At 51.0% G+C, this 242,859-nt stretch overlaps 2 protein-coding genes across 3 annotated transcripts; both read right to left on the bottom strand.

Moving 5' to 3' along the window:
* Window positions 1-4,400: 4,400 nt before the first annotated feature.
* SNRPA1 (small nuclear ribonucleoprotein polypeptide A') lies at window positions 4,401-14,028 on the bottom strand. The gene is made up of 9 exons (XM_004593149.4): window positions 13,872-14,028; window positions 13,275-13,422; window positions 10,952-11,030; window positions 8,582-8,628; window positions 6,939-7,041; window positions 6,276-6,355; window positions 5,804-5,879; window positions 5,239-5,332; window positions 4,401-4,675 (listed from the first exon to the last, which is right to left on the bottom strand). The coding sequence occupies exons 1-9, from the start codon at window positions 13,951-13,953 to the stop codon at window positions 4,617-4,619; spliced, it is 768 nt and encodes a 255-aa protein (XP_004593206.1). The 5' UTR covers window positions 13,954-14,028; the 3' UTR covers window positions 4,401-4,616.
* Window positions 14,029-20,483: 6,455 nt separating this feature from the next.
* PCSK6 (proprotein convertase subtilisin/kexin type 6) lies at window positions 20,484-161,601 on the bottom strand. 2 transcript variants are annotated; one of them, XM_058666558.1, is made up of 22 exons: window positions 161,200-161,601; window positions 121,409-121,513; window positions 109,237-109,347; window positions 108,659-108,802; window positions 107,592-107,668; window positions 105,850-105,938; window positions 85,646-85,818; window positions 80,050-80,262; window positions 76,923-77,023; window positions 76,048-76,151; window positions 74,587-74,704; window positions 64,568-64,756; window positions 61,980-62,116; window positions 40,003-40,182; window positions 39,813-39,851; window positions 35,654-35,756; window positions 34,092-34,288; window positions 33,092-33,179; window positions 30,753-30,856; window positions 26,478-26,607; window positions 22,570-22,682; window positions 20,484-21,776 (listed from the first exon to the last, which is right to left on the bottom strand). In XM_058666558.1, the coding sequence occupies exons 1-22, from the start codon at window positions 161,470-161,472 to the stop codon at window positions 21,679-21,681; spliced, it is 2,886 nt and encodes a 961-aa protein (XP_058522541.1). In that variant the 5' UTR covers window positions 161,473-161,601; the 3' UTR covers window positions 20,484-21,678. The 2 variants fall into 2 exon arrangements, with proteins under 2 accessions (XP_058522541.1, XP_058522542.1); XM_058666559.1 differs by lacking the exon at window positions 39,813-39,851.
* Window positions 161,602-242,859: the final 81,258 nt, after the last annotated feature.

The following is a 242,859-nucleotide window of genomic DNA, read 5'->3' as shown; positions in this document are numbered from 1 at the left end:
TCCACAGTGTGTCTAACTCCAGAGCAGTGGCTATAGAGGACAGTCCCAATTGCAAAGACTGACTGTTGCACGCTGTCCCCAAGGCCCGTGAATTAATCTCTTATCACAGATGCTGAGGGGGGCTGCCTCTGGTCACATGGAAGGAAGTCCTGGCTGCTGGCTTGCTTTATCCACATCTGTGTCTGTGACATCTATAGGCATGCAAGTGGGATTGCCATGGGATCATCACTTATGGGGGGACACTCCGCAGGGTTTTGCAACATAAAATGAAAATCAGCACAAATTCATGAGAATGACATATATTTCAAAAATATACATACTGTAGCACCTGGATAGGGTTTTGTTTCAGTTTCTAGCATGTTATTCTTTTCATTTTTTTAAAAAAGATTTATTTATTTTCATTGGAAAGGCAGAGAAAGATCTCGCATTGTCTGGTCCACTTGCCGTACTCCTGCAACACGGAGCTCGAGGCAGGAGCCAGGAACTCAATCCTGATCTCCTTCCTCCTTTGTGGGGACCTGCTGCCTCCTGGGGTGCTCATTAGCTGGAAGCTCAGCCTCAGCTCTGACCCAAGCTCCCAGTTGATATGCGGTGCCCACCCCACCACACTTTGTTTTTATGATGCCTTGGACAAAAGTTAGGCTATGTAGTACATTTGTCCCTTTAACTGGGTGCTACCTCACTGAACTCATCTACAGCCGCCTTGAGCAAACTTGGCTCAGTACAGCTGCTCAGGCGTTTGCCTCCATAGACCAGGGCAGATGACCAGAGTCTACACAGCTGGCCTCACTGCTGACTGGCAGCCATTTCTGTAGGAAGGTCTTGGGCAAGCATTTCTCCAGCCTCTGACTGCCCTGGTCTGTTTACTTCTCAGGTAAAGCTGAGCCAGGTGTGCTGTGAGCACAGCCCGAGATGTGGGGGGTCAACAGTGCTGTAGCCTCAAAGCCTTTAGTACCAAGGCAGTTAGGCAGTGTTGTTGTGGTCCCAGCAGAACAGTAAATCGCCAAACTTGACCTTTCCACCCAAGTACAAACAACAATGGGAATAAAGGTGTGGGTAGCTGAGAACAATTGCCAAGTGTTTCTCAAACAGGACCAATACAAGGGCCCAGCCCACCCAGTGACCCTCTTGGAGGCTCCCAACGTGACCTTTAAATTGTGTTCATTATGTATGCCTGCCATACCTGGTATCCATTTCCTAATTTGATCTGTTTGCAGGCCCACAGGACAACAGCATTTACAGATGACACCACCAGCACAGAACATTCCAGTCAACAAGGCAGCTGCACAGAAACCCAGTTCTTCTGGACGTGGCAATGCCTGTCGTCTGAAAGCTCCTCCTAGGTTAGACATTCTCCTAAATGCACCTCGTGCACAGGTGGGGCAAACCCAACTTGAATTACAGATGGAGGTTGAACTCGGGGCAAAGGAGTCCTCACTTTGCCTTGGTCAGCTTTGCAAAGTTCTCAGTTGAGACAATGACACATACAACGGGAGCAGGGTCCTCTGGCTTTTCCTCAGCCGGCCAGAGTAACCCTGTTCTGTACAGATCAAGTCAGGGAATGGTGTCCAAGTCCCCAGTCACTGCTAAGTGCTACAGGGCAGTCAAGGCCAGGGACCCAGGGGGGTGCAACCTCTTAGAGGTTAAGCAGTGTGATCAGAGGAGTTTCCTTAGGTGTCCGCACCTAACTGCAAGCCGCCCACATTACTGAGCCCAAAGGCCAGCCAGAGTCTCACCAGGTTGGTTCATGGATGACCCAACAGAAAGACTCCAGGATATGGTACCGGTCTTCCCAAGATCCTCAACCATGGAAAAGAATGGAATCATTCCAGTTGTGCTGTCCAATGTGACTGGTCCCCATCACTGTATTAAGTTACGTGGGCTTGAGTCATGAAGTTGGGGGCTCTGACCCAGCACAGGAGGGGGCACCCAAGTCCTTCTGTGCTCTGATGCGACAACATGCTCAGCAAAGGTTCCCTGGCAACGGGCAAGGGAGACCAGGAAAGGAACCCGGTTCAGTTGGCATCAAGTAGTAAGACTCCACCTATAAAGCCCTTCCACTGTGTGTGTTTTAATGATCCTAGAATTTATAAAAAAAAATGCAAAAACTACAAACCTGCCAACATTAGGAATAAAACTTGAGAATTTAACAAGCTAGTTTGATTTGGGTTATAAAGGAACTGCTTTTGGAAGAGCTGGAAAAGCACTGGCTAGGGTCAGACTGAGGAACTCCGAGGCCAGGTTCCAGGGAGGCCCACTTCCCATCTCCTTTCCAAAGCCTTCTGGAATGCTGGGCAGCACTTTTCCCTGTGTGTCCCCCGGCAGGTCAGATGGCAGGCTCTCAAAGGCCCAGCAGCTCCTTGTTAGCTGGGCATCTTGACTGTACATGGTAAGAACAGAGCATCAGCTGACTGGGAGCCCAACCTACTCTGGGCACTACTTACGGGAGGGGAAGGATCACCCAGAAAACCCGAAACCAGAATCCCGATCAGAAGCTGTATTGCAAACCCTTCCCAGAAGCCTCATGCTCAGGGAGGGAGGAGGGACCACTCATTGATCAAAGTGACGGCGGACGGAATTGACCCACGGACAGACACCAGCTGCTGCGGGAAGTGTCAGCCTGCCGACCAGGCAAGTGACACCAACCCATGGCTGGAAACCACTGTTCTGCTCACACTTTATCAGCTGACAAGCAGAGGTCACACTTGTCAGTAGTGTCCAAACCAATCACCAGTAACGTGCTAACTTGTATGATTTTGAACAACAGCTCTCCCAGACCCGAACAGATGCATGTCAAAACTCCCAGGGGATGCCTGATACTAGATAATGACCACTTCCACCCAAGGACTTCAACAAGCTTGCAGAGGAGATGGACACCGCAGGAGCTAAGGTGCCACGTGGGAGGTAACATGCTATAATGGAGTGCCGGAGTTCCGGTTCAACTTTCTACTCGGCTTCCTGCAATGTGTGCCCTGGAAGGGGTGATGGCTTGTTTGCATCTTTGCCATCCACTTGGGAGGCCTGGATTGGATTTCAGGTTCCACACTTCAGACTGTGCCTGCCTTGGCTGTTGCAGCCATGTTGGGGGTGAACTGGCAGACAGAAGATCTTTTAGTCTCTCTTCCTTTAAAAATTCATAAAGCTCACACAAAATGCATAGTCATGGATTTCAAAAAACTTTTCTGCACCAAAATAAAACTTTTTTTAATAAAAAGGATTTATCTGTTTTTACTTGAAAAGGAGATTTACAGAGAGGAGAAGCAGAGAAAAATCTTCCATCTGCTGATTCACTTTCCAAATAGCCCCAATGGACACAACTGAGCTGATCGAAAGCCAGAAGCCAGGAGCCTCCTCTGGGACTCGTATGTGGATGGCAGGTGCCCAAGAACTGAGCATCCTCTGCTGCTTTCCCAGGCCACAGACAGGAACCTGGGTCAGAAGTGGAGCAACTAGGACACAAACCAGTGCCCATAAGGGATGCTGGCACTTGCAGATGGAGGATTAGCCTGTGAGCAACCGCACTGATCCCCCAAATAAACTTCTAATTTTCCCACAACATTTTTTAAATGCTGGCATACATACTTTTTCCTACAAAGCTCCGCAACTTTCCACTTGCAGACGGCACTCTATGGCTTCTCTGGCATGGCCCTGGTGGCAGCAGCACTCTTGTGCTTGGGAACCCTGAGAGAAATGAGGGTGACTGGAGGACAAGCAACTGAACTGACCCTGAGATGGCCACCGAGCACCCAGCAGGCAGGCAGGGGTGCACACTGCGTGGGTAGCACGGCCAGAGGCCCAGGTGTATGACACGAGATTCTCAAACTAAAGACTTCCAGATTTTTCCATCTGCTATTTTTGGACTGCAATTGACCAGTTGAACTGTCTGCAGTGCAACAGTAACTGAAATGGCAAAGCAAGACCACAGGTGATGAAAGTTCCCGAGTTACAGGTATCATCTTACACATTTCATCTGAAAGGCAGAGTTGCAGAGTAAGGAGAGCGAGACTATCCACCCCTTGGGCCGCTACTCAAGTGGCCACAATGATCACGGCCGGGCCAGCTGGAAGCCAGCAGCCAGGATCTCCACCCACGCCTCCTGTGTGGGCAGCAGGGTACCAAGCTCCTCAGCCATCTGCTGCTTCTTTCCCAGGCACTCAGCAGGGAGCTGGATTGGAAGTGGAGTAGCCAGAACTTGGAGCTGGCACCCATGTGGGATGCCAGCAGCACCACAACGCTGGCCCTAGGGTTATTAATCCTAAGTCTCACAGTTTATGAGTATTTTATGAGAGAAAAATCCGAAAAAGTATTTCACAGTTGACAAGCCTACCCAGAAATCCTACCGTCCTACACCTCCCCACTACACTGTCCCTTATACTGCAAACATACCACGTTGACACATGTTGGCAACACAGTGAGTGGCCTTTATTTTTATGATCTGTAGAAAACTGACATTCAGATTTCAAATTTTACATTACAAAATTATCAGCAGCGGTTTTAAACACTTCCACAATGCTGCCAGGTTCCACTCTGCTGACACTAATGAGGTTATTACTATTCCACATTCACAGAGCAAGACCTGCCCGAGAGCAGCTACTGCCACCCACACGCCGCACCACTCAGGATCCATTGGTGACTGTGTCTTCTTCCATCTCTTCCTCACCATCATCAGCAGGCCCTGCAGAAAACCACAAAACCAGAGGTCACGTAACGTCAAGGACACTGTTCACTTGGTCAGTGAGCGCACGTGCGACACACACGTGTTCCTGCAGAGCAGCAAGCACAGCAGGTGGTGAGCAGCCCGCCCCGGGACACCCACGTGCACAATGCTGCTAGCTGCCTCCTCGGGACACCCACGGGCACAAGGCTGCTAGCGGCCCCCTGCCGGGACACCCACGAGCACAAGGCTGCTAGCGGCCCCCCCGGCACACCCACGGGCACAAGGCTGCTAGCTGCCCCCACCCCTCCCGGACACCTATAGGCACAAGGCTGCTAGCTGCCCCCCCTGGGGACACCCACGGGCACAAGGCTGCTAGCTGCCCCACCCCCGGCACACCCACGGGCACAAGGCTGCTAGCTGCCCCCACCCGCCCCGGGACACCCACAGGTACAAGGCTGCTAGCTGCCCCCACCCCCCCTGGACACAAGGCTGCTAGCTGCCCCCCCCCCCAGACACCCACGGGCACAAGGCTGCTAGCTGTCCCCCCCCGGACACCCACGGGCACAAGGCTGCTAGCTGACCTGATCTGCGCTCTCTGCCAGGTATCTGACCGGCCTGCAGCAGCCCCTTCAGCCTCTCCACTTCAGCCAGGGTCGACGCATTGGCTATTGCATTCTGGAGGATGGGAGGACAAGAGACACGGAGGGTTACCCTAACTGGGCATCTCCAGAAAACATCTATAGAAATTTCTGGCGACCTTCCAGACTGTACGCGGTTCTGTGAACACTGCAATCGACCTAGAAGCCAAGTCACAGACTTCCAAAACCGGTGACTTCTTAGCCAAGTGGAATTCTGCTTTTGGGTAACTTAGGAGGTAATACAAAATTAGGGTTTGTTGGACAGCACCTCATGGAAAGTTACAACAAAGGAGGACCCTGACAGCATCTCACAGCAAAAGGTGCACCCTGAGAAAATGGCACACCGAGCTGCCTCCGCCTTTACTGCTGCCCAAACAAAACCAGGCTGAAGTCTGGCCAAGTACGTTTAGGTTAGTTCTTAACTGCAAAGACAATGGGAAAATAATGATCTGCCACGTTGGGACGGAACTCCGTCCTCATGGCACTGCAAAACCCCACATGTCGTTACCTTTATTGCCTCGACATCCCCGGGAGACGGCCCACCCTTCTTCTTGTCCGTCGGCAGACCAGCACCTGGATTAAAACTGGGGAGAGAAAAGGACGCAGCTGTGAAATGCAGCTCTGAGAAGTTGCTTCTCTTACTTTCAAAAGCTTTTGAAAGTAATTCAACCAGTGTAGTATCTTATCTTTGTTAACAAACTGATACAAGGACCCTCTCCTTCAGAAACATCACCCAGTGCATAGTCCTGGAGAGAAACCAGGATGCCAGCAACGCAACATCAGACTCAATACAGAAATGTCTGCCCCACTAACCTGGCGCAAATTTCAAGTGAGGGACCATGATGGTCACGCATGATCAGCAAGCCAATGCAAGACTACATACTACCAGCCACAAGGCTCGGTGACTCGGTGGGAGGCAAGCTGCCAGACAAAGTGTTTCTGAAGGGGAGGGAGAGTGAGGTTGAACATCCGTATCTTACGTTTTGCTTCTCCTGGCAATATCCTTTGCAAGCTGTGCACCCCGTTTGCCCTTGAACATTTTCTCTGCTTCCTGACGCTCCTACAGCGACACCACACACAGAGGTAATGGAATTAGGAATACCACACGCATGTTGATGCATTCCTCAGAAAACACAGAAGGGAACTTTCCTCAAACAGTCTGCGCTGGTCAAAATATCAAAAAGCCAATTTCAAATGAAAAGCAGCCACACTGGTCATATCTCCTCTGGCGACGTGCCCTCTCCTGCTTTCTGACAGGGGCTGCCAAGGAGCAAAGCAGCTTCAAAACACGAAATGAAACAAAACCTCCCAATAAAGGAGGGAAAAAAATCAGCCGGGTAAAGCTGCTTGAACACGCATCCCACTACGCTCCCCGCTGGGACCGGGCAGCCCGGGCACGGCACCGCTCCAGCGTCCTGCCAGCGTTGGCCCGGCTCCCATTCCGTAATAACAGAGCATTAATTTAAACCCCTACCATAAACACTATTACGAGAGGAGAAAAAAAGACTCAGCATTTTCCTTCCCACACTTTTTTCTGTGCTTTAATTTACAAAACAATAAAACACACTTCCTTAGGCAACTTACAAAAATTAAGAACAAAGTATTAAGAAGAACAGAAAACTCGCAAGCAAGAGCCTACTTACTTTTAGCTTCACCTTTTGGAAATCCAGTACTCTTACTTGGGGAACCTTGTAAATGACATAGAGTCTGTAATGCTTCTTGTTGGTTACGGGGTTTCTTAGAATACTGCAAAGGAACAAGGCACACGGGTTCACAGGCTGGCATGTCCAGCACTCCCAAAGCTGCAGCAACGGAAGTCACAGCAGCTGCAGAAACACCTTCCAGAGACAGTTGTTCCTAACGTGTATTTATCTGAAGGGCAGACTTACACACAGGAGAGACCCAGATGTACAGGACTGTCGCTCCGGTGGCACTGGCAGGTAGAGGATTAGCACCACACTGGCCAACGAGCACTTTGTTATACTTACACAAGACAAACAAGTCTTGGTATTCTATTACTGCACGTAGGGTGACTAGGTAACTTTAATGTATCATCTTTATTTGTTCTGAATATTAGTCAATTGTATATATATATATACACACACACACACACAAAAACATCACATAGCGTGCTAGCAATATGCACAACTTTTATATATCAGTTAAAAGCACCCAGCACGATAAGACGGCCCCAGGATCCCATGAGCATTGGTCTGTGTCCTGGCTGCCCCACTTCCCATCCAGCTCCCTGCTTAGGGACTGGGAAAGCAGTACAATGATGGCCCAAAGCCTTGGGACCCTGCACCACGTGGGACATCCAGAAGAGGCTTCTGGCTCCTGGCTACAGATTGGCTCAGCTCTGGCCATTGCAGCCACTTGGAGAGGGAACCAGCAGACAGATCTGTTCGTCTCTCCTCTCTATAAATCTGCCTTTCCAGATACATAAATAAATTAAAAAAAAAATTGTTTAAAAAGTATTTTGGGCTGGCACTGTAGTATGATGGGCTAAGCTGATGCCTGCAGTGCTAACATCCCCCCCACACCCCCCCATGGGCACTGGTTTGAGTCCTGGATGTTGCAGTAGCTCCTGGTAATGTGCCTGGAGAGAAGAGACTGCCTGGTGCAGAGAAGCTGTGCTTCGGTCTGACTCAGGCATGACTGTTTGGGACATCTGAGAAGTCACCACCAGGTGGAGGGCCTTTTTCTTTCTGCCTTTCCACCCCACAACCATGCATTTCAAATACATAAAATAAAGCTTTAAAATAAATATGTCAAATGTTAATTTTATCTCAATCACCGTCATCCCATTTTTATATCACTTCTTTGAATTAATCAAATGCTATCAAATAACATTCTATTGGGCCCTGCACAGTGGCCTAGCAACTAAAATCCTCGCCTTGCACACAACGGGATCCCATACGGGCGCTGGTTCTAATCCCGGCAGCTCCACTTCCCATCCAGCTCCCTGCTTGTGGCCTGGGAAAGCAGCTGAGGACGGCCCAAGGCCTTGGGACCCTGCACCCGTGTGGGAGACCCAGAAGAAGCTCCTGGCTCCTGGCTTTGGATCGGCTCAGCTCCAGTTGTTGTAGTCACTTGGGAAATGAATCATCAGATAGAAGATCTTCCTCTCTGTTTATCTTCCTCTCTGTATATCTGACTTTCCAATAAAAATAAATCTTTAAAAAGAAAATCCATTTTATTTAAAAAAAAATATATCCATAATGCTGTCAATTTAGCAGGGTATCTTAATAAATAACAAAAGGAATTTAAAAAAAAATCTGCATACCTTAGGTAAGTCAGCGATCTGAGTGAGGCCAAGGGGTCCAGGTCAGCCTGCAGAATGGAGAACAGGTAAACACGAACGTTACCTGCCCCTGGTACCCGGAGGCGGAAGGGGCAATCACAGCACGTATCCACACTGGCTTATATTTTTTTATTGCACTAGTATCCAACCCAAAACTTGTACACCACAATTGCTTAATTTCTACAGAATACACCAAATACCCCTGGGCTTACACTGAAAATGTCAGCACCAGCAGCTTGTGTCTGAACAGCAGACAAGACCAAAAGGTGGCTTCCTACAGCAAATTCAAAAGGTCTTAGAAAGCAGCGAAGGGGTGTGACTCGGGATCAGGCAGCGAGCCCCGGCCAGCTGCCCTTCCGGGAGCAACACAGCCGCATTCTGGAGAAAGCTCCTCATCCTTAGCTGTGTCCCCTTCTCCCCCACCAGTTTCTTCCAATTATTTTTCAAGGACAAGGAGCAGCATAAAAACAGGATTAACTATGGGGAGACAGCAGGGTAGCTTTTTTTATCTTCCCAAATTGCCCCATAAAACAGTACAATAAACACAGCCAAACAAACTAACAAGAAACCCCTACAGTCCCTAGGTACAACCCAACCAGGGAGCAGACTATTATTACCCAAGAATCCTAACGAAGCTCCCGGAGGGACACACTGCTCTGAGGCTACAAGACGTCTGAGGAGACTGCAAGCATGCCAGCAGAGGCCCCGAGAGGTAAGAAGGAACACCATGAAGCCGAGCACTCCGGGATGACAAGTGACAGGCACACAGCTAAAGGACAGTGGCCACAGGACTGCTCACCCAGGGACACAGCCTCAGCATTCCGCTGCTTCTACCTGATGCCCACCAGCAACTGTGACCCCCTCCAGGACACTCTCTCCAGCAGACAGACCGAGGAAACCGGGTGGGAGAGAATGAGAGGAAAAAAGGAGAGATGCAAGTGGGGAAGGGGCACAGGGTGGGAGCTGTCGGGAAGCACACTGGCTTTTTCCAGGTACCACCTGCACTGGCAGGCAGCTCCTGGGTCCAGCGTGGGCCCAGACACACACCGACAGCAGACCAATAACTTCTCTCTCTCACATACGCACAGTCTAAAACATGTCAAAGGACTGCTGGTCCACTGCTTAAGAAGTACATGAGGGGATACAGAGGTTCAGAAACACCTAAACCACTGTACTGTACCACACAGGAGGATAAAGGTATCGCTGAATCTAAACTCTGATAACGATGCTAAGGATAAAAACAGCAAACAGGGCCCAGCACTGTGGCATAGCCTATTAAACCACGACTGAGCAATACCAGCAACCTGTTAGCGCCGGCTGCTGTCCTGGTCAATGTCCTAATTCTCGTCCCTGCTGATGTGCTGGAAAAAGCAGCAGAGCATGGCCCCTGTGCCCGGGCTCCTGCCACCCACCCAAGGGACCTGGACGGAGCTCCGGGCACCTCGCCTGACAGCACAGCATGGCCACTGAAGCCACTTGGGGAGTGAACAGCAGACAGAGGCTCTTCCTGCCTTTCCTTCCAACTCTGCCTTTCAAAGAATTAATAGGAGATTTAAACCCAAGCCATGCAGTAACACCTTCTTCTTGGCACAGATGATAGTACGCTGTCACTTCCCCCAGGACACACTCCTGTGAATGCACAGTTGGAGTTGAACAGCCTGTGCATCCCAGAAAAGACACAGGCCCAGTCAGGGCTGTCACACTGTGGGGTCAAGGCTGCTGAGGGCATGTCCAGGACACAACGGGCCCTGCTGGGCACCAAGGAGGGACACACAGATCATTCCAGTTATGGGAACAGGGATGGGCTACAAAGCCACAATAACCCTAAATGCATCAGGCATAAAAATCAGACATCGGTGTTAAAACAAAACATTGCCCTTACAAAGAAATTATATGTAGCATGAGATCCATGTTATGAATGAAGCACACAGAAGAAATTCTGAAAGTGCAAGATGGGTCCCGGATGTCCTCACTCCCTCTCTGTTCCGGGCACTGAGTCTCTGCAACTCGGTGTGCAGGTCACCTGGCAGCACACACCTCAGGTCCTGGCAGCCACCTGGGGCTAGCTCCAGCACATGGACACTGCAGTTCTAGAAAAGACAGAAGTTTTCTCATAGCCAGGGGAGGGCTGCAAGGGGAAGAAGCATACTGGAACATCAAAAAGACTCCAACACAGGAAAAAGAAAAGACTCAGAACAGGGCCAGCTGGGGCAGGAGGAGACACCGCAACACCTATGGCCAGAAAGGTGTAGATGCTGAGTTAGTTACTGACTTACAAAAGGAAAGGACGAAAATGTGAAATGTTTGCCAAGAAGCAGGTAGCAGTTGTAAGCTTCCCCCAAATAAACTCACCAGCTCCATGAGACTGTTGTTGGTGAGGATGAGCTCCGTGAGGCAGGGCAGAGCCTGGTCAAGCCCCTCGCCTATCCGGCTGAAAGACAAACACAACAGAAACACTCTCAGGGGAGCAAAGCTGAGCGAGGCAACAAGCAGGAAACACATGCTGGCTCACAGCAGCGAGATCCTTCCTGCACGGCTACCAAGCACCAGGAGGAAGCCTTGTCTGAGCCGCAGGACCAGGGGCCGATGTGGGCAGCTTCCCGGGCCCGTGTTGGCTGGTGGACTCCAAGGAAACGTGACAGCCCAGTAGAGAGCCCCTCAGCACACGTCACCACTTCAGTCCGCAGGTGGCAGAGACACAGTTCAGGCACCAGCCGGGAAATGGTCAGCCTACAGGAAATGATTCTGCCCAAGAGAAACCCAACTCACTATCGTGTTCCATTTGGAAGGAGGGTGGCAGGAAGAGGAGAGACACAAAAATAAATCTTTAATCCAGAGATTGATTTCCCAAATGCCCCGATGGTGCAGGAAGCAGCCAGGAGCTGGGACCGTCAGCAGGGTCTCCCACACCGAGGGGAGGACTAACCCATCACCTCCTGCTACCCAGGGCACATGCCAGCAGGAAGCTGGACTGTGACAGGACGTGGGTCCCAAGCAGTGCCTTAACTACTGGGCCAAACACCCAGCCCTCTAGTTCTTAAAGACATTACGTATAAATTACCTATAAGCATTCAACAAAAATTTTTTTCCAATAAAATTTACACAGAGCTCATGAAGGTCTAAAACAACTCTCACTTGGGACCCGGCGGCGTGGCCTAGCAGCTAAAGTCCTTGCCTTGAACACGCCGGGATCCCATATGGGCGCTGGTTCTAATCCTGGCAGCTCCACTTCCCATCCAGCTCCCTGCTTGTGGCCTGGGAAAGCAGTTGAGGAAGGCCCAAGGCCTTGGGATCCTGCACCTACTTGGGAGACCCAGAAGAAGCTTCTGGCTCCTGACTTTGGATTGGTTCAGCTCTGGCCATTGCAGCCGCTTTGGGAGTGAATCAACAGAAGGAAGATCTTCCCCTCTGTCTCTCCTCCTCTCTGTATATCTGACTTTGTAATAAAAAATAAGTAAATCTTTAAAAAAAAATTAAAAAAATAAAACAACTCTAACTTTGTCAAATCAAACTCTAGAAATCAGTTAAAACAAAACAACACAAAAACAAAAACTATGAGCCAACAAGATGGCTCAATCCTCTACTAATCCTTGGCTAATCCTCTACTTCAAGCGCTGGCATCCAATATGGGCGCCAACTCATTCCTGGCTGCTCCACTTCCCATCAGCTCCCTGCTTGTGGCCTGGGGAAGCAATGGACGATGGCCCAAAGCCTTGGACCCCTGCACCCATGTGGGAGACTCAGAGGAGGCTCCTGTCTCCTGGATTCAGATTGGCTCAGCTCTGACCACTGCAGCCAGTTATCTCTCCTCTCTAATCTGCCTTTCCAATAAAATAACACCACTTTTAAGTGATTTTTTAAAAATAGCAAAGTCACATTTACAAAGAGGAGGCGAGATGGAGAGAAAGATCCTCCATCCACTTATTCACTCCCCAAGTGGCTGGAGCTGAGCCGAACGGAAGCCAGGAGCCAGGAGCTTCTTCTGGGTCTCCCATACGAGTGCAGGGTCCCAAGGCCTTGGGCTGTCCGCCACAAGCAGGGAGCTGGATGGGAAGTGGAGCTATCGGGACACAAACTGGTGCCCAGATGGGAACCTGACAGATGCAAGGCAAGGATTTAGCCACTAGGCTATCATGCCAGGCTCAAAAATAAATAGCTCTTTAAAAATAAAACAAAACTCCAGAAGGCATGAAGTAGAGACAAAGAAAAAAAAACCCGTAATTACTGAAGCTTTACAGATCCTTTTAATACAATGCCTTTGGTAACTATTTTAGAAGCCAAAACATGTACAAAACAACATATTCTTAAACAGAAATCAGAAACATATACAGATTTCTGGAACATATGCAAATAAAAGTAGACCAATATCAGAATAATTCCTGGAGCTCCACAGGAAAAGTGCACCTCAATCCTTCCACAGGGCGGGTGCGAGGCTGGCAGCTGGGGGTACCTGCATCCCACAGGGCAGTCAGTGCCTGGGCTCAGACCCAGGGCTGCAGGCCTGTGAGCCCACAGGGGCCATCTGCCTCAGGCTCCCAGCCGCGGCCCTTGCTGCACGCACGTGCTGAGCGAACCAGTGCACAGATCCTTTCTCAGCAAGTAACAATGTACAAGTTTAACGGGCAGCACCTACGACAACTTCGGGAGGATTTAGAGAAAAAGTCCGCACACTCACCATATCCGATTGTTGTTCACCAACAAGGTTTTCAGTCTTCTCAGGAGAGGAAAACCATCCAGTTTCCTGATCTCATTGTCCGAAAAGTCAATGGCATCGAACTGGTCTAAGGTAGCACCTAGGTTTTCAATGACGGGGATCTTATACCCTGTAAAACAGAGGGGGCAGGGGAGGGATTAGTGCAAACCCCTCCGAGCAGCAGCGGCGCTGCCCCGGCAAACACTGCAGGGCAGCGGAGACGAAGCATCAGGAGACTCTCCGCAGCCCAGGAAGCTCGAGTGGACACGGGGACGCCGAGCACCGCGAGCACGCGCAACTGGCCCCGACGCTCACTGACGGCTCCCAACCGCCGGGCATCCGTACCGACGAGAGAAGGAAGGAAACGACGGCGCCACTTCCGAGCTGCGTGCCCACCTGAGCCGGGGGACAGCGAGGCCAGCGGACGCCCACCACGACGAGCCCCGCACGGCCGCGTCTGTGCGTGGGCGCTCCCCGGAAGCAAGGTCGGCCGGGCGGGAAGGCCGCGGCGCGGGCCCCGCCTCGAGGCCCAGCGTCCCCGCGCCGGCCGCGCGCTGCCCGCGGCCTCCTCGGACTCACCGCGGAGGTCCAGCTCGCGGTCCCGCACGGCGTTGGTGTACTGCGCCGCCTGCTCGATCAGCTCCGCCGTCAGCTTCACCATGTTGCCGCCGCCGCCGCCCGCAGCTCCGCGCCGCCCCGACGTCCCAGCGTGCCCCGCGCCCGCCGCCCGACTCAGCCAATGGCAGCCGTGCGGCGCGGCGCGCGCGTGCGCAGAGCGGCCACCCGGCTGAAGCCCTGGCGGACTCGGTGTTTGGTGGGTCAGTGCTGCTTGCCCACTTTGCTGTAGGAGTTGCTGAGGGGCTGCGAATTTTCCCGTGCAGGGACGGGTGCGGGTGTGCTTGGGTTGGTCCCAGGGTGGAATTGCTGGGCCGCAGCGTGTAGTCTCAGCATCAGGTTAATGCCCAAGTGGCGTCCTGGATCTGATTGAATCTGATATTAGAGTGACTTCTGGAGCCCCTTGTCCCTTTCCCAGACCTCCCTGGTGCACAACAATAACACCGCCCGGTTGCAGCAGCCCCTCGTTGCCTTCTAAAGGACTACCCTGCCCCAAGGACAAACACTATCCTGACCTCTCATATCCTTTGCTTGGCCTGCTCTGGATGCTTGCAAATAAAATTGGACCTGTACTTCATGTATCTTTTACTCAACATTGTCATGTAGTGTTTCGCCATGCCACTAGTCCACAGTTTGTTATGCCAAAAGTCTGTGAAAATGGAGTTAAAAGGTAAGATTGATTTTGGTGCAAAACATTTAAAATCCACATATACATGTGTAAACCCAGGGATGGAACTGCTGGGACATGGGGGGTGGGTATGTGTGTGTACACTCTAAGTGGGTGCTGCAGGTAACATCTGGCGTTTTCTCTCATTTGAATGACTCTGATATGTTAGTAGTGGCATCGCTTACTGGTTTGCATTGTATTTCCCTGAGGAGTAACATGGCTGAGAACTTTCTAAGAAAAGATTTATTCATTATGATTGGAAAGGCACATTATAAATCGAAGGAGAGACAGAGAAAAGATCTTCCGTCCGCTGGTTCATTCCCCAAATGGCTGCGAAGGGCAGAGCTGAACCTGATTTAAAGCCGAGAGCCTCTTCGGGGTCTCCCACGTGGATGTGGTCCTAAGCAGTTGGGCCATCCTCTACTGCTTTCCCAGGCGGCCATAAGCAGTGACCTGAACGGGAAGTGGAGCAGCCAGGACACAAACTGGTGCTTATATGGGATGTTAGCATTGCAGGCAGAGGATTAGCCAGTTGAGCCATTACACTAGCCCCTGAGCTTTTAATTTTTACAATTAAAAAAAAAAATGGTGGCCCGACGCGGTGGCCTAGCGGCTAAAGTACTCGCCTTGAACGCTCCGGAATCCCATATGGGCTGCAGTTCTAATCCCAGCGGCTCTGCTTTTGGATGGCCCAAAGCCCTGGGACCCTGTACCCACATGGGAGACCTGGAAGAAGCTCCTGCCTCCTGGCTTCAGATCGGCGTGGTACCGGCTGTTGCAGTCACTTGGGGTGTGAATCATCAGATGGAAGATCTTCCTCTCTGTCTCTTCTCCTCTCTGTATATCTGACTTTGTAATAAAAATAAAATAAATCTTTTAAAAAAAGTTTTATTGTTTGAAAGACAGAGTGACAAAGAAGAACTGAGAAGGCTTCTCTGCTGGTTCACTCCCCATGTGGCCACAACAGCCAGGGCTGGGCCGGGATGAAGCCCCCGTCCCCCTCTCCCTCCAGCTAGCAGCTTCATCTGGGTCTTGCTCGTGCAGCGTCCCAAGCACTTGGACCGCCATCTACTGTTTTTCCCAGGCCATCAACAGGCAGCTGGATCAGAACTGAGCATGCAGGACATGAACTAGTACCCATATGGGATTTTAGAGGCTTAACTTGCTGTGCCACAATGCTAGTCTGCCTTTAGCATGTTAATAGAAATTTTAGGGGTCGGCGCGGTGGCCTATCGGCTAAAATCCTGACCTTGACTGTGCCAGGATTCCATGTAGGTGCCGGTTCTAATCTCAGCAGCTCCACTTCCCATCCAGCTCCCTGCTTGTGGCCTGGAAAAACAGTCAAGGACGGCCCACAGCCTTGGGACCCTGCACCCATATGGGAGACCCGAAGAGCTCCTGGTTCCCGGCATCGGATCGGCGCGGCGCCGGCCATTGCAGCTCACTTGGGGAGTGAATCATCGGACGGAAGATCTTCCTCTCTGTTTATTTTCCTCTCTGTATATCTTTGTGATAAAAATAAATCTTTTTTTAAAAGAAATTTTATATGTCTTATATTAAAAAAACACTTCAGTTTGTATTTTACAGAGTTTATGGCCCATCTAGAGGGAACTAGTATCTTCACAATGTTGAGGGTTCCTGCTTGTGGACATGGTTCAGCCTTCCGCTTCTGTAGCTTTTGTGAACAGATCTTACATGTATCTTTTGCTAGACTTAATCTAGGCATGTGATAGTTTTTGATGGTAAGGTGATTTCCTGTCTTAAACTTTTCATTTTGTTTTAACAAATATCTTTTGATGCCATCTTCTGCAGCTTTCTCAGGCCGTTAGCTGGGAGCTGAGTAGCAGGCGGGGTAGCTTGGATTCAAACTGGAGCCTGGTTGGGATGCCAACATTGCAGACAGTAGCCTTACCCACCATGCCACGATGCCAGCCTCTCAAAAATTCCATTTTCTAATAATTAGTTTCTGCTATATTGAAACACAAGTGCATTTTGCAAATTGGCATCTTTTTTTTTTTTAAAGATTTATTCATTTTATTACAGCCAGATATACACAGAGGAGGAGAGACAGAGAGGAAGATCTTCCATCCGATGTTTCACTCCCCAAGTGAGCCGCAACGGGCTGATGCGCGCCCATCCGAAGCCGGGAACTTGGAACCTCTTCCGGGTCTCCCACGAGGGTGCAGTGTCCCAATGCAGTGGGCCGTCCTCAACTGCTTTCCCAGGCCACAAGCAGGGAGCTGGATGGGAAGTGGAGCTGCCGGGATTAGAACTGGCGCCCATATGGGATCCCGGGGCTTTCAAGGCGAGGACTTTAGCCGCTAGGCCACGCCGCCGGGCCCGCAAATTGGCATTTTATCTAGCAATCTTGTAAAAAGTTATTTTTTATAAGATTTATTTATTTTTATTACCAAGTCAGATATACACAGAGGAGGAGAGAGAGGAAGATCTTCCATCCGATGCTTCACTCCCCAAGTGAGCGCAACAGCCGGTGCTGCGCTGATCCGAAGCCGGGAACCAGGAACTACTTTCCGGGTCTCCCACGCGGGTGCAGGGTCCCAAGGCGTTGGGCTGTCCTCAACTGCTTTCCCAGGCCACAAGCAGGGAGCTGGATGGGAAGAGGATCTGCTGGGATTAGAACCGGCGCCCATATGGGATCCCGGGGCATTCAAGGCGAGGACTTTAGCCACTAGACCATGCCACCGGGCCCCAAGATTGATTTATTTTTATTTAAAAGGCAGACTTACAGCGAAAGAGAAGGAGGGACAGATGCTCCATCTGCTGACTCCCCAAATAGCCTCAATGACCAGAGTTGGACCAGTCTGCAGCCAGGAGCCAGCGGCTTGTTCTGGGTCTCCTGAGTGGGTACAGCAGCCCAAGCACGTGGGCTCTTCTCCACTGCCTTCCAGGCTCATCAGCAAGGAGCTTGATCAGAAGAGTGCCAGCCAGGACTCGAACTGGCGCTCCCACAGGATGCCAGCTTTGCAAACTGCAGAATAACCCACTAAGCCACAATGCCAGTCCCCCTTTGCTGGTTTTTTTCTTCAACTTTAGTCCTCCCCCCAGTTCATACTTGACTGGGACCTTCAGTGTTTTGTCGAGCAATGGTGATGGTGGATGTCCTTAAGCAGGCGGCGTTTCGTAGTCAAGGGGGCAGGGCAGGGAAAGCCCTTCATCAGCTGGGCAAAGTTCAGGTACCACCTGCTAGAGTGCCATGAGAAGGCCAGAGAACCATTTGTGTGGGCTTCCTGTCAGAGATGCCTGGCATGGGTCGTAACATGAGGAAGTCTCAGACACATCCAACATAGGGCCAACATAGGGCATACAGCTCTACACGGCTCTAGGTTCTGGGAGTCGAAGAATCTGTCACATTGTTCCAGATGGAGGAACATTAAAGGAATGCAGCAACTGAATGCAAAGTGATTCCAGCCTGCAGCCTTCGGTTAGAGTTACTAGAGCAAGGCTGCATGGCCATAATACACCAAGTTTATTTCCTGATGCTGATGGTTGTTTAGGAGAACATCCTTATAAATAGGGGTTATCCACTGAAGAGTTGGGGGTCCGTAGGCTATCAAGTCAACTGTTCAAAACTCTGTGCTGTACTTACAACTATTTTATAATTTTGCTTTGTGATGACTTCCGGGGAGCGGGGATTAAAAAAATTAAAGAATTCAAAGTGCGCTTAGTTCTAGGAAGAACCACCAGGAGGCGTTCGCAGGCCAGGGAAATGTTCGCATCTATCCTTCCTCTTGCTGGGTTATTTAATTAAAACAGGAAAGTTGAGCAGGTTTCTCTTGCTTCACCAAACTGACCAGGACAGAAATGGACCCACGGGTGGTAAATTCACTTTGTGGCGTCTCTATGAGGTTGCAAACAGAATTTTCTTTTGTTTTTCAAACACTGCACGACTGGCTTTCTGGGCTGTTCCAAGCATCCCAGGAAGTCTGGCAGCCACCCCTGCCCTTTCCACTTGGATGCAGTCACGCCTCTCCCACCGTGACAGCCAAAATGGCTCCAGACTTGGCCAAGGGTCCCCTGAAAACATCAATCTCCCCCCAGTCGAGAACTACTGCTCTGGGCAGTGAGACATTCTTGAAGCTGGCTGCTGTGGCTAAGAGGCTCTGCTGCACCTTTGTGTGGTCAGTGCCAGCCACTTTCCTACCTTCTTCGGAAGTAGTGGTGTGGTGCAGTGGTCAAACCGCCACCTGGAACACCAGCATCCTATATGAGTACTGGTTTGAGTCCCGGCTGCTCCACTTCCCATCCACCTCTCTGCTAATGCAGTTGGGTAGGCAATGGAAAATGACCCGAATGCTTGGAACCCTGCAACACGCGGGAGACCGGTGGAGTCCAGGCTGCTGGCTTCAGCCTGGCCCGATTCTTAGCTATTGTGGCCATTTAGGGAATGAATCAGTGACGCAAGATCTTTTCTCTCCCTCTAATTTTTAAAATAATTTTTTAAAAACATCCTTTTTTCATCTCACTTTCCCACCCCCTTCCCCAGGCACCCTGGCAAACCCAAGATCCCCTCCAGCTGTGACATCAAGGGTGCAAACCCAACAAAGAGCTCTCTCCTCAAGGTCAAGGGCCCCCCACTCCCAGACACATTTAAGGCATGTTGCTTTCTCATTTCTCTCAAGCTTCTGCCTCCCCTTATGGTGACAGGCTTGCACTTGTTCCCAGGCCTCAGTCAGCAGTGGCTTGAGGAAGTCCCCAAAGCATCTGGGGACCAGCTCACAAAATGGCCAGCACCAGTTTGCAACGAGCACCATAGCCAAACACCAGTTTACAACAAACACACTGGATTCCCTACACAAGGGGCTGTTGCTCAGGCTTTGTGGAGAGCCCCTCCCAGCCCCGGAGCCAACTGGGCCAGCAGCAGCCACAGGGTGCTCCTGAGGGGGGTGCAGCTTGGTTTCTTGCACTCACTGATCTTTGTAACAGGACAGGTGGTCCTGCCTGACTCTGCTCCGAATATGTTGGACTGAAGATGCCATGGAGTACAGGGCCTGTATGTGGCCTTGTCTGGGCTCTAGGGGGTGAGACACAATCAAGCTGCAGGGTCTCCTGGTGGGGGAGGCTGTCCCCTTCTGCCTGTTGCCCTCCCTGTCTGGGCTATGGCACCCCAAACACACTCGGTTACCTACACGTCCCTCTGCTGAATCCTGTGCCCCACAGTGCTGGTGGGTTACAGGGCTGCCTCTCGCCCCCTGGCACTGGGCTCCCAGCAGCTGTTTCGTACCGCAGGAACCTGCCCCTGGGCTAAGGCTGGCAGCACCAGACGAGCCCCAATGTGGGGAAAGCAGGACTGAGACAGACCCCCGAGGTCCATGCCAGGGGTGAGACTGGCGCCAGTTTTACATGGGAGACCATGGTCTGTCTGGTCATTGTTTCATCACCTGCAGACAGACACAGGTGACGGAAGTGAGAAGGGTCCTGCTGCAGCTCAGTGGGCCCAGCTGAGGCCCAGTATTGGCCCCAGGGCCACCCCCCTGCAACTACCTCAACCCCACACTCCCCGGACGATGTCATCCCTCACTCATCCTCAGTCACTTCCAACGGGTGCATTTCCTTTAGATGCAGCCAAAGGATTCGGAGGAGCGTGGACTAACAGCAGCACCTAGCCCACAGGTCTTAGTGGCCGTGCAGAGAACAGCCTTGGACCAGAGCCCGCTTAGTAACTACAGATGGAAGAGGCTCACAGGTTGGCCCATTGGCAGGTGGCAGGGGGCCCTAGCCAGGCCTCCTTGATCTGACGGAGCTGCCTTTCCTGTGACTTTACAACACCAACACTCACACCACTCAGAGAAGACCTTCGGTGTATCGATATTAACAGACCATGTCTGTCTTGCACATCTGTCAGCAGCGGGGATGACCTCGCTGTTTACATGGAAGAAAACAGCTTCCTTTGCCACAGATGTTAACTCTTTTATTAATTCAAGGTTAACATTGTATTTGCTTTGTTGATTTCTCTTTCCGGAGGTGTGGATTCAATAACAATGGCTAGGATTCCCCATCCCCAACCCGGCTCACAGGTGACAAGGCGGATGCACTTGTGATCAAAGGTCGAGGTGGGAGTGGGCGTAGTGGGGCGAGCAGGGCGACACGGGGACAAAATTTAAGGCAAATGTTACTCCCTTATTTGAGGGACTCGATCAAGCAAGATCTGTGCATTTCAATGAAAATATATGAAATATTTGTCAAAATTATTACCGTCGGTAAAAATCAGGACATGTAGCTTATAAAAACACCTACACAGGTTTGGCAGAAACAAAGCCAACTGTGTCATGTAGGCAGGGAAGAGAGACAGACACAGGCGCCCCACCTTGACAAAGGTGCTTCAGAAACAGTCCTGTAAGACAGGAAGTGATGGGTGACTGACAACCAAGAGGCGGCATGGTCGCCGGGGCACCTGCTGGCTGGCCACAGCCGCCTCCTCAGCTGGTCCTATGCCAGTGAAAGGTGGTTGTCCAGCTAGGGCAGGAGACTCCCAGAGACACAGGGAGAACGTCGTAGAACAAGAAGCCCTCGGTCCCCTGTGAAAAGCACGCTGTGAGAGGGAACCTTCTAAGTCAATGGCCGCTGTTTCCGCAGGAGCCGACTGTGTAGACAAACTCCATCCCTAGTGGTCACAGAGTTTTGTGCCCCCAAACTGACTTTTATTTACAGTCTGGCCAGACTGCCCTCCAGGCTTGGCAGCAGGTGCACAGCTGATGGGCTGTGGTTCAAGGTGCCCGAGGGCGGCCAGCAGGAGGAGGAGGGGAAGAGGACGGTGTGTGAGGCCAGGCGTCTTTGCTTTCTGCTTTGGTCTTGGAAGGTTCAGTAAACTTGTGGTCCCGAAGTGGCTGCGAAGTAGCTGGAGCTGTAGACTTTCCCAGGGTACCAGAGGCGGAGCTGGGAGGACGTGACCCTCCTGAAGCATCTCTACCCGCCTGAGCTGGCTGCCCAGCGGTGCTTGAGAAGACCTGGCCCTGGGGAGATACAGCTGTGGGGGCAGGGCGCCGCCTGGCAGCAGGCTCTGGCCGACCAGTCTGGAGGAAGGCGGGTGGACAGACGGCCGGCCCGGACAGGAGAGCCCTACCTTCTGTGGGCAGCAGGCACCCCCTAGCCGGCCATGAGGCAGGTGCGGCAGCAAAACTGAATGAAGAGCTTCCGCTCGCACAGCCGGTTGGACTTCACCATCTCGCAGAATGTCTCGTCGGCTGGGACCCGGGAAAGGAAAGAGGGAGAGGTCAGATGCTGGGGCACTGTTGGGATCGCTGATGCTGGGGACCTGTTGGGATCTTGGCACACAGGATCACGGGGCAGGGGGAGGGGATGCAGGGGCAGGCGGGCAGCGGCCTCGGGGTTCTGCTGGCTTTTAAGGATGATACCCTTTACTCATGAACTATACTCAGAGCCTCTCCTGGGGCCCTGCCCCTCAGCTCCCCGCACCCACTGTCCTGGGCTGAAGGCAGAAGGTCAGCAGAGGATTCACTCAACAGGAAGCCTCCTGGCCTGGCATAGGCCTGGGCACCACCTTTGGGTCCTCTAGTGAGTCCCCCAGACGTGTGGAGCACAGAGGCAGGGCCTCCCTGTGGACAGCTGGGCTTCCTGCTGTTGAGCACTGGCCTGGACCCTGGCCTCTGTCCTCCTGGCCCTGGTCTCAGACACACCAGGCCTACTGTCTGGATTTCCTAAGGTCTGACCCCCTCAGTGGGGAAGCTGTCACACCTGGCCACTCCTAACACCTGTGGCTTAGCAGAGAGACTATGGGACAACAGAGTGATTTTTAACAGTCACTCAATAAAACAACTAGCTAGTGGTCAGCATGTCTGCTGGGTGAGGCCTCCAGGGGAGGCAGAAGAGGGCAGCTGTCATTCACATTAGCCACAGGAGCCCCTGACAGGTGGCGGGTGGAATCGGAGACAGGCATATCTGGTCACGGGACGGCTGTGCCCACGGGCCCGAGCTCAGCGAGAGCAGCCCCCGGGGGTGACAGCACCCGCGGCTCACCGTTGCTGCACGTGTGGTTGGTGACGCACGTGGTCCCCAGCTGTGTGAAGCCGCTCTTGCACTTGCTGCAATTCCTGCTGGAGCCCTCACAGCTCAGACAGTTCTCATCGCACCTGCGGGAAGAGGCAGCTCCTGCTGGGTGTCGGGGAGAGGCTCCACCATCCCAGGGCCCCTGGGCCCTCCCTGGACCCCCTCTGTCCCTTTAGCAGCTGCCAATGTGCCCCCCACGATGTGCCATGTATTTACAGGTCCTTCTTCCTGTGGGACCTCACCACTCTCCTGCAAGGACCAGTTGGCAGGAACATGTCTAAGAGCTGAGGCCAGGCCTGGACTCGGGCACTGGCACTTATCTGGGGAGCTCAGGTGCTACCGGGCAGGGTGCGGGTGCCGTGACAGCCCATGGCCCACACTCTGACATCGAGCCCCTTACAACATGGGATTTGCAGGTGTCTTCCCCACACCCGCACAGGATACGGTGCTCCCACGTGCTTCCCACCATCCCTGCTACTGCCGGCAAGCTCATGGCTGGAGCTTGGAGAGGGTGAGCAGTGGCAGGATGCCCCAGCTGGTCCTGGGAATGAGCCACTGTGTGCCAGCAGTGAGCCCTGGGGCCCCTGTTTCAGAGACTGGCTCTGGTCATATGGCCTCTGCCAGCCCCTAAGTGACTTCTCCAGCCAGGATAGGGGTGCGCTTTTAGAGTTCTGCAAATGTGGGACACCCCCCAGGCAAACCCGTATCCAGGGGCCTCAGCAGTTTTCTCCTTTTACAGCAAGAACCTGCCACGCAGCTCCACCCAGGTTGCCATGGAGGGTAGGGTTGGTTATATGGGACCCCATTTCTCATGCTCTTTTTTGGAGCACTGGGGCCTGGCCCCAGCATGCTGCCTCCTCACTCCTACCCCAGCAGCTCCTGGTGGCCCAGCTCCAGGGGATGCCACTCCCCCTGGGACTCCCCCAGGGTCCCTCACAGACAGTGCCCATCAGCCCCACAGCGGGCCCTCAGTCACCTGCCTGGGGGCCCAGAACACTCCCACACTGACTGAGTTACGTCAATCAGACAATACGGTGTGGAGGGGACTGGAGTGGTCTCAGCAGGATGTGGTCTCCTTCCAAATTATTTATGGAAAATGTCATCCAAAGATAATGTTCTAGCAATCTATGCTTTATAAGGAGTCTTCAAAAAGAAGATAGTAACTACATATTACGAAGAAACTATGCATGTGCTGTAAATAATTTTTTTGTAGTTTTTAAAATTTTGTCATTGACATATATATTTGCAAATAAATTTTTATAGCTATATTTTACTTATTTGAAAGACAGAGAGAGAGATCATCTGCTGGCTCACTGCCTAGAATGCTGCAGTGGCCAGTGCTGGGCCCAGCAGAAGCCAAGAGCCTGGAACTTCATCTGGGTCTCCTGTGTGGGTAGAGGGGCCCCAAGCATTGAGACTTTCATCTGCTGTGCTCCCAGGTACTTTAGTAGGAAGTTGGACAAGAAGGGCAGCAGCTGAGACTTGAACCAGCACCCCCTTGGGCTGCTGACACAGCAGGCAGAGGCTTAACTTGCTGTGCCACAATGCAGGCACCATGGGTTTCAGAAGTTTTTTGCACCAAAGTACAGTTATCTCTGAATTTCATTTTCCGTTAACTTTTTCAAGTGTCTTGGTGGTGCAGCCTCCCAGAGCCCAGGGAAGGAGACGGCAGGTGTCCCGACTTCCTATTGCTGTGGAAAATGCCCACAGACACGACGGGTTCAAGCAACACCCTGTCCATGGGCTCCCACTTATGCAGTCAGAGGCCAGGTGGGCTCAGTGGTCAGTTCAGGGTCTCATGATTGAGAGGCAGCCTGGCGGCCAGCCTAAGGGCCAAGAAGTACTGGTTCCAGGGACAGGGTGGGGGGCTGTCTCCCAGGGGGCTCCTTAGTTGCCAGAGGCTCCTGCTGCCTTCTGCCAGGTCACATGCCGGCAGGTGGGGGTATAGGCTCCTGAGCTGCCTCTGGCTCTGCCAGTCTGCTGTACATGCCTCACCCCAAGGCATCCTGGCAATGGTGCCCTGCTCAACTCAGGGAGGGAGGGTGCACCCACTGTTGCCCTTTCTCCCCACATCACTGTGGGGTCATCCTACCGGCCTTCTGTCTTTGGGCTGGTCTGGGGGAAAGCCAGTGAGCAGACTCTCCAGAACAAACATGGGCTGTGTGCTTCCTTCAGGAGCTCTTGCCTCACTCCTGTCTCATGAGGCCGCAGGTGTGTCCCCCGGGGAGCAGGGGGTGGAAGGGGAGGGCTGGGACCTGAGCAGTGAGGCCAGCACCCCACAGAGTCGCTCACTTCCCCCAAGTCCCCTGGCTCACTCTCCCAAGTCCTGGGTGTCCGATACCTATTTTGGGATCTTGTCTCTGCTTTGGCCCTCAGTTCCACCTGTCTCCTGCACATCCAGGCCCATGTCCTGGCCACCTGCTTCCTTGGAGCAGATCCTGCCTGTCCTGGGGGAAGGTCACAGCATCAGACAGTGTCCTGGGGCCTGGGGAAGCCCGTGTCTCCCTCTTCTCGAGTTGGGAACAGAACCAAGCCACCGGAGGTCCTTGTCACTGGGAGTGTGATGGGGACTATGGGGCTAGGGGAGTTTGACTGATGGAAGCTTCCTGAAGTACAGTTGTGTCAGCATCCAAGCAGCGGAGCTGGGCGATTCCTGGTGACATTTGCTAAGCCCTGCTGTGCTGGCCCCAGCATTGGCGCCCCCACCAGGCTGACAGTGTCCTCTACATGGAAGCCTGCACCCAGGGAATGCCTTGGCCTCTGCTGCCCACAAAGAGGCTCAGGAAGTCCAGTGCCTCCTGCTTTCCTCCTGGGGATGCCACAGCCTCTGGTGTCTGCCGGGCGCCCACAGCTGAGGCACCCTCAGCATTCCGCAGAGTACTGGCATCCGCCAAGTGAAAGGGATGCTCACTACGCCATCCCACGTTCTCCCTGGTTACCATCCTGCGGTCATCACCCACGGAGCAGCTGCCTGTGCACACAGCCCGAGCAGGAACCCGTGGGGCTGGCACAGGCAGCAAGCTTCCACTACCCAAGTAGAGGGGCCGGCCTGGCATGGACCTGGCCCCCACGCCTGTGGGTCATCTGAGAACCAGGACTTGGTGGGTTCTGGTTGGTTCAGTGCTGGGTCATTGTTTTGCTTGGTTTTGACTGTTTTTAATGGGACAGATGACAAATCACACCAGTTCTCAAAGCCAGCCTGGAAAGAGTGAGTCTACCAACCCTGGAAGCTGGCAGCTGGGCATGGTTGCCAATCTTTGGGCTGGCAGGAACCTCCAGGGTGCCCTAGTTGAGTCTGTATCACACAGAAGACCCTAGTCTGGCACCCCACCCCACTACTGTATGCTCCATGTCACCCTGGTATTCTTGCCTTAACAAGATGGGCGCCCTGCCTGGGTCTGGGTCATCATGTCCTACACAGGACAAACTCCAAAGCAAGTGGCTTCTGTCTCGCTCAAGACGGAAGACAATGTGGCTGGTCCAATCACTGCACAAGAATGCTAGATGGTATGGGCGCCCAGAGGGGCATTGCAGGGGGCAGGTGAAGACAAAGATGCCCCTAGGGTGTCAACACATCTGACTTAAACTCTTTACCAACAACCCAAATGCACTTTCCTCAATGACTACCTTCGTAAAGGAATTCTGAGCTGCGGCATGGCTGGGGCCACCCCGTGGAGGCTGGTACTGGTATGCTAGCCCAAGGGCAGGGCATCACTCAGCTTTCTGCCCCATCCCAGCTGCCACCCAGTGCCAGTCACGCCCCTCCACCAACACCCCAGGGCAGGAGCGGCTGCATCTGTTCCCCGCTGTACTGTTTGGCTGGACGCAGCTGATCAGCATGCCCTGGTAGTCTAAGTCATCACTCCAGGGACTTGTACCTGCGACACACTTTGTGGGGCAAGCCCGGCATCTCCTCGGGGTAGAAGCCCTCGCCGCAGGCTGGCACACATTTCCAGTCATGGAAGTGGAAGTTTTTCGCACAGTGAATGCATTCTTCTGTGCTGGGGCCTGAGAAGGTAGGAAAAGGCACAGCTGTCAAGGACCCCAGCCCAGGCCAGGTTCCGGGGGCAGCATGCAGGCTTGGACCCACACCTGCTGACCCCATCACCCGTACTGCCCTTCCTCCAACACCAGCACCCATGATGCCCGAGGAGCCTGGGGATGGGCAGGAGTGTGTGGTCACGTCTGTGCTTAGTTCGATGTTGTGTTGGTTACACTTGAGAGGGTAACACAGTGACTTGAAGAAGGCAGGAGGGGCCTGGAGGAGACTGGTGGTGGAGGTTGCATAGTGGCCAAAGTGTCCTGACGGCCCCTGAGCTGCTCCCAAAGGAACCGGGAGGGCGAATGGCACAATAAAAATAAAACCCGAGTGAACTTACAATTCCCAAGCAAGGTATTTTCTCAGCTACAGGAAGGCATGTGTTTTCTAACACAAAATCTCTTAAGGAGTCGATGACATCATGCATCTTTTAGGCTACACCTTAAAAACCCACAGTCAGAAGAATGACAGCAAAGTGAGCTGGGCGGGGGCGGGGCAGACACATCCTTTGTGGGTGAAAATGAGGCGCCTTGGTTAGGGGCAGAAGAACGGCAGCGCCCATGTCCCACGTCGGAGGGGGCGGTCTAGGTTCAACACGCAGGTCTGCTCTTGATCCCAGCCTCTTGCCGGTGTGTCCCCTGGGAAGCTCCCCAGCCCCACGGGAGACAAGGGCTGAGTTCCCAGCCCCAGCTGCTGCTGGCACTTGAAGACTGAGCTAGCAGAATGGAACTCTATCTTGTCTCTCCCAACTTTTCAAAATCAATTGAAAAAAAAAAAAAGGCAAGAAAGGGGCTGGTGCTGTGGTGTAGCGGGCCAAGCCTAGACCTGCTGCACCAGTGTCCCATACGGGTCTCTTTGACTCCCAGGGGCTGCACTTCCGATCCAGCTCTAAGGTGCCTGGGGAAGCACAGAGGATGGCTCAAGGATGAGACCAGGAAGAAGACCTGCCTCTGGCCCAGAAAGAAACAAAAGTCCCAAGACCAATAATTTCTTCTGCCATCTGTTTCTGCTGTCCTGGTGGTTTTCATTTGCCAGTTCACGTGGTGCTGTCTCAGGTGCTGGAAGCTTCCAGGCAAGGGCTGACCCTCACAGGTGCCTGAGATGTGGCCTCCTGACAGGCCCTATGTGGGCTCACCGTGTGGTGGCCAGCTGACCCAGGCAGGTAGCTGAGACTGATGCAGGCCAGGGAGCGAGAAACTTCTGGATGACCCAGAGCAGGAAGTGGAGGCGCCACTCAAAGGCTGCCCATGCCCAGATGTTCCTCCCCCAGGAGGAAGCTTCAGACAAATTAAATTCCTGACTGGACTGAGATGAGAAAAGCTACAAGCAACTTTATAAAGCTGTCTGCCATCAGGCTGTCTGGGGACCTCAGAATGAGAGGTAAACTGAGCTTGAGAGTTACACAGCTGCAGGCCTGACCGGAGTGACTTGGAGTTCCCGTCCAGGTGCTGTGGGGCAGTGGGTTAAGGTGGCGCTTGGGACACCGCATCCTACATCCAAGTGCGTCCTCCACTTCTCTGCTAATGTGTGCCCTGGGAGGCAGCAGATGATGGTTCAAGCACCAAATGGAGAATCAAATGGAGTTCCGGCTCCTGGCTCCTGCCTGGCCCAGCCCTGGCCGTGGGGCACTTGGGCAGTTCCGGCTCCTGGCTCCTGCCTGGCCCAGCCCTGGCCGTGGGGCACTTGGGCAGTTCTGGCTCCTGGCTCCTGCCTGGCCCAGCCCTGGCCGTGGGGCACTTGGGCAGTTCCGGCTCCTGGCTCCTGCCTGGCCCAACCCTGGCCGTGGGGGCACTTGGGCAGTTCCGGCTCCTGGCTCCTGCCTGGCCCAACCCTGGCCGTGGGGGCACTTGGGCAGTTCCGGCTCCTGGCTCCTGCCTGGCCCAGCCCTGGCCGTGGGGCACTTGGGCAGTTCCGGCTCCTGGCTCCTGCCTGACCCAGCCCTGGCCGTGGGGCACTTGGGCAGTTCCGGCTCCTGGCTCCTGCCTGGCCCAACCCTGGCCGTGGGGGCACTTGGGCAGTTCCGGCTCCTGGCTCCTGCCTGGCCCAGCCCTGGCCGTGGGGCACTTGGGCAGTTCCGGCTCCTGGCTCCTGCCTGGCCCAGCCCTGGCCGTGGGGCACTTGGGCAGTTCCGGCTCCTGGCTCCTGCCTGGCCCAGCCCTGGCCGTGGGGCACTTGGGCAGTTCCGGCTCCTGGCTCCTGCCTGGCCCAGCCCTGGCTGTGGGGCACTTGGGCAGTGAACAGTAAACGGAAGACTGATCTTTTTCTCACTTGCTTTCTGCTTTTTAAAAGACTGTATGAGTAAATAAATCACCATAGGTAAGTTTTTTAAACCAACCTGGCCCACCCAGTGAGTCAAGAAATAAAGAGTAAAAGTAATACGAAAAGAGAAGTAAAACTGCTAGGAAACTCCTGAATTAGCTGTGGCAGATCCCCAGGACACAGCTCCTTCTGAGCTTGTCTGAAGAGGCTGCATCTCCCACAGGTAGCTGAAGGCCAGCGTGCCCATCACTTGCCCATGTTGCTTGGCCCTGGCAGTGGCCTCTGGACTGCAGAGTGGCTTACAGAGCCACCTGGGGAAGGCTGGCCCATCGTGTAGGCAGGATCAAGGCAAGTGCAACTTAGCAAGGACCTAACCCTTAACTCTTCCCTGAGGGTACAGGACATCTGATGCAGGTTTGTCAGAACGGAAGAAAGTGCTGGGGGCAGCAAAGAGGGTCGAAAGGAAGGACCCCAGCTCAAACCCTAGGCAGCCTACAAGTTCATGATGGGCTTCAGCTTCTGGTGAATGTAGCTGCAAGATGAAACCTGAAAAAAAAAAAAACATGACTTCTCCATTGCTTTGCATAAACCTGTCCTGGGATGCTGAGGTGTGGGATAGCATGTTAAACCACTACCTGCCAGAATCCCATTAGAGTGTGCCAGCTGGGGATCTGGCTGCTCCAGGTCTGATCCAGCTTCCTGTATTGCACCTGCCAGGGTAGCAGAAGACGGTCTAAGCATCTGGGCCTCTGTAATGATGTTCCTGGCTAACTCTTGTCTAGTCCTAGCTCTTGTAGCCATTTAGGGAGTGAACCAGTAGATGGAAGATCCGTCTCTCATTCTCTCTTTCCTATTCTGCCTTTTAAACAGCTAACTAAATAGAAGATCACTAAGATTTATTTTTAAAATAAATAATTTGGGTTGGGCCAGGCTGAGCCAGGAGCTTGGGACTCTATCCGGTGTCGCTCAAGTGCGTGCAGGGGCCCAAGTGTTTGCACTACCTTCCACTGCTTTCTCGGGTGCATTAGTAAGTTACGGATCAGAATTGGAATAGCTGGGACTTGAACCCCTGTCCACATGGGATGCCTGCCCTGCAGGATACAGCTTCACCTGCTGTGCCACCATGCTGACCCTAAATTAATGATCTTCAATAAAGGTAATGCGTGGGAAGTATCTGTGCTATAATTTTTGTGGAGATTTAAAATACATGTAGCGCTGTATATGGAAATCTTTTTCTCTGAACAAAATGTTCATAATAAGTGAAGATTCAGACACAGACTATAAAGGCTTGTTTTAAAGCCTCTGCCACCTGACCCTTCACCACGCCTCCTAGAGCTCCCCGCATCATCAGGCTGTGTCTCCGGCAGAGCCACAGCACACAGCACTGGGCTCCAACCAAGATGACTTCCAGGCAGCAGACATGGCTATTGCCTCTGCAGCCAGACAGCGCCCACTACCTGGCTGGCTGCCCACTGTGAGGCATCCCTTAGAATGGCCTTCAGTTGTTGGGGTTTTGTTTTCTTTTGTGTACAAATTCAATCTATCCACAGTGTTGTGCAAGCACTGCCGGCACTCACCCATAATTCTCTTCATCTCACACAACTGAAACTCTGCATCCATTAAACAGTAACTCCTCCTCCTCCTCTTCCATTGGCTCCTGGTAGGGCCTTGGTGCTTTTTTGTGTTTTCCTGAGTTGCCTTTGTGTTTTAATGCTGCACTGGATGCCAAAGCCCGTGAAAGCCCAGCATTTTGTTCCAGGATAGCTAGTCGACCTGCCTCAGCCACTGTGGTTCTGACAGTCTGCTCTGACTACCCAGCCAAACACACCTAGGTCCCTGTAGAGCATGTACTTACCCACGCAGGTCCGACAGGTGTGGTGACATTCCCCACACTGGATCAGCTCAGAATCAAAGTAGGTGCCTGGTTCACAGTCGGGGATGCAGCTGCCCCGAGCAAGGCTGCGATGGAGGAAAAGCGGCAGGTTTCCACACCGATTCCAAAATTCTCCGAGGCCCCTTTCCAGAGCAAACGCGAGCTACTGAAGCACAGCTCTCTATGTCACTAAAGCCTCCCAGCTAAGGGAAGCTGGAAAAGCTCTCCTGGGGCCAGTCACAGGCCTGGGCCTGGGCAGCAGGGCTAGCTGCAGCTCCCTCTCTACCCTCTACTGGCTCCTCTCTGCTACAGCTCCTCGAACTTGAAGCTGAGTGCTAGGAGGAAGAGCAGGCAGTGCAGGGCATCCCTGCTGCTGGCTCAGCTTCACCTGCCTAGGTCCTCCTTGCAGGACAGCAGAGACAGGGTGCCTCTCCCTGGCTTGAAAGCATCCATCACTTCACAATGAACTGGAAATCGGACCCCCACCAGGGGCCTACCTCTCGTGGCTTTCATCTTCCCCTTCTCCAGCCACACTGCCTGTCTGACCAAGCTCAAGCACCTGGGTCAGGTCTGGCCTCTGCCACTGCCCAGTTGTACAACCCCAGGCGAGCCAGCCACATGCTCTGCACCCCTGTTTCCTCTGAAAACTGATTCATGCATCATGAACTGGCTTGGAGAACTCCGTGGGCAACTAGAGACAAACCACTGGGTGCCTGGCACCTGGTTCTACAAACCCACTGCGACTCCTTTAATTCCTGAGTTTGCCCTGTGCTAGATACCCGTGCTCCAAATGGGCTTACGGCTAAATGCGCTCAACGAGCGCCCTGCTGCACATCTGTTGGATCCAGAGGGTCCTGCTGGGATACTGTGATTTGTACTTGGACACACGGATTTGCTTTGTCCTGGCACACAGTTCCTAATACTCCTGGAATCCCCCAAATGAGACACATCTTTCTGTATGTTAATGAGGTGACTGGCAGTATGCTAATGGCTGCTGGGGGCTCCCCAGTGGCCTCACAATAGGAGCTGGTTGCCAGGGGATCCCCCTCCCAGGATCCAAGAGTTAGTTGTTCAGCCTGCCACCCTGACCTGCAGGGAGCAGAGAAGAGCTGAAAGCTAACCTGACCACCCAGGGCTGATGATGTTACCCACTGTGCTTACATCACAAAGCTATCTGTGCCTGGAGAGCACAGGGTGGCAGGGGTTTCCTCACTGCTGCACAGGGGCACACCCATGTGCTAGGGGTGGCTCCTGCAGATTCGGTATGGTGGCATTACCCATACAGGATCAGCTCAGAATCAGAGCAGGTGTTTGACCCAACTGAACTGTGCAACTGTGTCACCGCTAACATCCTTTGTAACAAATGGGCAAAACGAAGTGTTTGCTGACTGCCATGAGCTGCTGTGGCAAATACATCAAACCTTAGGAGTGGGTGGCAGGAATGCTTACAGCAGTGGGACGGAAGTATGGGTGACTGCTCCTGCTGGACAACGTCAGGACAGAATGGCATCACAGACTCCCCAGCTGGCGTCTACTGGAGAATGGCTCCCACACAGTTTGGTGTGTGGAGGTGAAGTGTGTGATGCCAGGTGTGGGGAGCGCTAATTTCCTGTCTCCTGTGCGCAGGGACTGCTGTGTGTGTGGTGGTTCAGCCGTGCCTTTTGTGCTTGATATTGCCATATGAACCTGGTTGTCTCTATTTATCCACTAGAACATGGGGATGACTGGGAGACAGCGGCCAGCCCCTCCCCCTGCTGTAACGTGATGGTGATAACCTGGAGTTGGAGCCTAAGAGGATATGAGGCCCACAGCTGACTGCATCCTCAGGGGCAGGGCCCTCCTGTGCTGGACTCCCTGCTCCGGCTGTGTGGCCCTTGCTCCCTTCCTACCACACTGTTCCTGAACCAAGCATCCAATGCTGCCCCTGCCCTACCCCCAACGAGACACAGCAGAGGGTTCTGTGGGACCCCTGGGTCCCCTCTCCCAAAACAGGTGTTCAGTAGCAGCCACCACAACGCCTCCTGTGCCCAGGGTAGCGCTGAGGACCCCAGCAGGTGCTGTCTGCTCCCATTAGGGCCCAGGACACCAGCGCCACTGGCCTCTCCCAGTTCCCCCCAACCCTAGTCAAGCAAGTCCAGCTCTAAGTGGACCCCAGGCTTTAACAAAATCTTTCCCCTGGAAAGCAAAAACAAACAAACAAACAAGCAAACAACACCTGGGACCCCCCCCCCCCCCCAATGCTTCAGCTTTTAGGAAAAGGTGCAACAAACCCTGGCCCAGGACCTCAGCCCTGGCACCCGTTGGGCCTCCAGGAGCCTTACCTGAATCCTTCTTTGCACACTGTACACCTTTCGGGCTCGTCCACACACTTCTTACAGCTTGGGTGGCATTTCAGGCAATTCTTCTGACCTGGAGAAAAACGGCAAGAGGACAGGAGAATTGAGGGCTCCAGGCCAAGCTGGTGAGTCGCCAGCACTGGGGCTGGCAGGTGGCAGCTCCTACTGCCACGCCAACAGTCACGGCACAGCCAGAGCCACATGGACTGCGGGCCTCTCCCTTCCCTGAGGCTTGCGGGGCAGTCCTTCTCCAGGGCAGAGGTGCCCTGGACACGCTCAGGGACTGGAGTCAGTTTCCAAATGGCTTAGGCAAGTACAAAGCCTTGCAAACCTGACAGTGGAGCCTGAGGACCCCATCCTAGTGACAGCGGAGCCTGAGGACCCCATCCTAGTGGACCCCCACTAGTGCCTTCCCAGGGGTCTGCATCAAAGACCTGCAGCTTCACAGAGTGAGATGGGGGCCAATGCCGAGCCACTACACCACACCTTGAGAATCAGGGTCCCTGATGCCCACCTTGGTTTCTCCATTTCAGCTCAACTCTTCCCGGCAGGTGCTTTCGTCCCTGTTCCAACTGCTGACCACTGCTCTGAGAACACAGTTGAATTCCTGACTCGTGGCCCCAAACACCCACCTGCCTGTGAGAAGCAGCAGGCAGTCTTTCTTGAGGGAAAAGCTACAGGGTATCCTCCTCTGGGGCTTAATCAGAGGCACTGCAAAACCTCTATCTGCCTGCCCTCCTCAGTGGACATGGACTTGCAAATGCCAGAAATTCCCTGCATTCTGGATCACTGTGAATTGCTCCTGGCCAGTGGGGTGGGCATGTTGGCTATTAGCCGACAGGGCCTGAGGGCTCTGACTTTGCCACCCCTCTTTCCTCACCTTGTGAAAAGTCCTCATCTAAAACCACACTGCATACAAGAAGCACAGGGCCCAGAAAATTCTCCCAGGAAAGGGGAGCCCAGCCTCCAACCCTTGGCCACTTACTGTCATCGGCATAAAAACCAGTAGGACAGAGGGTCACGCAGGTGTTCATCTCCTGGTGGTGATAGAAGCCACGCCGGCAGGACAGGCACTGTGTGGGGCTCCTGCCAGAGCACGTCTCGCAACCTTTGTGGCATCGGCGACAGCGTCGCGCTGCTGTATCCCCGAAGTAGCCCAAAGGGCATGTGCTGACACACTTCCTGTGGGGGCAGAGCCAGGTGAAGGTCTTCCCCAGATTTCAGCTGTCCCTCCCAAGTAAGCAAAACCCCTAGGACCCAAACGGGGGTGAAGACAAAGTTACAGTGTGCTTGGCCTGGAGGCTCTGGCTCAGGCTGCTCAAGCACACAGCAGGGCAGAAGGGATGCAGGGTGCAGTTCAGATGGGTCAGGCACCTGCTTTGACCACACCTATTGAACCTGCAGGAGGACCTCAGCAGGTCATTCCCAAGCCAGGGCACCATAATGCTGCTACTTGACTTTTGGTTTTGGGTTCTGGCAAAGTCCTGTGGTGGCCATGAGTCCTCCAGGGCAGTGGGAAGAGCCAGCAAGGTCAGCACTCTGCCCAGGCTGAGTGCAGCCATTTGAGTATCCCAGGACACCATGCCAACCACCACTGCCTCCCCACCTGCACAGCACACTGCTGTATGCCTGCTTGGGCCTTTGTTGTGGGTATGGGTGCACTTGTCAGAAAAGTAGGGAGGGAAACTAAAAAGGCAGTTCCCCGAGGGCCCAGCACAATGGCTCCATTGGCTAATCCTCCCCTTTCAGCGCCAGCATCCCATATGGGCACTGGTTCCCAGCTGTTCTACTTCCCATCCAGATCCCTGCTTATGGTTTGGGAAATCAGTGGAGGATGGCCCAAAGCCTTGGGATCCTGAATCTGTGTGGGTGACCCAGAAGAGGCTCTTGGCTTCAGAACAGCTCAGCTCTGATCATTATAACCATTTGGGGAATGAACCAGCGGATGGAAGACCTTTGTCTCTCCTTCTCTCTGTAAATCTGCTTTCCCAATAAAAATAAATCAGTCTTTACCCAGAGGAGCTCAGGGGACAGAGTTCAGGGCTGGGCGGCAGGGACATGCTGAAGTGTACTCTCCCCACACCCCAGGGTCAGCAAGCCTGAGCAACGGCCACATGTCTGCAGCCCTCAGCTTTCCCTAGGGGTGCAGCAAGGACAGCATCTGTGCAAGCCACACATGCAGCCAGTTGCCAGCTTGTGTGACAGCCAGGTTCCGGCAGCCTGCCTGGCTAGGCCAACAGTATTGAGCCCTGGAGTCACATTTGTCTCAAGTGTCCATGTGAGCAGCCCTGGCGTGCTCATAGAACCTGCCTGTACTCAGAAAAACAGACAGAGGGAGGCTTGTGAGCACAGAACTGATTTCTCTGGAACAGATAACACAACTTACATGAAAAAATAAAGTGACTGACCTCAGTGTTGTCTCTCTCCTGGTATGTTACACGAATGCACACCTTAACAGGAGTTGTAAGTGTAGGGTATTCAGGGCACAGCATGGGAGGGAGGGGTCCCTGGGAGTCCAGGAAGATTAAGGGTTACCCCAGCACTTACCTGCTGGTCTTGAGGTTCCCCAGGCTGAAGTGCACGCAATTCAAGCACTGGTCCGCACCGGGGCCGTCGCAGCCCTTGTCACCACACTCAGGATGGCACACACCTTAAAGAGACAAGCATTTCCTTTCGTCCAGAGAGATGCTTTCCCACCCGGGCCTGGTGCCCTGAATCCCTTGGTCAGAACCCTGACGGCTGGCAGGTGTAGGAGATGATGCCCTTAAGAGTTGAGTGGTGGGCGCTAGGGCCTGGGAGGCCAGGCCACAAGCTGCAACAGCCACTCTCCTGAGACCCAGTCCTGGCCCAGGCTGAGCCTAGCCTGGCTTTGGGGTGAGAGTCCGAACATTCCAGACAAGAACTTCCTGGGAATGGGTGAGACAGCCAATGAGATGGGGGACCAAGACCAGACTGTGGCATCCAGGAAGACAGGCATGCAGGGAAGGAAATCTTCCAAGCCCACTCACATCACAGTCGGTGTTTTGATGTCCCACTGCGAAGATCAACGCAAGGCAGTGTGGGCATTTAGGGCACTGGGGATGCCACCATCAAACTGAGGACCATTACTGGGGATGCCACCATCAAACGTGATTAGTCAGGGATGGTGGATTTCCTGAGTCAGGACCATACAGACTGGCTGTCCCTGAGCAGGTGTGGGGCAGGACCGAGACACCCTGGCAGCAGGATGCTGGGGCGGGAGGCAGCGCATGTGGCCAAGCACAAGGCTCCCTGCAGGAACTTCCCTTGTGGTCTTCCTGGCTCCAGTCCTCAGTGGTGGGAACTGACATCTGCCTTTGTGTCCACAAATTCTAATGGAGGGCCTGGGCGTGGCCAAAGAGGAGACAGGTGTGTTTCCTGGGCTTTGGCAAGCCTCTACCTTCCAAGTGCCTCCCTGGCTGTGCCACAGGGATGGGCCCAGCCCCGTGCAGTGCCAGGAAAACCTGTCGGATTGATCTCAGGATACACCTGGGGCCTTGAGAGAATAAGGCCCTTCTGTAAGGTTTGAGTCACCAGGGGTGTGGGGTGCGGGCAGAAGCCCAAGAAAGTCAGTGGGTAAACCGCCCCCCCACCCCGACACACTTCTGGGGAACCCGGGCTGGGGACAGACACGTCCTCACTCCTCACAGAGTGGCCCGGCTGAACACGAGCTCATCCCTCTCCAGTCCTCCAAGCTCACACTCCCAGTGCGAGGCCTGGTTACTCTGCTTCCCCCATAGAAGCTTGCTAGATGCTACTACCCGCTGCCTGCCCTGTGGATGCCTCCTGAACCGGGGCAGCCCCCTGCCTGCCCTGTAGATGTCCCCTGAACTGAGGTAGCCCTGCCTGCTTCTGCCATGGGTGCCAATGTTCTGTGTTCTAGACACGCCTACCACTTCCCGAGCTCTCCCCATCTCCATGCTGCTTCTCTGGGTTGGAGCCACTGCTCAGCTTCTGTCCTGATGGATGTCTTCCAGGGTCCTTACAGGAGGAGCCCCAGAAACCCATGCTGTTGCCCTGAGGCAGGTCCTAAGACCCACAGATTCTGGTTGTGGGTCTCTGGCCTCCCCGTAAGCTTGGCCTTGGTGACATGGAGACTCGAGGACACTGCACCCTTTTCTCCTGCAGCTCCCTCATGCCAAAGCCGAGAGAGGCAGCAGGTTTACCTGCTGGAGGAGATCAGAGGTAGGGAACAGGAGGCCACAGTTATCCCACCTGCAGACAGGATGCGGCATGGTGCAGTCATCATGATGTCCCAGCACTCAGAACTCCCACAGCAAAGAACAGGCATTCAATAAACACTTGCTGAGCTGTTAACCAGGGGCAGGGTGCAGGGCAGATGGATGGATAGGGAATGTGTAGAAAGTGGGTAAGTAGTGGGGTCTTCATTATCCAGCAGCAGAATATTCTGGAAGGTCCCACAAGGGGACAGCCTTGTGGACAGCCTAGAGTGCTCTGTGGGATGCAGACTTCATCCCACTGTTTTTCTGCAGTGGGAAGTGTCGTCAGTAATCCTGAGGGAACCCCCTGCAGAGCTGCGTGCCCCCTCCACGCAGCAGCCAGGCCATGGCTGCACGGAGCCCTGGGCTTGGAGGTCTTATGCGAGAGTGCCTGGGAAATCATGGGCCAAAGAGCCTCACAGCTTGCAGCTCTCAAATACCACAGATCATCTCTCGCTTGATGCCCTGGATGAATCCACCTGGCTGGCCTCCGGTCCTAGTCACTTCTCTCCGAAGAACACTCTGGCCCAGTGGTCACTCACGCTAGGGGTAGGGCAGGTGCATGGTGATGTGGCCCATACTTGCCACTGCTTTTGCCCTTTCCTCCTTTTACTCACACACCTCCTGCATCAACTCCCTGACTCCTAACACAAGGCTCCCGGGGCCTGGGCAGCTAACAGTGGGGCCTCCTCCACAGAGGGTTTATTGGAAAACTCCACCTGAAGTCCACTGTGCAGCTGGCTGGGGGTTCTTACAGCAGACACCAACAGGCAAACGGACGGGTGAAAGCAGCGTGTGGGCATTCTGGCCAGGCAGTGACACTGTGTGGGCCAGCTTTGCCTACAGCTACCCCATCCAGAGAGCACACGGGACTGCAACCCAATGCTATCAGATCCGGTGCACATGCAAGAGTCAGGTTGTCTGCCTGTGGATGAGGAGAGGCCGCTGTCCTTCCCACTCTGTCCGCCTCCTCTGCTCCCACCCCTGAGGAGCATGGCTCAGAGCACCTGGCACTGTTGGCTCCACCTTAGGGTGGCTCCCTCCCCAGGGCAGCAGCTCAGTCTGGCCCTAAGGGCCCTGCAGCTGGGCACCCCCACGGGAGCCCCCTCCATCGCAGGGCGTGACCCAACCACCAGCATTCCTCTTTCTATCACTTCCTCTATTTTCCATCCCAGGGAGAGCCACCCTCATCCTTGTGCTAGGTGTTGCACCCCTTATGCCCTCTGCTCCAGCAAATTCCCCACTGTTCCCCGATATGGCAATAGGTCCCTTGTCCTCAAAGCCAAGCCAGACGGAGCCTCCACTGACCTGGGCTCATCATCTTCCATGTGTCTTCTGCTCTTGACCCTGCACTGTCCCACAATGTGGGTACACACGACCCCACCCCCATCTCTCCCTTGCTACTCTGCCACACTCCTTTCCCTTGAGACCACCAGGAGCCTTCTAAGAGTGGGGAATTCCCCTGGGGATCCCATCTGTCCATCCCCAGGCCTCCCTGGATGGGACCAGGTAAACAAAGCCACAGGAGAACAACCCAGTGAATTTCCAGGGTGTGAAACTGACTCAGTAGCAGATTCTAAGGGGATGGGAGGAATACCCAGCCTTTTATAAATAATTACTAAATCTTGCCATGGCTTACAAATTACAGGGGAAATGGAACAGATTAATCCATACATAATTCAATGTTCTGCTTTAAAAGAGAGGTAGAAGAAATTTAAAAGGGAATTGGCCATAATTTATGCTTGCTATGTATTAGTGGAATTCTCTCTTTTGTTGTTTTTTTTTTCCTCGCAGAAGACATTAGACAACTCAAAGCATTAACATTCTTAGCTAGCACTCATTGTTTATTAAGAGAACATAATATTCAGCCAAGGAGAATATGTCCAACTACAAACACCACAGTTTGGCACAAATTACTATGGAATAGCTCAGAGAGAAGGGAACAGCATTTTATATATATATATATATATATATATAAACTGCCCTGCTCTGTGGCTAGAGCTGTCTGAAGTCATTTTCTGGGCTTTGTGGCTATTGGGTGCTGGGGTGGCCTAGGACCAGGGGCCACTTCGGCAAGGGGACCGTGCGAGAAGGATGCCTCTGATGCATCACGCTGTGTAGTGAGAATTGTTAGGACATTTCTGTGTGGTATCAGTGCCTGCTGATGTCTCATGAGACCACACCCTGGCCTTTTCATGCCAGCCATTGGGACTTCTTCCCCGGCTGTGTGTGCTCACAGACCCAAATTCTTCAGGGTCACTTTAGGAAGCTTGTCCTTCCCAAGTTGTGGCCATGGACAGGAAATTATGGTTCTTGGTGCAGTGAGGAGGCTACACCATGCGATGGGGCTCTCTGAGGCAGAGGATGCCCTGGAGGTAGCTAATTAACCAGGGGGCAGGTTAGGTCCCGGCAGGGCCAGTGCCAGCTGGGAGTACAGGAAGATACTTACTGGTCTGCAGCATACTTACTGGCCTGTAAAATATTAGGAGAGCCTTGGGCGGAAGGAGCTGTGTGAGTGCAAATTACCACCATTATTTCCACTTCCAAGCATGAGGAGTCACAACCACACCCCGCCTCTGCTGGAACAGCCCTGCCACGTGGGAGCCAGGGTGGGAACATGGACCACCAGCAGGCTAGCCACATCCCCTAGGCCCTTACCTGTATAATCCTCCTCCTCCTCGGCACCTTCGGTGTGTGAGGGGGATGCAGCAGCCTTGGGAGGCTCGGGCTCTGGGACAGCAAGCTCCAGCATCCGTGAGCGTGACTGATGGGCACTGAAGGTATGGTATGGGTGCTCGGCGGTGCCGTACAAAATGAGGCTCCATTCTTTGAGCTTGCCTGGAAAACACCACACATCGGTTTGCATAAAGGTCCCTGTCACCCACAGAGAGATGTGCCTGGCTCCTCTCAGGTCTCGTCCCATCATTTCCTGGTTACCTGATCACCAGGTGTGCACCTACTGCCTGGGCCATGGTGCTCCTTCCCTGCAAGCTGCTGTCCGTCTATTCCTATTTCACTGACTGCCCTACACTTACTGCACATGCCCGCTCCCACTGCCCTCCTGTGTGACAATGGGCTTTATCAAGGAGTCCTGGCCGCCTGGCTCCTCCACCTCAGGCTTCACCCTTAAAGCCCACCCAGGGCTGCTCCAACCCAACTAGTGCCACAGAGACTGTGAGTAGGAGGGTGGATGGCACACACCAGACTCTGACGGTGAGGAGTTGGACAGGAATGGCCCTGTAGCTCACCAGGCCAGGCTCTGCTGCTGGTGTAAATGGTGCTGGGCTTGACTCAGTTATACAACACAACACAACACAACACAACACAACACAACACAACACAACACACGGCGGCACTGCTTCACGTTAACCATCACCCCAGCTGACAAAGGTACCAGGTCTCCCAAGACTGAGATCATTTGGATGTCTGCCAAAAGTCCCATGTTGGAAACTGAATCATCCAGTTCACACGCTGGTGGTATTTGGTGGTGGACACCTTTGGGAGGTCATGAGGTGTGGCCCCTGCGATAGCACAAGTGCCTTTAGATGGACAGAATGAGACTCCAGAGGTCACATGTTGGTCCCGACTCACCTGGCGACACCCTCACCATGCTGGGGCCGTCTTCTTACTTTCCCAGCGTTCAGTGCCATGAGCCAAATAAACTTCTCTTCTTAATAAATCACCCAAAAAATGGACTAAGATACTGCTCCAAACCCAGAACTGCTTTGCCACAGCCTCTCTTGACCTGATTGGCATGAGATGATACAGGCAAAGTCCAACTTGAGAAAACTTCCTGGGCACATACGGCCTCCCAGACACCTGCCTCCATGACACATACAGTACCCGTTCCCCCAAACACCTTTACAAATGCGGTTCCTCTGAATATTCGACAATGGCAAGATGATAAACACTTTGCACAGACCCAGGTGCTGAAGACGTGGACACCCAACTGGCAGTGAACCCTCCTTCCATCCCAGCTCCTCAGGATCGAATCTCAGCTTCATTCCCAAGCCATCCTGGAGTCTGAGCACTTGAACTACCAAGTGATGGGCTGTGATAAAGGCGGGAAGGGGCAATGACTGCAGGACAGGGATGGGAGGTTCCATAACCTGTTATTTGAACGGAAATTTATTTTAATCCATAAAATGTCTACACAAATAGCTACAGAGGCCAGGCCACTGAAATTAGATCCTTATTTTTGGATACAGTTTTGGTACGACCCTCAATGGATGTTGTGCCCTGCGTGGGAGTGGGGGTGGGATGGAGAGGAGAGCAGAAAGAATTCCCCTGGGTTCATAGCAGCACAGCCTTGGAAAGAAACAAGGATTCACTTTTTTTTTACACAGTTTTTGAGGGTTGACAGATTAGTTCTTTGGTACATTTTCAAGGGAAGGGGCAGTATCTTCATTATGCTAGCTCATTCACCAAATGCCTGCAACAGCCAGGGCTGGGCCCGGATGAATTTGGTACCCTAGAACTGCAACCAGGCTCTCAGGGGCTCAAGTTTTCAGGCCATCCTCTGCTGTACCCAAGGTGCATTAGCAGGGAGTTGGATTGGAAGCCGAACAGCGAGGACTCAAACCAGCACTCTATAATGGGATTCATGCAGCCCAAGCGGACGACTTAACCCTTAGCGCCACAACACCCATCCTGTTGTTTTTATACCACACGCATATGCTTCCCACTCATATATGAGGAGGAAAACACTGAAGAGCAGCGGGAAGCAAGACTTCAGTGTTTGCTTCAGAATGCGTGACAGCCGGGGGTGGTTCCAATCCCAAAGCTGCAAGGCACTCAGGGAAGGCTCCTTCCCTCGGAGGGACCCCAGGGAACCATGTCTCACGTACTCTACCACTGGAGCTTTGCACTCATCCAAGCAAACAAGCAGGTGCATTCTGGGGGGCACCTTTGCCCCTTGTATCCCGGAGAACTTCCCCTGGCTGTCCTTTGCTTAAACACCCGCACTCCGGCAGCTGGGGTATCTCCCAATCATTTTCTGCAATTACAAAAAAACACCTCCTTGGAACCTGTGTGGTAAACTCAATCACCCAGGAGGGACTCAGTGAGGGTTGCACGGTACAGCAGGAGCCCTGGGACAACCTGGGCTGAACCTTGGCTCCACCTCCTTCCTGCGAGGCTGTGTGACCCCTGGGGGCGTGGCTCACGGGGTGGACTAGCAGAGGAAAGCACTTGGCATGGTGACAGGCCTGTGGGCATTCCGTGAACAGACCTTTCCCCTGTGCAAGCCTGCATTCCCACAGGCAGCCTGGGCTTGGAACATGCCCCCCGCCACAGCCGGGGACATGCCTTGGACTGACAATCCAGGCTAACTCTCTGATTGTATGAACATCTTTCCATGTGGCTTAAAGCCAGGCAACTTTCTCATGAAATGAAACTAAAGGTTATTTAAAAACTTGACAATGTAACACAAATATCTTCTGGGAGCAAGTCAGGAGTTGTTGCAGAAGCACAGAAGCATTTCTTAGCTGTGTTCCTGGCCAGGATGTGTATGGCGGCAGGATAAAGTGTTTTGCCCAAACCTTGCTTATATTTTTGCTTCTTCTCTCCAAGACAGGAGAACCTACAGGGGTCAGGGCACATGTTGATGGGGACAGGCAAAGGCTGATGGGAAGCAAAAAGGTGCTGATAAGAGGAACAGGTGTTGACGAGGGGTGCAAACAGGTGTTGATGGAGGACAGAAAGATGCTGACAGTGGGGCAGGCTATAATGTCTGATTTCATGAAACCCCACAAAGCCACCCACTCAAAATGAGGCTCTTTCCTAAAGTTACTTCTTCTCTAATTACAAAAGAAGAAACATTCTTAAATGCTAGAACATGGAGACAGCATGAGTCTCCAGGATTGGTTCCTGTGCACCTGCACCACGGTCAAGATCATAGAGTTTCCACCTCTCCCAACCAAGTGAACACACAATCCTGTGGGTCACACAGCATTCACCTCCCCGCTTCACCTGCTCTTGTGGTCCCGTTCTGTACGACTGGTAGTATCCGGCACCTCGGTCTTTCTTACCAGATGCATCAGCTTTGGTGGAAACATGTTTCTGGCATTCAGTGAATACTCAATAAATATCTTTTCAGTCAATGAATTAGTAACTTAACATACCACTTTTGGAGACAGGAAGATATTTCACCATGTGCGTGAAACTTTAGCTAACTAATCTCCCTTGACAGATTATAACAGAGTTATAAAAAAAAGTTCCCTTCTTTTTTAAGAATAAATTTGCCAGGCACATCACTAGCTGCCATCTGCACTAATGATTCTGACTACATTCCCCCAAGGAGGAACCACTGAGTTAGAGAGTAAGGCATTGATAAGAATCTTAGTACAACTGGCCAAGGAACGTACCTGAGAGCCCAAGGCTTGGTTCCAAAAGTGCAAGCCACTTCAACAAATGAGCATTCTCCTGCAGGGGCACAGATTCCCAAGCCCCACCAACCCTCATGCCCAGCATACAAGTGACCTCACTGGGCAGGCGGAAGCAGACACACAGAATAAGCAGCAGAGGGAACTGCCAAGCCAACGTGAACTGCCACTCCCAGTATCCGACACACACATGCCAGGGCAAGCTTCCCCAAAGCCAGCTGCCTTCCCACTGGTCACTTCTAGAGAGAGGAGTCAAGACACATGGGTGCTGAAGGACCAAGGGAGGGACGCAGGTCACATGCAGGCTGTCCCAGGCCAGGGACCACACTCAAAGAGAGTCCTGCAAGACACGGTTAAGGAGAATGAACTGCTTATTCTTCCACACACCCAGCAGGCGATCAATACCCAACTAGTGCCAGCAAATCATGTAGTCTCCAAGTGAAGTGGAGAGTCTTAAAAGATGCTCAAATCCAGACCTGGCTTGACAGCTCAGTGGCTAAGTCATTGCCTTGCAAGCAATGGGATCCCAAATGGCTGCCAGTTTGTGCCCCAGCTGTTCCACTTCCCACCCAGCTCTCTACTTGTGGCCTGAGAGGGTAGTGGTGGATGCCCTGAACCCTTGGGACCCTGCACCCATGTGAGAGACCCAGAAGAAGCTTCTGGCTACTGGCTTTAGATCAGCTCAGCTTCAGCCATTGCGACCACTTGGGGAGTGGACCAGTGGATCTTTGTATTTCCTTGTCTCTTTAAATCTGCCTTTCCAGTAAAAATAAATCTTAAAAAAAAAAGGTGCTCAAATTCAAATTTGCTGGGTTTTTTTACACCATCTGATCCCTGAGACTGTTGAAGAAACAACCACAAATCCACCTGCTTCAACTTCTGTGGCCGGTGCTGTCAGCACACTGCCTGCAGAGCTCAACAGCCAAGCTCTGGCCACCGTCGTAATCTGCGGTAATGCTGTGGGAGGTGGCCACAAATGGTTCTGTCATCACTCACAAACTTCAAGGCCACACAGCCCCTCAGTGAATTAGGCGTCTAATGAACAAACAGGATTATTCCTGGTCTTCAAAGAAACGCCCATCCCCCATTCCCAAATGAGGGAAGACAAAGGACAAATATGCCAGTAGGAATGCCCCAACCACAAGGAGATTCCTCTCTGCCCAGTATTTTAAACTAAGGCCTAATAAGAGGGGAATTTGCAGTTGAATGCAAATCTGGGGGGGGGGGGGGCAAAGGTTTTGTAAGATTCAGGACTCTGAGCTAATACTCTGGAATTCTTTTTTTTTTTTTTTTTTAATTTTCTCTTTACCTTAGGAGAATTTATTAATTCACCTCCCTTCAGCCCTTAAAATACGCAGGGAGAAATACTTCAGTTGAAACACAACTGAAGGAAAGGCCTGGAGAGTGAATGCAAGTCTCTTTTCAGGCCGACATGTCAATGGGAAGTTTTCCCTTCCGAGGCCCGAGGAGCCAGCCATTTGAGGGTGGCAGTACTGAAGTCACACAGTTCATCGCTGAAGTTTGGGAGGAAGGAATGGAAGATGAGTGACTCCACCTATTTATTAAATATACACTAACATTCCAAAGGATGACTTTCACGCTATGTGAATTATATCTCAATAAATATCTGTCAAAAACGCTAGCTTCCTTTCTGAAGCCAACACTCGGGAAGCCTGCATCCCACCCTGGAATGTGTGGTTTGAGTCCCAGCTACCCCCAGTTTCTGATCCAGCTCCCTGCCTAATACATCCAGGAGGCCATGGATGATGGTTCAAGTATCTGGGTCCCGGCCCCCCATCCTCCCATGAGGGAGACCCAGATGGAGCCTCTTGGCTCCTGACTTCAGCCCAGTCCAGCCCAGCCCTGGCTATGGTGGGCATTTGGGGAGTGAACCAGGGGGTGTAAGCTCTCTTCCTCTCAAACACACTGATTCTCAAATAATTGTTTTCGTTTGTTTGTTGTTTTTTCTAAGATTTGTTCTGGCGCCATGGTGGAGGAAAACAGGGGTTATCTGAGCCCAAGCCCACATACAGTGAAGGTTAGTAATCAAGAAGGCAGTGGCCTGACAAAGGGCAGCATTCAGCTCCCATCTGCCCCTGGGAAGGGCGGTGTGAGACTGCACTGTGTCACTCAAAATTGTTTTCTAGACCTTTGCATGTGACATTTTTTGGCACTGAGGTGGGCTGGATAGCTGAAACCAAGGAAAGCAAAACCATGGCTACTGTATATACGCCAACTACACGCACAGAACAAACGGCAGTCACTGACCTGTGTACAAGGACACATGAAGAAATCCTTTTTCAAACCCAACAGCCCCTGGACACATCACCTTTCAAGATTGTTCAAAGTTAACAATGAGCAAGTTTGAAAAGCCAAACACCATTGCGTGGTGGATAACAAAACAGTGATCCTCTGCCTCCTTGTCTCGGACCCACTCCAGGCCTTTTAGAATACCTGGAGCTAATGTGCTCAGCATTTACCAGCATCTCGTTGGACAAACTCACGGCGCCGTCCAGTCCCTTGGTTTGACATCACCCAATGCCTTCTCTTACCTCATGGGTGGGGATCAGTCAGCCAGCGGGCTCTGTCAGGCCTACAGCATCATTCTGTCTGTCCCTGCCGAGGCAACCAGAGGCAGGACTCACAAACCTGTAAGTCTACGGCAGGTGGATCATTTGGTACATCACAGATGATGTTACAAACATCCAAATGCCTCTGGTAGAAGAAGATTTCCTAGCCCTGTCCTACACGCTCCTGCACACACAGCTTGCCACAGTTTCCTGTGGTCAATACAGGCATTTCCCTCCACTCTGATTTCATGTTCTGGGAGGTTTCTGTAAATTTATCTTCTAAATTCACTCTAGAGTTTACAATTATTCTTTATTTGACAGGCAGAGCAATAGAGGCAAGGGAAGGGAGAGAGATCTTCTGGTTTACTCCTCAGGAAGCTACAAAAAACAGGGTTATTGCCAGGCCAAATCCAGGAGTCTGGAACTCCATCCGGGTCGCCCATGTGGGTGTGGCAGGGGTCCAAGCACTTGGGCCAACTTCTGCTGCCTTCCCAGGTACATTAGCAGAGAGCTGGATTAGAAATGGGGCAGCTGGGACTTGAACCAGCAATCCAGTGTGGGATCTCAGCACAGCACAGGGCGGCTTAGCGTGCTGTGCCACAATGCAGAGGCTCCCTCAGTGTTGCTTTGTAAGATGCAGGACCTGGTTTCTGTCTCATACATGAAATACTTCCTGTTCTTGTAGGACACCCATTACACTTTATAAAAGTTCCTTTTTCCCCTGACACCCTGACACCTGCTTCTGCTTTGACACAGGGTCATTTTCTAGAATGCCTGGTGGCTCTTGGGCACCCTCACGACGCAGGAGGCCCTGGGATACTAGTTGCAGCTCTGTGTATTCCTGGAGTAGGAAATGCATCTGTGTGTGCATGTTCCTCTCATATCAGCAAATGTGCTAGCTTATATACTGTCAGAAAGGCAATGTTAATGGCATACCAGCTGGCTGATAGACAAATGTAAGACAGCTCTCATCTGAAACAAGAGAGGTCAGAAGAAAACACAGTATCTTTGAAATTTAAAAAGCACTGTTAGCCCAGAATTCTACACCCAGTGAAAATACCATGTGAATATGGCTGAAGTGGAGACATTTTCAAAAACATCGAAGCTGAGCAAATTTTTCACCGGTGAGCCAGCATGACAAGAACTGGTCACAGGAAGTTGCTCAAGTAGAGGAAGATGGATATGAGACGCAGATTCCGATCTACGGAAGAGGAAGAAGAGCACTGGACATGATAAAGGCATAGGTAAACACAGAAGAATGGTGTTTGCTGAGAAGACAAGAGGCTGCTTAGAGCAAAAGATACTGTTCCTGTAGGGTAGAGTTAATAAGCAGACAGAAGTAAAACACACCCCATCACACACACAGGGCACAGAGGGAGTGGAGGATGGAACCCTGTCCCTAGCCTCTCACCTTTGTCAAGTGTGAATTCACACCAGTGAATTCCCCGGAAAGAGTAATCAATTAAGGATGCCTACTGAAATTCCCCAAGCAAACAAACTTCAGCTAGAGCAAATAAAATGCAATGTTAAAGATGTACGATTAACCCAGAGGAGGCCGAAAAGGAGGGACACAGAGCATCTTCTTTTACATAACACTGTTGGATTTGGTTGGTGGACGGGAGACTTAGTCTTCCTGTTTGTGTTCTTGAGTGAGATTAGCTGCAAATTCTCCATTCTAGGAACACGCTGTTGGGATTTGGACCAAGGACGCACTGGCGTCGTTGGGCTACTTGGCCCTGCTCTCCCCTGTCCAAAAGAGTTAAAACATTAACCCTAATTCTTCCATTTGAGAGCTTAGAATTGACCAGTGAATCGATCTGGCATCGTTTAAATTATAGAATCTATTTCTTTAGCAGCACCGTTGTGGATTTTATTTCAACTGTTGTCAATTTTGCATGGTTGTGTAGTTTATTAGACTTGGTTCATTCCACTTTTTTTTTCCCATGAAGTAGTTTATGGCATCCCCATAAGAATTTTAATGTTTACAGGATCTATACTAATGTTTCCCATTTCATTTCTGGAATTATATAGCATTGTTGAGGTTTTTTTTTCTTAATTGGCCTTCCTAGAGAGATTTACCAGTTTTATTAGTTTCTTCAAAGAGCCAACTGTGCAGCCTTTCTTCTACATACTTATATAAGCTTTCTTCCTTTGTAAGCTTTGAGTTTATGTTGTTAGTATTGGAGCAAGGACAAAAGCCTTGGATACACTTTGGTCTTTGACCTGCCCAGCAGCAAGCAGGCCTCCATCCCCTGCGGTCCCCAGAGCTTGCTCCGCCCTGCCCTGCCTGGCCCGGGCACCCACCACCATCTGAAGAGGCCAGCCATCAGGCAGAGCTCTCTGTTCCAGCAAGAACCCAGTCTAAGTGCTCCCCTCTCAAGCCACTCTTGTCCCAGGCTCTTTCCATGCCTCCTAAGCCATCTCCCTACTATCTCAGCAGCTCAAACGCAGTCCAAACCCTAGGGTTGGCTGTGGCCCAAACCCTCCCAAGTCGCAGCCAGCTGCTGTCCCAGTTCTTACTATCTTGGCAGCTCAGTTTTAGCCCAGACTTCCCCCAAAACCACCAACCCTAAGAGCTCCCACCTGCGTTATATTGCATGAGCCATGGGGCTGTGTGGGAGGCTGAGTGAGCCTCTCCCAGGCTTATTCTCTGAACAAACCTGGTCTGTGAATTGGTGTTCTTTCTCCTCTTCCCTTACACTTGGTCTTTTTATAACATTATAAGTCAGATACTTAGGGCAGACACTTAGGGCAGAAACTTAGGGCAGAAATTCCCAGCCGGGCCTGAGCTCTTTCTTATTTGGAGAATATTTGAAAATTAAAAAGCACTCCTTTGCACCTCCAAATAAGAGGCAGGGCAAGAGACAGATAGCAACATTGATGTGAATTGGGTTAAAAAAAAGAAGTTTGGAACAACCATGGGTAGATAGCAGGGCTGTTTGGAAACTGTACCAGGTTCTTCTACATGTTTCCATGGAAGTGGCGGTGGCCCTCCATCTACAATTGCACCTTCTAGAAATGAGCGCTCGGGCCCGGCGGCGTGGCCTAGCGGCTAAAGTCCTCACTTTGAACGCCCCAGGATCCCATATGGGCACTGGTTCTAATCCCGGCTGCTCCACTTCCCATCCAGCTCCCTGCTTGTGGCCTGGGAAAGCAGTCGAGGATGGCCCAATGCTTTGGGACCCTGCACCCGTGTGGGAGACCTGGAAGAAATTCCAGGTTCCTGGCTTTGGATCGGCATAGCACCGGCCGTTGCGGCTCACTTGGGGAGTGAATCATAGGATGGAAGATCTTCCCCTCTGTCTCTCCTCCTCTCTGTATATCTGACTTTGTAATAAAATAAATAAATCTTACAAAAAAAAAAAAAGAAATGAGAGCTCAAGTCTGCCCAGAGAGCTGCCTGCCTCCCTGACATCAGGCACAAGGTAGACGGAACCATCGGGCACAGACTGCAGAATTTCTACTCTGATGTTGGAAATGAAGACAAGCTCCAGACAGATGTCAATAAAACGGAGGTCAACATAGCACACTGTCAAAAGAGAACAGTTACGCTCCTATGAAAAAGACATGAAGGAGTCGCTGAAATCATGGAACACTTCAGGAGGGGACAGGCACCGGGAGAGGCCAAGTGCTTCCCCTGTCGACTGATTATCAAACAGTTTGCTGAGTACACACAGCTGGAGCTGATGAAAGTCACAGGAGCTCTTGATTGAAACAAGCCTCATGCCTGCTCATTCAACAACTATCTATTAGCCACGCTCTAAGGGGCGAGAGGGACGAGCCAGCTGGCTGGGACTCGCACAGGTGACAAAGCCACACAGGACCAGTTCTCCAGCCATCCCTCTGCAGTGCCTCCTGGGGCTCAATGAGCACAGGTGAAGGTCTGCTCCCCCCAAAAGAGGGTGTGCTGCCCAGCTCAGGGGCCAAGGCTTTACTGGGACGTGCAATGCCAGGACTGTGTGGTGGAGGTGGGCTGGGGGAGGAAGAGGGAGAAGCCAGCAGAAGGTGCTGTGTTTCTCAGCAGCTCCAGGGCAAGATGAAGCCCTGGGAGTTTAGCTCTGCTTCTCACAGGCCACCTAGGTTATGTGACCTGTCACCTACAAGTAGCTATGTGCCAGGCTCAGCTGGTAGGGCATAGGAATGCCGTGGCCTGCCCAGGTCCTGTTAGACCCATGTAGCCACTGCAGGTCCTACCTGAGTGGGAAGGGGCGACCACAATAAAGTCCACCTTGACCTGCAGGAAGGCCAGGGAACTGAGGAATGGGGAGCCAGAGTTACAACAGGAGGCATGGCCTCGGGAGGCCTGTGACAGGTACAGTGTGACCCTATGTATCGGCGAGTCCTAGGTACTGCAAGGGATAAAGCAGGGCTCACTGAGAGCCAAGAAGTATTCTGCCACCATGGGCTCAGCACCCTTGAGATGTATAATGGAACTGTAGAAAGCGGTACCTAACCAACACACGGACTTGTCAAGAAACAGTGGTGTTTCGGATGTGACAGGAAAGATGGAAAAGAAGGCAGGGATCTGTTCAGGGTGGATCCTCACGCCCTTGAACCTCACCCAGGCCCAGGGCAGTGGACTGCATCATCTCCACCACAGACACTAGAGACAGAGTCTGCATGGACCCCCACAGGGTCTCAAGGCTCACATTTTACATGGCAACTCCCAGGTATGCCAGAGCCAGGCTTTGTGTCCACCACCCATCTGATGCCTCATTTGAACCATCTCAGTTCAGGCTTGATCTTTATGGCTTCTCTGTGCCACCCCACAGCGTTCTTGGCCATGTCTAGCGGAAGCCTGACACTTCTGACCGGGCCTCTTTGATCTTATCCGGGCTTCAACTTTCAGGTCGTGGGAAGGAGCAAACCAAAGATGCAGTGCCGCAGAAGTGAGCAGGTGGAGTCGTGTGTACTGGGCTGGGCTCCAAGGAAAGCCAAGCTGTGTGGGAATCCCTGACAGTTCTGGGCCTGGACCGTGTGCCCGGCACATAAGGCACGGAGCAGCCAGTGCCCTCTGTGGCTGGCTGTCTTCACACGGCAGTGTTCAGACAATGCCAGGGGTTAGCAAGGCTTTGTTTGGCGTGCTTGGAAAAGCTCCACTTTGGGAAGAACAGACACACACCTGCAGAACTCAAGACTTGGTAGAGCTCTGTCCTGGGTCAGCGGGCAGGAGAGCAGGCCAGCACCCTGGGGTCCCGCTGGGCTCTCCAGTGGCCACTGCCAGTCTCACCTTTCTCAAAGGGCATCTCTGGGCTAGAACTTTCCCACAGGGGGGTGACCAGCTCCTAGGATCCGTGGGAAAGCCTGTACTTGCAGTGGGCAGGCAGGAAGGTAGGAAGCTGAGCTTCCGTAACCCCCAGAATAGGCAGTGTCAGAAATGGCTCCTTTAGGAAGGTGCCCACGGCATGCTGACAGGAGGAACCCTCCTCATGAGGTTTCCCAGACAGTAAGCAGTACAGGTGCGGGAACACCCCCACTGCCACTGAAGCCCCAAGTGTGAAGGCCACGCCATGCAGCTGCTACTGTTCATTTTGGGGGTTCCAGAACTTCTGCTCTTGTCATCAAGAGTCTCACCTTAGATCTTCATTTATATTTTCTCTAATGAGTACAAAGGTTGGAGAACCTCTGTTTGATGGTTATTTTGATTTATTTACTAACTGTCTTTTTGGGTACTTTTTTTGCTTATTCTTTTTTTTAAGGTTTATTTATTTCTTTATATTAGAAAGTCAGATACACAGAGAGGAGGAGAGACAGAGAAGATGATCTTCTGTCTGCTGATTCACTCCCCAACTGGTCGCAACAGCCGGAGCTGAGCTGATAGAAAGCCAGGAGCCAGGAGCTTCCTCTGGGTCTTCCACACGGGTGTAGGATCCCAAGGCTTTGGGCCATCTCCAACTGCTTTTCCAGGCTACAAGCAGGGAGCTGGATGGGAAGTGAGGCCATTGGGACAGAACCAGCTCCCATATGGGATCCCCACGTTTGCAAGGCAAGGACTTCAGCTACTAGGCCACCAAGCTGGGTCCATTTTGCTTATTCTTTTGGTGAGGTGCTTCACATATGTTTTAGTGATTTGCAAATATTCATTATATATTAAGTTATAAAATGTGTGTGTACCATTTGTCCTCATCTGACATGGGGGGATAAAATGTTACAGGGCAAGAAAGCATGTGTCCATTGACTTCTTTAAATATATATTACCAACAGTTGTTTTAATTTACTCCATGGACTCTTGGGCGTATTGGTAACTTCAATGGAGACTGCTTACTAATGAGCAAGATTTAGTTGGAAAAACAGCTTGATTGATTAAGCATACAGTTAACCAATAGCAATCAGGTCTGCACTCCTCTTAGCAGGTCTTGGAAAGAAATCAGCCAATGAGAGAAGAGCTGATGGTGAGATAGGATTCTGGGGGCGGGTCAAGGCGCTTCCATAGCATCTGGCTCTATTTGGATAAGGAGGCATTAGGGGGTAGGGGGTGGAACCCCTGGTAAGGCCTGGGCTCCGTCACATGCTGAGAGCTTCCCTCCTCCCAACAGGATACTTGCCCCAGAAGACCGTTCCTCCCCTTACAATTCTCCATTTGTAGTGTTGTGCCGGCATTAGCTGAAACACACTTAAAAGAATGGAGTACATTTTCAGGAACGTTGTGAACTAGTTGTTCAATATAACATTTACTTAAAATTGAATTATGTAAACTTAGAATTAAATATGTTACACTGAAAATAAAGGTACCAAATACTAAAAAGAAACAAATGAAACCAAAAACCCAAAAAGCCCTGCCCTCATTGCTTCAGCAGTCACTGTGACTACCTGCTCCTTCGGTGTGACTGGTAATCATTCCGCCTCTGCAGGGGAAATGCTGTCTATGGTAGCTCTTCCCAACCCTTCTTTCAACATCATGTTGGACACTCATATTAAAATAACAAAATGGGGGCCTGGCTCGATAGCATAGTGGTTAAAGTCCTCACCTTGCAGGTGGCAGGATCCCATATGGTCATCGGTTCTAATCCCAGCGGCCCCGCTTCCCATCCAGCTCCCTGCTTGTGGCCTGGGAAAGCAGTGGAGGATGGCCCAAAGCCTTGGGACCCTGCACCCACGTGGAAGACCCGGAAGAGTTCCTGGCTCCTGGCTTTGGATTGGCGCGTACCAGCCACTGCGCTCACTTGGGGAGTGAACCATTGGACGGAAGATCTTCCTCTCTGTCTCTCCTCCTCTCTGTATATCTGCCTTTCCAATAAAAATAAATAAATCTTTTAAAAAAATAACAAAATGGAAAGTCATCTCACAGGTATTTCTAACGCTCCATGATCCCACAGAAAAACCAAAAACCAATCAAGACTCATTTCCTGCAAGTTAAAGGAAAACAAAATGTGAATTGCACTGATCATAGGCGGTCCATTGGGCATTAATTCTACTATCTCAACCCCCTTCCAGGATGGCTACAACAAGGCAACTAAACTTCAACCAAATAATTGCTTTATTTGCCTATAAAAGCTTTCTCTTCCAACAGCAGCGCTGAACTGCTGTGGTGTGGCACTGCCCGACTGTGAACAGATGTTCACTCAAATCAACTTTAAATCTTAATGTGCCTCTATTTGTCTTCTGACACTTGAAATCAGCCAGGGTAAGCCACTGACACGTGGAAATCGACCCATGTTACAAATAAGGACTTGATTTACTACTGATCTTCTGCACTTCAGAAGGCGACGAAAACATGCTAATGAGGCAGGTCCAACATCACAGCTGTGGCATCTGTACCAACTGCCTGGGAGAAGCATGCAGAACCCAGGAAATGGTGTCCCAACATTTGAAAACTCATGTTTAATTAAGCAAACAGGCTGTTCAAATCACAGGGGAATAAAGGCAGTCCCTTTATGCATCTTGGTTGTTTCTCTGACAAAAACATCAACCTTAATGTTGGAGGGACAGCGGGTCATGAATTGCAACCAGAGGTTGGCTATGGGTCTAAGAGTTTGGCAAAAATCAATGAAAGTCTGAGAATCAACTAGTCACACAGAGTCTGCAGAATGAGTAGGTATGTTTGCAAATTACAGACTACCCATTTTTATATAATTAACATTTACAATGAGATCATGTGACATATAACTACCTGTGTGTGCATGGATCTAGATGCAGACAGGTATCTCTTCCCCCAGGATACTGTTTCTTTAATAGGTACCTGCACACAGGACAGTATGCGTCAAGGGGCATGAACATGGCATGGAACACCTCAAATCACACCCCAAAAAAGCACGCATCTGAATTACCAAGAAGCAGGGCTAACTTCAACTCCAGCTTGTAAGGGCAGGAGTGGCAAACTATGGTCACAAAGCCCAGCTGTGCTGCAACTCAGCACAGCACTCCGGCACATGTCCTCTGCCTGCTCTGGCACCGCAGCGATGGAGCTGGGGAGCTGTCGGAGAACAGAAAGCCTCATCCAGTTACTACCTGGCCCTTGACGGAGAAAGGCAGCTGAGCCCTAGGCTAGAGAGAAGTGAAAAAGACCAAACATTGAGATAGAGCTTTCTGCTGGCTACCCTTCAGTTGCCCACAACAAGGCAAGACAAGGCCAAAGCCAGGAGCCCTGACTCAGTCCAGGTCTCTGATGGGGCTGGCAGGGACATAAGGACTTGAGCCATGACCTTCTGCCTCCCAGGGGGTGCATTAGCAGGAAGCTGGAATGCGGAGCAGAGCTGGGGCTCAAACCATGGGCCTCTGATAGGGGTTGCTGGTGTTCCAAGCAGTTTCATGCCAAATACCTCACTTAAGATATTTTATAAATATGTTTAATTTTAAGCTTACAGTTTTTGTTGTTTTATCAAACAAAAGTTTCCAATTTTCTGTGGGAACATTTATCCAGATAACTGCTTCCCAAATGGCTGGCAAGGGTCAGTGGCTTCTCCACATATCCTTCCAACCTGAAATGCCATGGCCCCTGACGCCCCATCTACAGCGCCAAAGGAGTCATTCGGCTAAGGGCTACTGGGAGGAGGCATCCTGCTGGGCTGGAGGAAGGTACAGCTACCCCCTTGCACAATTCACCCCCACATGTACATGTGTGCACATGCAAGTTACATACACAGCCACACATACATGTGTGTTTCCTTCCACACAAACGTAACCTACTGCTGTGATTCGGAGGAGGGTTTTAGGGTTCAATTTCCCCCAAAGGCTCATGTGCCCATAATGACTAGGTTGGATTAGGCAGATGAGGCGGGGTCCTGTGATCAGATCGGGTGGGTTTATGGGGACAGTCACAGACTCATTCACTCCCCCCCGGGCTGCCTCAGGTCTAGGTGTCATGGCAGGTGTCAAGCCACTCTAGTTGAAGTTGGCCTGTGAATTTCCAAAACCAGGAGGAAAAGCAAACTCTCTTGCAATCCTAAGTCATTTGTCTTAAGTATTTCATGGTAGTCATAAAAAATTCACATGTACATACCCACACAACATATACATGGATATGCGTAAACATACATATCACACATAACACATATACCCACATATAACACATATAGAGAGACCCATGAAAAGCCAATGAATATATATACACATCCACACAACACACACAGACACACAAAGTTTGGGAACTTGCTTTATTCCTGGACAGACTGCAGGCTGACTGCCTATAGCAAGAAAGTCCAAACAGAAAGAAAGGAAACTGATTTTCCACACACACACACACACACACAAGCATGTTTTTTTCACACATGCACAAGGTAAGAAGTCAGACTTTTTTTTTCCCTAGCAACTAACACAATGCAGCTAATCTGCATGCTGTTTAACTGGACTGTGCGGTCTGTCTCCCTGACTGTTCTTCATTCTGACCACTGTGGATCAAACACTTCCCACACCTGGGGTTTTGGAAACCTGCATTAGGGAAATTCTCAAATACAAAGCAGAGAAACCAGCGTGCTGACTCCCAAGAGCTCCCATCCCCCCCATGCCTAAACTGGCGCCTTTTCCAAGCTTGCTTCCTCTGTCCCTTCCCCATTCTCCATCCCCACAGCCTTGCAGAATTTTAAAGGAAATCCTAGACACTGTAATAGTATTACATGTAAAAACACTACAGCATGCAACAGCCGGAAGAACTAATTTTTGTTAACCTTAATACCTTATTATGTCTTTGCTTATTTAAGACCCTCTGATGCTGGACTGATTTACAATAATGAGATAAAATTCCATTCAGGCCTAATGGAAACATGTAAGCACCAAAAACACTGAAACCAAGAAAAACATTAGCACTGTGGCAGCAGATTCTTTTGGAAACAGGAAAGATGGGAGAAAAATGGGGAGATTGTTACTGAGGAGACAAAATGAATTCCTAGAGTTCAAATGAACAACACAGGAGTTTATTATTATTTTTTAATGCCATCAGTTGTGTCAGGGTCTCCAGTTACTACCAAGTGAATATGCTTAAGCCCTTTGGAACCAGCAACTGGGATACACAGCACTGCTCACAGGACTTGCACTATGAGACCTGCTGGATTCTGCTCATCATTGACACGCGGAGGCCCCCCATTCCCTCCCCAGGGGTCGATGGTGCCTGGCACCCCAGCTCCTTCCACAGGCTGGGGACAATGCAAGAGAGCCAGGAGGCCACAGGAATGAAGCCCCATGGCTCTGGGCAAGAGGAACCCGTGTCCAGGTGGAGCTCTACCTGCAGAGCACTCAGCTGGACCCTCAGCATGGAGTCAAAGAATAAGGAGGCACTTCTTTGCCCCAAGCCTTCCCGACAGCTCTGGCATGTGGCAGTGTGGCAGTCAAGATGAGCAGCTGAGAGAAGCAATGAGCAAAGCTGTCTTGGTACTCCACAAAGCCAAAGCCAGTTCTTGCTGAGCCCATGCAACTGGAGGTCACGAGCAGGTGCGGGGTCCCCTGTACTCTAGGCTGCTGAGTGGGATGCACACCTAGACAGGCAGAACGGCCTGATACCTGATTGGTGCAGGTGCACAGGTTTGGCCTTGTGTCTCAGGTGTAACCCCCCACTGGGCTGCAAGTGGAGGAGGCTGGGACGGGGCCACCATAACCCTGCTACTTAACCTGGATCCTCACCTTCCGCACTGCCCATCTTTCAGGGTGGGACTGCATGTGCCTGGCCCTGGGTGTGCCTGTAATGTTCCCAGACCTGGTTCTGAGCTGACATTGCCAGAGGTATGCTGAAGGCAGGAACGGATGAATGGCAAGCCGCCTGCACACCGCAGCAGGGCTGTGGAGCAGGATCTGCACCTGCTTCCATCCTGGAACCGCCTCCCGGGAGACACACACACCCTTCCCTTGGCCTAGGAACTGAGAAGAGAGCAGAATGACTAAGCTGCTACTCAGCTTTGCAAAAAATGGTTTTAGAACTAATTACATAAACCAGGCTCAACCCGACAGGAGGTATTATTCAAGTTAGCCTATCACCTGGATCATTTAATTACTTAATAATCTCCAGGCCTTCTCTGAGATTTTAAAGCACTTTTACATCACATACGTGCCATGAAGCCAAGGGTTTTTTTTTCTGCTCCCATGCAACCTTCTGTAAAGACCCGGATTTCAGCTGAGCCGGAGGACAGACTGGTATCCTGGGACTTTATTTGCAAGTTTTCCTGTATCCACGGGCCTGTGGCCATGAGCTGATTATAGACAGCTCCTGCCACCCTCTACCCGCGTGACCCAGCAGCGGGAGGCCCTGGGACACAGCTGGGCAAAGTCAAGGCTCCGGGGCAACGTGGGCAGTGTCAAAGACCAGAGCTTCCAGTGCTGTGCAGTCAAGGGGGAGGGAGCTGATGCAGCAGCACCTGGCTGGGCAGCAAGGGGTGCACGCAGGTGTACCGGTGTGTGGGGAAGGAGATTCCGGGCTGTGCACGCTGTAACCCCAAGCTGGCTCAGTACCCTCTGGGATAGGCTCCAAAGGCTGTGATCACGGCCTCTCTCACGGCCGGTCCACCCAGCCCTCCGTTCTAACAGATCTGCTGTGTCAGCTACTCTCAACCCTGCTTCCAGAACCTGGCTGCTTGCTTCCCCACACCTCCACCGCAACTGCCCCCAGTCACCTGGTTTGATTAAAGCTATGACCCCCAGACCATGTTCCCTGCCCTGACCCTCTGCCACCTCACTCCTCACGACTCCAGCCAAGCTGGCAGTGAGCTGATTAACACAGAAGTTCAGAGCCTCTCTCCTCTGCTGAAAAACATTTCCACCAAGTGTGTGATGGCCCACAAAGCCCTGAGTGCGTGGGGGGCCTATGTCCCACCACAAAGGACACTTCCTGCCTGGGCAGCACTGGGGCCTTTCTGTCATGCCAGGAACACACCAGGCAGGCTGCTGGCTGTGCCTAGCCCCGTGTCCTTTCTGCAGTGCTGCCTGGAGACCCACATTCAGACGTCTTCCAGAAGGCCTTTCCTGGGCACCTTGACATGTTCTCGTCACTTCTCTCTGCTTCATCTTTCCTTCTAGAGCTTTTTATCATCTCACATGCTACAACCTCCTGCATGGGCAGCCTGTTCCACTCTGTGGAATACAAGCCTGATGTCTTTTTAACCACCAGTGGATCCACTTACGAAGGCTACATTCTCAGAACATTTGTCTTCACACAAACTGACAAATTCCACCTCCTAAGATCTTGTGTCCTTACTCAAATGAGTCTGTATTTCCTTTTTCTTTCCCTTCCTGGGAGAGGGGGCATGCTGATAATTTTTTCTTTACTCTTATCTTCCCCTAATGATTCAGAAGGCTGGCATCTTACCCTGAAGTGTGGTTACTGCGATATTATAGAAGGATAATGGAGTTCCCGTGTCTCTGTCATGCGGAGAACACAACACTATCGATTTATTCCTCTCTGATATAAAATCAGAATTCCCCTACACTCCTGGCAAGTTCTGTGATTTTGCAGAAATCACATGGATGGGAGACCAAGTAGTCACCCGCCCATGGACAAGGCCTCTAGAAGGCCATGCCCAAGCTGTGACAGAGGACGCCCTGGGGGTCAGGAGAGGGAGGGACAGGTGCGAGTGCCCTGTGGTGGCCGAGACCCAGTGACAGCCAGCCCTGGGGAGGCTCCTACACGGGACACTGAGACATAAGCATGGTCTGTGTCCTTTCCTGTGAAGCCACAGCCAGAGTGAGGGAAGAGCTGGTAGGCCCGGGGAAGGAACAGGAAATGGTGTGACGTCACCTTGGTTTCCTTCCCTGGCTGCACTCTTGTCACCTAGAACAGTGCCTGGCCCCGGCAGGCTGAAGGAAAGATGGCCAAGTAAATGACTAGTGATTTAACGAAGCTATGAAAGGGTGGAAAAAATCATCTGATAAGTAATCCGAAAACAAAATGAAGAAAATCATTCCATTTATAGTAACATAAAGAACACACTTAGGAACAACTGAACTAAGGGACCAAACGACTTGCATACTAAAATCCATGAAAAAAATACTACTGAACCAAAGTTAAAAAATAAATGGAAAGGAATTCCATGTCCAGGCACTGGGTGACTTCATTTTCTAAGATGGCCATGTTCCAAATATACCAAAAGCTGAACTGTTTTTTCCTTAATAAGAAATGCACAAGTTTATCCTAAAATATATGATTTGCAAGGGCCTCAGAATATTCAAATTAACACTGACCAAAAACCAAATTTGGCTCGAGTCCGGCACTGTAGCCTAGTCAGTTAAGTTGCTGCCTGCAGCAATGGCATCCCATGTGGACACCAGCTCTAGTCCTGGCTTCTCCACTTCTGATCCAGCTTCCTGCTAAGGAACCTTGGAAAGCAGCAGAGGATGACCCAATTGTATGGGCCACTGCACTAACATGTGGGAGACATGGAGGAAGCTCTGGGCTCCTGGCTTCAGCCTGGCCTGGCCCCAGCCACTGCAGCCATTTCAGGAGTGAACCAGAGCAGGAAAGACCTCTTTCTATCTCACCCTCTTTCTCTTTGTTACTCTGCCTTGCAAATAAATTAAAAAAAAAATTGTAAGCAAAAGATCAAGTTGGTGGACTCAACTGTCTGATTTCAAAATTTACTATAAAGAAAGCTACAACATTCAATGGACTGTGGTACCAGCAAAAGGAAGAGACAGAAGATGCAACAGAATTGGGAGTGCAGCAAAACTTCTTCATTTATGTGTATTAATTCTGTAGAGGGTACCAAGATCATCCAATAGCAAAAGAGCAGCATTTTTCAAGATGGTGTTGGGACAACTGACAGTCGCATGCAAATGAGCGAATTAATTTGAATCCTTACTTCATACCATATATAAAAAATGGGTCAAAAGACCTAAATGGAAGAGCTGAAACTACTACATTCTTAGAAGGAAGCCTTGGAGTAAATCTTTGTGATCTTGGACCACCAGTGGTTTCCTCTATTTGATCTCCAAAGTGCAAGGCACAACAGAAAAACTCAATAAACCCAAAGTATCCATTTCTGTGCATCAAAAGACAACATCAGGAAAGTGAAAAGAAAAATTCACAGAAATCACATACCTGTTAAGCATTTCTCCAAACCAATGACGAAAAGCAACGCAATTTTAGAAATGAGCAATGGATTTGCATAGATACCCCCAAAGACACTGCAGAAATAAGCAACAAGCATGTGGAAAGATGCTGAGCCTCGCTAGTCACCAGGGAAATGTCAATCAAACCACAAAAACCACTTCAAACCCTCTCATGGGATTATAATAGAAATAGTAATAGCGGGCCTGGCGCGGTGGCCTAGCAGCTAAACTCCTCACCTTGAACGCCCCAGGATCCCATATGGGCGCCGGTTCTAATCCTGGCGCTCCACTTCCCATCCAGCTCCCTGCTTGTGGCCTGGGAAAGCAGTCGAGGATGGCCCAGGGACCCTGCACTCGTGTGGAGGACCTGGAAAGCTCCTGGCTCCTGGCTTTGGATTGGCACAGCACTGGCCGTTGTGCTCACTTGGGGAGTGAAGCATCGGATGGAAGATCTTCCTCTCTGTCTCTCCTCCTCTATGTATATCTGACTTTGCAATAAAAATAAAAATAAATCTTTTTAAAAAAAGAAACAGTAATAGCACATATTAGTGCGTTCGTCGGGGACAGAACCACTCATCTGCTGCTGCGGGACAGCCACCATGGAAAACCACCTGGCTGTTCCTCTGGAAGTAAAGGTACTAGAGGACTCCACCGCACCATTGCCTTGGTACTAAGGGAGATGCAAACAGGTGTCCACCTGAAATGCGTATGTGCATTGAGGAGCAGTCACAACATAGAGGGCAGAACTGAGCCTGATCTCCATCAACAGAAGAATGTGTGCTGTCCACCCAGGCAATGAGAGACCAGCACAGTCACATGGAAATGATGCCCACTCCACACTGACCCTCGAAAACTCCGTGCACAGAGGGCCTTGTGTGGTTTGATCCCGTTTATGTGCAATTCCCAAATAGACACACTCATAGAGACAGGAAGCAGATTACGGGTTTGCAGGGGCTGGGAGGCGAGATGGGAATGGGGTGTGATTGCTTTAATGTCTCATTTGGTGCTGTGGCTGCTCAACACCCCACTGACTGTGAATCCACCAAAAGCCACAAAACCGCATGGTTTCAAACCATGCAAATGGTGGATTTTTTATGGAATCCATTTTGCCTCCATAAAACAAAGCACAGATTTACCAGAGCTGCTGCCAATACAGGGACGAGGGGTGAAAGGGGCTGGAATCTCCAAGTCTGTAAGAAACCCTCACGTCACTGACCTTGCTTCTCCGGGTTGCGGACCTGGGAGGGCATGTCTTGGATCTCCAAGGTCCACTCCCCATCAGCCCTTTCTCCCCAGCAGTGCACAGTCATGAACTCCCAGTTGGTGAAGCCTTCATTGGAATGGTCCAGCAGCCTGCAGAGGAGATGCAGTGTTAGGAGAAGAATGTTGTGACACTAGGAAGCAGCCTAAGGAGGGCGCTCTTCTGCTTTGCTAACATGCCTGTGTGGCTGGGCCCAGGTACACCCCAGGGCAGGGGGGCAGCAGGGCAACAGTGGGAAGTGGGGGGTGCAGGTAACCTAGGAATGGCTCAATTCTCATGGCACTTCTTCCTCCAGTATCTCACCAGACTCACACAGTCCAGTGAAAGGCGGGGACACGGGCTGCTGGGGTCTCCTCCCTCCCACCCTGACTGAGAGTGTTTACAAGCACTGGGCGGCTGCAGGTCCAAGACTCTATGACCAGCCAAGCAGGGACTGGATCGGGGACATTCTTACTCCCCAAAGCTCCTGCATTCCATGATGCCTCTGAGCAAGTGTCTGGGCTGAATCTTCCTTCTGGGAATTCACAGTGGGAGCCTTTTCTACAGCAGGTGGGGAGGAGGACTGTGGAACAAATGCTTTAGGGCCAGCTCTAGGTACTGCTCTCCAAAAGTGACGGATAAGAACAGAAGAAGCAACTGTGCAGACTTGTGGGAGACAGGGTGATTCTTTAGTCTCCAGAGGTTTCAACAATGGCTTTGGACAGTGAAGATGAAGGTAGGTCTGGTTGTGCTCCAGTGTGGGTGGGAGGCACCCTTGGGGGAGGCATGACAGAGGAGAAGGGAGGCCCTGCTTGCAGGTGCTGGTGAGCTTCCCGGACTGAATACAGCTACTGCCACCCAAACTTATGCTGCTGTCACCTGGAACTGATGCCATAGCACTGGGTGATGAGGCCTGGTGTGGGGCCCTGGGTGGTAGGGAAGGACATGAATGGCCACTGGTGCCTCTCACGGCAGTCCTTGCTCTCCCAGGAGAGGGCAAATCCCTGTTTCTGCAGCTCACCCGTGCCTGTCATCTCTCTTGCACCTGCTCTCTTGCCTGTCTCCAGCTGATGCAGAAGCAGAAGGACCAGAGGCAGCAGCATGATCTGGGCCAGGAAGAATGAGTCAAAGCAAGCCTCTGTGTCAGCATCCCAGTGTGTGTTCTCAGAGCCACGGAAATGGCCTGTAGGTGCATATTCCTTCGGTCTTCCAGGCGGGGAGGGCCGCCCTGACTGTCCCCACAAACCCCTGGGCCTCCGACCTCTATCCAGGCTGCACATCTGGCTCCAGCAGAAGCCGGAAAGCAGCTGTCTGGCACCTTCTCTGTTTTCTCGCCTTAGAGGTGACAGCTCCAGGTTCTCACTTCCTCTTTCTTCACAGCCTTATTTCCTGCCTCTTAATTGGCAATAAGCTGTTGTTAGAATCGGGCTCTTAACTGTTTACCAGGAACCCAACAGCTGAGTCGGTGTGATGGGTTTCTGGACACACAGTGTGTAAAAGCATTTACAGAGGAGCATTCCCTGCAGGGTCAGCAGCGGGAGTGCTTGCTCTCAGGAAACTGCCAAGGCTAGGGCCGAGGCTCACACAATCCCACGAGACCCCAATGCAGCAGGGAGCTGCCACTGTCTTGGAAAAGCTGAGGTTCTCCACTTTACCCATAGAGAAGCCTGGCACCCTGAAAGAGTGGCTGAATCCAGCAAGATGTGAACTAGAAAAAACAGGTGCCCGCCAAAATTCTGCATAAAATTGCAGAAATTTAACTTAAAAGAAAACACATTCCCAAGGCTCACATGAGTGGCAGGTAGCCGCAGTGCGCCCTTGAAAGTGCTGAATGGTGCAGCTGCAGCACATGGCCTGGCCCTCAGGCAGTAGGCCACACTCCCTGCCACTCCCAGGGCCTCAAGTAACGGGCAACTGCAAAGGGTCCAAAGGCAGAGGGAGGAAGGGTGAGGAGGAGGGATGCCAGGGACTTGGATTGGGTGGCTACATGTGAATAGGACCTGGGGGTGGCCAGGCTCTGTCTGGGAGACCTTTCTTCTCCCTCTGCGTCTTTGTAAGAGACAAAAGGGCACGCAGTTCTTCTCCAACCGACCTTCCACAAATGCCCTCCAGGCATGTAGTTGCATCAAAGCACCTGCTAGAGTTTCCACCAACTTGTAGATGGTGCCTTAGGGCGAAGGCTTCATAGAGCAGCCTGGAGGGCCCTGCTAGCAGCTCCACACCCCTGTCCAAGCCTGAGTTTTCCAAGAGACACGGGTCCGGCTGCTGCAGAGCCATGACTACGTGGGAACAGCTTCAGGAGACAGACGGTACTCCAGCTGTGATGCACATGGTCACCTACGTGCCTGCTGCAGAAGACAGATGCTGATTCCCCACCACCCATCCGAGAGCCCCTCCATGACACAAGAAAACAAGGGGCATAACACTTCCCCTGCAGCACATGAGGGAGGCTGCTGGAAGACATGCAGAGTGCCTTCCCAGGATGCTGGAGGTGTGGGCTTGGACTGGATAGCCCTAGTGCACATGCTGAGTCCTACCAAGGGCCCAGCCCTCTCAGGTCTTACCTCTTAGCCAGGAGCTGAGACTTGGTTCCCGAGGGAGAGGTGAGGTGGATCTGGAGGTCTCCACGGCGCGGGTGTGAGATGGAGATGCGGGCTACCACGTGCTCTAGGTAGACCACACGCTGATCCGAGTGGTCAGCACAGGCGCTGGTCAGGGCAGTGCTGCGTAGCACCTGCACCACCGGGATGCTCCTGGGAAGGGAGGAGCAGCTGAGGACAGTGGCTAAGCCTCAGGTGCCCCACCCGGAACTACTTCATCTAGCTGGAAGTCGCTTCCTGCTCTCCAGAATGCACTACTGAGAAAGCTCCTGTATGGGCTTCAGGGTCCACAGGCAGCACCACTGGCTCTCTTCCTGCCAGGCTGGAACCTGCAAGAATTTATTAACACACCACTTCCTTCCAAAGACTGATCTTCAAAATTGACACCTTGGTGTAGCATGATAATCCTCTGCCTACAACAGCATCCCATATGGGCACTGGTTCCTTTCCTGGATGCTCCACTTCTGATGCAGCTCCCTGATTATGGCCTGGGAAAGCGGCAGAGGATGGCCCAAGTCCTTGGACTCCTGCATTCCCATGGGAGACTGGGAGGAAGCTCTTGGGTTCTGGCTTAGGAAAGTCCCAGCTCTGGTTGTCATGATCATTTGGGGAGTGAACTAGCAGATAGAAGATCCCTTTCTGTCTCTCCTTCTCTCTGTAATTCTCCCTTTCAAATAAAAATAAACCTTAAAAAATAATCTATTAAGAAAAAGGGTAGCACAATGCGGAGTGAGAGCAGACAGCCTGTATCCAAAGTGATGAGAGACATGCTAGGGTTGGCAGCTGGTTCTGGCACCTTCACACTGTGCCTTGCAAGGATGCCCTCGGGGACCCCCACACAAGGAATGTGGGGCTGCAGTCTACTCTTGTGCCAAACACCCTGGTCCAGACTGTCACAGAGCAACCCTACCTGTTTCCCCACCGAATGGTCCCTCTTCTACCCTGGGCTGGAGACCCATCCCATGAGGATGGTTCTCGGTCCAAATCCAGGCAGCTTTATCCCTGCAGAAGGGATAGAGCCCCCATTACACAACGAGGTCTCCTCCTTTCTTTCTTTTTCAAGATTAATTTATTTTTATTGGAAAGGAAGATTTATAGACAGAAGGAGATACAGAGAAAAAGATCTTCCCTCTGCTGGTTCACTCTTCAAGGGCCACAATGGCCAGAGCTGAATAAACCCAAAGCCAAGAGCCAGGAGCCTCCTCTAGGTTTCCCATGCTGGTGCACGGTCCCAAGGCTTTGGGCCATCCTCTGCTGCTTTCCCAGGACATAAGCAGGGAGCTGAATGGGACATGCAGCCAGGACATGAACAGTGCCTATACTGGATCCTGGTGCATGCAAAGTGAGGATTTAGCCACTGAGCCGTTGCACCAGGTCCTCAACAAGGTATTTCTACCCAAACTCTCTGATCCACTCCTCATCTCAACAGAAGCAGGGTCTGCCTCCAAAATGCTACTTATGCAGCCAAGTTCAGCCCTCCCCTGCCTCTTTTGGGCCACCTTGGCTCACAACCCTACCCCAACTGGCTGAAGAAAGATGGCATTCTTCAAGGTAGACCTTACTGCCATCCAGCACACCAGTAACTCCCCACTTCCCTCCAACACCAACCGGCCAGTGCTCAGTTTATTATGGGAGCATGTTTCCCATAAGCCCTGACTTGCCTCTTGGGAGACTATGAGCCAGCAAGTGCCCCGAGCCTCTTACGATGACACGGCCAGGCTCTCAGGGGCCTGAGTCATAAAAAGCTATCCAAACAAGGAGAAGCAGTGATGTCATTCCCTCAGAGACTCTGTAAACATTTGCAAACATGCTTTGCACACACTGTAAACTGACTTAGAGACGCTGCCTTCTTTCACTGCCTCCTCCTAAGTTCTCCAGTCTCTGTTTACCAGGCCACAACAGGCAGTTCCCCGCCGTGGCCGTAAGACGTGGGACACAATGGAGAGCTCTGGAGCGTGTCAGGCCCTGCAGGGGCCCACATTCGACTTGAGTTAAAGCACTCAGTGACATTGGCTTGAAAAATGTCAAGTGGCTATGGGGTAGAGGGTGGGATGGGGGTCTCAAGGCATGAGGGTGGAGTGAACTCAGCAAATGCTCCTTTGGGGCTGCCCATCAAGACCCCAGACTCGGGAATGAGTCTCCACGTTTATACTTCTGGGACTCAACAAGCAAGGCTGAGGCCAAGAGAGAGCAAGAACGGAACAAAGTTCAAAGAGCATCTCCACCCACTAGGATGTGCTAACTGGCATGGGGGGCAGGGAGCAACAGCCCTGAAGTTGCAAGGAAGAAACCTGGAAAAGACAACACCCAGCCACACCATTCCCCATTCTCCCCGCACCCACCCCAGAGTGCCATGCATGGAGGAAAAACCTCAAAGTCCCCTGCTGACTCTGCCATGGCTCGAGGCGGGGCTGGCTCAGCTTACAGAGAGACACTTCCTTGCTGCCTGCAGGATGGCTGGCTGGGGTGGGCAGTGCTCAGCGCCTCTGGGAGTCCGGGAGTCCTTGGCTTGGGTTTTCAAAGCCAAGACCTTTCCCCTAGTGGGGGTCGAGGAGCCAAAGCGGCTGCATGAAGCAGGGCTAACAGCAAGGACTACTTTTTGTGTGAACGGCTTGACTCAGGGCACCAGGGCGCCCCATTTCTGCCTGTTCTGGTGGAGCTGTTGGAGTGGGCAGATAGTTGGAGGGCTACTGCAAGATGCTGAAGTGTCCCCTCCTTAGGCACCCATGGCTCTCCCCACACATGATTTTTGTGCCAACTGTTGAAGCGAACAGCCACTCCCACTCCAGGTCAGGGGGCTTTTTCATTTCCTTAAGAAAAAGAGCAGTGGCGGCAGAGGTTTTGAAATACTCCCTGAGAGCTGGGCTGCGAACCGGCTTTCAACAACAACTCCAGGCAGGAGGCAGGAGTTGGTGCGGGGTGTCGATGCTGCTCAGGGCACCTGTATTCTGTCTCAGAGAGCAGGGGCTTGAGCCCGGCTAGGCCTCGCGTTCCAGCTTCCTGCTAACGTGCACCCTGGCAGACAGCAGTGATGGCGCAAGCAGCTGGGTTCCTGCCAGCCAGGTTTGGAGACATGGTCCAGCCTTGGCTGTCGTGGACATTTGGGGAGTGAGCCAGGGATGGCAAATGGTTCTTTCTCTATCTTTCAATAATTTTTAAAGTGCCTTTTTAAATTGCTATATTAATTATACATATTTGTAGGGCACAGGGTGCTATTTCAACACAAGTAAACAATGCATGAAGGCCACACTGAGCTAATTAGCATATCTGTGATCTAAAACTTCTTGTTCCTTTGGGCTTGTGGTCACATTTGCTTCAACCAGTCAGCATAGAGCCCTGTTTTACATGTCCTCTAGCCTGATCATCTGGAAATGTGCAAGACATTAATGGTAACCATGGTCACCCTGCCGAACTCTAACACGGACACTGAGTCGACGGACACAATGGTATTTTGCACAGACCTTTCTCCAGGTCCCTCACCCTGCCTTTCAGCTTCCAGGAACCACCTGTCCACCCTCCACGTCCGTGAGGACACAGCGATGAGGCTAGCAGGAAGCTGCTTGGCGTGCTAGGGCCATAGCTGGATCGACAGCGCTTCCCACAGCGACGCTGTCATGCTCTCAGCACGGTGGTCTTTAGGGTCTCAAGCAGCCGGATCTGCTCATGACCTGGCAGACATTCCCGTTGACCACTAGTTCACCTTGTGAACTTGCCTTAGATAAAGGAAATGATTTGTGGTGATCAAGTTCACAGCCCATCATTGAAGTTGCAAACTAAAACTTTTTAAGAAACCTAACATGGGGGGCCAGAGGGATAGGTCAACTGTCTAATCCTCTACTTTCAAGTGCCAGAATCCCATATGGGTGCCAATTCATGTCCTTTTGCTCCACTTCCCATCCAATTCCTGCTTGTGGCCTGGGAAAGCAATAGAGAATGCCTCAAAGCCTTGGGACCCTGCACCTGCGTGGGAGACCCGGAAGAGGCTCCTGGTTTCAGATTGGCTCAGCTCTAGCTGATGTGTCCATTTGGGAAGTGATCCAGCAAATGAAAGATGTTTCTGTCTGCCTCTCCTCTCTGTAAATGTGCCTTTGCCATAAAAATAAATAAATAAATAAATAAATGTAAAAGCTAGCATGGTTCATGAATACAGACAATGCTGTCCGAGATGAACAGTGCTGGGGCTGTGCACACGTCCAATGTTTTGGTCTACAGCACACATTTGTTGGCCTCTTCCACCTACAAAGGGCTGGGATTCAATCATAGCAGGACCCACAGCCAACCCTCGTAAGTGTTCTAGGAATCTGTATTTGCATATTCATGAGCTTGCTGAAATCCATTTGTCACCACCCCTACTCACCTACATCAATATTTGAGGTGCTCTGTGGTTCTTTGCCATAAGGGTCACTTACAAAAATGTGCAGAACAGCAAAATGTGGGAGTCACACATAGGCACACTCCAGCTGACGTCAGCCAAAGCTGGGCCCTGCCTTTCTCCTCTCAACTTTCAGTCCCTCATCCCTTGAGCCATTGACAAAGTGCTTTGCCCTGCACACCTGTGTGCTTTCACGGGAGCTGGCGTGCTGTCCAGATGCTCCTGAGTGCCAGAAGCTGGGGTGTGTCTTATGTGCATTACGGCATGAGTCACAGGGCCGTGGGCCGTGAGATCAATCGATGCTAACAAGGCAATAGGTACGAAAGTAGCCGTCTTTAAACACAAGTTGATGGGGTTGGTGTGGTGCTGGTATCCCATATAGGCAATTGTTCAAGTCCTGGTTGCTCTACTTCCTATCTAGCTTTCTGTTTATGGTCTGAGAAAGTAGCAGAGGATAGCTCAAGGCCTTTGGACCCTGCATTCATACAGGAGATCTGGAAAACACTCCTGGCTCCGGGCTTTAGACTAGCCCAGATCTGCCTGTTGCAGCCATTTGGGGAGTGCACCAGCAGATGGAAGAGCTCTCTGTGCTTCCTTCTCTGTCTGTAACTCTGCCTTCACAATAAAAATAAATAAATCTTAAACACTCTTCCCGCTCCACTCTTGTCTATCTCCCTCCCTCCCTCTCTCTCTCTCTCTCTCACACACACACACACACACACACACACACACACACACACAAGCTGATAAAACACAAATCTGAATCCTTCAGTTAAAGAGAATGCAGTGAGCAGAAGTTTACAGGAGGCTTCCTTGCTGGTTCCCGTTGCTGGGGCTCAGGAACTGACACCCCCAAAGTAAAGACCACCTCAGAAGCAGAGTCCCTCTCTGTACTTTCCCTGTCCCCAAGCTTCCTGCACCCCCCTCTCTCCAAGACCAGTCACAGAACTGGAATCTCTCTTCCCAAAGCAGGCTGTAAGATCTTCTACAAACATTAATCACCTCTGCCATTCTGTCTTGGAGCTGACCAGTTAGACATTCTCTACCCTGCCTTGTCTGATTGGTCCTAAGACCCCCATTTCACAAGTGGTCCTGTGACACGCCAGGGAAGGACAGCCGAAAAGAATCCAGAAGAATCCAAGCAGACAGGACTTGGTTTGCACCCAATCATCTTCCTGCATGGGTTCCCTGTTTCACCCGTTTCATCTGATGCAGGCTTGACAATGGACAGCTCAGCCTGCAGCCTTGAGCCCTACGGTAAGGCTCCTGCATCTTGCACAATTTGGCTCCAACCAGCATCCTGGGCCTCCCTCTCGCTAACTGCCCTCTGGTCCAGGTGTGTCACCACAGCGACACCCCTAACGCAGGGAGCACATTCACTGCTCCAGTGTTTGACATGACCTTATAGCTACTATAAGTAGCACTATGAGTCGACTCAAATTCAAGCATTAATTTTAGCAGTAAACAGCCTTTGCAAGTTTCAGAGGGGGAAGAAAAACTGGTTTACTTCAAGACTCAGCTTGAAAGGGTCACCAGTGCTAATGAGGGGGACACCAAGAGGCAGAGGGAACACGGGGGCACAGGGCGGGGCCACACAGCACAGTGCAGGTGCTCCGGGTTTGCCCAGCCATGCTCCACCTAGAAGCAGCTGGATGGGGGAGAGCAGGCAGTGGTCTCCGGGGTATCCAGAGATGTACAGACGTTCTGGAGGAAGGCCCTGGGAAGGGTGGGAAAGGGCTGTGAGAATTGGGGGGAAGATTCTGTGCCAGACAGAGCCCAAAGAGAAGAGTGGCTTTAGCTCGGTAACCAGATGACAAACCAGGCTGTGCACCTGTGCTCAGCAGGCGGTCAGCTGACTTGGACCCAACCCAATTCATCACCGATCAAATATCTTTAAATGCATGCCTAAGGCAAGGCCAGGATTCATGGATCATTTTTAAGAAAATGTTGTCACGAGAGGTTTAAAGGAGCAGCTGTGGCTGCTGGCCTGGCTCATCTGCTGCAAACAGACCACCAGAAGCCACCCCCTGGGAATAGATGCCTGGCCGAGTCTGGCAGACCCTCCAGGTTTCCAGGGTCCAGGTGTACTCCCATTCTAGAAGCAGCTTGCCCAGGTGGAGGGGACACAGAGGGAAAGAATGCAAGCGGCAGTTGAGGTCCAATTCCTCTCCTTGGCTCAGCACCACCTCGGCCCCCACCTCCAGGGGCAGGGTGGACACTAGAGGCAGCAGTTTGGATAGGAAGCTCAGCCCCATGCAAGACCAGCTCTAGGGCTGATTTCTGAACATCTGTTTGCCTCAGTTTGTTCATCTGTATACTGGGGACAAGGATAGAACCTCACGCCCTTGTGTGCTCCTTCACACACGATGGTCAGGGTCTCGCTGCTGCTTGGTGAATGCCTTTGTCCATTCAGCCACAGGACACAAGGAGCTATTTACCAACACCCATCACACACAGTCTGCTCCATTCAAGTTCCAGGAAGATCAGTGGTGTGTGGTTCATTGGGAGTTAATTTTTCAGGTACCTGTAAATGATCTGGAACATTCACAGCAGCATGGGGTGGCATGGTGTGTGTATGTTTGGGACTGGGGAGGGGAGGGGTTAATAAAACACAGGCCAGAGTAAGCCATCAATCATCAGACCCAGAACCTTCCACACTTGGTAAGACATCCTATGTGTGGTGGCACCTGCTCTACACTGGTGTAGAAGACTGTTTCTTGTCTTCTGTGCACCTGACCAGGTGTTACGGGCAAGTTCAACTGTCTCACAGCAGCCTGGGTTTCAAAGAAGCAAGGGAGGTGCCAGCGGGAGCAGCCCAAAGGTGCTAGCAAGATGCTTAGCAAGCAGGGCTTGTGTCCCATCACAGATACTGGGCCACACTTTCTCCTTGCCAGGGTCTGTCCCATCCTTCTTTATGTAGCACACACAGATGTCCACAAGGCCCAGCACGGGCAGCTGTCCTGTTCACCATCCCGTCGGCCTTCCTTCGATCATGAAAGTTCTGAATCCACCAAGGCCCAGAGCCCTCATGCCTGATAGTGGGGGCTGGCGGCTCTTTGAGCTTCCCTGTGGGCCTAGACGTCGCAGTGGAGACCTGGACACCTGAGGCTTCAGGGCCCCTAAGGTGTCTTTTTTCTCTCATTAACACAGCTTCATCCATCCCTATTCCGGCAGTGTCCCCACCACAACCTTCTTCATTCTCATCTTTCAGGAAGATCCGGGCAGGGGCAGGTGCATTGCCAACCCCTGCCCCCTCTCTACATGGGCAGCAAACAGGCTGGACATGCCCAAGCATCGCCTGAGGTCCCTCTCCTCTGGCTGGCCTTCATAGTGTAGTCCTGCAGGGCCCCAGTGGCTGCCACCACCAGCTGCTGTGAGCAGGCTGGGGCCCAGGAGGGGTGTACAGCAAGGACGGCCCCACGACTCCTGCTGTCATTGCCTGCCAAGATCTGTCTTCTGGAACCATGACCACATCCTAGAAACCAGATACATCACACAGCTCAGGGCTGGGGCTGGAGGAGAGGCATTCCTGCCGCTGACTATGCATGACCAGAGGGGTGGACAGAGCCCGGGCCCTGTTATTGGGGCAGGTACACAGCAGTGCGGGCTGCCCACAGTGGGGCTGGCCTCTGAGCCCTCCAGGACACTTGGACTAAACATCCACCAGGCTCAGCTCTCTGACTTGGGCCCTCTTCATCGAAAAGGGAGAGGTAGGTAACATAACCCATGCAGCATGCACATAGCTGCCTGAGCAATGAGAACAGAAAACACCCCCTCTAGCCCTGGGCTTCCTCTCGCTGCATCTCTGCTCCCCTCAAGGGCAAGCAACAGTGGCCACAGCTGGGACACTCCAGAGAGAGGTCACAAGAGTGGACAGTTGGATGGAGCGATGTACATGGCGGACAGCCAGACAAGCTGACCTTTCATTTTCAAGTCATGTGACTCCAGCAGCTGGGACAAAGCCCAGGTGACAACTGTGATAAGGGTGACTGGCTACAACCTCAGGGACCCTCAGATGACCTACGTAGGTAGGTGGGGGCTGCAGCTCCTGGGAGTTTGGGAGAGGGCTGGTGGCACCCTCCCCACTGCCACACTCTCTCCAGAGGCCCTCTATCCTCGAGAACAATCACCTTGTGGAGTTAGGCAAGCGGCTTGAGATAGAACATTCCAGAAAGAAGCCTGGCAAGGGGAAAGACAATTTTTCTTTAGAAACAGGAGCCCGATTCTTGCCATCCCTGGTAGTCTGTGGAGTTTTGATTTCCTCAAAGGACAGGAACAATGTCACAGTGTATGCTACCCTCAACCTGCACTGTCGAGAGCCTGTGCTGCTGCCACTTAAAAAGCAAAATAAAATCAAAATAAAAACAAGCCACTCGCCACCTAGGCACCACCCAGCCATCTTAAAACGCCTTCTGGCAGGAGAAGAATGCTTCATTCAGGAGCCGCCCAGCCCGGCAGTCTGGTGGGAGGGGCCGAGGCGGCCCCACCAAGGCAGAAAGCAGACCCTGGAGCCGGCATTGCCTTACCTGGCAGCTGGTTATCTGTGTTCCCAGAGCTTTCTCCAACAAGGAGAGCCAAGGAAGGCAAAAGGCCTCCTTTATCTCTGAGCTTCCCCTGTCCCACCCCAGATCTGATAGTCTCTAGTTCCCCAAGGAAAACGATGCTAGCAGAAGTCAGGGTTGACCCTGGCCCCAAAGGTCAGTGTACACAAAGAGCAAGAACCAAACAAAACCACAGTGATTGTTGGAAAGGCCCTGCTAGGGGCTGGTTCTGCAGCTCTTCAGCCAAGCAAGACTTCCCAAACTCCTGTCATGTGTGAGAAACACCTGCTGGACGCCATGTGGCACAAGTGCCCATCAGCTAAGAGGTCATCTTGTATAACACCGTCTACATGTGTGGGTAAAGCAACACAGGGCTTCACACCATTTCCTGTTCTGTTTTTCTTGACCCGAGGGTCACAACCAACTGCACCCTGAAATGGAGTCTCTCCGATTGGATGCCAAGGCCCAGAGGACCCCACTCTTTATCTGGGGGACAGCTGTGGCAGCAGAGTAGCGGGGAGTACCCTGACCATAGGAGAGGGGCAGGCAGGGTCCTGTGCCCCCTGCTTGTCTCAGTTGAACAGAACAACCCCAGCACATACACCTTGGAGATTACAAGAAGGCAGATACAAGCGCAGAGCTAGGAAATGAACCCCTGCCCCACCACAGAGTAGGAGTAGGCGCTGCTGCTCTTGGCTAAGCACACTGTGGGCCCTCAGGGCAGCCTGGGTGGGCACAGAAAAGACCCCAGGGAATGCCCCTTGGTACATCCTGCTGGGCAGGGCAGAACCATGGTCTGGTTAGTTACGGTCAATATTACAGACAGGATATTCCAACACAGCCCAAGGGATTTGGGTTGGGATGGGTTCCCTACTACGAAGCCACCTGCACGTCAAAATGATTGCAATGCGCAAAGCAGCAGGTCCCAGCTGCACAGCTCACAAGAAATGGCTTACACACACACACACACACACACACACACACAACCCTGTACTGCCATGACCACCCCCTCGCAGCAGGCTCGGGTCCCACGTGCGTGGGCAGTCACTGGGGTGGGAGGGAAGCCTCACCTGGGCCTCTTGTCCACGGTGGCCACACACATATGCTGGGAGGGCACTGCCGTCCACTTCTTGGCCTCCAGGACCAAAGCTTCGGCATCCACCAAGCCAAATCCATACAGATGGCTAACTGAAAAGATAGGGCCGTTAGCGCCAGGCTCCCAGACACCTCCGCCCCCTCCTTCCATCCTGCCACCGCCTCAACCTTGCGTCTTTGCTAGGCCCCACGGGGGTGGGCACCTGATCAACTAGGTCCTGAACTTTTCCGGACATTCCCTGTTGTGATGCAGTGTGGGGAAGCCTAGGACTCTCTTTCGCACAGACCGGAACAGCTCTCTCTTCTTTTGAAGGACCAGCCAGCCCCTGTACCTGCTGAACCTGTGACCAGGCAGGAGAGTACCCTGTGTTCTACTGCGCTGCACCGATTGCTACAGAGCAAGGCTGGGTTTTTTGGCTATTTCCTCTCCCTACTGAGTTTTCAGGGCACTGGGACCAGTGGCAATGCCACGCAGCACAGTGAGGCAGAAGGGTATTTAATTTGGCTGGGGGTACAGAAGGGTTTCAAAGTTGAATGAATGAGGCAAGGTCGGGAACTAGATACAATCTGTTTTCCTATTTAATTAGGCCAACATCACAATGTAGGGCAGTTCTGGTTACAGCTCAGCACCCACACCAACATTCCTGTGAATCGGAGACAAACCAGGTGCCTGTAATGGCCTCCTTGTTGAAAGGAATGTCCCTTGGCCACTGAGGGTCAAAGCAAAGCTTGACCTGCACCAGATACACTGCCATATCAGGCTTGGGTTCATGGCCTTCGGACCAAATGTCAGAAAAGAAATCTTGCTGTTTGATCTCAGCAAAGCCAGCAGCCCAGTCCTGCCCAGGGACTCATGTCTGTGTGTGCCAGGCTGGATGGGTCAGGGAGGCCCTCTTGCCCTGTGAATTATCTGCCTAACTCAGGGGCTGGCCACCAAAAGTTTTACACAAAAAAGTAACTTACACAACTATCTCAAGGCTGAAAGATGAGGAAACTGAGGCCAGTTTAAAAATCAGAGTCACTCAGGGCTAAGAATGCAAGTGGCCCTCAGGTACCATGCAGACAACATCATGTATCTTGGTAATCACAGACAAAACTTGTCTTAATGGGCATGATCACTGCAAATCACACCCAGGATTAACCAGGTGGCAGGCTTCCTTTATGTTACAAGAAAGTCACATCTCCAAGAGTCGACTGAAGCGACCCTGCGTGTGGCAGCAGTGGTGAATCTTAGGGACCCTGAGCCTCAATGGATTTAGGGTTCTCCCTGAGACCAGTGTGAACCTTCCGGTGCTTTCCGTAAATCGCTGAGTCTGTGCTGCTCATTCTCATGACTCACGCTGAGATTCCGTTAAGGGATTCAAGGGAATTCACTTTGCCCCGTGGGTCCCCGGATCCAGTGCCACACAAGCCCAGCCCACACACGGCAGCCGCACCTTTATGTCCGGCGCCATTGACCTTCCAGTCACTTGCTTTCAGGTGAGCCGGCCGAGAGGTCTTGACAAGCAGGTGCTGGACGTCCCTCCAGGTTAACTGGCTGCTGCAAGGACACATGAACAGCCACTGAGGTCCGCCCAGGCCAGAGACAATGGGCACACATGGCAGCTGAGGGAGTGTGCCCGGAGCTGGCCCCGGGGTTAGCGATCACATTCCCTGGCACAGATCTACAGCCCCAACTCTTGGTGAAGAAGCTTCCAGCAATGACATCCCGAGCTAGAAGAGATTTCAGGTTCTTGGATCAGGGATGCTTGACTTGTACATTTTGAGTCCAATTACAAGAGCAAGCAGATTCACAGATGGGTGGCCTGGGGTGGCCACGGGAGGAGCGTGGGGACCTGAAATGTATCCTCTCCCAAGATTTGCTTGTTAATGTCCTAAGCTCAGAGGCTCTGAACATGACTATATTGGGCAATGGAGCTTTCCACAGGTGATTAAGGCAAAATGACGTCTGGAGTGGGACTCATCCAGGATGGCCACAGAACACCTGCCCAGGGAATCCAGACAAAGCCACCTCTGGGATGACCCAGGGGGAGGGCAGCCACCTGCTGAGACCCCGCCCAAGGGCGTCCAGCCTCTAACAGGCCTCGGGCACAGATACCCATGTGCAGTGCTAGGCCATGACAGCCTGAGCAGGGTGTGACCTGGACTTTCTGGGATAAGACTTGCATGTGGGAAGTGGAAGCAGGTCTGGAGGTGGATGGCAGTAACACCCACAGTCAGTACCCAATGCCACAGATCTGCACATGGCCATGATGCCACTGTTCAGCCATGTGCGCTTGACCCTGGGCAGAAAAAGACAGAAGGGACGTACTTGGCCTCCAGAGCCAGGGCGATGATGCCAGCCACCATGGGGGCTGAGACTGAGGTTCCCGTGTGGCCGTCCGTGCAGCGCTGGCGCAGGTCCGTGGTGACCTGGACGAGAGGGATGCAGAGGTAAAGTCACTCCCAGCCGAAGTCAAGTTTCTACAGCTGCTACTAGGGGATGGGACTCTGGGCCCCAGGGCAGAAGAGGCACCTGACAGACAGGTTTCTGTACATGCAAGAGGGGGATTCACCGCAGGCTGACAAGGCAGGTGGAGGGCTGGCAGCTGGGAGCCAGGCTCCTGGGAGCTTTGTGGAGCACCTAGTTCCCTGTCACTGCTGCAGCGGGCTGGGCAGAGAGGCAGGCAGAGCAGGGCAACATGACACCTCAGAGGGAGCCTCCACTTGCCCTTCTTCTTGGGGCGCCTGGCATTCTGTCACTGACACGGTAGAGTCCCCGTGGCAAGCCCACCAGTCAGAACCCACTCCCAAGTCACCCTAGCTGGAGGCTGCTCTTAAACAGGTGGCCAGGTGGCTCAGAGAGAGTTTCTGCCATTTGGTCACGGATGGAGTCCCCACCTGGCTGTCCTCCTCAGGTAGTATGTGAGAGGTGCCACAAGCAAGGCACCTGGGTCTACTGCATGGGCAGGCAGACCCGCAGCAGCTCTGACCTCTTAGGGCCTTCTGAGCTGGACGATGGAGTCAGCTGTTCTGTTTGGGAAGAGGGGGCTGGCCCTGCTGGCCACCCATTCCTCCCCCTCCTCTACCATCGCCACCCCCCCACCGACCAAAGTGGGTGTCAATGCAGGTCCCATTATGGCACAGCACAGGGCATACCTCCCTTCCGAGCCAAGGTGGGAAGCAGCTGTCTGAGAGCAACACCCGTGGGATTCAACAAGGTGACACTGTGGCCCCAGGCTCTCTGCCCTGCTGTGATTCCCACGTGCCTGGAGAAGGCATTAAGGTTGCTCATCAGTTGACCTTAAACCTGGGAGATTATCCCGGATCACAGGTGGGCCCAGGGTAACCACAGGACTCTTAGAGGTACAAGGGAAGGCGGCAAAGCCTGTTGGGATGATCCGTGGTCTGAAGAGGGAGCCAGGGGACACAGCCAAGGCACATGGTGTCCCCAGAGCCAAGAATGGTCCTCAGCTGATCATCCATGAGGAAATAGGAACCTCCCTCCTATGACCACGGGAGACTGAATGCTGCCAACACCCAAGGAAGAAGCCAACGCATCTGCTGAGGGCCTCCAGAGAGGAACCTGAGGCTGCTGGCACCTTGGCTTCAGCCCTGGGAGACCCAGCAAGGCTGTTGGAGTCTGGAGCTGCAGGCCTGCACCTCCTGCTACACCTGCAATTTTTAGTTCTGACAGCAACAGAAAGGCGACACCCGCACCCACCCAAATGGCACCACCCCAAGGCATCAAAATCTTTCAGGATAACCATCCACACCCACTGCCAAACAGCTACTTTCTCAGGACTTCAGTGGCTGAGTTACCCAGGAGAGATGCTGAGCCTTCGCCATCTGGGCATAGAAGACTGGACGCCAGTGTCCCACTCCTGCCTTGCTTGTACCTGCTTGGCTGGGCTTGGGAGCCTCTGAGGGAAAGGGAGCAGGTGCAAGGCCTTGATCTCTCTGTTCCCAGAATCCTTCACTGCCAACAGCACGAGTACACGCCCTCTATGGGGCTTCACTGCAGACCACAGCAGAGCAGAGCAGGTGCTGTACAGACTTGGGCTTGACAATGGCAGCCAGCGAGGGAAACTAGGGTGACTGAGCCATGGTGGCTCCCTGGGAGCCCATGGCTGGCACCCCAGCTGCAGCAACAGGGTCCTGGGGAGTGAGCAGAGAGGTCTGAACCAAACTTGACTGTTCCCTTGTGCGTGCTCCTAGCACTGAGCCTGGACCATGGTGCCTGACCAGTGGCCAGGCGAACACTGTCCTGGGAACTGATGACAGGTACCCTCAGGGGCTGAGCGTACACGCAGTCTCTGTGGTGCAGGGGGAGCCCCATCCTCACTATCAGGGAACCCATACTGCGACTGTGCAGGGTGCTCTCTAAGCCCTCCTCCCAACAAAGTCACTTAAAACACAAAACAAAAAAGAGTGAGGGCATTCTGAAGCTACAGCATATGCACCCACAGGCATGCACACCCTGGCAGCACCACCTGAGCACACATAGCCATAAGCCCAGCCTCCAGGACCGGGAGACGCCCGAGTGAACCAGGCACCTGTTGGCATCCCGGCTGCCCATCCCAGCACACATGCTTGGATGGAGGAGGAAAAGAATAGCTTAAGTGAGTTCTTGGTGCAGTAGCCTGGGCCGTTGGCAGGCCAGCGGGGGGAACGGTGCAGGCTGACCTCTCACATGCGCAAAGCAAAGCAGAGAACAGGAAGCCTGCCTGCTCCTGCTGGAAGAATGTAAATCCACAAATGATTTCTGAAGGTGTGGCTGAGCAGCAGGAGGAATGAAAAAATGATAGTGAGCTATAAAATAAAATCTTGTCTGGCCAGTTCCAAAGTTTCATGTTTTTTTTAAAAAATAATCTAACACTCAGGTTAGTGACTGTGCATTTAAATTCTGCATTAATTTGGGCTGGAAATCTTTTTTTTTAAGTAGGAAAGTGTGGAGGGCAAAAAGCAGCAGAGATGCCTCCCATTTGCTAAATAGTTATGGCTTAAAAGATGAAGCATTCTTACAGTCACCTAAGTGAGTGGCACAGACGGAAGCTGCTGCTTGAGGTGGAAGTGCCTAGTGCAGGTGCCGTGGGAGCGAGAAGAACATTTCCTGAATGTTCCACAAGGAAGTTAAGACTTTGACTTTATTTTAACACATTGGAACCACACTGGTCAACTGGACTCCAAGAGATGTGACCATAGAATGCCAGAGAACTAAAATGAGAGACAACGAGCATGAACCCCATCCTTAAAGCGTATTTTTAGATCACTTAAGCCGGAGTCAGTTGCCAAGGGTGTTCCTGGGAAGAAAGCTGAACAGCAAGGTCTGGGGATGAGTGCCAGGTCCCTGAGGTTTAGCTTGAGGCCCCGGGATCTGGAACAATCCGGCCTTGACCTCACTCATCTTTGCTGGGAAGCCCATGTCCCATGCTCTCCTGCCAGGCAAGAGAACTCACGATTTTCCGCTCGTAAAAGGCCCCGCTGCTGTAGGTGGTGGCCAGCGTGGAGGCGCACTCCTCCAGGTACCAGGGCTTGTAGCCGTTCTCGGTGGTGCTGCTCACGGAGATAGTGTAGATGCTGTTGGTGTAGCCATCACAGGAGCAGTAGTCGCCCTCTCGCCCACCGTTCCCAGACGCCCACACGAAAATGGAGCCCAGGCCCTGCCGGCCCTGGAGTGGAAGAAGGAGCGGGTGTTAGTTCTAGCAGCTAAAGCCTGGCAGGTGGGGCAGCTGAGGCAGGGCTGGGGGTGGGGTGGTTCTTTGTACCTGACCAGCATCATGCTATCACAGAGCACGACAAGGTGCCAGCCACCAGCAGCTTGGCTTCTTACTTTTTTTTTTTTTAAAGATTGTTGATTTGTTTGAAAGACAGAGTTACAGAGAGAGACAGAGCCAGAGAGATCTTCTATCTGCTGGTTCACTCCCTGAATGTCTGCAATGGCCTGAGCTGGGCAAGGCATCTGGAACTCCATCTGGGTCTCCCAAGTAGGTGGCAGGTGCCCAAGCACTTGGGCAATCTTGTGCTGTTCTCCCACGCCATCAGCAAGAAGCTGCACTGCAGGTCAAGCAGTGGGGACTTGAACCAGCAACACACATAGGTCGTAGTGGCTTCACCAGAACACCATAATGCTGGCCTCAGGAGCTTGGTGTCAAGGGCTCTGTTCTGGTTTTAATGGTACCTTTCTGTCTACAACATAGCTGAAAAACTGGAGAAGCACAGGTTCATGTGGGAAGAGGGGTAGGAAAGAGTATGGGTTCTCCCAGGCAAACTCGGATGCCCAACAGAAGCTGCTCTCTTGCCGACAATTGCCTCCATGGTGGCTGAGGATCAGAGACCTACCAATGTCACAGGGACACTGAGAAGATGGGTGACGGCGCGGTCGATAAGCTAACCTTTTTTGGATTGCAAGAGCTGGTCTTGCAGGGAGAATAAATATATACAATGTCCCTGCCAAGGAGAGCCCTTCTTGGAGAGTGAGACCATCCTGAACATGGGGGCTAGAGGCTGAGCAGGGCAAAGGGTCTTGGTCCCCAGTGCCAGGGGGCTGTGCGTGGGCATCCCATTCAGAATCCTTTGTGCTCTCTGCCATGGGTGAGGGTTGGCACTGTCAGACCATCAATGCCTGTCCTGGTTGCAGGCCTCATTCAGATGCAGGTTTTTAAGACACATGCATGAAAACAAGGCCCGGAGGGACAATAAGTGGTCAGGGAAGGTTCCTCAGTGACCTCTGACCTGACCAGGCATCATCCTGCCCACAGACACGTGCCAAGAGCTGGCTTGCAGGATTCTGGAACAATGGATGCAGTCCTAGCAGCTGAGTCTATAGCAGGTGCAGAGCCAGCTCCAGAACAGTGCCCCCATCTGAAGCTAAATCCACTGGGCTGTAACCGTGCCTCTGCTGTCCAAACACACAGACAGAAATGATGTTTGTCCCCAGCCATCAATCATGGCTAGGGTAACACTGACCTTCACCTTGTAATGCTAAATGCGTCAACTTGGAACCCTACAACCCATGGCCATGGCACACTTAGCCCCAGACCCTGGGTTCTCTCCCTATCACCGCCACGTGGCAGAGCAGACACTTGCTCTGTGAGCCCCCACACCACTGAGGCAGAGGGCCAGTCTGAGGCTCCTAGCAGAGCCTGCAGGAAGGTTCCTGACACTGAGCTCAGCTGCTTCCTTCACTCTGCCTCCAAGGAGGGGCACCAGAGAAAAGTTATTCACGATCAGTACGACAGTTCATCTTCTGGGGCCAGCACTGCAATGCACTGGGTTAAGCTGAAGGTTGTGATACCAGCGTCTCATGAGAACGCCAACTTGAGTCCCAGCGGCTCTGCTTCCTACCCAGCTTTCTGCTAATGAGCTTGGGAAAGTGTGAAAGATGGCCCGAGTGCTTGGGCCCCTCTCCCCGTCCCGCCCAAATACAAGACTCAGGTAGAGTTCCAGGCCTCTAGCTTCAGCCTAGTCCAGCCCCAGTTGTTGCAGCCATCTGGAGAGCAAACCAGCAGATGGAAGAGCTCTTTTTCTCTGTCACTCTTCTTAATCACAATCATAATATTAATAATAACCCCTAAGGACCAGCACAGTACACACTAATCCTTTACCTGTATTACCAGCATCCCATATGGACACTGTTTTGAGTTGCAGACACTTCACTTTTGATCCAGCTCCCTGCTAACAGCCTAAGAAAGCATCAGAGCATGGCTCAAGTCCCTGGGTTCCTGCATCTATGTGGGAGACCTGGAAGAGGCTCCTGGCTCCTGGCTTGGGACCAGCCCAGCCTCAGCCACTGCAGCCATCTGGGGAGTGAACCAGCAGATGGAAACATTCTCTCCCTCTTTCTTTCTGTAACTATTTCAAGTAAAAATAAATAAATCTTTAAAAAAAAAAAAAACCTCGATATTCTGAAAGAACGGCACAAAGTACTATGGGAAAGGTGTATCTGCATTTAACAACCTGGAGGAAACACAAACTGGAAGCCACTTTAGAGCAATGAACACCCACTGAAAGGCATTTGCCTGCCACAGCCTATCCTTATTCCATAGGACAATCAGTCCAGACACCGATTCAAAATTATCCATAAAATACCATCACATGGCAGAGGGGAGCATGCAGCCTTACTGCTCCAAGGCCATGGCCCACAAGGGTGTTCCCCAAACTTGAGCCCCATTCAATGCAGATTCTGATCTTGCCAGTGATGCCAATGTGGCTGGTTCTATACCCTGCCTGGAATGCCCAGGGCCTAAGACACCATCTTGCACCAACCATTACCTGGACAGTGCCTCCTCAAAGTATCAACTGTCTATTTGCACACTTAAACTGATTCCTAGAAAGGAAACATGGGAGCGACCTGAACGGAGACAGAGCAAACTCGGAGGTGTGAACGAGACACCTCTGCTAGATCTGCGGATGGCTTCACCCAGAAGCCACTAGCCAGCAGCAACCTCGAGCCATTGCCACCTCAGGGCTGTGGACTTGCATTTCTGTTCTGTAACACCACAACTTCAGCCTGATCAAGTCGCAGCCCAGGGTCCTCCCTGGGGAGACTTTGTCCCTGAGTTCAGAAGCCCCACATGGGCTGCCAAGTGCCCACTGGCCACCTGGACAAGGCCAACGTTCCTAGTGGCCATGAGGTCTGAGCTCAGCCTGCACACAAGCCCTGAGATGAGTGAGCCTTCGAAGTCTCGCCATGTGGCCGGGTCTCTGCCCAGCTGCAGCTGCCACAGGCTCCCAGCAGCAGCCCGTGTCATCCAGTACAGATGAAGGCAGATTTGACTGCAAACAATCACAGGTGACAAACAGGGAGGCCAGGGGAAACCACAGATGCTGAGATTGTCCAGTTTCAAGGAGGATTTTCTGTGACAGCTTCAGACAGCTGCGATTTAAGGTTCCCACTATGACATATTTTACTTGAGGACTAAAGAAAAAAAATTAAATGACCTCAATATTTCAAGAAACCATGACAAGAAGGTGAGGGACCACACGGCCCTTCTGCAATCTCCAAGCACCCTTGTCTGAATGCAGAGGTCAGTGCAGGTGTGAGCAATGCTTCGTGCAGCTCCACCAGCCAGAGTCTCCTCCAGGCGCCACCTCCACACGCCCAGCACCAACATCCGCTAAGGCAATGGGTTGCACCCCAAAACCATGGCCTCTCGCTCAAGCCACCCTCTCAGAAGCCTGAGATCATTAACTGTAGGACGTTGTATGCCTCCTGTCAGTAGGCTGGGTTTGCAGGGAGATCATGGATGGGAGGAAGAAGTGGAGTAACACAAAGACGTGAGTTGTTTACATGGTGGGTCCTTGCAGCCAGCGGCTGGGATGGCCTTATCAGGCCAATGTGCTCCCTGTCCTGGCCCCAGCCCAGCCCAGCCCAGCCGCTCAGCAACCTGCCTGAAGCCACCTTAGTGTTTCCCACAGGCCCTACAATTAAAAGGAAGCTGCTGAGTGTCCACACTGGAGCCTGGGCCACATGGTGTGGATGTGCCATGTGTGTCTACACCACCCCTCTTCCTTCACTGAATTTCTTCTCATGTGGAATATCTGAGTGAGGACCCAGCCCTGAGAGACACAAGAATGGATGCCCCTACCTTCTCCCTCTCTCTTTTTTTAAGATCTGGGAAGTCAGAGTTTTGAGAAAGGAAAGACAGAGAAATTTTCCATCTGCTGGTTCACTTCCCAAGTGCCCACAACAGTCAAGACAAGGCAGGTCAAAGCCAGGAACCACAAGCTTCTTCTGGGTCTCTACCCCAGTGTCAGGGATCCAAGCCCTTAGACTGTCCTCCACTGCCTTTCCCAGGCTGTTAGCAAGGAGCTGATGGGAAGTGGAGCAGCTGGGACACGAACCAGGGAGCATATGGGATGCTGGCATTGCAGGTGCTGGCATCCACCTCACCATAATGCTGGTCCCGGAGGTCCCTACTCCTAGTCACTCAAGCCCTGAGTGGTCAGGGTGAGGGAAACATCACTGCCACAGGTACAGGAGCGGGTGTGAGCAGGTGCAGCTCAGGTGCGCTGGCAAGAGGCAGAGGCTAGAGTAAGCTCCGATCCCAGGAAACGTGTAGAAAAAGGGGAGCTCGGGGCTAAGGGAGAAAAGAACTCCCACAAGAGACCAAACAACGCACCCAGCAAAGCAGTTACAGTCCAGTAGAACGAGGAAATCATGTGTAAGAGTTTAAGAAAAAAATGTCTCTTCGTGGCCAGGTCACAAGCCAGCAAAGAAAGGTCATTTGCAATACAGACCTCTGGTACTACCTGGTGATTATTTTTCTAACAATGTTTCAGTGGGCTCCAAACGACAAAGAAAAAATCAATTTTCGAATCACATAAGCAGGGGCTAGCATTGTGGCATAGCACCTTAAGCTGCTGCCTGTGGTGCCAGTAACCCCTATGGGTGTTGGTATTAGGAGTCCTCGTTGTTCCACTCCCTGTTAATGACCTGGGAAAGCAGTGGAAGATGTGGGCCCCTGAACCCAGGTGGGAGACTGAGATGAAGCTCCTGGCTTTGGACTGGCCCAGCCCTGGCTGTTACAGCCATTTGGGAGTAAACCTGAAGATGGAAAATCTGTCTCTCCTTTCTCTCCCTATAACTCAAAGAAAATCACAGAGTAAAATGTACATGGTGCCCTCCGTGCCCCAGGCAGAAGTCAGAGATGACCACCCTTCTTTTAGAGACCTCGGCCCCGTGAGGGTCTCCGGGACACTGACCACAGCAGTGTCTGCCTGTTCCAAGGAGCAGCCTGTGCAGCAGAAAGCTCTACGCTGGATATTTCCCTGGACTGCTGAGCCACATCCTGGGGCACTTTTTCCACCTGCACAGCCCAAACACCAGTCCAGGGGATCCAAGAGGGACTCCTGCCCCCTTCCTAGGCAGATCCAAGCCTGACACCCAGCTACTTCCCACAGCACAGCTGGGATCTCAAGCCCATTCCTGGAGCCCCATGTGATGGCTCCCACCCTCTGGCCCCAGCCCTGTCCACTGTTTCAGGGCTAAGGCTGGTGTGGCCTCCATCCCTCCCCCAGGAAGTGGCCCCCATGGCCCTGGGTCATTCATACCTTTTTAATGCCGTACTCAAAAGCCTGCTTGGCCAGGCGACCAGGCCCGTCCACAGTCTTCCCGTCATCATCCGGCCCCCAGCTGGCACTGTAGATGTCAATGTAGTTGGGTCGGATGCCCAGTGATTTGGCCTCCACCACGTCGGTGACGTCACCGTCCAGCATGCGGATGCCTGAAAGCAGAGGGCTCCATGTCAGTCAAGGGCTGGGGACTGAACCCCAGGAGGTAAGGGCTCAGGTAGGGCCTACTGGAAGGAACTGTCCATCCATGGGAAAGTTCTGGAAGGTTTGCTGTCCCACCCCTAGGCTGGCTGACTTAAAGGAATGAAATTGTGCCCTCAAGTGTGCCCTAAAGTACTGCCACTGTATGTTGGTGAGGAAGGACATGATCCAGCAGCTTCTGGAACGGAAGGAAACAGGGTCACCTCTGGCAGGTGGTGGGTTCTTTTTTTTTTTTTTAAAGATTTATTTATTTTTTACTACAAAGTCAGATACACAGAGAGGAGGAGAGACAGAAAGGAAGATCTTCCGTTCAATGATTCACTCCCCAAGTGAGCCGCAACGGCCGGTGCTATGCCAATCTGAAGCCAGGAACCTGGAACCTCTTCCAGGTCTCCCACGCAGGTGCAGGATCCCAAAGCATTGGGCTGTCCTTGACTGCTTTCCCAGGCCACAAGCAGGGAGCTGGATGGGAAGTGGAGCTGCCGGAATCAGAACTGGCACCCATATGGGATCCTGGGGCGTTCAAGGCGAGGACTTTAGCTGCTAGGCCATCGTGGTGGGTTCTTAAAGACAGCAACCCTGGTACAACTGCCTTCGAAACCCAAACAGTGAACTTCCGCTGAGGTTAAGCAATGAGACAGGACTAGAAGGAAGAAGCACAGAAAGGAGAGCTTGGCGTGTGGGACCCTCTCGAGGGACAAAGGGACAAACATTCCATGTGAATGAAGTCCTCTCACCACATTGAGATTTATGTATTCATTTGAAAGGCAGCATTACAGAGATAGAGAATCTTCCATCCATTGGTTCACTTCCCAAATGGCCACAATAGCTAGGGGTAGGCTGTTCCAAAGCCAGGTGTCTGGAGCTTCTTCCAAGTCTCGCACTTGGGTGCAGGGGCCCAAGGACTTGGGCCATCTTTAGCTGCTTTCCCAGGTGCGCTGGCAGAGAGCTAGATTGTAAGTGGAGCAGGCAGGACTCACGCGGGTAACACTGGCAGCAGCTTTACCCACTATACCACCCCATGCATTTAATCACAGGGTTGATGTTGGGGTGTAGAAAGTTAAGCCACCAACTTGAGCTGTCCGCATCTCCAGTTTGAGTTCCGGCTGCTTTGCCTGTGGTCCAGCTCCCTGCTAATGCATCTGGGAGGATGTTCAGAATGCTTGGGGCTCTACCTCCCATGTGGTAGGCCCGGAAGCTCCAGCTCCTTGCTTCAGATCAGCCCTGCTCGGGCCCCTGTGGCCATGTAGGGAGTAAACCAGTGGATGGAAGATCCCTCTCTCTCCTCTCTCTTTAATTCTACCATTCAAATAAAAATAAATCTTTATATTAAAAAAGAGAAGAAGATGGCAGACAGCATGAGCCCTCTGCTCAACACAGGAGTGAGGATGTCACCCCTGGGGTCTCTTTCCCCTTCCCCGCCTGTCTTGCCTGCCACCCTGTCAGAAGGCACGCTCAGAATGCTGGATGACTCATGCCATGCTCTTCACAACCTGCTGTTTTGAGGATAAGCACTCTTCTATGACACTTCCTCTGTCTTGCCTGCACAGGGAACTTACAGGCCACCAGAGACCCCTCCCAGTCCTGGCCCTGGCTCCCCGCGATGCTTCAGGTATCTCCCTGAGGACACATGCCCCTTTTCAGGTCAGGGGTCACAATGGGGCCAAGTGGCTCTCCGGTTTGCTAGCATCCAAGCGTCCAGCACGAGGCTTCTTTCTTTTCCATTTCCATTTCTTTAAGCCAAACACAGAGCCTACCTAGGTTCAGCTTAGCACATCTTTCTTTTTCTTTAAAGATTTGTTAACAGAGTGATGTGAAAGAGTCACATAAGGGACAAGCAATCTTCCGTCCACTGGTTCACCTCCCTAGACGACCGTAACAGCCAGGGTTGAGCCAAGCGGAAGCCAGGAGCCAGGAGCTTCTTCTGGGTGTGCAGCAGGAGGCCAAGCACTGGGGACGTTGGGCCCATGTGCCTCCTGGACAGAGAGCGCAGCCAGTGTAGGAAGTTGGTTGCCAACTGCAAGCTCCAGTCCGGAGCGGACTCCTACACACATGACATGTCCACACATCGCAGAGAGCAATGGTGGGTATGAGCACATAAGAGTCACCGCACCAGCCAGGGTAAAGAGTGAAGCTGGGCCCAACTCAAGGTTCTGGGTAAAAACTCTTCAACATGGAATGCCCTTGGTGATCCAATGCTTCCATAAAAAGACCCAAACACCCCTCACTGTACTACTAGCATGGACTTCAAGTTCATCTGAGTCCAGGAGTCAAACCCTACCCAAACCACAGCACCCCACCAGCCAGACAGGCCACCAAAACCAACTCTGATGCCCTAGAGGTGAAATTGCACCTGCTGCTCCTTGGCCATTTCCATACAAATCACTAGCATTGAACTTCTCATTCTGGAACAAGGAGAACAGGCAGCTAGACACCCAAAAATATGGAAGGACATAAAATCAAACGATTTCCTGACACCTCTCACAATACTTCTCAACTTGGAAGAGGACTGACGGATGTGTGGGGAAGCGAGTGTCATGTATTTAGACATTAATGGAACATCTATTTTCCCCAACACTGACAAGTCGCCAAGCGAGAAAAGGTAAATATTTTCAGTGGACGCCTGCTGCTCCAACATTAGCTTGAAATGTGAATGGCTCTCTGCAAATGCCAAGGAGAGGAAAAACAGTAATCACTTTTCTAATGAAAAAAGAAAGGCCCATTTGCTGTAAATTGCTGGGTACAAAAATAATTTGGACAGACTGTTCTGACGGTGAATTAACTCCCCGTTGTCAGCAAGTTAATGGAGTGCCACCCCGCACACTGGCTTCACAGCTCGGTGGGATCAACACGCTTGACCTGTCAGCAACTTGGACGCAGCTGTGGGCATGGGGCGGGAGGTGGCTGCTGTGCCCAGGTGAAGGATGTAGGCTCTGAAGCCCCTCTTGGTGACATCTCGTGCAGGACTGCCTTGCTCGCTACCATATACACATCTTTCAAAAACTGCTTAAACTGGGCCCGGCAGCTAAAGTCCTCTCCTTGAACGTGCCAGGATCCCATGTGGGCGCCGGTTCTAGTCCCGGCAGCTCCACTTCCCATCCAGCTCCCTGCTTGTGGCCTGGGAAAGCAGTCAAGGATGGCCCAATGCTTTGGGACCCTGCACCTGTGTGGGAGACCCAGAAGTGGTTCCTGGTTCCTGGCTTCAGATTGGCATAGCACCGGCCGTTGCGGCTCACTTGGGGAATGAATCATCGGACGGAAGATCTTCCTCTCTGTCTCTCCTCCTCTATATATATCTGACTTTGTAATAAAAATAAATAAATCTTTAAAAAATAAACTGCTTAAACTCCAACATTTTTTTTAATGCCATGGGAGGACTTGTTGAAGTGGATGATTTTACCAGTTTCTTGATCAAGTTAAACAACAACAACATGTCTCTTCTTCCCCTCCCCGGCTTCTTATTTCAGTTTTTCAGAGAACAGGTTTGCAGAAGGCAAGGCGGACCCATCAACACACAGGGGCTCTAGTGAGCAGCACGAGACACAGCGTGTGCCCTGCACACCCTCAGAGGCAGCTCAACCCTAGGACGCAGTGAGTGGGGCACCTGAATCCATCCATGCACACACACATGTTCATAGTACATGTAAAAGCACACACACACACAGGTAGGAGGAATACAAGCACACGGCACACATACAAATCAAGAAGTCCATCCTGCCCTGACTGCAAACGTCTGCAGAAAGCCATGGCGCCGGGCAGCTGGGCCGTTTTGTGTCCGTGGAGAAGTAATGACTCTTGCCTCCAGCTAAAGAATGGCAATGTAAGAGCCGTGGGAGCGGTAGGCAAAATTAGACCATGTGTGACCAATGGGCCTCCAGGACACATTTTGCTCATTAATCCTAAGCCTATTTTAGTAAATCCACAGAGGGTTTTTCTTTCTCTTTTCTTTCTTCTTTTTTTTTTTTTCCTTTTCCCAACAGAACAACATCGCATCTTGTGCTAGGAGTGGCTGTTCTGGGCCAACAAAGGTCTTAGCAGCTGTTTAGACACAACACAGACCTACGGGCTGTCCCCATTAGCACTCAAGATGGGGCTCCTGGCTCCCCAGAATGCACCTGCACGCAACATTGGTGAAAGCAGCTTGAGGGAGCCAGGGGCTGCCAGGCTGTCAGAGTGCATCTCCATCCACACTGTGGCAGGCAGCAGGTGCAATGGGCAGCAGGTGCGACGGGCAGTGAGCTGCTGCCTCCTCTCTTGGCCTCCTGCTTCAGTCCTGATCCTGACTGAGCCACGATAGCTGTCCGCAGAGTGGAAAGGCAGCTGCAGCCAGAGAGGTGAGCTCACGGATGTGTGTCTGTATTCTGTGACCTTAGTGATGCTGTGGTGAGCCCACGAACTTGTTCTCACATCTGACTGGAGGCCTGAAACAAGGCTGGTTCCAGATGGAGGTAGTTCTAAGCACGTCTTCTCATTGTCTCTATTCTGATGCATGAAACTACCGAGGTCTCTAAACTAATCTCTTCCAGTGCTGGCCAATTCCCAGGGGAAGTAAAGAATTTGCCCATCTTCCATGAGCCAATCTGCCATCCACAGCCTGTGTCCCACCACCTCCCTTCCTGGGCTCACATGCTCTCTCTGCCCTCCTCATCCTAGGGCCTGTTCCAAAGGACAGCCCCTTGGAACCTGCCAGTCCTGCACCTGCTTGCCCTGCCTTCCTGGCTGTTCTTCATGGAAACACTGTCACAGCTCCTGTCCACATTTCCCCGACCTGCCTCTGTCTCCTGCCCTATCCAGGCATGCCCCTACTGGGGCCCTGTGTGCCATGCTGTGTTCTTGCCTCCTGGGAATTGTGAGCAACACTCTACTCTTTCAATCAATGTCAGTCACCTCCTCAGCTGCTGACCTTGCCAAAGCCACGGAACAAAGCAAGGTCTCTGTCCAAACAGGCTTTTGCAGCATCAGGCCCTGCGAGAACTTCAAAGGGAGGGGAGGAACTTGGGTTATGCAGATCTGACACCTGCCTGGACTCTTCCTTGCTGCCCCCCTCAACCCCAGGAAAAGGGGGCTGTAAAACTAAAGGGCACTGCCTAGGATGGCCAGTGGCAGCTTGGGACACAGGAGCCAACAGCAGGCTTCTGAGCCTGTAGGCTCAGCTGGCAAAGAACCCCAGGTGGATTTGCACTGACAATACAGAAAGCAAATCCACAGCTTGCCGTGGTTGCTGCAGGAGACCATGCCCAGCAGAGCACACGGGCCACGGACAGCTTGAACAGGTTTACTTTGCTCCAGTGCTATATTTGTCACATGAAGTCCTCCTGTGAGCATCTGCAAGGACACTGCAAGGACTGCTCAGAGCCAGTCTCACCTGTTCCACAGGTGCAGGCCACAGCAGAGTGGCCTCAGGGAGGGCGTGGCCATCAGAGACCCAGGGCATGGGGCGGGGCTGACCTGTGCATCTCCTCCTTCTAGTTTTGCTGTGAGCTGGTGGCAGGGTTGAGTGGCGGGGCTTTGGGGAGAAGTAGGATGAAGGAGGCAGAGCCCCAGATGATATAGGGTCTGAACGTTCACCAACTCCCCCCAAACTTCCCAGCACGTCTGAGGCTTTTCGGCTTTGCAAAGCTCTAGGGGACTTTGCGATGTTAGCCGGCCCTTCTTCAAATGTTCACAGACCGAACAGCTTCGCGGGAGTGCTAAGGAGGCCGGATGCTGTGACTCAGAATGAACACCATTAACCACTTTTTATGGGCACAGATTAATTTCTCTGGGAGGCACTTAAATGTTTTCATGTTTATGAAAGGAAAAACATGAATCGTTTCCCCGAGCAAACTACGGAGCAAACACACCAGCAGAGACCTGGCTGTGGTCCTTTACTTCTTCCCAGAAGCAGTGAAAACAGCCTGAGAAGACACGTGAGCCTTGGTGGGGGAGTGCGGGGGGGGCCTGGCAGGGCACTCCTCACACTCCAGGGGGCCTGGCCCAGAAGACACCTGTCCCCTGCCCAGCTTCCTCCTCACCCAGAGCCCCATGCTGCTGGCACCAAGAACAGCAGGTGTCTAGGACACCCCTCTTGTCCCAGGAAAACTCTCCCATCTTGTTAAGCAATGTGTGAGAAACCTGCCACCAGTAGGGCTTTGTTTAATGCTATAGGAGTGGGACGGGCAACACAGTCCAGACAGCATTTCACAGCCAAGTATCAGTTCAAATCCCAGCTGCTCTGCTCTGATCCAGTTCCCTGCTACTACACTGAGGGTGTCCCTGACACCCATGGGGAAAACTCCTTTGGGCATCAGCCTGGCCCAGCCCCAACCAATGCAGCCACACAGGCTGAACCAACAAGTGGCAGAATTTTTTATCTCTCTGCCTTTCAAATAAAGAAAATAATTTTTTACAAAACAATAATAATAAAAAGTTACAGGGACAAGGCTGTCCCTGATAGCTTTGGCTGAGGAAGAGGCAGTGGGACAAGTGGCTCCCCGGGCAGCCCAGGTTACAATGGGGCCTGGAGCCAGGAGGAGTCTGCACAGTGGACAGGCGCCCACCCACAGACATCAACAGGAAGAGCTCTCTGGGGAGCTCAGCATGGAGCTGAGCTTGTGAGGGCATTGAGCTGAAGCCAGAGAATGCAGCCTAGCCTGCACGTCCCCTTTAGCACCATCAGGCAGAAGCAGATGGGCTAAGAGCAGCAGTGTTACACGGAGTGAGAGAGAAGTGGGAGTGGGCTCTAGAATGCAGCATAGCACGGAAAGCCGCCGCCTGCAGTGCCAACATCCCATACACACCCAACTCGAGAGCCAGCTGCTCCGCTTCTGATCCAGCTCCCGATATTGCACCTGGGAGAGCAAACGATGGGCCCTGCCACCCACATGGGAGATCCAGACAGAATTCCAGACTCTCAGCTTTGGCCTGGACCAGTACTGCTCCAGCCACTGTGGTCATTTGGGGAGTGAACCAGTGAATGGAAAATCTCCCAATCTTTCTTGTCTCCTCTCTGTAACTCTACCTTTCATATAAATACAATAAATCTTTTTTTTTAAAACAGAGGGAGAACGAGGCCAGTGCAGTTACTCAGCAAGCTAATCCTCTACCTATGATGCTGGCAATTCCATATGGGTGGCAGTTTGGGTCTTGGTTGCTCCACTTCTGATCCAGCTCCCTGCTAATGCCCTGGAAAAGCAGTGGAGGACAGCCCAAGGCCTTGGGCCCCTGCACCCACATGGGAGACCCAGAAGAATCTCTGTAGACCCAGAAGACTCTCTATGGGCTCCTGGCTTCAGACTGAACCAGAAACAGCTCTGGCCATTATGGCCATTTGGGGAGTGAACCACTGGATGAAAGCTCTCTCTCTTCTATGTAACTCCACCTTTCAAATACATAGAATAAATCTTAAAAGAGAGAGAGGAGCAAACTAAAAAGTGAAACAAAAACCAGATAAACCCAAAGAGATCAGGTTACAAGAACAAACAGAAAAGGCATTCAAAGTGTCACAAACATCCTCACAACAACATAAGCAGACGCGCTGTCAGCAGAAAGCAATGGGAAGCTTGTGTTACCGGGCAGACGCAGTGCAACCTTCTCCCCATTCTCCCTGCTATGAAAAGCCCAACCCGGAAAACAAGCCAGCAAACTCTGAAGGGGAGAGGAGAAGGCAGGTGGGCCGGCGACCTGGGGCACAGCGACACACAGCTGGGCTCCTGCCAGGCCTCCGCATGGTTCCCATGGCCGAAGGTGCCCACATCGGCCACCCAGAAACAAAGGGCAGCAGACAGCAAAGCCACAACAAATGCCTACATGCTCCAGTGTGAGCCCAGCAGAGGGCTGGTCCCAGGACACAGTAACAGCCACATAATGACTGCTCCACTAGAGCCAAGCACCACAAGAAAAAACGGCAGGACCCATCCCTCTGTGGGGCAGCCAAGCCTCCATGGGAGGTCCAGACCTCCACCCAGGGAGGAAGCCGCAAGGCACCCTCAGGCTCTACTGGCTGCTGTGAAAGCAGCGAGAGACGTGGGTCTGTATCCTCTGGAACAGACACACAGACACAGTCCATGGTGTCTGCCAACAGGACAGCACCCAGAAGGCCTGCTCTGCTACCACTGTCCCTGGTGATCAGATGTCCTTTCCTCCTCCCTGGACCTGCATCCGGAGGCCCCAGGGAGACTCTGTCTAGATTTCCACCGTGGCCCAGGGAAATGACGTGACTTCCCTGGGGTGTCACTGGAGGCATGCGGGCACCTGGAGCTCCCACCATTCTGAACATCAGAAGATGAACAAGGATCCTGGAAGTCTGCCTGCACCTGGCAGTCATGACCCAGTGCCCCATTTCCCACCCTCAGCCGTGCCAACAGCAGACAAAGCCAGCCGAACCAGAAGATTCCAAGTACGTTGCAGGCTCACAGCACTTCACACAACAACAAACAACGTGCAGGTTTCAGGAAACAATCCCACACAACCAGGAAGATCTCAACCAGCCAAGGCAGTGACAAGGACATTAGCACAATCTGACAGATTGTAGAGCAGGCATGATGAATTGCGTCAGCGAGAACTTAAAAATAACGAACAAAACTGGGCAGCTCCTCACAGAAACAGATGATACAAAGGAGAATCAGATGGAGCTATCCTGACAGAAAGTACAGTAATCGAAATAAAAAGCTCAGTGGATAGTCTCAGTAACAGACCACAGGTAACAGAAAAAAGAAATGTATTGGAAAATAGAACAATAGAAACTACCCAATCTGAACAACAGAAATAAAAGAAGTTTTTGTTTTTTTTTTTTAAATGAACAAAGGGGCTGGCATTGAGTTAAGTCACCACTCTGACACCAGCATCCCAATGGGCTCTGGTTCTAGTCCTGGCTGCTCCACTTTTGATCCAGCTCTCTGTCATGACCTGGGAAAGCAATGAATGATGAACTCACATTTTTGGGTCCCTGCACCCATGTGGGAGACTCAGATGAAGCTCCTGGGTGTTGGTTTTTGGCTTAAGCACCTGCTATTACAGTCATTTGGGGTCTGAATGAGCAGATGAAAAAATCTCTCTCTCTTCCTCTAACTCTTTCAAATAAATAAGTAAAATAAGTCTTATAAGTTTCAGCAGAGACTCAGGAACATACGGGACTAAAACAAAGATCTAAACTCATGTTTCTGGATGTCCATAAGAAGAACAGGACTCAAAAAAAGCCACCCAAGGAAACAATGGCTAAAGGACATCCAAATGTGGAAAGAGACACATACCCACAGAGTCACTAAGATTTGCTTCTCCTTTTGAGTCTGACTAAATGATGTCTGATGGGGGAAGCAAAAAAGACAGTATTATCTAATATGAGCCTAAAAGATATATTTTAGGTAATTATATCACAACAAGTGTACCTGAGAGAGGAGAATGGGATATAAAGGAAGGCACAGTTTCTAGACTCCAAGCTGGCAGGATGACAACACCTGTACACAGTGGTGAGGTATGTCTATGGAACGTATTACAAAGAGAGGCCACCGAGAAAGTTACACAGTCAAAAAGTACTGGATAACCAAAGTGTAGTTCCCAAGTGTTCAGCTAACCCAAAGCAAAATAAAGAAACAAAAGGCAGAGAAAACAACCATAAAATAACAGGCTTATGCCCAACAAATCAGTAATTCTATTAAATATAAATTATTTAAATTCAGCAATTTAAAGAAAGTGATTGCTAAGTATTTAGTCCAAACACATGCTGTTGAACAGAAACTCGGTTCAAATATAAAAACGTAGGTAAGTTAAAAGTAAAGGATGGAAGTGGTAATATCATGTAACCATTAATCAAAGAGAAGCAGAAATGACTGCATTAATATCAGATAAAATAAACTTTAGAGTCAACAAAATCATCAGAGGCAGAGAAGAATGTAGTTATGGGTCTGTATTTTTAAAATCCTTTTGAACTTAATATCTAAACCTAGCCAAATTGCGGGAGGAAAATTAAAACCTTTTTTTTTTTTTTTAGATTTCCAAAGCTCAAAATTTCACTATCTATAAACCTACTCATATGCACAGTAAGCATTCAAAAACATGTCTGAAAGAAAATGATTTTGTGCATGAGAAAATCCAGTAAAACTACAAGTTACCATAAAAGGAAGATGTGAGAAATCACAGAGATCAAAGGAACTGGTCTACCTTTACAGGATGCTCCACCCTGTGCACAGATGACACGAAACCGTCAGGAATAACACCAAGTGACCTCAGCTCAGCGAGAAGCTGGGAAGATGCAGAGTTGGGGCAAGCTGACGGCTTTGCCCAGGGAAAGGGCACGAGTACTCATAATGCCAACAATGTAGGTAAATATAAACTGATAGCCATGTGTTCTAGGGTAACAAACGGGTTCAGAATGCAAAACTTTCAAGTCATTAGAATGAAAAGAAACTGAGAGAAGACACTGTACCTATAAAGGTATGTGTCTACATCTGTATGTATGCTTTCTTCTCTCATACACACACACACACACACACACTCCAAAGTATGACACACAGGAATAAATCCAAATAAAATACATCTGCAGTCTGCGCCTGGATGAATACTTGCACCATATCCCCTTTTTAAGAGCCGTTTCAATTGTGTTACATAAATGCAGACACACACTGCTTACAAAATAAGGTTAGAACTGGGGGAAAGGCAAGCACATTAAAAAAACCTGATGGTGAGATAACTGCAAGTGTGGCAGTATACATACGTACCAACGTGCAAGTAAACAAACAAACAAAAAGACACGACAAAGAGGAAGGCTACCATGTGGACTGAAGGTACACAACACTGAGAAGAGGTGCCTCGCGTCTACCCTGTAACACAGCTGCACTAGCCACACCGCATAACAGGAAGTCACTGACCCACCAGTACCATTACAGAAATGAACATCCTGGCCCCAAAACAGGGAGATCCCAGAATGTCTGGATCAGTTGGGTCACACACAAGGGTGAACAGTGCAGAGGTCTTTGGGTCAGTAGAGGCCAGGCTGAGGACGCAAGGCTGTCTGTTGGCAAGGTTGTGGTGGGGCCAACTAGCCCCGGGAGGCAGAAGCAGTGGCCTCAGCTCGCATTGCTGTGAGGGCCTAGCATGCACCAGAGTGCAGAGTCTATAAGAGAAACCCCAAATTCATATTTATACCAAAAAAAACCTCTGTGTGCTTAGTTTTAAAAAACCAACCCCCTAGGCCAAACCAAGCAGCTGTAGATGGCAGGCAGCTGTGGGCTACCAGCTGCAGCCTCGAGGCTAACATGCACGTGCACTGTGTTTCTGGTGCACTGTGGCAGATACAATGGTCTGCAGGATCGATACATGTGTGCTCAGTAAGGACAACATGAAAATACTTGTCAAATATCCACCAGAATATTTACGAAGGTTGAACATATGTTTGGACACAAAACAATTCCTAATCAATTCCAAACAGCAGATATCATTGAATAATTTCTGATCCTCATGCAATAAAGGTAAAAATTAGCAACAAAAGGAGCAGCAGAAGAAGTAACCATTTGGGAAGTTTTCTAATCTCTTCTAGGGGACTGATGCTGAAGCAAAGTGAGTTAAGGTCCTGCCTGCAATGCTGGCACCCCGTAAGGGTGCAGGTTCAAATCCTGGCTATTCCACTTCCAATCCAGCTCCTGCTAATGTGCCTGCGAAAGTAGCAGAAAATGGTACAAGTGGTATGCTTGGGACCCTGCCACCTACGTGGGAGACATGGACGGAGTGCCAGGCACCTGGCTTTGGCCTGGCCCAAGCCTTAGTGGCCATTTGGGAAGTGAAGCAGAGGACAGATAACCACTCAAGCAAGCAAGCACTCTGCAACCTGCTCTCCCCACTCCTTAATGCCGCTTCTCAAATAAATATAAAGTCTCTTCTAAGTGATTCTTGTATCAAAGAGAAAAATTCAGAAATGGAGATCAATAAGAGCCCCATGCAATTAAGCCAGTGATAAATGTTGAAAGGAAAATCTAGAGAACATTTATTTATTAGAACACATAAAATCGAAAAACAAAGAACTACAGAAGCATTCCATTGTAGGAGCTAGGGACAAACAAACATCACACACATTAAAAAGCTGAAGGAACTAACAAAGACAAGTAATAATTCATAAAGTAGAAGGAAGAGGAACTTTCAAAACCTACTTCATCAGAAATGGCAGCTTTTCATGAATCGGGGGAAACTAAGAGTTGTCAGAGACAGGATTAGGGACAACTGCAGCTATCAATATGGAGGACGGTTCTTAAAATCATGAACATATTCAGTTGAGGTCATATATTTTAAAGTCTGGCGAAATGGATGAGTTTCTGGGAAAATTTAATTAACTAAAATTTCCTTAAGGAAAAATTAAAAAAAAACCTGAATAGACCCAGTCCTTTGAAAACCTGAATATCCACACAGACTGATGGGTTCTAACATTTCAAAACCCAGGCATCATCCGTAACACATAGAGTGTTCTAGAGTGCAGTCAGCAATTTCCTAACGTCCTGCGAGGTCGGCCTCCTTCTGATACCTGACTGTGGAGGGGCAGTGCCGCCCACTCAGGGGGCCCACACTGAACATCTTCTTCCCAGGTCAGGGCTCCCCAGCCCTGCCTGCTGCAGGCATCTGGGGCGTGAATCCACACACAGGAGACAGCTCTCGCTCGCTCTCTCCCTCTTTCTCTCCCACTCCTCCTCCCTCTCCCTCTTTTTCTGCCTTTCAAATAATTTTTTTAAAAATGTGTTTTGGAAATTAAGAAAGAAAAATCGCTAATATAATTTACTAATATTCAACAGATCAAATGGTAAAATTGAATTTAAAAAATCACAATGATCTCAATAGACTTTAAAAATGTAATAAAATTCAGTGTTCATTCCTGATCAGATTTTGGAAAATCAGAAATATAATAAAACGTTTTTGAAAAATGATAATTATAGAAAACCTACAGACCATTGTTGCTAGTGGTCTAAAACTAGAAACATGCCAGTCAGATATAAAACAGAACTAGGAATCCATGAACCACCATTCGATATTCACCAGGCGTCCCCATATGTTGAAATAAGATAAGAAAAAAAATTGTTTTTGTTAACTTGATAGAATCACCTGTATGTTTACAGCTAGTTAAGCTCACACTGATTTGGAAAAGCTAAAAGGATCAAGGGGCAAAACCATGGGTCCCTAGAGCTCAACAGGACAGACAGAAACAACACCAACCTGTAAAACCAACACATGCCCTTGTCCACTCCAGGAAGGATCAGTGACAGAGAAAACCAAGCCAGGAATAAAGCTAGTGAGCGCTGGGAAGGATCGAAATCAAGAAAGGAATACAACTCTCATATATAAGTGACGTAAAACAAGACCTGCATTAACACAAACATACCATGCGCTTGGGTGGGAAGACTCAATATGCAAAGGCTGTCATTTCTGCCCCGGTTAATCTACAACGTCCATGCCATCCCAGACACAATCCCACCAGGACTTTTTTTTTTTTTTTTTTTGAATGTGAGATTCCTAAGCTCTTCTGAAAGGAAAAATGTGCAATAACAGCCATGAAGTTTTTGAGGAACTGAAGTGACAGGATAAATTAGCAGAAAATGTTAGAAGACCAAAATTCTTTCCAGGTATATTCAACAGGTAGTATTATTCAGGATTAAAAAAATAAAAACCCACAGGCTAATGAAACCAAAGGCGGGACACAGCACACATCGGAACCTAGAATGTTGATAATGTGGATGTAGGGATCATTGAGTGTGATTTTTATAGAAAACAAAATCAGAGAGCAGTGCTGCGGCACAGTAGGCTAAGCTTTCACCTACGGTGCATCCCATATAGGCACAGGTTCGGATCTGGCTGCTTCACTTCCTCCCATCCAGCTTTCTGTTTGTGGCCTGGGTAAGCAGCAGAGGATGGCCCAAGTCCTTGGGTGACTAGGAAAAGGCTCTGACTCCTGGCTTTGGATTGGTCCAACTTCGGCTATTACAGCTATTTGGAAAGTGAACCAATAGATGGAAGCTCCTTCTTTCTTTTTTTCTCTGTAAATCTGCCTTTCAAATAAAAATTAAAATGTTAAAAAGGAAAAAGAAGATATCAGACTTCTCTCTCCCATCAGTCACAGAAAAATATTCCATATGGATTAAAAAGCTAAGCAGGAAAGACAAAAATATCCAACTTTTAAGATGAACTATTGTTCCCAAACTACTTTTTTTTTCAAATAAATAAATAAATAAATAAATAAAATAAAACCAGGAAAACAGACTTGGGGTTTTCTAAGCTGCGTCTTAAACCTCAGAGACATAAAGAAGAGAACAAACTTGATATTACAACAACTCTAACCAGATTTTTAAAATAAAATGCTACATGTAGGAAAAAGACCAAAATTCAATGTGCAGCTTGGAGATATCATAAAAAATTAAACTTCTGTAAAATGCAATTTACCAGGGACTACCCCCACTCTCTCAGAATGCAAAGATGACAGCATGCAGGCCTGTAGATTCCTGGGGTTGGAGAACGCCTCCTCCCCAAAGGTAGGAGTCACCCCTGGGGACACTGTGCTGAACAGTTGCACTATATCTTTCACTGAAGTATTTTTATATGATAAAACACGTAAGAAACTTCTGCAGTGTTACAAAGAGAGCAAGCTAAATTCTGTCTACGCAAGCATGTGGTCCACATGTTAGGTGATTTTATAATGTGTCCACAAATTCTTGTACACTTTCCTAGTCAAAGCACATAGCCAGATTTCCTGCTCCTTAGATACACAGTAAACTGTGTCTGTGTAACAGACGGGGTGGTGGAGGAGATGGGGGTGAGACTCTGGGACTAGTCCTCCCTGCTCCCTCAACTGGGACTGTCTGCAGTGAGGGAGGGGACTCGTGGACGACACCAGGCACTGAAGCACAAGTGGTGAGAACTCAAAGCAGCCAGCAAGGAGCCAAGGGCACCAGCTGGCAGCCACATCTGTGACCCCACGTGGAAGTGGATGCTCCGGCCCCCGTTAAGCTTTCTCAATGCCCTCACAGCCACTGGGCCAGAGCCACTTGGCCGGGCCTCTGTCTGTGCTAAAACTGAATGTCTGTTACTACAAGTGGCAACATTCGGAATGACAGTCACGGAGAATTGATACACAACCAAATTGGTACAGAAACATAAACCGCAAGCTTTAGCTCCAACAATGGCAGAGTGTCTGTAGTTGACTAACTCTTCCAAAGATTACCATGATAAACTCTGAAAAAGAAAACAATATTTATTTGAAACAATCCTAGCTTTCAAGGGTACTGGAGGGTAACCCAAAGAAAGGAGAAGCATAAGATGAGGTGTGTCCTCAAAAGAAGGCGGGTGTTGTGGGAATGATCCAAGTCATGGCACTTGTTCCCTGAGGGAGTGTCCCACTCTCTGGGCAGAGAGTAGAAGTCAATTAGGAACGTGCCCTCTTCATTCTCCCCAGCCAGGCAGGAGCAGCTGGGGATCTGGCAAAACCTGAGAAGAGAGAGGAGGACATGTAAACTCCCTAAAATCCCTTGGCTGACCTCTGACCTTCACATGTTTGGGCACAAAGCTAACAAATCTGAAAGAAAACAAGCGCTGAAGAGCTGAAGAAGTTGAGCAGATATTTCAGCTGCTGCCCATTGCAGGGCACTGAGCCTGGGGTCTGCCACGCTCAGTTACAGGTCTTGGCAAACATGCCCTTGAAAAAGCACAGGTGTCATGTTTGCTTTAATTTAAGATGAAATGATGTCAATATGAAAAATAGTACCTGTAAAATGTAATATTACCTCAACCTCAAACAGCCTATCTCACATGCAAGCAGATATTGTGAAGCAACCAACGAACCAACAATAAATGTGAGTCAGACTGCTTATGATCTACATCAAAGAATTGTAAAACCTAATATACTTTTAATTCCCTATGTTATTCTGTAAGGGGGTGGGAGAGCGGAGAAATCTTCCATCACCCTAGAAGGTGTGAGGAAGACGTGAAATATTAGTTACTCCTCACTAGGGTATTGAAGATTTCTCTGCACACCCCTCCTAAAACTGTTCTGCTCCTAAACTGTTGACATATGTCTTGTTGGAGTTATAAGCCAGTCTAGATTACCCGAAAAAAAAAAAAAAAAGCCAGGTTCAGCAAAATCATGCAACGCTATAAAAGGCTAAATATTATAATGAAAATAGACACAAGACAGCTGAACAACAATAATCCATAATTATTTTAAGATGTATAGAACCCGTTGTATATACACTAAAATTGAAATGTCAATGAAGTCACAGGATGTGGTTAAGAACTCGCATTTATTTCTAACATATTGGTTACTCAATACTATGTAAATAATTCCATAACGTTATAAATTGTTGCTGATGGTACGTTGGAGCTTTTAATTGATTGGAATGATGCTCTGCTGGCTCTACCTTCAGACCAGAGAAGGTCTCCCTAAGAAGCCGTTGAACTTGACTGGACAATAAGATGCTGGACTCTATGCTTGGTATATGCTTGCGATGAAGGAATCTCAACTGAACTTGAACTGTGGTTATGCAACAAAGTGGAGGAATCCACCATGGGGGGAGGGTTTGGGGAGGGGTGGGGGGAATCCCAGTACCTATAAAACTGTGTCACATAATACAATGTAATTAATAAATAAATTTTTTAAAAATTCAAAAAAAATAAATAAAATAAATATTAAAAAAAAAAAAAACACAGGTGTCGTAGTGTAGGAACAGAGCTATGTGTCCCGGCTAAGGTCTATTTCTTGAGACTAAGAGAAAATCAGAAACCAAACATTAAAACCACAAATAATACAAGTTCATATAAACTCAGCCATCTTCAGATAAAGAGACAGAATCCAGAGATTCTACCATGCAGCCAAACAAGGGCAAAGGTATAATAATTGCTGGACCTGTGCGAAGGGACAGTGATAGGCACCTAATTGTAAAGAGCAGAATTTATCACTGGAAATATACCCATAAATGACCCAGTCATTGTAATCAGTACAAAAAGACTTCATCTCTTATAGGCATGTTAAGGAACTTAACTATAGATGTAATGGGTGAGGAGACAAGGAAACCCAGGAGAGCTTTGGAAACAATAAAAAGGAAAATGGAAATCGTAAGACAGAAATGTGCAATCCACAAGGATTTAGAGAAATCACTGGCTAGGGCGCTGGGCGAGGTGGCCATTTGGGGAGTGAACCAGCAGATGGAAGATTCTCTCTGGCTCTCCTCCTCTCTCTGTAACTCTTCCTTTCAAAAAATAAAGGAAGTTTTTATGAACTTGAAGAAGGTTTGATAAAAATCATCAAACTTGAAGCATGGAGAGAAACAAAAGATTTAAAAAATAAACAGAGACACCCTGAGGTGTCTCAAGTAATCTATCCACCAACTGGTGTCAAGGTATAATGAAAAAAAGCTGAGAAAGATTGACACTTTTTTCCAAATTCAAGGGGGAAAAAGAGTCCACTAAGAAACACAGCAAGCCCCAAGCTAGAATCATATAAGGAAAAATGCAAAAAAGGATACTGTAGTTAAGGCACATTTAAAAAAAAAAACCAAAAAACTATATTTAAAAAACATCCTCAAATCCCAATACATAAAAGATATAAAGGCAATGGCTGACTCAGCACAAGGCACAATGGGTCCCAAAGGACAATGGAACATCCGCTTGAAACTGTTCAGAGAAAAACTCCTCACTCTAGAACATTAGACTTTGCAAAAGTGTTTCCAAAAATGAAGACAGAGACTCTTACAAATAAACCTGAGAGACTTCCTTTCACTAGGATACCGAAACTACCAAAAAAAAAAAAAATACTGAAAGAAATTCTCCAGGCTCAAGAAAATGGAAACAAGATGCAAATCTAATGCTGGAAAAGGTCAGAGTCGTGGGAGTGGAACAGAGGTGGGTAAATAGGTTACAGTCCACTGAGCATTTAAAGCAAGAAAAACAGAACCATGCAACGGTTTTAGAACATATGAAGTAAAATACATAAACAGCAACACCAAGGACAGAGTGAGTGTGAACTGAACTCCTCTGCCTAAGATTCATATATTACCTATACAACAGCACACGAGTTAGGCCTGCACTCTGAAATGCTGCAAAATCCAAGACTTCTTTGAGGACTGACATGACACTACAACTGGAAAACTCCACATCTGATCTCCTATGATGGCCACCCTCAAAAGGCAGGTGCACTAGGAACATAGCAAACAACCTTCATTCCATGTGAATAACTTATCTATGCAACAGAAGCAGAGTCTATGTTTAGATTTGGGTCTCATGCCCAACGTATTTTATTTATATATATGAAAATATTCCAAAATCTAAAAAAAAAATCCCAAATCTAAAACAACACTTTTGGTCCCAAGAATTTGGGGTAAGGGATAATGAACCTGTACTATTCATCCCAGAGAGATTGGGATAAGTTAGGATCAAGATCATAGCCTTACTTGAGCAATAATTAAAGAAGGAAGGAAAGGAGGGAAGGATGGAGGGAGGGAAGGATGGAGGGAGGGAAGGAAAGGGGAAGAGAGGCAGAAAGGGAGAGTAAGAGCAAGAGAGTGAGAGAAACCGAGGAAGGCAGGAAGGAAGGGAGGGGAAAAACAACAAGAGCAGCTAGTTCCATGGTCAGCCCTAGGAGTGTCTGGGAGAAACTCCCTGCCTGTGCCAGCCTACTCAAATGCAGAGGCTGTGCCACACTGGGGCTGCCCACACACTCAGGTGGGCTTGGCAGACAGGGCTGGAGGGAGGTGTGGCTGCCTGCGTGGGGGCTGACAGGCGGACAGTATATCCCAACATGGAAGCCCCAGGCTATCACTCTGCCTCAGTCAACGCCAGCCTCAAGGTCACAGCCATTTCCAGTGGCCCAGCCTCAGCCCCAGGCTCCCTCAAGCCTGTCTTCTCATGGTATTAAAGTGACCGGAAAGCTAACTCCTGCAAGCCCACAGCTGCTGTCCAGCCCCTCACTCAGAGCAAACATGTTTGTTCTCCTTTCTGGACGCATCCACAGGAGAGACAAGCCGAGCTCCCACTCAGCACTCTCATACTGGTGTCTGGCTGCATTGCCATGCCAAACCTGGGTAGTCAGCAGGCTCAGCCCAGAGCGGTTCTGTGCATTGTTCAAGGGTACACAACTGGTGAGTGGTGGTGATGGGTCTGGTGCTCAGGCCAGCTCGATTCTGCAGCCCTTTGGGAGGGTGTCCTACTCATTGTCCAGGCTCCTGGGAGAACCTACATGTCTCCAGAAGAATGAGGCCCTTAGCTAAGACTCCTGATTCTAACCAAGACTCCAGAACATGCCTGTGGCAGGTGAGAGGAACACCTGTTATGGAGCCACAACACCTGCCCATTCTCAAGGTCACCCAGAGCAAGATGTGCAAAAGCCTGGGATCTGCTTTCTAAACAAACTCAAAAAATTTCCCGAAGATGTGGGTTCCAGGAAATCCCTGGGCCAACCTCTGCTCTTCAGGCCACTGGTGATTCCTGCTGAGGGGCTACGAGGGGCTGTGAAGGGATAGGAGGGGCTGCAGCCATCCCCGGAAGGCACGGCAGCAGCCACCTATCTGAGTGTCGCCAGGCTGCCCAGGTGCCATTGGCAGTCGCTGGAGCTTCCTGGCAGCTCTCCTCCGCTCCCACCAGCATCATTCCTGGCTAAAGCAGGGGGCAGGGGCAGCAGAAGCAGGTGAATAGGCTGGTGTGGGAGTTGGCACTTGGAAAGGAAAAGACCGAAACTTTTAATGAGAGGACACAGAGCTGGCCAAGGGCTTGTGGCAGCAGAGAGCCAACGTGGCTGTTTAGAGGGGTATCTGCCAGGCCAGAGGCCAGGTTAGCAGGTCCACAGGGGGCTTTGTGAGGGGAGGGGCAGAGGCTGCTCAGGTGAAATGGAGAGAAATTACCGTCTAAGCCATGGCCCACATGGCATTGTAGCTGCTGGCCCCAGGTTCTGGCATGGCCACAAGGCCAATGAGCCCACTGAGCCCACAGGAGAGGTGCTCCGGGCCCCCAGCTCCTCAGCTCTTCAGCTGCACGGACCCCAGGCTTACCTCCAATTTTCGCATTGTACGCTATGCCCACGATGCAGTATGAATTGTTCGCGGAAGCCGCAACTTCTCCCGCACAGCGAGTGCCATGTCTGAAGCAAAGGAGAAAACAAAGTGAGGGCCCAGTCCTGGTGATTCCTGCGGATCTGCAGGCACCCCAACCTACCACCTGCATCCTTTTCCATCACCATCATTGTGCACCTGGAGACAGCACCAAGCCAGGCTTGGCACGGCCTTCCTGCATCCTGCAAGGGGCATGCCCCTGGGAAGCAGGGGCTAGAGAGAGGCACCTGCTCCTGGCATCCTTGGCCACGTTCCTACAAGGGGACTACCGACACATCACTTGACACCAACAGGTGTGACATCAGTACCTGTCTATCTGAAAGAAAAAACCAACCGGCACCAAAGTCTCAGGTCATGTCCCTTGTGTTGCTATGGCACCACACTCCCCTCGGGGACAATCCCCTCAGCATTGCCACTGCTAGCTAAGCAGGAGCCAAGCATGCAGCTCTAAGCTTGATGCTCTGCACCGGCTGAGCGCGGGCGGGGGGTGGGGGGAGAGGGAGACCGTGAAGAAATTACGAGAATAACGAATGGCTGTCTTCAGTAATGAGTCCATGTTCAATGTGCCACCTCAAGTCAGTTCCTTCCATGGAGGCCAAAAATATGGGCAAATTTAAACAGTGCGTGGCTGTAAAGAGCCCATGGGGATTGGAGTCATCGATTCAAATTTAAAGCTGCCTTCACAGCGCTTTGGAAGGCTGAGGCTGTTGTCCTCCGTGACTGGGCTCGGCCCGGGGGCCGGCGCTGGTCACAGGGCACACAGCTCGATTCGATCCTGCCCTTCAAGGGTCACTGCCTGGAATCCGGATCATTCTTCCATGCCCTCCCCTGCTGTGGGGCGGCAAGGGCACCCTGAGACGTGAGGCCACAGCCTCTGCTGGCTCCCGGGACGGGACGCTGCAGCACAGCACGACCTCTCCCCAACCCGACACCATGCCACACAGGCATCAGCGTGCAAGGTTTAGAAGCAGGGCAGCCTGGCAGGGTGAGTCAGGCAAGCACCTGGTCCAGAATAAGGTGCTTCTCTTGCTGTTTCTGGAAGAACACTAAGGGCTCAGGGCATGGCACCTCCTGGCAGCAGGACCAGCCAGCAGCATGCATGAGCATCCAGAGCCTGGATTGTCCAACAACGATCCCTGTGGTGCCCTGTGCAGCCACTTGGTGGGTTTCTTACCTACCCCCCCTTCTTAGGCAGCCTCTGAGATGACTCCCACAATGTCCCCCAATGGGCATGGATCTCCAGCCAGGGAATGGCAGAGCTGGGCATCGGCTAGCAGCACTCAGGCCCCTTTGTACGGCTCCTGAGGTCAAGGATGGGACCAACAATGCTCAGGTCTGGGGCCCATGCACTCCAGCACACCATGGCTGTTCCCCCAGCCAGCCCCAGAGACCCCTCAACTTTCTCTAGTCCAACACAGCCAGACACCGGAACAGTTTCTGTTTCCAGCTGAGCTACACCACTGTAGGAAGAGGCTGTCTCCAGAGTTGCCTCCATTTGTGGCCTGCAGGGTTGTGTGGACACGGCTTCTGGCTCCTGGTAGAAGCCCAATGGACAGTGTTGGGGTGGACAGGGAAGCAGCCTCAGCCCGTGCTATGTCTGGGACTGTCACATGCAAGGTGTAGCTGGGGGCTGGGGGTGGGGTAAGCCAGGAGGACATGGAGGAGGGTCCAGAATGACATACTTATTCTCGTTGCTGGCGTCATATCGTGGAGATGGGTCATAGTCGTTTCCATTGACATCATAGCTTGCATAGGAATCCTACCAATGAAACCACAGTGAGAGTGGGGAAATGACCCAGGACTTACACAGATCTGTCTTCTGTGATTTTGTTTTTTAAAGGCTTCTCTTGGAAAATAAAGGAAACCACATTCAGGGTTTTCCCCTGACTTTATCCACCCACATTCACAACTTTTTTTTCACTGTGGTAAAGCCCTTATGAATAAAACTTGACATCTCAGTCACTTACAGATGTACAACTTGGTGGCATAAAGCACGTTCTCACTGCAATGGAAACACCACTACCCTGTTTCCTGAACTCTTAAACCTGCAAAACCGGAGCTCTGCTCTCACCCCTCCTTCCCAGCCCCTGGCAGCCAGCACTCCACTCCTTGCCCCATCACTGGAATCTCACAGCTTCTGTCCTGGGGAGTGATGGCACCTCTCCCTTAGCATGTCTAACCAACCCATCCACATGTCCACAGACGGCAGAATTCCTCTACTTTCTGTTCAGTAGCTACGCTTTTGCTCACATCTTTTACTAGCAGTGATCACAGGGCTGTGTGTCTGCCTTCTAAAACACATCAGCTCAGAAAAGCTTTCTGGGCATAGTCTTCAAAACTCGCCACAAAGGGCTCCTTCTGCAGATGTCAAATGGACCTGATGTGGTGTACTCAGCCCCTCTTGGCCGCAGGCTCGTCAGAATATCTAAAGATTTTCTCCTAGTTGCCCTGTGCCAGGTTCTCTTCTTCATCCTTATGAGCGCCATGAATCCTTACCATAATGCAGGGAAATAACCTCCTATATGACCCCATCCTGCAGCTGGGCACAACAAGGTCACTGGTTTGTTCAAGGTCCCGGAGTTGTGTGAGGAGCCCAGGCAGCCCATGTCTTAACCCTATGATGATGGCTCCTATCACTAAAGTCCCCACATTGCCCATCTTGACTATGGGTTTCTTAATTCACCTGAAAGGCATCCTGGGACCAGCCCGGTTGACAGTGTGCACCTGTCAGCTCAGGGACTTGACTTACGTAGTTGGGGGCCAGGTCAGGGTGATTCCGCTCTATGCCATCATCCAGGATGGTGACCACCACGTTCTTTCCCGTGTAGCCCCTCTTCCATGCCGCTTGCACATTCATCTCCGACCGGCACCGGCTGTTCTTGTCGCCACAGTGCTACATGAACAGACCACACAGAGCCCCACCACCCCACAATGCCTTGACATGCACCCTCTGCAGACAGATGCCCAGGGCATACCCACAGACAGGGGCTTATGTTTGCCAATCAATGCGAGGAGACCCCACCCCACCCCTTCCTCCCCTCCCAACACACAGACGGTGCAAAGTGAAGGGTTTCTCTTGCTTTTTCTGCACCTGATACTTCTGTCATTCTCCCCTCCCATCAGTGAGGGTGTCACCTTGCCTGCTTAGTTCTATGGACTACATCAAATGGCTTCTTTGTCTAAGGAGAGCCACTGGGCTACTTCAATTTCAGAGAAAACTCCCAAGGCAGCTCTCATGGTGTCCAGCCTTGCAGGCAGAGGTCATGAGAAGCTAGGGCTGTGCTGGGGAGCTACAGGACCCCCCGCAAGCCGGGGCCCCCCACTCACCATGTACCACATGTTGGACCAAATGGGGTCATTGAAATAAAGGGCCTGCGTGTCGCTCCGCACCTGTCTCTTCACCCTGCGCTTCACTGTCTGTTGCTGTAGCCACTTGACCTGTCAGGGAGAAATGACACTACTGCTTGCTAGGGTTTTCATGGAATGTGAGCGTGTCCCCAATAGTTCATGTGCCAGAAGCCTAGTCATTGTCAGTGGGGCAGGGGACAGGTGGCAAGACCTAGAAGTGGGGAATTGTGGAAGGTGAGAGTTTGGGTTGCAGGAACTCCACACTAGAGAAGATCAGCGGTGATTTCTTACAGTGAGTTTTTATGAAAGCAAAGCCACCCAGGCACCTGCTGCCCACCTCTGCGCACAGCTGTTTCTCCTTGTGCTTCTCAGCCATGCTGGGATGTAGCCAGGGACCCTTACCAGAGGCCACCTGGTCTCAGACTTTCAGCTTCCAAACCTGTGAACTAAATGGACTTGTTCTTTCTACACACCCATTCCCAGATGTTTTGTCTGAAAAATGGAGTGACGGGAACTGGTACTGCGCTGCCTCAGGCTGAGCCACTGCCTATGACACCAGCATCCCATGGGAACACCTGCCTGACCCCCAGTCATTCTTCTTCTGATCCAGCTCCCCACTCATGGCCCCAGTGCTTGGGCCCTTGTCATCCAAATGGGACACCCAGATGGGAGTTCCAGGCTTCTGGCTTGAGCCTGGCCCAACACTGGCCACTGGGGCCATATGGGGAGTGAATCAATGCATGGAAGCTTACTCTTTTTTTTCTTTGTCTCTCCCCCCTCTCTGCCTTTCAAATAAACTTTTTGTCTTGTTTTAAAGAAATAAAATGGACTGTTTCTAATAAAAAATGGACTATTTTCTAATAAAGTAGACTGATTTTCTATAGCCTCTCTAGGCACTCGTGGTCTCCTTGCCCAGCAATATCACTGCATAGTCAATACTCTGGACAGTGCATTCCAAGGGGACATTTTTATTCCATTTATTTTATTTTTAATTTAATGTAATTTAATTATATGCTTATTTATTTGTGAGTGAGTGTGTGTGTGTGTGTGTGTGTGTAACAGAGAGAGAGAGAGAAATTTTTCATTTGCCAGTTCACTTTCTAGATGGCTACAACAGCCTGGGCTGGGCCAGGATGGATCCTGGAGCCAGGAGCTTCATTTGGGTGTCCCACATGGGTAGTAGCACTTGGGCCATCCCCGACTGCTACCCCAGGAGCGTTAGCAGGGAGCTGGATGGGAAGGAAGCCAGCCAGTGCTCATAGGGGATGCTGGCATCTGAACAGTGGCTTTACTGACTACTCCACAATACTGCCACTTTTACTTTAAAATGAGCATATTTGAAAAATTGTGAATTTGTGTGCTTATGTGGAAGGAAGAAATAATATCACTTTGATTCTGAAGTCATTCCACCAAGAGGAGGTGGCAGAGGGGGGTGGAACTTGTGGAATCGCCAATAAACTATCTGGTGATCCTTATCCCCTCCCCCAAAGGAAATTCAAGTAAGCAGAGAGGAGGAGTAGCAAGAGCGAGGCCACTGTTTGATCAAACTGTCATGGGAGCTGTCATAGGATAAGGACTGAGGTAAGCAAACTGCTAATCCATACAATGGACTCTGACAGCCACTGGAAATGCAGTCCTGACACAAGCAGAGAAAACTCCAGAAAGGATGCAGCGAAACATTAAAAGCGGCAAGGCCCAGACGCTGACATTATCACGGACTCACACATTTCTATGTTTCACACATACTCTATGTCTCTTTCAGTTGGCATATTTAGCTTCATAATCAAGGAATATAATTGGAGAGGCAGCATAAAGGATTTAAGGCAGGGACCAGAAACCCGGCTGCCTGGGCCAAAACCCAGCAGTAGTCAGTTCATCTCCCTGGCCTGTCTGTTTATCCACAGAAAAGGGATCATTGTTGCCAAGTGGGATCATATAGGAGCCCAGACGAGGGTAGTGTGCATGGTCAGTATTGTCACTAAGTGTTGATTTACTGGAAGATCAGAGACAGCGCTCTCAGCTGCCAGTTCCTTGCCCAAACACCCTCAAAAGCTCAGGCTGGGCCAGGGCAAAGCTAGGAGCTGACAACTCCATAAAGCCTCTCCCGACAGGCCTGCCACCTCGGGGTGCGTTAGAAGAAAATGTGCAGGGACCTGAACCAGGGCTGATACGGGATGCAGGTGGCCTGACCCTTCTCCTTCTTTTTTTTTTTTTAAGTGTCCTGGGCGTGGGGCAGGCATTGTGCCGCAGTGGCACGCACCTCTTGGGAAGACCACACACCTAGGAACAGGTCCCGACTCCTTGGCTTCTCATCCAGCTTCCTGCTAATACACCTGAGACGCAGCTGACGATGGCCCAAACCCTTGGGTTCCTTCCACCCATGCGAGAGACCAGGATGGAATTCTTGGCTTCTGGTTGTTGGGGCTACCAGGTGAATGAGCCAGCAGGTGGAAAACCCCTCACTTTCCCTCTCTGTGACTCTGCTTTTTGAAGGGCAAAGGAGGAGGAGAAGAGGGAGGAGAAAGGCCCAAAATGACTTGGAGTCCAGACCAAGGTAGGGCCTGCAGCTGGTTCTGGAAGCAGGGTAGGGGTCACAGAAGGACAAGGTGGGGAGCGCTTATAGGAGGAGGACGGGATCTCCCCCTGCAACGTCACCACAGGGTCCTGAGTGAGAGGAGCAGCCTGTTTGCGGGGTGGAAAAGATGGTTCTCCAAGGCAACCACAGCCTAAGGGACACTCGGCTCCATTGGCAGCCCGGCAGCCTGGCAGCCCAGCCCATTGCTGGGCACCTGGTCCAGAGAATGCCCACACGGTGGCTGCTTAGGAGCCCTGTCAAGAGCTCAGTCGATTTGGGTTCTGTCACTTACAAAAGCTCCAAGTTCAAGATCATCTGTAATTGCTCCTGGAAGGTACGTCCAAAGTACTCGAAACACGCATGGATTTGAGGCACTGCCTGGGTCACAGCTGAGACCCCGGCCTGGTGTTTGAGGTCAGAGCCTGTCAGGGGTGCCCCTCCTGCTGCTGGTGCTACTAAGTCTAACGGAGAGGGTTCTGGGGAGCTGAGGCCACAGGGTGGGAACCCTAGGGAGGGGGAGAGGACTGAGGGCAGAAACTCTTGACTAATGTTTAAAGCGTGGAGCATCAGCCTGGGTGCACCCCAGGGACACTCTTTGGCCAGAACCACCACCTGCCCCAAAGGCCTCCTGGACCCCACATCTCGCACTGAGCACTCTCTTCCTGTACCTTGCTGGGCCCAGGATGCTACCCCAGCTGGCATCTCCCATAGAAGCCACCTCAAAGTGAGCGGCATTGTAATGCCCTTGTTTTCCAAGTCGGAATGACCCGGGGTTTTTCTCTAATGTTCCCTAGTCATCAACCTTACACTGTCAGACTCCCAGCCTGCAACAGGTCGCCCACCACGGCCACCATCCCCTGGATCCATCAGACAGTCACAATGGTCTCCAGTGGGGCACCCTGGCCTCCATCCTGCCTGTGACAGCACAGGATGGATCCCTGCACCCCATGCCACCCCCAGGCCAGCCATGGTGCCCAAAGCCTCAGCAGCCTGCCCTACCTCCTGGCGCAGCAGGCTGGGGCCACCCACACCATCCTTGGAGCAGCATCCACACCACTGCTGCCTCCCTGAGGCCCAGCTGCTTCTCCAGTCTGCCACTTCCCACCTCACTGGACTGACCTGGGTTCAGCCTTCAACCCTCACCACCACCTGGAAACTTCCAACACCCCAAGCTAGATAGAGCAGGGCTTCCCTTTCAGACTCCCCCAGGAATGTTTCTCTCCCAGCTGCACCCTAATATGTGGCATGGAAGCCCACCTTGCCCTTAGTGACAAGGATATGTTCCCGCAGCTCACAGCACGCTCTGCCTGTAATAGGCACCTGTGCAGTACTCAAACACTGACCTTCTCAATGGAAAAGCAAACTGAAAGCTGACCGGAATGAAAGCCAGGCTTCTCTCAAGGGTCAGAGGTCAGGGCCTGTCTGGCTGCAGCCCCAGCCTGCAGGTCTCCAGGGGTCTTTCTGTTTCCCCTCCCTCCCATCAGGATGCCGCACGCGGGCAGGGCCCATGTTCTACACACTGCTGTATTTCAGGCAAGGCCTCACCAAGTGTGTCTCAAACAAAGGAATGAAGTGACACACAGACTTCTAAGAAGAAATAGTGAGTGTGTCTTCAGTCTCTGGCGATGCTGGCTGGCTTTTCTGTGGAAGATCAGCCATGAAGGAACCCGGGGTGACAGGAGCTGTCCTTTCAGATGTTTCTGCCTGCCTCCAGCTCAGCATGCAGCCCACTTAGCAGGTAGAGCTCTCCGCAGCCGCAGGAAAGGCATCTCATGATGGTCTCAAGGTTACAGCCACAGCGAGACCATCTGCCTCTCCAAAGCCAGGCCTTCCTCCACTTTTCTCCTGGAGAAGTCCAAACTAAACACATTGCAAAAGATGAGCTAAAATCCAATGAGGCTCATCCAGAAGCCCCACTTCCTATCAGGACCCCACCAGACATCATGGTCATTAACATCTTTGAGTTGTCCCCGTATCACCACACGGTAGTCCTGGCCATGTTCTCTTGGCTGTGGCCAGAAACCTCGAGGACACATGAGGTCTGGGTGTGACAAAGGACACACATGGGAGGGTGTTTTAAAACTCCTGACTCCGTAAGCCAGAGTCACCAAGGAAGAGCATGAAAGCCTGCTGTGTGCACCCCGAGTCATGCCTGGGGATTTCTACGAGGTGTGGGGTTCTAGAGTCCGTTCTGAGATGGACAAAGCCAATAAAGAACATTCAGAAACCCCTTTCTGGAGCCCCCCAGGGTCCAATGTAGCGATCACACTCTTGAACCAAGATGCTCCCTCACCCACCTGCTAAGCCCCCAAAGGGGCTTCTGTGGCCCGCGGACAGCTGCCTCGAGGAGAAGGGAGACAGCCCTGGCAGCTCGCTCTCCCCTTCTTCCCTGGCTTCACCCAAGCACAGCACCTGTCATGACACACGTGGGAGAAGGACCAGGGGGACCAGGCCAAGGAGGAGGTCAGGGGCCAGGGAACTTCCAACCCCGATGCCACTGCGATGGGCAGGACCTGGCCTAAGCAGCCCCCAGGGCACGCACCTCAAGCTGAAACCTCCTCCCTGTTGTGGGGTTGTGGGGTATTCAAGAAAACAGATCTAACCTGCTGCGGCTGTTTACAGAGAGAGAGAGAGAGAGAGAGAGAGAGAGAGCGCGCGCGAGCAGCTGACAACTTTCACAGTTCTTCCAGGATTCCTGGATGCTCAACAATTGTCCAGCTTAACAGCTCTCCAGGAGGAGGGAAGTGGGTTCCTTCCTATGGACACAACAGCTGTCACTCCTGGAGGGCAGTGGGGGACTAGCACCATGAGGCAGGGATGGCGAAACGGCTCCACAAGGCCCCCTGCAGCTGGCTTTCAATCACCTTGGGGCAGGGCCAGGGGTGACAGCGTGACTCCTGTGGTCCAGGACAGCAGACAAAGCAGATTCTCAGGGCCTTGAGACCCTCCCATGGCACCTTGGATCCTGTCCACCCCTGCTCCTCCCCCTTCCACACCTGCAGAGAGCATCTGAGGTCATGGCCAGTGTCTCCATCAGAGGAGGAGGTCAGTGCAGAAACATGCCGAGGAAGGACCACGTGATGCCACAGTGTGGAGGCGGCCCTCTGCCTTCACCTGCTCTAACCTTGAACACTAGCAACCCGGAATCATGTTATGTAAACCACTCAGGTGCTGGGGCACTTGGTCAAGGCCGCCCCAGCAAATGAACACATGTGTGAAGCCAGCATGATGCCAATGTGCCCAGCTGACCAGCCCCTGCTGGTTGGGACTGCCTTAGCAAACACGGGATGCGGCCTGGCCCACTGACGCCCCCTTCAGGCTTTCCAGCAGCATTTAAGCAAGGTGGAACATGATGGTCTTTCCAAGAATTCCTACAGAAAGAAGCTGAGAAGTGAGAATCACAGAAGAGCCTGCAGCCTAAACTCTGTAAACGGGACCCAGTTGAATCAACACGCACTAAGGCGGCCGTCCCCCTCTATTGATTCAGTGGCCAACAGACATGTCGGTGAGTACAAACTGGCTGTGGAGAGCACTGCATTGCATCAGCAAGAGATGAACTCGCACGTGTCCAACCACGAGCTCCTCTCCCCAGCGCGTCATCCTCAGGCCAGTTGGTTCACTTCTCACAGTCTCTCCCCTGCCTGCTGACTGCAGCTCCCAGGACCAGCTGCAGACCCCCTTGCTGGCCCTGGCTAGCTCCCAGGCACACAGATGCTCTCACCCTCAAACACTGCCCCATGCCCCCTTTCCCGGGGTCACACCCAGAATATAAACCTGCAGCTGCTTGGCCAGGCTGGAGGACTGGAGCAGGCTCCCAGGAGCAGGGCTGCAGGTGCATGGGGAGTGGGGCGGGGGCTGGAAGCAGCCAGTGCAGAGGGGAGGAATGATGGCCACTGAGGATGCCCCTTAAGGGCCAGCAGGGCCGTGCCTCAGAGGCCACCAGGAGGCCAGACCAAGAGGACCTGGGACTTAACAGTTCATGTCCACTCCTTGGCAGCAGGAATAGCAAGTGGATGGGGGTGAGGATGCTCCTCAGGGGGCCAGCATGGAGGGCAGTGCAGGGGTCCCAGTGAGGGAAAGCCCGTGGTTACCCTAGGTGAGGGGTGCAGGCCAGGATGAGCAAGGTTGTAGAATGGCTCCAATGAAGGGAACAGGGCTGGGAAGGTTTTGGGTTTGCACCTCAGCATCAGATATGCTTTCTCTGAGACACAGCAGTGAGTCATCTGGGTTTGGGACATTGTGACTTGGAGACACTGATAAGACAGACAATCAAGTGAATGTGCTGGACATGCGGGTCACATGATGAAACAGCAGCTGCTTCCTAGGAGTATTTTAAAACTCCAACTTTTTGCCAATTCACGGTGGCCGGGCCACTTAGAACCAGCTGGGCTGTGCTGAGAACATGAAGGGATGGCCTGCTATTTCCGTCCTCCCAGGCGCCACGGATGGATGTCACAATTGCTGTCACCATTGGTTGGGGACAGCCTAAGGCTTCCTCTCCCCTCAGCCAGTGGCCACCCCTGCTCCCGCTGGTTACTGTCCAGTAAGCCCAATCGGTCACTTGCTGTCCTTATGCCTTTATTTACCAGGGACTTTGTGTTTGTTTGCACTGCGAATGGCTGCAGCACACACAACTGTCAGATAAAACTCCAGCTGCGACAGATGGAAGGATCAGCCCCACGCTGCATCACAGCTGGAAGAAAGCTGAGCCCTGGTTACACTCTGGGGGCGAAGTCCCCACTGACAACACAGAGCTCGGCTCTGGAACCCACATGGCAATTTGGGGAGCTTTCAAGTGCTACAGGGACGCCTCAAGCCTGGGGCTCCTGCTGCCACAGAAGGACCTCCCTAATCCTATCTTTACCCTCCCATTCCCACCACCAAACTGGCTGAGAAGGGAAAGGGAGGGCGGACAGGGCTGAACCCGACTCATCCGGCTAAAATGTACGGTTTGGAAGACACAGGCAGCAACAGCTAACTGAAAGCCAGCTTGGAGCAGGACCAGCACGAGTAATTGAAAAAAAATCCGTGAGCCCTTTCAGCTATTGGCTGACGCTGAGGGAGCACCCAACCTTCTCCAGACTCTTGGCAAAGGAGCAAGTTAAAAACAAATGCTTTCAGTTTGGTGAAATGACAGCCCTCGGAAAACCCAGGGACTGACAGAGAACTCGGCGAACACTCGGGCCGTTCTCCCCGGGATGGGCCGATCAACCGCACAGTTTGAGTAAAATGACGCTTTTCAAAGATGGTAAAAATAGCGTCACATCAAGGTAATTAGGAGTGTAAGGAAAAGAACAGCACAACCCTGAGATAGGATCGCTGTAAAAAGACGCTTATGAGGGTGTGTGTGTGTGTGTGCAGGCATGCATATGAGAGTGTCTGTGAGACTGTGTGTGAATGTGTTTGAGAGCTCGTGGGTGCATGTGAGCAAGTGCTTGCATGATCACAGAAAACTTCACCACCCCCCTCCCTCCATGTGTTGCTGTAACATGCACACTCCATCCGGTTTTAGGTAACTATGGGGAGGATCGTAAATTCTGTCACTTATCGGAGCTCTCTTATACAATAGAGACTGGAGCTAATTAAAATAAAATGCCATCTGTATTCAATCGAACTCTATCCTAAGCCCTATAACATTCATTTCCAGTTCAGTCATTCAAATGTAATGGCAATTTTGCATTCCAATGTCCCTGAATAATATTAACTCATCTTTTCCTTTGGTTAATAATATGAATGACAAGGCTCTCCAGATGTTAAGGTGTCACCCGAGTCCTCAGCTAACACAGAAAAAACCCTTCTGATGCACTGTGATAAACCATACCCTTAAATACTTATCTCAAACAGCTCATTCTGCCAAGCATTTAATCAGAGCCACTAGGCAAAGTAAATATTAGTCAGACCGATGCCTAATTGATTCGCTTTGCTTTAAAACTCAGCTAATTTGAATCGAGGTATTTTAGTTGCAATTCTGAATTCATAATTGGCTCAGCTGTCTACATGCATTTCCTGAGGCTACAACTTTAATGAGAACTGCGAGAGAAGCAATCAGCCAATCACGTGGAGGTTGGGCAGGGCTGGGCCAGCCAGCCTGTTTACCTTTCTCAGTCTTTCTTCTTTACTGGCAGAAGGCTTTGATAGCAGGCCTGCCAGGAGCTTGTTAGGAAGCTTTGCATAAAAGGGGACGTTATTCAGAAACACAAAAGTGCCGTAGACTCTGCTTAGCAAATCTACCTTTCCTTCTGTCGCCTGCGAGGAGACACCCAAACACTGGGAACACTTTGCCGGCAGATCCAAAATCACGGAGCGCTTTCAAACCTCAAACTAGTCCACGAAACAGCTCCGTGCTGCAGAAGGCGGCACGTCTGGGGCACAGGGACCCTTGTACTTTGCCTGGAATCGTCTCTGCTGCTGTGGCATACACAGGTCTCTGGTCCCAAGGGCACAGGCCTGCCTTTGGCGGCACAAAGCCTTGGCCCCAGCAGGTGCACAGCTGGAAGAGCACTGGAGTTGAGGACTTCTGGAAGTTTTAAAGCTGAGTCACCAAAAGCAGAGGCTCTAGAACAGCACAGATGAAGGCACCTTATCTTCACGTTGACAATCAATGTATGGCCTGATCCTCGGAAGGCCCCATGGAAAGGGGACCAAGAAGCCCACTTCCCCAGCCACTCCAGGGGGTGTGCACCACGGGGGGCTTGCAATAGTTCTCTACCGGACCAATCAAGCAAGGCTGAGCAGACTGCTCTACTGCTTGTGAGAAGTTACAGCGACTTTCTTGCCGGCCTGATACTTTATCCAGCATGACAAGTGACAGCCACTTGGAACTTCCCAGAACACAGGTGTCTACTAGGGTCACCCTGCACTCCTTGTTCAGGTCTCCCCTGCCACTCCTGTCTTGTGGGGGGTCTGCTTACACCTCTCTGCTAGCCCCACTCAGTGAGAACTAGCTACTACAGCCTGTCTTTGTTCCCCAGAGTAAGAAAATATCCCAGCCCTTTGGGAAAGTGTTCTTTCAAGTTCTCCTGGTGTGTGCACAAGTACATATAATCATAACCCCATATGATTCCATGAGGTGGTATGTGTTAAAAAAAAATTCCTAAACATATGGTAATCTTTGATATACTGTTTCTTTCATTGATATTAAGAAAAATTAAATTGTCATAATTTTATATCTATTTCTTTGCATCTGTACATCTACCCACTCACCCATTCACCTACCCATCCATCCATTCCTCATCCACCCATCACTCGTCTGCCCAGCTATCCATCCACCAATCATCTGGCCATCCACTCAACTATCTACCCATCATTTATTCATCCTTTATTCACTAATCCATCCAACCATCTATCCATCTACTACTGGTCGATCCATACATAAAGTCATCCATCCACCCATCCTTCCATCCATTCATCTGTTCCATTCATTCATCCATCCACCTATCCATCTTTAAAATGAATTCAGAAACATACTCCAGAGGTTAGCACCATGGCATGGCCGACAGCCTCTGCCCAAAGTGTTGACATCCCATCTGGTTGCCAGTTTGTGTCCCAGCTACTCCACTTTCCATCTAGCTCCCTACCAATGCATGTGGGAGAGCAGCGGGAGACATCCCAAGTGCTTGGGCTCATGTACCCATTGGGGAGACCCAGAAGAAGCTCTTTGGCTGTTGGTTGCAGATAGGCCTGGCTCTAGCCATCATGGGCATTTGGGGAGTGAGCCAGTAGACTGAAGATCTCTCTCTGTCTCTCCTTCTCTTTTTGTAACTCTGTCTTTCAAATCAAAATAAATAAACCTTCAAAAAAAAAATAAGCAGACTGAATGATACCATCTTAAATTTTAAAAGACAGAATAATAACCCAGACATGTCTGTGTTTTCAGAGCCCAGTTACATGAGTGGGGTCCCTGAGGACCTCTTCCTCATGTTCTGCAGATCTGGACTCCCACAGAGCAAAGTTACCCAGGGTGACATGTCTCCCCTATCTGCTATGACTGTTGGTGAAACAGAATAAGGCAAAACCAAGAACCCCTTCCTCACAGATACTTCATTACACACTTTCCTCTGGGAACAGCTGACCTAGTGTCACATACCAGGCAGGGAGCCCAAACTAGCATTTATCGCACTGCTGCTAAGAGCAGATAACTTCCAGGTCAGGCACCATGAGGCTATAGGTTAAGCTACCATTGGGATGCCTGAGTCCCGTGTCAGAGGGCCGGCTACTCCACCTGCTGTCCAGCTCCACTGCGAAAGCAGATGATGGCTCTGGCACTTGAGTCTCCGGCCCCCACATGGAAGACCCAGACGGAGTTTGATTCCTGGGTTCAGTTGTTGGGGGGTGAACCAGCAGATGCAAGATCTTGCGCTCTCTCTCTCTCTGTCAGTCTTTTTTTCAAGTGATCAGGAAAACCTTTTATTAACTGCATTAAAATTAAGATCTATTAATGTCCACATTTATTTACTAGGGTGGCTGCTACTTCATGCATGAACTTAGGTGATCCTCGGGGCACGCATTGCTGCTGTGATCTGTCACACGCTTTTCTCTTGTCTGCATGAATTGTCAGTTCCACTGCCAACACCACTAGCCTGCTGTGGACGAGCCAGCCATGAGGCAGATTTAAAAGGACCCATGGAATAGATGAACTTACTGAGGGCTCACTCAGCTACCTTACATTTTAATATTAACCAACTAACAGTTGCTGATAGGCATCAAATACTAATTTCAAATCTATGCTGGACATTTAATTATCCACACAATAAACATGAATTACATTACAGCTTGAAATGTTAGCTGCTTTGGGGCGAGTGTCCAGTGCTAAGTCATCAGTTAAAACGTCTGTGTCCCATAGCAGAGTATCTGGGCATGATAGCCGCTTCTGGTTGCCTGCCACCCATGGAGGAGACCTGCATGGAATTCTCAGATTCCAGCTTTGATCTGGCTCAGCCCCGCAAACCCTTGGGGAATCAGCTGGAGAAGGGACACTCTTTGTCTCTCCCTCTTTCTTCTGCTCTCCAATAAAGAATTTGAAAAAAAAAAAAAAGCAGCACCTTTTCAGAACTATTGTTTTAAATAAATCTCAAAGACTACATGAATGTTTCAGGAAAAATAGCTACAGTTATTTCCCAGGCTTAAAATGTCTAGGAACCTTTATGATCTGTATGAAAACAAGCACGGCAACATCTGCCTGACCTGGAATTTCACTGTTGAAATGTCTGCTTGAATGGCATAGTGTTTTTACTTGATGGTGAGATTCACACCCGTATCTCTCTTGTAATGTTGGGACAGTTGGATGATTTCTGAAATATAAGTGGATCCATACCATCATGGCTGCTGCCCCCAACTAGAGTGAAGAACTTAGATTCTCAAGTCTGATGTGGGATCTAACATGTGGGACCTAACATGTGGGATCTAACATATGGGATCTAACACACGGGATCTAACATGCAGAGGATCCAGATGGCTTGGTAGGCAGCTTTACCCCCACTTTGTCTAATTCCAGATGCATCTAGAAAACAAATGTCCACTTCGAGCCATGGGAAAGCCCACACTCTGCCTTCAGAAACAGCCCCAGCCCGTGGATACCTGAGGGTCCATTCTGAGGAACGTGTGAGGGCCTCTGCTACTAAGGGTCGATCTCTTAAAGGTTTTGCTGTGATAGAAATGGTAGTAATCTTCCAGGTTTCCAATCTGCAAAACAAGGAGGGAGAATCCATCAGTCACTCTGGTGTCTAACAAGCAGCATCCAAAATCCTGTTTCCCATAAAAATCTCACCCTGTCCCCTATTCCACTGAGGCTCATTCTGTCCCCAGGGAAAATACAAGCCTCACCCACCCCATCCCCCTGCCCCTCCACCCCCACCAAGCTTCCCACTCTGAGCCTTGCCTAGGGTCAGTGTTTAGGAAAGGCAATATGGATTGAGATCCTCCCTTATAGACACACGAAGTCCTATTTCCCACAAACGGTATTCTTCGCATCATATCCTTCACAGCCTGCGCTAGCTCAGTCAAGATGCCTTTGACATGAATAAATGTTCTTTTAGGGTCAGGCATTGTCGGAGTAGCTAAGTTAGTGTCAAGTCAGGTCTACACCAAAATACTCAGAAACAAACTCCATCCTCTCCACCCCACGAGTCAACTGAAATATCTAAGAACAAACACTCAGTCTCAAGTGCAACACGGGAGCCAAAGAAAACACACAGACCCATCTGTTCCTCAGGACTAGGGGAGGGCCAGATGAGAACAGCCAGAGCCTCCGGGGTGTCCAGTTTGGCGGGACTACAGGAGACACCACAGGGCCCAGGACCTTGGCTCCAGGAAAGGCTCATCACCCACTTGTCTGAGAAGCCCTGATCATCGTCAGGGATGCCTGCTTCTTGTTCTAGCTCCCACTAGCTGCAACACACCCTTGGAATTCAAGTTTCAAGATTTGGACTAGCTCTTGATGGTTCTCTCTTACTGTGCCTAATTTACAAATTCCAGGAGGCCGGCATGGTGGCATTAACAGGTTGGGCTGCCAACTGTTTTACTGGCAACCCATAGGGCTGCAGGTTTGAATCATGGCTGCTCCACTTCTGATCTGGTTCCCTGCTCAAGGCCTGGAAAAAGCAACAGAGAATGACCCAAGTACCTGAGCCCCTGCCACCCCTGTGGGAGATTCAGAACAATCTCCTGGCTTTGGTCAGGCACAAAGCTGACCACTGCAGCCAGCTGGGTGAGAATCAGTAGAGGAAAGATCCTCTCTTCTCTCTTTGTGACTCTGACTTTCAAAATAAACTGAAAAAAAAAATAATAATAAACTTTGTCACAGGTATGCATGTGTAGGAGAAGACAGCACATACAGGCCTCACTAACATTCATAATTTTAGGTTTTCTGGGAAGGTCTGGGAACTTCTCCCCAGCTGACAAGCAGAGATCAACTAACCCCTTGCCTGCCCTCCTCATTCTCATCCATTCTGTCTGCCATGGCTGACCCAAAAGCAGTGATGGCCCAACAGGAACCCAGATGCTGTGCGTGTCCCAGTCCACATCTTCACACAAGAAGACACAGCAGATGGAGAGGCTCACTAGTAGCCTGCATTCCTCCTTCGCAGCAATGCAGAAAACTGGCTGCCTCCTGGTTTGGGGTTAAAAAACAGCCCTTATCCTTCACATCAGGAACTACCCTTTTTCACTTAGGCTTGCTTCTAATACTTACAACCACAGAACATCAAATACCAGGACAGTCAGGAGAATCAAAATAGGTACCTCCTACACAGCGTCTATAACCTGCCAGGCATTCAACCGATGGTGGCTGGCCCTGGGAGCCAGGACCACCTCTCTGGCTTCTCTCCAAGTCTTTGTATTTCCTCTCTTGAGATCTGATTTGGCCAAATCTGGGTCTGTACTGGAACTCAACCTCTCTCCTTGCTAGATGACCTTGGGTCATCCTCTCTGAGACCAGTAACTACCACCTTGCAGGGTGGCTCCAAGATTTGAATGAGACAGGCACGGGTGAAAAAGCCAACACAGCACCAAGGAGGTGAAGCATCTGACAGATGGGTTTTTGTAATTCAGTCTCAGTTCATTTTCTGCCTCCAGACATTTTTTTCTACCTCATAAACCTCATTCTATCTGCGCTCTTGTGCATTGAGCATTTTTATTTCTCCTTCTACAGACAAGTCACCTCACTCATTTCCTCACAGAGTTAATGGCTACATATGTGCAAAGGCTCCAATCATGGAGTCTTAGCCCAGAGCTTGTGTTTCATCAGCATGTTTGCCTACATGCTGGGAGACATTACATAAGCTTTGGTCACATAATTCTGGGTGTTCAAGTCAATTCCTATTGTGAGACATGGAGTACCTGGGGGTGAACAAAACTTACTGGCAAAGGAATTGAATTAACTGTAGAGCTGCTGACACTTGGCATATTAACATCAGAGCAGCCCCTGGAAGCCACATGGGCTGTTCAGCCAGGCCGGAGGCAGCCACCCTTCCCCTGGAGGCCACTCCCTGTATCTGGACAACCATGACCATTTCTTAGTAATCGCCCATGGGGTCTGGGCTGAAGGGAGCTGTTCTCCTTGAACAGATGGTCTTGTCCCCACAGTGTGAACATGGCAAACCACGTCTTGGGGCTGGAGCAGCCAGCTCCACATCTGTTTGGACATTTAAGTGCAGCCCGGGACAGAGGTTGAGCGCCGCGGGAGGGGTGGGGCAGCTGCCCTCCTTCCTTGCAGAGCCAGCTGCAGAAACTGGAATCATCAGATTGCTCTGTTGCGATCACAGAGCACGTGTCCCTTTGTGATGATTTCACTCATCTTATTTTCACTGACTCCATTCAGCAGCATTTCCCCAGTTCCTCCATGTGGTAGCATGTATCTGAATTTCCTTCTTGGTCTAAGCTTGAATACTATTCTACTGTATGCACTTGCATGGATTTAGCCATAAACCAACAAGACATACGTGGGTTACTCCACTTACTGGGTGCTGAACATAGGCTGCCTTGAACATGGGGCACAATAGTTGTACAAGTCCCTGCCCTCAGTTCTTTAGGCAAGTTCTCTCCCCTTAAGTTTCACTGGAACACAGCCATACCCACTCACTTACCTGTGCAAATGTGAAGGCCAAGGCCAGGCTCAATGCAGCAACCTCCTCACTGTGCCCACAGAAAAGCAACTGATGACATCTGACGCCACATGACACACAGGGGCACGAGAGTCAGCAAGGCTAGCTATACCTCAGATCGGGAGGGGTCAGACTTACGACACTCATCACCCAGACCTCTGTAGTGGATACTGCAAACTTTAGACAAGTCCCCAGCACTGTAGGGCCTAGGTTTCCTCCCTTACATACACACCTAGGGTACAGTTTAATCTATAAATCTGCCACAGTGGAAGACTAACAATAATGAAATGGAACCATTATAACAGCACACCATAAGATGAGTCCCTTGGTGACCATGCATTATTTATTTCTGGAATGTTCCACTTCATGTTTTCAGACTGGGACGGACCTCAGATAATGAAACCATGAACAGAGGAACCTCCGGCAAAAGGGGTGGGCGGGACAAAGTCAGAGCGGGGAGGAGCAGAATAAAGACTTCAGGGCAAGCTTCTAGGGAAAGAGCCACTATTTTTATTTGATATTTGTACTGATATTACAACAGCTGCTGTTCCCAGCTTGGCAGCCTGGCCCTCCTGGGCTGGTGTCCTTGGCTGTGGCTTAGTGGAGTCTATGCAGGTGGCAGTCACAGCTCGGCACCTCACTTCTCAAGTCAGACACTGAGCGGCCTTTCATGCAGGGAGCTCACCAGCTTCACGGCAGCTGGTGGCCGTGGTGGCTTCTCTCCTCACCTTTGTCTTTGGGGGGGAAAGACAGATTCCCTCCCCATGCTCCTGGGGCCACTGCCTGTCCCTGCTCAGCCCTGCACCCTTCCCAGACCCCCACCTGCTCCTCATCAATGTATCAAGTTTGTCCATTGCAGCGTGAAAACTTCCACATGCACTTTCTTTTTCTTGCCTAGAGTCTGTGTTAATTGGAGCTAGCCTCCTCCTCCTCCTGCTCTCTCCAAGAAAATAAACATCTTGCTCCTCATGGAATGTTCATGTCTCTCTCCTCACTGATATGTCATCGTGCACATAACTTGATAAAATCAGTAATGCCACTGGAAACTCGTGGTACATGTTTTCCATGGAGACACACGGTGAGGGCAGCTGACTGTTGCTTAACCAGTTGCTCCTGCAGACATCCAGACTATCTGAATAAGGAGACTCTGAAAAGTTCATTAAAATATGGAATTAAAACAAGTTGATTTGGGGGGAAAAAGTGTCTGAAATCCATGCATGGCTTTTTTTGTAAAGTACATTTCAAAAAAAAAAAAACCTGAAGATCGCTCATCCATGGAGCTGGTATACAACACAGAAGGCACAAACCGGTGTAGGGTTAACAAACAAGGCAACTGGCCCTCCTCCCTCTCTAGTGCCCGCTGAAGTCCCCAACTTTCTCCGCGTGTTCCCAGCTCCAAGCCAGCTGCTGGCGGGGGTCGCTGGTACTTGCTATGTGAGTTAGAGGGGATGGACTCACCTCGCAGCTGCCAGAGGCCGCTTTGGGGGCTGCCCTCCTAGGCTCAGAGTGGAGGACCTGCGTGTGCAGGAACACAACTTGCAGCACAGCGGAGGCCCTTGGCTGCCACGGGGAATCCAAGCACCTGGGCTCTGCTCCAGCATCAGGCTCTCCCATGTAGGACCCATGACCTCAGCCAAGGTTCACCCTTCCGAGTCCTAGCACAGGAAGCATGGCAGATGCTTTGGTGGACTGTGCTTCATAGGCACGTATGTCCCATCATGCCCCTGTGTGCACATTCCTGGGCATGTGTGTGTTGCCACGTACACATACATGCACCCGTGCAGGCATGGGTGCCCAAGCATGTGGACGTACAAGTGTGTGTGTACACACATACAGACACAGGTAGGGCTTAATGCTGGTGTGTGAGATGAGAGCTGCTGTGTGACTTCATCCCTGCACCCCCATCACAGCCCTGGAATGTGCTGACACACACCTGGAAGCCACTGGTCAATCATGGCCACAGCCTCTTGTTGCAGCCAGCACACATGACAAGCACAGGCTGCCTGGGGCAGTTTGCCAATCGCACAGCACATGGGGTTTCTTACACGAAACTTGCTTTAAAATCAGAAGGGGCACACTTCAAAGCAACAAGGAAGTCGTATCTAGTTAACACCCACAGCACTCACACACTGCACACGACTGCACCTGCCGCTTTCACACAGCTGGCAGTGCTGCGGATGTGTCCTCACCAGCACCCCCACACCCCGCTCTGATGCTCTGAGTGAGAGCATCGCCCCGGCTGCATCACCCGGTGACAGTAAACTTCAGTCCCATTCTAATCACAGTACATACTGGCTTGTTGAGATGGCATGTGTATGTGTGTGTGTGTGCGCACAGGTGTGCATGTGTCTGTAGAAACAGGTGTGTGTGTAGAAGTTCAGACTTGGCTGAGTGTGGATATAATTGGCTGTATGTGTGCACCAATGGGCATGTGTGTGTGTAGGGGGGTGTGTGTGAATACAAATGACTATATGTGTGCACCAATGGGCATGTGCATATATGAGTATACGTATCCAGATGTGCCTGTGAGTCAATAAGGAGTATGGAAATACATAGCTTTGTGTGTGTGTGTACAGATAAGCACATGTTTATATGTGCATGGGTGTATGTATTCAGATACATGTGAAAGTGCATATACAGTTGTGTGTTTATATGTGTGTACAGACATGTTTGAATGTGTGTATTCAGATGCATGTCACTCTGGTTCTATGGCTGGGTATATATGTGGGTTGGTGTGTATACACATGGGGGTATGTGCAACCTGCATGAGGCACATAAGCCATTTGCTCTGTGATGCCACCAGGCCAGGCCCTGGTTTTCGCACAGCCCTCACACTCAAGCTAACTTCCCTCTTGGCCAGGGTCTGCTAATCAGAGCCCTGGGGTCTGGGGCTCCCTAACCTGGTGGGGTTAGGATGGTCCGGCAGCCCGAGTAAAGTCAATCAGGGGTTCTAACTACCAGTGTGTGGGCTGCAGCTGAGACACGGATTCCGCACGCCTCTCCCACTGCGCACTCAAGGGCACGAGAGATGCCTTCCGTCAGCCCTTGGAGCCTAGCGCCCTGAGGTGCCTCAGGGCCTGTGCCAGCCAAGGCCTCGTCTTCCCTGCAGGCTGCTCACTCCCTCTCCCAGGCCGTTCTGAGGCCACAGGCAGACCAGCCACCAGTTGTGTGGTTCCATGAGAACTCCAGCTCCCTCCAGCTTTTCTGAAGCCATGAAATAGGCAACACAGCACAGGACTTGGCTCTGCATCCCAGGGGTCAGCACATCTGGTCAGAGATGGAGGCGCTGAGGCCCACAGGTGGGGCTGAGAGTAAACAACTCAAAATCAAACAAGGCAGAGGGGTGGCTGGGTGTTTACAGGAAGAGCTGCTCTTGAGGACAGGTGCGGTCAGCCCAGACCTCCATGCTGCGAGGGGAGACAGCACTCAGTGGGTGCCGTCAGCTCGGGTTCAGGCTGATGTCTTAAATGCGAAGTGCACGACTTAGTGTGTGGACAGGCCGGAGGAGACAACAGTGAACTGACCGCCCTCGGCTTGCAGCAGAGGTACTGCATCCACCCTCATGACATCAGCCCGTTCCAAGAGCTTGGCCGCCCACGAGCTCGCCAGTGGACAAGAATGCAGATGCAGGTGCAAAGCTGTCAACCAGCAAGTAGGGCTTCGGGGTGCTGCCTGTAGGGGAGGGTAGAGGAGACGCTCGGTGCTTGCCTTGGCCAGTTCCTACCACCCTGGGCCAGTGTAGCCAACTCCGGACAGACAGCCACAGAATGTCACAATTCAAGGTCTCCTCTGAGATTAACAGGCCAAGCCTCATCCCCGTGTCACTCCCAAAGCCTGCCTCTGGCTGGGAAGAGACATCTCTGGCCCACCCTGTCTGCTTCCGGGGCGGCTCAAGACTGGAGTCACGGCTGCCTGAGCCAAGTTATATAATGTCACTGACCCCAGTTGGTCTGCCTAAGGAAAACATAACTAATTAGAGCCTATAAAAACCTACACACCAAATTAATTCTGTTCTGCCCCAATGACTTCCGCCCGGACATAGTTTCAAATATAGATGGCCACCAAGCCTATATTTAGCCACCACTGTGTTACCTGGTATTTATAATTAAGGAAGTCCTGAAAGAGAGAGGGAGGGTGAGGGAGAGGAAGGGAGAATGGACATTTTGTTGTTATTTTTTCCCCCAAGCACTTTTTTAAAAACTGCTTCCCTTTTCAATCCCACATCCACAGTGCAGCATTCTGTCACAGCAATAATTGCAATTCTGACCTGAGTCAAGATCATTGCACCATTTCCCAGGCTCCTAAAATGGCTTTTTCATCACACGTGTACCCAAACAGCGCAATTAAGCAGTGCAACTTTGCTACATGTTCCTGAACATCATTAATTCTGACTTAGCAAACTTCATCTCCACTTCCCGTAAGCTGCCAGACCTAACAGTGTGACTTTGGCTGGGGGTGCCGGCCATATGCACATGCTTAGCCCCAACCTCCAAACCCACAAAGAGTACTGTGAAAACTCCTTCTGCCTTGATTTTAAAGATCTCTATTTTAAACCATCTGCTGGGCAGAGATTTCTTTATTGCTGTCTTGAGTTTCAGACATCTTGCCAGATTCCTAAACCCAAGACCTCTTTGATTTACATAAAAAGTGAGCATGGACATTGTGGTGTGGCACGTGAAGCTGCCATTTGGGATGCCCACATTCCCAACTGGAGTGTCTAGCACAAATCCCAGCTGCTTCACTTCCCATCCAGCTTCCTGCTCAGGTGACTAGGAGGCAGTGGCCAATGGCTCGATGTTCGGGTCTGTGCCAGCAACATGGGAGACCAGGATGAAGTTCAAGGCTCCTGGCTTTGGCCTGGCCCCACCCCAGCTGTTCCAAACATCTGGGGACTGAACCAGTGGATAGAAGTTCGCTCTCTCTGCCTTTCAAATAAGTATATAAATATTTTCTTTTTAAAGTATAAGAACCTCCTCTTATGAAAGCAACTACTGTAAAGCCATCATAAGGGGCAGAGGGCAGCATGTGTGGGAGAGGACAAGCAAGGGACACAGGGTGGCTCCGAACAAGGCATCACTGGAATGCAGCCCACTCCGAGAGTTGGAAGCCCAGCAGAGGAGGAAGGGCCTTCACTGACAGAGGTGTAGCCCCAGGCAAAACAGGCCAGTGACCCACAGGGAAATGGCCCGGTGCCCCACGGGAAGATGGCCCAGTGCCCCACGAGGAGAGGCTTGCTACGTATTCACGTCCAAGAGGCATAGGAGCGGGTTTCCTGCTGCTGGCGAAGTAAGTGATACAGAGAAGGTGACAACTAGACAGGAATAGGTGGAATTAGAATTAGGGATACAGCAGTCACCACTCACAACAGCAGAAGCGCGGGAGCCTGACTGAAGGTATACAAGACCACCCTGGGGACAAGGGGAACATCAAGATGACTACCTGTCCTAGTGGGCTAATACACGAGTCATCATAAACAGAACTGGACCAAGAATAAGCCCAAAGCTTTATAAGAATACCTGGACATTTTTACATAGTTTCAAAGTAACTCTTCACAAAATACTAATTATAAAGGCAAAAAGAAAGAGACTACAGTGCAAATCCTGGCAAAGGAGTCGACACAGCGGATAATGCCGCTGGTATCTGTGATACCAGTATCCCATATCAGCCCTGGTTCAAGTCGTGGCTGTGGTACTTCTGTCCAGCTCCCTGCTGATGTGCCTGGCATGGAGTGGGAGGCTTGGATGGAGTTGCAGGCTTTGGCCACTTGGGGAATGAACCAGTAGACAGATCTCTCTCCATGACTCGCCCTCTCATTCTCCAACTCTGCCTTTCCAATAAGTAGATATTTTTTAAAACTGATGGTAAGGTCAGCTTTGTGCCACACGTTCCTGCAGGTTCCCTGCAGGGGTGGGACAGGGCCCTCACAGTGGGCAGCAGGGAGGTGAGAAGCCACAGCTGGCCCTCCTGAACTTGGCCGCAGAAACTGGCACACAGGTGGTTTAGGAGCTCTCATTTGAGATGTCAACACTAGCATTTGACCTGCCCCAATCACTGCTGGTAGTGGCAAGTGAAGTGCAGCCATGGCCCAGCCACCAACAGCTGTGGACAGCACAGTGGCCAGGCTGTTGCACCACGACCCAGCAGCAAAACCTCCCTGAGAGATCAAGGAGATAGTGGGGTGGGGTCCAGAGGCGGCTGTCTGGGGCACGAGCTTGGGGTTCCACAGCAGATGAAGGTCATGTTCAAAGAGGCTACAAGGTTTTAAAAAAATTAAAAAAAAAAAAAGAAGAAAACAAGCTTTTGTTCTTATGAAAGAAATATTGGAAATTTAAACTTTAATATCTAAAACATTCTCACCAGAGAGCAGTTATCCTAAGGGAAATGAAATTGCATTTTAGAGAAATTAAGCTCCAAAACTATCACTCAAAATAAGCTCCTGGAGCCAGCCTGGTAGTGCAACAGGTTAAGCCGCTGCTTATCATATTCACATCCCATTATCAAGCAGGTTCAAGTCCTGACTGCTCCAATTCTGATGTGGCTCTCAGCTAATGCATCTGCTAAGGCAGCAACCGATGGTCCGAGTGCTTGGACCCTGGACATCCATGTGGGAATTCCACAGAGGAATTTCTGGCCCAGCCCTGGCTACTGGTACTATTTAGGGATGAGAACTAGGGAATGTAAGATGTGTGTGTGTGTGTGTGTGTGTGTGTGTGTGTGTGTGAGAGAGAGAGAGAGAGAGAGAGAGAGAGAGAGAGAGAGAGAGAGAGAGAGATTGATTTCGTTGTTGTTGTTGTTGTTGTTGGGACTTATTTATTTTTATTGGAAAGGCAGATCAACAGAGAGAAGGAGATACAGAAAGATCTTCTGTCCACTGATTCACTTCCCAGTTGGCTGCAATGGCCCAAAGCAGAGCCCATCGGAAGCTAGAAGCTTCTTCCAGGTCTCCCATGTAGTTACATGGTCCCAAGGCATTGGGCCATCCTCTATTGCTTCCCCAGGTCACAAAGCAAGGAGATAGATGGGAAGTGGATCAGCTGGGACAAAAAACTGGCTCCCATATGGGATCCCAGCAGGTGCAAAGCAAGGGTTTAGCCATTGAGATATTGTGCCAGGCCCACCACTCTGCTTTTCAAATAAATACACAAATACTTGCTATAACCAGAAGGAGTGAGAGCAGCCAACAGGGACACTTGTACAGCCAGGCTTATTCCTGTGTTATTCACAACAGCCAAGGAGTAGAAGCTACTGCCTGCTGTGCTTTGTCCACTCTGAAACTCACCTCGACTTGGACACCACTGAGGTGGGTTGGAAAGTGAGGCCATCACGAGGCAATCAGCCCTGCAGAGGGCTGAATGCTCCCCTCTGTGGAGTGGGCTCTCACTCCAGGGGAGTGGGGACCAGGGCTTCCTGTGATGGGGCAAGTCCACCCCTACATCCTGCCTCTTTCACAGGCACCTGCCTGTCCTGCCTCCCACCATGCGTGGATGTAGCCTGGAGTCCTCTCTCAAGGAGGTCCTTCCATTACAGCCCTCTCAGGTACCAGAGCTGGAGTTGGTTTCTGCAGGCTTCAACTACCTCTTGTGTTCTGTGACAGAAGATGGCCTGAGACGGTGTGCAAACGACAGGGGATTTGTCTGCAAGTAGAATGTTTCTGAGTCTAAAACAGGAAGAGATTCCAACACATGAAAGACTTCACCCACAAAAAGAAAAATAATGTGGGCTTCCACTTGTTTTTTTTTAAGATTTATTTATTTTTATTGGAAAGGCAGATATACAGTCAGAAAGATCTTCTGTCCATTGGTTCACTCTCTAAGTGCTTGTTAACAGCCCGAGCTGAGTCAATCTGAAGCCAGAAGCTAGGAGCTTTTCCTGGGTTTCTCACGTGGGTGCAGGGTCCTAAGGCTTTTTTGGGCCATCCTCTATTGCTTTCCCAGGCCACAAGAAAGCAGCTGGTTGGGAAGAGCCACAGGGGTCCAGTCACAGAGCTCCTGCTATGGAAGAGTTCCTAGCTCCTGGCCCTGCCATCGCAGGCATTTGGGAGTAGAACTTGTCTGGGCCTTTTCCTGCAAATCAAGGTGTTGGATGGAGCCATGGCTCAGTCACCTGTGCCCACCATGCCCACAGTTTCCACTCTTAGGGAAAGAACTGCCCAGCTCTCACACTGGCACATGTGGTTTATAGAATATTTGAGAAGGAATGATGTAGGCAGAACCTCCACTTCAGCACCACTGAGATCATGCCACCCCAGAACCGAGAAAAAATTCTGAGGAGAAATTTGGAGGAAATGGAGTGTGCTATTCCTACTGCCTTCTCCTGGCCATTCATGATGTACCAGGGTGGCACACCCCACAGAGCAGGTACTAAGAACTGGCAGGGGACAAAGCAGCCTATCTCCTAAGTTTGCCAGGGCAAGGGCACACAAGGAGTGGGTAGGAAGGAGAGTGGGACAGCAATGAAGACCCCCTGCACTCCATGGGGACTCTCACTCAGCAGCTGAGATCCTGGGCTCTAAGCCAGACTGACCCAGACATGAATGCCAGCTCCTCTGGGACTGAATGGCAAAGACATTTGCGACTCATCTGTAATGCCCCTTTGCGGTATGGAACCTAGCCCCATCCCCGAGTCCAGCACCCACAGAACCTCCCAGAAGCCAAGCCCAACTGCTCCAGGACAATCCCACTGATTAAGATGCCCTGAGATCAACTCTCCTCACCACCAGCTCCTCCCACTGAATTCCCATGAATCCATCCAGTGGGAGAAAAAGAGCCACAAAGAAAACTCCTCTTTACCCCAAGGTATCCCTAACAGTTATCAGCCTGACTTTACAGATAACCCACCTGCCTGACTCACAGCCCTGCCGACCAGGTGAGTATTTATGGGTCTCCCCTTCCCTCCTAGCATCCAGGGCTGTGCAAGAAATTCTGCAGCCAGTCGCTCCACCTGAAAAGGCACTGCCAGGCCCACATAGCTCTCACCATTTTACACAAGCCAACACTGTGGGGCAGTGGTTTAAGTCACCAACTTATGATGCCAGCTATCATTCTAGAGCACTGGTTCAAAGCCTCATCACTCCACTTCCAAAATCGCTCCCTGTTAATGCACCTATGACATTTGATTGATGAGTTGAATCCATTATATTCAGAGTTAATATGAATGGATGGCAATTTGGTCCTGTTGTTTTAGCAATGGGTTGTACATTGGTTTAGTTTTCCATTGTGATTTTACTGGGATGTTCTTCACATTTACCTTTGGTTTTGGTGGGTGCTATTCCTTTTCTCTGTCAAGAGAACATCTTTAAGTATCATTTGTAGGGCAAGTTTGGAAGAGGCATATTCTTTCAACTTTCTTTACTGTGGAAGAATTTCATTTCATTTTCAAAGACAAAGGAAAGCTTTGTTGGACACGTTATCCTGGGCTGACAATTTTTTGCTTTTAGAATCTGGAATATGTCACTCCATTCTCTTCTGGCCTGTAGAGTTTCCTGTGAGAAGTCTCCTGTGAGTTTAATTGGCATTCCTTTATATGTCAATTGATTTTTTTCACAAGCACATTTAAGGATCTTTTGCTTACATTCGATTGATTGAAGAGAGCTTGATTATCATGTGTCTTGGTGAAGACACTTTTGGTCAAGCCTGTTGGGAGTTCTGTGCCCCTCCTGGATGTTGTTTTCCAATTCTTTCTCTAGATTAGGAAAATTTTCCTTTACTATTTCATTAAATACATTTTTAAACTTAGGTTCTCTTTCTGCACCTTCTGGGACTCCCATAACTGTTACATTTGGCCTTTTAATGGTGTCTTTCAGTTCCTGAATACTTTTTATAGCCTGATCTAGCTCTGCTTCCAGCTTTTTATTTGTTTCCTCCTGATGACAGGAAATATCTTCTAATTTTGAAATTCTTTCTTCTGCCTCCTTCATTCCATTTTGGAGACTCCACTGTATGAGTTCACTCCCAGCTCCATGCATGTATAGTACTGTCCCATAGCCTTTGCCACCTTAAACAAAATGGTGCCCTATTCTAATCTAGGGGGCGGACTAGGCTATGAAATCCACCCTGTTCCTGCACCGCCCATCTGGGATTTGTTGCTCTGTCTCTGTTCCTAGTCAAATCAAACAGACCAGCAGGATGGGCAGTTCTTTGTCTGGGTTCACTGCCTGAGTGTCCCTTCCCATCTTGTTGTTGGTAGAGTTCTGGCTGCCAGTGCAATTCAGATCACCACTCACTAAATGCTGTTGTGGTATTAGTCACTGCAACACCACACTGTTGTGTCCACTGCTTTCCTGTGTCTGTCAGTCTCCAGATGTCCCTCTGCTGTTGTTCTGTCCTCTCTTATTTCCTGAAATGGGCCCTCTCTGCTTCACACTGGCTAATGTTTCTTTATCCTTTTAAACGTGTCCTTACCCTATTCCGCCATCTTGATTCTCCCTCAAATGAATCTTTTTTGTAAAAAAAATACTACTTGATCACTAAAATAATGATCTTCCAGATATCTTGATAATCATCCCTCTTACCTCAGTCACCATGAACACAGGCTCAACTAGCCTCCTGTGCCAATAGCTCTTTCACCAGCAGGGCTCACCACAACCTTCTTGGCACCTGCTCCTTCGTCCAGCCCACCCCACCTGGTCCTCCAGGGCCATGTTGTCCCTTTGGCAGCTGTGTCCATCAGACTTCCCTGTCCCTCGGGTACTTTTGTTCCCTGGGTCCCCTGATGACTGAGATCATCAGAGAAATGATCACTGTGACTTCCCTTGCAGCAGGGCACTGCTTTCCACACCTGCAGCCCAGACCCTCCCAGCTCCAACCCCTTGGCATCTTCCCTGGTGGATCTTCCTTCATCGGCCCTGCAGTCCTTTCCTACGGGTTCTGGAGAACCCTCCATTCCTAATCCCTCCACAGTGCCCCCAAACCCACCTTATTCCCTTGGCCCTGCCCTACCCTCCAACAGGCCAACTGGTCCTCACATACCAAGGTCAGCTCATAGCTGTTCCTCTTGATCAGTGCTCTGGGTTCAGGACCCACAGGACACAGAGACAGCTCAACCACAGGAGTCCCCGGGGCTGTGGAAAGGATGGCCCCAGGCCTGCTCTACAGACTCAGAACCTGGCCCTACTGAAGGGACCAGCATCCTCCTCCAAGCACACAGACTTTCCAAAGGGGCAGCCAGCACTGGGACTTCACATAACACTTACTCCCACCCCACCCCATACCAGATGCCAAAGAACTCATTTCTGCAGCAGCAGGGTCTCATGGTAAACTCTCACAATGAAGCCAGAGGTCATAGGCATAAAGAGAAATCGTCTAAGGTGACATCAGAGGGGGTTTAAAACCAGGCTGCAGCAGTAAAGAAAACGCCCCTCATGACCACTTGGGGCAGGAGCAACCACAACACTGAGAGGGCCGTCAACCCCAGTGATTCACGTCGGAAGGACAATGCTGACCACTCACGAGCTCAGACGGCCAACTGCAGAGCTGAAACAAGACACGAGCCGGCAGACTGAGAAGCAGAGCTCCAGCAAATAGAAAGCCAGCTTGTACCAATGAAGAAAACGTTTTCAAGGATTTATTTATTTGTTTGTTTGAAAGGCAGACTTAAAGAGAAATTCCATCTTCTGGCTCACTCCCTATGTAGCTGAAATGATCAGGGTTGATTCCAGGAGTCAGGGGCTTCTCCCAGGTCTCCCACATGAGTGGTAGGTGCCCAAGGACTGGGCCGTCTCACACTGCTTGCGCAAGTGCTTCAACAGGGAGCCAGACTGGAAGCAGAACAACCAGGACTCTGACTGGCAAGAGAGAACATTAGGAGCCTAAAGCAATTCTTTGAAATCTAAGCAGAGGGGCAGACATTGAACACAGTGTGGCTAAGATGCTACTTGGGCCACTGGGATCCTCTATCGTATTGTCTGGGTTGGAGTCTCGGCGCTGCTTGCAGCTCCAGCTTCCTGCTAACACACACCTTGGGGGGCAGCAGGTGGGTGGCTCATGGAGTTGGGTCCCTGCCACCATCTGCTCACTCATCAGGGCTCCCAGCTGTTACCTGGCCTAACCATCTGGAAGGTTAAACAGCAGATGGGAGATTTCTGTCGGCTTTCCAACAAATAAAATAAATGCAAGACGATTGTGCAAATCTCATAGGAAAACAAAAACTAGCAAGAGAGGAAAACCCACAGCAAAGCTGCCAAAGAAAAGCAGAGACAACACAGAGAAGCAGAATTATAAATCAAGACAGATAACGCAGAGTTTTACAAGATAAGGCATCACTATCAATAGTAACTAATAAATCTGAAAACTTGGACAACATGAGCAAGTGCCTAGAAAATTGCTACTTACGAAAATGAAGAAAGAAAACACAGAAAACAGACTATCTACTAAGGTCACTGAAGCAGCAGGAAAACATCTTTCTTCCACACAGAAATCAGGCCTATGGTCTCACAGACAAGCAGAGCCCCGCACGTCAAAGCACAGATCAGCCGTGCCTTGCACACACTCTTCCATGGAACTGAAAAGTGAAACAAAGCCACAGTAACTTGAGCATTGACACCAGACGAGGATGGCCCCAAGGCGAAATGACAGGTTCACTTTAGCTATGCACGTAGAAGCTGGACTCTTAGCTGGAATATTAGAAAACCAAATTCAGCAAATAATAATACTAATAAAGATCATTTACCAAGATCACAATGATTTTATTGTGGAATTACAAGGACAGTTTAAAATTAGAAAATCAGCCAATTTAACTTACTCCATTAACAGGACTAGAGGTGAGGCTGGAACAGCTACCTATAAGATTCAAAGCCCATGGAATTAAATTCCTAGCAAGTCAGAAAAAGAAGGCAATAACTTCCTTAGCCTGTTAAAAAGGTATCCATGAAAATGAGCAGAGAGGCCGGCACACTGGAATAGCACGCTAATCCTCTGCCTGTGGTGCCAGTGTCCCAAATGGATGCCCGTTCGAATCGTGGCTGCTCCACTTCTGATCCCGCTCCCTGCTAATGCCTGTGAAAGCAGCAAAGGATGGCTCAAGTCCTTGGGCCCCTGCACCTGAGTGGGAGACCTGGAAGAACTCCTGGCTTCCAGATTCAGACCAGCCCAGCTCTGACTGTAGCAATCATTTGGAGTAAACCAACTGATGGAAGAGTCTCTTCTTCCCTCTTCCTTTCTCTATGAATATTTCAAATAAAATAAATACTTTTAAATGAGAAAAAAATATCAGCCTGAATGGGGAAATATTGGAAGCATTCCTTTGAAAATCAAAAACAAGATAGGAATACCCATAATCAATTATTTTACTCAACATTAAACTGAACATTACAACCAGCACCACTCACAATAAATAAATAGATTAAAGACTAATCAGAAAGACATAAAACCTTATTCAAACGTGATGACTAGCTACACAGGAAACCATAATAAATCAATGTCTTCCTATGGTTTACATAGGAAAGTCATACAGAAATTATTTTAAAAATAAAAGAGGTTGGGCTTAGCACGGTAGCCTAGAAGCTGAAGTCCTTGTCTTGCACTTGCTTGGATCCCAAATGGGTGCTAGTTCTAATCCCAGTGGCCTCACTTTCCATTCAGTTCCCTGGGAAAACAGTTGAGGATGGCCCAAAGCCTTGGGACTCTGTACCTTTGTGGGAGACCCAGAAGTAGCTATGGGTTCCTGGCTTCAGAATGGTACAGTCCCGGCCATTGCGGCCACTTGGAGATTGAATTAACAGACAGAAGATCTTCCTCTCTGTCTCTCCTCCTCTATGTATATCTGACTTTCCAGTAAAAAAAAAAAATTTTTAAAGGAATTTATAGCAAGGAGGCTAGATATGAGATCAATATTTTAAAAATTACATTTCTATTTACTATTAATAACTGTAAGGGAGATTATGGTATTACTATAGTAGAGTAAACTTTAACAACTCACTAATATCTCAAGGAAACTAAAAGAGACACACCATATTCATGGATAGGAAGACCCTCCCCCATCTCATAAAGAGGTACAGATACGTTTTTGTATTAAGAAATACCAAAATCCTGATAGGTTTTCGTTTGTTTTATTACAGAACTTGCCAAAGTGACTCAAACTCAGTGTGGAAGAATCCAGAATCAAGAATAGTGTTCAGACACCTGAAAAATATTTGCCCTGCAGAATACCAACCTTTATCATAGAGCTACTGCCAGACCAAAAACTACTGAGAGCACAGGGCTGTTGAAATAAAAGGGTTTACTGAGCCATTACAGATGCCTAGCCAGAGAAGGGGCTACACTGAGACAACTTTCCAAAAGGTCCAACCATCAGGCTAGGCAGCAGTTGGCACATTGTGTGCCAGATTGAGGGTGCAGAGTCCTTTTGGGATGGAAAGTGTTAACTTGTTAAGGTTGAACCTACAAGGGCTACAGCTAAGAGAGGTGAGGTGAGACAGATCCCACCTGTAGCAGAAACATTTCCAGACTGCTTGGGGTTGGAAGTCCAGAAGGTGTGGCCAGGGGATGATTCCTGACCCTGACTCAGGAATGTGAAACAGATTTTCTGTAGGTTTCCCAGGCTGTTAACTGATTAACTTCTCTTATCTCTCCCCCCTCTGCCCTCCTGCCTTTGTAATTAAACTGAGAACACATGAGACTTTCTTCTTTATCACTGTACCTTAGTGGGTCAGAGACTGACAGCTTTACTTCAGAAAAGATATAGCACCAGGCAACACATGGCATTTGGGAAATGATGGAATACTGGGATGAGCTGATCAATTTGGGACAGGTGGCATTCCTACAGGGTCAGAAGAAAAAAAGGCCTCCTGCACGTGTACACACACACACGAGATGTGACAATAAACTTCTTCAACTCTGCAACTTCCTCCACATATCTCTTCATTCAGAAATATGGGCCAGGGCTGCTGGATCCCTCTCCCACTATGGAGTGGATTTGATAATGGAGAACCTGTGGAAGACAGGGAGGGAGGTGGTGGCCCCTCTGTACAGCGTTACTCAAGGTCCCTGGGTCTTCCTGAAGACCCCTGATCTCTCCTTCAGGGTCCCATCCCTCCACATTGCCTTCCCTCTTCCATTCAGAGAGCCGCGTGAGGGAGGCAGGGAGTTCTGGGAACTCTGTCCATGCCCGGGGAAAGGTCCATTGAGGAAGCCGGCTCAAAGTTTCCTGTCTGTGACCCCTATCTTCTGCTTGAGAGCTTCACTGATTAAGCCACTATGGCTTCAGAGTGGTCGGGGTGGGGGCACAATCAGAGAGAGTTGTGTCCTCCAGGCACCTGAGATACTCCCCTGGCCAACCTGTGGGCAGTGTGTGTGAGAGAGAAGGGCGAAAATACTGGGGTAACACACAACATTGTGGATGACACACAAACCCACAGCATTCCTGCTTACATAGGACAGAAGCAGTCCTGGGGGTGGGAGGCATCGGCAGACAGGGAGGACATGCGGCCAACGTGGTTGCAAAAACCCTAAACTGGAGTAGATTGTTCTTGTCCTAGGCAACATGTGACTTGGAAGATTTTTGACAAATGGAATTAGAAGATACATTTATTTTGATGCAAAAATAGTTTTGAAATCCATGCAGACAAGGGATGTTTGAAATGATCATGAAGAATGCCTCCAACACGGAAAAATGATGCATGTGCAAGGGGAGCACTCCCTTGGGGGACAGTCCTTCCGTCCTGCAGACGACTAGGGGAGACTCCAGCAGCTGGCTTGCCCAATCTCACGGGGACGTGGGGTCCTGAGTGCCAGAGACCACCCCAGTAGAAGCAGGCTGGCACCCAGACTCTGGGAAGTGCTTGCCCGCTGTGTAGCAGCACAGGAGGGCTTCACCAACCAAGGGAGGGCAGGGGCCCAATAGGGATGGCCCCGCAAGAGGCAGTAACAGTGTGCTCAAACACGGCCGCAGCCATTGCCTCGCAGGCAGCTGCGCTGAGGCTCTGGGGATCTGCAGGCTCCCCACTGGCCCCTGGCCACAAGCTCTGAATGCACACTGCTCCTGCACTCCAGACATGCCCCTGTGAACCCTCCTCCTGTTCTGTGCATGAGGGCGGGTCCACCCGGCAGGGTATCAGGGCCCCTGGCAGCTCCTCCCAGGGTGAGCCCCCAGCAGCAGAGCGGGCATGTGCATACAGACTTCAAAAGGCCAGCCCTCAGCCTGGCTCCACACTGCTCTCAGCAGCGGTCTTCTGGGGTATGGATCCCAGACAGGAGCTTTCTCACCCTGCAGGTCAGGGGACTTCTTTTTGAAAAGGTTTATTTATTTGAAAGGTAGAGTTACAGAGAGAGAAGGAGAGATAGAACTGGGTGCATCCAAAGCCAGGAGCCAGGAGCTTCTTCTGGGTCTATCACATGGGTGCAGGGGTCCAAGGCCTTAGGCCATCCTCTGCTACCTTCCCAAGCACATTAGCGGGGAGCTGGATCAGAAGTAGAACCATCAGGACTTAAACCAGAGCCCATACGGGATGCTGGCACCCCACCCCACCCCCACCCCCCGTAACTTGCTATGCCACCATGCTGGCCCCAGATGTTTTCTGAAACAATAGGCACCACTGTCATGCAGAATGGGGCAGAGGAGGGGGAGACATTGAGGACCATTTTTCTAAGACATTTACACAGAAGAGTAGCAGGGTATTACTGGAAGGTGGCAGCCACTGACAAAAAGTATGCTTTGTACACTCTAAAATGACCATTCCATGTGTAAAAATAAGGATAATTTTTTTGATATCCCAAGTGAGAAGATAAACTTGAATTACATGAAATTAAAACCAGAGGAAGCAGAAGGAGATGGGTGGGTGGAAGAAAGAACAAATGAAATACAAGAACAGCTGCTGAGGACGCGACCCCCTGAACCAAGCAATCTCCTTCAATGTGAGCGGTCTGAAGCAGGCACGTCAGAGGGCAGGCCAGAGCGGACGAAGGGCTGCAGAAACTGCTGCAGAGGAACAGCATCAAGAAAGCAGAAACAGCCCGCAAGACGGGAGGCACCAATGAAACACGCAATCCCATGGAAAGTAGGCAACGCTCCTGAACTGACTTCTCTCTTCAAAAGAGCCACAAATGCCCTGTGAGCACCTGAAGGAAATGTAAATCCAGACCTCACCAAGGAGTTGCCATTTCAGGCTCTCCAGTGGGCTCCTGATGAGCAAGGGTGCTGGTTCATGTCCTGGCAGCCCCACTGCCCATCCAGCTCCCTGCTTGTGGCCTGGGAAAGCAGTGGAGCATGGCCCAAAGCCTTGGGACCCTGCACCTGTGTGGGAGACCTGGTAGAAACTCCTGGCTCCTGGCTTCGGATTGGCTCAGCTCCAGCAAACACAGCCACTTGGGGAGTGAATCAACCGACGGAAGATCTTCCTCTCTGTCTCTCCTCTCTGTATATCTCACTTTCTAATAAAATAAATAAATCTGAGAGAGAGGGACCGGCGTGATAGCGCAGCAGTTAAACTCCTCACCTTGAACGCCCCGGGATCCCATATGGGCGCAGGTTCTATTTTTTTTTCTTCACATTTTATTTTTTTTTAATTAATTACATTGCATTATGTGTTACATTTTTTTATGCACTGGGATTCCCCCCGCCCCTCCCCAGTCCCTCCCTCCACGCTGGATTGCTCCACCTTGTTGCATTTCCATAGTTCAAATTCAGTTGACATTCTTTCATTGGAGGTATTTACCAAGCATAAAGTCCAGCATCCTATTGTCCAGATAAATTCAGCAGCTTCTTGGTGAGACCATCTCTGGTCTGAAGGTAGAGCAGGCAGAGTATCATCCCAATCAATTAAAAGCCCCAACATAATATTTCCAACCATTTACAACATTATGGCATTAATTGACATGGTATTGATTAACCAATATGTTAATAGGAAAATGCAGGTTCTCAACCACAACCTGTGACTTCTTCATAGACATTTCAATTTTGGTTTATATTCAACTGTGTTCTATACACCTTAAAATGGCTTAGATTGCTATTCAGCTGTCTCATGCCTATTTTAATTTTAGCATGATTTCGCTGAACCTGGCTGTTTTTCGGGTGGTCTAACTCTATAATTCTAACAGGATATACGTCAACAGTTTAGGTGAGCATGTTTAGGAGGGGTGTGCAGAGAAATCTTCCATACTCCAGTTAGGAGTAACTAATCTTTGTGTCCCACCCAGTGAGGTATAAGTGCATCCCCACTGACCGTTTCCTGTCTTTTTCTAAGCCTTCCTTGTTGTTCTCTGTCTATCTATTCTAGTTTTGTTTGTTTGTTAGTTTGTTTTGAGGGGTTTCTGGAGCAATCCTGATGGTTAATACGAGAGGGGTGGGGACCCAAAATTGGAAGCAGACAAGGACCAGAGAAAGCTCCTCTCCCTAGTCCTGAAGGAAGTTTACTGTTCTTCTATTTCTGTGGACCACTCAGGGATCCTGGTTGTTGTTCCGATGACCTTGGATCCTGCAAGGCAGGATTTGGGCTTCTTCCATCCCATGTGGTAGATCCAAATGGGGGTGGGTGACCTCAGAGTTCTTGGTCTCCGAAGGCACTCCATTTCCCTGTGGTCTCCTTGGCAGTAAGGATGTAGTCCTTGGTGCTCGTACTGATAGTCCTTGGTGAGGATCTAGGAGTCTTCAGGGTTGGGATAAAAGCTTCCTCCTGTCCGATGGGTGCAGGTTCTAATCCCCACCAGCCCCTGCTTCCCATCCAGTTCCCTACTTGTGGCCTGGGAAAGCAGTTGAGGATGACCCAAAGCCTTGGGACCCTGCACCCATGTGGGAGATCCAGAAGAAGCTCCTGGCTCCTGGCTTCGGATTGGCACAGCTCCAGCAAACACAGCCACTTGGGGAGTGAACCATCGGATAGAAGATCTTCCTCTCTGTCTCTCCTCCTCTCTGCATATCTGCCTTTCCAATTAAAAAAAAAAATCTTAAAAAAAAAATCATAGGGCCAATGCCATGGCACAGCAAGGAGGATGGCTCAACTCCTTGGGCCCCTGCAGCCACGTGGGAGACCCGGAAGAAGCTCCTGGCTCCTGGCCTCAGACCAACCCAGCTCTGGCTATTAGAGCCATTTAGGGAGTGAACCAGTCAGGGGAAGGTTTCTTTTTCCTTCTCTGTTAACTCTGCCTTTCAAATAAAAGCAATAACACTTTTTTTCAAAAATCACAAAGTGGGCAACACTAATTGCCACACTTGCAACAGACACAGGGTTTGCATCCAGACTATAGGAATCCAGGCCATCTCAATGCTGGGCATTTTTGCACTAAAGGTCCCTACAGGGCTGTTCTAAGTAACAACGTCCACTGCTGGAGGCATGGACAGATCCCTGCTGCTGTGTTGCCCAGAACCCCTGGAAAGCAGTGGAAACCTAGTGCACCACAGCTCCAGTTAGTGTATCCTATGTGCACTATAACTACATTGCAGCCCAGCCTTGGGGACCCACTGCTAAGGCCCAGAACATGGTACAATGAATGCACAGCTCACAAACAAAAATACACCATGCCTTCCCAAGGCACACATCAAGTCCTTGGGCCCCTGCATTCACGTGGGAGACCTGGAAGAAGCTCCTGGCTCCTTGATGTATTCATCAGGTGCACAATGACTCGCCATGGGGCTGTGGTGTGGGGGCTCTGTCAGCAAGGCAGCAGTGGAATGGGGAGGAAATACCAGGAGACTTTCAACTGTGGAAAAGAGAATTAAAATACATTCTGATGCAAAAAAGTTTTCAACTCCTGTCTGTTTTTTCCATGAACTTTCTAAGTTTTGCTTTGGGGCAGGGCAGTGGCTCTACAGGTGCTGCCATTACACTCTGATAACTAATCTAGATCACAGGAAATGCCTTATCTGTAGCAAAGATAAGCAAGGGAGAGCGTGTGCAGCCTCTGCTCTGCTGTCATTTCTGAGGATGAGTCACCTGAGGTCTCGCCCTCACCTGCTTCCTGCAGGCAGAGGGAGGCAAGGACCTTATGGGCTGATTGTAGGGATAAGCAAGACCCTTCCTTGGGGAAGTTCCTTGCCCAGGAGCAGTTTGTCACCCAGTGGGCTGTTGAATCTGACCCACATTAACAGGTGGTTTTTCCCCTGGAGTAGCTCTAAGCTCTCCCCGCCACACTCTCTTCCTTTCTTCCAGATCATTCCTGGCTGCAGAACCCAACATCTTCATTTTCTAGACTCTCTTGAAGCTAGCGCAGCCATGGGACACAGTTCTACTCTGGGAGCATACATGACAAATTCCAGGGAAGGATGCCTGGGTGAAAAAGGGAAAGGCCTTCACCCCTTTGGTCCCTGGCCCTACCTGCTCCCTGGCACCCGGGCAGGAGACCAGACAAAGCACTGGGGGCACAAGGCTGCTGTGAGGCAATGAGACCTCCCTGGGCAGAGAGGCAGATGGAGAGGAGACCCCACTTGGCACACTGCCAGCCTGGCACCAATGGGTCGAAGGAAACATTAGTTCCACTTTTCCCAAGCTACTCCTGGCTGGGTTGTCTCCTGCATCTATAACACGATAATACCATGAAACTGGTGCTACCAGAACATGAGCCATGGTGCATCAGTCCCGTCCCAAGGCGAACTGTCCAGTCTCTCCGGAATGGGAGAAGCGGGTCTGGTGGTGCTAGCTGACTGCAGCCATGTGAATATTTATGAGGTTCCAGCAGAAAAAGCCAATCCCCAGGACCCCAAGTCACTCCGGCAAAAGGGACACAAGCTCTTCCACGCCTTCACTCCCCGGATCTCATCTAAGGAGCAAGTTCTACCACTTTCTATTCCACTCACTTTCGGAAATCCCCACTCACTCATCAACTCTCTTTTAAAACTGTTCATTTTGGGGCCAGAGCCTTGGCATAGCATGCTAAGCCTCTGTCTGTAATGCTGGCATCCCAAATGGGGACCAACTCGAGTCCTGGCTGCTCTACTTCTGATCCAGCTTCCTGCTAATGTGCCTGGGAAAGCAACAAAAGATGGCCCTAATCCTTGGCCCCCTGAACCCACATGGGAGACCCAGAAGAAGCTCATGGCTCCTGGCCCAGGTCTAGCCTAGCTCTGGCCATTGCAGTCATCTGGAGAGTGGACCAGCAGATGGAAGATCTTTCTGTTTCTCTCCCTCTCTAGTGAATCCTTTTTAAGGTGCTCACCGGATTCCAGCTTTTAAGTGGCTATACATCGTGTGTTCTGTCCCATCGCCAGGGTATCCCAGGAGTTAGAAATTGTTCCTTGCCATGCACAACATGAGGCACCAGCTTGGGGCTGGCTGCTGGAACCAACCTGGACACAGCTGAGGAGGCAGATTATGGTTATTTACATATTTTATCATATTTAATGTAATTCATTTTGTCAGCATCTCTCAAAGCACATTAAGCATTTAATTGGTTTTATTTGCTTTTCCAACAATGCCATTTATTTGTCCCTATCATGTAATTAATGTAAGCTCTACATTTGTTTTCCCCCTGGAGTCAGCTTCACACTCACTCCTTTTCATTATGAAGTACTCTACCTCCCTGTTCTCTCTGAACTAGGCCCTTATTTTTTAATGCATGTTCCCTGCACTGGGTGCTCTCAGATGACGCGCTTTCTGCAAAATGCCACATCTCCCTCTTGGAATGCAGACCCTCTTCTCGTCTTACCACTGTCCCTTCTTACAGCTAAACATCCCTGCATTTCTGTGATGCGTTGTGCGTTCCAAGCTTCACATCCCTCCAGCACTCAGTTTAATAGAATTAGGAGAATCTATAAATAAAAGCGGCTTCTTAGAATACTGCCTTCATTCTTCTCTCTCCCCCTCCCTAACCCCACTTCTCAGGCATGCCCAAAATGGACCAGCAGCCTCTAGCACACGAAGCCCCTTCTTCAAGGACGGGGTTGGATGTGACTCCCGTGGCTTCTTGGCTGGTCCAACTGGGGACCCCATCCATGTCTGTCCAAGGTAGCCACTGTAAGAATGGCTGCAGGTCCCTCCCTCCCATCACACCACTCCAGAGACACTGGAAATTCTATAGCAAATCCATACCAACTCAGATCCTGAAACCAGGAAAAGATGGCAGAGTAAGACCAAGGGAATGATGTGCAGGTGGGCTGCGCAGACACCCAGGGCCCCGCTGGGCACCCACTCAAACTTACTCTGGGGAGTCTGTCTGTACCTTCTCCTGGAAGACTGCCCACTGAGGCTGGGATACTCACGTGACCCCAGAACACGCCTCACCACGGCACACATCGCCTCACCTAGATTCAATGAACACTTCTTCAATGACATCGTTTGCCCTACTAAACCCCTAAGGAATGGAATTCTCATCTCTAAGCATAAATGAAGGAGGCCAAGATGACACAAGATTCCCCCAAATACCCATCCCAGCCCCGCCACGACCCCCGATACCTTTGCTTCCCAATGCCTCGCTATGCAAACTGTGACACACTTAGCAGAGCCGGGAGAACATTGGGGCTGAGTCCTGGGAACCTGTTCCCCAAATCCCCCCACCACATTTCTTCCCTCCTGCTCACCTGTCAATCCACCTTGGGTTTGGTGCTTTCTGACATGAACAACACACCAACCAGTACACACTCCCTCTAAATACTTCATTATCACGGCTACATAAACACACAAAGGCTTCTTTCTTCTGAGGTCAAATCTACATAAAACAAACTGGGCAAATGTAAATTATACATTTATTGGGCTTTGGTTAAATACGTGCACTTGCATGGCCCAAGCCCCTACCAGGATTCAGATGGCAGCCCTACCCCAGAAAGTCCCCCATCTGTCACCCCTCAAGTCTTCTCCCCCACATACAGATGGGTTCTTTACTTGGCACAATTGGCTTTGTCCATACAGGGATCCACTAGCTCCTGCACGAGGCTTCTCTCACTAGGCATCACATCTCTAGGACATCCACAAGGCCGGGCATCGTGGCTATCGCATTTGTCTAGCCCTTCACCTAAACAGAGACCTCAGAAACTTACAATGTGATCAACAACTTCAGTGGCCCAACAGACTCTCTATCCTCCAAGAAAGAGAGAGAGAGAGAGAGAGAGAGAGAGAGAGAGAGAAGAGAGAAGAGAGAAGACAGAGGAGAGAGAGAGAGGAAGGATGAAGAAAACGTCACAGAGAGGCAGCAGCCCAGGTTGATCAGAGATCAGCAGGCGACAAGCAGCCTGGTTCACGCTCTGACAGTATTCGTTGGCTTGATTCCCTTGTCAAAGCCCCACAGCCAGGTGGGGAGGCCCCAGCCTGGCTCCTGATGGCATGGAGAAGGCCAGGTCATGGCAGGCAGACCGTCATCTGCTGTTGAAAGGCTAATGTTCAAGATGCACAAGTCAGACTGAGCTCCGTGCTAACCTCCACCTGCCCCCCAACCCCGAAAGATCTCCAGGCAGATGGACGGAGTAGGTGTGAAGAGATGCGTTCTCTCAGCAATACGTGCCAGAAACACTGCCCAGCCTACAGCCGTGTGATCTCATCCACCCAGACTGACGACACGATCCAAACCAAACACAGCCACTGCAGAGAGGCACAGGGGCAGGCGCACCCACAATTGTCCTCGGCCTCGGGCGGGTGGAGGGGAAGGGCAAAAAGACCCCTCAAAGGCAGCACCTGGCCATGGGCAGATGCCTCCCTCCACACACTCACAGAGGAGGTCAGTACTTGGAGGATACCCAGGAGGAGGCTGGGGGCCGCCTGGCATATAGACAGGCTGGTACAGCCGCAGGCACGGAGCAAGTACAAAGTGCTGGGAGCGCCCCGCTTCAGGAAGGGAGCCCTGTGCTGGGAAGTAGAAACCAGCCGGACTCTGCGTTTCTGCAGCACGGAGCTCCTGACACAGAGGCAGAGAAATGCACTCAGCGTGGAAGGCACCTGCCAGGCCACACACAGATTCCTCTGTTTTGATCCCTGCCCTTGACCAGCCACGTGAGCATGGGGCCAGCTTGTCATCACTGTTGCCACCGTGATATCAGAGCACGGTAGAAAACCCCACTCCTTGAGACATCCCACCCATGAGGCTGTGCTGACAAATTCATCTGACACCAGGACACGACGCTCTGCGGGAACTGCCCACCTTGGGCTTCCATGCCTTATGCTAGGATGGAAGGCCACGGAAGCCCGGGACTGGCCAAGCTGGTCCATGTACACTTGGTACTGGGGCTGACAGAACCAACAAGAAAAGCAGAGATGGGCACGCGCTGTGTACATGCAGACCATTCAAACTCAGTCATAAAGGGTTAAGTTGACAGCTGGAGAGAAAGTTTCCTTTCTTTCTTTTTAATAGACATTAGGCTTTCAGGAACACACATTGGGACTTTGCATAAGTTTTAGGGAAAAACAACACAAAACAAAACACAGCAGAGGACTGAGATCTATGTCGGTTGAGTGCACTCATGGCCAAAAATGGACTTATTTTTCTGTGTTCAGAACTGTCCCCAGACACACACACCTAAATAAACTCCAGCTGGGACAAGGAGGCATGGGCCCAGGCACGTGGGACCACATAGGCACGAAACCGCAGGCTTCTCTGTACCCTGGAGAAGACACATCGAAAACTAAAATGGGCAGCTGGGCTGGCATTCCTGGGGCTCATGGCCTGCCTCCCAGCACATCTTTATAGCTCAGTGCCCTGTACCATATGTGTGCCAGGCTTCACCTTGGCTTTCGATAAATATTTGCTGAATAACAGCACCAGCCCATGAGTGCCCCTACCGCTAACATTACCCTTACTGAGGCCTTCGCATCCCTGGGGATGCTCCCACCCCATCCTTACCTCACTGAGCTGACTTGCCCTCCATCCCCTTTCCTAGCAACCCCCGAGAAGTTCTAGCCCCCAGCTACACCCGTAAGCAGATGGAAGGTACCAGAAGGAAATTGCATCCTTCCATGGTACTCAGCTAGGATCTTTTGATCCCTTCTCCTTGCTGCCCAAGGTGGGCCAGCTACTGCCACTGGTGGTCCCCGGTACCTCATACCTCTTCCTGTTGATTCCTCATCTCCTCTGGAAAACTCTAAGCAAGACTCACTCAGGGCCCATCTGCCCAGACACCAACTCCCTCTCTATTCCTGCCTCCAGCTACACAGGGTGCCCTCAAGTCTCAAAGCCTTCCCACCTATTCCCAGCTACAAATCAACTCCATTCTTCCTCCAATGCTCTAAAGCACCACAAGCCCACCACTAGAGAATGCTGGACGTGTCCCCTAAATGTCCACTTAAGTTCTCCCTTGGTTGCAGGGAGTACCTAGTCTTGTTCCTCTCTGGGTGACACAATGTGACAAGTCCAAAGCCTGGCAAACAAATAGCACCACAGATTTTACTTTAAAAAACAAAAACAACAACCAGCAGGCAAACCCTGTGAGTGGAGTTCAAAGCACAGACAGATGGCAAGAATTTCTGTAACTTTGTGTAACATAATTTCAAGTAAGGGATTAACACCCACAATGGAGACAAGCACCTACAAATCACCCAGATAAAGGACAAACAACCCATCTGGAGAAAACACACACACAACAGAAATAAGCAATTCAAAGAGTGAAAGGTACTAATAAATACACAAGGAGATATTTCGTTTTGATGGTAATCAGAATAAAACCACATCAAACAACCACCAGATCTCCTTCTCACCTACAAGAACTGGCAATCCATCAGCTCCCCCCAGGATTGGGTGCCCCACCCCCGTCTCAGTGACAGACAGGTATGGTCTGACAGCACCTGCCTGGAGAGCCGCACTCACTGCCCAACATCATGGCCCACGTGTCTTTGCACTCCAACGCGCAGTTCCCCAACACCTGGAGACAGACCAACTCAGTTCAAACACTGGCTCCAGCGTGGACAAGCTATGTGCCCGTGGATGAGTTACTTAGTCCCTATCTGTGTTAGTCTCCTTATAATAACAGCACTTGCATCATAGGGCTTCTAAGAAGATGAAATGAATTTATACAGGGTAAGCACCGGGGAAATTGCCTGGCACATCGCAAGGGCCACAGAGATACCTGAGGTCCACACTTACACATGTTGGTATTAGCCATTATGCATCTTAAAGAAATTCCAATATGTGTGCAGAGAGAGGCACCACTGAGGGTGAACACTGCAACACTTTGTAATAGGAAACAAACTGCAGGCAAATCAAAGGAACATTCATAAGCTGTGTAACAAAATGCCGCATCCATAAAAAGGCTATAAAACTATTTAAAGCTGTTTAAAAAGAATGAAGTAGATCTTTAAGCACCAGCATTGAAAAGGCACAAGAAGGGGAAGAAGGAGATAGGGTTTGTTTTGTTGGTTTTTCTTTTTCTTCCTTATATATCTGCCTGAATTCTTTACGCTGGAGGAGTAGGAGAGACATGTCACCTTAAAAAAATAAAACCGCTCAAGAAAGCCTTACGGATTAATTGGCACACATGTTACCAAGTCATAAACGTCTGCCAGGCCGAGGAAAGTGGGTCAGGTGCCTCTGCAGGGGCACAGGGTGTGCCAGGGCAGCAGCAGAGTCACCTCCCTGCACGGTCTTGATGGTCCAGACCAGCAGCAACACCTCCGCCTCCCCAGGGAGTCACAAGGCATCCTGTGACCTACATGTCAGGGAGAGATCAAGTGATTTATGAATCAGCCACGCAAGGGCATACTCAGCAGCCATTAAAAATTACACCATCATTAGCTGTCGACTGGGGAGGGACCAATTGTAAAGTTGTACAATCCTATTTGCAGACAGCGTGTGTGTGTCCTTGTACACACATGAGTAGGAATTCATATCCATACACACACCTGACATACCAAAAGAACACAGTCCAAAATGTTGAGGGATGATTGGGTGGTGGGGTTAGGGACAATTTTTTTTGTCTCTATTCTTCTCTGTGTCCGGAATTCTCTGTATACTCAATGTTTCTGTATGAGCTAAGAAAAACCAAGCGACGCCATCAGCATCATCACCAGTCTGGGCCGCCCTCTGTGCAAGCTTGGTCCCCGTTCTCTCCTCTCCCGGGACTCCACTTCTGGCTCCGATGCTCAACTCTGTGGATTCCGCTTCCTCCCTGGGGTGGGAAGCTCAGTAGCTCACTCAGGTAGGCTAGGGGAGGGTCCACAGGGAGGCTTCCTGCCCTTGGGACTCTCAGATACCATCTCAAGGATACTGGCTTGCTTTCTGCACAAAGGGAGAGTCCTCAACAAGTCACACTTTGGGGCTGTGGGAGGTGAGCCAGCACTGTGGTGCAGCAAGTTAAGCTGCTGCCTACAATGCAGGCATCCCACACAGGCACTGGTTCAACACTTGGATGCTCCACTTCCCATCCAGTTCCCTGTTAATGGCCTGGGAAAGTAGCGCATGATGGCTCAAGTTCTTGGGACCCTGCATCCACATGGGAGACCCAGAAGAGTCTCCTCGCTCCTGGCTTTTGTCCAACCCAACTCTGGACATTGTAACTATTTGGGGAATGAACCAGTGGATGGAGGAAGATCTCTCTCTCCCCTCTCTGTCTCTCCTTCACTCTCTATTATAAAGCTATCTTTCAAATAAATAAATAAATAAATAAACAAACAAACAAATAAATAAATAAATAAATATTTTAAGGAGAAAAGTATCATCACAAATAAAAGTATCCCGCCGCAGAAGTGGCTAAAACAAAATCAGTATTCTCTCATGCTGATGCCCTGGGGATCACCAAGTGAAACCACAAAACCACAAAGAAAAGCAACTTGGATGTTTCGCCCTCACTCAACCTTGCACACACCAGGACTAGGCTGGGCTTGGGAAACCACACAGCAGCAAGGCAAAGACGTTGACCATGCTTGACCATGGTCAACAGGGGAGTCAGACATGTCCATGTGCCACAGCCAAGCCCTTCCATGGGGGTCAGCGGCAAGGCAGAGGGCTCCAGGCAGACCAGATGGAGCACGCTACACTGCACAGCCTCTACCGACACCTGAGCAGTAAAAGGTGAGTATGCATGGGTTCTGTGCTCTTTACCACCAATGGGTTAGTTGCATAGGAGACAGCGCATGAGGGCGGACAGAGAGAATAACAAGGCCAGCATGGAAGGAGGTAAGCGAGCAGGCACAGCCAGGGCTGTGGCCACGGGTGAGGCAACAGGGGGAGCTGGACACAGGCTGCATGGGATGTGTAGCTGGGAGCTACAGGACCAGAGTAACGGCCTGGCTTGCAGCCCAGGGAACAGAGATTAGAAGGAGAGGCAGAACAGGTGTGGGCGTGTGATTCCTCGACTACACACACACACACACACACACACACACACACAGCCTTCTCCCACCAGGCCTGGCCTGCAGACAGAGGAGCCTTAGGGGACGACAGGGCAGCCCCTGGCCATCTACTCCCCAACTCTGTCTTCTGTCTTCCCAGATTGTCCTGTGAGAGAGTAGTCTGGCAATAACCAGCACATGGGACAAGGTGGTTCCTGCTGGACTTGCCTGCAGGGGGAGTCCAGGAGGCCACACCAGAAACTCCCCACGCCACCCTCAGTCCCCATCCTGGGGACAACAGTGTGACCAATGTTTGGAGCTCTGGAATGCTGGTCCATGTGGGCCATGTCTTTCCACTTAGAAGATGAGGAACCCATCATGCCTATGTGGATCAGGGGCAAACTCCAGAGGCCCCAGGAAGGGTGGCAGACTGGCACAGATGGCCACTTCCCCTCCTGGCCCAGGCCAGCAGGTGGGTTGTGCATGGCCAGGCGGAGCGGAACAGCGCGCCAGGCTATGGGCCCCTGGGGAACGCAGTTTGTTTGTGCCCAAGAGACTCAGGCGTAGACAATGAGACCGTTTCTTCCTCTCCACAGTGCCACTGCCTCGACACTGAGGGCATTGATGGGCTGGTTACCATGGGAACCCAAGGCTGCCAATCCCATCCCACGGAACACAAGGCTCCAGACAGCTGAGAGCCATTCATCCTTGTCCTCACAGACCAGCCTGGGGTTGGAGGAAGATGAGGGTGCTGGGGCTGGCACTAGGGGGTCTCCAGACCTCCCCCAATGCCCAAGAGCAGAAGGTTCAGGAAAGGTGTGGCAGGACCCATGGGTCACCCACGCAGGGACCAGCCCACACAGGAACTCCAGAGGGCAAGGGGGATTATGGAGGGAAAGCCAGGGAACCAAATGTACATATAGAACTTCATCCTGTTGCTTTCCTCCCAGAAGCTCTGGCTAAGCTAAGGGAACAAATGCATGACTCTCAGCTGCAGACTGCCTGGTCAGTTGGAACTGACCCCGGGCAAGCCAGCTCAGGACTGACTCATCCAAGAACCCAAACAATATATGGAAAGTCTCCCCCTAGCTGTTCCTCTTTCTATGCAACTCTGGCTTTTAATTAAATAACTAATCATTTATATGGAAAAGATTTACTTCATTTATTTGAAAGAGTTACAGAGACAGGGAGAGACAGAGACAAGTCTTCCACCTGCTGGTTCACTCTCTAAGTGGTTACAACTGCTGAAGCTGAGCCAGCCCAAAGCCAGGTGACTGGAAGTTCTTCTAGATCTCCTACATGGATGCAGGAGCCCAAGCACTTGACCCTTCTTCTGTGGTTGGGAGCTGAATCAGAAGCAGGACAGCCTGGATTAGAAGTAGCACTCATGTATATCAAGATGCCAACCTTAAACTCGGACCCGTATGGGATGTATCACAGATGGCAGCTTTACCCACCATGCCACAATGCTTGCTCCTAAAATATATATATTTTTAAATGATTAGCCCCATTGATAAGGGGTGGTTCAAGTGGCTGGGAGGGTTGGAGGACGTTGGGGGATTGTTTTCTTCCTTGGAGAAGAAAGACAATCTCTCCACTGCTAAGGAGTGTGAGTGTCTCCAGTGCTATCTGGTGTGTATGCATGTGTGTGCATCTGGGGGAAGAGGATAGAGCGGCAGCTGGGAAGGGTCACACAGGCTCACCCGCCAATCACCTGCTCATCTCAGCAGCGTGGACAGGCTCCACCTTGTCTGAGAACTACACCTGCCCCAGTGACGGCCAATGGAGGAGAATTGGAGAATGTGGGCTCAGGCCCTGGGCTCTCAGGACCTAACTGGACCTAACTGGACCTGTGGCCTCAGCCCCATTAAGTGGGCCTGGCAGCCCCTCAGGGCAGAGCTAGTGTGAGAGACCACAAGCAAGAAAGAGCCCTTATGTGGGGTGATGGGTGTCCTGGCCAAGATGCGGTCACAGGAGCCAGGAGGCACACAGGGATCCGGAAAGAAGACAGGGATCTTGGGCGCTGTGTGTGTGCGCAAGGTGCCAGGAGGATGTGAGGGGCAAGCCATGCAGAGGCTCAAGTCCCAGAGACACAGGACGCTCCTCCAAGGCTCAGCATTGGTCCTGACACCACTCACAGTGTCTGGCGGAAAGTGACCTGGACGGTCTGCAGGCTCCCCTACCCCAGCCACAGCTCCCAGTTCCCAATTTGCCCCATCTGACTTGTGAATTAAAGAAACTAGCCGGTTCAGGCCTGCTCCTGGGTGTGCCCCCAGATGCTGCTCTGTGGCATTTTCCCGACCACACATGCCTGGGGCTAGTTTGGGCTCCACTTTCCACTCAGCTAAAATGCTGTTCACTGAAACCTGTGACCTAGCAGAGATGCCAAACAGGAGGTTGAGTGCAACAAACTCCACAAGTCCAAGAGCTTTCTGTATCCCCCAGGTCCCACTCCTGTGCACATGACTCCCAGCTCAGAGCACAAGAGCAAGACAGCCTTAGGCCAGAAACCAATACCTGAGACAGGACATCGGGGCTTGCTGTTTTGGGCTCTTTAAGCCTCAGACGCTGTGGCCCAGGACGTTGACCTGCCAGAGGCATCAGCTTGCCGTGCGCTGCAGAGGCAGGCTGTCAGCTGCCCAGGAACCCTCCTGGGCTCACAAATGAATTCCACAGACCCACCTGAGAAGCTGAGCCAGGGACAGCCCACTCTGCAGCTATTTTAAGTAATACTATTTAAGGCAAGTTCAACATCATTTAAGGCTCTCAGATCTTTTAGGGCCCTGGCAGCCTGCCCACCTTTTTATGTTCAGGCTCAGAAGCAACAAATTAGCTCAATACCCCAGGCAAAGTAAAAATGCAACGGGAGGCACGGCGTCTAAGTGCCACCCTTAAGATAAACATCATTCCCAGCAGCCGCAGACGCAGAACTGCAGGGAGCTGGCATGTGCACAGAGCACCTCGGGGCGGCAGGGAGCTGGCATGTTCACAGAGCACCTCGGGGCGGCAGGGAGCTGGCGTGTGCACAGAGCACCTCGGGGCGGCAGGGAGCTGGTGTGAGCACAGAGCACCTCGGGGCGGCAGGGAGCTGGCGTGTGCACAGAGCACCTCGGGGCGGCAGGGAGCTGGTGTGAGCACAGAGCACCTCGGGGCGGCAGGGAGCTGGCGTGTGCACAGAGCACCTCGGGGCGGCAGGGAGCTGGTGTGAGCACAGAGCACCTCGGGGCGGCAGGGAGATGGTGTGAGCACAGAGCACCTCGGGGCGGCAGGGAGCTGGCGTGTGCACAGAGCACCTCGGGGCGGCAGGGAGATGGCGTGTGCACAGAGCACCTCGGGGCGGCAGGGAGCTGGCGTGTGCACAGAGCACCTCGGGGCGGCAGGGAGATGGCGTGTGCACAGAGCACCTCGGGGCGGCAGGGAGCTGGCGTGTTCACAGAGCACCTCGGGGCGGCAGGGAGCTGGTGTGAGCACAGAGCACCTCGGGGCGGCAGGGAGCTGGTGTGTGTGCAGTGAGTACCTTGGGGCTGCTGCGAGCTGTGTGTGTAGGAAGCACCTCTGGACTGCCATAAACTGGTGGGGGGGGTAGCACTTTTGGGGTTGCCGGGAGCTGATGTGTACATGGAGCATTTGGGGCTGCAGGGAGCTGGTGTGTGTAGGGAGCACCTCAGGGCTGCAGGGAGCTCATGTGCACAGAGCAGCTCATTGCTGTTCTTGGTCCTCAGTGTCAAAGACAACAACACACACAGGTTGCAGGGAGGGCCCCCTCTGCCATGGAGACGGGCCAGGCAGAGGGGAAGGGCAGTGTTGGGAGCCATGGGGCTGGCTCTGTCTAAAGAGCTGTCTGACCTGCAGCCAAACACCAACAAGTGCACTAGCCCAGCTTGGAAGTCCAGCGCAGGGATGGACCCAAAGGCACCTGTGCAGCAACAGATGCGCTTCAGGCGGTCCAGGACCCCCAAGGACCACAGTGCTGCTGTGTGTGCAAAACATGCATCCCCTTTTCCACATTTGCTGCATGTTTGTATATATAAATATATGCATGCATATGTATATAGCCCCCCATTCCCTAGCTTACTATATGTATATATGTGTGTATACATATACATATATGTAAATATACATATACATATGTGTATATGTATATACATATATATGTATATATATATGCTTTTGTGTATGTATATGTATCCAGAGCAATACACTCAGACACAAATAAAGAAAAATGCACAATGCATGTTCCATGTACCCTACATATACAGCTGTTTACTGGAATCCCTTCAGGCAAGACCTGGGCTATTCAAGCCTCTGAAGAAGATGGTGTTGGGGCCAGGACCATGGCCATTGCAAGTTAACCTTCTGCCTGTGACACCGACATCCCACATGGGGAACACTGGAAGTCCTGGCTACTCCACTTCCAATCCAGCGCCCTACAAAAGGTCTAGGGAAGCAGGAAAGATGACCCAAGCTTTGGGCCCCTGAATCCATGTGGGAGACCATCCACACAATTTAAATCACCCTCGAGTGGCCAGAAGTACCTGACACAGAGTCACCAGCTACTAATGTCGGCTTGCCTACGGATGACAGCTCATAGGACAGGCAATCAAACATCTGCTTTGGGTGCAAAGAAAACTTACAAAATCTAAGGACAGTTCTTTCAAGGTATCTGTTCTTCATGACCCTTTTGAAGACCCCTATATGTATGGATTCCAAATTCCTTGCACCAAAAACGAGCTCATCTTTAATTCCACATGCCATGGAACATTTGCTCCTTCCTCTTGGGGGTTTGCGTTATGAATGAGAACACCGCACACCAGGCACAAAGCTCCTCTCTCAGCCTGTTCCTCTCGCCTCCCTGGAGGTGGCTAACACATGCGCCCACCGAGGAGGTGACTGTCCAGACCCTGAGGGCCACCCACCCCCCAGGGCTTCCTCTTCATTAAATACATGCGTATACATCCCCATTTTCTATCTGACATGTATCTTCTTCTTAATGATAGATATAGATCATGTTATAAATCCTTTCGCCAACGTACTACTTGATTTTCAAAACAGATTTGTTTACTCATGTATTTGAAAAGAAGGGTTACAGGAAGAGAGGAAGAGATCTCCATCCACTGGTTCACTCTCCAAATGATCAACAGCTGGGGTTGAGCCAGACTGACACCAGGTGCTCGGCCTTGCAAAGGGATACAAAGGGCCAAGCACTTGAGCCATCTTTTACTGCTTTCCCAGGCACATTAGCAGAGAATTAGATAGGAAGTGGAGCAGCCAGGACTCGAACTGGCACTCAAATGGCATGCCAGCATCACAGGCAGTGGCTCAAAGGGCTGCGTCACAATGCTGGCTGCTATGACTTGCTTTTTAACTGTTAATGTCACCTTCACTTATACATTACCTTCACACATGACCATCCTTTCCACTGTGTACTCCCTTTGCACCTTTTATGTCATAAAGGTCTCCTCCTATGGATCTGCAAAGCTGTGTGGAATTTGTTCATTTCCCGCAGTATCACAAATGGCCTTTCCTTCCCCATCCATCAGTCATGGTTCCACGCACATGTTCCTGCTCAGGCGTGGGGCTGTGTCAACTGTCCCAAGGACCAGACCATCACAGGACCTATGCCAAACTGCTCAGATCACACCTCCATTCAGAATTATTTCAGTGTTTCCTTGAGAGGTAAACAGCCCCCATTCCCTAGCTTACTCCCCACATGCTCTGGGGGCAGGGCGAGGCCACAGCCAGGAGCCTGGAATTCCATCCTGGTCTCCTGTGGGTGTGGGTGTGCCGAGTGGAAGCAGAGCCGGGACCTCACAGGTGCTGTCCGGACTCCTGTGCCACACCCCTACCCCTCCTCTCCACTGTGCTTCGCCTGATGAATTCTAGAATGATCTGTGTGATCGCATAGTGCATGTAAAATCTGGTAACTAGATGCCACTGAATTAACAGATTAGGTAACTACTGTACTCACCCCCCCATACATGAACTTAATGTATCTCTCTGTATTCAGACTTGTTTCTTTCAATCCTTCTTTTAAATACTTCATAATTTCCTCTATACACATTTCAACGTTTTAGATTTATTCCAAAGTATCGTATAGCTTTTACACGAGGATGAGTTATAATTTCTCTTATTTCCTTAAATATGACTGTTGTGCAGATAGCTATGGGAGATCAAACAACCTATTTATTTATTTTTCTTCTGAGTTCTAATCTTTAATCTCTGGCTACTCTCAGATCATCTGCGTAGTTACGTCATCTGGTAATAATGACATCTGATGCCCCAAATCTTGATCCCTTTTGTAAAAGCCTTATCTGGAATAAGGACTAGAGGAGCAAAAGGGGGCAATTTTACTTGTGCCTGAGGATCGATAATTTTTTTTATCAGAGCCTTTCTCAGCCTCCGAAAGGGACCCAGCGTTCCATCACCACCAACCTCAATTACCTCCGGAGCACACTAAAGCTGCATCAGTTTGTCCACTGTACAAGAAAGTAAACCAATCAAGCCAGTCACTAGAAAGCAGCGAGAATTCCAGAGGCGAAGACGTGCAGGTCAAGGCAGACCGCAGGAGACCCAGGCAGAGAGCTGCGCCCTCAGCCTCCCCTCCACTGGCTCACCTCCGGCCAGTGTCTACATCTCACTCCCGAGCCACAGATGCCCCTGGCTGCATGGAGGTGCTCGGAGATTTAAAGAGTCCCCAGCGAGTGGGGAGGGCTTCCAGGCCTTGTCCACATCAGCTGCAAGGAGAAAGTGGTGTTGGCACAGCACTCTGGGTCACCCTTGAGGGTCACACACCTTCCAGACCGTGCCTGTCCCCTTCCCCAACCCCAACTCGGTCCTCCATGAAGCCGGCCAGGGATGGCTCAGGGAGGAGCCAGGAGCACAGGCAGGGAGGAACCTTCCAACCACCCCTCAACCCAGACAAAACCAGGCACACAGACAGAAACACCCACACTACTCAGTGAGCCTAGGAGTGGCTTCAAAGGGTCAGCACAAACAAAAGCTGGGCATTCTCACTTCCCAGGCCCCGGGACTGGGCGGGCGCTGTGGGAGGGGGGACTGTCCTTCTTGGCCTCTCCCCTGCCATGTCCAGGCACCCACAGCCCAACTTTAGCTCCTTTCTGCTCACTTAATTACAGGCGCCAGAAACCCGGTCCTTTGTAATTTCCCATGCACTCCAAGAGTGACTTTGGGCAGAAGACAAATTGCTGGGCCACCTGGGGGAGGGGGAGATGTGTGTGGCAGGAGGAGGGGTGGCCTCCGCCAACAGGAGCAGCCTCCTCACTGCACTAGCAGCTGGTGGAGATTCAGGTACAAGAGAGAAACAAGGAGCCACCCAGAGGCAGAACCTTAGATCACAACGCCTGAAAAGACTCCAGTGCTTACAACCCTGTGTGTGCACATTCAACTTGCGACATTTCACATATACATGAAACACGGGATTACACACCTTTAGATAAACTCCGGGAGTGTATGTCACAAACCAGACTCCTCATCACCACGCGCCCTGCGCCCTCTGCCACACACACACACACCAACCCCTTCCAAGGGCCGCAAGGTACACGTGAGCGCGTCCCCACCCCACTCAGTTGCTGCAGAAATACCCCTGGCGACAGTGCACACTGTATGAGGCTACAACTGAATTGAACGCGGTCTGGCACTGAGTGTGAGTCCCGAGACGGCGCTTCCTGCCACTTCACCCAGTGCCCAGGGCCCAGCACTTAGTGTCCCCCCCACCCCCCAGGGCAGGGAACACACTTCAGCCTGCCGAACCCCCTCTCCAGTGGCCACACAAGGGGACTCGTCCGGCAGGGGAGCTGCAGCAGGTTAAACACCTGCTGTGGTGTTCCTGAGTGCCCACAGCTGGTCCCTGGCTCACTGGCAGCTTTGGGGCTGGGCTGATGGGTGGGAGTATGGTCCTGGTTCTCCAGGGATGATCACGTCCGACAGCGGCCACGCAACTTTGCAAGGCACACAGTAGGCACAGTCACATCCCTACAGCCGAGTAAGTCCAGCAAGTGACTTACCCAAGACCTCACAGTTCAGAGGCAGGAGGCTGCCGCTGAACCTCAGAAAAGCCCCCAAAATGAAGCAATCCCCCAGATGCCCCGAAGGGTTGTGAACACTGTGTCCCTATCCTCACCAACAAGGCTGCTGCCGGGTCCCGTGCTGTCCCTGGGAGCCTGCCCGAGCGCCGCCAAGGGAGAGAGCACGGATGTCCCCGAGTCCGGGCCACGCGCATGTCACCCAGGCCAGCGGCCGCGCGTCGAGGTGAAGCTGGCGCTCGGACCCGAGAATGCGCCCCATCCGGACAGCGCTGTAGGCAGAGCGCGGCGCCGGAGACGCTCCCCACCGCAGCACGCCCGGCAGGTGTGTGTGCGCGCCCGAACCCAGCGTCCACGGCCACACTTCCGAGCGCCCGGCCCGGCTGCACAGCCCGCAAGCTGCGGCCCGTACTCCAGGCCTGAAAGGTCGCCCCGCCCGAGTCCTGCGCCCGCGCTCCCCAGCAACTGCTCGCGGGGGGACCCCCAAATCGCGCGAGCCTAGCCATCCCGGACGCCTGCCCAGGAGCGGCCGCGGTCCCGGCGGGCGATCGCGGCGCCCCCTGCGCGTGCCCGCCGGCGCCGGGAAAGTTTGCGGCGCGCGGGGCCGGCCGCACTCACCTGGCCCAAGTTGAGGTAGCCGTGCGCCGCGGCCACGCGGTCCGCCGCGGCCGGGCCGCCCAACACTTGCACTGCCCAGTGGTTGGTGTAAACGGGTCGCGGCGGCGGCAGCGCGGAGCAGACGGCAGGCAGCGCCAGCAGCAGCAGCCAGCGCCAGGGACGCGGCGCCGGCGGCCGGAGTCCGCGCCCGCCGGCGTCCCCCGCGCCCGCGGCTTTGGCGGCGGCCCGGGGAGGCGGTCGGGGCCCGGGCGCAGGCGGCGCGCGCGGAGGCATGGCAGCGGCAGCTCGCGCGGCGCCCGAGCGGCGAGTGCGCCGGGGGGTGGGGAGCCGCCTTTTAAAGCCGCTCCGCGCCGGGAAGCGCCGCCGCCGCGGGCGGGAGCGAGGGAGGAGGCAGCGGCCGCGGCGCGTTCCCGCCTGCGCGGCCGGCGGCGCCCCTGGGCCCGCGCTCCTGTGCCCGGTGCCGGCTGCGCCGACCGCGCCGACCGCGCCGCAGGAGAGCCCTGGAACGGTCTCCGCCGGGGCTGCTCCTCCGCAGGATAATGGGGTCCTCGGGCCCAGAACGGCACCAAGGGGCAGCTTCGGCCCCGGAGCATCTCAGGTAAGTCCCCTATCGCCTCCTACCCCGTTCTCCAGAGGAGATGCCGTAGGTTAGCGTCCTCCTCAGGTAAGGCACCTGGGACGCTGTCCTCACCAGCTGGGACTCTCAGGCCATGTGGCTTTGCTCACATCGCCTGCACAGGGTCCCCTGGGAAAGGCTGCCAGAAAGCCCTGGTCCCCCAGAGCCGGCCTGATGGAAGGGACACAGGCACCTGGTAGGCGGCCCGAGTGAAGGGAGTTTCCGGCCGTCCCCTTAGCATCTCAGTGCCCTTGGCAAGTGATTGGTCTTGTAGAGCCCAGGCCCACCAGCAGTAAAATGGGGGTACTAGAGGCCTCTACCCCTCAGGCCCGCTCAGAATGAGATCAACTCCTGCGGTTAGATTGGCTGCCAGGAAACGTTTGTTTTGATGCAGCCAGGGCCTGCCACGTGCTAGGTGTGTTGGCTGGATCCTGGGTACCCTGAAAAGCATCCTCTCCCCCATGGCAGAGCCAAGCTGGTGTGGGGAGGACCTCCGCTGCTTCAGTGCCACCACTGCTGGCTGCAGCAGCCTGGCATCTGGTCGCTGCTTAGGGGCATTACCCCCAGAGAACCATGGAGATGCGTCCCAGCCAGCCAGCCAGCCAGCCAGGAGAGGTGGCAGGCTCAAGACCGTTGTGCCCTCCGCTTGTCCTTCCCAAAGCTATCGCTCCCTGCAAACCTGGTGCAGTGAGTGAGCCTTCAGCCTGGATAATAACAGGAAGCCTTCCATGGGAGGGAGACTGTCTCCAGGAGGCCACTTGTACCTGGCGCTTATGGAAGGGGGATGAGGTGGGGCAGGGGAGACCCTTGGCCCAGCAGTTAAGCTGTTCATGTGTGGGTTCTAGCCCCTAGCTCTGCTTCCACTTCCTGCTTCCAGCTCCCTAGGGAGGCAGCGGGTCATGGCTCAGGAAGTTACGTTCCTTGCAACCCATGTGAGACACTTGGTTAGATGTCTGATATCCTGGCTATGGTGTGGCCCAAACCAGTGTGGGCATTTGGTGATCCCAAAGACAGATCTCTTTCCTCCATCCCCTGTCTACCACCTTGTCTCACAATAAATTGAGTTTGTAAAGAAAGAATTCACTGTGGCTCGTGCAGCTTGGCAGGTGGAGGTGAGGGACCTAGCAGGGGCTGGGGGAGGACAGGACCCACAGAGACAGGTTCCCCAAGTGCTTCCCAGCCTCCCTCCTTGGGTTTTGTAACTCACATGATTCATCTTTTCTGCCAAGGTGAGTCACCCCTAATGGAGGTGGGAGAGTGGGAGGTATGTGCAAGACCCAAGCCAGACAGGCCACCTGCATGTTCTTGAGGTTCCCTCAGGGACCTGGGATCTGTGCCCCAGCAGCCTTCTCTGCTGCGTGGACCCAGCTTCTTTCCCCACCAGCCACTCTCCAGGGCCAAATGAAGTCCTCCGCTGGTCAGCCACTCCAGGCTTGCCCCTGCTGCAGGCACTGCACCTGCCTGGACGCCTGCCGACCCCTGCTCCACCTGGGAGTCATGCAGCTTTAACTCAACAGGTAGGAAACACGCCACACCTGTTGTGCCCAAGCATCCAGAACCTTCTTCCAGTCTGCTGGATGTCACCCTGACCGCCCAGTCAGCTGACTGCCAGAAGAAAGACCGGACTGGGTCAGGAGTCAGATGAGAGACCCAAGATCACTTCGCAGTGACACGTTAGGGTGAGTCCCGCTGCTCCTCTGGTCCCTGTTGGCCAGGCTGTCTCTCAGCTCCTGTGTTTCCTGGGTCGTAATTCATCGGAAAGCGTGTAGATGACGAAATGAGAAGAGCAATTTCTTGCGGTGCCTTAGTTTTTCAAGACACGCATGTTCATGGCTGCGCGTGAGGCCTGCCTCTTGATGCTGTGTGCTGCGCATGCTTGGAGTGATAAAGCCTTGGTTTGCGCCTCCCTTTCCGGGGGAGGCGTCACCCCCGTGACAGCAGTGGCTTTGACAAGCAGAGATAAGGGGTTTCTCATAATCATTTGGTAGACGAAGAGAATCAGCCTACTGAACTGAGAGGAGTCCAGCACCCATCTGCATTTTGTTTGGGACTCTATGAAAAAGAATACTGAGATATTACAGGATGCTCAGAGTCCCACTTGGAAATTTAGTGTCAAGTGGAGAATTTAAAAACAAAACAAAACATCTTTTTGCTTTGGTTTCCAGGAAGCTCAGACCTGCATGTTTATTTCCTCTTTGCTGAAGTAGTTAGGATGCCCAACTGAAAGGGGTATGACTAGGAAACACAGTTCATGATTCCAGGAAGGGGAATGGGTGGAAGGTGGGTGCAGGGGTCAGTCTGGCTCTCCTGCCATATTCCTGGCTGGTGGTCCCAAATGGGAGTCTGGGGTCCCTTAAAACACCTCCAAGGAAGACACGACAGGGCCATGCTAGGTTTGCAATGTCGCTCTCCTTAGGGAGGGGACCCATCAAGTCCCCTCACTGATTTCCTCTGGACCCCACTGGTCAGAACTGGGGCACAGACCCAGCCCCCCACTGCCAAGGATTCCTTGTCAACCATGTACATGGCCGTGGGGGTGGGAGATTTCCATGGCATGTCCCTTGCTGCCCCTGGCGAGCACAGCCAGGATTCTGTTAGCATCACTGCCACCTTCCCGACTCTGTAACTTTGTGCCACCCTCCTACCACTTGTGCCAGGCCTACCACAGACTGCAAGCTAGTGTTTATTGAGAGGAGGAAAAGAAGAAGGGGAGGATGGGATGGAGGAGGGGGAACAACAGAGGAAGGGGTGCAAAAAGAGAAGCCAGAATGCAGGGCAGAAGGCACAGGTCAGCACTTGAAGCAGTGACACAGGCCTGCCTTCAGCAGCTGGACTTGTTTTCTCGGACCCAGAGCCACCCACAGCAAGGCTGTCCCTGCCCTGATCCCCTGAGAACCAGCCTCTGGGGCGGGGGTTGCACCTGCCCCATGCCCTGGTCCTGCATCCCTGGCAGAGCCACGCCTTGCCCCTGCTCAGGGCATCATCCACGTTGCTGCTTCCTCCATGGAAACCCCCACACCCCATATGACTGCTGCCTGTTATGCTTCTCGCGAGAACAGAACAAGGGTGTTGCGACCACCCGTGGCCTCAGTGTCTCTCCACTCTTGTCTGTACACCCACTTGGGCCAAATAGCCACCACCCCAGAAGGCACTGAAACCAAAGGTCTCATTCTAATGGCATTGAGCCCCCGTGCCCACCTCCTGGTTCTCCTACCTCAGGTTCCATTCCTGCTTCCTTCTCAGCCTTGGAGAGCCCTGCATAGCCAGTTCCTGGCTTCTGTGTGCTCCCCAATGGCCTCAGCATCCTTGTAACTTTCCTACCTCCCGGTGGCTGCCATGCATACTGCTGATTTGGACCTAGACAGACAACACCTGTTTCCCTGGGGCATCTAAAGTGCATCCTTTGACCACAGGGAATTGGAGTGCCCTTGTAGGCCAAGAACTCTGAGGTTATCCACTGCCTTTCAGATCTCCCACGTGGGATGGAAGAAGCCCAGATCCTTCCTCACAGGGTCTAATGTCATCAGAACAACAGCCGGGAGCCCCGAGCAGACCTCTGAAACAGAAGAACAGTAAACTTCCTTTGGGGCTTGGGAGGTGAGCTTTCTCTGGTCCTCACTTAGTTCCAACTTTGGATCCCCACCCTCTCTTGCAATGACCATCAGGGTCGCTCTGGAGCCCCCTCCCCCCCCCCCCCAAGAAATTAGATTAGATAGACAGAGACCAATAAGGAAAGCTTAGAACCAGACAGGAAACAGTCAGCTTGGACTCACATGTACCTTACTAAATAGGACACAAAGATTGGTGACTCCTCACTAAGGTATTGAAGATTTCTCTACACACCTACCCCCCAAACTGTTCTGTGCCTCATTTGTTGACATATGCCTTCTTAGAGTTATAAGCCAATTCGGACTAGCCTAAAATGCACCAAGTTCAGTAAAAATAATGCTTCAATACTATAAACTGCTAAATATAAAAATGAAAACAGACATGAGACAGCTGAATAGTACCCTATAGCCATTTTAAGGTATATAGCAGCTGGTTGTGTATAAACTAAAATTGAAATGTCAATGAAGTAGTCACAGGATGTGGTTAAGAACTTGCATTTTCTAACATGTTGGTCACTCAGTACCATGTCAATTAACTCCATGATGTTGTAAACTGTTGTTGATGTTATGTTGTGGCTTTTCACTGGTCGGGACAATATTCTGCCAGCTCTGCTTTCAGACCAGAGATGGTCTCCCCAAGAAACTGTTGAATTTGTCTGGACAGTAAGATGCTGGACTCTATGCATGGTACATGCTTGCAATGAAGGAATCATGACTGGATTTGAACTGCAACAAGGTGGAGGAATCCACCGTGGGCGGAGGGCATGGGGAGGGGTTAGGGAAATCCCAGAGACTATGAAATTGTGTCATAAAATGAAACGAAGTTTTAAAAAATAATAATAAATTAAAAAAAGAAAAATAAATAAAGTGCATCCTTCATGAACCTTTACCTCCCCAACCCTCGTCAAAGGTCCCCCTCTTGTGCTGCCTTCTCTCAGCTCAGTTGGAGCCAAGTCCATCCTGCTGGTATGCAGGCCAAGGCCCCACATGCCTGAGCCCAGGCTGCTAGTACATCCAGGGGGTCTGCCTTGGGAGTCCAGCCACAGTGCACTGAGCCCACCCCAACTCTGGCCGTGCCTCCTCCGCTGTCCCCACTGTGGCTCAACAGCCTCCTCGCCAGCTTCCCTGGCCTATCCTTGCAGGACATCAGTGGTCAGCACAGAGGAGCATGTGAAAGTCACTAGTTCCTTGACCAAAAATTCTCCTGGGGCCCCCAGATTCAGGCAGAGAAGGAACCCCAGGGTTTCCCATGACATGCACGTGCATACCTATATGCGTCATGCATGCAGTGCGCACATCTACTCGCATATGCTCAGTGCACAGGTGTGCACAGGGCACACACATGCATGGTATACACGCACACTCACGTGTATGCACACATATGCAAAGGCACACGTACTCAGTGGGGTCTGCCCAATGCTGGACAAAGATCGAGCAGGGTGACCAGGGCTTCCCAGAGGCAGTGCCTTTTAAGCTGAGCTTGAAGAAATAAACAGGAAATAACTCCCCACTCCCCGATATGCCCATGGGAGGGGAACCTGGGAGTATGAGTGCTGAAGTATGGAGGCGCAGCACAACCGTCTCTGCCTCTCCTGGGTGGAGGTGTCCACACAGAGCACCCTGTGGTTGGCCCATGGGAGCAAAAGACCCAAGGCAGGAGGAAGCTTGCTGTCGTAGAGGAGTGAGAGGGGACAGCTGAGGCAGCCAGAGGCCAGGTCGGCCTCTGGTAGGCTTTGGTAGGAGGAATGGTAGGCCAAGGTGGGACACTCCTGTGCCCCAGCTGGAGGCTCTCACACCTGTGTTTGCAGCCTTGCTGTGTCCATAGAAGGTCTCCCCCAGTTCCCAACCTCACTCGGGCTCCCTCCCATTTCCTGGCATCTCCAGGCAGCACCGACCCCTGCCAATCCCTTGTGGCTTTCCCTGGAACACTCGCAGCCCCATGACCTGGCTGCGTCCTGACCTTTCTCTGTCCCTCCTGGAGCACCTCAGGGCTTCAGCCACTACCTCCTCTGCCGCCACCGCCACCGAGTCTTCAGCTGCCAGGCACTCCCAGGAGCTGCCCTGGCCCAGCAGTGAGTTTCCCAGCTGAGAGGGTGGAGTTCAGACTCGGCTTATCCTGGCCCAGGCCCCATAGCAGCAGCACTGTCTTTCCTGCTCTTCCTGCCCCTCCCTAGAGCTGCAGGCTCTCCCAGGTGGACTGGCCATGCAGGCCTGGGCACCTTGGCTCTCGCTGTCTCCTCTCCAGCCTTCCCCGGTACCACTCCTGCCTGGTGACACTCCTGGGGACCCACACTGCAGGTCCCTCAGCCTAGAGATTTACCCTCAGACAGGGTGATCTCACCCCACCCAGTGCCACAGCAGAGCCTCTGAGCTGGTTGTGCACTGCGGTGTCTTCCAGGGCCGCCTCGCTGCACTCTGGGGCTGGCATGTGCAAGGGCTCTGAGGCCGAAGGCCAGGTGTGGCATAAAAGCTGCAGAGGAGGCAGAGGGCAGGCGGGGAGAACGATGAGTGAACTGGCATGCTACTGGCAGGCAGGGCTGAATAGGGATTCCAAGAGGTTTTGAAAAATCCAGTGGAAGCCTAAATTTGTTCTAGAAATGTGATGGCTAAGGGCTAGTGTGGCATTTCAAGTTAAGCCACTATATGCGATACTGGCATCCCATATAGGCACCAGTTCAAATTCCAGGGGCTCAACTTCCAATCCAGCTCCCTGCTAATAAAGTATGGGAAAGCAGTGGAGGATGGTCCAAGTGTTTTAGACTCCTGCAACATACATGGGAAACCCCGAGGAAGCTCCTGATTCCTGGATTCTGCTGGACCCGATCTTGGCCCTTGTGGCCATTGGAGAATGAACCAGCAGATGGGAGAGAGTGTGTGTGTTTCTCTTGATAACTGTGCTTTTCAAATAAATACATCAATAAATCATAAAAAAAAGAATGTGATGGCCAGCTGGAATCCTAAATGTCACTCACTCTGTGTTCTCACTCCGCAATCATTTCCTAAAACAAGATAAAAACTGAGGGTATGTCTGTGAGTGTACAGGAGCTGCCAGCAGCCTCTGGGGACCCATGAAAGTCAGGAGCTTCCGGCCCTGTGGCTAGGGTGGCCTTCAGCCTTCCTGAGCTGGTGTCTAGGGGGACCCAGGAGTGGTAACGACATTTTCATGCAGTAAGTAAAGCCAAGGGCAGAGACGGATCAAGGCAAGGCACCCCAGGGCTCCCGGCAGCAAGCTGGGGAACAGGTGGGTTCCACCCCACACCACACAAGGTTCTGCTGCTGATCTCACCCTTATTTCTTGCCCAGTTGGTAGACTTGGGCAGGCCTCGGGTGAACGGGGAGCCCACCCTCCTCACCCACTGTGCCTCCATTTCCCTCACGATGGATGAGGTCTGCCCTCACTGTGCCCCCTGAGAGAGGTCAAGTGGGAAACCCCTCAAGATGGGACTCCCTGGGTTGGTGGTGTTGGCAAGAGCCAGGGAGGAGGGTGGCGAGCAGAAGGGTGGACCCACGCCCAGCTACAATCTCAGCTCTGGAAAACCCAAGTAGTTTCTTATCTCACTTGGATCTGTGTGGTACACTCAAAGTTTCCCCAAATCCTCCTGCAGCTTTTTATATACACCTCACTATTTATAGTCTAACTCCCCGAATCTTCAGCCAGAGGCACTCTGGCAATACTTCCTGTTCGTGCCAGACTCTCCCGCCCAGCCATGATGTGTGGCTGACGAGCCTCTCCCCTTGGCCCCCCCAGGCGTGCCACCTGCCAAGTCCTCAACTGGCCCCATCCTTTCAGCCCCAGGGTTTCCTGCCATGGTATCTGTGATGCCACTGGCCTGTGGGGAACCCAAGCAGCAACCCCCTATTCCCACCTTCCAGAACTGTCATTTCTTAAAGGCTGTGCACTTGGTGACCAAAAGCCATCTCAGGCGCCAGTGACGCTGTGCCTGGCTCCCTACATCAGAATTGGGGCCAAGGCTGTATTCTTATTCTTTCTCCATTCTGAGCATCTCTCTCCCTCTCTCCTGTGCAAATGACCTGAAGTTAGAAGCCAGCAAAACCAAACCACATGCACCCTCTCATGCATGACCGTCACCGGTCACAGGTGGGTTCCCTGGGTGGCAGGCTAGGAGCTTTTCACACTCGGCTTCTCAGGGCAATGCCTGCTCCCATGTAGGTGCAGGAGGCCAAGCACATGGGCCATCCTCTGCTGCTTTCCGAGGTGCATCAGCAGGGACCTGGATTGAAAGTAGAGCAGCTGGGATTTGGATTGGCGCCCGTTGGCCTCTGAGCCAGAGATTCAACTCAGAGCTGCTACTTCCTAGCCATGTGGTTAATTGATGCTGTGGTCATGCTGACCTCAGAGAATTGGTATAGATAAAGCACTCCACTTGTGCCAGGCACATCCACAGCATTATGAAAGAGCTAGTATTACATGGCAGAACCTGGGCAATGGGGTGGTGTTGGGGCTTAACAAGTTAAGCCACCATTTGCAACACCAGCATCCTGTATCAGAGTGCTGGTTTGAATCCTGGCTGCTCCACTTGCAATCCAGCTCCTGGCTAACACTCCACAGCAGGCAGCACAAGGTGGCCCAAGGGATTGGATTCCTTGCCACCATGCAGGAGACCCAAGTGGATTCCTGGCTCCTGATCTCAGGCTTAAACTTAATTTTGGTCATTTGGGGGAGTAAACCAGAAGATCAAAGATCTCTCTGTCTCCCTTTCAAATAAAGTAGTAAGTAAAATTTTAAGCTTTTGTGAGGTCTGACTGCTGTTTGTATAAATAGATGGTTCTGGAAGTGTCTATTCCTCATGGGAAGAGGAAACCCCTATTGCCCCATACCAGACCAAGAAGGCCCACACAGCATCCAGAGCATCAGCTTATTCCTGGAGATTCCCAACCAAGAGGAGGCAAGAGGCAAGGAAGAAAGGAGAGGCCGTGTCACCTGTGTCCCGATTGTCATGTCAGGCCCAGAGGAAGACAGGGCCTGGCCAAGGTCTCACCGCTGGACTTGCCAGGGCTGAGGTTAAGAGTTACGGTGGTGATGAAGGCAGGAAGACCAAGGTGGCACAAGAGAGATGGCTGGGCCTCCGTCACCATCTGCCATGTCCTGATGCAGGGCTGGATTCCACCCTGGGGTGCCAGGTAGCTCCCTGTGTACCAACCGGCCTCACTGCCACCCTCTAGAGGTAGGAAAGATGCAGTGCGTGGAGGGGTCCACCTGTCAAACTCCAGACCCCTAACAGCCTTGACCATACATGGCACACTCCCCAGACCTCTCTTCTCAGGACAGTGAACACCCTTGGGTGCCAGTGGAACTGGTGCTGGGGTTGGAAAGGCTGCAGAGATGCCAGCTCTTTTACCTCCTCCCCAAGCAGATGTAGCCATCTGAGAGCGGGGAGGGGTACAGGACTCTGCTCTGCTGGGGGGGGTTGCCTCTGGTGTGTCCCTGGAGTCTAACCCTAGGCACTCGGGACTTGAATAACAGCTCCTTGGATCAAGAGGTCGGGAAGCCTCCCCAACAGGGTCATGTGGCCACGGGCTCAGCCATCCACTGTGAATATTCTCTTACAAATAAAAATTATGGTGCACTTAAAAAGGAGCACATTATGTCAGCCCTGGTGATAAGACAATTTATGACCGGCTACAAAAAGAAGGTTCCAACCTGGTGCTGGGAGCTGGCTCAGCAGGCTGTAAATTAGGAGCTGTCCTCTCCCTGTCAGTCACAGCGTGCTGTTCCCGCAGCAGGGCCAGCCTGAGAGCCCTGAGCCGCACGGCATGAGAGCCACCTGCCCACTGCCTGGTGCGCTCTGCCACCTGCACACACCCGAGCCCCGAGCCCCGAGCCCCGAGCCCCGGCTCAGAGATGTATCTCTTTTGTAACCTCAGGAAAGCACAGCTGTTGGTGCTACCTGCCATCAGGCAAGGAAAAACTGAGTTCTAAAGCAAAGAGGTGAGCTCCCTGCACCTCCTTCCGCTGTGCTTCCTGTGCCTGGGCGAGGTAAAAGGGGGCTCCCCCTGCTGGGAGGGGTCCAGGCAGTCCTGGAGAGCAGCTGCTGCAGGTGCTGGAGGAGGGGTGCCTTCCTCCCCTCAGGAGCTGACCTCGCGGGGCAATCCCTGGGCCTTCTCTGCCACTTTCCAAATCAGCAAAAACAGAAGCATGCGACTCCCAGCTGCCCCTGATCCTGCCTTCCCTCATCACCTTCCAGAAGCATCCTGTGCCGTTAACCTCTGCTGTGAGCGCCACCTTCTCAGCACCACTCCAAGGGATGGCTTCCCGCAGTGCTCCCTGTCTGTGCTCTTAGTACAGCAGCAAATCACAGAGGCACAGGAGCAGGTCCCGTGTCTGCTGGAGACGAGCATGCAATTCATGGTCCTCACTGTTGAGACAGAGGGCTTAGCAGTAGGGTTCACTGATACGTACTAGGTGCCCAGGTACAAGTTAAACAAGGAGACAAATGGGCAGCATGCCCCCGTATCCCATGCGATATTTGGGATGTGCTTGTGCTGAAATATTATTTACTTGTCACTTGTCTGAAACTTATACTGAGCTAGATATCCTTCCTTTTATTTGTGAAATCCGGCCCTGGGTGGGGTGTGTCCAAGGCCCAAGTTGGCCCTGGGTCAGGAAAACGCATTGCTGATCAACGGGGGGGGGGGGGGGGGGGGGAAATGAGAGATAGGCTACGGTGCTGTTGCCATCTACAGAACAGGATTCTGTTGTAGTCGAGAATCAAGGCAACTCCAACCCTTGAAACTGTCTTCAGTACAGCTCAAGCAGACAGAAAGAAGAGACACCGAGGGAAGGAGAGAGGGAGAGAGACAGAGAGACAGAGAGAGAAGGATGAAAGTAGCGTGTGGGAGGTCCTGTCTCCTTAATCTCAGGCAGCCGCACTCTCAGTCATGGGTGGTGCTTCCTCTGTGCCCATCGGGGCAGCTTTGTGAGCTGGCACTGCAGCCAGGGCTGGGGACCCAGAGCAGAGTCCCTCTGCCTGCCCTCTCATCTCCAGATCTCATGGGGCTCAAGGCCAGGGAGGAGCGGTGGGGAGAGGGTTAGGGGTAGGGCTTGCGAGAGCTCCACCCGGAGCTCCCATCAGTAGCACCACCAGCTGAGCTCCTCCTCACTGCCTCCTCTGCCTCCTGCTCCCCGCTAAGCTCCAGACACCCCCAAACAAAAGGACAATGGTGCAGGACAGTGGCACCTCCTCCTAACGTATTCTCTAACTTGTTCTAGTTGAGTTTTCTATTTGGTGTTTATTTAGCTTTTTCAAAAACCCCCATACATGTTTTCTGGGGATTTTCCAGTGCAGGGGAGTGTGAGACCTCCATATATAGCCTACCGTGAGTTTCAAGGCTGTCACTAGGTTTGCCCTCAGCGACCAGGTGCCCGTGAGCTTTCCCAGTGTTGTGTGTGTCAAACAGGGGGTGATGAAACAGCTGTCCTGTGGGTGAGACACACTTGGAATGTTGGAGGTGAACAGTGAGGCCACTCCAACCCGGGCAGGAGGACTTTTGCAAAGAGGAGTCCATCCCAGGGACAAAAATGTCACCAACCCTGTCCTCCAGGTCTAAAAGATTGTTGAGATAAAAGGGGTGAGGACAGGATGAGGGAAGGACCTGGAAAGTTGGTTTACCCAATAACCCGTAAACTGTGGTTCAACATTAACCAGTCCTATTTAGGATCTATAGAATCACATCAATGCTCTGTCATGGGTTAAATTGTATCCACAACAGAGTATTTGGGGGAACTGTTTTCTAATTATCTAGAAGTTGATCATTCACAGTGTCCGTATCTGGTCACTTTGTGCTGGCTGCAAGTTTTGGCCAGGGGTCATTTTGTGGGGTCCAGAATGGGCTGCACCTGCCACCTCCAGGCCCCTGAGTTCTGTTCTGAATGAATTTTGCCCAAAGGTAAAAAGGATGGATCAGGGCAGAAAAAGCAGGTTGCAGGCTGCCCCCGAACAAGCTCATTAAAGGGCAGAGAGCTACGGAAATGTCACCAGCTCTTGCTAACTGCCCATTATTCAAATGCTCTCTGCCTGAGTGCGTCTGGTGCGTTGCTGTTCCTGCTGCCTGCTCCAGGCAAGAGGAAGCTCCCACTGGCACACGGGTCATGGGTTGGACCCTGAGGGAGGCTTACTCCCAGGTGCCATGGCGATGGAGGCATGGGCACCATGGGCGCAGAGGCAACCCACGGCTCTGTCCCCATCCCCATAGGTGTCATGCGAAGCCCATGCAGCTTCTCTTGCTGAGTGAGGCCTGGATGAACTCTGCCCGTGAGAAAGATAACCAGTGGCCCTTGGGCTGAGTCCAGCAGCCAGGCTTGATGGGGAGGATGTGGAGAACAGACTGGGATTGCAGGGGAGAGGGTGGGGCTGCTGGGTGAGACTATGGGACATCCAGGGGTGTGGGGAAGCAGGTGTGTCCAACAGGGGCTCGGGTAGACAGAGACGACTCCCGGAGTGGGCAGTGCCATCCAACCGGCCGGGCCTCAGGGAGGACAGCAAAGTTGCAGCACTGGAGCAGGGACACACCTCCCTCTCCTGCCTGTGGGCACTGGGATCCCACCCCCTCTGGGTTTTTTGGACACCAGGACTCACACCAGTACCCCCTCTTTCCACCCACATGCACCACTAGGGTTCTCAGTCCTCTGGCCTGCAACTGAGGGCAATGCCAGGAGCTTCTCTGTTTCCAAGACCTCAGACTTTGTCTGGGTCAGGATGCTAGCATTGGAGGGTCTCCAGCTGGCAGAAAGCTTATCTGGGGGATACTCATGTGAGCAAATGCTGCTAATAAAACGCCTTGCACATCTCCCTATAGCTGTATCTATCTTTATGAATCATCTATCATTTTATCATTTGTTTAATATCGTCTCTATCCATCTATCATCTGTATCACCCTTCTAGCATATCTAGCTATCTATCTGTTTTATCCTCCCAGGAGAACACTGACCAGGACGGGCTGCATGCCTGGTCACATGAGAATGCTCTGCAGGTCAGAGCACTGGCTGAAGCAGAACCCCGAGGGCCCCTGGTGCCCCCGTGCAGCTTGGCTCTCAGGGTGGCAGAGATGCATGTCAGCAGTGACATCACCCAGCAATCAGTGTCCTGATGCCTGCTGGGTCAGAGTCCACGGAACCCTGTGTCTGTGAGCTGGGCTATCCCACGTGGGTCACATCTGCTAGGAGAGGAACGTGTGTGGGAGGTGACACACAGGAACTTGCACCCACCACGGTAGGGGACATCTGTGGGTCAGCACAGCAGTGGGGCCTGGCTGCTTAAGGAAAGGTGAAAAAAAGGGGGGATCCCAAATCTCTCCAATGACACTGGGTCCCCTGGAAGGATCTTAGTGTGGCCGGAAGCCAAGATAGAATCCCAGGGCACCGGTTCTAATCCCGGCAGCTCCATTTCCCACCCAGCTCCTTGCTTGTGGCCTGAGAAAGCAGTCAAGGATGGCCCAAAGCCTTGGGACCCTGCACTCGCATGGGAGACCTGGAAAGAAGTTCCTGGCTTCTGTCTCCTGGCTTCGGATTGGCACAGGACCGGCCATTGCCGCCACTTGGGGAGTGAATCATCGGATGGAAGATCTTCCTCTCTGTCTCTCTTCTTCTCTGTACATCTGCCTTTCCAATAAAATAAATAATAAATCTTTTTTGAAAAATAATCCCAGGATAGAACACCCTAGGATGTTCAGCCCCACTGGTGGGTGCCTCTATCCTTAACGTTTCTTTGGTTCTTCTGAGTAACATTTTGCAAGCACAGCTTGGCAACATTGATTCAAACTCAGACGTTTGCACACACACACACACACACACAATCAATCAGTCAATCACATACACCATTGTCAAAATGATGCTTCATTTCTCCTTAATTTGGGGGCTGGAAGAATGAATGAGGAAGAGGCTGCTCCTGCCACCTACTGCCCCCTCTCCCAGCCAGGCCAGCACTCTGCAGCCTGAGAACAGTGGCCAGACAGATGCTGAAGACGCCAAGACCCTAATGGTCTACACACTCCTGCACGTCCAGGTTTCAGAAGCTGAATTTTGGGCTGTTCATTTGAAGCTCCTCAGAAAGCGTCAGTGGATATGCATGATAACAAAAGGACATATTCTCCCAATCCATTCCCTTTTCCCAGCCAGTGTCTCAACAGCCACCTCTGTTAACCATTCTACATTACAAAATTTTTTTTTCTGGCAGTTGCTATACTAAACCAAAACAGCTAGCTCATACCTCTGTGCTGATATTCAACCTAGGCACTGTCTATTGACTAAATGTGGAAGGTTTGCACTGTTGACTTGCTTTTTTTTAAAAAAAAAATGCCATTTATTTGCAAGAGTGCGAGAAAGAGAGAGAGATCTCCCATGTGCTGGTTCATTCCTCAATGATTGCAGAAGATGTGCTGGGCGGGATTGAAGTCGGGAGCCTAGAGCTCCACCTGGGAGTCCCAAGTAGGTGGCAGAAACTCAGTTCCTGGAGCTGTCACCTACTGCCTCCCAGGGTCTCATTAGCAGGAAGCTGGAACAGGGAGAGGGGTTGGGACTCAAGCCCGTTCATTCCTGCATGGTGGCGGCTCCATCGTCGCAGCAAACACCTGTCTTCAGTGATACACAAGGCATTAGCCAATGTACGCGGCATGCTCTCCTATAGCTTCATAATTGCAATATTCATCTCAGCTTTAGGGTTGTTTATCTTTTCTGACTTTCAGTCTCATCCCCAAATCTCATTTCCTGTTCATTTATTCTCAAGTAATAGACCAATTTCTCTTTGCTACAGTTTAACTTTTGCATGGTCAGAGTTGATATTTTCATAAACTATCTTGTAAACATGTCTATCATATTTTGTCCCCAGCTTGATTCTAAAAAAAAAAACCCAAAAGCCCTTCAAATCCATCAGTAAGGTAGAGCTTTGTCTCATCAGTAAGCCCAATGTTATTCACTACCCGAAGAGTCAGTTATTCAATTCATGCCACCTTTGTTTCCTATATAGAGGTAAACATGGGTCTCCAATGTGGCCTTTTGTTTTCTTGGGATTTTCAATTGCCTCACTTTTACTTTAATAAAAGAATCATAACTTGGCCAGACACTTAATCACACTGTCTCTAGAAACTTTTTGTTGGCTGTATCCTGCGGTGCCACATAGAGTGGTTGGGAGCTGAATTCTCAGAGCAGCTGAGAAAAAACTCTGTTGTGCTCATGTACTTATCCGTCCTCTGAGTATTGCATTTTGAGCTTTAAATCTGTCTTCCAGAACTTTTTTTTCCTATTCACGGAGGACTATATTATTTTCGCTTTTTTGAGAAGGACTTTTTCTTCCTTCTTGTTTATTTTTTCCTGGAAGCTATTAGGGACTTCTCTTTATGTCCGATGTTTGGGAAGATCAGGAGCGGGCATCAAGGCGTGAGTCTGCTTCTTCCCCCGCTTGGCAGGCAGAGATTCCACTCCTCCATTCTGGGAAGCCGGCTGCCATCATGTCTTTATTCTCTTACTTTTGATTTTAGAAGTTGTACATTTACACGGCTTAAACAAGCATATAGCTCTACAGGTACAGTAGTGCAGGTAAGGGCTTCCTTCTCACTCTCTAGAAGCTACTACTTCTGATGTTTTCAGTTTGGGGTTTTTTTTCCCCTATTGTGTCCATATTTCTAAACATGTTTGAGTTCCTATTTATCCAGCTTCATTAATAAGCTTTCCATGTATTTACCTCAGGAAATAAGTAATAAAGGTTTAGTTTTCCCACTCCTTTGACATACACACACACTCTCTCTTTTAAAGATTTATGTATCTGAAAGGCAGGGTTGTGATATGGATGGAGGGAAGAGAAGAGAGAGAAAGAATCTTCCAACTGCTTTTTCACTGCCCAAATAACAATAATGTCTGAGCTGTGCCAGACTAAAGCCAGGATCCTGAATTTCCATCTGGTCTCCCATGTGGGTGGTAGCAGCCAAGTGCTCCAGCCAGCCTGAGCCATTTTCCCAAGTGCGTTATCAGGGAGCTGGATCAGCAGTGGAGCAGTCACATTTGAACCAGTTCTCAAATGGAAAGCTGCTGTCATGGTAGTGGTTTAATCTTTTGCACCACAACCCTACCTCTTCCCACACATTTTTAAAAACATTTATTTTATTTTTATTTGAAAGGCAGAGTTATAGAGAGAAGGGGGGAGAGAGAGAGAGAGAGAGAGAAAGAGAGAGATCCCACTTGCTGGTTTAGTCTTCAAAAGGCCATAACAGAACTGAGTCGATCTGAAGTCAGGATCTAAGAGCTTCTTCTAGGGCCAAGGACATGAGCCATCTTCTGCTGCTTTCTCAGGCTATAAGCAGGGAGTTGAATTGGAAGTAGAGCAACCAGGACACAAACTGGTGCCCATATGAGATGCTGGCACCACAGTGGAGGCTTAGCTTGCACCAGAAATTCTCCCCCCTCCCTCCCAAAACACACACACACACACATCATAATTTTTTTGATTAATAAATGCTTATTTATATTATGGTGGCTATGGAAGTGGGATTGGAGGCTGTACCCAGATGGTGTACTGTAGTTTCTTACACAGTTTCTGTGCTCACAGGAGTCTCTGTGTCTCCCATGTGTTTGCTTTTTTTTGCATTGAGAACCTGAACTGTGTGTCCGAAGGTGCCGAGCCATCTCTCATGGTGATTGTGGGGCTGAGGATGGAGACTTCTCCGTTGGAAATCAGATTCAATACAGATTTGGAAGGCTTCGCACCAGGCTCGTTCAGCCTGCGGTACTGCTGGCGAGAAGGCTGATGCAAAGCTGGCACTAGACCTTGAGTAGATGACGCTCTCTGGAGTGAGGGAGACTTCTCAGCTTCATATTCAGTCCTTGCGCTTGGCACTTGCTCTGGAAATTCATGTCCTTTGTGTCCTGCAAATTTTCTTGAATTATTTCTTGGCCGAATTATTGCCTTTGCTTTACTTCTTTCTTTGTTTCTGAAAGTTCTGTGAATGAAGCGGTTGTGTCTCCTGGGTAGCTTAGTTTTCTTGCTTTTCCGCTTCCTTGTAGTGGTGTTCTCATGGTTGAAGATTTCCCCAGCTTTCTAGGTTTTTATTAGATGTTCATTTTTGCTTTTGTGTTTTTTAAATTCCAAGATCATCTTTGTTTTCTGTTTCTTTTCACAATGATACTGTGTTTCTGTCTTGTTGGGGTGTAGTTCATTCCTGATTGTCTATATTTAAATACTTCACTTAGGGGCAGCGATTGCAACCTGGCTGGCTAATCTTCTGCTTGAAATGCTTGCTTCCTAAGCTTTAGCTCGGACTACTTTTCTCTTGCAGTCCATTTTTTTGGTCAACACGCTTGGGAGGCCACAAGCCAAAACCCAAGCGTTTGGGGTCCTGCCACACACACGGGAAACCTGAATGGAGTTTTTAGCCCCTGGCTTTGGCCTGACCCAGCTCTGGCATTTTGGGGAATAAATCAGTGGATGGGTGAGTGCGCTGTTGTCTCTGTCTCTGTTTCTCTCTGTGTGTCACTGTTTCAAAAACTAACTAAATAAATAATAAATCTGAGCAAAAGCAAGCATACAACTTGGTAGGTTCTCAGTATGTATCTGTCCATGAAACCATTCCCATAGCCAACATAATAAACAAATCCATCAATAAACAAACAATCCAACAAATAAACAAAACCTGAAGTTTTCTCGTGCTTCTTTGTAATCTCTTGCCCTTTTCTCTCTCTGAGTCCCACTTACCATTCTTTGTTAATTCCTGCTTTCTGTCACTGTAGGTTAGTCTGTGCTTTGTAGAACGTCACAGAAGTGGAATTAGAAAATATGCACCCATGTTCCGCACACAGACCATTCTTTCTGATTTCTACATCGTATTTCATAGCACCTTAGGCACACCATGTTTTGTTCATCCATTTCCCTATTCATTGACCTTCGGCTCATTTCCAACTTGGGGCAATTACAAAGAAAGTTGTCATGAACATCCTTGCATGGGCATATGCTTTTGTTTCTCTGGGTAAATATCAACAGTAAAATGGTTGCATCATATGTAAGTGTTTAACTGCTAAAGAAATGGCATGCATTGGTTACCTACTCTTGGGTAACCAAACACTCCAAAATATACCAGCTAAAAACACACACTTTAAAAAAAAAGATTCATTTGTTTATTTGAAAGGCAGAGTTATAGAGAGAAAAGGAGAGATGGAGAGATTTTCTACCCACTGATTCACTCTCCAAATAGTTGCAATAGCTTGAGCTCATCTCATCCAAAGTCAGGAGCCAGGGGCTTCTTCTGGGTCCCCCACATGAGTGCAGGAGCCCAAAGACTTGGGCCATCCCCTGCTGCTTTCCTAGGCACAGAGCAGGGAGCTGGATCAGAAGTGGAGCTACTGGGACTCAAAACAGCACCCATATGCGATGCCAGTGCTGCAGGAGAAGGCTTAGCTCGCGACACCACAACGCCTGCCACAGTACACACACTTTTTGATCTCAGAATAAATACGGGTCAGGAATCCAGGCTCAGTTTGGCTAAGTGATGGAGGGCTTGGGCAGCCCTGAGGAAGGGGAGTGAGTCCCAGCTCACCCCTGCTGTTGGTCTGCACTCTGAGGCCTCAATGCCTCCTCGTCCTTGACCTCAGACCTCTGCCAGGCACACCTCTTGATTCCTGTAAGCCAGAAGAGTCGGTTACAAGACAGAAGCCACATCCCTGCAGCCAAGCCATGCAGGTGGCTGTGCTTCCACGCCGCTGTGTGGGTTAAAAGACAGTTTCTCCAGCAGAGGGGATTACACAAAGCTGTAAGTGCGGGGAGGGGAAGGGTAGACATGTTGTGGGTCATGGCCCCCTGAAAATGCCTTCCAACAGCTTTCCAAGGAGCTGTACCACGTCACATGCATACCAGAAGATTTCAAAACTCTTAGTTGCTCTCTAATATTTTGAATTGTTTGGCTTTTAAATGCAAACATTCTAGAAACAGCAGGTTAAGTCACTGTCAGCAATGTGGTGTCTCTTATGAGGGTCGGTTTGTGTCCTGACGGCTCCACTTGCAATGTAGCTCCTTGCCGATGTGCCTGGGAAAGCAGCAGAAGATGGCCCCGGGGTACTTGGGCCCCTGCCACCCATGTGGGAGACCCCGGTGGACTTGCAGGCTCCTGGCTTCAGCCTGGCACAGGCTGGGGTGTTTCAACTGTTTGGGAAGTGAACTAGCAGGTGGAAGGTTCTCTCTTCTCTGTGTCTGTACTTCTGTCCTTAAAATAAAATAAAATATATTTTAAAATGTAAGCATTCTAGAAAGTCTGTAGTGTTACATATTGACTGTAACATGTAGTATGGATTTTAATTTGTGTTTCCATACAGTTATTGATAGTGAGCATCACTTTTTTTGTACATAGCTCCTATCTGTATTTTCCTTCGGTGAAGCATTATTTAAATCTTTTGCTCCTTGGAAAACAACGCGAATTGGCTGATCATTATCACATTTGAAGCATGCTTTACATATTCCGGATGCAAACCTTTATCAGATATGAATTTGCAAAGGCTTGCTCCACGCCTGGGACTTGCCTATTTACTTGCAAAGACATTTTTGGCGTGAATGTGGTGTAAGGGATCTTTTTCTCTCATAGCACTGTCTGTGTGCTGCTCATGCCGTACCTGAGAGATCTTCCCCTGGCCCCAGCTCATCAATTTTTCTGTTTATTTGCTTCATTTCGGTTTTACATCTACTGTCTGTGACCCAATATAAAACAGTAACCCAGGGTCATTATTTTTTCACGCATATCTGTTTAATGGTTTCAGCATTGTTGAAACAGTTATCTTTCTCCCCATGAACTGCTCCATCCCCTTTGTAAAAAGTCAAGTGCCCAGCGTATGCAAATCAGTGCCTGGACTTCCGGCTCTCCTTCCTTGGTCTGCTGGTCTACCTCTATCCCATAGCCGCATGGTATGTTAACTGTAACACCATCATAAATCATATAACTGAGTAGAGGATGTCCTCCAAACGTATTCTCCTATTTTCCCCAAAGATGTTTGGGTTATTCTAGATCCCTTGCGTTTTCCACATAAATTTTAGAAATAGTTTGTCAATGGCTGTGAAGCATTGTCTTGGGATTGGGGATTTTGATCATAAATCCTTCACATTTATATGTCAGTTTGGAAAGCATTATCTTTTTAAAGATTATTTATTTCTTGGGGCCTAGCACGGTAGCCTAGAAGCTAAAGTTCTCACTTTGCACGAGCCAGGATCCCACATGGGCATGCTTCCCATCTAGCTCCCTGCCTATGGCCTGGAAAAGCAGTTGAGCATGGCCCAAAGCCTTGGCAGTCTGCACCCGCATGAGAGACCTAAAGAGGCTCCTGGCTCCTGGCTTCGGATCTACTTAGCTCTGGCCATTGTGGTCACTTGGGGAGTGAGTCAATGAACAGAGGATCTTCCTTAATCTTACTTATTTTTATTGGAAAAGGAGATCTACAGAGAGAAGGAAATACACTGGTTCACTCCCTAAGTAGCTGCAATGGCTGGAGCTGAGCCAATCCGAAGCCAGGAGCCTCTTCCAGGTCTTCCACATGGGTGCAGGGTCCCAGGGCTTTGGGCCGTCCTCGACTGCTTTGCCAGGCCACAAGCAGGGAGCAGGATGTGAAGTGGAGCAGCCAGGACAGGAACCAGTGCCCATTTGGGACTGCCTCACGTGCAAGGTGAGGATTAAACCACTGAGCCTCAGGGCGGGGCCCGAAAGCTGTGACAGCTCCGAGCCTGAGCCTCCGTGTTTACTCAGGCCTCTCTACTGCTTCTCACGACAGTGTTGCAACAGGAAGCTCCTGTTCATCCTCCAGCCAATTTACCCTTAATTACTTGAAATGTTTGTTACTCATGTAAGTCACATTGCTTTTGTAACTGTTTCTAATTATTCATTGCTAATATATAGAAAACACATTGGCTTTTCTTTGGAATGCTGATGCTGTAGCTTCCCATCGCAATGTACTTGATTCTTATTTTAGTAGTTTTTGCAGATCCTATAAGGGTTTTCTATGCAAATGATCAGATGAGGGAGTTTCTATTTTGGTCAGGAGGCAGCTTTTTGTTTTTATTCCCGCCACCCCTCAGTCTGTCTTTCCCGGGTTTACAGAGTGGGGCAGAACCTCGAGGGCAAAGCTGAATGGGAGCCATAGAAGCAGATACTCCAGCTTACTCCTAATCTTGGAGGAAAAGCACCTTGTTTTCTTTCCCTTTTCAAAGATCATCGTAATAGAGATACAAAGTCAACATCATAAAAGAAACCTTTAGAAGCAGAATTGAATTCTTGTGCGGAACCAGATTTTATGTTAAAGAAACGTTTAGGTTCACAGCTAACTGGACAGACCGTTGTCTCGGGCACCTTCTCTCGGTGCCCACAGGTTCACAGCTAACTGGACAGACCGTTGTCTCGGGCACCTTCTCCCGGTGCCCACAGGTTCACAGCTAACTGGGCAGACCATTGTCTCGAGCACCTTCTCTCGGTGCCCACAGGTTCACAGCTAACTGGGCAGACCGTTGTCTCGGGCACCTTCTCTCGGTGCCCACAGACTCTTTGTCCTTTACCTGAGTCTCACAATCCTGGAACCTACATGGACACATGATTGGCAGCCAAAGTCCGCAGGTGATGCTAGAGTTTTCTCTCAGTGTTGTGCATGCCACGCCTTTGTGATGTGCACCTGCTTTGGCAGTGTCACACAGAACAGTCTCAGGGCCCACAAAAGCTAGCTTTCCTAGGCTTCCTTCCTGCCTCCTTCTAATCTTTCCCAACCATTGATCTTTGTTTCTAATTTTAATTTCTTTATACTTTTACTTCTTTTTATTATTATCATTTTATGATACAGTTCTAAACCTTACCTCCTCCCCAAACCCTTCCCTTCTCACTGGGTTACCCTGTATCATTTCTATGATATAGTTCTTCATACACAGTCATATGTCCATCATTGCGGGCATGGACAATGGCAGAGAGTCCAGCATCCTATTGTCAAGATATAATAAACAGTTGCCTTGGGAGGTCATCTTTGTCTGGAAGTAGAGATGCATATTGCATTGTATCCTCACATCTGGATATAATAATCTCCATTACACAGTTACTATATATCCCCTTAAATGAAAAGTCATAGTACAAAATCAACAACAGGAAGAAAAATAGAAATTTACTACACTATGAAGTTAAATAACATGCTACTGAATGACTGATGTGTCGCTGAAGAAATGAAAAAAAAATCAAGAACTTTCATGAAGAAAATGATGCTACTGAATGATCTATGGGTCGAAGAATTTAATGAGAAAGAGTTTTGAAGAGATGAAACTAAAAAAAAAAATCAAAATCCACGAGATATAGTTTCCGCTGATCTTTGTTGGTAAGATATGTCTCCTGTAGGCAACAAATAGATGGGTTTTATTTTTAATCCAGTCTACTAATCTATGACATTTGTTTGATGACTTGAATCCATTATATTCAGAGTTAATATGAATGGATGGCAATTTGGTCCTGTTGTTTTAGCAATGGGTTGTACATTGGTTTAGTTTTCCATTGTTATTTTACTGGGATGTTCTTCACATTTACCTTTGGTTTTGGTGGGTGCTATTCCTTTTCTCTGTCAAGAGAACATCTTTAAGTATCATTTGTAGGGCAAGTTTGGAAGAGGCATATTCTTTCAACTTTTCTTTACTGTGGAAGAATTTCATTTCATTTTCAAAGACAAAGGAAAGCTTTGTCGGACACGTTATCCTGGGCTGACAATTTTTTGCTTTTAGAATCTGGAATATGTCACTCCATTCTCTTCTGGCCTATAGAGTTTCCTGTGAGAGGTCTCCTGTGAGTTTAATTGGCATTCCTTTATATGTCAATTGATTTTTTTCACAAGCACATTTAAGGATCTTTTGCTTACATTCGATTGATTGAAGAGAGCTTGATTATCATGTGTCTTGGTGAAGATCACTTTTGGTCAAGCCTGTTGGGAGTTCTGTGCCCCTCCTGGATGTTGTTTTCCAATTCTTTCTCTAGATTAGGGAAATTTTCCCTTACTATTTGATTAAATACATTTTTAAACCCAGGTTCTCTTTCTGTACCTTCTGGGACTCCCATAACTCTTATATTTAGCCTTTTACTAGTGTCTTTCAGTTCTTGAATACCTTTTTTTTCTTGACCCAGCTCTGCTTCCAGCTTTTTGTTTGCTCCATTGTGTTCTTAATTTTTTTAAAAGATTTATTATTATTGGAAAGCCGGATATACAGAGAGGAGGAGAGACAGAGAGGAAGATCTTCCATCTGATGTTTCACTCTCCAAGTGAGCCGCAACGGGCCGGTATGCGCCAATCCGATGCCGGGAACCTGGAACTTCTTCCAGGTCTCCCACGTGGGTGCAGGGTCCCAAAGCTTTGGGCCATCCTCGACTGCTTTCCCAGGCCACAAGCAAGGAGCTGGATGGGAAGTGAAGCTGCCGGGATTAGAACCGGCGCCCATATGGGATCCCGGGGCGTTCAAGACAAGGACTTTAGCTGCTAGGCCACGCCGCCGGGCCCATGTTCTTAATTTCTAATATATCAGCTTTCATTTGGTTCATTTCCTGTGTGACATAATCCTTAAGTTCCTTGAACTCCTATTTTATGTGCTTCTCTTTGTTGAGAAGAAGCTTTATAACAGATGTCTTGAATTCCATATCACCAATTTTCTCAGGGTATTCCTCAGTTAACTCTCAGGTTGGCAAAGAGTTTTGTTCCTTTGCAGGGGAGTTGTCAGTAATGTTCATTGTGCCTTAGTCTCTTATTTTGCTCTTGATTATTGTACTTCTGGTTAGCAGTCTTCTCCTTGGGGCAGATTTTAAGCTGTGTCACCCACGGGTCTACAGTTCGATTTTACTTATTGCAATTGATACACAGCTCTTTGTTTGCAGTCACTTGTTCCACTCCCTCCAGCAAGTTCCAGGTCTGGGTTCTCATGTTAGATTTCCACCATGTCTCCATAGCCCCTGGAGCTCCTGGCTCACCAGTCTCCACTTCCTGTGATACCTTGCTGAGGCTGCACCATTGTCTGTGCAACCTTTCTCCCACTTCCGGCTGGAGCAGGTCCCAGGATTCGGGAGACTCTAGGTGTCCTATATAGCTCGGTTGGTGGTGGTGATCTTGCTGAAACCCACTGGTCATTAGGTCTGGGGGTCACACGGACCTATTTTGACCCATATGAGGGCCAAGTCAGTATTATTTTTCCCTGTGGGACCAGTGCAATGCAATGAATTCAGTGAGTTTTCACTGAGCTCAAAGCATGCGCAGCTCACTGTTGTCCCTTCAGTCTTAAATTCTTTGCCACACAGTATGAAATGGCACCTGATGTGCCACTACTGGAGTTCTGGATCTGCTTGCCGTCAGGTCTGAGGGCTACAAGGACCTATCTTGGGTGGACCCTGTTGGATACACTGTTGTTATAGTTCACTGAGTCAGAAATGAGTTCACTCCCTACTCAGTGCATGCTCAGTCCTGTTCTTTCCCATAGCTTTTGCCTTCCTAAACAAAATGGCACCTGATTCAGCTCTAGGGAGACTGGGCTGCAAAATCTTCCCTGTTCCTGGACCACCTGTGTGCTGTTGTCTCTGTTCCTGGTCAAGTCAAGCAGACCAGCAGGACAAGCAGGTTTTTTGTTTGTTTGGGTTTTTTTGGTCCAGTAAACCCCGTTTACCTCCTGAGCTCTCGTTGAGTGTCCCTTTCCCTTCCCACTTTGTTGCTTGTGGAGTTCCACCTGCCAGTTTAATTCAGATCACTGCTTGCTGAATGCCAATGGGGTATCAGTCACTGCAACGCCACACCATTGTGTCCACTGCTTTCCTGTGTCTGTCAGTCTCCAGATGTCCCTCTGCTGTTGTTTTGTCCTCTCTTATTTCCTGAAATGTGCCCTCTCTGCTTCACACTGGCTAATGCTTCTTTACCTGTTTAAACGTGCCCTTACCCTGTTCTGCCATCTTAATTTTTCTCCAACCATTGATCTTTTTCCTGCCCCCAGGCTTTGACTTTTCCAGAAAATACTACAGCTGGAGTCAAATGCCCTTCCGATTGCCTTCTTTCACTTAACGATATGCATTTCAATTTCCTCTTGTGTTTTTATGACTTGATAGCCTTATTATTTTAAAAAATCATTTTTTAATTTATTTGGAAGGCAGAGTTATAGAGCGTTAGATCTCCCATCCTCTGGCTCATTGCCCAAATGGTCGTAACAGCCAGGAGTGGGCCAGGATGAAGCCAGGAACTTCTTCCAGGTCTCCCATGTGGGTGGCACATGGACACTGGATTTTGTTCAGTATTTTCTGCATATATTGAGATGATTATATGATTCTTTCACTTTGAAACTGCTAGCACAATGAATTATCACTTTTTTGATTTTTGAACATTCTGAGTTAAGACCTCACTTGGTACTGGTGTATTATCTTTATTTACTGTTAGATTCACCTTGCCAAGTTTCATTCATTATTTTTGCATCTATACTTATGAAAGATACTTGTAGTTTTATTTTCTTCTAATTTTTCATCCAATTTTGGTAGCAGGATAAGGATGGTCTCTAAGAGTGAGTTAGGAAGTCTTCCCTTCCTTCAGCTTCCTGGCAGAGTTTGTATGAGCTTAACTTAATTTCTCCCTTCAGTGTATGTCAGTGTAGTCATCTAAGGCTTGGATTTGTTTTTTTGTTTGCTTGTTTTTTATTTATTTTTTTTTTTTTGAGGAAGATTTTTACTAACAAACCCAGTTTCTTTAATAGTTGTAAGTTTATTCAGATTCTTTTTTTTTTTTTTTGCTGTTTATTGTGCCACAATCTTCATGAGACAAATTTTACCATTTTAATAGTACAGTTCAGTGGCCATGTTCTGTAACCATCACCACTATCCTTTTTATAGAATTAATAAAAATGTATTTCAGACAAAAACTCTGTACTCATCCAATAACCATGCTCCTCCTTCCCGAGTCCTGATAACTGCTTTTCCTCTCCCTGAACCTTCCTAGTCTAGATACCCCATAAAAGCTTGGTCATGCTGTAATCATTCGTTCTGGCCTCTTCACTTGGCAAAATGTTTGTAAGGTTCAGCTATATTGTTGCATCAGTCAGAACTTACTCCTTTTGATCTGTTTCTTTGTGAGTGGCTTTGGTAGTTTGTGGCTTTCAAGTAAGTTGTCTACGTTTACATTTTATCAGCACAAAGTTGTTTATCTTTTCATCTTTGTTTTAAATATCTGTGGAGTCTCCAGCTGTTTCTCTTCTCAAAATTGATCCTTCATATCTTCTTGATCTTTCTGGCAGAGGCTCATTGAATTTGTTGACTTTATCAAAGAGCAAACATTTAGTTTAATGGATTTTTGTTCCCATTGCTTTTCTGTTTTCTTAATTTATATTCTCACCTTGGTTCCTTTTCTTTCTTTGAGGTTAGATGGCTCTTCTGTTCCTCATTTCAGATGCTCGAAGCTGAAGTGATCGATATTAAACCTTTTTTTCCCCCTGAGTATCCTAAGTATCCAGTATTTGTAAGTATCCAGTGCTATGGATGTACCTCTGTATGCTGCTTTAGCTGCAGCCCACAGATTTCAAGAGGGAGACTTTGTTTGGAATCAGTCCCCCTTGGATTTATTTCTTGAATTATGTGTTATTTAAAGGTGCGTTTAATTTTCACATATTTGTGCTATTCCAGATACCCACTAATTATTGACTTTTAATTTACTTCCACTCTGGTCAGAGAAGGTACTTTGATTTAAATTCTTGTACATGTATAGAACTGTCTTTTTTTTTTTTTTTTTTTACAGCCAAGCATGAAGTCGAACTCAGTAAATGTTTGGCGTACCCTGGAAAGCGGTGCATTCTTCTGCTGCTGGGTGGCCTGGTCTATAAATAGCCATGAGCTCACGTTGGTTGGCAGGGTTGTGCAAGCCTCCTCTTTCCTAACTGATTTCTACCTGCTTGCTCTACAAATTCCTCAGTGTGGGATGTTGAAATCTCCAACTACAAGTTGAATTTTTCCATTTCTTCCCACAGTCTGTTCACCCTTGATTTGTGAATTTGAAGCTCTCCAATGATATGCATAAATGTTTAGGTTTGTTCTGAATGTTCTCGGTAAATTACATCCTTTGTCATTATGCAATTACCTTCTTTGTCCCTGCTTATATTCTTAGCACTGAAATTTGTCTGTCAACATCTCCTGTGTTCTTTGAACTGATATTAGAATAACATACTTTTTAAACCTGGTTTTGAACTTCTATCCATTTTCCAAACTTGACTGCTAACCTGTTTATATCCCATCTGTTGGTTCACTCTTCAAATGCCCACAACGGCTGAAATGAGACTGGGAGGGGGGTGGAGGAGACTGGGAGCTAGGAACCCAGTTACTTCTTGCCTTAGCAGCAAGCTGGACCAAGGAAGTGGAACCAAGGATTGAACCCAGGCACTCCAATGCGAGATGTGGGCATCTCAGCCAGCGTCTTCATTATTCAGGCTGCACACACCTGTCTTTTTTTTTTTTTTTAAGATTTATTTATTTTTCATTGCAAAGTCAGATATACAGAGAGGAGGAGAGACAGAGAGAAAGATTTTCCGTCCAGTGATTCACTCCCCAAGTGACCACAATGGCCGGTGCTGTGCTGATTTGAAGCCACGATCCAGGAACTTCTTACAGGTTTCCCACACAGGTGCAGGGTCCCAAGGCTTTGGATCATCCTCGACTACTTTCTCAGGCTACAAGCAGGGAACTAGATGGGAAGTGGAGCTGCCGAGATTAGAACCAGCGCCCATATGGGATTCCGGCGCGTTCAAGGCTAGGACTTTAGCCGCTAGGCCACGCCGCCGGGCCCTACCTGCTCTGTTTTGACAGTTTTATTGCAGGTGATCCTCGGAGGTCTACCCACTTGCTGCATAGACGTTCATCCAGCCTTGCTCTGTGACACATCCCTGTTGCCTTCGCCCACTGCTAACAGAAGCATCCCACTCCTGGACCTTCATGGTTTCTGCAGCCTCTGGGCAGGGCCTGGCTTTCTTGGACCTGGTAGCAGTTGGTGCTTGTCATCTGCTGTCCAGCTTCTTTGAGCTGCTGCACCTGTAGCTGTGTCCTCTGGTTGCCAGTTCAGTGAAGCCGTGAGTGCAAGCAGCAGTGCCTGCAGGTACTGTCCCTGCCACAGTAAGCAGTAGATGTCTTCCTGGAACGTGTGCACTTTGCATCTGACAGCGTCCTTCTCTCCCTTTTCGCTTTCTCAGACACCTCGGTGGCTGGCTCTGGAACCATCCTTTGGCTTTCTTGGGCTCTTTCCCAAAACACTGAGGTCTCTCAGTGTCTGTGCAATCCCCTCCACCCTCTTCTCAGCCCTTCTGTTCAACTCTAAGTTTCCAAGAATTTCTTGTCCTCTTTTCACAGCATCCACTTCTGATTTTATGGGTGCAAAATCCCCCTAAGTCTCTCCGAGGAGGTGAATTCAGTTTGTCAAGTTCTTTCTGTTCTGTGGCTTATTGCCTGTCAATGGATTCGCTTCTTTTGCTCAGTGTGTGTCTGGGGTCCTGTTGTCCTCACCTCGGCTCATGCTGGAGGGCGGAGAAGCCTGTGAACAGTGGTTGACATGGGGTGTCTCTTCAACGGGCCTTCCCGTGGCCTTATCATAGGGTTGACTGGGAGCTCTGCCTGCAGGGTAGGCTTCTATGGATGGGTAGCCTTTGTAGGGTTTTGATGGTCTTGGGCTCTTGTTTGATGTTGGAACGGGTGGGCACGGACACCTACACTGGAACCTTTTATTTCCAGGGTCCTCTGTTTTTAGGGAGGAGCCTGGTATGTTCGTTTGCCTTGGAGAAGTCAATCTGCCTGTGAAGTAGAGAGGGTTTAAGGAGGGCATCGGCTGGCACTGTTTTGCTGACAAACCTTTAGAGGACTTCCTGGTGAATGCCACAGCCTATCCTACAACCACAGCCTCACTGTTCGGCCTCCGAGCTGGAGCCCGCAGCCCCGCCTCTGAGTCCTCTGCTCTCTGACAGTCTCCTGCCCCATTGCTAGTCCCTGCTTCCTGTTTGGGGAGATTATTTCATTTTGCCCTTCTTCATTGGGATTTGCAAAATCCACCATCTTAATCCAAAAGTTTGTTTTCCTCTAGCTTTACGAGCCCTTAAGCTTCTACAGAACAAAGACAATAATTGATTTTCTCTGAACCTGAAGGAACGTCTGAGCGGAGTCCACAGACCTTCCAAGTTCTCTGGCCAGCCAGCGCCATGTGCTAGCAGTGTGCCGCACAGGCTGTCCGCTAGCGGAGGGGTGGGACCTAAAGCCACCACCGAGAGAGATGACAAATACTGACTCACCTGGAGCCGCATCATGAGATTCAGCTGGCTTGGAGCTGCAGTGGTGTGCTCCTTGGGTGAGCCCACGCTGCCAACAGCACGTTGTCCCAAGCCCAACGTTGGCGACAGGCTGCTGAAGCCAGCAGCCCAGGGACCTGCTGCCTGGTGTGTGCCCCGCCCAGAGTCATCTCAGGGCAGCTGGTTTCAGGATGCCAGTGCCTCCCAGCAGGTGATGAGTCACCCACTGCGGAGATGAACCCAGAGGAAATGAGGCTGTAGGAGAAACCTCAGTGCTCATCGCTGGAGAAAGGTCAGCCCACGTGCTGCCTAGATCAGTGAGGGACCCTTGCTTTTCCCAGTTGTCTCTTCTGCTTTCCTAGACTGTGCTTGGGCATCAGTAACAGCAATTCCCAGATCCGCTCTCTGATTAACAAAGAAATCCTGACTTTCAGACGACCTCTGCACCTCCACCTGTGGCACCGTTTCCGCAACATGGTACTTGACACTTCCGGTGACACCCCTGATAAGAATATCATTTCCAATATACAAGTCTCCTCCAGGCAGAATGCAAAACAGCTCTGCACCTTTACCCATCCTATCTTCAGCTATTTGCAACTACGTTTTAAAAAACATGCCATTTAAATATGGACAGCAACTTCCTGTTCCACTTTGGATGCAGCCACTGACAAGAAATAGGGCCTTTGGTGGCGAGGGAGGGGAAAAAATAGTTTGTGTATACAAAGCCCTAACATAATAAACAAGCAGAAGCACTTCCTGATAAATAGTGCCAAGCAAACATTTCATATCCTTGCCTCTGCTGTATCCAAAATATTTTTACTAGACCAAGTGCAAAGTATTATTATCATTAATATTAAGTTTATCCTGCTTGGGAGGGTTCCAGGCCCCAGTCCTACCAGAAAGTCTGGTAGGAGCCAAGGGTAAGGACGTTAATCGTGGCAGTGACTCTGACCTTAATTCTCTTCATATAAATGCTGCAGAGCTGGGCAGGGCTGGAAACCTCCCCGTGCCACTGCAGCCCACACCCCGAGCCCCAGGCCTGCAGCGGGCACCCCACGGACCCAGTGACATGGAAATTCCAGAGCAGAAAGCAGATGTCTGATCCATGCCCGTGTCGGCATGGCAGGGAAGGCAGCTGTGTGCCCACAGCAGCCCTGTGGGGGGCAGCCAGGGCACCGGGTCAAAGAGCGGTGGCCTTGGATGTCCCTGTGCCATCAGCCATGCTCATTACGCACACACATCTTCCTGAACAAAATCTGAACTCCAGAGAGGAAATGGAGTTTGAACTTCTGTGGCTGTGGGGCAGCAAGTGACCAAGAGGTACCTTCCCAGGCACCCCCCCGCACCCCACTTAGCTTTTCCCTCGGGGAATTATGGCAGAAGAAAGCCAGGAGAGGAGAATGGGAGAAGCCCTGTAGGACAGACTGGAACCCTCCTGGCTCATCATGGCCATGGGGGGCCATGCAGAGGGAGATGGACCCCACAGGCACGTCTGTCACAGCCACTTGGGCTCTGCCGAGCTGTGAGGCAGGCCCAGGCACCTTGTCCCCAGGAGTGGGGCCAGAAGGCTTTGCCTAGAGACCATGTCCCAGCCTGTTACCCTGGCCACTGCCCTGCCCTGCCTGCTCCTCTCCCCCGCTCCCAGCTCATCCTCAGGGTGGGAAGACAGCCAGAAGTCACATGATGTGGGGTGAGAGAGACTCGGGGCTCAGCCAGGGGTGTGTCCCCATGTGTCACCAGAGCTGCCTTTCAGCCAGTGCTTGCTGGAGGAGCCAAGCCTGAATGAATGAAGAATGAAGGAATGCGTAGAGCAGCTCTCTGTCTTTTGGAAATGTCTGGGAGGAAGGTTGACAGCCAGGCTCCCACTCTGGACCCTCTGGAGTGCGGGGCTGAGAGCATGCCCCCCAAGACGTTGTCAAGGGGCAGGTCCCTGGGCCCGGGGGCCCCTATGACTCAGAGAACTCCCAGTGAGTGTGGCTTAGACAATGAAGACGGTTTGTGCCACATACACATTCACATACCTGCACACACCCATACACATATGCACCTACACACACACACACACACACACACACACAAACACACTTGCACACACTGGCATGGACATGTTAACTGGCATGCACACACTGAGGACTCCAGCGACAGGCAGTCCCAGGTGAGCAACTTCCCACCTAGGGGAGACTTTGTGCAGGGGAGAATGAGGAGGGGAAATAACGGTGTCGCCTCAGCTGCCTCTTGGTCCTTCCCTGTCCCCTCAGAGTCACAGCACTCCAGGGAGACATTGGCCGGAGCATGATCATCCAACCCATGGGGAGGCCGAGGAGAGAGTCTGCGGTCACCAGGATATGCTGGAATATGCTGGAAGTCTTTCTTCCCAGGTCTGTGCAAGTGCAAAGGGTGCGATTCCACTTCATCAACCTATAGGAGGTCACCTCTGTGCTCTGCCTTCCTGCCTCGTATCAGGCGCCCAGGGTCTGAGACGTACTGGGGGCAGCGGCAAGTCCCACAAGCTTCCAGCCCTTTTGTGTTGCGATGACACAGTGGCACAGCAGAGCCAGGCAGTCTGTCCCTGCCATGTGGCGCTGCTCCATGTACCTGGGCAAGGCGCACCCGTGTGACTGTGCTGACGTGAGTCACAGCGGAGAACCTCTTGAGCCGAACCGAGATCACTGGACGCAGCCTTCCTCATCTGACAATGATGCTGTGAGTCCCGGAAAGGTGCACTCAAGTCCTAACAAGTGCCCGGTGTCCTTGGGCTGATGGGAGACATTAACAAGCACTCAGACAGGCGGGAGGCTTGCCCTGTGATGCTGCTCATGCCGACCAAGGAGTGCCAGAGTGAGCAGAGGCCAGGGAAGGCAAGAGGGAGCCTGCCTGGAGGCATCAGGGGAGCAGGGCCTGGCCACCCCCTTGGCTTTGGACCTGCAGCCTCGGAGGTTGGGGGATCTATCTGCAGATTTCTGTTGTTCAGACCTCTCCAATGGGGATCCACTTGCAGAGCAGCCCTAGGCACTGATGGAGATGACAGTATGACAAGTCAGGGCTTAGTAGGGACATGGAGGGAGAATGTATGCGCCTCCTACTTCTGGACATCAGGCAGGAGCAGCATACACGGCGGAGTGTCCCTAAGCACTCAGCTGAGGACGCCGCATCCCTAGAGAGAGGTTCAGCCCTGTAGCTTAAACTCAAACCCTTGTCTGGTCTGTGCAAGCTCGGGAGAGCTGCTGCACATCTCTGTGCCTCTGCGGGATCATGTGCAGAAGAAAGCTCTAGCAGGACCGTGAGGGTGAACCAGTGAGCCAGCGAACGCAGACCGCTAAGTGTGGCAGGTGCCTCTGCTCTCAGGACATCTCATAGCCCCCCCATCCCCCATCCCCCACCAGTACACCCAGCTGTACTGAAGCCAAGGCAGACAGACGCACCTGCTACACCACAGCGCCAGCCCCCAACAATACTGTATCTTTATGGTACCCATCCCTCCCTCTGTCCCTTCTCTGCCCCACCCCCAACCCCTGCACTTTTCCTCTGTCACTCCCACCACCAAGATTGTACAAGATTCTGTTTGATGACTGTGATTATGTTTTCTGTTCTTTGTGAAGTTCAGTCTGTGGGTTGCAAACACCCAAATGCCAATGTTGCAATTGGGACTCTGTAAAGCACGCTTCATAGCAGCTAAGTGGCCCCACCTGAAGGAGAGAGATTCTAGCATCAAAGTCAGACAGTGTCTTTCCCTTATGCCCCTCCTCCTGCTGCTGAAAGCCAGAGCACATTTTCAGCCAGCTCACTATTTGATCACGTGACTCAGAGCAACTTCCCAAGCTCCTCCCCTTTGTACAAGGAGTATCTTTCTCCTGGCTCTGAGGTTGCCAAACCTTGCCATCTCTGCAATTTAGTTGCTGCCACAGCTCCAAACTTATCATCATGTGCTCCTGGATGTGTGGCTCAGAGCTGGAAGCCCAAGGACTGTGTTACTCCCTAATTTCTGCCAGTGTGACGCGCTGGATATTGGAGGGCAGGAAGATTGGAGAAGGCATCCCGCCACCTCTGGGCCCAACGGCAGCAGCCGGCCAGCTGTGTGGTGGCTGCAGGCCATGGCAGTGACCAGAGAGAGGCTGAATCCCAGTTTCTGGATAAGCTTTGGGTAGCCCACTGACCTTCTGATTCTACCAACCCTACAGGAGGTTACCGGCCTCCTATCTGATGGGAGTCAAGTCCTGACTGCTTTAGGAGAAAGGGCCTGTAGGAGAAAGTTAAGTTGTGAATGGGGAGCCTCAAATCTTACACACCTGGTGTTCTTAGAAGAGGAGAGCGCAGAAGTCTCTCTGAGCAAAGGCACGTGGAGAGAAGGCCGCCGAGGCAGGCAGGAGGGCAGCCCTCACCAGACACCCGCGTTAACAGCATCTTGGTCCTGGGGTTTCAGCCTCCAAAATTGCAGAAGGTATCCGCTGGCTCATGCTGTTGAATCCTGCATCTGTTCACTGCGTTTTCCTCTTCGCCTTTCAGTGTTGTGCATGTCCACCAACATTTCCAGAAGGTCACTGGTTCTTCCTTGCCCAGGGCATTGGTGAGTCCATTTCTCACCAATGTGACCCTCTCCATTTCAGTGAGGGTGCTTTTTCTGTCTAATGCACCTTGCGATCCGTTTCAGGGTCTCCATCGCTCTACCTACAGTATGCATGCAGAGCTGCACTTTGTCCATTACAGTACTTAGCATATTAGTCATCATGGTTTAGATTTCTGATGCTTGTTCAGCCTCTTCAAACTATGTTTTTCCAGGTTTTTTTTTCTTGGTCTCTTAGCATAACCTGTAACTTCATATGAAAATCCAGACATGAAGGATCAAGTAAAAGGAATGAAAGAAAACAGGGCCGGTGCTGCGGCTCAACAGGTTGACCTTCTGCCGTGTGGTCTTGGCATCCCACATGGGCACCAGTTTGTGTGCCAGCTGTGTCACTTCTGATTCAGCTCTCTGCTTCTGGCCTGGGAAAGCAGTCAAGGACAGGCCAAAGCCTTGGGACCCTGGACCTGCATGGGAGACCCAGAGGAAGCTCCTGGCTCCCTGCTAAGGATATCAGTCAAACTCTGGCCGTCGTGGCTGCTCGGGGAGTGAACCAGAGGATGAAAGACATTCTCTCTCTGTCTCTCCATCTCTTTGTAAAATATGCCTTTCAACTAAGAATAATTTTTTTAAAATCTTGGATTCCTTTTTTTAAGGAAGTAAATTAAATAAGTAGTTAGTGTGACATTCTGTGCTTACCTTGGTAGAGGTTAAGGTGTTTGTGTTGCTGCTGACAGCTGTAGGGGTCAGAGATTAGAATCTCCTCTGGTGTACCTGTTTTTTGATGCTTTCATTGTTTGAAATCTTTATTTGTGTACAAAGATTTACTTATTAATTGGAATTTTAGACTTCCAGAAAGAGAAAGAGATCCTCCATCCACTAGTTTACGCCCAACATGGCCACAACAGCCAGAGCTGAGCCGATCTGAAGCCAGGAGTTTCTTTCCGGGTCTCCTGCACCGGTACAGGGGTCCAAGGACTTGAACTATCTTCCACTGCTTTCCCAGACCATAAGCAGGAACCTGGACCAGAAAAGGAGATGCTAGATTCTAATCGGCACCCATACAGGATGTCAGCACCGCAGGCAGAAGCTTAGCATGCAATGCCACATCACCAGCCCCTGGAGAATTCTTTTTAAACAACACGTGAGCTACGCAGCCCTTCCTGTTGGATCCCATGTGACCACACAGGAGCTTATTGGTGTAGGGAGAAGGAAGCACCCTGTGCTCCAATCATTGCTTGGAGTTTGTGAGAGATAGCTGTAGCCTTCGGGAAGTCTCCTCAGCTTTGTGCAGTTTCCCCCAGGGGAGAAGGCGCTGGCAACACTCCAGTTGGCTGCACCCTGGCAGAACAGTTACCCTTGAGGTGGGCCCTGTGCAGGACAGAACGTTCTGGGCCCATTCCCAAACTCTCCTCACCCTCCCACCCCAACAGAAAAGCACAGGGCCCCTGCTCCTTCCCTCACAGAGAGACACCGCCCCCCCCCCCCCGAGCTTGGGGACCAAGCACAAGCACCAAGCACTTCCGGTCCCCCAGGACGTGCTCAGCTCCCCCAGCTGCGCTCTGGTGGTCTGTGACCACTGCGTGTCCCTCCAGCTCAGGGCCAGCAGGTGGCCTTCGAGCTGGGTTCTCTGAGGAGTCTGGGAGGCGCTTCCTGTTGGCTTTGTTTTGTTTCTTCTTGTCAAGCTTAAGTGTTGTACCAAGTACCACAGATGCTGGACCCAACACTGGAAGTTGTGATCGTCCATTTTAATTCAGTCCCATGGTTTTCAGTTCTCCTGTGCTTGATGTATCCAGAGTTTCCTGACTGGACACGGGCTGGGAAGCAGAACTGGGCATCCAACCCAGGCCCTCCAACGTGGCACCTGAGACCCAAGTGGAACCTTTACCATGTGCCTTCCCCAGGGACACTGTATTATTGATCTAGAGTGGCAGTGGGTGGCTTTCTCAGTCTGAGGACTCATGTTACCCATCTTCGAGAAAGTGTCTGCTGTGATACCTTAGCTGACTTTCCTAATGCTCGCTCTGGGACTATGATAATCCAACATGGACTTTCTCTTTTCATTCTGCGATCTGTGAATTTGCCGACTTTACCATGAGGATGATTTTCAAATGTTTGCTTAAGTGTTCTTGAAACTTTAAATGATCACATTTTTAATTTCTGGGGTTCCTTATTATCTAATTGTTTTTTCTGAAGTGACTAGCTAAAACTTATAAGGTGTTATCTTCTGGTCCTTGCATTGTGTCCCTGTGGGATTAGTCATGCTGCCCCTTCGTATTTCTCTCCTGTGCCTGGTGACTGCCGGGCCGTCCCTGTAGAGAGTGGCCGTTTGCAGCTATAGTAGGTCTGACCTTGTGGTCCATAAGCTTTGTTTTGGGATGAGCCCCTGGAGGGAAGGCTGGTGCACGCAGAGCGAAAAAGGCTTTATTCTAGGCCGGGGGTTTCTCCATTGTGGCTACAACTGGTCAACAGCTGAAAATCCTGATCCCCAGGGCCCCATGCAGAACCAAGGAAGGGGCCCGTGGATCCCTGGGACTCAGAGACAGTACAGATTCCTGGGACCCCTGCACCCCTGCACCTGCTGCCACAGGTCCTCAGGCAGATTGCAGCAGCTGTGACTGGTGCAGGAATGCATGTTGAGCCCCCCTCTTTGGAGCAACACAGCCCACACTGGAAGCCCAGCTCCGCTTGGGAAGTTTGTTCAATGTCTCTTAGCAAAGTGGTAAGGAAGGATGCTCAGGCAATGATGGGTGTGTGTCTGGGAGGCCCCTGGGGTTCAGGGACAATCAGGTACCCCCACCCCCAGCCTTGCCAGCAATGCTTTGAGGGGCGGGTTTCACCTCATTTCTGACTTGTCCGTTGGATTTCCAGGAATCACTATGACAGCTATCCCAGCCCTTTCCACTGCTGAGGCCCCTGCTCCGGGTCCCTGGCACCAAGCCCCTCATCCTCTCCCTCTGGCCACTCCATTCATCCTGGACACTTCCCATCCTCCCAAGGCTGCCCTCCAGCCATTCTGAGGCTCATCAGGGGCCAGCTCACTGCCTGTAGGTGCCCATGTTTTACCAAAAAGTCAAAGGCAATTTTCTCACAACTTCCTGGCTGGGGCATCCGGAGACCTGGCTGTGGGATGTGCTGGGCGACTCTTGCCCTCTCAGGAGGAGACCCCTCCCACAGGAAGTAGCCCAGAGGGGCACACAGGTGCCCTACCTGGCCCACAGGCGGACTGAAGTCCTACAGCCACCGTCCCTTCTCCCTGTTAGATAAGAACCTGTCTTATATAAGTTAAAGTGAATCGAAGTTCACTTTATTTTGAGAGCTTCACGGGAGCTCTCAAGATAAAGTGACTTTAAATGAGTTTAGTTTTGAGATGCTCTCGATAGCTCTTAGGATAATTATCTCGGAGCCTCACAAAGCCTGGCTGGAAACCTCTGACTCAAACTGGATAACAATAATCCAAGGCCTTGCACAGGAGACCATGGCAGGACGGGCAAGGTACGTGTGGGAGGGAGAGGCTGCCCCCCTCCGATGCTAGAGTGTCAGCTGTGCCCCGTGCCGCCCCAACACACTCCCCGCCCCCACCTGCCTGGGCTCCATTCTGGGGGCCACACCGAGGCCATATTGTGGGCGAGAAAGGGATCTGACCTCCCAGCCCGGGACCTGGCCTTTTACCTACAGAAGCATTCGAAGTACAGGCACAAACCTGGTGCACAAAGCAAGAAGGCTAGTTTAAAAGGTGGACGTTATTCAGAAGTACAGTGGGCACAGAAGCGAAAAAGCATGGGGGAGGGAAGCAGAGAGCACCCAGTCTCCTCTGGGGTGGGGCACGGGAAACATCAGGGAGGATGGGGAGAGGGAGACCACGTGTGCCCCTCCCACTGCCAGCCCCCTAGGAGCTGAAAGGGGCGTGGTTACCTGGTGTTTCCCCCAGGTCCCAGGTGCGGGGGATGCATTTGGCTGACAAGTAGGTGTATAGGATTACTTAGGCTAGAGGAATGTATTTTTCAGGCTTATGGTCCTAACCTAGTTCCTGGCTTTATGCTGCACCAGCCAGCCTTACGGGGGTGTCACAGCCCAGTCCTGGGGTTGCCGTGTCCTGGGCCGGTGACCCAATACCCCAGGGGGCAGCCACATCTGGCCCCAGGCCCTGCCTTGACCCCTGCTGAGGCACTCTGCCTCACGGCACAGTACTCTCCCCTGAGCTTTGCTGTCCAGGGCAACAAGCCCACGCGTGTCACTCCAGTCCCAGTGGGAGCCAATGACACACACAATGAGATGGGCTTGGGAGGAGATGGACGCACAACGATGTGGGAGCCCATGCTCTGCATGAAGGTACACACTCAGCTTCGAGGGAGTGGCCAGCGTGCACCTGCTGTTCACACCTGACCGGGTACCCCCCCCCCCCAGAGCATCTACAAGGGGCCAGGAGACCCCCTCCCTGCCGAGCAGGAAAGCCAGGGACTGCACCATCCCTCCTTGTCCCTAGAGGCGGGAGGGGCTGCTGTTTACATTTCTGAGGACAGAGTGACAGACAGAAGGAAACAGACACGCTGGGCCTTTCCCAGCACTCTGTAACCAGGGAGACAGGGGTGCTAGGAGCCAAAGGCTGGCTCTGGGCCTGAAACAGCAATTACTTAAATATTTAAAGCAGCCACCCTGTGCGCCCAGCCCAAGGAGGAGGCTCTTGGTTAATATTTAACCCAGGTCCAGGCACCCACAGGGAAAACAGCTGAGTTTCAGGGAAACCAGCAAACACCCAGGGGGCTGCAAGTTGTGGGGTGCCTCTAGGCACAGACCACTCTCGGGGTCCTACTTCTGCAAAGCTCAAATGGGGACCCCAGTAGTCCTAGGCAGAGGCAACTGGGTGAAGTATCCCCTGGGTGCAGAGCAAGCTGGAAACACACCGCCCAGGCTCAGCTGTCCTGCTCAGGGCTCAAGGGTTGCAGGGAGCCCAGCCCTGCAGCTGAGCCTGGGCGGTGGCTGCTGGCTGGCCCCTACCTAACTCAAGCAGCTGCGCCTAGCAGCCCCTGGCTGGGCTGGCCTTCTGGCTCTGGAGCACTGTCCCAGGAAGGCTCCCTGGGGAAATGCTACTAGATTGGGGTAGGAACTCTCGAGTGGGAGCTAGAACCTGTACAAAAACCCACAGCCTGCTTGATGCTTCACCTGCTCATGACGCTAGGTTAGACCATCACCTGGGGTGACAGGCTAGCCTGTTTTCAGGGAAAGCTGTGCAGGAGTTTTGGTGACAGTGAGTATCCAAGGCCTTACTTGCAGCCACCCCATTGTCTCCAGCGCTGTTCCGTGGAGGCCTCCTGGAGCCGCACAGGAACACGCCTGGGCGGCCCCAGCTCTGAGGTTCCAGGTTAGGACCAGGGAACTTACCATCTTGGTTTTAGATGCCACCTCGGTGCTGCTGCCCTTGAAGTCACATGAGGGCTAAGATACCTGCTCCCCCATTGCACCATCCAGGGTGTTGCTTCTGAAGCTGTCCAGCCCACGCCTATAACCCCTGGCCACTTCCTGGAATGTCCCTGCCCAAGAAATGGTTGACCTTGACCCACTGATCTTGCTTCTAACTGATTTGCACACCTGCCCATTTCTTAGAAAGGACAAGATGCTGAGCAGAGTCCCTGCCCTTGGGAATCTGGGATGCCTGTTAAACTAATTTTTGGTTTCTTAGAGTCTGGGCAGATATTTAGCTCTGAGTTACACAGCATAAATTTAAAACAATAATTTTTATTTTACTTGAAAGTCAGAGCTACAGAGAGACATAGAGTTCTTCCATTTCCCCCCACCCCCAAAGCCTGCAATAGCCTGAGCTGGGGTGATCTAAAGCCTGCGGGGGTGGGGCGGCGGTGGTGGTCATTCTTGGGTCATTCTTTGCTACATTCCCAGGCTATAAACAGGTAGCTGGATCTGAAGTGGAGCGGCTGGGACTAGAACCAGCTCTCTCATAGGTTGCTGGCACTGCATGTAGAGGATTAACAGGCTATGCTATATACTATATATGATAGGCACCAGGTTGCTTAAGGTGCTGCGGTAGTCCTTGGCCTTTGTGTATTTGCAGCAGAGCCAGGAAGGGTAGAAATGGAAGGAACATTTGCAGGAGTTACAGAAAACTCACAGAATCTTCTTGCTTCTGCTGGTGACCCTGCCTTGGCAGAACGGGAGCCCACAGGCCAATCCTTTGGTTCCCTTCTGTGGTTGTCATGCTGGCTCATGTAGGGCTTGTCCACAGTACGTGTTGGAGTTTAAACCCTGCTTCGGGGTCTCACGTGGGCAGAAACATCGTTGGACGGTGGTGTTCCTGGTGGGTGAGGGTTCAGGAGGGCCCTCAGGGAGCAGTGCCCACGTGGAACTCGCACGGCTTCCTGAATAGATGGAGGATCACACGCCTACCACCCGTGGCATGTACTGCCCAGGGCAACCTGGGGACTCTGGCAGCTCAAAGGCCACCTGCAGAGCCAGGAGCCAAAACAAACTTCTCTGCCTTCCAGCAACCCAGTCTGTGCCATTATGTTCTTAGCAAGTGCGCCAATGTGTTGCCCAGCCCTTGTATCAAGTTTATAATTGGGAGAGTCAGCCATGCAGGTGGGAGTTGAGACACAGCCACATCACAAAGCTCAGAATGTGCTCCGTCACCACTGCAGGGAGCCACTCCTCAGCCCTGCAGGCACACTGGGTTCCTCTTCCACTCCCCTGCAGCCAAGCCACAGCACAGGACACACCTTGATCATATGTCCCAGGCTCATTCCCAGGCCCTCAGCATCTCCTGGTTCCTGGCCATCTTCCCAAAGTGCTCATGCAGCCACTCACGCACTGGCCACTCCATGTCCTTTGCACGCACCCGTCTGCCTGTGATTCACCAGCTTGCTTTGAAGGGCACATCCAGGGTAGGTCTCTGCTGGGGGCCATCTGGGCACTGTCTCCTGTCCTTGCGGTGCCCTCTGCACTGCCATAGCTGGTCTGGCGTAGGGCTCAGCTTCCAGCGGCTCACACAGACCAGGCATGGTAAGTCCTGTCCTCCCCACTTCCTCTTTTCCCTTTGACATGTGCAAATCACACACAGCAATCAAGAGCCAGAGCCCCCGGGGCACAGGTGTGGCTACCTTCCTCAGTCACAGGGGGTGGAACAGGATGGCAAGTCTGGGGGTGCAGAATACCCGCAGGGGGTGGAACAGGATGGCAAGTCCAGGGGTGCAGAATACCCGCAGCATGCCTTCTTCCTCTCGCAGATATCATGGCAGGTTCTGTATAACTCCAAACAGCGGAGGCCTCAGCTCAACTGAGCAACTGGACATTCTTGGTGTCCACAGAAGGGGACCTGACCCTGACCAAGCCTCGGGCGACGAGGAATTGTGGCAGGGGAGGGACAGCTCGAGAGAACACAATTCGTCCAAAAGCCGGGCAGCGCAGACTAATGGAAAGTGTGGACAGAGGCGGAGTACCTTGGGGAGGGGTCACAAGCAAATCCCTCCTGTGCCAGGCCAAAGCCAGAGCCCAGCACGCTTCATGAGCATGTGGCCCCTGCTGGGAGGTGGCTCTTCCATGCAGTGAGATAATGACCAATACGGCAGGTGGCAGAGGCTCCGGCATCCTGTCCCCTGGCACAGCGGCCCTGCTGGGACGAGCGCTCTGTGTCTTCATCCTGAAGGCACATTCCCTACTGTGTCCAGAAGGTCCCTGGGACCACCTGCAGGCTGACGCCCCTCTCCCAACCCACAGTGTCCAGGATGCACGCCCGCAGCTTCGCTTTCCTGTCTGCCTCCAGGGATGTCCTGGCTAGCAAAGGTGGTATCCCCACCGCCTCCCAGAGCTGGCATCCCTCTCACCATGGCTCTGCCTGTGCCCTCCATCACTCTCGATGGTGGAGCCAGGGGGGCAGCCAAGGCTCCTGGGGATGGCCTGTGCACCTGATGGCAGAGGGGCCACTTAGCTGGCACCCTGCAGTGTTTCCCTTATCCTGGCTTTGGCGATGGTTGGAGCACTTCCTTGCCTGTTCAGACCTTTACAGCAGGAGTCAGACTCAACACGCGAGGAATGTGGCTTAAAGCAGAGACGTGACGAGCAGCTTGCTTACTCACTTTTTTTTTAAGTTAGTGCAAATATTTTTGGAATTTAATTTTCCTTAAGGAAAAAAAAAACACCCCAAGTTGCAGACAGAACGTCTGCATCCTGTGTTTGAGCAGCCAGGGCCTCTGGGGTCTTTATTTGTAAACCCAGCGTGGTGACATCTGACCCCACACACCCACCCACAGTCCCCTCCCGCTTCTCCTCCCTCCCTTTCATCTTCTTGCACGACTCTGGACAATAAGACCACACCCTCAGAGCTTCGAGACATGGAAAGAAGATCAGACCAGCAAGCCACCACCGTGAGACTGTGGCCCTGTGGCAATGGACATGCTCTGACCAGCACACACACAGGTGGCAGCGTCACTGGCTCCTGTAGGGACACAGCGCAGAGCAGAATGGAAACAGAGGGGGGCCTGTGCTGTAAAAGCCACAGCCTTCAGGAACAGCAGCATCCCGTATGGGCTGTTTGAATCCCAGCTGCTCCACTTCCTATCCAGCTCCCAGCTTACAGCCTGGAAAAGTGGTGGAGGACGGCCAAAGCTCACACTTGGAGCCCAGCGTGGTGAGAACGCAGCAGTACTTAAAGCACAACCCGGCAAATGACCGCAGCAACATTGCTGGCCCCACTCTCCCCTCCCCCTGAGCTCTGCTTCCAGTCCCAGTGGCTGGGGAGAGGGATGCCTGTACCTCCTGAGGCAAGAGCAGGACTTCTGTTCTGGCAAGCCTCCCTTTCTCTGCTCAGGACAGCGGCCATGTTGAGAGGAAGCCCTGCCCACTCATGGGGCCAGCACCGGCAGCTGGCGGCTGGCGCCCCCTGCTGGTCAGGTGTGTGGGCCAGCCTGCAGGTGCCGCCAAGCCTCGGGGCTTCCAGCACCGCGCACGCATCAGGGTAAGGCGCTGTTACGCGCTCCTCTCGGGCTGGGCGGTGACTTGCACAGCCATCGTAACTGGAGCAGTGTGTGTGTGTGCGCGCGCCTGTGTGTATTCACGTGTGCTATGTGTGCGTGTGTATACAGATGTGCATGTGTCTGTTCGTATGTATGTGTGCATATATTCCACATATGTGTAGTCTACTGTGAATTGTGCAGGCATGTACAGTGTGTATGTGTACATCACGCATATCTATATGTGCATGCATGTGTGTATTCAGTATGTTAATGTGTCTTGGGATGTGCTCATGTGTGCACACATGTGTGTGTTGTGCATGCACCTCAGGCATCTGAATAGAGATTGCAGCTGCCAGACCCCTGTTCCCTAATGGTTCTAAATAAACGGTCATTATTCACCTGGTGAGAGTGGGGCTTTAAACAATATGAATGGACCACAGTGTCTACTCAGGCTCGTTGTGCTGGGTCAGCACATGTCCTGTGCAGGCCCGGACGGACGGGGGGCAGGTCTGCAGGAGTGTCCAGCAAGGGAGTGCCGCATCATCGTCCACCAGCTGGGCACTTCTGCATCTGTGTGCGTGTGGGCCTGTGTGTGCACAAAGCATGTGTGTGCATACGGAGTGGGACTCCTGACATGCCCATGACACGTTCCCACAGAGACTCTCTCCAAACACCAGCCAGAGGCCAAGCGAGGGTTCTTGCCTTCCACACTGCGTTAGGGGTGCTGCCTCGAGGAGCCACAGAACGATTCAGATACCCCCACATGTCATGCCGGGCAACAAGACCAACAGTCTGCCCACCGACAGCTGAGTGGCAGGCAAGCTGCCTGGGGGAAGTTGGGAGGTAGACGGAGCCTCAGCACTGTTTTTCCCTCAGCCAGGGCCATCTCAACTGTCTCTTCTCACTCTAGGGCCGCCTCCACTTCCTAACCCCCCCAAGAACACCCAGCATCTCAACATGTAAGGACCAAAAGAGTCGCTCACTGAAGCTCCCTGACTGGGAAGGCCTCTTGGCTTCCTCTTGGTTCCTCTTTGCCCTTCCTTATCTAACAGAGCCTGGATGTTAAAGAACCAATTCAAGTGACTATGGACTCCTGAGCAATGCCTTTGATGCTACACAATCAGTACTGTGCACCAGCACTATAGTTGGGTATAGTACGCTCGGTACTAGTCACTAGGTACTACACAGTATTGTACATTATTAGTCACAATGCACTTGGTACTGAAAACTAGGTAGTATGCATATGATGTACTAAGTACTACACATTTGGTACTGTGTACTAAGTACTATACATGTGGTGCTATGCTGTGAGTACTGTGCAGTAAGTACTATGCACTTGGCGTTGTGCCTTGGGTACTGTGTACTTGGTATCTGCACTAGTTACCATGTCCATAGCACGAAGCAGTTGACATATGCACTTGGTATTACACATATGACGCATTAAGTACATTAGGCATAACATTCTTGGTATGCTGGATTAGATAATCTAATCTTCATATTTGATAGGTCACACTAAGTGTGAATTCTTGGTCCTGGCCTTGGCCCAGGCCCAGCCCAGGATGCTATGAGCATTTGGGGAGTAAACCAGCAGATTGGGTACATTAAAAAAAATAAAATAAAATAAATGGGCAACAGTTGAGGGAACGGGATGGTGGTTAAGGTCACTGCTCGGTACTTGGAGTCCGGCTTGCAGGGTCAGGGATCTGGGCTGGCATCCCTGCCTTTGTCTGGAGGCAGGGACCCCAGGCATTGTGGGTGCTGGCCAGCACTGGGGCATGGCTTCTAGCATCCCACTGTGGGAACTGGGGAGTGAGAGGGGACTCAGGCTGGTGGACGCTGCTGGAGGGCATGGGGGCAGGGGAAGAGGCAATCTAGGGACAGGTGCAGGAATCCCAACAGCCATCCTCCCCCCACACCCCGGTCACCACAAGTCTGGTGCCCAGCCGGGGCCTCCGAGGCAACCCTAAATGCAAGCTTTTGTTTGGGGTTGCAGCCTGATGGAGAGAACCTGGACCCCTCACCCCATGCCCTACGTCCGGGCAGTCATCTGTGGAAGTTACTACCTTTCTCCTGTAAGCATGGCTGGAACCCCAATGCTCCTGGGCTGGGGGGGGGGTGTTGGTACCTTGTTCACAGGCTCTCTGCTCCCTGTTTGCACAAACTGGAGCCCAGGGAGCACTGATGACCAAGGGAAACAGGACATGTCTAGCCTGCTGTCCCTAGGACAGCGCCTCCAGGCCACCGCTGGCTCCCTGCTCAGCTGCCACTGCCCCTCCAGGGCTCTCTCCTGCTGCTGCTATGAGGTCTTAAATATCCAGGGCTGATCCCTGAACCCAACAGAGCAAACCAGCAGGGGCCACATGGGAAGATCCCCCATCTGTCCCCCAATGAGGTTCTCTGCCCCCATCCTTCCCTGCCCTCCCCAGCATCTAACCCAGCACTCTGGGAAGCACCTGGCTTCAGCCAGAAGAGGGGCACTGGGTATGTGGGTGGGGCTGGGGGCTGGCTGCCAGACACTGCTCCTGTGTCATGGGGGCGGCAGCCTTTCCTCTAAATATGGCCCCTCCCAAGGCCCCCAGAGGATCCCTAAAGCCGTAGCGTGGTGTTGGTGATGGAATACTCCTGTTTCCCCATGCGCATCTGTGAGGTTTAATTTATACGTTAGACCCAGGAAGAAGCTAACATTAACTTCTAATAGAATAGCTCAATTACAGGCAGACATTGTTACAGAGGCTTGTTTATTTTTAAGGTTTGTTTATTTTGGGTCCGCCGTGACTGCTCAATCACCTAATCCTCTTCGTTGCAAGCACCAGGATCCCATGTGGGCCCCAGTTTGTGTCCTGGCTGCTCCACTTCCCATCCAGCTCCCTGCTTGTGGCCTGGGAAAGCAGCAGAGGATGACCCAAAGCCTTGGGACCCTGCACCCCATGTGGGAGAGACCCGGAAGAAGCTCCGGGCTCTTGGCTTTAGATCAGCTCAGTTCTGGCCATTACATTCATTTTGGGAGTGAACCAGCAGATGGAAGAGCTTTCTCTCTTTCTCTCCTTTATGTAGATATGCCTTTTCAATAAAAATAAATAAATCATTTTTAAAAGATTTATTTTACTTGTAAGAGTTATAGAGAGGAGAGATAAAGAGATCTTCCATCCTCTGGTTCACCCCCCAAATGGTTGCAATGGCCAGAGCTGGGCTGACTGAAGCCAGGAGCCGGGAGATTCCTTCAGGGCTCCCACATGGGTGCAGGGGACCAAGCACTTGAGTCATCCTCCACAGCTTTCCCAACCCATTAGCAGTGAGCTGGATAGGAAGTAGAGCAGCTGGGACTTGAACTAGTACCCACAAGCACTGCAGGCGGAGAATTAGCTTGCTTTGCCACTGTGCCCGTGCCAACAGAAGCTGTTTTTATCATCTGTGATTTGTTTCTGGAATATTCTACTCACTATTCTCAGACACTGGTTGCTCAGCATAGACTGTAGGAAGTAGACTCACGGATGGGGTTGGTGGGGGAAGCGGACACAGAAGCTCAGGGGCATGATGGACAGCACAGGGCAGTGGGGGGGCATTTCGGGTTGGAGGCAGTGGTGGGCTTGCCCTGCTGGGCCAGCCCTTTTTCCATGCCTGCTCCTACATCTCAACCTCAGGGCTATAGGACCAAGGTCCTGGTCCTGTACAGGAGGCCTTAGGTCTTCGCCCAAAGGTGGAGCTGAGGCATGAATCTGGTGGGTTCTGGAAGGTTCTGTCCACCCGAGGCAAGGCTTGGCTTTGGAATCAGCCAAGCAGGAAAGGTTGGCTCTCCCTCTTCCCTGGATTGGGCAGCCTCCCCTTTGGCTCTCACCCCAGAGTTGGGCTCCAGCTGCCCCACTCTGAGCAGGAGTTGAGTCTGGGTTCTTGCTGTCCCGTCTCATGTGAGGAAGGGGGCAAAGTCTGGGCTCCTACAGTGGGGTTGGGCACTCAGGACCCTCTGTCTGGCTCCCAGGTTCCCATCCCAGACCCAGCACTGCCCATGTGGCCTGTTCTGCTCAGGGGGGATGCAGAGGTTACCACCAGTGACCTTCAAATTTGAGTGAACTTGGCCCTTGGGGGAGGCAACAGCAAGTGACAAATGATGTGACCTGGAGCCTGGAGATCCTGGCTTCACGGCCTCGCCTTTGGAGCCAGGTCAGGGGGGCGGAGGGAATTACTCAGAGCTCAGTCCCCGCAGCCCTGTGCAAAGCCAGAAGGTTGTAAGAACTTTCGTGGTTATTGCTAAACTGTTACTGTAGGACCCACGCTCCCCGCAGCATGCCCGCTTCTGCTGGCTCCTCCTCGTGCCCGCTCCTCCTCACCTCACCCCTGCTGCTTCTGAGGTCAGGGAGGGCCTCATACCTGCGAGTATCATCCATTAAGAGGGAGGAAAACTGGCATGGAAGTCAAGAAAATCACAAGGTATTTCCTGCGAGGGATTGTGGGGCATCCTTGGAAAGTTCTCAAGCTGGAATAAGTTGTGAAATCTCAGTTTTAAAGAGGATAAGCTCTGCTGGGAGTCTCCCCAGCAGTGCAGGCTTTGGCACGGCCTCAGGATGGGAGGTTGCGTATTTGCTTGCTGCCGTTAATTGCTGAGCCCTGGACCAGGGAGGGCCCGCTATAAACGCCCATTTAGAATTAATGGAGACAGGGCAGTCATCGTAGGCCAGAGCACCCAAGGACCCATGTACAGGAAATCAAGGTGTAGGAGCTACTTAGGGGTAGGCAGGGGGGAAGGGCTTGTGAAAAATCCCTCTTTGAACCTGCCATTGTGGGGGTCCCCAGAATGGCAGGCAGGCCGCCTTAGTAGTGACAGAAGAGCCCCCAGGGAGAATTCTCCACGGGATGGGAACAGAGAGGTTTCTTTCTCACCTGCCTCAACTAAGAATTCTCTGCCCTCCTCTCTTATTTTGAACATTACTAATGAAATGGCCCAGGACAGCTGCCGAGGGAATTATTTAGAAAGCAAACACTTGCAATAAGCCCAGGCACCAACTTGCCCTGCCACAGCAAAGGTTGCCAGCACACCCTTTGTGCGCCATGGGAGGGCAAGTAAAAGTGGGTTGCAGGTCAGAAGTTCCTGCTGGATTGCCTGGCACAGGGGGCGCTGAGAGTCACAACAATGGTCTTCAGAAAGCAGTGTCCCTCGGCGATGGCCCCTGAAATGGAAAGCAGAGCGCAAGAGTCTGCTGCTGTCTCTCCTCGGGCAGGTTGGGAGGGTAGACCTCTGTCCCTCCCTTCCTATCTCCCTTCCTGGTCGCCGCCCTATTTGTTACACACTCTAATCCTCCACAATCTGCCACCTGCTGCTGGCATGGCCCAGCCTCTGGGGCCCAGGATACCTGCCCAATTAACCCCACATGCCTCAACCCACAGCCATTCCTGTGAGCTGGGGAAGTGGTGCTGGGGGGCTTCCATTAGAGGTGGACACGGCGGTCTGGCGGTGGTGGCCGGATGCCTGGGTGTCTGTCACAGAGATCCCGCCAGGCACGAAGTCACCGGTCGCCATCCCTCTGGTCCGTATGCAATACAGGGGGCGTGAGCGGGTTTTTCGCTAAGAATGCTTGCTGAATACATGCATTCGGCTAAGTCTCTAGCCTGCCAGCGCGCCATGTGCATGCTGGAAGCGGCCAAGGTGGTGTCTGGTATTGTCCTAGTCTGTTTCATGTTTCCGGAGGTTGGGAAGCCCAAGGTGGAGCAGCTACATCAGGTGAGGCATTTGTGCTCCGTGGCACCGTGATGGAGAGCGTGGGTGGGAGCGTGTGCCGTGTGCCTGAGAAGGTGTTGAAGGAAGCTCGCTCTGTGTCTGCTGCTCAGTCAAAAATCACTAAACTGTTTGCTCTGCTGGCAGACAAGGGGGTGGCTGGCCTCGGGGTCTTGAGAGCCATGGTCTTGCTGGGGTAGGGGTTTTTTAGGGCTGCATGGAGGGGGCGCTAGGCCCACTTCTCAGGCGCTGAGCTTGTCCCCAGATGGGTGGCAATGCTTCCTTCTCTGGCTGGTCCCTGAAGGCCACAGATACAGTCCAACCAGATCCTCCTGCTCTACAAAAGAAGTTGAGCTGAGGGATGACAGACAATTTATGCCTTAGGACATGGGCAAGCAGAAAACAAGCCGCTCAGCCCCAAAACACCAGCTCTGCTACTCAGCAGTTGACGTTGCTTGTTTAGGGTTACAAAAAGCTCATGGTGGGGCCTGGCACAGTGGCCTAGCAGCTGAAATCCTCACTTTGCATGCACCGGGGTCCCATATGGGCACTGGTTCTAATCCTGGCAGCCCTGCTTTTCATCCAACTCCCTGTTTGTGGCCTAAAAAAGGAGTCGAGGATGGCTCAAAGCCTTGGGACCCTGCACCTGCATGGGAGACCCAGAAGAAGCTCCGGGCTCCTGGCATTGGATCAGCTCAGCTCTGGCCATTTCCAATAAAAGTAAAATAAATCTTTACAAGAAAAAGCACATGGTGTGGACTCGCTTTTACGGTAGCCTGCTCCTGCAATCACTGCTCACTCACTCCCTTCTGTGCTAGTCCACTGGCTCTGCCTCCCAGCTCTGGGGTACTGGGGATTTCCAACACACGCAACCTGGGGACAGCACCAACCCATTTCAGCTGTGTACAGCGACACTTGGAGTTGGTGGTGGGTTGAGAAACAGTCTTGTTACAACAAACATGCAACACTACTCCTGCCTGTCTAGAGGGAATGTTATCAAAAGCCTTACAACAGTGCAAGCCAATTTTACAGGCAACAATGCTTGGTGACTTGTTTCAGACCAACACTCTCATCAAGAATGACAATAAAGGTGACAGCAAGCCCTAGGGCAGTGATGACTTGGGGCAAAGTCCTAGAGAGGCAAGACAAACAGGAGGAGGAGACTGGAATTTGGTGTCATTTGTCTGTGATCTCTCTCTCTCTCTCTCTCATCTATTTGTCTGTATATCTGTCCTCTATTTGTTTATCTTCTATCTACCTAAGCATCTGAATCCATCTCTGCCATCTATCTGTAAGCTGTGTGTTTATCCATCCATCCATTACTCATCTTTATCTATTATCTCTATCTAGTTATCTACCTATACAATGGATCTACTGATCATCTTTCTCTTTTTTTTTTAAAAAGAGCTATTCATTTTTATTGAGAATGCAGATTTGAAGAGAAGGAGAGACAAAGATCTTCCATCTTATAATTCACTCCCCAAATGGCTGCCACAGTCAGAGCTGAGCCAATCTGGAGCCAGGAGCCAGGAGCTTCTTCTGGGTCTCCCACACGGATGCAGGGTCCCAAGGTTGATGGGAAGTGGAGCAGCTGGGACTTGAACCAGCTTCCATAGGGATGCTGGCCCTTGCAGGAGAGGCTTAGCCAGTTCCACCATTGCACCAGGCCCCTATCTCTTGTCTTTTACCAAGGGGCTGAGAAGCCAAGCCACAGGCAGGGACTGAGATGCTGACCAGGTGGACAGATCTGTTGGCACCACAGGCTGGGGCACGGAATTCAGTGTTAGGGGAGGTGCAGGGCAGCAGTGAGGACATGTACCTCGAGCTTCCACTGGAAGCCCCAAGGCTGCACTGCAAACTCCCTCTCCCGCAAGAGCCCTCAGCCCAAACTGGATCAAACGGGATGGCCATCCTAGATCACCCCAATCCAATGCTGACCTTCTGCTGCAAAGCCTCTCTGGGAATGCGTCATTTTCCTTTCCTTCACGCCTTCCTGGAGCACAGGCAAATTTCTGCAGGAAGTTGCCATGCACTGCCTCAGATCTTCTCTACAATCCTCATACACAAAAAAGAACTAGGAAAGGAAAGCCGCAAGATTGGACATTCTGAGGTTGGTATTATCAGGCTATAAAAATCTTTATGGGGGTGGGTGTTGCCGCACAGTGGGATAAACTGCACCCTGGGGAATGTCATCCCATCTGGTGTTGGTTCAAACTCGGCTGCTCCACTTCCAATTCAGTTACCTGCTAATGTATCTGAAACAGCAGGAAAATATGACCCAGTCCATGGGTCCCTGTAGCCAACAAGAAACCTGGAGGAAGCTCCCAGGCTCTGCCGTTGGCCTGCCCAATCCTGGCCATTGAGGGGTGAACCAGTGGATGGAAGATTGCTCTGTTTTCCCCCTTTCCCTCCATCCCTCTTTCTCTGCAACCATGTCTTTCAAATAAATTAAATGTCTTAAAAAAAAAAACCTTTGAAATGAGTGAGATTAAAATGTCTCAGAACTGAATGCTAAGATACATGTTTTCTGTAGCATTCTGGAAGCTTAAGTAGGCTTTGGTGACTTCCCATCCAGCATGGCACCCTCTTGCATTGGGAGTGACCCAACCTCAGGGTGCTGTTGGAGCCCAGCCTGGGCCAGACGAGGTCCTCAGGGGTTTGTGGCTTATTCAAGCAGTACCACCCGGACTGGAGGGCCGGAGGAGGGGGCTGGTGGTAAACACTGCACGTCTGGACAAGCCCCCTGCAATAATCCATGTTATATGCTTATTATGAAATGCATAAGATTCAGGAATTTATCAAGAAATAAGGCTGATTCAGGCCCTCAGTCCTGGGAGTCCACGGCCCAGCTTGGCTTTTGCTAAGGGCCTCTGGGGGAGAAGCCAAAATGGGTGTGTGAGGGAGAGGGCAGAGAGGAGGGGAGAGGAGGCTGAACTGGCTTCCTGACAGCCCATTCTCCCACACAGGTGAGTCCATTCCTGAGGGAGCTCACCCCATCTCAAGAGAAACACACTAATCTCTCTTAATAACCTCTCAACATCGCCACATTGGCAGCCAGACTTCAACATGAGTCTGTGTGGGAACAAACCACATCCAAACCATAGCCATGCCCTGGCTGAGCTCCGGGCCAAGATGTAGAACCACTGGTGAGTGTCTGCAGAGTGGGTGAGAAGTAGCAGACCAACCCACAGTAGCAACCTCTGTGCTTGCGCATGTCCACATGCCCCTGGAGCTCGGCCTTGGGGCTGTGTCATCTGGCAAGATCTGAACCTCTTTTCCACGCCGATGGGACGGACATGTCACTGCTTTGAGGGCAAGTCAAGTACCAGGCATCTTCAGACCATGATTCTGTGCCACTGAGTTCTGCTCTGGGGTATAACATCAAATCCCATGGTTGCTGATGGACTCTGAACCCAGAAGTGGAGGGGGTTAGCCCTGCCTTGAGGCCTGAGATGTCCCCTTGTCCCCTGAAAAGGACAAGCCATGTGACTACTCCATCACCAGGGTGAGGAGGCGCATTGGGTAACTCCTACCCCCGAACGCCTGCCTGGCAGCATGGTGACAATTTGTGAATGCAGGTGCTTCTGCTGGACGATGAGTTAACCCAGAGGTTCTGTCCATGGCTTAGTTAACAAAAAAATCAGTGCAACTGATGACAGGCCCCAAGGACGTTGCATCCTTCCCTGGCCTCTGACCAGGGACTCAACCCCTCCCTTCCTCACCAGCTGCTCTTCAGGCTCCTGCAGCATGGCTAGGAGGTGGCTAGGGGGTGCGTGTCTACCCATGACTAGGGGGTGGGTATGGCCTGTCCCTCCAGAGCCTGGTCCCTAATGTGATGGGTGGCATGGGGAGGGGGTGGACCTTCAGTAGGTGGAGACTGGGTGGTCACAGGATACTGGTGGTCACAGGATACTGGTTCCACCGTTCATCCCATTCCAACTTGTAGCTCTTAGCGCGCCCCTTGTAAAGGACTGTTCCCAAACTTCAGGCATCACAAGATCCCAGCAGGAAGCACTTAGGAAGCAGATGAGCAGCAAAATAAAGAACAAATTTTGGCTGTTTATTCCCCCAGCCTGTGTTTTATAGATAAATTTCTCTCCAGAGATTTTTAATGTATACCTATACTTTGCCTGAGATATATATGTATATTTAGAACAATGAGTTTATTTCCTGCGTAGAATTGCATATTTAACTTCTTTCACTCAACAGCATGTAGATTTCTTGTTATTAAATAGTCAACGTCAAGGCTTTCAGTTGAATGCATTCCTACTTTCTGGATTATTGCAATTGAGCAGGCACCCTATCAGGGGACGTTTAAGTTGAAAATGGCTCTGAAAACTCTTTTGACATTGATGCTCAATTATTTTGTTCTTTCCTGTAATGAATGTAAAAATTCTCTTCTCAGGAGCACTTAATTATTCCCCTACTTTTCTGGAACCATCCAAGAGTTTGACTTCTTCCTTCAGACCAGTGTTGGCTGCAGGGCCATGCTGCTGGGGGGCTGACTCACAGGAGTAATGAGCTTGGGTTTATTGCCTGCTAATATTGAGGGGTTTTTTTGCTGTTGTTATTGCTGTTTCCCATCAAGGATCTGGGCATGCTCAGTGGCCGGAAATAGCCCATATGTGTTACCTTCTTGAAAATTCAAAACTGGACAAGGGTCTTACTGGCTTGGGATCCGGTCTGGGCCAGTTGTGTCTGTCTGCCTCCTCACCTTGCCAAGTCTCCAGAAGCTGCCCTGGCTCCTTGGCCTTCAACTCTTACTCTACATCTGAAGCACTCCCTGGGCCTCCCTTCCTGTCACACCTTCCACTGAGCACATACTTTCTTTAAAGTCAGAGTTACAAAGAGACAGAGGGGCAGAGAGCGAGAGCAAGAGAAAGATTTCCACCTGCTGGTCCACTTCCCACATGGTAACAACAGCCAGAGCTGAGCCAATCCAAAGCCAGGAGCCAGGAGGTTCTTCCAGGTATCCCATTTGCGTGCAGGGGCCCAAGCACTTGAGCCATCCTCCACTGGCCGACCATACCATGAACAGGGAACTTGATTGGAACTGGAGCAGCCAGGAACGCTGGTGTCACACATTTTACCCACTATGCCATTTTGCCAACCCACATACAATTTTTTTTTCTTTTTATTGTATTGTTGTTGACAATTTTTACATAGTTAATTACAGTTAAAGGAAAAAGAAGAAAAAAAAAGGTTCAGGGGGATAGGAAAGTGGGTAATGCTATTATGTCCATATTGTTTCCATCATGTATCTGAGGTAAAGGGGGATATTGAGGGAGAAGCCCCACCCGGTTTCCTGCCCACCCCAAGTCTCGGATGTGGGGCATGCTCTGAGATATTTGCTCGAGTGGTGTTGATAGTTCTCCAGTTATGAATCGCTGCCAGTTTCACTCGATGAGGTCGTCCACCGATTGATATGGTCCATCATAAAGTCTCCGTTTGCCCCATAATTTGCTGCCAACATATAGCTGAGATGAATGATTGTCCTGTTCTGTCTTCTGTCTTTTCTTGGCTAGGGTTCTGAGTCCAGCATTTCGATTGGGGAGATCTCCAAAGATACTTTGAGGTATTCCCAGACTAGATTCTTATATGTTCTAGCAAGCACAGGGCCTGGCACAGTCCATCACCCCGATCAGCTGGTGGTTGCAATTGCTGTGTTGGTTCTGTTTTCAGTCCCGAGTTGCACTGGAACCAATGGGTGTTGCAGTCCAGTCTGGTTCGGCCCTTACATCAACCAGTGGGAGCTGTAGCCTAGTCGGGGCGACCCACAATAACCCCCACCAAGCCCGCCCCCTACCCTGGTTTGCCAGTATGTGTAGCAAAAGACCAGTCTGTCCCCCATTCCATTTGGCTCTGGTACTTGTCAATGGGTATTAAAGCTTAGTTCTATCTAACCAACTCAACCATCCAGCCCTCACAGATGTTGGTGAGTGCCTCTCTATCTAGCCATCCCAGCCCCCGTCCTAGTTTTCATGCCCCCCCACGGGAATAGTGACCCAAGAAGGGGGAACCCACTTTTCCCTCCCAGGTCTCTCTGTCCCAGTTTATGCACTCTTTAGGTGGTCCTGAGATTTGACTCGACAGAATTAGTCCCCAGTGCCAGCTTCTGCCAGCTGATGCTGCAGCCCTGATCTAGTCCACATGCAGCGCACAGGTGTTATAGCCTTGCTTAGTCGGGTCTGTCTCTGTCCCAGCCAAAACTCTCCAGTGGGAGTAGCTGTCCGGCGAGGGGACCAGCCCCTTAATCCCCCCGCCAGCTCTGCCCCTTCCTTCCTGGATCTCACGTGTGCTGGATGGGTGCTGCATTCACATCCAGTACAGGCAACCATGCCCTGGCATTCCGTAATGTGTACTGGTTTTGCCGCAACCAAACCCGGCCCATCCCACACTCTGTTCTGGCGATCGGATTTGCCAGTGGTTGACATGAACTGATTCAGCCCGGTCTGCTCCTGACCCATGCCGAATGTATGCCAGTGGGAAACTTTCCATGGCCTATTCTGGGCTGTTTCCTATCATGCTTCTTGCGCTTACCTGCAGGGACTGTGTCCTGCCAGAGGAGTTGCCCAGGCTCCTCCATCAGAACCCCTCCCAATGCCAGATTTTGCGCTTGCCAGGGGGTTCTTGAGCCAACCCTACTCAGTTCACCTCCTGTCCTAGCAGGAACAGTGGTTTTTCCTGGCTGGCTTTCACCCCATTCTGGTTCTTGATGTTGGATGCTTCAGCCCAGCCATGGCTCGTCCATACCCACATACAGCTCACACATGGATCAGAAGAGGAGTGAGACCCAGCCTAGTCAGTCCCACATCTACCCTGGTTCTCCATAACACCAGATGGTGTTGGGATCTGAACCGGCCTGGTGCATCCAATCCCAGCCCACACTAGTGCCTCGGGTGACTACAACTGTTTTCTAGATAGAACGCAGCCCCCATTCCAGCACATACACTCCTTGGTGGGAGCCTCATCCCAATTGTGGTGTCCCCTTACCTCCCAGATTGGGCCTGTTCCTAGCCGTAAATCACGCACCTGCCCGTGGTTGCTCTGAGGACCATTAGGTGCAAGCCTCAAGTTCATTTGGGATTCCCTCATTGCCAGCATTCTGTTTCCTCCATTTTGATTGAAGGGATCCCCAAAGAGACTTTGAGGTGTTCAGAGATCAGGTTACTAGCAAGCACAGTGCTTCACGTCCCAAGCACTGTGGGTTCAGGAGGGAGCCTCCCAGGCAGCAGGTCAATGAACCAAAAGTCAAAAACTCTCTGACCGGGCGGCCAGCAGGCGGAGCCTGGCGCCAAATGGCGCACTGGCCGCCCTGGAGCAGCTCCCCACGTGTACATGGTAGCTACTGTGTGTTCCCAGGCTTGAGGCGTGGCCATCCTAAGGCCCCCCGGCAGGCAGCAAGGTAGCTGCCTGCCGTAGGTTCAAGTCCTGGGGCCCCAGTCCCACCCTTCCTGGCTCCTCCCCCCAGCTCAAGCCACATGGCGAGCAGTAGGGGAGGCCCAGACTCGCTACACAGACCCCCGGGACTCACCCAGAAAAGGGGTAGCCATCGAGGTTCCGGCAAATCTGGGAGCAGCTCCCCACGTGTACGTGGTAGCTACTGTGTGTTCCCAGGCTTGAGGCGTGGCCATCCCAAGGCCCCCCGGGCAGGCAGCCATACAATTTTTTTTAATCATCTCCCTCTTGGGCCCAGAACGGTGGTCCAGTGGTTAAATCCTTGCTTTGTAGTGCCAGCATCCCATATGGACGCCAGTTTGTGTCCTGGCTGCTCCACTTCCCATCCAACTCCCTGTCTGTGGCCTGGGAAAGCAGTAGAGGATGGTCCAAAGCCTTGGGATCCTGTACCCACATGGGAGATCCGGAAGATGCACCTGTCTCCTTATTTTGTATTGGCTCAGCTCCGACCGTTGCAGCCACCTGGGGAGTGAACCAATGGATGGAAGATCTTTCTTTTTGTATCTCTTTCTCTCAGTAAATCTGCCTTTCCAATAAAACACAAATAAACCTTTTTTAAAATCTTCTCCCTCTTGCTGGAGGAAGACACTCATAGGTAGCCTCGGCAGAGATCTCCAGCAGGCTCTGTGCTGTGGGTGTCAAGCGCCCGGTTCTGGCCGTGGACAGCAGCGCGGAAAGCAGCTTGCAGGAGGAGCCACTCGTGCCCTTGGCAGTCAAGTCTCCATCTTACAGGGAGAAAAGGGACTCTGCAAAGGTGATGTCAGCAAGGTGAGCTTGTCAGTGTGGGAAGAAGGGGGAACACCCAGGACACGCATTTAAATTGGCCTTGGATTCCCTGTCAGATAAACAGTGAGCAACTTTGTAGCGCAAATAGGTTCCCGAAAACTCATGACTCCATACTCGCACAAAAAATTATTTGTTGTTTGTCTGACATTCAGATCTCACCAGGCACCCTGTGTTTTCCCTGGCAGCCCAGAGCAGGCAGGAGGACACACTTCTAATTCGGGCACCGGATTCCCTGAATCCAGCCTTGTGGTTGAGGCCTCCCTGACTCACGGCAAAGCAGTCCCCACAAAGCTCTTTTTTTTTCTCCCATAACCTCAATTCCCCAGGGTCTAACTCACAGCTTGCCTCCTTCTCCAGGAAGTCTCTCCTCAGGGCTCTTTGCCCATTGACCTCAAGGCCAAGGGAGGCCTCCCGTGTCCCCAGAGCTGGGCACTGTCCATGCTTACTGGGCAGCAGGCAAGGCATAGTTTGAACAAAAACCTTCAAAGAATGTAACGAGATGCTTTAAGAGATGGGGTAGGGGAGGAAACAGCTATTTAAAAGTCCAGCGGTCCAGCCTCCCTACCCATTTGGGGGTGCGGGGTGGTTTCCTTCCTTGCCAGCTCTCCACCAATCAATAGATTTATTGTTGACTACCTGTTGGAAGGAGGGAAGGTTCCACTACACCATGAATGTCTGCAGTACCACCAAATCCCTCCAGGGTGCCTCAACTTTAGCTGCGTTTCTTGTAGAGATTGGGACACAAAAGGGTGGGCTTCAGATGGAGTAAGGCTGGAATCTCTGTCTGAACAAGCTAAGGGGACTGGAAGGCTTGGGGAGCTTGGAGAGCGGTGTAAAGTCTGGAGGAGGGGAAGGCGGTGGACAGTCACACTGTGGGGGCAGGGTGGAGCTTCAGGCATGGGGCCCAGGATGGAATCCACAGCGAGAGCAACTGAGTGCGTGGATCTGTCCTGAGGACAGCCCAATAAGGGAAGTTGATTTCACTGGGGCAGCCTAGCTGGGCAGAGGCAAGCATGGGTCTTGAAAGTTCCCCGGTGGCATCTTAGGGTCAGCTCAGGGAAGAGGACCCATAAGACATTGTTGTGGGGACATCACCAGCAATGTGACAGTGGGGGCTGCAGCACAAGCCAAGGTCCCCGAAGCCCAGGGGACAGGGGACTCAGCTGGCTCACGAGTTTCCCAGAAGAATGTTCTAGAAGCCTTAGGCTAGGGAAAGCAAAAAGTCTACAAGCAAGGGAGCCTGATGTGGCTGATTCCAAAGCAGGGTATGGAAGAGCTGAGGGGTTCTGGGAGAGGATGGGGGATGCTGGTAGGGTGGGGGTCACGTGGCAGCAGATGTCTGAGGCTTCAGGGTTGTGGGGGCCTGTGAGCGAGCATCAGTGTCTTTAGGAGTGTATGTGGGGGGGCTGCGTGGCAAGTGCATGGAGATGTTGCGAGTGCATGGTGGGGCAGTGTTCTTGTGGAAGGCTCAGAACATCTACAGGGCACGTGGGCTCCATCCTGGAATACGGGTGGATGTGGCGTCGTGATCAGACCCACGTAGGCAGGAGAAGCCAAGCAGAGCTCAGTGCCAGCGGTGCATGGGCATCCCAGCAGGGCAGAAGTGTGCTCCTAATGTCCTCTAAGAGGAGTAGGGACCTTGTGACACTCAGCCACCTGTGCACTCAATACATGGAGGTCACGGGTCACTTGACTCCTGGCAGGGTTTCTCACAAGCTACCTGTGAGATGTCATTGTTGTGCCGACACGGAGTGTCCTCCCAGCTCGTGGCGTGGCCTGTGTACCCTGCACCAACACTATGCAGTATGTGTGATACCACGTTGCTCTTAGGACTATGATGAGAATAACGATGGACACTTTACAGGTGTGCTGGACTGCTCACCTCTGTAGGAGCTGCCAGTGCAGTGGGTTTGCCTGAACCACCATGACCTCACACTCCCAAGGACTCAAGCTGTGATGTCATGAAGGCCATGATGTCACTAGGTGATGGGAATTTTCCAACTACAGTATAGCTGTTTTGTTTAATTTCTCTGCTGCTTTGAAAGACAAAGCTACAGAGAGAGGAGAGACACTCAGAAAACCTCTCCATTCACTGGTTCACTCCCCAAGGGACTACAGCAACCAGGACCAAGAACCCATTGGGGTCTCGCATGTTGGTACAGGGGCCGAAATACTTGGGCCATCTTTCATTGCTTTCCCCAGGTACATGAGCAGAGAGCTGTATCAGATATGGGGCATCCAGGAGTTGAACTGGCATCCATATGGGATACCAGCATCACAGGCAGTGGCCTGACTTGCTGTGCACAATGCTGTCCCATTTTTTCCATTAATTATTTTTATGTTTTGGTGATTTTTACATAGTTGATTAGGGTGATAATGGTCAAGGGCTACAGGAAGGTGGGTGAGATCACCATTTCCATGTTCTCTTTTTTTCCTTCCTATATCTGGGGAAAGGGGGGAGTTAAGGAGAGAAGCCACACCCAGCCTCCCAAACGTCTCTGCACCCTGGGATAGAGGACAGCTACCTGACACCACCCTAGGGTCCGTGTCGTGGGGCATGCTCTGAGGGTCCTGCTCATGAGGTTTTGATAGTCCAACAGTTCTGAATTACTGCCAATCTCACCACTCCATGCACGATGAAATCTCTCCAGAATCCACTGTCTGACATAGTCCACCTTAGAGTCTCCATTTGCCCAAATTTTCACTGCCAACACTTGGCTGTGGTAGTTGATCAATTTGTTCTGTCCTCTGTCCTCTATTGTGGTACCAGGTATCCTCTGTGGACTCCAATGTACTGCCATATCCTCCATGTGCACCTGGATATGCTGTCCACTGCTCCATCTAAGCCTCTGAGGAGGCTCAGCTCTGACACTTGCACTTCATGGTCAGACCATGGAAACTGCAATTCTCTCCATGTTTGGAGCTCTGAATTCAGCAATTCAGTTGAGGGATCCCCAAAGAAATTCATCTGAGGTGATCCCAGACCTGATTCTTGATGTGCTTGCCAGTACAGGGTCCAGCACAGTCTGTCACCCCAATCAGCTTATGCACATGATGGTGGTTGCAATTGCTGGGTCAGTTCTGTTTCCAGCCGTCTTCCACTGGAACCAATGGTTGTTGCAGTCCAGCCTGATTCTGCCCACCACACACTCGGCCCTCACATAAACCAGTGGGAGCTGCAGCCTAGGCCCCCATCAGGCCTGCCCCCTGTCCTAGTTCCTGTGCCTGCCAATATGCACAGCAGACTGGTCCTGTCTGTCCCATATCCCATTTAGCTCTCATACATGTCAATGGATATTAAAGCCTAGTTCAACCCAACCAACCCCACTATTCAGCGCACACATATGCTGGTGGATGCCACTCTGTCTAGCCATGCCTGCCCCAGTCCTGGTTTTCATGCTCTCCAGTGGGAGTGGCAACCCAAGAGGGAGGTGCCCACTATTTTCCTACTGGGCCACTCCCACTCCCAGATCATGCACACTCTCCAGGTGGTTCGGCAGGTTACCTTGACAGTATTTGCCCCCCCACCCATGCCAGCATCTGTCAGCTAATGCTGTAGCAAAGCCCAACCAACCCACACCCACTCTGGCTTATGCATGCACCAGTAGGAACAGTCAACCAAGCCTGGCTTTTCCCTGATCCAGCTCACATGAGGCCAACAGGTATTGTAGCTCTGTCCAGCCTGCTCTGCCCCATCCCAACTTATTCTCTCCAGTGGGAGTGGTGGTCCAGCAGGAGAGCCCCACCAACCCCAGCACTGGCTTTGTCTTCTCCCCCCATGGTCTCACGTATGCTGGTTAGGTGCTGCGGCCCAGTATGGCATGGTCTGCCTCACCTCAGCATTTGCCAGTGGGTGCTGTAGCCTGACCAGATCCGGCCCACCCCCAATTCCAGCTCATGCTGGTGGGGTTACAGCCTAGCTTAGCCAAGCTGGCACCCAGTCCTGGCCCTCATGTGAACTGGCTTGTGTTGTGACCCAACCCGGCCCGAACCACACTCTATTCTGGTGCTCAGATTTGCCAGTGGGTGATATGAACTGGCCCAGCCTGGTTTATCCTTGGCCTGTGCCAAATGTATGCCAATGGATACCTTTCCCTGCCTGGTCTGGGCTGTTCCCTATCTTGGTTCTGGTGCTCACCTGCAGGGACTGTGTCCTGACAGAGGAGTTTCCCAAGCTCTTCCATCAGAACCTCTCCCAGTGCCAGATCTCATGCCCATTGGTGAGTCCATGGGCCAGTCCTACTTAGTTAACCTGTTAGCTAGAACTGTGGCTTTTCCTGACTGGTCTTCACCCATTACAGTTTTTTTTTTAAGATTTTATTTTTATTACAAAGTCAGATATCCAGAGAGGAGGAGAGATAGAGAGGAAGATCTTCTGTCCGATGATTCACTCCCCAAGTGAGCCGCAATGGGCCGGTACGCACCAATCCGATGCCGGGAACCAGGAACCTCTTCCAGGTCTCCCACGTGGGTGCAGGGTCCCAAAGCTTTGGGCCATCCTCGACTGCTTTCCCAGGCCACAAGCAGGGAGCTGGATGGGAAGTGGAGCTGCCGGGATTAGAACCGGCGCCCATATGGGATCCCAGGGTATTCAAGGCGAGGACTTTAGCCGCTAGGCCATGCCGCCGGGCCCCACCCATTACAGTTCTTACTGTTGGGTATTACAGCCCAACCAAGCCTGGTCCACACCCAGACACAGCTCACACATGGCTCAGCAGGTGCAGAGACCTATTCTAAACTGTCCTACACCTATACTGGTTCTCATGAGCACTGGTGGGTGCAGGAGTCTAGCCCAGTCTGGCACAGCCCAGACCTAGTCCACAGCCATGCTGAGGGACACTGCAGCCATATCCAGAACAGATTAACATCCCCCACTGCGGCCCTTACGCTCATCACCAGGAACCACAACCCAGCCAGGGCATCCCCTTTGCTCCCCAACCAGGCCTGTTTCCAGCCACATATCTTGCATATGCCAGTGGTTGCTCTGACCCAGTTTGGCATAACCCCTCCCCTGTCTTGGCCTTTGCCTTTGGATGGTGCACCCTGGCCTGACCTGGCCTGCCCCTAGTCCCAGCTCTCATTGGAGGGTGTTGCATGCTGACCCTGCTCAATCTGCTCCTATCCCTCATGCAAACTGGTAGGTGTGACAGCTTATCCTGGCATGACCTGAGCTCCAGCCTGGTTTCTGCACTTGCCAGTGAGCAAAGGTTTGCTCAGCCCTGCTTGATCTGCCCCCTCCCAAAACCAACACACACACTTGACATCAGTTGCAGCTACTTTGCCCCACTTGCCTGACCCCTAGGCCTGGACCATGTGCTCACCAGCAGGAGCTATGACCCACTAGGGGAATTTCCCATGTTCTCCCACTCGGCCCACTCCCAGACCCAGATCTCATGCATGCCAGCAGGTGCTAGGTTCTTGCCTGGCATAATCTGCCCCTCCACTTTGGCCTTGTATGAGCTGGTAAATGTGGCCCGGCCTGCCCCACACCCTGTTTTAGGACGTATATGCGGGTGCTGCAGCCTGGACCTGCCCAGACTATTCTCAGTCTCTGTACCCGTGAGTATGGCAGATTCCATGGTCACACCTAGCTTAGCCCAACTCTTGAGTTAACCAGCAGGACTTGTATTTCCACTGAGTTAGACCCACATATCCCCCACAGAATCTTCCCTCAGACCTGGTTCTCTTGTGTGATGGTTAGTGACATGACCCTGCCTAATGTGACCCATCCTCTGTTCCGACATTCAATCTGGTACTGTGATCTAGCCCTGCTTGATAGGCCCCCAGCCCTCACTTTCACGTGGACTGGAATGTGGTGGTTAGCGTGGTTAACGCTGCATGTTAACAAGCCCTACTCAGGACTCCCATGTGGGCTGGTGCATCAGTCTGACCCATACAGATCTTCCAGTCTCTCCCCTCCAAACCACCAGGTCTCAGTCTCCTGCAAGTACAGTGGCCCTGCCATTCAGAGTCCATCAGAATTCTTTCTTCACCTACCCATACAGTGGCTTTATCCATGAATGTCCCTAGGCAGTAATTCTACCCCCTCCATACCTCGGAGCTCACTGCCAGGCAGCCAGGGGGTAAAAACTCTTGGGCCCAGGCAAACCCCGGATTCGCCCACAGGTGGCTAGGTCACCAAGCATTGAATCCGACCTGGCTCAGACGCCCCCAGCAGCCACCACACTGCCAGGAGATGCTATCCCATTTTAACCTTATGGGACCACGATCAGGTACATGGTTCATTGTTAAGCAAAACCACTATTATGTTGCACATGACTGCATTTCATCTTACATGCCATTTAGGATTCTTTTTCTGGGCAGGTAGCACAAGGATGGCTTTATAAAATTCCAGAAAAAGTAAAATGAAAAGCTTGCCTGTGAGCTTTTTGGAGCCCTCTCACATTTACATTTAAAAATGTTGTCTTATATTCCAAATGCCATTCATCCAAGAGATTGTCAAAGATGACTTACCTTGTAAAGGAAGGACATAGCTTGCCGACATCACTGAGAGGAAACAGGTGACATTTCAAGATCACCAATGATGCATAGTTCTTCATGTGTCAACACAGAGGACATTTGCAGTGGGGGTCATGCAGCACTCCTACTGGGATGGGTATTCGGATGCCCACCTCTGGCCTCAGGGTACCTGGGCTCAGTGCCCGGCTCTACTCCTGACACCAGCTTCCTGCTAATGTTTAATACTTGGGTCCCTGGCACCCAAGTGGGAGACCTGGCTGGAGTTTCCACCTTCTTTGGCCTAGCTTCAGCCGTTGTGGGCATTCAGGGGGTGCGCTTGTGAATGCAGGCATTCTGTCTCTCAAATAGACACACACAATTTAAAAACATTCCTGAAAGAAAGCTCACTAATATTTTAAAGAGGAGTGTGGCTTTGAATTGATTGGTTTACCAGCTCAGAGTGCGAGTGAGGACAATCAGGACCAGCCTTGTGGCATAGTGAGTTAAGTTGCCACCTTCAAGGTTGTCATCTGATAGGGACTTTGGGTGGTCCCAGCTGCACCACTTCTGAACCGGGGTCCCTGGTAATGGCCTGGGGAGAGCAGCAGAAAATAACTCAAGTGTTTGGGGCCCTACCACCCACATGACAGACCCAGATGAGGCTGTGGCTTCAGCCTGGCTCAACCCTGGCTGTTGCAGCCATCTTGGAGTAATCCAGGATAGATGATCTCTGTGCCTCTCCTCTCAAACTCTGACAATCAAAATAAATTAATTAATTTTTCAAAAAGCGACTGCATGGACCTGACAATTATCATACCAAGAAAGAAGACAAGGACTTCCCCCCTTGCTGTGCATGCAGGAGGGCACGTGACACTGAATCCTCCTCCTGCTGGGCATGTCTCCCTCACCTGAGAACTGGGGTGAGTGCCCTGCCTGGGGATCCCTGTGGGAGAACCATTCCCTGTTCCCTCTGGTACAGGGGTGCACACCTTAGCCTCCCACTCCCAACACACTCAGGTGGATCTTGAATGATGAACCCTTGGGGCCATATGTGTGTCCAGCCTGCTGCCTGGCTCTGGCCCCCTCCCTGGGCCCATGACCGGAATCCAGGCCTCGTATCTACACTCAGTGTGCATCCTGTCTGACCTTCCGTGCCCAAGTCCTGGCAGGCTACAGCTCCTATCCCTGCCTAACTCCTGCCAGGAGCCATAGCACAGCATTAAATAAATTAAAAATATTGCAATGACACAAAACACTGTCTCCTCTGAGATCACACTGCTGTGACAGTCAGACAATGGTCCCCAGGGAGTATCTCTGCACTCATCTTGGGTCTGTCCCTGGTGGGTGTCACAAACCCAAACCCTGAATCCAGGGGAATTTATGATGTGCAACCAACAGGTAGAGGCAACAAGGCCATGGGAACAGCCAGTGCTGACATGTGTCTGGATGTGTGTGAGCTCTGGCTGAGACCCCATTGTTGGGGCAGCCTCCAGCAAAGCCCATCTGACCACTTCCAAAGAGCACCTTGCAGAGAAGCTACTGGAAGTCCATGCTCAGTTTGAACTGGCTTCACTGCAGCCCACGTGGTATGCAGCTAAGTGAGGAAAGTGTGGCACAGGGAAGGACCGTGGGCCGTCCCCCATTAGGGACTGTGCACCCTGGCTCTCCAGCCAAGACAAACCCTGCGAGAGACCAGGGCACCTGCCATGGGGAGGAGGGCCGCCCATCTGTCCACCTAGCACAGCTGCATAGTCCCTGGTGGCAGGTTTCCCAGCAGGTACTTGGTGGGTGTTTGGAGAAACTGTGAGGCGAGGAGACTGGCTGAGGTGGAGGGGAGAACAGCTCAGAAGGCAGAGTGAGGGCTGTGTTCAGGTTATGGTCACCAACTGTGGTGGGGCACCACAGCACACAGGAGGCCACCGGCTTGAGCCATCCCAAAGGTGCCCTGTTCCATCACGTGGACTGCGTGTCACACATGACTAGGACACACAGGCATCTTAATGGTCATCTCAACCAACAGGCCAGATGCCTCTTCCGCATTCCAGTGTTCGCATGAACAGCTATGTGCCCAGCGTGGCACTATAGTGAGCAAGGCTGCTGTGGGCTGCCCAGTACACGCCATGCGACACACACATGCATGTATTCTGGTTGGACATGTTTGTTGGTGTGGAGTTGCTGGGTCACAGGTTTAGTGTGTGACAGACTAGCTTCAACAAGCACTCAAGCCTTTACCAGACTGCTCCCACCACACTCACAGCCCCACTACCAGTACAGGAGAGCTCTAGAAACTTGGAACTTCCCATCTATTTCACTTTGGCCATTCTGGTGAGTGGGCAGCAGTATCTCACCATAGCTTTGAGTTTGCACTGTCCTGAAGTCTAACAAGTTTGAAAGAGGATACTATGATATATTCTTCCACGAAGCACCTGCTCAGACCTAGGGTGATTTGGAGTTGGGTTATCTGTCTTCTCCCTGACATGTAAGCATTGGACATATATTCTGTATAAAAGTCCATTGCCAATAGACAATGCTGATATCACACCCTTGAAGAATTTTTCTGCAGGCGTGACTTCATGGGGATGCTGGGTCCTCAGGGTGCTGCCACAGCGGGAGCCATTCACCATCACTCCAGGGATGGAGGCGTAGGGGGTGAACTGGTGCTAACTACGCTAGGAGGGCAGGCCCTGGGAGGGCAGCCCATCTGGGTCTGGGGTCAGGAGGGCCCAGAGTGCCGCCACGTGCAGCCCTGGAGCCTCTGAGAGGAGCTGCAGGCTTCTTCAACACTCCACTCTCCTGCTGGGGCCTCCATTGGCTGAGCCTGGAAGCCAGCCAGCTAGCAAGCCCGTCAGATGCACCCCTCTGGAGTCAGCATCCAGGCCTGGCCCAGGGAGTGCCCAGTACCCGGGCCACATGAGGCCCACAGCCACAAGGGGCGCACAGCATCATCTAGTGCTGCCTGGCCACAGGCAGGACTTGAAATTCAGTACATCTGTAGAAGGCCAATATTGAAGGTGGTAGTTTTGTGTAGTTTGCATATGACACCATAAATACACAAAAGGTTCCCCAGAGCTACTGTGGTTTTTAGGGTTCAGGGGTGCAGAGAAAGACAAAGAAGGGGACTCCCAGTCAGGGGAAGAGGGATAATGAGGAGACCAACAAGGAGGAGCGGCCCAAGATTAGCCTGTGTGGTCTGCCTGCGTTGGCCTCACACCCTCCTTCTGGGCACTAGAAACAGCAGCTACTGTGGCTTTGGCTCTTAGAACTGGCACCAGCTAAAAATACCCGGCGTGGTTGTTGGCTGTCCATTCTGTGGCTTGCAACGAAGAATCCTAATTTACACACCTGTCAGTAATAAATGCCTCTTCTTGGTGCTTGGAGTTGGGTGTTTGCCACTTGCAAACAATAAAATAAAATAAAAAATGATCGTGCAAGCATTTATGGCACAGTGGGCTTAGGTCGGGGTTCGTGATGCCAGCATCCCACCCACACTGGAGTGCTGGTTGGAGTCTCAGCGACTCCACTTTCAGTTCAGCTTCTTGCTAAACTGGGAAGGTAACAGAGGATGGCCCAAGTGCCTGTCAGGGAGACCCAGGTGAAGTTCTTGGTCCCTGGGGCTTCAGCCCGGCATAGCCCTAGCTGTTGCACCCACTTAAGGAAGCAAACCAGCACATGGAAGATCTTTTTCTATCCATTGCTTGGCCCTTGAAACACATAGTAAAAACTTAAAAAGAAATGTGAAATGGTTAAGCAATTTTTTTTTAAAGATTTATTTTATTTTTATTACAAAGTCAGATATACTGAGAGGAGGAGAGATAGAGAGGAAGTGGAGCTGCTGGGATTAGAACCAGCAGCCATATGGGATCAAGGTGAGGACCTTAGCCACTAGGCCACGCTGCCGAGCCCCGAAATGGTTAAGCAATTTTTGAACTAAATAATAAAGGTCTCCTTTTTGAGGAAGCCATGGGCAGAGTCATGTTTACAGAGGGGGACGCCTGCGAGAAGTACAGAATTGACTGAGGGGGTGGGGCAGTAGCTGGAGTACTCAGAAGTCCTCCTTCCGCCAGTGGCTCACCGGCTGTCGTGTTCTCCCTTGGGTCCTGCTGGCCCGGAGGCCTGGGGTGCAGCTCAAGTGTGGACGGGTACTTGCTGAGGATTCTAAGCACCGCAGGCCCCGCTCCAGCTTTCCCACAGCCGGGCTCCCTGGAGTTAACAACAACAGAGCAGGAGACTCAGCCAGGAACAGCCTGTGGGATGCATGAAGACAGAGCCATGGTCACGCCTTTTGTATTTATGTCCCTACACGCAGGATTAGAGGGCAGGAGACCAGAGTCATGGAAGATCCACTGGGCTGAATCCTCACTGGGTGCTCCTTTTCTGCTGGGAGCTCAGTTCCCAGGGGAGCAGGTGAGTTCCCAGCCCGATCTGAGTCCTTGCTCTCCACCAGCCTTCCCCACCCTGGATGTGTTCCGGCTCTGTCCTCTACAGACCCAAACTCGCCCGCCTGCCTCAAAGGGAGTCTCCAGCAAAGCAAGTGTGCCTGCTTCCGCCAAGGACACTCTCTCGCCTTGCCTGTACCCACCCAGTACATTCGCAAAGGACAGAGGTCCCCAAAATGTGCTTCAGCATATCCTCTCTCAGCAAAACGGGAGGGTAAAGCTTCACGAAAAGTAAGAAGCAGCAAAACCCAAGAGAACTGAAAACGCATGTGTGCGTAACAATGTGTGCATGAATTTTACAGTACTGCTCATCACAGCCAAAAGAAGGGAATAAAACCTAGATGCCTACCAACTGACAAATGCATAAACAAAAGGCAGTCCATCCCTGTGGTGGAATACCATTGAGCCACAAGCAAGAAGGGCATGCCAACCCACGCCACCACATGAGTGAGCCCGCTGCAACATGAGTGATGAAGCCCACAACACAAGGGCATATACTGTCTGGGTCTGTTGATGTGAAATGCTCTAAATCAGCAAATCCCTAGAGAACAGAAGTCGATCGGTAGTCTAGGGGTTCCTAGAGTCTGGGAGAAAGAGCAACTTTGGAATGACTGCTGAATTCTTCCTAGGCTAATGAAAATGTTCTGGAATTGTCTAGAGGTACAACTGCATCAGTATGATAAAACCATGGAGTTATGCCTTTTGATGTGGGGGAGGGTTTGATGGTATGTGGATCATGTTTTCAACAGATCTACACATTGGGAAGGCAGAAGCCGGAGGTGCAGTGAACAAGGGGCTTCAATCTAAAACAGGCAAAAAGAATGAAGTCCCAGGATGGCAACCATGCCAGGGCCTGGCACAGCTCGGGGGTATAAGGGGGATCAGAGGACCCTCGGAAGAATAAGGCTGGACAGGGCTGGTGCAGTGCTGCACCCCGCTGGTCCTCCACCCTGTGATGCTGCAACCTTCACGGGAGCTGGTTCATGTCCCAGCTACTCCATTTCTGATCCAGCTCTCTGTCTATGGCCTGGAAAAGCACCAAAGGGTGTCTAAAGTCCCCATGTGGTGAACCGAGAGGAAGCTCCTGGCTCCCAGCTGTGGGATCAGCCCAGCTCTGGCCACTACAACCATTTGGGGTGTGAACCAGGAAGACCTTCTCTCCCAGTCTCTTTTTCTCTCTGCCTTTTAATTTAAATAAAATAAATCTTCAAAAAAAATAAGGCTGTTGTCAATGACTTTGAGCGCACAAAATTTACAAGATAATAATAACATAAAATCTATAAAATAGTAATATAATCAGCTTGGCAATAAATGAATGATCAGTACACAAACTAAATAAATAGAAACATAAAATCTAGAAACACAAAGATTGAAGAGGAAAGAAAGCCCAGCTCGAAGGCCCAGCTGTGAGTAGAAGTGCAGGCCTCCCAGGCACAGCCGAAAGCTGACAGCATCGGCCGCAGCGGTAGGGGAAGCGATTGCCTGTGGGAACAGGGACTGCAAAGGAGTGATCAATAGATAACACCTCAAATTAAAAACTCAGTTCAAATCAAGTTATGTAGAAATAAGGGGTGGAAAAGTCAGGGGAAAATATGAAATTGTTGGTAACACTACTCTCAGTGGAGCCATTAATGCAATTTTGTGGATAAAGCCTGAAGACCACTGACATTCAGGGCCCAAGTGGCTCCTGGGCTATTTTTTAAAAGACTTATTTATTTTTATCGTAAAGTCAGATATACAGAGAGGAGGAGAGACAGAGAGGAAGATCTTCCATCTACTGATTCACTCCCCAAGTGGCCACAATGTCCAGAACTGAGCTAACCTGAAGCCAAGAGCCTCTTCCGGGTCTCCCACACAGGTACAGGGTCCCAAAGTTTTGGGCCGTCCTCGACTGCTTTCCCAGGCCACAAGCAGAGAACTGGGTGGGAAGCAGGGCCACTAGGATTAGAACCTGCATTCATATGGGCAAGGACTTCAGCCACTAGGCCACTGTGCTGGGCTAGCTCCTTGGCTTTTAAACCTACCTGCATGCCTCTGTTAGACACCTGACAATTATGCCTATGATCATGGGAAGGCATGCGTACTCTATTCACAGATGCTGAAGTGTGCTCATTCAAACTCCGCTTTCTTTCTATCCCTTTTCAATCAAGTTCATGGATGGTACTTTTTAAGCACTAATACAAGACGGTGTGTTGAATTACGAAGACCATTATTCAGGCTGACCCTCAATTTTTCACTTATGTAGTGGTTATGACATATACATTTGTAGCCCAGCTTTGCAAAGTGAAGTGAAAAGACCTATGGGGACTCTACCTGTTGAAGAGTGCCACAATTTCCAGACAGCAGGTGTTCAACTACAGGGAGCAAAGAGGAAGGCGTACCTCTGAGCTGGAAGATTTTCTGCACCAGTGGGCTTTCTCCTGGAGGGGCATCGGAAGGCATGGAGGCACTATGGGGTGGTGTTGAGCTCAGTTTGCAAAGTTCCATTTTCTCTGCGCTCTCTCCAAATGACCCCATGATCACACATTTAGAGTCTGAACAACAAACAAACTGCAGTGAGACGTGGCACACCCATCATGGATAAAGACTCGTGCATCCAAGGCACAAATGTATGTTCCTCATAATCGGAGGACAGAAAAGTTTACCCTTTAGGAAGTACCACACTCGCTTCCTGTTAAGAGTACAGTGCCGTTAAGGCACTGCTGGAAACCCCAGCCTTCACACTGGAGGGAGTGCTGGCTGCTCGGCTTCTAAGCCAGCTTCCTGTTCGTGTGCCTGGGAAGGCAGTAGAAGATGACCCAAGTGCTTGGGCCCTGCACTCACGTGAGACACCAGCAGAGTCTTGAGATAACTGGTGACTGAAATTTGCCGTCCCTCCCTTCCTCTTCCTGTCCTGATCCTTAACTGTCGCAGGCCTTGGGCTTCTGCCAGGCCCCAATTCTTCAGCAGGCAGAGGCAGGGCACCCTGTTCTGGTAGGTGAGATGGGGGCAAGTCTCCCAAAGGAGTCTAGGACATGTTTCTTAACTCCTACTCTGCCCTTTGGTCTGGACATGGCAAGCATGAGTGTGACGCCTGGAGCCACAGCAGCCATGCAGGCACCTGCCATGTGGGGTCGGCAGACAAAGGAGGGAACGAAGGGAACAGGGCTCAGCCCTACGGAACCGCCCCACTCCAGGACTGGTAAGCAGACGCCATACACCTCTCTCTGAGGTTGCCTTGATTTGGCTGTTCCATGGCTTGCAGCTGAACACGTCCTGAATGCGACAGGGATCTGCATCTAAATGCACGAGATGGAGCTTCAGAATAGCCAAGATAAATCTTACAAAAAAGAGTAAAAAGAGGGTTTTCAAAAGAGTGAGAATCAGACAAGCGTGGACTCACAGCGTCATCAGCGGCAACAACCCTGTGGAGTGGAGATTTCAAAAACAGGGCAAGAGTTCCGACTGGTGACCCCAGGTGTCACCTGGCTTCCCAAGGTGTGAGGAAGCCCTGCAGAAATGGCTGGGAACCTCCCAGGCACCTTGCTTAGGGAGTACCAGGGGAGGATCCTCGCGCTGCCCTGGTCCATCCCACCTGCCACGGTAGAACGCCACCTACCGGGTAAGCTGCAAGCCACAGACACTGGGCTTCTACCACTGCAGGGACTGGACGTCCACGTTCACCTGGGCTGCTGATCTGGCACCCAGGCAGGGAGGCTTCACCCAACGGCATCTCACGTGGCAGAAAGGGGTAAACAGGGCCGGGGGCTCCGTTCTACCTCTCCTCTAAAAGCATGGATCTAACTCCCTTGTGCTCCGATCACAGCCTGAAGGCCACACCCGGTCAACTGTTAGGTTGGCTGTGAGTTTGGGAGGGACACGCAGCATAGGGAGGGGGAACAATGGAAAAAAGCAGAAACTTCGGAACAGGTGACTCTGGGCCCAGCAGAGCTGCTGGGAGGAGCTCCAGCACCACCTCCCGCAGGTCGCCTGGGTGTCACTCGTTCCCACGTGGGCGGTGTCGAGCCTGTGTGTGCGCTGCATGAACACAGGCTGGTGACAAAGGCACATCCTGCAGCAGGGCCATGAGAGTCAGGACCCTCCGTGAAAAGCAAGAGGAGGCAGAGTCCCGAGTCATGCTTGCCGTGTGAAGGCCCTCGGCCACATGAGTGCAAGATTTGGTTGGGATTCCAGAAATAAAACACAATAGAGGGTTGAGCATGATGGCTCACTTAGTTAATCCTCCCCCTGCAAGCACCAGGATCCAATATGTGCATTGGTTCTAATCCTGGTGGTCCTACTTCCCATCCAACTCCCTGCTTGTGGCCTGGGCGGGCAGCACTCAGCTGGGATACTGGCATCACAGGCTGTGGCTTTATCCACACCACCACAACGCCTACACTGTCATAAACTTAAACCCCCCATGCTCGACCTGCTCTGCCCTGCCTCCCCCACCTCCTAGGAATCTGTATCTTTGTACCATACGTCCCTACCACCTTTTTGTTAGCACCAGCCTTATTTCTTTTATGGAATGTGAAGGGTAAGGATGGTCAATAGGTTTTCATGTAATTGAAACTCTTCATCATTTCCTTTTATTAATCTTGTGCCTGGTCCCCATTTAGGGAACTATTGTATCATGTTTTCTTCTGATTCCTTCATGATTTTGATTTTATATTTAGAACTTCTATCTAGATGGAATTTACTTGTGAGTGTAAGGTATGAGGTAGGGATTGATTTTTCCCCCTCTAAAGCATTGAACTTATTGATAAGCCCATTCTCTCCCTACAGTTGTTCAGTGTTGGTCAACATTGGAAATCCATCAGTGTAAACTGCTAGGATATTAAATGGAAATATACTCATCTTGATACAGGTGAAAATCCAGCCTCGTCAAAATAGCCGAGCAGGTGGAGCACAGGAGTTTTAATTTTATGACAGTATAGGCATTGTGGTGTTGTGGATAAAGCCAAAGCCTGTGATGCCAGTATCCCAAATGAGTGCTGTAGCTGCTCCACTTCTCATCTAGCTTTCTGCTAATAACCTGGGAAGGGCAGTGGAGGGTGGCCCAAGTGGTTGGGCCCCTGACACCCACATGGGAGACCTTGAAGAAGCTCTCGGCTCCTGGCTTTGGCGTGGCCCGGTCCCAGTTCTTGCAGCCATCTTGGGGAAGTGAACCAGCAGATGGAAAACCTCTCTCTCTGTCTCTACCTCTCTTTCTATAAATTTTCAAATAAATAAATCAATCTTTTAAAACAGAAAGATTGTGAAATTAGTCTGTGGTGTAACAGTGAACACCTATCCTTGCTATCAAGCACCCAAAACCTATAGAATCGGTAGCACCAAGAGTGAACATTAATGTAAGTAATTAACATAAAAACAATAATGGGCATTGTGGTGCAGTGGGTTAAGCCAGCTCTCACAATGCACACATCTCATATTGGAGCAGTCCCAGCATCTTTGCTTCCAATCCAGCTCCCTGCTAATTGAAAAAGCAGTAGAATGTAGTACTTGGGCCCAAATACTTGGGCCCCTGCCACTCATGAAGGCACCCTGGATCGTGTTCTGGGCTACTAGCTTTGACCTGGCCCAGCACCAGCCATTGCAGCCATTTGGGGAATAAACCAGCAGATGGAGGATCTCTCTCTCTCTCCCTCTCTCTCACCTTCTCTGTCACTCTGCCTTTCAAATAAATAAAATAATTTTTAGGGAAAGAAAGAAGAAAAATCCAGGGGCTGGCATTGTGGTACAGCAGGGAGTCTGTTGTATGCAAGACCCACATCCCATCCTAGGTGCCATCTCAGTTCCCAACTCCTCTGCTTCCAGGCCAGCTCTGCTAGCACAAGCAGCCCATGGTGGCCCCTCTGGTGGGTGGGGCCCCTCTGGTGGGTGGGGCCTGTAGACAAGGGCGACACTATGCCTGTGGAAGGACAGGCTGTGGAGAATCTGTGTGCCTTCTGCTCAGTGTGTCTTGTCTGTTAAAGATGAGACAGGTGACAGCAAGTGCTGACTGTGTGTAGCAGACCAAGGATCAATATGCCTAATACAGAAAGAGGTACTACACGTAGGCAAAGGAAGAGATGCTTACTGGGAAATGAACGAAGGAGGTGAGCAGGCCACTGTGCCAAAGAGCTCCAACTGTTGGCAGAGATGAGGGAACCAGTAGCAGGGCAGGTGGCGGGGAGTGACTGCCTTGGAAATCAAGGGGGCTCCTGGGCTTGCCTCACTGCCCAGCAAGTCAGTGTGGGCTGCAGAGTGGATGCAGCCCCTGGGACCGTGAGTCTTCCCAGCAAGACAAGTAGGCAGAAGTTCAAGGTGGCAGGACCAGGGCTGCGCCGCCCATGGCTGCTAGTGGAGTCCGGCATTAGTCAAAGATGGACACGTCAGCCGAAAGAGCACACAGAAGGGAGAGTGAGCAAAGGAATGTGACCAGGGACAGACCGCATCCAGGGAGGTGGTGGCGAGAGCAGACTGCAGCAAAGGAGTCCCTGGATGCCATTTGGAACGCACAGTTACGGGAGGTTGCCGGTGTTTGCTGCCTGGTGACCCCAGGTTGTCACTAGGACAGAGGCTCCTGGCAAGTCTGAGGTCAGGTGTGGCAGCTGCAGCAAGGCCATCCTCGCAGACATGGCCTTGACTGCAGGAAAGAGGTTTGGCTGAGCGTTCTGCGATAGTTCCAGTATGTATGAGGGCTGCCAGCCCACTGGGTTTGGTTTGACAGAAATTACTCTTCTGGCACTGAACACCCTGCAGAGCACCTCCACCCAAAGGGCCCATGAGGAGAGTCAGCTGGGACGCGGGGCGGTCCTTCCAGGCAGCCTCCCCTTGAGCCGCTCCTCCCTGCTCCTGGCCCTCTCCAGCCCCGGCCAGAGCAGCCGCTGTTGGAGAAAAGAGGGAGAGGAAATGGAGTCCAATGCCGCCTTCTCCCCCTCACCATTTTGTCCTCACAAGACTGGTTGTTGTTGTTATTATTATTATTATTATTATTATTATTATTATTATTTAATCAGGAACAAAAATGACAAGTGTAAAAAGCCCAGTTTATGACTCTAGGATTCATTAGACATAGCCAGCACTGTGATCTCATTTTATCTGGGGGCTTCTTCATTCAAGTGAGGGAGGCTGGGCTTGTCCCCAGCTCCAGAGGCAATTTCCAATCCAGCCAAGAAGAGCGAGGGCTCAGGACCCTTTGTCCTGTTGCTGCGTCTCTTGCTGGACCCTGGGGTGCCCAGCCCCAGCTCCCTCACTTCAGACCCTCCTGGGCCCCCCCTGGCCTCTTCTTCCCCCTGGTCCTGCACCCAACTTGTTCTGTGGTGACAACCCCTCCCTCTGTCCTTCTCTCCTCCCAAGTCCCTCTGCACTCCTTTGTCTACACAGTCCTACCAGGCACCTTTCTGACACCTCCAGGGCAGGAGGAAGTGTCCCCACAACTCTGAGCCGCATCCAGAGCTTGTCTCCCCAACACCGTGGGAATGTGAACCATCCACCTGTCTCCTTCCATGGCCGCATCACTGAAGATGCCGCTCAACCCAGTTCAGTGTTTCTAGCTCCCATGACACCCTTCAGATACGCCTTTCTTCTGCATCTAATGACTTCTGTTTCATCCTGCACCTGCTCTGGGGAGGACCAGGGCTCACGCGCAGCCCCAGAAACCAGCAGGGTGCTGCAACGTCTGACTGTGTCCCCTGAAGTTGACGTGCAATGCCACAGTGTTCAGACGAGGGCCCTTTAAGAGGTGATGGGGAGAAGAGAACAGTGGAGTGAGGACCTTATCTTGGGGCTGGTGGGTTCCTCACAACCGGATGCCCCTGGCCCCCAGCCCACTCTTGTGCAAGCTCTCTGGCCCTGCTGCTGTGGCAAAAGGGCCCTGGGCAGGTGTGGCACCCTCGCCCTCGGAGCGTCCAGCTCCAGAATGGTAGAAGTCAATCTCTGTTCTTCGTGTTCCTCATCAATTAGCCAGACTTGGGTTTCCTTTTTCAGCAGCATAAAATGGATTAAGTATTTCCATATTTTTTTTAAAGATTTATCTAATTTTAATTGTTAGGCAGATCTGCAGAGAGCAAAGGAGAGAGAGAAAAGAGAGAGATCTTCCATGCACTGGCTCACTCCACAATGGCTGGGCCTGGGCCAGTGCAAAGCCAAGAGCCTAGAACTTGCTGCAGGTCTCCCCCGTGTGGGAGCAGGGACCCAAGGACTTGGACCGTCCTCTACTGCTTTCCCAAATGTGTTAGCATGGAGCTGTATTGGAAGTGAAGTAACAGGATGGCACCCATAAGGGATGCCAGCACTGCAGGAGGAGGTTTAATCTACTATGCTAAAGCTCTGGTCCAATAAAAAGTACGAAGAGATGAGGCTGAGCGAGGGGCTCAGGCTTCCTAGAATCACCTGCTGGAAGCATCCTCGGGGAAGCTGGAGAGACAGGAGCTCCAGTGACCCCTGCCACAGCCACTGTTCAGCCCACCCCTGCTGCGACCTTGCTCGAGTCGGTGCTGCCGCATTTGCCACTGCCACTCACTCCTGGTACTGCATACATAACTTTGTGCCTCAGCCTCCGCTTCCCAGGAGTGTGTATATGTGGTGTGTGTGACCATCAGGGAGAGTTAGAGAGGGCCCATCTTGGAGACAAAGACAGGGTTGGGCTGGCTTTCTCTGTTCCAAGGGTGGGGCTTGGTTGCTCTTGCTGAGTGATGCAGAAACCGAGTGCATGAGAATGACATGAAATCATGTCCTGGGGGAAACCCAAGGACATAAGAAGACCCCAGGGAGGCGAGGAAGCCGCGTCCCCACCTGATGGACAGCAGCAAGCCACTCATTCAAATGCAGTCAGTCTTGGGCCAGTGCCGAAAGCTGGGACTACCCTCGCTGCCCTGAGCTCTCTGAGGCTGAGAACTGCTGGCAGGTTGGGCCGTTTCTGGCTTCCCACTGGCTTCTAACGCGGGGCGGGGAGGAGGGGTGCAGAGTCATTCACTGTATAGAAGAGAAATAGAGGCCGGGCAGGAAGGATAGGCCTGGGGATAAGCTGGGCAGGTTTGCCGGAGACCGAGCGTGAAGCGGGCTGCTGAACTCCTTCTGCAGCTGTCCAAAGAGACACAACCGCAAGCGAGGGTCCACGCTGGTGGCGCAGGACCGCCCACGACACTACCCAGTGTTAGAAGGATCCGTCTGTTTTTCATGGATTGTTCACCTGACAGGGAACAGAGCTGTAACTCTGCCCCTTTTTAAAGCCCCTCTGAACTTTTTAAAAAGTTCAAAAAGATCAGCAGGTGGGAGACCTCCTGGCTCGTGCAATGGGAACTTCCGGAGGGAGCGACTGGCTTCAGGCAGAGGTTGGGCAGCCTGTGGCCGAGCTGCGCCAATGAAGGCCATGACTGGCCGGGTGCAGTTTTTCCGCCCCATTTCAAGAGTGGAGTTCTCTGATTGATGGGCAATGAGCTACAAACTTCAGAGCCTAAAGAAGGGAGAAGGGGTCACCTCCCAGAGGTAGCTAGCCAAACAAAATGCATACATTCATCCAAGCCCTGCCTTGGTCTGTCACCCCCGGAAGGGAGGAGGGGACTCAGGCTGAGTATCCATCCATGGGGGTGCAGAACTCTCCTCTCCCACCTATTTCTCCTCCATCTGAACCGCAGGCTCTGTGAAATCTACAGGGACAGATTAAAGCATAAAAGCCACAGAAACAAAATTGAAAATAAAATTTATGGCCCCTTTTCAAACCAATTTCCTGAAGTTGACCAAGGTGACCAACCAGATCTGGTCTGCTCAACTGCAGGAGCGATTTCACAGGCACTTGTATTAAAGCACACACGTGTAAGGGAGTCTGGTCATCTCCCAGCTCACCCGGGGAGCAATGAAGAATGTCTCCAAGCTGTTGTTTGCAATTGAGAGGTAAGGTGTTCCGAAGCATAACCGGCTCATCTGGTCGCTGTTTCTACTAGCCCTGTTGACACTCACCCTTTATTGAATCTTCGGCCACGTCTGCAGGCTGCAGAGAAGTTCTGAGGAAGCCAGAGAACTCCTATTGTTGGAGGTAGAGATGTAGGTGACAGGGAAAAATCCAGGGCCAGATAACCCATTCTGTCTCAGTGTAACTATTGTCATTGGGCTTGATGGGGCAGGGCCACAGTCATGGCTGCCCACAAGACCTGGTAATGCCCAGGTGCACACGTGCACACACACACACCATGGAGATGGAGACCCTCTCCAAGGCAGCCAAATGAAAGCCACCGGTAAGCCAAACCCATTGGCTGGCAGACTTAGAACATTCTAGGAGGCCGTAGCTGATTTTTCAGCATAGCAGATCTCAGTACTTCTCCATTCAACAGTTCTCCTTGCATCCTCGCTGACACAGCTGCAGCTGTGTCCGGGCAGCAAGACATGAACCCCATGTCCTGTCTGTGAGTGAGGGTAGAGGTGAGCATGTGACCAGTCCCAACCACTGACACACAAGGATCCATTTGCTAGGCAGTGTGGGAGCATGTTTCTCTCCAATGGGAGCCTGAAAGGCCAACATTGAGCAGCCTCACCTGCTCAGCCTCCTGACAGCAGGTGTAGCAATGGTGAGAGCAGGTGCAGAGGAGACCCCAGGATAAGCAGGAACCCTGGCAGCTTTCATAACCCCTCTCATGGGAACAAACAGGGTGCTTCTAGGGGCAGTGCCCCGAGTAGCCTATTCCACTCTCATTGTCCCTACCTCTTGAAGAGTGCACCCTTCCACCACAGTGGAGGCCATGCTTCCAACATGTAAACCCTTAGGAGGGAAAACCACAGTCAAACTCCAACGTGCTGTGTTCTGTGACTTGCTGCTTAAAGCACTCAACCACTACACTCACAGTTGCCACCTGAGTTGAGACAGAACTAGGATGAGATGCCAGGCCAGCGCCCATACCACTTATTTTGAACCTCAATTGTGAAAATTTTCCACAGCTATTTAGAACATACACCTCCAAGCATCCTTGGGTGCTTGCACTGGGTCAATTTCCACATCCCTCTAGATACAACAGGGAGAATTCTTAGTAAGTCATTTTATTTTACTCTTTTTTAAAGATTTAACTTTTTTATTTGAAAGAATTGCAGAGAGAAGCAAAAACGGGGTGGGAGGAGAAAGAGAGAATCTTCCATCTACTGGCTTTCTCCCCAAGTGGCCATGGCACCAGGGCTAGGGCAGGCCAAGCCAGGAGCCAGGAGCAGGAACTCCTTCCAGATCTCCCAAGCAGCAGCAAAAACCCAAGTATTTGGGTCAATTTTCTGCTGCTTTTCCAGGTGGGTTAGCAGTGAGCTGTATTGGAAACAGCTGGGATTTGAGTGCCCACAATGGATGCTTGCATCATCGCAATGCCAACCCCTAAGTAATTTTCCTATTTCTTGATTTTAAATAATTAAATTTTAATTTCAACATAATTATAGCTTCATCTGCAGTTGTAATAAATAATTCGAAGATTATCACATACCCTTTGCCCAGTTTCCCCCAGTGTGGCATCTTGCAAAACCGAAGCTCTACCAAGAAATCGACATTGATTCCAAACACTTCCAACTCCACAAGGATCCCTCCTGTTGTGCTTTCACAAATGCACCTCCCCTTCTCAAGCCCTCACCTCTACCTTGAACTACTGCAAACTGCTCATCTATTGCATGTTCTCCATTTATATAATTTGGTCATTTGAGAAATGCTATGTAAATGACCTGATGTAGTAGTAGTTAACATTTTTTCCACTTAGCATAAGATTTCCTGAAAAACATCCCAGTTGTGACAAACATCAGACTTGGTTCTTTTTCTGGGGTGAAGGGGTAAGTTGTATTCCATGATCTGGATTTACCATCAGTTCATTGAAGAACACGTGGATAATGTACAGGTGGGAGCTGTCATGAGCAAGGCAGCAATGAGCAGCTGTGTACACGTCATCCAATGAATCAACAAGTCTTGATGTCCCCAGAGAAGCGTTCAGGAACTCATTTGCTCAGTGGCCTGGCAGTAGCCTATTGCAATTCTCAAGAAACTGCCAAGTTCTCCAGGGTGGCTGGAGCATATCCCATTCTCCCAGCAGCATGTTGGCATCTGGTGGCTCAGAATGCTTGCTAACGCTTGGTGTCGCCACTAGTTTTCGTGTTAGTCATCTGATAGGAATGTGGCCACATCTCCAAGTGCTTCCAAGTCACTGTTGACTAATGGTGTTGACATCTTTTCAGCTGGTGGCTTGCCACAGCACAGCATCTTGGTGAGCATCTGGTCGGGCCTGCTGCTCATTTTCTAATTAGGGTGTTTATTTTTTTACTGTCGATCTTCCAAAGTTCTTTATGTACTATTGATACTAGTCTTTCATCACTTCTGTGGCTTGCAGTATTTTCTCCCAGCCTGCAGCAATTTGCCTTTTTTTTAAATTCTTACCAGAGGGTTTTGATTTTAATAGAGCAAAGCCTCTGATTTTTCGTAGTCTAACTTATTATTTTTCCCTTTTATGGTTTGTGTTTCTGATATTAAGTCTGAGAACTCTTTGCTTAATTCTACCTCCCAAAGCTTTTATCCTATGCTTTTTCTCCCAAATTTTTGTTTTTTACTTTTATAGTTTCTATTTGTACCTGTAATCCATTTCATCTTATATTTTTCAAAAAATATAAGCTGGAGGGTTAGGTCAAGATTGATTTTTTTTCTGAGTTCCTGCTCTCTATGGCACCATTTATCAAAGTCATTATCCTTCTTGCATTGAGTTCTTCGTAATGAATTGGTTGGAAATGTTGGTGTTGGTCTATCCCTGGGTGCTTTATCCTATGCCATTGGACTATATACATGTCCACCAACACCATGGAAACAGGTCACTGTTACTAAATAATGTCTTGAAATTGAGTAGGCCAATTCATTCCAATTTATCCTTCTTCAAATTATTTCAGCTCTTCTAATCCCTTTACCTTTCAATATAAACTAAAGGATATATATCTAAATCTTTCCATATGAACTTCTCTATACCTATCCAATTATATATTTTTAAGAACTTTCTGGGATTTTCCTAGAAATTGTATTTAAATGGTAAATTAATTTTGAGAGAATTGGTATCTTTCCTATATTGGGTCCTCCAATTCATGAGCATGGTATGTCTCTCCTTTATTTGGGGCATATCTAAATTCTGTCATCAATGAGGACCCACAATTTTGTGAGTTTCAATTCCAGGAGACCCACCTTATTATCAGTGTGAAAATCAGAGAATACTCCCCCAAATATTTGCAAACTGAGCACCACACTTCTTAATAATATGTGTGCCAGTAAGGAAGTATCAAGAATTTTAAGATATTTTGCGCTAGCAAAAATTAAAATTCAAGTTATTAAAATTTGTAGAATATAGTGAAAGCAATGCTTAGAGGGGAAATTACAGCATTGAATGCAGAATGCTATAAATGAATAAATGAATATGAGAAAAGAAGAAAGATTTAAAAGCAATATTCTAAACTTTCACAATAGAAAGCTAGAAAAGGGAAAGCAAATTAAATTCAAAGTAAGAATAAAACAATAACAAAAGTTAGAGTAGAAAGCGATGGAAATAAATGAAAAGACCAGAGAAAAGAATCGACAAAATCAAAAGCTATTTCTTGGGAAAGATCAATAAAACTGATCAGTGTTTAACCAGGATAACCAAGAAAAGCACAGAGAAGATATCAAATTACTAATGTCCAAAGTGAAAGAGGAGGGGCTGTGTCATGGCACAGTCTAAGCGGCAGTCTGAAAAGCCGGCATCTCATATGGGTGTTGCCAGCTTGAGATCTGGATGTCCACTTCCCTCCAGCTCTCTCCTAACATACTCAGAAAAGCAGCAGAAGATGGCCGAAGTCCTTGGGTTCCTACACGCGT

Source organism: Ochotona princeps, chromosome 6, assembly GCF_030435755.1.
Source record: "Ochotona princeps isolate mOchPri1 chromosome 6, mOchPri1.hap1, whole genome shotgun sequence".
Classification (NCBI taxonomy): domain Eukaryota; kingdom Metazoa; phylum Chordata; class Mammalia; order Lagomorpha; family Ochotonidae; genus Ochotona; species Ochotona princeps.
The sequence above is the reverse complement of the archived record's forward strand: the minus strand, read 5'-3'. Positions and strand labels throughout refer to the sequence as shown.

Bases quoted from the DNA above. Each gene is read 5' to 3' on its own strand.
- SNRPA1 (XM_004593149.4), bottom strand. From the start codon at position 13,953: ATGGTGAAGCTGACGGCGGAGCTGATCGAGCAGGCGGCGCAGTACACC. The intron at 8,629-10,951 runs GTGAGTTTATTT...TCCATTCTGCAG, and splicing joins ACAACAGTCTCATGGAGCTG to GCTGACCTGGACCCCTTGGC. The intron at 5,880-6,275 runs GTAAGATACGGA...TTCTCTCCCCAG, and splicing joins ATTGCCAGGAGAAGCAAAAC to TTTTAATCCAGGTGCTGGTC.
- PCSK6 (XM_058666558.1), bottom strand. From the start codon at position 161,472: ATGCCTCCGCGCGCGCCGCCTGCGCCCGGGCCCCGACCGCCTCCCCGG. The intron at 109,348-121,408 runs GTATCCACGGGC...TCTCCCTGACAG, and splicing joins TCCTCAGAATGGACCCTCAG to GTCAAGTGGCTACAGCAACA. The intron at 39,852-40,002 runs GTAAGGGCCTAG...GCACTCACACAG, and splicing joins GGAGGAGGAGGATTATACAG to CTCCTTCCGCCCAAGGCTCT.